Source organism: Peromyscus leucopus, chromosome 6, assembly GCF_004664715.2.
Source record: "Peromyscus leucopus breed LL Stock chromosome 6, UCI_PerLeu_2.1, whole genome shotgun sequence".
Taxonomy (NCBI): domain Eukaryota; kingdom Metazoa; phylum Chordata; class Mammalia; order Rodentia; family Cricetidae; genus Peromyscus; species Peromyscus leucopus.
The window spans coordinates 88,633,208-88,921,565 of NC_051068.1; the positions used below are offsets into that span (position 1 = coordinate 88,633,208).

The following is a 288,358-nucleotide window of genomic DNA, read 5'->3' on the forward strand; positions in this document are numbered from 1 at the left end:
TCTTGGAGAGTGGGCCTTAAGATAAATCAGACATTGGTTGGTTACTCCCATGAACATTGAGTCACCATTGTCCATACTTATTTTGCCCTGGAGAGACTGCAGATCAAAGGCTTTGCAGCTGAGTTGGTGTTTATGTTCCTCTTTGGGTAGCATACAAAGTACTTTCCCATACCAAAAACACTAGAATGTAGGGGTCCAGGTTCTATGTAGGCATCAGCTTGACCTCCCCACATTCAACGAGTTGTTTGGTTGTTTTCTTCAGCAATTGGGCCTGCCTGTTAGCATGTGGAGAGCAACCTATTCTCTTGGAAATAGTTTGATTGTTTGTAGCATTTTCTCAGGACTCCAGTGGCCAACAACTCAATTGAATATAAGCCAGTTCCAATGACCAAATAGGCCAACTAGAACTCTGTATTTTTCAATATTTGGAAACTTCATTGGGATCAATTCATATATTTTAGTAAGTTTCCACTGCACTGGGTTTCCATCCCATGGCTCAAATGCCTCTTCAACTGAGCTGTATCTTCTGCCATCCCCTCTGTCAATCCTGTCTCCCCTTCCTCCACCCAATCCTCCTGTTTCTGTTGACCCATTCTCCAATCCACTATAAGACTATTCTTTTTCTGCCTTCAGGGGAGATCTATGTACCCCCCTAGTCCTTTCCTCCATGCCTAACCTCTCTGGGTTTTCAGATTATAGCTTGGTTTCATTTATTTAGTTGCATTATGAAATTTAGATAAGTTATGTTGTGCTCAAATTCTGTCTCTCATTAGCCATGTCATCCTAAATTGAAAAAAAAAACATGATTTTTTAAAATCTATCTTCAAGTATACATGTTATAAGTTCCCTTGCCTAAAAAATTGCTATAAAATATGAATGTGATTATCATTCAATCACAAATCTTTTACTTAGTGACCACTTTGGGTAGTATGGTGTTAGTTGTAGGAACAGATGCAAAATACACATTTCTAGATGACTAGTGTGTGAAATGGAGGTTCAGATCCATAATTACAACTAACAGTGGTAAGTGCCGCAGCAGAAAGAGGAATCACATCTCAGAGACAAGGCTGTGTTAAAAGCCTGGAAGGAGGTGAGGAGTGAATTGAAATATGAAGTCAAATAAAGAAGATAGGAAAAGAAATTGAAAGAAGAAAGTGCTGTTCACAGAAATGCTGTGTAGAAGAGTACGTGACATTTTGTAAGAGTTACAAGTAAATCAATAGAACTGGAATATTTTCATCTACTAGTGAGCTGATTCTAGGGAGACCTGAATCCATACACATAACCTGTGTGTTATGCTAAGGGACTTATATTTTTGTCAAGTCAATGGGGAGCCACTAAAGGATTTCTGAAGGATCAGATTTGCATCTTGAAAGGATCTTTGCATTCTTATTAAACACTCAGCTGTGATTATATAAATGATTATATAAATGATCATCTCTTTGCTGAACCTGAATTCATGGATTTGCAAAGATTAAAGTTAATTAGAAGAAAAGACCCTTGGCATAGTCTCATTAGCTTCAAAACTTACCAGTCACATTTCTATCTTCTGACTAAATACTAAAGGACTGGACATTAAACTCTATGAACCATAAAAAGTCAATGGAATTTCATGATATTCCCATGTCAAGCTCTATGAGCTACAGCAAAATTCAGAACACTTCATCATCTTCTAGTACTTCTATGATGTCAAGCTGTGAATTTCTCCAAAACAATCTTTATCAAGAAACTATTGTATGGTGGAAAAGAACATGATTGTTGCATAGATCAGAGTGGGTAGATAAAAATAAGTTTGTACTGGGACTATCAATTTATTTTTGTATAATCTTAGGTTTCACTAATTTGTTAAGTCAGTGACATTGTCTTCAGAGCCCAATTAAAAAAAAATCATTGTCAAATTTTATTTTCTTTAATTAGTACACCATCCTGACCTAAAATGAAATAATATTAGGTTTACAATATCTGTTTTGCATAGAGTTGCACTAATTGTTACCTGGTATCTATGGTCATGAAGGTTTTGTCAAAGCTGATGGATGGTTTGTTCCCATAGTGTTGAAAGCACTCAGTTAAAAAATGACAATTCTGTAACTCCAAACATTTTTTAAAGCTCATTTAAACAAAACATAAATAATCAACCAGCTTTGTCTTTTCCTTGTTTGGTAGTAATTCTAATAATTTCCAATGAATACCCAAATGTATTTTGAAAGAGTAGTTTTATGTACTGCTTGTGGAAATGTAATTTAATCTAGCTACTGTGGAAATAGTATGGAAGTTCCTCAAAATACTAAAAATAGTCCCTCCCTATGGCCCAGTTAAACCACTGCTGAACATTTACCCAAAGGGCACCAAGTCATCATATCCTGGAAATATTTGCATAACAATATTTACTGCAACTATTCAGAACAGCTGAGTTAGGAACCAACCTAGGTATCTATAAACAGAGAAACAAATAAAGACTTGGTACATTTACACAATGGATTTTTTCATCCATGAACTGAATTAAATTATATCATTTTGCAGGAAAATGATTATAGCTTGATATTATCATAATAACTGAATGAAGTCAGTCTCAGAAAGACAAATTTTACAAGTTTTCTCTTTTCTGTTGATCTTCCATTTTGTATATATACATAAAATCATGTATTAAATATGACATGAAATCATACATGAAACCATCTAGGGTACAAAAGAGAGTAAGAGGTGGGGAGGGTGAAAAAGAGGAATTCAGAAATTTTGGGGCATGTGTTCGAAGCATAATTTGTATTAACAGCAGCATGGTAATGTGCTTATGACTTGCTACCATATACAGTGGATATATGCCAATTTCTTAAAAAAGGAATTTAAGGACCTTAACATGAATAACTTAAGCTCTCCATTAGTGAAATTGTATGTATGGTTTAGAAGATGGCATTATGAAGAATAAATGCCTTGAGTCTGGTGAAATGGCTCAAAGTGCAAAAGTCCCACTCATACAAACCTGATTACCTGAATCCAAGCAGAAGTTCCCATGTTAGAAGAGGAAACTGGCTTCAGAGAGTTGTGCTCTGACCTCCACAAATACACCCAAACTCACACAAACACAGCGTAAAACACACACACACACACACACACACACACACACACACACACACACACACACAAATAATAATGAAAATAAAGTAAAAAAAAAGGAAAGAAAATTAATGCATTTAGTAACAGACTGGATAAAATTTGGATACTTGATACCAGTATGATTATACGTCATTAAATTAACATGTAAGAATAATACATTAACAACTTACATTTTTGGATAATCTGTTGTTATCTTTAATGGTGTTGAGAACCAATCCTAGAGCCCTGAATATGCTGAGGAGTCTCTATCACTGGGCCATATGCCCAGCCCTTAGGATAATTTGACCTTGACTTTCTCACTAACAACTACCCTCTCTCTACCTCACGTTATCTTTTTCTTGTTTTTGAAAGGCACTATTTTAATTTTTCTAGAAAAGAAATGTTCATACAAATTAACTACTATATTATACATTAACAAGAATTGAACAACAAAATGACTATATATATATATATATATATTATATATATATATATATAAAAACTTTTTAATTTGATGTTGCTGACTTGCTATGTCACTTCTATCTTTCTGTGACTTCCAGGCCTCTTTGCAGTAGGGAAAAGGTAGGGAAAAATTATGTTTCAAGTTCATACACTAGAGATAAAATGCTGGCTTAAAATATTGAGTTTGAGGTGCCTAGAGGAAACTAATCAGTGGCATCTAGCAAACATTGCATATGTAAATACTGTGTACTAAGTAATTGGAAAATTATCTCATTCATTTATTTAATCACCAAATCATTATTGATTAAGTGGCAACTAAATGCAAGGCATTGCTCTGGGTGCTTGAACTCAAAAGATACTTCTCAGAACGTATTTTAATATAGGGACAAACCATATAATAAATAGACATAAGAGTAATAAATTAATAGATAACTATCAGGGTCTTAATTGAGAGCAGTTAGGAGTGGTGGAGGATTAGATAGAAATCGTTAAGTGAACAATAAAACCACTGTCTAAAAGAGAGATTAGAAGAGCAGAAAGTAAAACAAGGAAAAGTGTGGAAGGACTTTACATGTCAAGGACATTAGTAATTAAGTCAACAGCAATATTCACTTATCTGATGACTGTAAAAAAGAAATGTTGAGGGGTTTATCCTGCCTTTAGGTAATTCTAGCTTTTATTTAAACATAATGAAATCTCTTAATGTTAGGTGACAAATGAAACAAAAACAGTATGGGAATTTTTTAGCACACTAGGACATATCTAAAATACTAAGGAACCACAAAAATTGTGAAAGAGGTATACTATAGCTTCTCATCCAAACAATAATGAAATATTTAAAATAGTTATTTAAATGCATTATGTAAATAAGAATTTTCTTTGTAATATCAGGCCACACATTTTAATACCTTTAATTGTTCTTAGTATTACCTGTGAATACAATTTCATTTTTGAAACTAACTCTTTTAACTCTACTAAATAAATTTTTGGTAGTGCTGCATAGATTTCAAAATAAATTATGCCCATTGTAGGAATAACAGGCTAACATTCAGAGGTATTTACAAATATATTATATTTTCATGTCTCTACTGAAAATTCAAGATTTATAAATATTAATATTTATTTATTTATGTTAATATTTTTAATATGCTTTAAGTTGACAGTAGTCACTAATGCGAAACCACAAGATAAAATAAAATAGAAACTTCAATATTTCCTATAGATGAATGACCCTTTGGATTAATTAAGGTAAGACAAAATACAAAGTGCTTCATGGACTTTTTCCCTTACATGAGAAATATTCCGTGCATATACAGATACATTGAACAGCATGACTTCAGTGTCATTAAATTGAGTGTATGGAAATGTGATAGGGCTCAGCCACAAAATGAGTGACTAAGAAAAAGGTATAGAAGTCTACTTTGAGAATTAAGCAATTGTGCTGTTTTATTTTAGCAAGGATCCAGAGGGAGGTAGGGTTTGGTGAATTTCTGCTGCTTTGTTTAGAGCTTTTGTTGTGCCGTGGCAGGTTTAGCACAGCTTTGATTTATTACTGAACTTGATTGTTCTCTACAAATGACTGAGTTTCTCTTAAAAGAAGCGTGCTGTAGGGATGCTCTGATCATCTGTTTTCATTTGTAAGATAATTATCATGTAGTGCTTAGTTTAGAACCCTAGATATCATCATCCTTTCCTATCAGTTCTTTCTGACAAGCTTTCATACACGGAGTGTTACAAACCCCGTCTTACAAATGCTACCCTAGTACTGCAAAACGCACAGAATGCAAAGTTACAGGGGCAAACGTCCACACAGAACTTTTGCTCCGTTTACTGATACTGTGAACCTTGAGCTCAGAGTATTTTATTTTTATAAAAAAATGTTGCCACAAGAACTCCTGTTAATCGTGAAATGTATAATGTATAATGATATTTTTCATCATATAAATTACATGCTTTATGATGCTTTAGGATGAAAAAATAATCTAAATACATGTAGTACAATTACTGTTTATTATCTAGTCTGCAAACAATATAGCATGTATTTACAGACTAGATAAAATCAACAAAGATTCTGTTTTTCAACTATCACTACTTGGTAAACTAATTTTTGACCCTCCAGTCTCACAGAAAGATTTTATATGGCTGAGAATAAAAATTCTAACTCTTAGATGTGAATTACTAAAAAAAAAGAACATTTTATTATACCATGTTAATAATAGAATGGAAATAGGTTTTTAAAATATGTAAATAAAAACTAGCTATAAATATGCTTTAGAAAGTTATCCCAGAGGGTGTGGGTATAACTCTGTAGTTTCAAGATAAATATTTTTAATTTTTATACTAAAAAATAATGTGAAATTATAAATATGGTTGCGATGATTGGGTTGTAATTAAACCCTAAGTGATTCTACCCATTTTCTACTATTCTGTAGTCTCTTTAGATGCACAACCCTCTCCTTCACAATGAAATTTTCAGATGTAGTTTTCTTTATGTCATCTACATTTTAAAAGTTAAAAAAAAAAGAATCAAAGTAGTTATACACAAATGCAGACATGAACAGTATCTGGACAAAAAGAGATAGTATGATAAGAGACTCTCCGGACTATAGCTCTAAATATTTGAATCCTAACTGTGGGTTTTACACTGAAAAATGGAATAGTTTTAATGAAAATATAGAGGCGAATCTTGAACACGGTATGTGTCCAACACCTCAACCAAATTGTCTTGTTTAATGTGAATGTACACATAATAAATGCCATAGATCTGGTTTGCATATCTTAACTCTTAGGAAGTATTACTTTTTATAAAACAGTAAAAACTGAATTATGGAAGGTGTGATTGTATGAAGATGGTTTTTCTGGTGGCTACCAAATCCTCTCCACCTGGTCATCTCATTGAGAACATTTACATTGTTTTAGTTTCAGACAAATAAAACTGTCTGAAATAAAACATGAGTGTAGTCATGTTTCAGACTGAGTGAAGATGCCTTGCTTTTCCTTGCTGACTAGTCCCCCCAACCCCCCACCCAGGACTCAGCTCTGGAAAACAAAAATCTTTTCATTGATTCAAAACTTAGAAACAATTTATTCTGCTATCCCATTGGGTACCCTTCATACATTTTTTTCTTTGGATACAAACACAGGTCAAGTTGACAAAGAGACTACATTTCTGGGTACGGATGTGAATTTAGGGGAAGATCATTTGAGGGGACTAATGAAGTATATCTGTACTAAATACAAAGGCACTTCACTTTATTCCTGCAATGTATTTTCAGGCTTACAGAATTCCCCCCAAAATAAGTGCACACTGCCTCACCCAAAATATTTTACAATTAAGTATTTGTAAATGACATATATATATCTCTTAATAACCAAATGAATCTGTAATTCTTTATACATGTACCTTGAATAGGGAAAAAGAAAAAAAAAGGACATTGGCAGTCTAGTTGCAAACTTTATCGAAAGCACCAAATTTGAAATCAAGTCCTCTGTCAATGACAGAAGGTTCCAGTGCGGCGCCTGTTTCATAATACTGTGTACAGCTGACTCTATCTGCAGCTCAAGTTGCCAGCCACGGTTGAACTGGAGCGTGAGAGTCCTTTGGCTAACAAATTCCCGCAAAACACCCCCACCACCTACAAAACCCCAGGAGCTGTAGTGATGTCATATCCGTTGCTCAGGTCTCCGCACCTCTTAGCAGTAACTCCCTTTATCTTCTTGGGTCAAAACTTTTGAGGTGGATATCTAGCAGGAGAGAAGGGTAGACCAGGGCGCACCAGGTGGAGGCGCTTCAGCACCTCGGCCAGCGCCCGCCGCAGCAGGTCCCAGCTCCTGAGCTCCCGGACTCCCTACTCCTAGACGCCTGCGGAATGATCGCCCCCCAGGGCGGCTGCCGCTGCTGCTACTGCTGCCGCCGCCGCCTCTGCCTCCACTCTGCTCTGACTGGCAGGCAGAAAGTGCAACTGACGTGGGAAAGGTCTCCGCAGTGAGTGGAGTGGCTACATAAAACAGAGTAAAGAGAGGCAAAAATCCACATCACAATGCAGGCGAGGTCCAGCCTTCTCAACCTCCTTCTTCTGTCTTTACTTGCTGGATTAGATCCTTCCAAGGTAGGGGCAAATTTTTGACTCATTTGAAATAAATGTGCAGATTGTAATTACCTGATCGAGAAAGGGGGGTGGGTGGTGGTGTCCAAAACGGAATGGGGGACTGTTCTTTCAGCTACCCTGTGGTGCCTGGTGCATCCACACTGCTTGGAAGATAACAAGGTGAACTACCGGAGGGCTAGCTTTTTAAGGTAGAGTCCTCCTGGTGTGAGGGGGGAGGGACCAGAACGAAGATAATGTATATGGGTAGCAGGCAATGCGGTTCTCCAGGGAATTTGGCTTATTCGCTGTCCAGCTGCTTAACGTTCTCTTCTGAAGTAGGACGGGCCATCCAAGGGAGTTTGCAGCAGAAACAATGCAGTTTATAAGCCTGTGTTAGATGGTGCGCGGTCTCTTTGTTGAAAGCAGGGAAGCTTTTTCCAGCTGGTGCTGGTCAATAATACTCCCATCGCAGACGTGTTGCGGTTTGTGTCCAAAACATTGGGGAGGCTGCTTGTAACCCACGACAGCAGCAAAGCTGCACTATCTGCATGGTCAAAAGACGTTGCGAAAGGGACTTTGTGTTTCTTTCCTTTTACTGAAGAAAATTAGGGAACCCCAAGGAAGTTCTGATGATCTGTGTTGAGACACAGGAAGTCAGAAGCCTCTTAAACTAAGGAGGGCGGTAGAAAGAATGAGTTACGATATAGCTGTGGAACTCTGTAAATTATCCAGCAATGAAAGTGAACGCTCGGCTCATCTGGTACAAAGCAGGGAGCAATGGAAAAATATTTCCAGCGATGTGTGAGGAAAGCCTTGATAATAAAAGGGTAGTCATTCTGAGAGGCAAACATTCTAAGAAATGCATAGTTCTCCAGAGTAAGGCGTAAGGGAACTGAGAGAGCAAGGGATGGAATCATTTATTATTTTCCTTACTTAGCTGGTGGACAGCACCGTGACATGATTGGGAAAATGATGCCATATTATAAATGCCACTCAGTGCTGTGTTTTGAATCTTGTAAAGTTATTTTATGGGTTGACATTGTCTGTGTAACTGAAGAAAACAATCGAACGTAACTAAGATGTAACCTACTACAAACTATCACTGTAGTTGTGATATTTCAAAGCCTACCCTAGTATATGGTGTAAAATTATAATGATATAATAATACTGTAGCGTTTTCATATTTAGAGAGATCTGAGGAAAATAAAACAATTTCATTCTAAACCTATAGTTGTTCTGACACTGACATTCTGAAAGCTTCAAACAACATGTGAGGGCCATCTTAATAAGCTTGATGGCATATTGTGCTTACTATGGTATAGTTGTGAAGCATTTTACACCATATTAAATGTCACCACTTTGTTTATATGTTTTTTTTTTTTTATTTTTCCCTTTATGTTCCTGCACCTGTAGTAACATATTCCATTCTCACTTTCAAGTGATACTGGCTAAAACTTGTGACTACATTTTCTCATCTATATAATTTTGAATGTCTTGTAAAAGCATACTTTCAAAAACACAATTAATAAATTAGTACAGAATAAGTTCCTGGACTTAAAGTTGGTTATGGCTTTCTTTGAGAATTTGGAAGTGCAGATTCTATTGACTGCTGTATGATTGACTGAATGTGTCTGGGATCTTTAATGTTTAAATACCATCATTGTTGGCAGTTAGTTCTTAATATTTTGCTAAATAAAGAGATGAATTAGCAAAATAAGCATCCCTGCATTTATTAATTTGATCTTTGGGTTTTTAAATGATATTTCTGATTATTCTGTAGTTTAAAACTTTCCAATTAGGTCAGTCCAAACTCTGAATGGTTGGTATCACTGAGTTGAGAAATCCAGGGGAGCAAAGAGGTCCATTAACTTTTCAAATGATTCTCAGTTTCCAGATGTTTCAAGATAGCATTCAAAGACCTCATCATAACATTTTGCTTTATATTTACATGAAATAACAGAGAATATTAAAAACTTTATACTAAGTAATTTAATATATAGATGTTTTGGATTTGTAGACAAAATATCACTTTTATGGGAATGAATAGGGCCTAATTTTATGTTTACCAAACTATTTTTGCTTACCAAGCTTTATCAAAGAAAACATTTCAAATAGCAGCCCTGTGCTCTCAAAATAATTGTCAATCAGCCTATGAAGTAAACATTTTCTCCACTTTAATTTAGTTCTGTTCTAGTTAAAAGATTAGATTTTTAAAAATCAGAATTTTGAAATGTTGTACTTGATGACATTAAAATTAAAATTTTAATAATATAGTACATCAGAAGACAGTCTGGGGACACACAAACATTTCTTAAGAAATGTCACTGAAATAGAAACTCTAACCAGCTTCTGTTCACATGTGAACATGTTAAGATACTAGGCCAACATAAATTTCAAAAAGCAATATATTATCTTTCATGATCTAACATCTTATACTATGTGCTTACTGTAAATATAATCATGTATGGATACAGAAAAATGGCAAAGGGGAAGATATCTTGAAATTTGAAGATATTTTAAGGTATAAGATTCTACCCACATTGGACATCATCATTTTAAATCCCTGTTTGTTTTCTTATTTAATTTTTCTAAAAAGATGATAATTTACCATCACTACTACCAAATTCCATCTTATGAAAGACTATATAATGCTTGCATGTGTGAATTCCCCTCCCCTGCCATGATTGGGGTTTAGCTGTCCAAATGATAGTTTAAAAATACCTAGATATCCCCATATTATGGTAAATTACTTGGAAACAAATTTTATTACAATATTAAAATGTTGAAACATCCATGTTCCTACAACGAACTCCACTTTCAGCATATACTCAATTTTCTCCTTCTCATTTAATACATGACAAAATTAGAAAGATTCGTATTCCCTTGCCAAAGGAAGGCAATTCACCTCTAATTAATTATTTGTAATTTCATATAGAAATATTGATTTTTTTCTCAGTAAATTTATTTGAATTGTGTTTTCTTAATTAAAGTCTAATTAACAGGCTCCCAGATCTTTTTAGAAAAAGAAAAAAAAAACAAACTCATAAACCTATGACAATTCCTATTTTAAGAGATGCCAATCAATTACATTGTGATGAAATTTCTATATTATATGCAATATGCCACAAAATTAGTAAACTGTTAAAACTGAGACCTGTACAAATTGACTTAATTTTCAGTTTCATAGACAGAGCAGCGTATCTGAGTAGGAAATTCCTGACAGTAGCTGCTAGATGGCATCTCTGTGCTTTTAAACTGAAGGCATTGAGTTCAGTGATGACCTTGCTAGGAGAGTGGGTTTCTTCAGTCTTTTCCAAGAAAAAAATTTAAACAGATCATTATTTGAGCATTATAGCAAAACACAATCCCCATGAATCAGAATCATGGAGTGTTCTCCTCCTTGGCACTGAGCCATGAAGATGGGAGGTTGTAAATATGTCAGGGTAGGCTTCAAACAAAGCATTTATACTGAAGTCTCACTTAAGGATCAGTCCAACAGAGGTGATATAGACATATCTATACATTTCTGTGACTGCTAGACTTTTAAGGAAGCAATAGTTATAGCATAAATATTTTTCCACTTGTCTTGCTAAAGAGAAACTGCTTGAATTGAGGAAGGACACTATCTTCCCATCTTAAACAATAATGCTTTATATCTAGCAACATGAAGCTAGCTCACATCGCAGACACAAACTGTAACTATGATTCAGCAATATTCTCAAGCACCAAACTTTTTGTTCTAGCCAAGGCAACATAGCCAGAACTCTTGCCCTAAATAAGAAAATTGTGAAAAAGCAATATGAGTGTGATGGGAACTAAGGGAATTTCAATAGTCATATTGCTAAATGTCTCACAATGTCTAATCAAAAAGATCTCCCTGAATTAGAACATAACTTGGATTAATGGTAATTGGCAACACCATATAGTGACACACCAGAAAACCTGGCATAATAAATAATTAGGGTTCAAGGTAGCCCATCTGTATTTTGAAAAAACAAAAAACTTCCCACTTTCACTTTGTCTAAATTTTCTATAACCTAACTGAACTTTTACTTTGGAAAAGCAAATACTATTTCTTACTCTTCTTTCAGGAAAATGGAATAGGTCAAAATGACACTGATTTCCTTCATTTTTCTTTAAAAAAATTATTGTCTGTATCTTTGCAACTGATTCTTGTGTAATCATCACTATCAGAAGAAAACACTTGTGTCCATCATTTCTGTACCTGGCTTTTTTCTTGATCATATATGTCTCCTCTCATGATACTGTGGGAAAACATATCAGGGCCTCTAATATGAAACCATTAGCCTAGGCAATATTATGTGTATACATGTGTATGTTGAATGTACATGTGTACATGCATGTTCATATGAGTATAGGCAGATTCACACAGGATATATGTACAAGTGTATGTGTGTCTGTACCTGTGTGGAGGTCAGAGGTTAATGCAGAGCATCTTCCTTGACCATGTTTCACTTTATTTACTTAGGCAAGGTTTCTCAATGAATCCTGAGCTTGCTGATTTGACTGCTCTAGCTAGCCAACTTTCCCAAGAGATTCCCTGTGTCTACTTCCAGAATGTTCTGAGATTATTGACACTTAGGAGATCTGCCACATGAAAATCAGGACTCTGAGTCTAATTCCTACACAGCAGATACTTCATGAACATAGCTATGTTCCTAGCTTGAAATTCTCAAAACTTCTTTGTTGCATTGTAGAATTACTTTCTCATTCTACAATAATATTTGACACTTCATCAAAATTTGAATAATTTCCTTATTGGGTATCCTTAGTAAGATCACAAAAGAGGAAGGCTTGAGGATGAACGTCTAAAACAAGAGCATGATGTTTTTAATCTTATGTTTGGAATTCAGGGTCTCCTATTGGTCAATCTCTACACCACCGTCCTGTTCTACTACCCCTCATAAGTGAGACATAGTTTCAGACTTCTTTCTAGTCACCAATCAAACCTCACAAGATCATTTACATTTCTACTGATGCTGAAGACCAACGTTTCCTACCTCAAGCAAAAACATATTTATTGAAACATTCCCTTTGAAAAGCAAAATGAAAACTTATGTTCTCTCTAAAAGGATTTCTTCTCACTGAAGAGATGTGGGAAGTATGTGAGAGGGATCCATATCAAAACACATAGTCTGTGGCAGACTCTTCCCAAGCTATGACATGTCTAAGAATTATCTAAAGTCTGGAAATTATTAGAAAAAAACTAAATTTTTATAATAAGAAAATATGCTAAGAAACTGGATAAAATTGCACACTATAAAATAAGGCATGGCACCTGACTTACTTACGTGTTAATTAACCAAATTTTTACCTAAAAGCAATCAAAATGTAATTGGCAGTAGTGAAGCTACGAAAAGAGATACAAAATCAAACTGCTGTCTTGGTAGTTGAGGTAAGGTCATTGAGATGATCTATGAATTTGCATATATGCTCCTCAATTTCCTATTGGTCTTAAAGTGCTCTGTAATGGCAACGGATTTTTAAACACTACCCTTGTTTAAACTACACTGTTGAGATGTGGTCCCTGGACAAATCCTTTGCAAAATTTGGACTTCAGTCAACTCAGTGTATGACACTTGTCAGCTAAAACCTCAGAGATTGATTTCTTTAATGTAAAGTTAACACTATGGTGGCAATATTTATTAATTAATTTATTTGTTGCTTTTGGTACAGTACATTAAAATTAAAACATTTATAAAATAATTTTTAAAGTATTTTTTAGGAGCTGGAGAGGTGACTCAGTAAGAATATGTACTATGCAAATGTGAGGACCCGATTTTAATCTTCAGAACCCACATTCAAGTCCAACATAGCTGTACATGTCTGGAAACCCAGCTATGGATGGACACAGTCAGACCCCATGTTGGCATGCCAACTCAAGCAGCCTAGCCGAGAAAGGACAAGCGTTTGGGTTTATTGCAAGGACCTGTCTCGTAGCAATTAGTCAGAAAGAAGTAGTCTGGACTCTACATTGGCACATGTAGTCAAGTGCGCGTGCAGACGCACATGCAGACACACACACACACACACACACACACACACACACACACACGCTTACCACACACACACACACAACATGTAGCTTTAAAAATACATTTCTAATCTAGTATAAAATCATAGAAAGAGTATAAAATCATAAGAATTGTCTTTTAATTTCTCACCATTAAACTTGCAATTAACTGGGCTATCGTTCATACCTATATACTAATGTCATCGCAATGGGACTTACAGAATAACTAATAGCATCAATATATATGAAGATAAATTTAAACTGTAATATTACATGCAAATATTGTAACTCTGCCAAAGGGCCTTTAATCAAATCTATAACCCTTATGTCTCATACACTAAAGACTCAGAATCATACAGAGTACCTCTCATACCCCTCCACCCTTGCTGTTGTTACCCCTTCTCAACTTTCAGGAATGTTAGATCTGTAAAGAGTTCCTCATAGCAGACTACAGTGTTTGAGGAAATTCCAGTTGAAATTCATCACACATTATATTTATACCCAACAGGTTACTCCTCGTATGATTTTTAGAAGAAAAGAAAAATACAAATGATGTCTTAATTTGAAAAACAAATCAAAATATTTAGGCTAGTCATGGACAGCTCACAGAGAAACTGAATATACAAACACAAAATCTAACCTGTACGTTGACACTGCTTTGTGCCCAGTGTGCAAAGCATAAGCTTGTGTGACTGCATACAACATGGAACCAATTAAATAGTTAAAATTCTGGGACAGTCCAATGATCTATTAAAGAAAGGAGGTTAGGAAAGTTTTTCACATTTACTGAATTTCAAAATGTTCAAGGCAAGAAGGCATGGAGATCACATTAAAAGGATCACATTAAAAAGAGAGTTGATTTTTTTCTCTGTGTTTCTTCTTTTGTACCTGTATTTCTGAATTCTTTTATAGAGATTTCTAGAAAGTTCTTGGCATCACCTTGCCTCTCAGTTTCCATAATAACATGTCTATGGGTGTTGTTCATCAAATAATAAATTCACCAGAGGAATTTATGACTCCATTCCTTTCCTCTAGCCCAACTTACATAAATTATATGAAGAACAACAAATACGTGAAAGCAACTGAATAATATTGCTGATAGAATCTGCTCATGAACAACAAGTATTAAAAAGAAAATATTAGCTCAAATTGCTTGTGCAGTGTACTATAATGATGTTTACATGACCTCAGCTACTTACTATAGAATGCTGCAGACACAGGACTATCATAAATCAGCTCTCTATAAAGCATGATGCAATTTTAACTACATTAACAATAATTTCCAAAACTGTTGTTGAAATATTTCTAAGAAGTTTTGTTGCAAAGCATGGTGGAACACATATGTAATCCCCAGCACTCAGGAGGATGGCAAACAAGGATCTTGAGGTCTACACTAGCCTGGTACTATGTGGCCAGGTCCTGTCCCAAACAACCTCAGTTCACCTGGCACAACAATAAAATAAAATGTTTCTTAAGAGCATTTGTCTCTCTTTACTCAAAAAGTGTTGCAATGTGAGCAAGCTAGGCCTTCTGTTGCTATCCATCCAGCCGTTCAGGAGAATACAAATAAGTTCAGTGAGGAATCTGCAAAAGCGGTGGGACTCATGGGTTTGCTCTTCCCCAGAAAGCACTTTCCTCTTTGCCTGTATATCAAGATTTTATCTAAGTTTAATATGCAGCTCAAATATCACATTTTCCATAAAAAGTTTTGTGTGGTATTTCTTGCACTTCAAAAAGAAGTAATTCCAATAATGCAACATTAAAAACATGCTTTATCTCTCTTTGTGTCTATAGCCATGGACACTATTTCTATCACAAAATCAGGGTCAGTGAATGGGAGTAGGAATGGATTGCTTTCCCCTCCCAAATTTACACAACAATTTTTAATGAGCCTTTTAAAAATATTTATGCAGCACTTATTACTATTTTCTCTTATGATTGTATCTCCTCTGTTAAATCATAAGATGTTTGTCATATTATGAATCTTCTACTGTGTGTGTGAGTGCATTGTGTGATGTGGTGTATGTGTGTGTATGTGTTTGTGGGGTGTGTATGTGTGTGTGTGTGTGTGTGTGTGTGTGTGTGTGTGTGTGTAGTGTGTGTGTGTGCTTGTGTACAGACTAGAGATCTGGTTGGTGTTTTCTTCAATTACTATCCACCTTATTTTTTTGAGATAGATGTCTCCTAGTAGCTTAATCTCACTCATTTGACTGGACTAGACTGACTGACAAACACAATCCAGGGATCTTCCTGGTTCTGTCTCCCCTGTACTACCATGCTCTACATTTTAGTGTGAGTTCACGTGATGTTACTCAGGTCCTTTCTTAGAGTTCCATGGAAAATGCTTCATGGACTAAGCCAAAACCATCCTCTAAATCCTTCTCAAATAAATCCTAAAGACAGTCTCTGTGCTCTATGTCTTGGCCACTCTTTTGTCCTTTCCTATCTAATAAATATCTCACCTCTTTACCCATATATTCAGTATTTATTGAATGAATAAACAAACACACTAATTGAGGAAATCAGAACATGATCCAAGAATAGAATAATTAATATGAGGAGAATTCTGAGTGCTTATGAGAAAATTGTAAGAAAAGAAGACCCAAGTCTTGAAAACCTCAGTTTCTTTAAAAACACAGAATTGTTCTTGTAATGTATTTCCATGCCCCAGCCAGGTGTAGGAGGTAGAAGTGAGTTTATGTCAGATTATTCATTACAGCAGGCTGTTGTTATTTATTCAAACTCCTTTATGTAATAACATGTTTTTGTCATGTGTAACTTACCCTTGTGATTGTACACTTCGTTCATGTGACTCCTCTTAACCCTCAGAATATAAATTGATTCTATGAATAAGTTGGCTATAGAATGAGACTTTTCATCTCACCATTAATGGGCTCCACTTTTTCCAGATCCCACCACCTCTACAAGAGCAAACAAAGGAATAGCTAAATGCTTTAGAATTCTGTTTTAAACAGTATGTAGCCATGTTCTCTGTTTTAATCAATTTTACATTTAGGATATTAAGGATACAGAAAGACTGATTTTAGTTTTATTTTAAAGGCTTAGAAATTTTGTATCAGCTTATCTTGACTAATACTGAAAAACATCTTCATAAAGTTTTTATCAATCTTCACTCTGACCTCAACAATTTAGCACAGGCTCCCTGGGATGAAGCACACTGTATGATCTTGTGACTTTGTCTTCTGTGTTTTGTGGACCTTAGTGTCAACATTTATATATCTACTTATTCCTTGTTTGGTTTTCTTGTTTCAAAAATGTCCATTTTATTTACTTAGGGTTTATGAATTGAAATATCTTATATCTAAACAATGTGTGTGTGTGTGTGTGTTTCTCATGGCTGTTCTTAGCTTTTATAATGTCTTAGCTTTGTCTGACAAATCAGCACATTACTTATTGCTTCAAAAGTCTACTCTATTGAAATGATTCTCAAACTCTATGCTCCTACAATGTAGTACCTACATGATACCATGTCCTATAGACAAGGCTTCTTTGATCATATTTGGGGTTAGTACTACTCTAAAGCAAAATAAGTATTAAATAAGTAGGTATAATAATGTGTATATGAATTATAACTTGATAACATCAGATAATATAAGCTTTCTCATTGACTATGTAGGTTAAAAATGCCCTGAAAGATATGCCAGTAATAAAGTTGTTTAAACATCACAAATAAACAACAAGCTATCTAGACAAACACAAAGGAAGGCATGAATTGAACAGAAAATCCTTTTAATTTTTCTAACTAAGTTGATGATGATTAAGAATCATTATCCCAGGGTGATTTAAATAGCACTACTAGAGGGAGCAATTCCAGATGGCAGGATTTCTTCAAATAGAGTCAGTGTTCAAAGTGTTGATGCACTGGTAACAAAATGCCACCAGTGAAAAATTGCCTTACAGAAGATATGATCTCTTCTGGAAATGATCTACCTCTATTGGTGTATAGGGAATTTCATATCTGGAATTAGCAGCAGTTAGTATTTTCACACCTAATATGTTCATGACATACTGACTACATCTTAGTACATATCATGGCAGTTCAAAACAAACTGAAACACTACCTGGCTCAAAACTCACTAAAGAGTCTAATTAGATTGTACACAGTTTTATAGACACTTAGAAGTTGAATGATAGACAAGGGCAGAATAAAGTGACTCCAGTTTGGTTATCCATTGTACCACTCAGAGATAAGCATGAAAGAATGTATATAGTTCCGAAGCTCATCTCAAATATAGAGCTCTTAATATACTGTTACAGAACTGAACAGAATATATAGCTGAAGATAAAGAATTGAGTGAATGAAAGAAGTCTGTTATTTATTCATGGTGTTTTTTCTTGGTGAAAAAGCATCACACATTTCCTGTCAATAAAAGCAAGAAAAGACTACAGGTCTAAATGTTTGACCTAAAATGAAAACTAAAACTTTAAGAAATAATGCAATTATAAACTAATTTATGTACAACAGAGAAATAAGAACAATCAGAATTAAATACAAAAGAAACAGGAGGTAGTTGCTGTAATATTTGGTGACTGTAATCCCAGCACTTGGAACATTGTAGCAGGAGAATTGCTAGGAGATTAATGCCTGCCTGGGTTACAGGGTGACTTCCATCCTGGTCAACAGTGGAGATACAATGAAGGAAATCTAAAGTGGGGGGGGAGGGAAAAGATGATGTTAGGGTAGGTGTTTGTTTACATTTAGTGATGGCTTTGATGGCTGAAACCCTTACAAGTGCTTATAGACACAAACACCCCAATGTTACCTACTTTCTTGTACAAACATTGTATATTCACATATTATAGTCACTAATCTGAGACAAGGTTATGTCTCACTTCCTATAAATATTCACCTTGGTAGGAAAGTTTCTGTAGTTCAAATAACCTTTAATGTTTCCTATTAAGAAGAAATACAAAGTGGAATAAAATAAATTCATTCTTAAGGACTTTTTCTTTTCCTTATTTGCATCTTGATTGGCAAAGAAGAAGCAATAAAAACTGAATTACATCTTGTCCATTTGTACACAATCATATTGGTAAAGACACATTTTCTCCTCTCTCAAGAGGTTCAACCAAATTATTATTAATTTAGCATATAAAAGGAAGATAATGGAAGAGAGCAACCTTATCAAATCAGAGAATTGCATACATTAATAGGAAACAGGAAAGTTTATAGTGGAGCAGATCAATGTGAAATTAGTAATAAGGAAATCTGGGACCTGAAACCACCTCTGGAATAGTCTAAGGAAGCCTGTTTTGGGCAGCCTATGAAAGGCTTACTGGCTTGCTTTTCTGTAGTACTAAATGTGCATATTTAATAACAAAATACTGTATTTAACAAACTAATAAACATTATCTCTCAATATATAGTTCATCATAATTCCACTCTCCTTTGGCTTCAGCCTCTATTATTATTTAAATTAAAACTAAAAATAAAGACTTTCTTATATTTGCAAAAGTCATAATTAATATAGATTAATCATTACAAAATCTTCAAAAATTTTCTATATATGTATACTTATATACACAAAAATATTAATAAATGAGACCTCAAACTATGTTATATGTTTGACTTTTATTCTGTCTTTCCCTTTCATCACCTTTGAAAATTCAATTAAAAGATGAATGAATAAGTGTCATAATGTTTCTACTGCCTTCATCCACCAAAGTTGAAACAAATGACTCATCAATAAGGTAACATGGAGATCCCATCTATTTCAGTTTTGTATTCAAAAAAGTCTCCGATAAAGGTTCTTACCACATAATACTTGAGTTTGAAACCCAAGTGCTCACAGTGGAAGGAAAGATACAACTTTTAAAAGCTTTCCTCTGATTTCCACATGTATGTATACTTACACATGTAAAGGCTCATAAATAAAATACAATAATAATATAAAAACCAAGATCCTCTCATGTCAAATAGTCACTCTTTTTTCTGTCTATGTTTTACATATTAGGATGAGACAGTGTCCAAGACAGCAAATTTACTTATAGTCAAATATAATTAGAAAATTCATATCATTTTTGATGCTGATATTCACATGATTATAGGGCCATGCACTGGAACATGGTCAATCTATAAAGGAGCATATCTTGAAAGAAAACTAACTCTCTCTCCCCAAAAGCCATCAACTGTCAATCATTCCTCTGCTGGGGGGGGGTTCAGCAGATCCCCCTCCCATAATATAATGTTGACTGGCTTGATCATATGCTTGTCTTGTGCAGACAATCACAACTTCTGTGTATTCACAAGGACAGCAGTCTTATCCTCAGGGTAGTTTGACCTGGTACTTCATAATTTCTGGTTTGTACAATCTTTGATGTTATACTAAGTTTATAGCAATTTGTTAGATTCATATGGCAAAGTAACACAATAATGTATGCATATTGGTAATAATTAGTGACAACATCAGCAATTATTTCAGTAAGAGTTTTGTTACTGTATGAAATTATCATCAAGACAATAAACTAGTAAAGAGGTATAATTTGTATGGGGTCACAGTTTTGGCAGCTGCAATCTGTGGTTGATCCCACTGCTCTTGGGCCTCTGTTGAGGCATCATATCATGGCAAAGAGCATTTGGTAAGCCAAAGGTGCTCACCTCATGGAAGGGGCATGAAAAAGAAATAGAAGCTACACAATTTCTTTTGCAAATATCCAGTAGCCTAAAGTCTTTCACCAGGTTCTATTTCAGAAAGTCTCTACCACCCCCTCAGAGTATTACACTGTGAGAACAAGTCTTCAATACCTGTATGTTCATGGGATTTCCCTACAGAGGAAAAAAAATCAATCCATAAAAACAAAACATAACAGCAAAGTAACTCTATGGCCTGGATTTAATATCAAGATTTAAGAAACCATAGAAACTATAGCTTAAAACTTTTAAGCAAGATGAATAATATACAAATGAAGCAAATGCTTCTTAACAAACACATTAATAATAGTACACATAAAACTAATTGGATTTCATTATAAGTTATTTTCTCCCCAGTTGATTTTTATAACCTATTAAGTGCACAATTTTGCTGTTATGTCTGCCCATGGAGTTTTAGCTGGAATAATTGAGTCATTATGGGCCAAAAAGTTGCCCCAAAGGACAAAGATGCTTCACATCAAACCTGGCAACCTGAGTTTGTTCCTCAGGAGCTAGGACATGGCAGGAGATTGATGGGTGATGTCTATTATATATAAGTTTACTATGTTAAAGTTAAAACCTTCCTTTTTAATTAAACAGAAAAGGGGAAATACTGTGGGATAATGCTTTTGTACACTGGTTTAATAAAATGCTGATTAGCCAATAGCCAGGCAGGAAGTATAAGCAGGGTAAGCAGATGAAGAGAATTCTGGGAAGAGGAAGGACTGAAGGAGGAGTTGTCAGCCAGACACAGAGGAAGCAAGATGTGAAGGCAGAACAGAAAAAAAGGTACCAAGCCACATGGCTAAGCATAAATAAGAATTATGGATTAATTTAAGTATAAGAGCTAATCAGTAATAAGCCTGAGCTAGAGGAGGGTTTATATGAGCAAGAATTGTTGAAACCAAGGTTGGATCAAGCACAGGGACAAATAACCAAATGAATGGAAATACATGAACTATGAACCAAAGGCTGAGGGGCCCCCAGCTGTATCAGGCCCTCTGAATAGGTGAGACAGTTGATTGGATTGATCTGTTTGGGAGGCATCTAGGCAGTGGTACCAGATCCTGGGCTCATTGCATTAGTTAGCTGTATGAAACCTGGGGCTTATGCAGGGACGCTTGGCTCAATCTGGGAGGAGGGGACTGGACCTGCCTGGACTGAGTCTATCAGGTCAATCTCAATCCTCGGGGGAGGCTTTGCCCTGGAGGAGGTGGGAATGGGGGGTGGGCTGGGGGGAAGGAGAAGGGGCAGGAAGGGGGAGAACAAGGGAATCTGTGGCTGTTATGTAGAACTGAATGGTATTGTAAAATAAAATTAAATTAAATTAAAAAAAAGAATAAAAAGAAAAATTTAAAACAGTTTGTAAATAATATAAGTTTCTGTGTGTTTACTTGGGTCTGAGCAGCTGCAGGACTGGCAGATGAGAAAGATTTGTCCTGACCATGGGTCAGGTGGGACACAGGAAAACTTCCAGCTACAGGAGATCACTAATTCCTGCAAATTGACCTCTGTCTTACATAGACTCTTGCTATGGTATGTGCTTCATAAAAAATGTATGAGCGCGCGAGCGCTAGCGCGCGCGCGCACACACACACACACACACACACACATACACATACACATACACACTAAATGCAATTTTAAAAAAGAACTGAGTAGGTGGTATTTAATTCTTTTGTTGAAAAAGAATATTTCAAAACATTTGGTGACAAATGGTATACATCAGTTTTCGCATCTATTTTCAATGGATGTGTAAGTGAAGAGACAACTTATGACTCAGTACCAGATTGACTGTGACTCCTTAATCTTCCATTTATTAGTCAAAATCTGATGAAACAAAGGCAATGGCGAGTCTCAAAAGTCATTTGTTTAGGAAAAAAACTGTGTGTTATGATGAACATATTCAGGCAGCTTTGGGGAACTACTTAGTCACATTTGAAAAGTGTACAGACTTCTCTCTTTATTATCAACAAATGAAACATTTCTTTTGCCTAGTTTACTTCATCTTAAATCCCTTTGATTCATTTTAACTTTAAAAATATGCACAGTTGGTGCTAGAGATGGCTAAGAGGTTAAGAGTGCTTGCTCCCCCTTCAGAGGACTCACATGCTGCCTCACAAACATTTATAACTATGACTCCAATTCCAGGGGACCCAATGCACTCTCATGACTTCCATGGGTATTATATGTATATCATGTATGTACATACATGCAGGCAAAGCATGCATGCACATAAAAAATACATCTTTTTTAAAATGTAAAGTGAAGAAAACCATCACTCTATAAATTAGTGATACACAATAATTTCACTTATTGCAAGGGGTAGATGATTTTCACTTACCTTGGAATAATTTTTAAACAAATATGCATGAAGACCTGCATTTTAGGAGTTGGAAAATTGTTTTAAATGTATATAATTGCTAACTCTTACATCCCATCATATTTTCTATCATCAGTTTATTTGTATTTGAATTATATAATGCATTTTATGACAGAATTGTATAGGACACAAGGAGAGATTATGATCAGGGATGATTTCCTATGAGAAGGGATACCTAGAGAAAGAAAACCAAGACAATGAAGACAGGAAAATTACATTCACAGGAAACTGCATGGAGGAAGTTTCAGTGGACTAAAATAGCACATGAAGGAATGAGAATCTTCCCTATGGGACTAGAGTTTTGCTTTTTCTAACTGTGTCAAAAGCAAACATTGGTGCAGATGGAAAGGAAAGGAACTCATAGTGACATTAAAATGGCAAAGAAATGATTTTCTAAAGGATCCAAGACAAGATCTACATCATATAAAAAATTCTTTGCGAAGTTTAATTTGCAAACTTCAAACAAAATAGAAAATCAAATAAATAGGGCATAATTTAGTTATGTTATTTGGAATGCTCAGAAAATGAAACTAATGTATAAATGATGTGCATATGCATGAAGGAGACAGAGAGACAGAAAAAGTTAAGACAGAAGATATAATGAGAGACAGATATACTCCAGGGTATTTGCTCATGTAATTATGGTGGTTCAAAATGCCCAACATTCCTCACTTGGCAAAATGAAAATGCAGAAACGATGTTAGTGTAGTTCCAGTGCAAAATCTTAGATTCCAGATACAGGGAGAGACAGAGTTTCAGTTCTGTTTGAAGGCAGAAAGAGCTGAGTGAAGATCAGCTCAAAGTAGTCTGGAAGTTCCAATTATCACTTAGTACATTTGTTTTAATAGGCCTTCAACAAACCAAGTGTGATCAATCCACATTAAGGAGGATAATCTTTTATATCACTCCTATCACTCCAAATGATACTGTAATACAGAAGCATCTTCACAGACTCATTAAGAACAATATCTCACAAAATATCTGTGCAATCTGCTGCTAAGTCTAATACATTAAATAATTATCACACTAATAATGTGAAACTTTATCTATGCACCTATATAACCATGTGTGACTATAATATCTACTTGCTACACTCCTAGCTAGCAAGCTTTGCAACCACCTACCTCTTTCAGTCATCAAAACTTTGTGTATCTACTTCAGCATCTCTGTGAACCCATTGAGATTGTTTGTATCTGCCCATCCAAATCCTGAAAGTTAGGTCTTCATGACATTCTTAGCTAGAGAATAGGACTGTGTTCTGCATCTTCAAAACAAAATGTAACTCAGGTATTTCAAGTGCTGCTCAGATCAGAAGAAATGGCTCACTGATTAAGAGCACATGCTATTCTTGCAGAGGACCACAGTTTTCCACACAGTAAAACACACACACGTGTGTGTGTGTGTGTGTGTGTGTGTGTGTGTGTGTGTGTGTATGTGTGTGTGTGTGTGTGTGTATAGGTAGGTAAAATAGATAGATAGATAGATAGATAGATAGATAGATAGATAGATAGATAGAAGTGTATGTAAAAATCTTAAAAATATTACCAAATTATTACAGGCATCCTATATCTCTTTGTGACAAATAAAGAATCTTTTATTACTCTGCTCCTATCTAGCTAACAAGCTGATTCCATTAAACTGGCCTTCAGTTTGCTACCACTTAAAATTTTGATCTGGATTAGTGTTGGTTTTAGTCTCTATATCCAATGTTATATTATTGTCGATTTAACTTGAACTAAAAGAAAATTATTTATTTTGACTTTTCCTGTAGTTGGAGAGTTTCTCTCCAGCTCCCACCAATCCCCGGCAGTCCTGCAGCCCACTTATAAAACAAACACACAGACGCTTATATTATTTAAATTGTTTTGGCCTAATGGCTCAGTCTTCTAGCTAGCTGTTCTTATATCTTAAATTAACCCATTTCTATTAATCTCTAAGTTGCCACATGGCTCATGGCTTACCAGTATCTTTACATCTTCTCATGGCGGCAGCTGGCAGCATCTCTCTGTCTTAGCCTTCCACTTCCCAGAATTCTTCTCCCCCTTGTCCTGCCTACCCTATCCTTCCTGCCTGGTTACTGGCCAGTCAGAGTTTTATTTATCAATCAGTCATCCACAGCATTTTCCTCAATGCCCATATGCATTAACTTTAAAAGTTCTTCTATTATCTCAAAAATGACAAAATGTTCTATTGTAACATCAAGATTAAGTTTCAATAGTTCAAGCCACACAAAATAAGCTGCTGTGTTATAGGAGAAAATAACAATGACTTGAACAAGTTTGCTATAGTATTTTTATACCTGTCTCCAGTTCACAACTGGGACCCAAGAATCAACTGTTTAATGTTATTTTTAGATTGTCTGCCATGTATTGTAGTACTAAAATCTATGAACACAGTGGTAATCAACAAAACTCAAATGTTTGCCTTCACCAAAACTATGAAGTAGTTAAAAATGAATATGAGAAAGGAGCAAAATATATATGAGATATTGGTGCCTTGTATGGTAGGTAAACAAAAGTGTAAAAAGCAAAGATACATTGTATGATAGGAATAAATGAACAGAAGGGACTTCACAATGAATTTCATACTTCAGCAAAGAAAGAGAAAGATTCACAAAGGTAAGTATGAGAGCAACTTTTCAGGACAGAAAAATCTTTAAGTACAAATTCAATGAAGCACTAGTGCCTGTGGCATCTTTGGGGAAAGATAATAGAAAACATCAACTGACTAAGCAAAGGGGGTTCCCAAGAATAGAGAAGAAAGATTCAACAGGGCAACCAGGTGGATGCCTGCAGGTATCTTTAAGGATTCAAAACTAAATTGGAGGATATCCAGAGGGGTTTAAGCTTGACTGTTATATGGTATAATGAACATGTCAAAAGAAGCATCCTGCTTGCTGTGAATATGATTTAATTTGCATGGCAAAGAAGGAGGTAGGAATACAAGGACTACATAAATATGGAAGCTAGCAATGAAATCTGTCAATCAACTCCTACTTTTACTGCTTGAGTAATAAGAAAGAAATATTTTTCTTGAGATGAGAAATGATGGTTGAGGAACAAATTGGTTTGGTTGTGCACATGTAGGTCTGAAAAGATGCTGGCACTCAGATGAAATCCTTATCTTAGTAACAATACTTAGCACATTGCCCCTTAAAATGGGGGCAGTTGAAGAAAACAGACAAAAAAAAATAAGCCATCCTGCAGTGAAAAGAAATAGAGTATATCTAAAGAATATTATATCAGTAGAAAAGTTTGTTTTGTTTGATGTCTGAAATGTGATAAATAATATTAGGCTAAAATGATAATTGAAATGAGTGTTTGTTTTTCTATGGGGACACAGAGATTTCTTCCATGGGAACAGGCAGGACAATTATGAAGTATCAACAGGGTTGAAAGCTTAGAGAAGGACATGTGAATACATGGAAATGCCCCAGGAACTCTTCATTTTCTCAGAGAAATGAGCAGCACATTCAGTAGCCAGAAAGGAGGATGAATTATCATTATAAAGAAGAAAAAATAGCCTGAAAACTAAAATTACAATTGAGAACAGCTTTTCTACCTCAAGCTCAGTGACAGAGTGTGGCAAAGAGTCCTTTAGGGAGGATGTGCACTCAGGGAGGATTGGGTATCATTGAGTGTCCAAAGTGAAGCAACTGTCAGAGAAACTGGTACACATCAGGAAATGTCACTGTTAAAGGATTGTGAGCTTCTCACATGTTGTAGCCTGCATTTAATCAACATTGAAACATCCATGTGTGGAAAAGACAAGCCAGGATTTTCCACAGTATCTAGTTTTTTTTTTTTTTTTTTTTTTTTTTTTCTCACTGACCTTATGCAGAGAAGCAGGTAGCCAAGTTCTCTCTTGAAGTGGAAAATGAACAGAACCATAAACTAACTGGAGAAAATCCAGCACCCTTTTTAAAAAATGGAAGGTGAATCATTACTCTGCCCTTTACTCTGGGCCAAATTTATCCTAGATAGCCAGAGACGTCATACTGAAGGGATAGCCCTTCTGTGATGTCTTGGAAGTGGACACTAGTACTGGAAAAGGGCATAGTTGACAACGGATAGGCTATGCATTTTAAGCATAATGTCAAAATGCTGGGCAAAACCTTCCATGATGGACATTTTTAAGCCAATAGAAGAAAGCTGAGTTGTCAACTGTTGTGGGAGCCGTCAGCCACATATTGCAACAATCCCCCAGCCAAGATATCTTACAATATCAACACCAGACATGCACAAGAGCTCACTTTTGCTTCTTTCATAAATCTCAGGGCAAAAATTAATCTAATTTTACCTTATTATATTAATGGAAATAAATTTGAGGTTCATTATAGTTAATGATTTATTTCTGTTCTAGCATATGCCTAAGGAAACATGGCTCACATATGGCTTTTAATCTATTACATGATGTCTTTCTAATTAGATACCAAACACAAACGAAGAAAAATGTTAAGTTTTTATATATGGCTATAGCTCACTGTTAGATAGTGTTGCAATCGTGTAAGAGGAATGCACAAGATAATAAATTGGCCAAGAATCAGAAAACAGAAAAATTAAATTTAAATCTGTCTATAGTACAAATACATACTTAATGTTAAAGAACAAAAGAATATGGAATGTTGGGCCCTAAACAGGGCATCTATATCACATATCTTCTTCCCAAGAATTTGAGACCCTTGTGAAGAGGGGCTAAAAATACTGTTGTAAGAACAGAGGCAGAGGATGCTTACACCAAAACAGTGCTTTCCAGACACAGTTGAATAGTTGCACATGTGAAATCATAGCAGTTATTAAACCATGCACAAGACTCAGGCAAGCTCAAGCCAGACAAAATTCCAGCAAAGGAAGGGAAGGTAGGAAAGAAGTTTCATCTTTAGCTGAAGTTACTGGCAGAAGTAGATGCTTGGAGACAGTCAAGTTTTCCTTAAATCACATTCCTATGCAAGGCCCTAAACCCAAAAAGAGTATATGGGCCAAACAAATTGGAGTTAGTGGGTTTCAAAAAAAAAAAGAAAGAAAGAAAAGAAAAGAACACAAGGTTGCATGGGTAGGGAAGTTAAATCTGGGGTGAGTTGAAGTGGATGGGTAAATATGATCCAAATATTTTGAACTAACAAAATTTTTTAATAAGAAAAGAAGAAGAATCTGATTTCAATAACAAGAGAACAAAACATTTAGCAATGAAAATGATGTTAATTAACGTTAATAAAGAGTATGTATTGCAGCCGGGCAGTGGTGGCACACACCTTTAATCCCAGCACTCAGGAGGCAGAGCCAGGCAGATCTCTGTGAATTTGAGGCCAGCCTGGTCTACAGAGCGAGATCCAGGACAGGCACCAAAACAACATGGAGAAACCCTGTGTCAAAACACACACACACACACACACACACACACACACACACACACACACACACAAACAAACAAAAAATAAAGACTATTAATTGCAAAAAATATATAGACAGAGCTCGGTTATTTCATTATCATGTTAATTCTACAAATTTTATTTAGATTTTTATGTATAATAAAAATTTAAAATTAGTAGAATTATTATGGATCTTTGTAGTGGGTAGCCATTCCAGCTTGGATCTGGAAGTTCCAACCCCCATTGAAACTCTGGCAACTGTCACGCCTATGAGGCGGAGCCAGTGGAGGTGCCAGGAGACCTGAGAGCTGGATGGGCCAGTGCTCTCTCTGTGCACTCTCTCTGTGTGGGGATGCTGAATGGTGGAGGTTGACTGAGCAGAGCTCTAGAGAACACCGCTGGACTGCAATACACCTTCCCCAGACCCTGCAACCTACCTATTACTTAATTTGTGAGTTACGCCATTAAATAAATAACCTTTTAACTACATGGAGTGGCCAAAATAATTTCTCCAATAGATCTTTAGGATATATTATAAACTATGTGTTATTATAATGATGAAGTAAACATGAATGATTTAAAATTGTTTTCTCAAGTGATTTAACTTACTGTAGAAGTCTTGTTAACCTTAATAAAGTTCACATCCTTCATTTCTCTGTTTTATGATGAGAAAATATAATCTTTAACCTCTGTCACAGATGTTATATGGTCCACATGATAGGAAACTTCAATAAATAAATTTGCTTGTTTGAAACTGCAGTAAATAATATGTCTTACTTGAAGTGTGTTGCTTTTCTCTAAATCACACATTTTAACTGACAAAGGAATGCAACCTTCTTGGGGCCACATGGTGATTAACTAGCATTTTAAAAGGTTCAGTCTACCTAAGCAAGCAGTCACTTGCTTCCCAGTAAATTAATATTATGTATGTGGCTCATATAGTATATTCTACTATTTAATTGAAGCTCTAAGTCTATAACTGATAGTAATTTTTTCAAGTAATGTTTTTAAACTAACTTTTTGAGATCTTCATATATAGAAGTTACATCATTCTCCCCTTCTCTGCTCCCTTATAGTCCCATTGCTCAAATTCTTGACCTTTTATTCTTCTTTTGAAATCACACATTCCATAAAAACTTTTACTTAACATATTATATAGTAGTAGCTCATATCTAAAAATTAGATATTAAACACTATTGTTTCTTCCCATGACTGTATCTGGTAGATTTTCTTCACAATATGTAAATAAGTAAGCAGGATTTGAGAAAATGGAGAAAAAAAGAAAAATAACAGAGATTAGAATCTCCTAAATATTTCTATTTGAATTCAAAATCAACACCAGTGAGTTAACAAAAAATTGGTTTTTGGTTTTTTTTTTTTTTTTTTTTTTTTTTTTTTGTCACAGTAGAGCAAAGAGCACCAGGAACACACACCCATTTTATAAATACTAGTAGTGACCAAAGAGAAGCAAGTGATTTTGAGAAGTTTATAACAAGCAGGTGAAGATTATATTGCCAAATGCAGGCAAGACTCAGAGATGGAACTAACCATTGTCCACATCTCTGCCAAAGGAGCATTTCCTGACTGTGGTGAAAGACCAGTTAGTCCTATGACTGAGAGTGTGGTCGTCATCACTGAGGCAATTGAAGCTGATGTGCTGGGTCTGCTGGGCCACTGAACAAGAGTGGGCTCACCGTCATTCAGAGAAACAAGCCTGTGGCTGAGAGATGAGCTGTGTGTGGGCAAGGTAACACCCTGAAAGGAACAGAAGCTAGCAATTTTGAGGGCACTGAAAGCAATATAGAGAACCCAGAGAGATGTTGAGTGAGCTAGGCAAAGGCCTACTGCGAAAGTCTTTGCTCCTGACCTGTCTGAGTGGGCCCATCTTAATACTTCCTGCTCTAACACCTGCTGTACTAGGACTCTGACTCAGAGTAACCTGTATGTCTGTTATTCCATGCAAGCAATAAAACTAAACTCTGCAAAACATTTTGTGGGTTGAGTCACATCTCAGGCCTAAGAAACAATGAAATTAAGGCTATAGAAGCTCGTATCAGAAGCTGAACTGCCTACTAAATCAAGATCGTACTACACAGAATCCATAGTATACGAGGTACAGGATATTCACCATTGCAGCCCTCTGAAAGGAGACAGAGAATTAGTATAAGAAGAAACAGGAATTCACAATGAAGAAGACACATGATATTCAACATTGCAGCCCTCCAAAAAGAGACAGAGTTAGCATAAAAAGAAACGGAAATTCATAGTGAAGAAGAAGACAAAAGCCATCAACAATAAAATTCTGAGAGTTCCGTGTTAACCTTTGTAGAACTGGATATTAAAACATCTCATAAACATAATGGTCTACAGATAGTGCATTTATTTAACTTGAGGTGTTGTTATCCCCTTAATGTGATTTTATTGCTGTTAAGATCTCTTTCTATCTATGTGGATTGTTTAATATTTATTATATTACATTTTTATGACTCCTCTAATTACATTTACCTAAAAGCATCATTATTTCACCAAAATTTCCATGGGCATTTTCTCTGGAAATGGCCTTTTCCTTTTCTTGTAGCTCTTTGAAAATATTACCACACCGTGCTTAATTCTTTATTGCTTCTGACAAAAAAAAGTGAATATCCTTAACCTTTTCTTCTATATGTAATTTTCCTTTTTCCTAATATTGGACAAATTATATTAATCTATATTGTTTAATAATATTTACTTTGCCGTACATGACATACTTATTTCATCTAGAAAAAGTTTCTTAAATTTAAGTGTTTTTTATATAACTTCTACTTAGTTATTTTCATTAGATTCATTTTTCTCATATTTTACACTTATATCCCATTGAAGCCATCATTTATTCTTTAATTGTAATTGTTACATATCTTTATGCACGTGTATACATGTTTACAAATACAGCCTGCTGAGATCATCTATTGTGGGCTGATGTGGGCTATATGTGGGCTATATGTTTCTCATATGTATTTAGGGGTGACCTTTTAGAATTGGCTAGTCTATCAGGGGCCACATACCTGGAGAAGACTGATTCCTCCTCACTGGGTAAACATTAATTGCCTCCAGTTCTTCCTCAAGGAGTGAAGGCTTGTGAAAATTCCCACATCGACATTAACATATCAATCAATGGTGTCAGTTTTAGGTCTTGTATAGGCAACCACAGTGTTGATATTTTCTGGGCGCAGCTTTCCTGTCATAGGTGGAAGACTGTCTAGCAGCAGATGTCCCATACTGCTCCTCTGGCTCTTACAATCTTTTCGGCCTCTTCTGCAATGTCCTCTGCATCTTGGTTAGAGGATTGTGTTGTAGAGACATCAGTGGTTTGGGGTCTCCGAGTCAGTTGTTCTCTGCATTTTGACCAGTTATAACTTTTTGTGTGATTTCTATCTGACAAAGAAGAGGCTCATTTGGTTAGGGGTGAGAGATGCTCTCATGTCTGAATATGGATCCACATTTAGAATGGAGCTAAAATTACACTGGTTTAGTGCAGCAGCAGTAAAAGGTGTTCTACTAGGGCCTATGGTCCCACCAATGATGGAAATTGAGTTTGGTTTACAGTACCAGGCATAAATTCCTTCCTACTAAGCAGGACCAGTTCAGTTATTCTTATCCATCATTATGCAAGTCCCAGTATGTGTTGTGAGAAAGGACAGATACAATTTCCTTTTTTACCTTCTTTCTGCATCTAGCCCCTTCTCATAATGTTTAATGTACTCACCCTACCTTTTAAAATGGTGTTGTTAAAGTGGTTCCAGGCATGGATAAAGAGAGAAAACACAAAGATAGCTTTAAGCAAGATATGTTAGTAGGGATTGCTCCATAGTATAATGATAACTAAAAAGACAGCAAGATAACCAACAGTTTTTCCTTAAGTGTTGATAAATGAATTGTTAAAGGGGGCAATTCTAAATTCTGTCTTTATTCACAGATTATCTCCTATCTCTTGAACATCACTTCTGATTTACATAAAGTAGGGGAGAAGTAGGTAGCAAATGACCTCTGTGTTCTCCCAGTCAAAGGGTATTTCAGTTCAGCATCATCTTTGCTGAGGGCTCATTGAGCTCAGTTCTCTTCCATAGTATGATTTTGATTTGTTTAGATTTCCTGTGTTCTTCCTGAACTAATAGTTCCTTTGGTGTTAATTCTGACTCAATACATGTTCAGGGAAGACACACTTCCAGGTAGGTCTAAATTCTAGTTCATTTTGGTTAAAGAACATAGAGGTTAATTTTAAGTAGCTGGAACAGGGTGATCAATTAGTTACTATATCTGAGAATTTTTCCTGTTACATTTATATTTTCAGCCTGAGCAAATAGTTTGAGTCTCACAAGTGAACCATTTTGATGAGGATTTTTTTTTTTAAATTTAGGTGTTTTAATACAGAAGAATGTTTATTTTACTTCTAGTACATTTGCTAAAACACATAGTTGCAGACTACAGTTCAATTTCCCAGAGGGTCTAATATTAGTTTTGTTATTCGCTATAGTTACTGAAAGTATTATTAGTTGCGAATTACTCACGAAAAATTATTTTTTATTTTGTGTTTGTTTTTAGCATTTGCTTTATATATATATAATTTTACAATACCATTCGGTTCTACATATCAGCCACGGGTTCCCCTATTCTCCCCCCTCCCACCCCCTCCCCTTACCCCCAACCCCCAGCCTACCCCCCATTCCCACCTCCTCCAAGACAAGTCCTCCCCCGAGGACTGCGATCAACCTGGTAGAGTCAGTCCAGGCAGGTCCAGTCCCTTCCTTTCAGACAGAGCCAAGTGTCCCTGCATAAGCTCCAGGTTTCAAACAGTCAACTCATGCAATGAGCACAGGACTTGGTCCCACTGCCTAGTTGCCTCCCAAACTGATCAAGCCAATCAACATTTTAATGTAATTATATAACTGCTTCTTCTCCTTTCCTTCGTCCAGTCCTTTCCAAATTCCCTCTCTCCAACTTTTTCCAAGCCTCCTTCACAGAGAAAGTTTTAAACATGTATGTCAGAAAGATTTGCCATGAAGTAGGGGACTCTAAATTGTAATGTTCTACCTTCCACCTTATATATTCTTAAAAAATATTCTTTTTCATTAAAAATACTAAATATATACATATATTTCCCTCAAAATATATAATTTTTTCTTTAAGTTTTAAAAATTAAAACATAATAATGTCACCCTTATTTTTCTCTCTCCAAACCTCCCATGATACCCCATTCTTGGCTTCCTCTCAAATCCATGGCCTTTTTTTCTATTGAAGAAATAACTCATGTTATTGTTACATATATATACACATCAAAATAAATGTGTGACTACAACCTGCTGAATTTTTTTAGGATTTCTTGTTTGTTTTTTAGTCTCCTGACAAGTAAGTCTATCAGGGAAAGTGAAATGAAGAAATTTCACAAGAAGGAATTAAGTAAAAAGGGTTTCCTTTTATGGAGTCAAACACATGGGAAAGGCTACATTTCTCTAATTTACAGTCTATAGAATACGTAAAAACATAGCACACTTAAATATCTATCATATGAAGTTATTGTTTTTTAGTTAACTTTAAATACCCCAAGAATTACTAACTTCTCTGAGCCTTTGTTTAGTTATATATTTATCAGAGAAGTAAGAAACTTGTGGGAGGTATACAAGATAGAATTTCCTGGCAGTTGCTAGAACACTGCATGACAAAGATAACCAAAAGGGCTAATAGTAATGTTAGCTAGGGTAGCAATTCTACAATTGGCATTAGAGTTTGTACCTGGGTCTTACCACTGCTTCCTAGGTTGACACATACATAAGTTCTCTCCCCTAGGTAGTAGAGCATGGGTACAGCTAAATATCAGTAATGTCTGTCTTGTTCTGGGCTTGTGTCCAGTGACCAGATGGCCATTGCAGTCCACCTGCCTACACGGGGTACTTTGGCAGACAAAGCCAGAGCAGGGCTCCTTAAGTGGACTTTAAACACAAAGGAGAGCCATTTATAATTATCTAATTTGGTCTTAGGTAAACTTATTTTAAAATCCTAATGAAACTGTAACCAACACAAATAACTATGTTATTTAATAATACTAGATGAATACTGTATTTTAACACTTCAAGTTATATGTGTGTGTGTGTGTGTATATATACATATGTGTGTGTGTGTGTGTGTGTGTGTGTGTGTGTGTGTGTGTATAAATGTTTGTTTCCCCACCCACTTTTAGCATTTTCAAAGCTCTTGAAATTTTTCATTAGGGTTTAATAATGACCACTTAACTACAGCTGGACTTCTGATGACTTAGAGTTTTTAAATCTCTTTCTGTCTTTTCCCATGGCTTTTATGCTCTTTCCCTCACATTCTGCTCTTTTTACCTCCCTGTGCCTGTGTATTGCAGGTGCCTTCTCCTTGCCTTTCTCACGTTTTCCTCCATACATAGTATCCTTGTTCACAGAGCTACTGTGCTGCACCGAGTGAGTTTGCTGTCTCCCCTGGAAACTGAGGTCTGTATGGCAATCACAGCTCCTTCTGAAATCTTCCAGGCATCTTATTGTATTGGTGCAGGCATCAGTCATCAACATCACAATATGGCATCTTCTATTGTAATGGTCACTTGCATTTCTAAGTGGCATTTTCTTTGCTAAAATTAGCCTAATTTTATCCTTAGCAAACCATTGATATTTTGAGTGGAATAAAAGACTGACTTTGTTCACTAACCACGAAGCAAAACCTTTCATGTATCCTGCAAACTCCTCTGCCAACAACACAATGAGAAAAAAAAAAAAGAGCATATATATTTTAAGGTCTTGAAATCTTTATTTTTACATGTTTTCACACAATTTTTCATGTCTGCTGGATGATATATTTCTATAATGCTGAACAATTACATACAACTGTATTTTGAATCCCAAAATCATATAGGAATATTGCCTTGTCACTTCCAATGTTAACCTAAATATTATCTGATAATCCCCGCATCACAGTGTCCAAACAGCAACTGTCTGCACAGGAGAAACCTGGATAGGGAGTTAATTTCAGATAATGAAATACTTTGTTTCCCATTGAGCAGGGGGAATTACTTGACTGACTTCCATCTGTAAATCAAATTGCTCCACAGAGTAGGTGTTGATGGCAGCATATTGACTTCCTGTTGGTTGAGTCAAAGTCATAATCAACAAGAAAACAATTGTTTCCATTGAGAAAGTGCCTTCCTGACATGGTCCACAGGGAAATCAGTAACATTAATAGTTACAAAAGATACATCTGGAAAAGAAAAGGTGTTTCCCTGCTTATTTTCTATTTAATTTTCTCTTCTTATAGAAAATTTGATCCAAAGTTATAGAAGAAGATCTGTCTTAGGAGACTTCAAACTTACTTCTGAAATCAGAATAAATAGATTGATGATAGATGGTAGAAGATAGATAGATAGATAGATAGATAGATAGATAGATAGATAGATAGATAGATAGACAGACAGATGAGATCTAGGAACAGTATAGGCAGACATGAACAGATAGCAAAACAATGTAGCATTTGCAAATTGTCAAACGACTTGAGAGCATATGATGGATTAAACTGTACTGTGCTATATACACTAAATTATAAGAATTGGCCTAAAGTAGTGGTTCTCAATCTGTGGGTCATAACCCCCTTTCATAGAGGTTGCCTAAAACCATTGGAAAACACAGATATTTACATTATGATCCATAACAGTAGCAAAATTACAGTTATGAAGGAACAACAAAAATCATTTTATGGTTGGTAGTCACTACAAAATTAGTGACTGTATTAAATGGTCACAACATTACAAAGTTTGAGAACCACTGGATTGAAGTAATGCCTTACATCAAGGAACCTAACAAAAGCATAATACATTAATAGGACATCATATTGTCTTCTACACTGGAAAAGTTTTGATAACAGATCACAGTGGTATATAATTATTAAAGTGAGGCATTATTGCAATGTCTTCTACTAAGGAATGAAAGTATGATGGTGCAGTTGTGTTAGTAACCAAAGCGCTATCAAGCTGGGGGATGATGCTAAAGTATTTACAGTCTAGTTGTAACTTTTAAGAATAATTAGGTATTAGGAAGTTGACTTTAGACAATATACTCTGTACAAAATAATCAAAACTGTGGTAAATCTCCCCACCCACTTATTAATCCCTACACTTGGGAGCTACCTACATATGTGAAAATGCTAAAAGAAACATAAAACAGAATCCTAGCAGTGGGTTAAAATGTTTTGACAATAATGGATTATTTTAACAAATAGTTCTGGTTTTCTATCCTGTGTTAGTCATTAAATTAAGACGTCTTTGAGATCTCGCAATGAGAAGAACCAACTATTAGAGAATAAAAAATTTCATATATATTACTTAAATGGGTGAATGGAAAAGAATTAAGAAAATGGTCAAAAAAAATCCCTGTGATCTTGTATAGGTGGATAGAGACTGTGACTTCAAAATACCTCAGAAAATAGAAGGTAAATCAAGACTGTTTCCCATCTTCTCATCTTATAACCTTGAGTAATAAAATTTCTTCAGAATGTATGGAGAAATTAATATGTGATTCTTTATAAAATGATTTCATCTCCCTTCGTGGAATTCCTTTATAGTTCCTCTTGTAGTGATATCAAAAGATAGGCTATTCCCAAACATTGGCATGTTTGATGTCTCCATTCATTAGTTCTATGTTTCCATTTTTCTTAGATATTTTTTAAATTCTCAAAATCTGATGATCATTCATGGGTCTAGTCAGCTATCTATTACCTCTGGAATAATGCCTTTTAAACTTCTTGGCTCCTGTGATGACTAGTTTCCTTTGTAAATTTTACTAAGCTAAAGGCATGCCCAGATTGCTGATGAAGCATTTCTGGATGTGCCTGTGAGGGTGCGTCCAGAATATAATGACTTTTGTGTTGTAGACTGAGGGAAGACACTCAAGCGTGTGTTGGCCTCAAATTCATTGAATCTGAATAGAAGAAAACAACAAAGAAGACAAATCTCTCTCCCTTGCTATCACCCCCACACCCCTACCCTCTCTCTGAATTCCCCCCCCCATTATCTCAGTCCTCAGATGTCAGATACAAAGGTCCTAATATTTACACCAGTAGGAATCAACCTCTTGGTTCCTAACCCTAATAATCTCTCTCTCTCTCTCTCTCTCTCTCTCTCTCTCTCTCTCTCTCTCTCTCTCTCTCTCACACACACACACACACACACACACACACACACACGTAGTCTAGTGATTCTGTGATTTTATTTCTCTTGACTAATACAGACCCACAGAATTTTATTTTTAAAATAAAAACACTTTATTGGTATATGTCCCAGGTATTCTACTCCTGGGCATATACCGCAAGAAGAACTACATGTTCTACCATAGAGATATTTACACATCTATGTTTATTGCTTCTCTATATACTATAAATACTATAGCAAGAAAATGGAAATAACATATGAGTAGATAATAATAAATCTGACATATTTATAAAATAGAATATTAATCACCTCTAAAAATAAAATCACAAAATTTTCAGGAAAATGGGTAGATTAACAATGTATAATATTAATCAAGATCATCCAAACACACACACAAAACCCAAGAAAATACAATGCATGTTCTCACTCCTATTAAGATTACAAGGACACACACACACACAAACATACACACACCACCACCACCACCACCACCACCAACAACAACAACAACAACAATTAAATGAAAGGTAGCTATGGGTTAGAGTGAGAGAGAGAGAGAAAGGGGATTACAAGAGGGATTGGAAAGATGAAAGAGAAAGAGGGAAATGATGTACTTAAAATTTAAAACTATAAGAGAATAGTAAGATAGTTACAAAATAAAGCCTTTAGTAAATTTCATGTCTCCATCATGTCCTTTCTAACTTCATAGACATTCACAATGATATAGTTTGTAACTAAGGAAGTGTTTAAGTGTTTTCCTTGATCTAGATGTGTGTTATTTATGTGAGTTCATGTTTATTTTTGCTCAAATATTTAAACACCATAATTTTCAGTCATTTCTACATGTGTGTGACTCACTTTTAAAATGCTCAAGACCAGAAATTTTATCTTGCTTTTTTGTTTATTTATTTGTTGGTTTTCAACTTTCTGATATTTGGTATTTCTTCCTGAAGCATTTGGTATTGCTGAGGTGATTGTTGAATGACTTGAGATCTATAGATGTAGAAACTCACTTTTTAAAGTAAACATATATCTAAATCCAATGCAGAATGTACTTTACAGATAAAAAGAGTATAAGCTTTTGAACACAGAGATGGCTTCAGAAAATAGGTTTAGGTAATGCAAGGTATATATTCTAATAACAATTAAATAGAGCATTATTTTCATAGTCATAAATTACCACGACTAAGGATCAGCTCAGGAAAATCCCAGACAGGGTTTAGAATGCTGGAATTCTAGCCATGGCCTATCACATTGCCTAACACAGTAATCCTCTCGGGGCTATGTGGATTTTATCTGAGAATTAAAGAGCTGGACTCAGCCACCCTAAAACATTTCCACACTAGTGCCCTAATGTCTAATCTGAAGAATTACCAGAGGAAGCCTGTAGGTCTTTCGCCCAGACAAAATAATCCACTAGAGAATACTATTGATCATGGAGCAGGAGGAGTGCATCTTTGACTTCATGATCAATGAACTTAAGTTTTTGCCACTGAAATCTATGAAGACTAGGAAAGCTAGCAGGATTATCATAAAGACATTTGGTCTTCACAAAGGCATAAGATGCAACATTAAGTCACCCTTTAATACCCTTCTAGAAATAACACAAGGCTGTTTTCCTTGGGGATGGAAATAATTGCCCAAGAAACAGCAGATGCCACATTGCCATTACCTTATCAACAGAATAAGAAAACTGTAAAATTAAATGTCAGTGATTTGAAATAAATTTCACATTGAATTTTAAAAAGTACTTTGCTGTGGGATGTCCTGTATGTTGTGAATAAATGAAACACAGATTGGCCAGTAGGCAGGCAGGAAGTATAGGATAGGTGGGACAAACAGAGAAGAGAGGCTGGGAGGTGGAAGTCTGGAGGAGACTCTAGCCTGCTGTCCAGGAAGCATCATGTAAAGGCAGCAGGTAAAGCCACGGAACACATGGTGACATATAGACTAACAGAAATGGACTGAGTATAAGAGTAAGAGCTAGACAATGGTAGGCCTGAGCTAATGGCTGAGCAGTTTAAATAATATAAGCATCTGTATGTTTATTTTATAAGTGGGCCATAAGATTACCGGGACTTGGCGGGACCCGGAGAGAAAAACTCAAGCTACAGTATTTGTTATAGGCCTCTGAGATGACTCACTTGGTAAAAGTGATTGCTGTTGTTGGGTCTTACAATGTGAGTTTAATCCCTGGAACCACATGGTAGAAGGAAAGAGTCCTCCTCAATGTGCCCTCTCATGTATAGAGTTGTACAATGGCACATACACACACACACACACACACACACACACACACACACACACACACAATAAGTAATAAATAAACAAACAAATAAATAAATAAAATAAACATTTGTTGAAAGTAGTTATGATGGAGATGTATATCTGCAAAGAGAAAAATAAACTTAAATAAGCAAATAAAAAATACTAGGAGCTTGTGAGATAGCTGAGAAGTTAAGAAGTATTACTGCTATGGTAGAATATCTTAGTTAGGTCCCAGCACCAGCATCAAGACAGGCAACTAACAACCACCTATAGCTCTAGCAGCAGGGTATCTCCCACCCATTTCCTGCCACTTCAGACACTGCAGTCACATGCACAAACCCACACAAGAACACACATAGATGTAAATAATTAAAAATAAAATTTTGAAAAGTAACATGATATACACTCAAATGTGAATGTTTAAAAGATTACTCGTATTTATACTATATTTATATGTTTGCATTATATATATATATATATATAAATTCAGCAAAGTGTGTTTATGTGTATGCCAAATACATACATTTTAAAATCCTTAAACCAGAAGTAAATTAAATTATGAAACTGTTAGCACATCAAGTATTTAAAAACAAGATATTTATGATTTTATATTTGGAATCATCATCTCATGCCCAACAACTTGCCTGATAGTTACAGTGGACAAAAATTTAGTTAAATGCATTACAACCAAATAAATTTTTCAACCAGCTATAGTTCCTTAGACATTTTCATGTCTTGCTAAATTCTGATCTGCTCAGACTTCCAAGAGTTTTAGTACTAAAGAAAACCATATACATCCCATTTGAATCATTTATCATTTCATTTTAGGCTTCCTGAACATCACCTGGTGATTAAAAATGTAGTCTAGTTATGAAGGATAAGTGTACGGATAGTACTGCTCTCTCATTTAAAGATAAGATTTTTTTTTTTTCATTCAGACATTTGCACATGGAGGTCTAGCATTCTAAAATCACTACAAATATTCACTTTCACATTAGGGAGAAAGCAGACAAAATGAAACCCTTATAGCCATCTTAAATCTTAATGCAAGAGTTATCTTTAAGTCCTCCATTGGCTTAAACCAAATCCAAGTAATCCCTAGTTTCTCCATTTGCACTGTTAATATGACATAATCCTGCCTCTCCCCTGAAATCTTGTTTCACTGCTTTGGCTCAGAATCTCATGTGCACAGACCAGAACAATTGATGCCTCCTGTCTCCTCTGCTATATTTTCAGAGCACCATCAGCTTCTGATTTATAGTGGTTTGCCACAAGATTCTTTGGCTTTATGATCATGCGAAAACATTATGCATTCTGTGAAAGCCCTGCTTGGAATTAGAATTTAGTCCTGTCCTAGAAGTAACAAAATGATACTTTCTGGCAATGCTGGCCTATGAAGCAACAGTTCTCAGTTGGTTATGTGACCGCAGTTCACACAACCTGTGCAGCGGACGGTTTGGCTTAAGCCCTCATGTGGGACAGGTTAAGGGGCCCTAAATGTACTATTTATGATATTTACAAAATACACATGGTTATCACAATGTGAGTAATGCCCTTACTAAGTTAAGCAGCCTCTGTACCTTGTCACCACTGTTGTCAGCATAATCTTCCTAACCCTTACTGGAACTGCAATTATCTCAAAATCAAAGGCTCACAAGACTGAAACTCCTATATACAGTGCATAGAGCCATTTATGCACTGTTTCTTCTTTGCTGGCTATGCATCACTGTTGCTTCATGCCTTATACCCAGCAGTGTAGTCATTTAAAATTCAAAATGTGATGTTTTTATCCTGCCACTTTATATAACCTGCCTTGCTCTTCTTGATAAAGGGACTCTATCTCTGCACTATTTTTCTTCCCTAAAAACTCCCACTGTGTTTTATCTCTAACTGTTCCTTTTGCATTGATCTAATCCAGTAGTAAATGGAGCAGTGGGATCTTTTCTTTTGGAGAGAAAATTCACTGTAAAGTTATTTTTTAAATTATTTTCCTACTTACACTTATAAATCCTTCCCAATTAGAATGTGTCAATCTTTAAGATATGAAACAGACCTCTGACTTCATCATTTAGCTCTCCAGAATCTGGCAGAAGTCTTGAAAGGAAGCATAGACTTAGTAAAAATTCATTGAGTTAGAAAAGGAGGATGAGTAGAAAGAAAAAAGAGAGGGAGAAAGTGTAAATAGATTAGAGGGAATAATAAAAAAAGGTGATTCTATGAGAGGAGTGTTATGCAAACCTTTTCTCTTAATTTTCAGCCTCCTCTTCTCTAACCTTATCCTTAATATTTTTCATATGTATCTTCAAAATAAACACCAAGTCTTGAAATAGATAAAAAAGAATCTCCCCCACAAAATGGCAATATACTAATTTAAAGTATAACAGACAACAGAGAGGGAAGCAGCTTCCTGTTGGGAATAGTAAGTCCTTGTTCACATTTAAATCTCTGCTAGGATGTGGAATTTATTTTTCTGCACCTCTAGCCCTGAAACTGACTTTCAGTCTAACTATCATACTCTCTTTAGTGTCTCTTTTCCCAGTGAACACAAAGGCATTTCTTAGTAATGGTACCAAGGACAAAGAGAAAACCAACCAACCAAAATGCAACGGCATATGCAGAAAAGATCGGCACTTAAAAACATCTCACAGATTGCTATACACACATACAAAGAAGCAGAAAATACAATCTAACATGTTGGAGCCAAATGCCTATTATTTGAGCCTGAATAGGAGAGGTAGATGATTTAAATGAAAAATAAAGCCTATAAACTTCTTCTTATTCTTTTGATAAAACCTTACTCTGTAACTATTTCTATGAGTCATCATATGTAGCCCCTACAAAAAAAAAATGCAAGGATATGAAAGGTAAGGAAGGCTTAGGTTTATAATCAGTCTAAATGAAATCATAACATGGACAAAATCCTACACAAAGCCTGGTAATTCTTGTTCATTGATGCTATTGTCAATACAACAACTGAAAACATCAAAGATTCATGAACTATGATGTGGAGCCACCAAAAAAGGCAGAGAAAGCTCAGTGGAGATGCTTCAATCCATATTGTTCCAACTGTTAACTTCTGGTTTGCCCATCTCCTGATCTCATTTAACTTACTTGGACTCTGTTTAAATTCTACTAAATAAAATTGAGAAAATTGTTATCCTTTAAGAAAATTATCTTTGACAGTGCCAAGAAGCTGCTGGTTTTGGGGGTTTTGTTTTGTTTTATTTTGTTTTTTGGTTCACACAAAGGTAGAATTTATTCAATCATGTGACATGTCTCTTACTAGTATGTAATCACTGGAAAATTGCAATCACTTCTAAAGGAAATCACTTAGTCTGAAGTAATTTCTAGCATCCAAAGTTGAATTTGATGTTGACAGAATGGTTAAGCAGAAGGGAATGTAAGAATGTAATAGGTGGGCAGGCATGGCTTTTACTTTACTTTTATTTTTGGCTTTCCCTTTAAACAACCTTAAACTAGGAGGAGGTGGAAGAGACATATGTGGTGATATGGGAGTTTATGCCAGTTAGATTTTGTCAAGTTGGCATCAAACAGAGTCATCTTGAAGGAGGGAACTATTGGAAAAGATGCCTCTATCAGGTTAGACTGCAGGCAAGTCTGTGGAATATTTTCTTCACAGATTGATGCAGGAAAGGCCCAGTTCGCCTTGGGTGGTGCCATCCCTGGGCAGTTGGTTCTGCATTGCATAAGAAAGCAAGTTGAGCAAGGCATGAAGAGCAATAATGCAAGCAGGGTTTCACTTCACCTTCAGTCTCCGGATTCCTACCCTGACTTTGATGAAGAGTTACCTAGAAGTGTAAGATGAAAGAAACCCTTTTTTTCTCGAGTTGTTACTGATTTACCACATCAGTAGAGAAGTAAAGTAATACAAAGTACTAAAACAACTTCTGTTTTTTGTTTGTTTGTTTGTTTTCCTCAATAAAAAGAAAGGAAATCTTTTCTCTTGTAAAAGTTACTTTGCTCAGTGACATGCTATTTTGAAGACCCACTGCTAAAATTATACCTACACATTAGTTCTGATATAGATTGACTATAATTCTCTGGTTTAATTTACATTATTTCTGTGAAATTATGCTGAGTTCCAAGAAACTGTTGGGGAAATATCTTGAAACATAATTCTTTATGATGTGAAGTTTTTCTCAGTATGATTAAACTAATTGAAAGAAAAAATAGAAGACCATTGAAAGTTATGCCAAATATAGAGAGGAGCTATGAGCTCATAGTAATAGAAGCTTTAAAAAATGCATGAAATCATTATATTCTGTTACTTCCAATATCAAAGCTTATAATAATTAGAATGGATATCGTGGTGTTTGTTTCTTTGCCTTAATGAAACCAAGACATCATGGAACAACTGCTAAATGAACAAATTGAGGATAAGAATGCAGCTCAATAGGAGAGCAGATTCTTAACATGAGGAAAGTTATTTTTCATTTCATTTATCCAATGACAAAAAAGAAAAATAACAAACAAAATAATGAGCTACTTATTTAGTTTCCTGATACCTGAGGCACATAAAAAGAAAAATAAGGAGCACTCAATGAACTCTATTCAAAATTAGCAGCAACCATTCTTTAAAGCAAAGGATTTGTTGATTAAATGGGGAAAGAACAGTCTAACTCTTTTGCCTGCTCTTGAGACTCTTTTTCTCCTATTGGGTTGCCTTATCTTGTCAGTTGGTAGAACATGGGACTCTTAATCTCAGGGTGGTGGGTTCGAGCCCCCACATTGGACACCAAAATGTTGCTAGCACTGCAGCTGGGGTCTCGCTGGCCCTGATACCTGGGAACAGTGAGTGAGAAGACTCAGAAATTGTAAGCAAGGTCATTTATTAAACAAAAGGCTGGGGTTCCTAGCACAACAATTAGGGTGTTTGGCCATCCTATCACCAGAGTAGGTCAGTTCGGGCTGTCTCTAATTGTTGTTCTAGAAACTCCATCCAATGACTGAGGGAACTGGATGCAGAGATCCACAGCCAGGCCCTGGGTGGAGCTCCGGGAGTCCAATTAGCAAGAAAAAGGAGGGTTTATATGAGCGAGAATTGTTGAGACCAAAGTTGGATAAAGCACAGGGACAAATAGCCAAATGAATAGAAACACATGAACTATGAACCAGTGGTTGAGGGGCTCCCAACTGGATCAGGCCCTCTGAATAGGTGAGACAGTTGATTGGCTTGATCTGTTTGGGAGGCATCCAGGCAGTGGGACTGGGTCCTGTGCTCAGTACATGAGTTGGCTATTTGAAACCTGGGACTTATGCAGGGACGCTTGGCTTGCCTGGTAGGAGGGGACTGGACCTGCCTGGACTGAGTCTACCAGGTTGATCTCAATCCTCGGGGGAGTCTTTGCCCTGGAGGAGATGGGAATGAGGAGTGGGCTGGAGGGAAGGGGAGGGGGGTGGGAAGGGGGAGAACAAGGGAAACCGTGGCTGATATGTAGAATTAAATTATATTGTGAAATAAAATAATAATAATAATAATAAATACTCAGGAGAAAAATAAATAAATAAAGGAACTTAGAAGACAATCAGAAAAAAAAAGAATTTTTTTGTGCATTTTACATACCAACCACAGATCCTCCCCTCTTCTCTCCTCCCACTCCCCCAGCCTTTCTCCCCCAAACCTTCCTCTATTCCCACCTCCTCCAAGGCAAGACCTCACCTGGGGAGTCAACAGAGCCTGGTATATTCAGTTGAGGCAGGCCCAACCCCTCCCCTTGCACCAAGGCTGTGTAAGGTGTCCCACCATAAGCACTGGGCATCAAAAAGCCCTCAGATACACCAGGGATGAATCCTGATCCAACTACCAGGGGGCCCCTTAAGCAGGTCAAGCTACACAACTGTCTCACCTATGCAGAGGGCCTAGTCCAGTCCCATGGAGCCTCCAAAGCTATTGTTCCACAGTTTATGAGTTCCCACTAGTTTGGTTTGATTGTCTCTGTATGTTTACCCATCATGAATTGATGTTCCTTGCTCATAGAATCCCCCTTCTCTCTCTCTTTGACTGAACTCCTGGAGCTCTGCCTGGTGCTTAACTTTGACATCATGAAATTTGCAGGCAAATGGATGGAACTAGAAAATATCATCCTGAGTGAGATAATGCAGACTCAGAAGGATAAACATGGTATGTACTCAATCATAAGTGGATACTAGATGTAAGGCAAAGGATAACCAGACTACAACCCACAGCTCCAGAGAAGCTAGCTAACAAGGAGTACCCTAAGAAAGATGCATGGATAGCCCTGGGAAGGGGAAATAGATGAGATTTCCATGAGTAAACTGGGAGTGAGGAAGAGCAATGGAGGGTAGGGTTTAGGGAATGAAAACATAAGGGAATGGGATGGTCTAGCTGGAACAGGGATGGAGTGGGAGAGCAAAGAAAGAGATACTATGATAGAGGGAGACATCATGGGGATAGGGAAAAACAGGGTGCTAGGGAAATTCCCAGGAATCCACATGGATGAACACCACCTTAGACTACCAGTAATAGTGGAGAGGGTGCCTGAACTGGCCTACTCCAATAATCAGATTGGTGAATACCTTAACTGTCATCAAAGAGCCTTCATCCAGTAACTGATGGAAGCAGATGCAGTGATCCACAGCCAAACACCAGGCTGAGCTCCAGGAGTCATCTGGTTTTCCTTTCTTGGAAACTGGTTGTTTTCTGAAGAGGAAGTGGAGAGGAGAGGATCTCAGAGGAAGGGGAGGTGAGGTTTGAGCTAGGAGGAATAGACGGGGGAAACTGTGGTTGGCATGTATGATATGAGAGAAGAATCTATTTTTATTTTTATTTTTAAAGGAAAGAATGAGAGCAGCTGCCCAAAGCTAAAGAATGTTTCTCCAAAGCATGACCCACATAGTATCCTCCCAGATTCTTTGAGGAGAATATACTCAGACTTACTAAGTCCTCTGTCTTCAGGGACATCAGAATAAAGAAACACTAAACTGGCTGAGAAGAAGGAGCCTGATCCAATACCAGTGTCACAATTACAACCCAATTTTCAGTCTACTTCTGTTTCCTATTGACATGTTATCTTATTTCTATGGTATGTCCTTGAGATGGATATGTGTATTTCTCATTTCCATTTCTTCACTGACTAGCACAGAAGTAATAAAGCACTGTGTTGAATAACCAGTGGATCCAAAGGTGGAAACTGTGTATGTGATTGAGTGACAGACCTCTGTGAGGAGCTGTAGATGACTGAATTTTTACTTTTATATAACAAATAATAAACTCTATCTTCCTTACACCATTATCTTTTCTTCCACTTATATATTCTCTTTTTGATTCAACAGCTTAAATTGTGATCTATTAAAGGGGGTAGAAAAACATGACCAGCTTATGGAAGGCATCATTTGATCGGATTGTCAAGATCAAAAGTTAACATTGTTAGAATTTTAAACAGATAATCTCATATCATGTAAGTTGTTCCATAAGCTGATCCTTTACATTTTAGTTTGAAGAAACCTAACAATCACTGTCTTGGAAAACCACAAATAAAGAAATTTAATGGACAAAGTATTTACTCAAATATAAAAAAGTCATGGAAGATCATCAAGAAAGGGAATAATAACTCTAGGCTTGTGGCATAAGGGAGCAGCTGAACCCCAAGTCTGCAGAAAGGAATTATCCCTACCTAACTGGAAGGAGAAACTCTACTGAGATAAGGCTCACCATAGTCAACTGAGACTTTTGGTAAAGACAAGATGTGAAATACATAATGTATGCACTTTACTGTCCTCTTGTCCTTGCTGCCTTACCACTGCCTCCCAATGGGCAAATCCAGTCCAAAGCTGATGGCCGGCCAGCATCCTTCCTCTCACCCACATTGCAGGGAATGCAGGATCCACCTGTGAAGGATTTGATTATAGTGGAGTGGAATGTTACCAATAAAAATGTTATATCATTTGAGCTAATGATAATATAAATTAAATTGATCCAATGGACAATGTTGTAACTTCTCTCCAGAATGAGATGTCTGTGGTGCTCCGTTTGATACCCAATGACTCTAAACTCCATATAAAGACATAGGACATCTGGGCTTCCACGTGTCTGCCAGATGGCATGGGATGCTCAAAGATCTGGATAGCTAATTTTATATAGTAACTACTTCTAATAGGAGTTTTATATTAAAACCTCTGACATCCTTGAAAAGCAATTGTATTGTCAATTCTGCTTATAGGAAATGCATGACTTAATAGCTAATTTTCCAGAAATTTACTTTTTGAATATCTTCCTTCAAAATACTTGCTTTGTTCTACAGCTCATAATTGTACAAACTTCACCCTTTTGAAGCATAACTGTCTCCTAGAAGGAATTCTAATTAACCTAGGTATTTAAATAACATTGCATTCATTCAAGGAATTTGAAAAATTTTCCCCATGAACATTTTTCCCCAAAACACTCTTTCCTGAATCCCAAGAAAATTCACATTGCCGCTGTAGCCTTGCAACCATGCCTGTCTCCTGAAAGCTTACCTCCTCCCTACTCAATTTTCTCTGCTTTTAAACTTCATGAGTCATAGAGGTTTTTCAGTATTCTTCCCCCCTTTTGACCAGACACAGATTTGAGTTTCTTGTCCTAATTTGTTGTCTTAGAAACCTCTCATTGTACATTACCCACATGATAGTACACACCCTTGTGCAAATGAGAAAGGGTTCTGAAATTCTACCTCTGGACAAGTTTGCTTGTTTTCATCTGATTTGTTTTCTGTTTTCTGCCCTTGGTTGCTATTGACTTCTACAAAACTGAGATGCATTTTTGTTTCAATGTGCTGGTACATTGATGCTTCTGTACTATTACTTGGTTTCATTCAGAGTTAATTCAGCACCTAAGGGTAAAGAAATTCACCTCGAGTGGAGGGCAAAGTTTCCAGGTCCCTCCCTCCTGTCTATAGAGGAAATAGCATCTGTCAGTAAGAAGCAAATTTAAGCAATGATTTCACCTTTTTTCCCTGTAAAAATGAAAACAAAAACAAAAACAAAAAACAGAAGGTTGTAATATTGGTAAATGTATATTCAATAGTTAGCATATGTTATCAGTGAAATGTGAGGAGTTCTTGATGGATGTTTGAAAACATATTGTACTTATATTGAATGGATTTTCTATATTTTTTTCACTTTTAAATTCATGAAAATATATCCTATTCTCAATCTGTTTTCCACTTATAAGTCATCAAAAACTTATTATGCTAACCATCAAGAACAAGTTAGCAATGTAGCATACAAACATCCCACCATATTGTTTTGGTTCTTGTCTTCCCATCTCTCACAAACCATAGAAATTCTCAAGGTTTCTCAACATCCCATTCCTTACATCTTCATGCTTTGGTACATGCTTGTCTCTTGGAAATTCCTCCTGCAAAATTTCCTCATGTGCATTTATTATCACCATGAACATCATTAATCTGTTTCAAGAATCAGGTAGGCTCTTCCCAAACACTTGGTAACCACCAGCTGAACAGAAAATAAAAGAGAATCAATAGCAAAACTTTAGATTATGAAAGTTAAACCTCTAATATAGGCATACTTTATTTATCTGGTTTGTTATTGAAACCTTGTGCTCCAGTCACTGACTTGGTGACTGGCAAGGAAAGTTGATGGATAAAACTGTAGCTGTGATAGGTTTAAAAATAATAAATAAATAAATAAATAAATAAATAAATAAATAAATAAATAAGTAAAAATAAATTGCCTAGTAGTTAGGAGTGCTTCCTGCTATTTTGAAGGACCCATGTTTGGTTGCCAATACTCTTTTCAGGCAGTTTACAACAACTTGTAACTCCATGAGATTTGATGCCCTTTGCTGGCTCCCTCAGGTAACCATAGTCACATAGCATACCCACACATAGATAGATACACACTCACATATGTGAATGCCAACTTAAAATATCTTAAGAAAAAAAGAAATAAAATGAAATAAGACTATGCAGACAAGAAAATAAGTTCAGCATTTCAAACCTGTAATCTCTGGAATTATACACTCTTAGTGCATGCATTGGCTATCTAGTTTTCTTTCACTAGGTATATTTTATTTGACTTTTTTAAAAAAAAAATCATATTGTCTCCAAATATTGACCTTTTGGTGATGTTCATGCCCAGCAACTTGGATCACTTCCTAAGTTATAGATTTCAGTCACAGAAATAGCTTGGTTATCTTGCAACCTACCAAGAAAGCTTTTTTACTGGCAGATGTCTACCCTCACTATCTGCAGCCTGTCTCTATCTTACATAATACAAATACAAGCAGATCTTCAGTCATGTGAACAGTATTAATGCATTTTAACACACTCTCTTTTACTATATTAAGGAATGTTATCCTTAAGTAAACAATAACTGTGTTCTTTTATCCCTAACTTCAGATTACTTGCTAGACAAAATATATGTACAAATCATTTCCTTTTCAGAAAAAAAATGTCATTCATTCTTAAGAAAATTTCTTAGAGTTCATCTGTTTTTCACTAAAAAAGAAGTCCAGACATGATGTATAATAGCTTTTAGTAGTCAGATACACGATGAGAAAGATTGGGAGGTTCAATATCCATCTTATATGCTACTGCAATTTACAGAGCATGTCAATCATCTGTTATGTTGAATTTAAGTTCATCCATTTACAACTAGATGTAAAATTACATGCAATTATCAATTAGCTTTTCTTTTAGCTTATTCATGCAAAAATACAACACTAATTGCTTAATCATTACAAAACCCGCTTGTCCTATAAAATTACACTTCAGAGAAATTTTATTGCCCCCATCATCCTCTTTTTGTAGACTATTATATCTAAAAAGATATTTTTTGGAGCCTGTTTCTCAGGTAAGTTCAGACCAGCCTTACTCTGGACTCCTGTCATTTATTACTGTGACAATCTAAAGTTTAGTCACATGACTATTTTACTTCTTCCAGTATCCTTGAACCCCAAATACAACCTTTATACCCATTTGATCCATATATATATCCACATATATTTCTTGGATGTATGAATGTCTCTCTGTTACTTAAGTAATTCTTCAACTTATCAGGTATTTTTGTTCACTATTACATCAGATTGTGTTGATTTGTCCCAATCTTATAAATCATATAACTCTATTTTTAGCATCAGAAAGGTTTTAAGAAGAATACATATACCATATTGTGGTGGTTTGCATGAGAATGGCCCACATTGGCTCATAAATTTAGATGCTTATTCTCCAATTAGTGTAACTTTTGGAAAGGATTAGGGGTATGACCTTGTTGAAGTAGTTATGGCCTTGTTGGAGATGGTGTGTCATGGGGAGGTTAGTCTAGACCTAGTATCTATCTCTCTGCCTTCAACTTGAGTATCAGATATGAGCTGTCAGACCCTGCTCTGGAGCCATGCTTGCCTGCCTGCTGCCACATTCCATGCCATGTTGATCGTGAGCTAACATTCCAAACCTATAAGCAAGTTCCCAATTAAATGCTTCTTTTTCTAAAATGCTTTGGTCATGGTGTCTCCTCACAGCAATAGAATAATGACTGTGACACATATTAAAACATAAATTATTACAGTCTCTGTGGGAAAAGTTAAGGCCATGGTTATTGGTGTTATTTGAGTGATATTAATATGTTTCACATGAATTTCCTATTTTTAAAAAACATTGAGTGATCTAACACAAATATTTAAGTAATGTTTCTTTATTCTAATAAGGAATTATAAGTTTATGCTTTATTGATTATTTTTTGAGACAAGGTTTCTCTGTCTAACAGTCCTTGCTATCAATTTGTAAACCAGACTGGCCTCAGACTCCTGGAGCTCTGCCTACCTCTGCCTCCCAAATGCTGGGATTAAAGGCGTGTATCACCACTGTCCTGATAAATTTGCATTTTGTTATATATGTGATTTCATTATATATGTGTTTTGGGACTTTATCTGGTATATAGAAGCAGCTCATGTTCAATAAATTCCAATCATTAAAAAGCTCTACTCTAGAAGGACCCAAGAGAAGGAAATGTCAAATCGATGAAGTTTTAACTTAGTGCCTTCTGTTAGCCTTTCTATGTCAACATGCAGCACATTTAAATGTCTGATTTCTATATTGAAGCTCTGGACTCAGATATTTTGCAAACCACAATCCCGATATAAGTCAGTTAATGCCTCTGAGGGTAGTTTTCCTCATATTTATATACACTAAAGGCATGGATTTGCAAATGTCACTTGACTATGTATATACATTACTGTTGCTGTTGTTCACCATGAACAATAAATAAGCCTTAGATCATGTGCTTGCCCATTTCCATCTATATATTTCCAAATTTGATGGCTTTATAAAGCACAATGGGAGAGAAGAAAAGGGGATTTGCATTTTAAGAGGTTGTGCTTTCAGGGAATCTAGTTTATCTAATTTAAATTTAAATCTAAAAGTAATAGTATATTTAGGTGTTTTTAAAAATTCTCTTCTATGGTATTTTTGAAAAGCAAATTAGTATCAAGTATGAAACTCATGTGCACTGCAGCCTCCAATGCCACCCTTATAAAATGCAGAGGACCTCTGGGGACTATAACTATCTTATTTTTTTTAGAAATTGCATTCCAATAGCAAGAGAGTAGGAGAAATGGAGAGCTATAGCTCCAAATACAAGGTTTACTGAGGAGCACAGTGTACAATAAATGGTTTTCTTGAATGTATACACAATGAGTCTTAATGATCAATGTAGTTGACACATCCATCACATTACATTCACATTTGTTTTCTCACAGTAATATTTGAAATGTACATTCTTAGCAATTCCAAAGTATATCGGTTTTAAATGTTTTTCAATTGAAATAGAATTACATCACTTTCTCTCCCTCACATGTTCCCCTCCAACTACTCTTAACTTCCCTCTCTCAAAATCCTCAAGTTGCCCCTTCTCAATTGACAGCCTCTTTTTATTTGATTATTATTAACACACACACACACACACACACACACACAATATAATAAAATATAATATAAAAATGAATACACACACACACACACACACACACACACACACACAAACACGCAGAGCAATTTTCTCCCCACATTGCCTCAGAAGCTGCTGTCTTGGAGACCACACACATACAACCTGCTGAGACTGTCTTCGTTGGTGGTACATGTATAGCTTCAAGGTTGATTAATTGTTAAATAAAGATAATTTTAAAATAAGTTCATTTGAAAGATTATTCTAACACTGTTAAGTAGAGAAAGAATTAATACTTTCCCTCCACTGTACACTTTTCTGCACAAATATTGCAGTTGGAAAATTCTTCCAGTGTCTCCTACATATGTGTTCTTCATCACCAGCATGACTACACACAGTCATCCAAAGTATGATGGTAAAAACCTACTACACCCTGAAGAAAACTTAAGGGCAAACTAACCTTATGCTCTGTTTAGCCTCATCTATACAGAGCAGTATTATAGAATTCAAGAAATAACATGGACTTTATTAACTGTGTGAATAGAGTAAAGCATCAGATATGGTTAACTTCTTTCTGCAAGTGAAATTAAGACCAGTGACAACAGACATCCCTACTACTTCACAGTGCCCAAAACCAGCAAGGATTTAGATGAAAAAAAAAAAAAAAACAAAACAAAATAAAAAAACAAATGTTTCACTCCAAAAATGTTCCATACCTCTGTAAAATGTCAATTATTTTCTAATGCAAATTAAAATTCCCATGTTAAAAATATAACATGTATAATTAACATATAGTGAGAACCATCATTACTAAGTAAAGCAAATAGGTTTTGTTCTGTTTTTTTTTTGTTGTTTGTTTGTTTGTTTGTTTTCAATATGCCAGCAAGATTTTAGAACTGTTCCTGGAAAACAGGGTTATATATTATCATCTGAAAATTAGAGAATGAATAAGCCATCTAAAATTTTTTAATATATTTTTCTGAATGTGACTTCTGTGGTTCATTCATTTAGACACATAAATCATTACACACTTCGTAGTCACTGTCTCCCTTCCTGCTGTGGGCTGGCATTTTCCTTTAACCAGAGGAAATTTAGTGCTTGCATTATGTTATCACCTTCTCTTTCTCCTGGGGTATTTCCTGAATTAAATACACTTAGAGAGAAAGGAATGTCTAAAGTTTCTCTAATTTCCATTCTTACTTCCTTATCATTCCCTGATATATGATACTCGGAGCTGGTGATTTGTCAATTTTAATAGTCTCTAACCTTTTAAGAACCACAATGCAATCCCATCACTTCCTAATTATTCAGTTTCATCCCACAGAGACCAATTCATGTTACATTTCATTTTTTAATTTTCTTAACTTTCAAGGAAGAAAAGGAACTTACATGTGTCTCATTAGCTGATCTTTGATTTCTGGGGCCATTACTTGGTATCTTAACTGATTGCATATATTATGACTTTAAGCATATGAAGCAATACAATTATTAAAAACCAGATTTTAGAAAATTTTATCAACTTTAAAAAAAATCTTACAAATAAAAGCATCACATACCTAAACTATCCAGACCCCAAATTTATAGAATTTATAATTTTTTTCAAATATATTTTAATAAGATCCTGTTAGGATTTTTTTTATTTTTTAAACTGATTTTCTCTAGTTTTAATTTAATCTGCTTTTTCCTTTTGTTTTGAAGGTAAAAGTGCTTTTCATTTGTATTCAGTGTACCATGTAGCCTGCCTCCTACCCCTCTGTTGTTTCTTAATTTATCCACCTTTGGCTTTTTGCTGCCTCTTGTACCCTGATAAAGTACATTAAATGGACATTTGTGTTAAGTGTTCTTTAAATGTCTTCTCTTGATTTCAGCAGTCAAATCTATTAGGGAAAGGCTCTGCTCACTATATCAGAGATAATCTCCAAGTTTTACATTTGGTAACTCTTATTATCAGGTAACACAGGTGACTGTTGCCATCAGACAGCAGTTAGTACTAGGGCCATCCTTTAAATGCCTGTCTGGGTAAATATATCATCAGGAATTCAGAGACAGCCTACTGAGAATATGAATCAAATTAACAAGATCCCAAAAATGCTAGATTAAAACATTATATCAGATACATTCAGGCATCCAAAGCCACAGAACATTTACAAAGACATTGTGTGGGCAATAGACCATATAATTGAGTCTAGCTGTTTATCAACATAATTTTGCTATCATTAGAAAATAGGTCAAATTGTAAGCTGTAAGATTATCAGAAACAGAAGGGGAGTAGAACTTTCTTCTCAGATATGAGAAACACAGGGAAACTTGACTCTCCTGGGTTTATTCCTCTTTCAAGGGACCATTGGCTAATCTTAAGTGCTCTGTGAAGTTTGATACCTTTAAGGATTTATATATTCTGTTCAATTGGGAATAATATTGCTCCATATATCTGCAACAAAGTGAGACAGTCTCCTGATTTCTGTTCCAGTTTCTCTTCAGGTACTTTAGGCCCACCTATTCAGTGATTTGCTTTCTCCCTCATAGTCTCATGGCATCTGATTCCTACTTTTAGTTTGTCTGACTCAACAGGCTATTAGCTCTTGAAAAGGTGGTATCATTTTAGCCATCTTTGTTGCTAGCTCTAACCCTAGTAAGTATTATCAATCAACAATATTAATCATTATCAAAAACTTAAATCAAATATGGTAATGTTCTTTTTAACTAGTTAACTAGCTGATTAATTAATTGTGTTTATTGGTCTTATTCTGAGCTATAAGCCAACATTCATAAAAATATTTTGCATCTCCCCAAATAATTCAAATTTAATACCCTCAAATAAAAATTCATGGATTTCTAGTTTGTACCATTAACATATACCTTTCCTAATATTTTATGTTCTAGTAAATATTTGTATCCTTTCAGTTGTTTAAAACAGAAACATTAAAAGCAACTGATTTCAAGTCATTTACTTTCTACCATAAAATTTTATTTAGGTATTTTATTTTACTTGCTAAATATCCTAAGTCTTTTCATTTTTTCCTCATTTGCTTCTCCCCTCTTAGTATAAAATACTAGAAATATCAGTGAGTTTATAGACATGAGCTAAAGATGATATGTAGAAGACAAGGAAAAAATGAGTGGCATTATGGGGTTTTAATTAGTAAGGTAAAGCAAAATAGGGCAAGATGTTAAATAGTCGCAGGATCTCCACCCATTAAGACTAGATGCCAAAGATTTGAGAGTGGGCTGGGCATTGTGATACACGCCAGGACATACATGTCTTCAAGAGTCCAACCAAGGAGGAAGTATCAAGGCCAGCCCAGGAAATTTAGTAAGATCCTATCTCAAGACAAGAAATAAAATAAAAGGTTTGGATATCCCTCAGTGGCAACATGCTTGCATAAAATATGTGAGGCTCTGGGCTCAATTCCTAGAACAAGGATGAAAGAGGAGAGAGTAGAATGAAATAAACTTGGCCTCTAAGATTATATCCATCATAGACACCCACCATAGATACCATTCAGTTGAAAACTGGACCTGCTTTTATTCGTTTAACCTGTCTGGTGAACTCTGAACAAGGTTGTGAGACAAACTGTTGTGTTTCGTGAGAGACAAACAAAAACAAAAAACACTGTCTGTTACATTTGTTACATTCACAATTGGGTTTTTCTATAAGGATTCTCCTTCAATATTAGCATGTTCTCTCATCAACGAAGTGAAATGAGGATTTCTTTTTGTTAGTCAGACGTCTGAAGATGGGTAATCTCTGCTGAGGATCATGTTCTCCATTGGGAAGATAGAGAAATAAAGCACGAGATACTAAACTGCCTGTAAAGATTATATATATATGAGCACAGCATTGTGATAGCCAAAGAGATGAGGAAAATGTTCTCTCTCCTTTTGGCATTATTATTTGCTGTAGGTCATGTCTGGGGAAATCTCATCAAATGTGGTTGTGTATTACCTTTGCTAAATGATCAAAATATAGACGTTTGAAGAGTGATGAACGTCCATGAGAAGCACTTGAGTTCAGTCTTGACATTAGTTAACCTTCATGGAATGAATACACTACTGCCTAAATACACCAATATTTCAAAGGCAGTTATATATTGATTGAACCTACCAACACAAGGAATGTACTTTCCTGGAAAAAGTACTGAAAAAAAATCCACAGTGACTACACATTAATATATATATATATATATATATATATATATATATATATTCCATGAGATTAGTATTTCAAGCTCCAAAATAGAATGTAAAACAGCTCATGTTTGAAGGTCAAGAGAAAAAAGGAGTATAGTTCACATGAAAAGCCAATGGCTCCAAGCATCAGGATGAAGGTGAGGTAGAATGCAGACCGTGATGCAAAAAGGCTGGATATGTGCATTAGAATTGAAATTACATATTTAAAAGCTAATGGAAATTTTTAAATATATTTCATTTTAAGTAAGATCTCTATGACAACACCATGAAGTTATAAGACTAATAACAGAAAAGGAAGAAAATTCTGAAAATGGTATATTTTTTTAACAAGTGGACTTACATTGAATGGAGTGACAGCAGAAAGTAAAAAGAATCAAGAAACAAAATTATCAATTTGGTGACTGGTAATGTATGAACTGAAAAATGTAAGATTAAAAAAAAACATTGAAAAAAAGAATATAAGAAAAGAATAGAAGGGAAGTGTGCAGGTAATGAGAAATCATAGTTTTAATTTGGTACCTGCCTTTATGTTAGCCATCTGACATTGATGCTGGGACTGTACTCCAGGCCTCATTAAGAGCAGTACATTTTGTAAGTGTTGAGCCATCTCGCCAGCCCCTGGTACCTAAGTTTTGGAAAAACCTGAAGTATGTTCAAGAAGCAACTAAATATTTCACACTGAGTTTAAAATTTAAAATTTTGATCTGACAGATATCAACATATTGAAGACTGTTGAAAACATTTAATAGGTGAGTAAATCTACATACATATATGTAGAAATTAAAAATACAAATCCAACCATATGTACTACCAATGGATACACATTCAGCAAACAGAACTGAGCACTAGTGATCACAAAGACAATGGTCGTATGAAGTATGTGCAGCAGTCAAGTAGTATTTGAAAACCAAAACTAGCTACCAAATATTATGATCACAGTTGTTAGGAACTTTAAAGTGTTCCTATTGTACAGCCATGACAAGCTAAATAAAGCATAAATGTCTTATAATATATTGAAATCCTTCTTGTACAAAGAGTTATAGATATATAGGTATATTATCATTATTTGAGTTACAAATTATTAGATTAATAGTGTTTTCTAGAAGAGACATTGTATTTTGTGCATAGGTTAATCTTGTCCTATTATTTATTGTTCAGCAACAAGAGATCTCTCATTCCTATTTTCCTCTTTTGTGAACCCAATAGAAATTAAGTGTCACAGGAGAAAAGCAATCTGATATTTTTATTTTGTAACCTAAGGTTTCAGCATAAATGTTTACAGGTAAAAACTAACTAGACAGAGACTTTATAAAATCCTGACCTTTTGAAACAGTCTCTAAAAGACATAGGACAATCTCACCGATCTCCAGCATTAAAATATAGGTTTATATAAAAAAGCTAACAAAAAAAAAACAAACCACCATACATCGTCACAACACAGTGTATTCCACCCCAAAGCATGAAAACTAGAAAGGAAATCGCCATAAGGGATCAACTCTCACAGTAGACATACAGAACTTCCTGAGAGTCCTCTGAAATTCCACCCATTAACTCACAGCTGATAAAATGCTTTAAGCTTGTAACCACATACACCATCATTCCTCCCTGCTTAGGACAGATAGGGAGGGAAGATAAACTTGCTAGTTGAGAAAAGAACAAGAACCAGTCTTTAGATACACTCCTGATTGTCTTTTTGTTTAGGCAGTCCTCACATGTGTGACAAACATGGAGTTTAAAGTACAGTTGTTTTTAGTCAGAGCCATTATTGGTAGTTAGGGTGAGAACTTTTTGGAAATCTATAAAATTACCAGGACTTATTATAGACTTAAATTAAAGGATTGATGGCACGTGTTCATTACAAATAAGAAACAATGTATCCTATAACCAGAAATTAAATTAAATTAGCTGATTCAACAAAAATATGTATTATTGTGGAATTATTTATGCATACATTTATTTTATGTACTATGAAATTTTATACGTTTATTTATATTATTCCTAAAATATGTATTACATATAGGAGAAATTATGCCTTCCTATACCTAAATTTAAAGAAAATCTTACAATGAAAATTGACAAGTTAATACACCTAATTCCATAGTATATGCTAATAAAAGGTTCACATTTTTGGTGGTAATTCTATTTAAATGAATGAGCAATTTGGTCAATTCTTAATTATAGAAGAAATAGTCATGTCTTTAAAACAAAATTTAATTGGATAATCTAAAGGTCATTTAAAATTTATGTTAGAATATATGTTTTAATACTTGCAATCAAATATGAATGTATCCTAGGAATAAACTCTCAATTGGAAATAAAATATTAACACTGTAATTTATGCAGATCAAAGCAGAAAAAAGCCAGCAAACTTAACCATTCTGTTTCTTTCTAAGAACCTCTCCTTCCTGTCCTTCAACTTTCTCTCGAGGCTGTCTGTAGCGCAGCATCAGAGCAGGTTGCTCTGACATCTGTATCACACTTGTGACACTTTTATTTATCTTTAATATTTAAGTTAAATCTTCTTTAAATGATACTAAACCATAAACATTGTACATACTAACAAGGTACTATGCACGAAAGTCTGTAAAAAAAATCATATAATGTTCAAATCAAGTTACACATATCCATGTCTTCAATTATTATCATATCTCTATGATGAAAATAATCCCACCCTTTCTTCTATTTTTAAAACACATAGAACATTATTGTAATCTACTGCCACTCTACGGTAAAATACCAGTACATCAACATTTATAACCCCCCATCTGACTGTAGCTTAGTACCCATTGAACAATCTTTCCTCTTCTAGTATTCTCCAGCTTATCTTTGGTTCCCAGGAACTCTAATGGGGCTAAACGTGTGGTTCCTAGAACCTGCTGGACCCAGTGTTCCACTCAAATAGCTTGCAGAAATTGGAGAGGAATAAAATCCTAGGTCAATATCTATGCCAGGAGTATCTATTGGACTTAACTGATTATCTGCTTTGTAAACTGGACCAAATGGCCTGTCACCTCACCGCAAATTTCTGAAAAAAAAAGGGGGGGGTATGAATCATGTTGGATAAACCCAAAGGTCTGTTTTCTTCTAAACTTTGAATATCCCAAGGAGGTTTGTCTAATTCATAGTAAAGCAGTAGCACAGATGTCCAAAGCAAGCCAAAATATCATAAAAGTTGTCTAGAGCAGCAGCCTGCGCCTGCAGCCATTCCTCTAAAGACCAGATACTGAAGGCTTTAGGATTTATAGCTGTAGAGAAGCTGTCCCTACTCCTGACTCCTGCCATTGGAGCAGATGATCGGGATAAAAAGACAAGCAACAACTAAGGACAGCTTTGTTCTACCATAATTTCATCTCAAAAGTTGAAAGATAGCTGAGTCTGTGCCACAAGCCACAGTTTGACAATTCCTGTCCCAGGAAATGAATGTCCAATATTTATATGGCAAAAGAATCAGCTATGATACACCATTTTGTACTAGCACATTAAAAAGTTCAAATAAACATTTTTAACACTGTGCTATGCTATCTCACTATGTCCTATAGGCCATCACCACAATGTGCTATTAGTGGAAACATTATTTATATATGTCACACTTGCTTTAAAAACTACAGGCTGATGTGAATGCCAGTGGTCTGTGCTGCTGCCTCAAGCCATGTTGATGTTCCATGGGCCCGGGATACTACAGGAGACCGTATTGGTGCCTTGGCCTGTGCTGCCACTGAGGGCTATGATGGTGTCCAAGGAACATATTGTGGCAGAGGGCTGTGTTGATGTCCATGGTTTGTACTGCCAGGGGGGATCATGCTGAGGTCTGTGGTCTGTGCTAATGTCGAAAACCACACGTAAGTTCATGATCCATACTCCTGTTGGTCATCAAGTTCAAGGAAGCTACTTTTGCATTAGTATCAATGACTGCAGACTCACAGTTGAGAAAGGGGAACATAGAAGGCTTTTGTGACAACCCCTACCCCCAATTCTCCTAAATACCATTTCTTACTCTTCTCACAGAGATGCTCAAAAAGTTTTATGGTGCATCCCTCAATGTAAACACAGTTATTGTATTTACTGCCTATTCATGAAAATATTTGTGTTCCTTTTTAAATAAATCATCAAAATGTGATAGTCAGTATATGATCATCTATTCACAAAATGTCTTTTATTTGCTCTAAAATAAATCACTAACTCTAACACAGAACGTTTAAATGTCAGGCAACTTAAAATGGCTATGTGAATTAGTCAAGAAAGATGACATAAATAAGTTGGTCACATGAAGGAGGAAGAAGCGACTCTCCCTGCTGACTTCACAGAAGCAGTCTTTGTGAACCCTAGTTCTGAAGCTGCTGTTTCTGGGAAATCAGAGGAACCATCTGAATAGCAACTACTAATTAAAGGTGCTCGTAAGAAAGTCAAAAAGATAAAATAAAGAAGGGAGAAAACAAAAGAAAGGGGAAAAGACATCTAGGAATGAGAATTTTATTTAAGATTTTTTTTTTTAATTTTCTGGTCCTCTGAAAAACTTTAAATATTTATACATTTTAGCTTTGCTTGAGAAATCTTCTCCTCAGTCTACTATACTTTTTCTAAATTATAAACTGCCTCTTTCTTAAGGACAGAATAAGAAAATATCATCCCAACCAAACTTAGGTATCCTGTCAGCCAAGGTAATCCTTGACTGTATAGGAAAACTAAAACTGAATTTTGATCACTTTGCTGGCTCTGTCCCCGACTACGTCCTTATTTTAAAACTGGAAGATGCTGTAATTTATGATTTGGAAGGAAACCTTTTTATTGATGCAGAATATTTCAAGACCTATCGAGAACAGAGTATGTTTGCAGAGGAAACGACACCTTTGAAATCTTGAATATGGCTGACCTTTCAGTTTTTTGACTTCTTCAAGATAAATGGCTACAGAGTGACTAAGTGTTGAAGAGGAGGAAAAGAGAATAAAAGTCTTTAGAATTCTGAAGCACTTACAGACAGTAAATCATTCTCTTTCATGTCTGGAACCCTTGGCAATGTCAGATCAATATGATGATTAGTCTAAACTGATCGTGAATGATTCAATAAGTTAGGTTAGTTTCATGAGATCTAAACTACATACAGTCAGATCATCAAAATGAGAAATATACATTGTGTTTCTTTATGTATATTGTTAAAATGTAGATTAAAGTCTCCCTTGTCCTTATATAGCACTGTTGCATTAAAGACTTATACAAAATCCATAAATACACAGCATCCAAATTTACTGTTTCAGAATTTATTTATCTAAGTCAACTGACACACTGTAGTGACTGTCGTCCATGTAGCATGTAGTAGCACCATTTCATTTTAAGTAGATGGAGCAAGTAAGATTTCTCTTTGTAACTGGAATGCAGAGTTTACATAATTTGCTCAAGTGTGCACTAAGTTGAAGACTTAGAATTTAGTTCTTTGTCCAATCAATAAACACTTATTGGCTTCATTTCCTGACCTTTCCACTTTTCTAAGCAGTCAATAAAATGAGCAATGTTTTTATTCTTCTGGGAGATTCAAGTAGGCAGCTTTTGTTGTTATTTGTGGGCTTTTTTTTTTATTTAAGAATTTTTTTCATTCATTTTAAATACCAACCACAGATTCCCCCTCTCATCCCTCAATTTGCTCCCTCCCAGCCTTCCCCTCCCCCGACTCACCACCCACCCCCTCCTACAAAGGGTAAGGCCTCCCATGGGGAGTCAGTAAAGACTGGTACATTCAGTTGAGGCAGGACCAAGCCCCTCCCTCCTGCATCAAGGTTGATCGAGGCATCCCACCATAGGTAATGGGCTCCAAAATCCCAGCTCACGTATCAGGGATAGATCCTAATCCCACTGCCAGGGGCCTCACAAACAGACAAGCTACACTACTGTCTCCTGTATGCAGAGGGTCTAAGTGCAGTCCCATGCAAGCAGGCTTTTTTTTTTGGGGGGGGGGGCTCAAGACAGGGGTTTTCTATGTAAGTAGACAGTTTTTAAAACACAAATATATTTTTTAAAAAATGGATACGGAGAGGACAAGTCAACTTTTAAAGGTGAAGACTGTAGTTGGTGTGTGATTTAATCTCTTGAGGTCGTGACTGGCTTCTGTGAAAATGACATTTGAGTGGAAATGTGAAGGAATCAAGACAGTGTATATTCTAAGGGGAAGACAAGCAAAAGCTTTTAGATGAATTTTGTTTTTATGTTTTGAGAACATGAAGAGGTAGCAAGCTTGGAGGCAATTTGGGAGTGTTCAGGATTAGGAGGTTCTCTAGGACAAAGCTCCAAACGACCTTTAAAACTGTAAGATTTGAGGCTAAATCAGTATAAACTGCAAACATCCAGTTGTTTCCAACAGAGAAGTGACTGTTATAATCCAAATTACAGTTCTACAAATATTACTCTCATTTCTTTGTAAGCCATAAGAAGTAGATAAAATATGGGGAGGGGGTGCAAAAAAATATCCAATAGCAAGGGCTGAAGAAATGGTTCAGCATTTCCTGTTCTTGCAGAGGACCTGAGTTCAGTTCCCAGCATCTACATGGCAGCTCACAACCTTCTGCAACTCCAGTTCCAGAAAATTAGGCACCATCTTTTGTCCTTTGTAAGATACCAGGTAAATGTAGCTGAATTTTCCTCTGTCTCACCCGGTCTGCAGCCGCTCGGACCCAAGTAAACACACAGAGGCTTATATTAATTAAAACTGCTCAGCCATTAGCTCAGGCTTCCTACTGACTAGCTCTTACACTTAAACTAACTCATTTCTGTTTATCTATATGTCATAATGTGTTTCGTGGCTTTACCTGTGTGCCATTACATGCTGCTCCCTGGATGGTAGGCTGGCGCCTTCTGACTCAGCCTTCCTCTTCCCAGAATTCTCCTTGTCTGCTTATCCTGCCTATAATCCCTACCTGGCTACTGGCCAATCAACATTTTATTTATCCATCAATCAGAGCAACACAGATTCACAGCATACAGAACATCCCACAGCAGGTAAACATGTAGGGCACAGACATAGCATGTAGGCAAACACTTATGCACATGTAAATAAATAAATATTTTTAAAAGCAAAGAGATATACTAATGTAGGAATTTCTGGACCAGCATCAGTCACTGGGCAAAAGTTTCTAATTTGCAAGGAGAATAAATAATTCATGAAAATGAGAGGATTTGTGGAAATCTCAGCATGTGTATGATATACTTAAAATTATATAATTGAATAAACTCATGTTTCTACTTAGAAACAGTGAGTAAGAATTGTCAATATGTTTTTCACAGCCTCAGAATTGAGAACTGTGGCATTCAGGTGGCAAGGAGATGAGAAAAAAAAACTGGCAAAGAAGGTCAGGAAGGAATGGGGAGTGGAATAAGGAGGGAACAAATGAATGGAGTATGGAAACTACTCAACAGAAATAATTAAGAATGGCTGAAATAGAAATAGAAATATTTCTGAATGTTTAGAATGAAGCCATGAATTAGATAATATTGTATTAGTAGTGTTGTTATGGTTATTAAAAATAAGAGAAATAAAATACAAAACGTTTTATAAATATATGACACTAAGCAGTAGAATTAAAATATATGCTTTTCTTACCTCACTTTCTATATATTTAATATCATAATGGCAGTATTTTTATTTGTTTCACCATTGTCGGAGTACATATAAACATAGTCACATAACTGCTGAGGGAAAAGATACATTTTCCTTATCCTGATGCCAACCTAGGACTTGAAATGTATAATCAAAAGAGGAAAAAAATAAGTTTTGACACTGAGTTGTCTTAGGTCTCACCTTGATGAAGCAGACTGAAGACATGCACACAGGCACATATCAGTGTAATTTAGGAAAACAGACAATTCTAAAGTGAAATGTGAGCATTAAAAGTTAAGAAAAGTCATGGACTATTTGCAGAAACATTTATTTGACACAAACTAAGAATCCATAAAGTAAAATCTCCAAATCTGATATAACTCGAGTATTAATGGTGGGGATGAAAATTAAAAGCACAAACTTTCACAAATGCCCTAACATCTCATGAAATCTTTTAAAAATATTTATTTGTTTGTTTTATGTGTATGAGTGCTTTATCTGCCTGTATACATGTGTCCAGTGTGAATGTCTGGTGTCAATAGACTTCAGAAGAAGGTGTCACATTCCCTGGAACTGAAGTTAACAGATGGTTGTGAACCATCATGTGGGTGCTGGGAATCCAACATGGGACCTCTGAAAGAGTAACAACTGCCCTTAACCTCTGAGCCATCTTTCTAGTACCCTAACTCACATGTAAAGGAAAATAAAAAAGAAAGCAGACCTATTGTATTACATAGTCTTAATAATTTCTTCAGAAAGAAAAGGATAAAGAGATAACAGAAAGTAATTTTTAAAAAAAAATTCCACATATTATATCCAATTAAGCAACACCACATACTATGGAAGGTAAATAAAATAATAGTAAAAGAATTTTAAACTATGTATCCTCAGTCATATGACGATGAGAAACAGAAATGATAAAGTCTCTCTCTGTTGAATACTACATCATAGTCTTTTTTGCATTTTTTATGCTTCCTTTGAAAGTTTCAACACTTTAAAATTATGCATGCTCTATAGTTTAGTACTCTAGTTTGTACTTTCTAGACATCGGCTATCATTTGGTTTTCATATGAATTTTCAGACCTGTTGTGAAAACTTCATGATGATCAAGATACAGGGGTACAATACCTACCAAAAAATGAATTGGAATTATTTAAATCACCTATAATTTCTCCCTATAATATTCACATCAAATAATAAAAGAAACAATTTAAGCAGATAGAGTTTTTCAAGTCATTAATATGGAGATCTAAGCATTCTTAAGGTAATTCATAAGAATTATAAGTCTCCACCTTTGAGAATGTGCTTAAAAATAAGACAATATTCTAAGAAAGTCTACCAAAACATTAGTTAAGTATGTCGAGGACAAATGAGGCCATGTGAATGCATGGTTATGAGATAGATATTAAGCCTGATTTCTGCATGTAAAAGTAAGTTATCTTGTATTATTAATATAGAACAAGTACATTTTAACTAGTATATCTGAACCAGTGGATTTTACACCTTACTATAGCCAATATACCTGTATTTTTGTATAATCATCATAAGTATACTTTCAATTTTATTACTATTTATTAGTTGTACAAAATAACAGGTTTCATTATGACATTTCACACATGAATATAGTATACTTTGATCATCTTCAATCACCTAATATCCTATCCTGCTCCCTCTTCCACCATTTGTTACCACAAGTCTACTTTCATGCACTATCACTATTGTATCTAAACTCTATCTTACTGTAGTATGTCACAAAACATTATTCTCTATCAAAGATGTTTTATATGACCTTATGACATACAAGGATGTGTCCATCTCTACAATCTGTGGTCTTAATAACAATACTAAAAGTATGTATTAAAATATGAAATGCAGTGCTGAATAAATGTTCAAATGACTGAATATCTAAGAGTATACAATTGATTGAGTGAAAGAACACCATCTATTATCTTTGTAACTTTGTCATTCAAATTTTATCAACTCTTGAAAACACAGGTTGAATGACATTGTCAAATAATTATCTCTTTAAAAAAAGCTTTTATATTGCTTATTAACTTGTTTATTTGTTTACTTGAAGATATAAAACCAATAAAATTCTGATATTATCTTTTGTTTTGGTTTGGTTTTGGTTTTTTCAAGACAGAGTTTCTCTGTATAGCTTTGCGCCTTTTTCCTGGAACTCACTTGGTAGCCCAGGCTGGCCCTGAACGCATAGAGATCCACCTGCCTCTGCCTCCTGAGTGCTGGGATTAAAGGCACGCGCCACCACCGCCCGGCTTATTATCCTTTTTTTAACAAAATGTTGCAAACTGTGTTATAAAAACTGCATTCTTTTGTCACTGGAGTTTTCAAAAGAACTCAAGTACAATAGTTGACCTTCACATTTCAAAGTTTGCTAAGTATCATCTATGCAATGAATATAATTTTCATGCAATGATAATATGTTTCATAGTAAGTGTCATGGATAATTTAAGGTTATTATATATGACTTTTAAAAGCCATTATATATTTATGTTATATTTATAGTTATTACATATTACATATGAGAAATCTAGTTGCTTTCTTATTAATATGAATAGTGGAATAACAGCTTTTTAAAAATATTGTTTTGAAATTACCATGTATTATTAAGAGACACTGAAAGAAGCAATGATTTTTGTCTCAGTCTGAAACTAATAGTAATTGAGATAAACATATTATATTTCTGAAGTTTTATTAATTTAATCAGATAAGGTATTATTAAATATACTACTACTAATAATAATAATAGTAATTCTCTTTTTCATACTCCAATACAAACACATTTTGAAGGTTCTTAGATGCAAATGTAGATTTATAATAGACAATATACATAGGCATGCATACATAGATACATACATGCATACATTCTTGTTTTAGTTAAGAAAATATTACAGGTACAGTGGATAAATACCACACTTGCATGTTAGAATAATAAACAACAATAGATCTAGAATAATGTCTTATTAGCCCAGAACAGCTCAATATTTTAGAATCATCGCCCTATTCCCTAACTCAGGCATTATGCTATAATGGTCTCTGAGAAATAAGATGATACACAAGAACTTATTTCTCTGTTTCAATTGTTATTTACATATGTTCTTGTATTAGGAAGTGTTAAGTATAGAAAACAGCAAGCCTATCACAGACTTCTTTAAAAGAATTGTCTTGGAGCAAGCAATCAGGAAAGAAAGACTGAAGCCCAGAAAGGGAAGAAGTTGTTAGACACAGAAGAGTCACAACCAATTGATGTGGACTCACCCAAACAATTGGGTAAATTGTCTTACTAAAACCAATGGATTATAAAGTTTTATCAAATCTTCAAAATATTGTCCCAACACCTAGATCTACACCAAGTGAATCCGTGAGGCAGCAGCCATGTTTTTTTGACTGGTAGTGCATTTCCATGCTACAGTGTTCGGTTAGGGTGCATGACAGCAGAACACCAAGGGGACTTAAGAGTTGTGTGTGTGTGTGTGTTGCTAAGCTCTGGCATTTACAGATCATTTCACCCTAAGGTACTATACAAACAGTGAGAGTGGTGAATAAGTGTTCGTAGTAGCTACTGTTTTTAACCAAAGAGGAGATTGCAATCTAATTGCTGAAAGGCTGAAAGTTCATGCCTGAATTTCTCCTTTGTTCATAAAAGAACAAAGCAAGGATAGCAGTGTAGATTCTTCTATTGCAGTTCTATTATTCAAAGATCACTCTCCAGTAATTTATTCATTAACTGTGGGAGGAAAATAATTTGAAAGTCCTCATACTGTATAACATGCATCAAAGGACAGTTCAGCCTATAGCTACCAATTATGACAGGCAATTGTCTAGTCATAATTGAAACTATCCTAAGAAGTCCATAAAATAATAGAACTGCAAAGCACTGTTTCAAATAGCAGCGAGATGGATATATCAGTAAGACTAGAAAACAGGAAATGTATTTTAGTGATACACACACACAACACACACACACACACAAATAACAATTGTATATACAACATTGCCCTATAGTATGAAAATGTAAAAGAATAAGAGGAAATATTTAGTAATTGTACCCAAGAACTCTGGATGTGCTGGTGTAATTACAAAATTATAAATCTTAAGATGCTTTATTGTGTTTTACTTTGAACATAAATATACACTTAGTAAACATAATTGATGTAGCAGCTCAATATGGTATTAACTGTGAGACTTTATATATGCAGAAGATACCTGAATATCCTAAATGTGTTTCTAAAAGAATATTACATTTGTATATTTGTGTATATTTATATAGTCTTCTGAAGAATGATAACCACTTGCTTTAGATTCTCAAATGTGCACCACCTTAACATCATTTGAACAAAGTAAATTATTCAGTAATAGCTAAGCAAAACCAGACATTTATCTAAAAGTTGCTGTGGTCTCATTTCTTTGAACTTTCCTTCCTTGTTAAAAAAAAAAGCAGAATACGAATTTTTTTTAAAATAGAAATAAATAAAGCCAGGAGATGTTGGCACATGCCTTTAAACCCAGCCCTTAGGAGCCTGAGGCAGGTAGCTCTCCATGAGTTCAAGGCCAGGCTGGTCTACATAATGAATTCCAGTACAGACAGGAATCCAATACATAGAGAATCCCTATCTCATAAAACCAAGAATAAATAAACAAATAAATATTAGTAAATGAGATGATGAATATGAATCTGGTCTGTAAATTAGAAATGTCTTGCCAATGTTAAGTTTATCTACATCTTCTTCAGGGTGAAGCAGAGTATCATTGGTCTATACTCTGTGAAACATCTCCAGGAGTCTGGAAACCTTAGGTATCTGAACTGAGACAATTTCTTCGTAGCAACTCTCACATAATGTTCTAACACAGGAGACCCTTAATCTCTCAGCAGATTACAACTGTTTTAAATGTCACTTGCTTCTGAAAAGGGAAGAAATGAACCCACAATTTTTTTCACCATTTCTAAATTTCCATTCATTTTTATATTTCATCAATAGGTTCTTGTATAAATCAGTTTAGTAACAGAGATTACTTAAAATTGATCTTCTGTGCCTCTTTCACAAACATCAGCTAGGTGTTCATGAAATGCTAACTTCACATACCACAATAGTCTTTCAGTTCTAGCTCTTACATTCTTTTCCTGATAGCATATTACCAGGAGGCCCCAGTGAGATGCTAACATTTACTAATTTCATCTGGAAAAATAACATCTCTACTGCATCTATGATGAACCACATCCAGACTATTTGGTACCTCTCTTCTCTCCTCCACTCTCCTCTTTCCTCCCCATCTCTCCTGTGCATCCTTCATTCCTCTGTTTCATACTCAGTTCCTTGTCACATTTATTTGGCAGTATGAAAATTTTCTGAGTCATGTTTTTAAATATTGTAACAGTATCCAAACATCAATCCATCTGTTACTTTTTCTTTCATTCCAGGTTTCTCCCTATTCATCCATCTAGCTACCTGCCCATCATCTGTCTATCTTGTGCAGCAGCAAGTCACAAATGAGAGAAGAGAGAAAGGGAGAAGAGAAGAAAGGAGATGAGAGGAGAGGGGAGGGGAGGGGAGTGCACGGGGGAGAAGAGAGGAGAGGAGAGGAGAGATTTTCACTATAATACTAATCTATATGCCACTAACGTAAGAATAGTGTGGCTCCATATAGTTCTGAAAATAAGTAACACACTAGAAATGAAAGTCTTGTTTATTGTCTGCCATAAACTCATTTACTGCCCAAGTCTTGTGGTTTCTAGATAGATAGAAACCACTTTGTACAAGTTATTTCAAAACTTTGGAGAATATCATACACATGCATACAATCACTCTTTCTGACTGTTCCTTTGGACCTGTATAATTTCCTGACCCCATGAATAGATAACTTTGAGAGTTAATTAAGTGTTTTACTTAGTCCATTACTTGATTTATAGTGAGTTAGGAATTTATTTTTGTGACTGTGTATAAACTAAATGAAAATTATATTTTGGAAATATTGCAGGATGTATAAATAGGAGAAATAACATTCTATGTCAACATGATGTTTGACCATCCAAATATATAAAACAATTCAGCACCAATATAGAACAAACACTACCTTCAAGCTTAATGGTCAATAGCTAGGCAGGAGGTATAGGCGGGACTTCTGGACAGAGAAAGCTCTAGGAAGAAGAAAGGCAGAGGCTTCAGAGAGATGCTGAGGGAGCAAGACATACAGGAGGAGAGGTACAACCCATGAGCCACATGGTAAAATGTAGATGAATAGAAATGGGTTAAGTTATTAGAGCTAGTGGGACAAGCCTAAGCTATAGGCTAAGCTTTCATAATAATAATAAGTCTCTGTGTCATTTTTTAAGTTGGCGGCCCAAAGAAAAGTCCAGCCACAGTCTACTTGATACATCTTCTATTCAGTGCTCTCAGTGTTGCTTCCCTCTGATTTTTTTCCTTCTGAAATAGCAGGTACTGAGCCTACTTTGATGTCACAGAGCAGCCTTTCAACATGACAACAGATAGCCTGTGACTACTGAGTTTTTCCATCTCCCTCACCTGTCCCTAATAATTACACCAATGTCATCCTATTCATAAAGGACATTCAAGTCTGTCAAGAAGTCTTCCAAAATAGATGATGTAGATTTAGGAAGTACACAGTAAAGCTTCCGCTCTTATGCACAACATGTTTGATCACTAATGAGCAATGCACACATTTTTTTGGATGAACACTTGAATGAATAAGCAATTTTCAACCTCTGAATAAAATATGCATGTAGCTATTTTCCTCTGCATATGAAATCATTTCTTCACATGGTTTTAGTTTATAGGGAATGCAAAAAAATACAAAAACAAACAATAAGCAGCATGAAATTAGCTTCTTTGTCACAAAAGTTATCAAAGATTTAATATCTAATTTGAAAGAGTTCTCTTTACTAGGATATAGTTATAAATGTTTTTTTTTGAATTACCTTGTTTTCTAAAGAATCTTTTAAGCATTGCTGGGATTTTACAAAATGAGGCCAACTTTTGGCATTAGAAGAGGCAGTGGAATTAGGAGTGTGGAACAAAACAGAACCACCCCCTCTCTCTAGAACCAGTCTCTCCACAAAGGCTCCAGGTGGGCAGGAAATTCAACCCAGATAGAGAGATGAGCCATCTGGGATTTTTCCTGGCCCATGTGTGGATTCTCAGCATGGGAGCATGTTTTGGGTGAATACTTGATAGAGGTGCTCCAGTTCCTTTGAGTCTCAGGGGAAGTTGTTAACAGCGCCTTAACAGAAGTAACTGCACAGTCTGAAAGAGTGGGACTAGTAAAATAACCCCTTTAATTATGTGCTGGGGATTACTTTCCAGAGCTAAGAGAAGGAGAAACAGCAAGGACCCCAGTAATCTCTAGCCTCAGATGGCCAGAGCTCCTCTCTTGAACACAACAGCATGTGCTGGGTGCACAACATAAGGAACACTCGTACTGAGGATTAATTATGGAAACGAGCACAGGCAAGCCATCATCTAGTGTCCAAAAAAAGTCAGAGTGACAAGGAAGGCCATCAGAAGACAGAATGAAGGCAAGCAGAAACTGTTCAAGGGAAGGAATGTCAGTGGTCACCCTTGGACTCTTTTGCTTCAGGGAAATAAGAAGGCTGATGGGTTCGTAGTGATAACTTGCTTAGAAACACAGACTTCATGAATTGTTAAGAGGCTATGAGGTGACTTGGTAGCTAAAGGCACTTGCAGCCAAGCCTGACCATCAAGATTCAATCCCTAGAATCCACATGAAGGAAGGAGATGATGACACCTGTAAGCTGACCTCCAAACTCCATGTATGGGCTGTGCATACACATGTATATGAAGAAATACAATGAATATATACAAATAAAAAGAAAATTAAAGGACTCTTTTGTTTTCTATTGGCTATACTCAGATATAGATTGTGCCAGAAGTACCTCATTAGCAAGGTTTATGTAAATAAACTCAGACAAAAAATTTTCATTACTTATCCCATGTAAAACAAATAGTTCCTTTTTAAAAGTAGATTCAATAATCTCCCTTTTTATCTTATCATATCCATATTCTCTCTTTTTTCTTTTTCATAATAGATTCAATAATCTTTTTGTCATATTCATATCTTCCCCTTTTTCTTTTTATAGTAGATTCAATGATCTACCTATTTATCCTATTATTTCTTTATCTTTTTTCTCAGAGTAGATTCAATGATCTACCTCATATCTATATCATCTTTTTCCTTTTTAAACAATAACTCTGAATCTAATCTCCTTGTTCAGCTTTTTTCCTGACCATTAACAATTAACAACTTGTAACCAACCATCATAAACAATGACAATATCCATAACTCATTAAACAATCCAAACCTCCCAGCCCACCTCTTGGGAATGTGGATGTCATTTTCTTAAAATTTCTTCCTGTTTTCTGGGGGTGAAGACATCTGTAGGGAATCCTGAAAAGAAAATCTTTGGGTTAATTGTCAAGTCCTATATCATTTGTCTAGGCACTGATAATGAGAAAGTGCAGGGTTTGTCTCAAGTCCTTGCTCAAGTAGTCTGTGAATCTGGATCATCTCAGCTAGCCATCTTGAAATTGTCCTGAACAGTTTGTAGTCCAAAGTCAATCTTTCCTTGGTTTTAATCAGCTTAATGGCTTTACCATAGTCCATGTGGAATCATCTTTGTGGGGTCTCATCATGCTTTTGAAGATTTCAAAGTTGCTGTTAGGTGTAGTCATGGTTCACTGAAGACTGTTTTGTGCGTGTGTGCCTCCTCTGTGGTTTGAAGCAATCACAGTCTGATAAATGTCTGTCTCTCAGAACCATGAACATTCTTCCCTAGAAGAGAAAATCTTCACAGCAATTTCTCCCCACCATTTGTCTTGCCAAACTTTTCCAAACTGACCTTTGTCAATGCTTTCTTGTAACACAATGATCCTGGCAATTCTTCTCTGAATAAGCAGCAGTAAACCCTTTGTCCCAGGTAGCAGCAGCATTGCAGTCACTAACATGATGAGAAGAAGTCAGCAACTTGGAGCAGCAGCCACTGCCTCCATGGTCCCACCACCATGGTTTGTGGCTCAGTCCTGGCTGAAGCTTCTCTGTAGCAAGCCTCCTAGGCCAGCCTCAAACTCGGGATCCTCCTGCCTCTGCCTCCTTCAGCAAATCCTATGGGTGGGCACCAATGCAACTGGCCACATGTAGCTCGGGCCTGAACTGGTGCCCACAAGGCAACAGGCAAGCATCGTTTTTGTGAATTTCTACCATGAACGTTGGGTGCCAGATATAGCAGGAATATTAAAAGTCTTATTAATAAAAACAAACCTGATGCCAAGTATTGGGGTAAATGCTGGATGATCAGAGAAGCAGAACAAACCACAGCTACCTCACCTTGCCAGTTCCTCAGCTGATTCTGTTTCCTCAGACTGGAAGCCTCTCTGTGTCCTTATCCAAATCGATCTCAGCTAAACTGCTTCTTGAAAGCCTGAAAGCTTAACCAGCCTAGTTCCTGGTTTTCATGCCTTATATACCTTTCTGCTTTCTGCCCTCACTTCCTGGGATTAAAGGCGTGAGTCACCATACCTGGCTGTTTCCAGTGTGGCTTTAAACTCACAGAGATCTGAATGGATCTCTGCCTCCCAAGTGATAGGATTAAAGGCGTGTGCGCCACCATTTTCTGGCCTCTATATCTAGTGGCTGTTCTGTTCTCTGACTCCAGATAGGTTTATTAGGGTACACAATATTTTGGGGAACATAATACCACCACAAACTTAGTATTATACTTTATTTGGAAATTATAGCTATGATAAAGAAGACTGTGTAAGTACTTGAAACACAATACACTGAGGAGTATTGGTGTGATTTGTTAACATAATAGCAATGAAAGAAAATTTACATGTATTGCTCCATCTCATGATAGAAATCAAAGAAAATATTTATATTTATTTGTGCTATATTTAGTTACTAATTACTAAGTGCCAATAAAGGTCAAGAAGGTCAGGGACCAGCAAGAAATAGGGCTTGCAATCATGCCCTTCAAGAGTTTACATAGTAGTAGGGAGAAACAGACAATAAAGAAGTGAACAAGCAAAGTGTATGGTATGTACTGTATGTACTATTTGGGGGAAAGATAACATAACCAAGAAAGACCAGATATTGTCTATCTGTTGAGAAGTCAATATATACCCATAATAAGGAAATATTTGAGATGTGAAGAGGAAAAACTAAGTCTTGATTTTTCTGAGATACAGCCTTCCTAACAGAGACTAGAGAAGAAAATAAAAAAAAAAAAAAAAAAAAAAAAAAAAAAAAAAAAAAAAACCACCCCAAATGGGATTCTTTCTGTTTTAGGAACAGCAAAATCACCTTACTTATAATGGCTAGGTTAGGGATAGAGAGGTAAGTGACTCATCCTGTGATATCAGTGAGTAGATGAAAGTGTGTGGTCCCTGTAGGACCTGAACAGTGATTGGAGGTTACTCTGGGTGGGACAGTCCCACTCATAGCATTTAAATACTTAAATTTCACAACAGAAGTTTGGCCAGGGAGGAAGAGCAGAGACAAAGGTTTCTTGCATATGAAAATAGAGAAAATGTTTGAAAGGATTTAAGTCTATGAACATGGTTAGGTGAAAAGTGTTGTGAAATGTTTATAAAGTCCAGGAAAAAAATGATAATATTGGTAACTTTGAAATTATAAAAGAAGATATATATGTAATTCTTTAAAAATAGTTTATATGTATGAGTGTCTCAACTGCATTTATATATGTCTACCATAAACATACCTGGGACTCACAGAGGGTAGAGAGTATCAAACTGCCGGAAATGAAGTTACAGATAACGGTGGCATGACATACTCATGCTGGGAACTTAACCAAGTTCTATGCAAGAACCACAGGTGCTCATGACCATAGGGCCATCTCTCCAGCCTTGATATTGAAATTTCTCTGCTAAAGAGAACCTTGAAATGAAATGTGAAAAATAATTACATCTAGTATAACAAGAATAAAACAAATTTTGTTAATGAATTCATAAATATTATGATTTTCTAGTTAAGAATAAAAAGAAAATATGCAGAGTCCCAGCAGAAAGAAGTAACATAAGTTGACGTGAAATAATGTGAATTGAGTTAAAAATGCATTAGGAATCTACTCATGATTTCTATGAGTTAGAAATAAAAGGACAAAGAAAGGTCATGTTCTGAAGAGGTCACTGCATCATGACCTTGATATTTCAGTTCAGAAGATGTTTTCATTATATTGTCTACATACCATGCATTAAATAAGATGATAAGGGAACATCTAAGAAGAAAAGGAAAACTGTGTGAAAGCTATTAATTGTCAATGATACATTTTCTGTATGTGAAATTAAGCTTTTCAAATGCCCTTTTATACACAACAGCTTACCATTTAATAAATAGCGATACTGATTTTTATATTTAAAAAGTATGGGACAGATTTGTGAAAAAAAGTTGTAAAACATACATATGAAATTATAAATATTCCATCATTAGGGTTGCTCATTTCAAATCTTTTATTACTGACTGAATGGCATTGAATAAAAAGCACACCTCTTTGTGCTTTACATGCTCTATGTTCCTATGATTTTTAATGTAGAATAATAACAGCATTGAGAATTTTCCTGACAGTGATGTGTAATTCCATTTAAAGGATTTATACTTAGTGGACATTCCACAAATACTACTCAATATCAATGTCATTATCATGATACAGTATTCAAGCAACACAAATCTTCTTATAGACAATAAGCTAAATAGAAAATTCTAAAGCAATTCAATAAGATTATATGTAAATAAAATGTCTTCTCATCAATCTTTGTCATCTACTCATTCAGTTTTGTATTTGAATAGTTACTATATCCCCATCACTGTGAATATATCATGAGTTTCCTTCAGATCTCAGAAGTAAGATCTTTTTTCTCTTTAATTCTCACACCTTTCTAGAGCAGCACATGATTTTACAAATAATTAAAGGTTAAAAAATAAGTAAATACAGAATCTTCAGCATATAAGATGATGGAAAATTAGATGCTATCTCCTGACTCCTGGCATCCTGAGAAAAAGGGTTTGAGAAATTAGAGTGAACAGGAGCAGGATGGAGGGTCTTAAAAGGTGACATCAAAATGAAACTAAAATAACACAAAGAACAACAAATTCTCCAAAGGAAGGAAAGAAGAAAGAAATGAAAATTTGGTTGATAGTAACTGATTTTACAATATTATTTAATTTCTTATTTTATAGTATGCAAAGAACATATTTCATAACATTCTCTAGCTATAATCAACTCTTATTTCCCAGTGTGATTTAGAGAAAATAATAATAATAATAATAATAATAATAATAATAATAATAATAGAATCTTAGTTCCAATGTGCTTAACTGTGAAGAAAAAAAGAAAAATTCTAGGAAGAGTGCTCAAATATCTGAAGACATGTGGAATATTCTTATAAGTAGAAATAACAAAATAAACAAACTGAACAGAATAAACACAACAAAAAAAGTTCCTAAGCATATGCCCTAGAAATAAAGTGAACAGACTCAGAAATTTGTTAAGAGCATAAAAGATTTTATCTAAACAGCTAATTATCATTATACAATTCCTACTTATTTGAAAATTATAGCACAAGTTTATTATTGGAATTGGTATTTTATAAATACCAGTTCCATATGGAGAAAAAGGCAATGTTCCTGGAGATATTTGGTTCTGTCATATTATATATAATTAAGTAAAGGATTATATATGCACGTATATGATATATGATTCTTTTATTATGTTTTTCGTAAACTGAATCACTTTACAGAGTTTCTCTTATACTATACTCACTGGCTCCTGCTGTGGGATGCCATTCTGTATGCTGTAAATATGCATTGCTTTGATTGGTTGATCAAGTGCTGATTGGCCTGTAGCAGGAAATATAGGTGAGGAAGGAGAATTCTGGGAAGAGGAAAGCTGAATCAGGAGTCACCAGCCAGACACAGAGGAAGTAAGATGACAAGGTGGAACTGAGAAAAGGTACCAAGCCACGTGGCTAAAAATAGAAAAGAATTATGGGTTAATTTAAGTGTAAGAGATAGTCAGCAATAAGCCTGAGCTAATGACCGAGCAATTATAAATAATATTAAGACTCTGAATTATTATTTTATAAGTGGCTGAGGGTCTGCAGGGGCCTGGTGAGACACAGGGAAACTTCCGACTACAGGCTCCATTAAGAAATAGATTTAAAATATGAAATCACTGGTCCTGTACTTAACTAATAATCACATTTTCATAGGTCTGTGCGTAGATTGATTGTAAAGCAATCATCTGCATCTCATTTATATCTGGGCCATATAAAATAGAGATTTCATAAGGAAAGATTTTTGTGAAAGAAAAAAACCAACAGGAAACTTCAATTAAGAGCAAAGTAGAGGGTGAAAAGCAGTTGTCAATCACCTTCAGTACTCTAAATACCTCAGCACGCTAACTGCTCATCACTGAGGATTTTTATTTCCACTTTGTTTAAGGCAACAGAACTCTCAGTTCAGAGCACAAATCTTGTGTTTTATAATTGTTTCATTTGCTCAGCAAATATTATTAAAGGTTGTTATTCCTCATGCACCGTGCAAAGCAGTAGAGATATCACAGAAGGAATAGATTTAACAAACTTCTTCAAACTTACTGTTTGGCTCCCAGATGAAAACAGTACGAAATAGAGTTCCTACGGTTTGACTCTATTTTAATGTCAAAAGCTAACAAAGTTAATCTTCAGCTAAAAGTCAGAATTAATCCTGTGCTGTAGAGGGATGGGGCAATATAGTGAGCCAAGCTTAAGTGGGATTTCATGGGAACCAATAGTTGTTTTTGTTTTTTGTTTTTTATATGTGAACTTACAGTGGTTGATTGTGATACCATGCATAAGAACTGGGTAAGCTCAAGCCACACATTTCTCAGCATGAAGAAGGTAGGGAAGGATAAAGTCCCATCCCTAGCAGAGCACCTATTGGCATTTGGCTCTTGCTAGGGGAAGAAAATTCATTTTTCATCAATGTTGTGACATCTGATATATCATCCACACTCCTGGACAAGTCTCATGCCTAGGAGTCATTATGTAAAACAAACTGAGCTTGAAGGGGAATGAGAGAGAGACAGAGAGACACAGAGACAGACTTCTAAACATGAAAATGGGTTGGTAGGGATGTGTGGAAGAAGAAGATCTGGGAAGATTTGGGAGAGGGCCATGAATCTTATCAAAAGTCCATGTATGAAATTCTTAAGGAATTAATAAAAATATTATTTATAAATTAATATTTCAACATAATTTAAAACACTTCTATAAAGAAACATTAGATATAAACATAGAACACAAGTTTAGAAGGCACTCAAGTAGGACAGAACTACTTCTTGATGTTAGAGATATTATTGTGAACAAAATATGAGATTTAGAGAAGGAATTTAGAGATCTGAAGAAGGAATCAGTTTAGAAGGGGTCTATGTTCTAGATAATGGATACAAGCTTTTGTTTTAAAAATATTAATTTAAAGAAATGTGTAATTACTAAGAGATTTTAGTAAACTCTATCTGTTGACATATGACCTGAACTAGTAGATCCTTCTTCAGTGACAGGTTCCTGAGAGAGAGGACCAGGAAAAAGTGCCAGTATTCCAGAGATATCAACCTAATACAGCATAACAAGTTACAATAATACTAGGCCCCTCCCTCATATCAAGGCTGCAAGAGGCAACCTAGTCGGAGGAAAAGGGTCCTAATAGCAGACAAAAGAGTCAGAAATACCCCTACTCCCACTACTAGGGGTCCCACACGAACACCAATGTACACAGTCATACATATACAGAGAGGACATAGCTCAGACCCATACAGGCTCCGTGGACCGTCGTGGCAATCTCTGTGAGCCCCCATGATCCCTGTGGGCCGTGTTCTCCTCTATCCTCAACCCCTCTGGCCCTTGTAATCCTTCCTCCCCATCTTCTGCAAGATTCACTAAGTTCTGACTAATGTTTGGCTGTGAATTTCTACATATGCTCCCAATAGTTGCTGGATGAAGCCTCTCTGATGACCACTGGGCTAGGGTCCAGTCTATGAGTGTAGCAGAATACCAATAGGAATCATTTCATTGACTACTTTTTTTTCCTTAGTCCATATATTTTATTATTCTGTGACAGCTATAAGCTTATATTCTGCTCTCATATTTAGGTCATCTTTAGCCTGATTTCTCTCTACACTTGTCTGTGATCCCTTCTAGATTCTATCTTAATTTCTTCATCTAGTTCTGCCCCTTCTAGGTTCTCATCCACTTTGTTACTTCCCATATCATCTCCCCTCCCATCTCCTCTCTCCTCTTCTCGTTCTACTTCATCTTGTTCTTCCCCGTCTGGCTCTTTCTCATCTTCCATCTCGTTTTTTTGCCAGTCATGTTTGGATCTATCCTAGGTCGCTGGATTATCCAGTCTCTGGTTCCTGGACATCGAGGCAGTGTCAGTCCTGGGCTGTCTCTTGAAGCATGGGTCTCAAGTTGGACCAGTCATTGATGGCCACTCCCAGAAGTTCTGTGACACCATTACCCCAAGCTCATCTTGCAGGCAGGACCAATTGTATAGGTCGAAGGTTTTTCTGGCTGGATTGGTGTCCAAGTTGTATCTCTAGAAGCCTCTCAACCAAAACAAGCCCAGGCCAGACAGTTCTAGTGCGGAATTCTACCAGATATTCAAAGAATAGCTAATGCCCAATACTCTTCAAATTATTCCACAAAATAGAAACAGAAGCATTGCCAAATTCATTTCATGAGGCCATAGTCACACTGCTAACCAAACCACACAAAGATTCAACAAAGAAAGGGAATTGTAGACCAATTTCCTTCATGAAAATTAATGCAAAAATGCTCAACAAAATATTCTCTAACCGAATCCAAGAACACAACCCATCAAAAAGACCACCCACCATGACCAAATAGGCTTCATTCCAGGAATAGAGGGATGGTTCAACATATGAAAATCTGTCTATACAACCCACCATATAAAACAAACTGAAAGAAACAAAAACACATGATCATCTCTCATTAGATGCTGAAGTCTTTGACAAAATCCAACATTCTTTCATTATAAATGTGCTCAGCCGGGCAGTGGTGGCTCATGCCTTTAATCTCAGCACTCAGGAGGCAGAGGCAGGTGGATCTCTGTGAGTTCAAGGCCAGCCTGGGCTACCAAGTGAGTTCTAGGAAAGGCACAAAGCTACACAGAGAAACCCTGTCTCGAAAAAAAAAGTGCTCAAGAGATCAGGGATAAAAGGGACATACCTAAACGTAATAAAGACAATTTACAGAAAGCCTATAGCCAACAAATTGAATGGAGAGAAACTTAAAGAAATTCCATTAAAATCAGGAACAAGACAAGGCTGTCCACACTCTCCGTATCTATTCAATATAGTACTTGAAGTTCTAGCTAGAGCAATAAGGCAACTGAAGGGAATCAAGGGGATGCAAATTGGAAAGGAAGAAGTCAAAGTATTGCTATTGGCAAATGATATGGTATTGGTATCAAATATGGTATATGGTATCATATTGCTTATGATACACATAAGCAATCCCAGAAATTCTACCAGGGAACTTCTACAGCTGATAAACAACTTCAGCAAAGTAGCTGGATGTATGATTAACTCAAAACAATCAATAATATGCCTATATACAAATGACAAATGGGCTGAGAAAAAAATTAGGGAAACAATACTTTTAACAATGACCATAAATAATATAATATATCTTGGATTAACTCCAGCCAAGCAAGTGAAACACTTGCATGATAATGAAAAGTTTTAGTAGATTTATAAAATGCAAAATAAAGGTTCCAGTCTTGGAGACTGGTTAACTGGCTTTGGATCTAAATGTACTAATTGTAAGAATTTCAAAGAATTAATAACAACCTGATATGATTGTTCCCTTACCTGTATAAAGGAATAGCAGTAGCACCAAGATCGAAGTGTAGTTATGACAAAGATAAAAGATATATATGAAAAACTCTTAAGCATGCAAAATGCACAGCAATTGCTTACTATCTCGCTTAATGTTCCCTGCAATGGCTAGCAATCTGAGAATCAAACCTACAATTTTTGGCTCAAGATTGTGCTTAAAATTCATACTTCTGGAAGGACTGGTGTTTCATTTTTATTTATTTATTTATTTATTTATTTATTTATTTATTTATTTTTTTTTTTGAGACAGGGCTTCTCTGTGAAATAGTCCTGGCTGTCTGGAACTTGTTTTCATATTTATTTATTTATTTATTTATCTATTTATTTATTTATTTATTTATTTATTTATTTATTTATTTGGGTTTTTTGAGACAGGGCTTCTCTGTGAAATAGTCCTGGCTGTCCTGGAACTTACTCTGTAGCCCATTCTAGCCTTGTACTCACAGAGATCCACCTGCCTCTGCCTCCCTAGCCAGCTAGCCTGTACTCACAGAGATCCGCCTGCCTCTGCCTCCCGAGTGCTGGGATTAAAGGTGTGCACCACCACCTCCTGGCTGGTGTTGCATTTTTATAGTCCTTCACTAAGGATGCTGTGAGCTTCATAGTAGGAATCTGATTAGAAAAGCAAAGCAAAACATAGTCAAATGAAAGGAAAGGAAAACCTCTAAATACTTTTGAGTTTGACAGTGAGTGGTCTTACTAAGTGAAAATACATGAGGGTGGGCCAACTGACCTCCAACTTAGGGATGATTCCTGGAGATTTTAAGTTTTTGAAAGTACCAGCCAATCAAGAAAATATAAGATGTATACAAAGGAAAAATTTAACATCAGTTTTTGATTCTGAAATCTTTGCAGCTGTTCAAAACAAATAACAACAACAAAACATTTGAATAGAATAATTTGAGGCATGCAGGTTTTTCCATGAGATTCCCTTTATGACTGATGAAAAACAGAACTCCAGTGTAGAGGGCACTCTTATTTGCCCATGTGAGAACAAAAAAAAAATGAGCTTCTTGTCTCCAGCTGATAACTTATACCTTTTTTTTTTTTTTTTTGGTTTTTTGAGACAGGGTTTCTCTGTGTAGCTTTGTGCCTTTCCTGGGACTCACTTGGTAGCCCAGGCTGGCCTCGAACTCACAGAGATCCGCCTGGCTCTGCCTCTCGAGTGCTGGGATTTAAGACGTGCGCCACCACCACCCAGCAACTTATACCTTTTTGCAAGGAGAAATTACTGGTTTTTGGTTCTATTTATTTTACTACCCATTAAGCTTCTGCAAGATCCCTAAACCTGTTTCCTAGACACTCCAAGCATGTTGGAAGTTTCTATTAGAGGGTCTTCCATAGGCATTCCTATGAGGTGTACTGGGGCACAACTCAAAAATCAAGTGGATTCTAGAGAACAGGCACAAAGTTCCATCTTTTCCCATTTTTTTTTTTCACTAAAATCCAGGAATGTGCTCAATTTGGCTGTCAGTGTCCTTACCTCGTCTTCTCTGTGGAGCCTCGCTTTGGCTCTAGTGTATCTTCTGTCTGTGGTTGCTAGTGCAGAAGTGCATGAACTGTTATTTCCTTGGTGATGGAGACAAAAGGAAAGGAAGAGAAGCACTGGGTCATACTAAGAGTAGATAAACCTTCCCTGTAGCTCTGCCATAGGCTAGAAGAAAGTGTCTGATTCCTTGAAGTTGGAGCTATAAGTGGATATGAGCTGTCAAATATAGGTGCTATGTACTGAATGGAGATGCCCTTCAAGAACCGTAGATGCTATTAACCCACAAAGCCAACTTTCCAGCCTGTAACATTTTAAAAATGAAATAGAAATAGTATAGTTTATTTTCATCGAGATAGTTTGATAACAGAAATCCAAGAAAGTGGCCTAGAATCAAAAGACTTCCTAATGCAACCCCATATAAAAATATGTTTTGCATGGCAGCTTTTTGAGTTTGTATATATCACCATTAATTACAAATCATAATTACAAGGCCAATACCACTGTGTATGCAAACCCCTGAGATGCTGCAATAGGCATCTTCCCACTGGTATAAATGGTTCCTTTAGGTCCTATTATTTTGATAATCTCTTTCTGAGCTAACACAGAATTAATGGCCTCATATAAAAATGTTGTAGCCTGGCTCAGCCACTTACACCACTGGGACAATTATTCAAATGTTGCTAACTTTTTTCATTTTCTCAACTATAAAGTAAGAAGTGCAATGACAATCTCCTCCAAAAGAATCACCTAGAGCCCCATTAAGATGTATTGACTCTTCTTTAAGACTCAGGCCTAACCTACAAGTTCTTTCAGTCTTTGTAAGTACTAGTGTTCCTGCTCCCTACCTACTCCTCATGCTGTATACATGGACAGATGGGTAAACATTGCATAGTAAATATCTATCACCAGGAATTTGTGAGCTTCTGAGTGAAGAATTTATGCACAAAACAACATTATAGTAGATTATGTTACTATTGTTCTGTAGATGAGAAGGCCTAAGCACCAAAAAGTCAAATACTAGAAGGAGGCAAGGCCAGCATTAAAACCTCAGATGTGTATGTTTTTTACACCCCATCAGGCAGGCTTCCTCTTGATGTCAGTTCCCTTTAAAAAAGTCTCAGAACATTTCATACATTGCCTGTGATCAGTACTGTAATTCCCTTCTTTAGTGTGAGATGTCAGTAATTGCCTTACCCATGGACTACAATGCAGATTCATTGAAGACAAATTCACACACTACTGACCTTTGTGTGTGAATTCATACTCTAGTTAAATAAACATATGTAGAAGTGAGAATTGTATCTTTCTAAGGAGGTGGCAATAGTCTCTAGGTTTGGTTTAAGTGTAGTCTCATTTCTGACAAAGAACATAATTAAATGGTCCAAGCATGAAGATTATGTCCCTTCTGTAGAAAATGCAATGTTACTTCATTCACTTATTTTTCTCTACAAATGTCATTTTTCCTTCCTTCTATATTATATATTCTATCTTAATTTCTGCAAAATTATTATAAATCATGAAATAACTTTAATGAATTTATCATATGAAACGATATTTTTTATATTTTACAAATACATTTAGAATAAACTAAGCAAGAAAATATTATAAAAGCAATTAATTATGTAAAAAGTAACATGGAGAATTCTGCTTCCTTGTACTTTCTGATAATTTGGGGGTATTTCAAATGAATTTCATTTATTGTATATGACAGAATGTTTGAAATGAACCATTCTGACCTCTGCACATAGTGTTTTCAATTTGATTTTATAGAGCCTTAAATGGCTTCCTAAGTTATTTTTAATTCATGTGAATTACCTGGATTGGAGGTCCATTAACTTTCATTACACTGTCTGGGGAGCCTGCTAGGTGGCAGGTTTCCAAACTCCTGGAGCCTGAGGGGTTCAAACAGATGAGAGACTGTCAGTGACAGGAGAGAGGAGAGAAAAGAATTCCTCCACCACTCTCTCCTCTCCATTCAGATGAACACGGCTGCAAGTTCCTAACCCTTTAACAATGAAGAATCAGAATCAAGGAAAACTAGTAACACAAAATGAGGTGTTTTTCCAAATAACTCAGTTACAGTGTGTAGTTTGGTGGGGTTTGGCATTACTCTAATGCTTCCTGAATCCACCCGTCTGAATGTAGCAAAGTAATGAAAAGATGGTTACGCTGGGAATGCTTATGACATTTTACACTGCCACAATGATTGAATACCTGCTTAGTTAAGAAGTTTTACCTGCACGGTTGCTGCTACTTGGAATCCATCACTAATGAGTTCAGGCCCATATATCTTAGCAAGAGAGCATGCGACAGTTTGAGTACAATCTGAGACCTGGCATTTCAGGATTTCATTCTAATTTCCACAGAATGTCTCAGGATATGAACCCTCCTTGTATAGAGGGAGCACCTGGCAAATGAAGACACTGGAACAATGGATCGTGGGTAATAAAGTTACAAACTAAAACACCCCCAACAGCAAATATGCTAAGATCAGCCCCAACCAAAATCTGAATGTCAGGTCATCCACTTCCATCCTGACCTTGTAGCAGACACTACAAACTCTCTGGCCTCAATTCAAAAGAAGTTGAGTTTAAAAGTATCGACCCCATGTAGTTTTCTTCTAGACGAATTAAATTTCTAAATGTACATAGAGCTAATCATTTGGTATTGGATAACCAACTGTGGTGCTCCTCCTTGGGGAAGACTATGTCTCACATTCTCCCTGATAACCTGCACATACAAGTAACATTGCACAGACTGAGAAGGTTGTATTTATATGCTTATGAACAGACATGCATGTTTGTATGTATGGAATAATTAAAGAAAAGGGGCCATGAATTTCATAGAGAGCAGAGGGGTACATGGGAGGGATTAGAGGGACAAAAGGGAATGGGAGGTATGGTGCAATTTTATTATAATCTCGAAAAAATAGAAACAATTATTTCAAAAAAAATGTACATATGGGCTGGAAAATGAGATAATGAAGATAATGCCCATGGAGCAAACCAGGCACCTCATACATGCCTGTAATCCTATCACCAGGTGTAGCATACATATGAAGCTTGCTAGAACTTGCTGTTTTCCATCCTAGTGGAGAATATATGAGCCCCAAGTTCAGGGACAGATCCTGCCTAGAAGAATGTAAGATGAATTGCTAAATGGTCTTATAAATAAAAATCTTGGAGCCAGATATTGGGGTAAAAACTGAGAGATCAGGGAAGCAGAAAGAAGCCAGCATTTTCTTACCACTAGAAATCCTGAGCCAAAGAGAGACCTACTTCCTGCATACCCATGCCTATATGCCTTTTTGTGCCTGCCATCTCACTTCCTCTCACCGCTTAGCTACATCACTTCCTGTCTGTCTGTACAGACCTCCAGACCTCTATGGTTAATACTGAAATTAAAGGAATGTGTCACCATGCCTGGCTCTGTTCCCAGTGTGGCCTTGAATTCATAGAGATCCGAATGCTAGGATTAAAGACAAGTGCTATCATTGCCTGACTTCTGTGTTTAATATAGTGGCTGCCTTTTTCCTCTGATCTTCAGATAATCTTTATTGGGATGCACAAGCGAAATATCACCACAGAGGAATCTACGGAGTGTGATAGAGAATGACACTCAAAACCCTCTTCTTCCCTTGCTGTACATGGACAGAACATTGAGTGCTCACACATGTATATTCACATAAGCAGACAAAAACACATAAATAAAACTTAAAATGTATAGAGTGCCAGCCACATCATTGGTCTCCATTATGCAGTAGTTGTTACTGACTTTAATGTACATCATACTCTTAGAACCCTTCTATCTGAGACACTATAGCAAAAGAACTATAGCAAATTCTAGGTCTCGGTGGCTCTCACCAGATCCTCTGTGCTCTGAAGGCAGAAATGATTGTGAATTTTGGCAGAAGAAAACATATCCTATGAAAGCATTGCTGAATAGATTTCCCAGAAAAACTTTTTCCCAAAGGAAAAAGGAAGACAAGTGATAGAGTGAGTGAAGCTCTATTCCTCTCACTCTGAAGACCCGGAATGCGTTTCAATACATAGTAAATGCCTAAAATCCTGAAAAAGGAACTAGGCTAGCAAACCCAATGAACATTATCCCCCAACAAGTCACTATATTTCCAAAGGCATGCGCTGGTCAGTGGTTTGCAAACTTGCCTTTTTCTGTGACAACAGTCAAAGAGGCTAACAATGCAGATATTCTGACACTGAGTGAAGAGTTTATATAACCTCTAAAGACGGTCTTTAAATCATTGTCACTGATTCCTTAAGGTTTTTATTTATTTATTCAAAATTTTATTAAATATTTTCTGTGATGGAAGCATTGGGAAACATGACCTGTGTTAGTGGAGTTTCTACCTCATTAACATAATCTTTGTTGACAAGCCACTAATATTTACCTTAATTCTTACATTATTGTATTGTGTATAGGTCATGGACCATATGTAAAGAGCAAATGATATTTTGCAGAACTTGTCAATTATGTGTGTCTCAGAGATCAACTCAGATCTTCAGACTTGATGTCAAGCTATCTCACAGGCTATTACAACTAATTTTAAATAGTTTCTCTAAAAATAGTTACTGTTTTATATAAAACTCAAAAGATATATAATAGAGAGGAAATGACCTCTCTCATCATATTGTCTGTAATTGACCATTCTAAATCATCCATTTTTTTTCCAAAATACATTTACACTTTTTCAATATGTGTGTATATTTATATGTCCTGTTCTTTATATGTGTTCTTTTGAAAAATATAATTACAACTATTTTAGTATTTAGCATAATGATTAATAATAATGCTTAATGCTCAATCCAGTTATTTTCAATAATGTTTATAGGTCCTGAAATAAGTAGAATTTAAAATGAAGGTTATTCATCATGTACTAACTTATAGTGGGAAAAGAGAAATAAATTCGGCTTGATAAAGTGAGTATACTAAACGATTGCACACTGCATACTTCACATGAACTAAAAGAAAGTTTCCAGTGATTTTTTTTCTCAAAAATAATGATAAATATTTAAGAATATATATATATATATTTAATTTTTAACATTATTCAATGTATACATTTACAAAATTGCAAATCATATCCTATAATTACACATTAAATTTTGTGTATCAGTTGAAAAGGGGAAATTAAAAGTAAAATAAAGGGGATTAAGTGCAAACCAAAGGCTTTAGAAAAGCCACGTAGCCCTCAGAGACTCATGAAAGAGAAATTTTCACAGAACTGCCAGCTTTAACCTGATTATCCTCTTACCAAATACCCATTATTATTCACATCTTAAAAGATGGACTGACTTCATCAATCAGGACTTCATAGGGAAACTTTTGAGTGGCATGAGAAATCTTCCTCCATACTGGCAGATGTCTTTGGCTGGATTATTTTTAAAGAAGGATAAGGGAATATTATAGATTAATAGGAAGATGGCTCTTTTTTATTTCATTCAAGAATATGAAAGACAAGTGAAAATCATTTTAGGGGAAAATTCCATTTTATATCAATCCATTTCAGGCAGCTTTGACTTCTTTTCTCACAATCCCTTTCTAGGCCGTACAGCACAGGGCTGTAGAGCATTGCCATTTGCAGTCACTTCTACTTCTGTGAGACATGTAAGTGGCTATGTGGAGAAAATAATTTCCACTCTTTCTTACCAATAAGATTAATATTCAAAGGAAGTTATTGAAAGCTACATTTCTTTGTGGTGCTCTTCAAGCCTAGGCAATCCTGAGTCTTTCCTTTGGGTAGGCAAAAGTGGTTCAAATTTTCCCAGTTCCTTTAGTACTGATACTGTTTTTTAACGACACAATGGTACTATCAAAGGACTTCCTTCCAGAATCCATTAGGAATAATAAATGCTTATGAAAGCTTTTATTAGAAAGAGTCACACTGTTCTGTTTTTTAATGCTCTGTATTAATTAAGATACAATTGTCTACCATATGTGAAGCAAACAGCTATGTTCATAACCCACCACATAGCTGTGGCCTACACCATGATGGATAATTGGGAAATAATTCATGATTATATCAATTACATCTCAGTGTTGCGGAGGTGTGAGTCGGAAACTAATCACAGAAAATAGCAGGATCTGGATTTGAGTCTAGTGGATGCTTTGAAGAATTTCATGAGCATTGTATACTCATGAAGACAGCAGAAATATTCATCATAACTCAGCCTCCCACTTTAATAAGTAATGAAACTCAAAAACTGATTAGAAACTTAGCCTCTTCAACATACCAGTTATCTATGTAGATATTTAATATACTTCATTCAACTCCACTAACCAACTTGAAATCTTTAGTATTAATTCAAAACTACAATATTTTTTTTTTTCAAATTCACAAGGCTGATTAATTTTATGTCTGCAGAAGATTTCTATCTTAACGCAGGGATCCTCTTACTACAGCAATCTCCCCGTGAGTGTGAATCTATCAAGACCTTAAATGGATACAGTGATAGCTTAAGAAAATAACTTAGGTTAATGAACTATATTGTTAAAGCTAATAACTTTAAGATATAATCAACATGGCTATGTCATTGAGGTAGACTACCCTATCAGATACACATTAAATACTAGATACAGATCATTACTGTATCAGTCCCATCTCTGTTGCTATAGAAAGAGAATGGATAGGCCAGTAGTGCAGAGTGGTTGTGTGTGGTTTAATTACATTAAAGTGTCAAAAGTCTTTCATCAGTAAGCTGCTCTTTTTTCAGCTCACTACAGTGTATTCATGAAATTCTTCAAAGCATCCACTAGATTCAAATCTAGATCCTGCTATTTTCTGTGATTAGTCTCTGACTCACACCTCTGCAACACTGAGATGTAATTGATATAATGGTGAATTATTTCCCAAGTATCTACCATGGTGTAGGTCACAGCTAGGTACTGAAGTGACCAAAAAATTATTATTATTTTTAGTATAATATTTATTATTACTATTGTGTTGCTACATGTTTCTATGTAATACGACAGTATGGGGAAAGGTACCTAATGTGGTGAAATCATGATGAGAATTTCTAAAGGAAGTTATACATAGCTTTCAAGACACCTATTTAATATAGATTAATTTACTTATAATTTTTAGATGATAAATATGTATGTTTGTACGTGTTTGTGTGTATGATAGCAACAAGTATCCCACAGCACGACTGCATTCGCAAATCTATTTTTGAAGTATTTATTTTGTTTTATTAGATGATTACCTAATTTCTCTCTTTCCTCCATCTAAATATAGCTCTCCTTGTTCTCATTCAGATTTGTACTCTTTTCATTAATTGTCATTAAATACATACACACACACATATATACATATATATATATATACACACCCATATATATGTATGTATTTCTAAATACATAAATACAACCTACTCAGTTTGTAAAATTCTACTTGCATGTATATGTTTTTAGGCCTGACTACTTTTGTCTTCTAGGAATGTCAGAAGCTACACCAATAAAGTCTCCCCAACATGACCGCCTCAACATGAAAATACATAAACAAATATGATACCTATAGGTATACTAGTGCAAATGGGGGAAAGCTCATGAGGTCTCAACCATACACACACACACACACACACACACACACACACACACACACACACAGGAAACTAAGGATTTCTAAGAGTGGGAGAAGTAGTCTTCCCCAGGGAAGAGCAAAATCGTTAGGTTACCCAATATCGATCTAATTTTATCTACAATCACTTACACCCTACATCACATAACCACAGGCTTTTTCCCCAAACAACTTATACTTTATGATAATCCATAACCCAGCCTTATTCTCTATGTCCTCTGTTATTCTTCCAAAGCAAGTACTCATCACTGCAACCCAGATAGATTGTCCATGTTCTCTTTTATGGCTCTCAAACTTTCCCAGTCAGTCCTTAGATTTTTATCCATTCTCCTATGGCCTATAACGTAACACACACACACACACACACACACACACACACACACACACACACATCCATATTATAGTTTTTCTTTTATTGTCATATTTGAATTGACTTCCAAGTTCTTGAATATTTTATATTCCCTTATCACAATATTTGATCTATATTAGAATAGATAAATACTTATTGAATTTGGAGTAAGTCATTTTTGTTTTGAACTTTGATGTGATTGGAAATGCTACATTTGTAGAAATATAGTACTGAAATAAGCACAGAAATTTAGAAATAACCCACCATGGAAATTCAATTTATAGATCTAAGAATTAAGAATTAAACTTTATATATATATATATAAATTTAATTTAATTTTACATATCAGCCATGGATTCCCTTGTTCTCCTCCCTCCCGCCCCCCCCATGCCTTTCCCCCAGCCCATCCCCCCATTCCCATCTCCTCCAGGGCAAAGACTCTCCTGAGGATTGAGTTCAACCTGGTAGATTCAGTCCAGGCAGGTCCAGTCCCCTCCTTCCAGGCCCCAGGTGGAGCTCCAGGAGTCTAATTGGCAAGAAAGAGGAGGGTTTGTATGAACGAGAATTGTTGAGACCAAGGTTGGATAAAGCACAGGGACAAATAGCCAAATGAATGGAAACACATGAACTATGAACCAATTGCTGAGGAGCCCCCAACTGGATCAGGCCCTCTGGATAAATGAGACAGTTGATTAGCTTGATCTGTTTGGGAGGCACTGGGACCAGGTCCTGTACTCAGTGCATAAGTTGGCTGTTTGAAACCTGGGGCTTATATAAGAAGTAAACTTTTGAGTTTTGCTTGAAGAGTAAATATGACTACATCTCTGGATTTACTCTGAAAGATGTATTACCTAAACTTGAAAAAAAGGCAAATAAAAATTGATAATAAAACCAACTCCACCCCCACAAAAATATTTATAGTTGATCACCAAATAGAGATCTGATACAATGCAGTTAATTTTCCTAAATGAAAACGTCAGTAATGTTATTTTGAGTATTATAACATAATATAGATATATATTAGCCTCTATGATACTCTTGTCTTGGTATTTCTCTGTTAATATTATTTTAATATGAAACCAATTGATCTACTTGTTCTCATACAACCAAAAATAGGGGGGAAAAGACTGTAGGAATTGCTGCTTCCTCTCTAGGTTACATATGCTATTATGCAAAAACCTTCAATAAACCATTTTAGTAATTGATTCAAAATTAATTTTAAAAAAAGTTCTATTAAATTTAAGTATATCAAGGTTTAATAGTTTTCTAAGGTCAAGATAATCATTAAAGATGTATCAAATATTCTGGGTATAAGGTTTATGACTTCTCTTGTGTAGGTATAGAAATCACTTTTGATTAAACAACTGTTTACTCTACTTTGATTCTATGTAGGCCTTATAGGTAGTGTGAACATTGCAAAAATCATGTGGAAAGTTGTGATTCTCAGCAATCATGCTCAGCCACTACTTTTCAATATTTCTATTATTACAGTTTTATCTTTAGATGGATTAAAGGAAAGGATAAATTTGATAACTTTAAAATATGTATAAATATTTTGAACTAAGGTATTTCATAATAAAACCATCAGGATAGCCCAACCCCTGGCCACATATGAAGGAGAGCAGGGAGGGGCTTTGTAGGGTTTGGACAGAAGAAAGGGAAGGAAGGAATGTTATAATCAAAGCACAATCTCAAAACTAAGCTAACTAAATAATGAAATCATGTAGGAGACACAATCTCAAAGCAAACCCGTTGATCCTCTGCCCTTCCCTCTTCCTCCTCCTCTCCTGCTTTGTCCTCTGAGCTGTTGGTGCAAGAGTTGTTCTGAAGATATATCCATTGGGACTGGCTCTCCAACTCTGAAATTTGATTGTTTGGGATGTTCTGTAACAATCTACATCTGGAGTTCACTGTGAGACAGTCTATCCTAGTCTTGTCAGCAGCTACATCTCTTAGGTCTCTCCAACATGACTACCTAAATATGAGCTGGACAAAGATGATACTAGACATGATAGAGTGGACAGGGCAAAGACCACAAAGCCACAATATTACACAGAGAACCACAGACGACTAAAGAATTCCAAGAGTAGGAGAAAAAAAACCTTTCCCAGAGAAATGGCATATCAAATGGGCAGATCCAAAAACTTGCATACAAGTAACCATACACAGACTGAGCAGGTTATGTTTAGAAATATGTGTGTGTGTGTGTGTGTGTGTGTGTGTGTGTGTGTGTGTGTATACATATATATTCATGCAAAAAAATTAAAAAGAGGGCATGGATTTGGAAGAGAACAATGAGAGGTATTGTGGGTTTAGAAGTAGGAAAGGGAAGGTGAAAATGTAATTATAATCTCAAAAGATAAAAATAATAATAAAAGAAATCACATGACTGTGTCAGCTTCAATGAGGTAAGCCTGTTTGCAAACCCCATTAAGAAATCACAGGAACTAAACATACTCAAGCTGATGATATTCAGATCATTAAAAATTTTGGAGATTTTTTTTGACAATTGACTCAATTTTTCTCTTTAATTTTATGCATATGTAAGAAATACACATATTTCATTTTTGAGATTTACATAGACCTTTTTTCCTCAGCTTACTAATTCCATGAAACTTTAAACAGATTTTTATTCATTTTAATTACTCCACTAGTAAAGTGAGCCTAAGAATGCACTTGAGACATCAATGTTTCCAGGATGCTCAGAACTCAGAAAAGCAAAAGTGTTTTCAAATCCCCATTATACAAAAATGCAAGGTAAAAAGTAACTGGACTGAGATTATAAATATACAGATTTTAAAACATGTGGCACTGGAGAATCTTAAAATATTTATATATTCTACCAAATCAGTGGTAGCCAATTGAGGTTATCTAGTGAGACTTTACTCAGGGTCAGAGAATCTGAGCTTGCTTTACCCATCAGGCCTGCATAATGGTATGATTTGACCATGGGTGTGGTTACCAGGTCTTTTGAAGGGTCTACACTTGGCTATACTGTGTGCTTTGATCTTGCAAGGGGGGGCTCTTTTGCCTCTCCCCCTGGCATTTTTATAAAAAGCCCTTTTGAATAAATGCCTAAGTCAGCTGGGTGTTGACCCAGGGCCCTCCAAAGCTGTCCTGTCTCTCTCTTTCTTATCATCTCTTTCTATCTTTCTACATAATATTTTCACATTCCTCTCTCCTCCACCTAAGAACTATTTGAAAGGTGGGAGCAGGTTACAGCTGGACTCCCACAGACTCCTACACAGGTCTCCACATATGATATTCAGGAGCAAACACTTCAAAGCAAAAGAATATTCACAATGGAAGTAGATTCTTGTGTAAATTTTAAAATTACCATTCACTGGGGCAATCAGGTTCAAACCAGTCATCTTAAAGATACATGCCTAAGGAATAAAGGGCATTATGTGCTATATAAGGTTACCTGGTATCCAGAATATGTTTGTGCTGAATCCACTGGGCTTCCTGTCTAAGCCACAGGACTTTTTAGTCAGGTGGCCTAGATATTAACAACATTCTGGCTCTACAAACTTTATTATTTAGCTACTTTCTGACTGTGACCACTGTTTAAGGGAGCTTCTCTTTTATTATTCTCTAAATATAGTAACTGTAGTTCTTATTTAACTTAACTTGATATAGAGCACTGGTGTTAGATCCATGGTTGTGTTTAACATAAAACTGGAAAGACTAGCCCAGCAAATAACACATTGTCAGGGTGCAATGTACAACAGGCATTTAAAGAACTCCTGCCCCATGGAAGGTTTTTGTGTTTGTTTTTTGTTTTGTTTTGTTTCTATAAGAAATGTAAGAAGTCCCTGGAAGGAATTCATAAGAATATAGTTGGCTATAAGACTCATACAAAGAAAGAATAAATAAATGAGTTTGTCAGGACAATGGAGGGAAACTCTGGTGGAGAGACAAACCCAACCTGTCTGATTAAACCTCACCTAGCTCTCCTTGGGCAGAATCAGGACAATGTTCCCCCATATATTTTACTTATTAAGCACAACAAAGACCAGTTTCCCTGGACCAACTTACTTTAGAGATGAAGAACTGAGGCAAAGTATTGTTACAACTTTCATAAGGTGCACAACTGACAGGAAATGGATTCTGTTTTCCCCTCCAGGAAGTCTTACTTTGGAGACCATGTCCTCTTCTGTATTAGAATTTTAGTGAATTCTCCTTAACTCAGAATTTCCCTTTGATTGCCAGTTCGCTTAGCTTTGTGGAGATGAAATCCAATAACTGTTTTGTTTGCTTGTTTTTTGTTCTTTTGTATTTATCATAATTAACAAATTGTACTATCTGGAACAGTTCCTCATGAAGAATTAATTTAACTGTGACTGACAGATGTTTAAAGATTGTTTGCTGCATCACTGATCTCAAATGGAAATGGGTGTAAGTATCCTCTGGCCTCTAAACATCTCTGAGGGTTACAACAGCAGTCCTACTCAATGAAGGCTAGAGTAAGGTTCCCTTCAAAGACACCAATTTTTTTAAAAAATATACCCTTCTCTCATACAATACATCCCAACAGTTTCCCTTCCCTCCACTCCTCATCCCCCTTCCCACAGATCTACTACCATCTGTTTCCCTTCAGAAAAGAAAAGGCCTCAAAGAAACACCAATAAAACAAGATAAAATAAGACAAGGCAAAAGCTCTCATATCAATTCTCAACAAGGCAACTCAACAGTAGCAAAAGAGTCCCAAGAGTAGGCAAAAGAGTCAGAGACAACTCACTCCCACTGTTAGGAGTCCCAAGGCAGCAGCTATAACACATATGAAGAAGACACAGTGCAGACTCATGCAGGCCCCGTGCTTGCTTTTTCATTAATGGGCTGGAGAGATGTCTCAGCCACTAACGGCTAGGCTCACAACCAAAACTGTAAAAGTTGCTAAGCTTAACTCCACTTTCTTCCTGTGATTCCTCTCTCCAGAGCTCAGGAAAGATTCATATATGGAGGAGAAGCAAATACTTGCAGCATCCTCTGTTCCTCCAAATAATTTGTTGGTATGTGGACCACTGATCTTGTTTGTCCAAGTCAAACATTTCAGTTTTACATTTTCACACATCTAAAAGTCTTTCTATAAATAGATGATAGCCAGCTGTTTTAAGAGAGGCTAATGGCATCAAAGTTATGTGAATATATATATACAGCCGGGCGGTGGTGGCGCGCGCCTTTAATCCCAGCACTTGGGAGGCAGAGCCAGGCGGATCTCTGTGAGTTCGAGGCCAGCCTGGGCTACCAAGTGAGTTCCAGGAAAACTCTATCAAGATGCTAGCTACCTGCCATTATGGAGCCTATACATCCCCATGGACCCCACTAATAAACATTGACAGAAAAATTAAATTGACTCTTTTGCTGCATCTGTTTTGAGTGGAAGAGTGAGTTGTGACTATGATTTACTTCATGTTAAGTTTCAAATTAGATATGCTCAACCATTGCATAAACCCTAAGGAGTGTATCTGCAGCCAAATGATTATTACAAAAAAACTTAAAATTTATTGAGTGATTTAATAACTGAAATTTCTTTCTAATCTAGTATTTCCTTGTTGTAACATCTAGCTACAGTTCTATCATACTTGGCTTGGCCTCCAGACAGTAGGACTTTTCAATTAAAACTAAAGTAAATTTAGATAAGTTGACATATGCCAGTAGTCCGAAAACATGTATGTGCTTCAGTTAACATACTCAGTCCATTATCAGTAAATTTGCTTTCTTGTTTTGAAATCTTATATGGGTGTATTTTTTCTTGCTTGCTTATATTATTTAATGTTAAGCTTTTGGCTTCATAATTTTGAGCAAACATTTAAAACAGTTAAACTCTTTGAATATGAATAGATTAAGATTGCCTATATGAGGTCTGGAGAGATGGCTCCATGGTTAAGGGGACTTATTACCCTTCTGACCTCCACAGACATATCAGGCACACACATCGTGCACATACATACATACATACATACATACATACATACATACAAGCAATCCCTCAGGAGCTTAAAATAAAAATAAACAGAGAGAGTACAAAGGAGACGATCTGAAAAGAAGAAAGGAGCCAGGAAAATGGGGTATAGGAGACAAAAAAAAGAGTAAAGGGGAGTGATTATGGTCAAAGTAGTTGATATGCATGCATAAAAATGTCACAATGAAATTCATTATTTTGTACAATTAACATTTACCGATAAAAGTTAAAATGTGAATACTAGTCTATTGACCATAGTTAGCCAAGTATTTGTATATCCACAAAATAAAAAGATGTCTACATCTGACTCTCCAAACCTGAGGTCCTTACTTCAACATGTGAAGTGAACATATGATAAATTTAAGGGACTTAAGATGTAGATCTTATCACATATTATCCAGTTGGACCCAATGCAATTGCAAAGGTCTTATAAGTAAAAATACAAAGCAAGAGTTACAGATGCATCGTGAGAGCACTGCTGCAGCATCTTTGAAAGTGGAAGTCACAGCAAGGAATGCAGGCAGGCTCCAGAAGCCGAAAACTGCAGGGAATAGGCTCTTTCCTAGAACATTCATGAGAAACACAACCACTAGCTGGGTATGGTGCTGAAAGCTTCTAATCAGGAAACCTGAGGCAAGAGGACTTTGAATTTAAAGTCAGTTTAAGTAACATAATGAGATTCTGTCTAAAATAAAATTAGAAACATATCCTGTTATCAACACTTTGACTATAATCCCTTGAGACTCATTTCAGACTTCTCACTTGAAGAATTCCAAGTCGCTGATTTTATGGTCATTTTTTATAATAGAAATGGAAACCACTGAACCACAAACTAGAGTTATTGATGTATTTGTCTATAATGTATATGCCTTTAAAGATGGGTTTCACATTTGTGTTTTTCTTTTTCATTTTTTTTACTTTTTTCATACAATATAATTTTATCATTTTCTTTTCTTTCACTCAACTCCTTCCAGATCCTCCCCATTTCCCTATCTACCTAACTTCATCCTACCCATCCAACTTCATATCTCTCTCTCTCTCTCTCTCTCTCTCTCTCTCTCTCTCTCTCTCTCTCTCTCTCTCTCTCTCCTCTCCTCCTTCTCCTTCTCCTTCCTTCTCCTTCTCCTCTTTCCTTCTCCTTCTCCTTCTCCTTCTCCTTCTCCTTCTCCTCCTCCTTCTTCTCAGAAAAGAAGAAAATCATTAAGACAAAATATACCCAAATATAACAAAACAGGAAGCACATACAAAGTGGGGTGGGGGTGGGGGCAGGAAGGAAGGAAGGAAAAGAAAAGAAGAATCTGTTTTGTTTTGGTCAACTACTCTTGGGCATGGCACTTGCTCTTAAGTGTGGTTGAGAGGACCCAGGGACACGTTATTGAAGAAAACAATTATTCCCCCTCTAAGCAGACTTCTATTGCAAATAGCTTTTTGGTTATGGGTGGGACTTTGTTTCCACTTCCTCTTTTCGATGCTGGGATTTCGTATGCTCTGAACCTGTTGAGGAATTGTACGTGACATCACGGTCTCTATGGTTTGATATGTGTACCAGTTCTGCTGTGTCTAGAAGACACTGTTTCTACGGAGTCGTCTATCACTTGTCATCTGTTTTCTATTTTCTACAGTGGTTGCCACTGAAGCAATGGCGATCCTAGTCAGAGAATGCAACTCTGCTGCTACCAGCAGCCTGAGGGGATTCGGTTCCCTCAGGAACTGACCCTTTCGGAGCTACTAAGAGAGGTTTTATCTAAATCAATGGTTTAGGTGGAATTCTGCTCACTCAGAGAGGCTAACCTTCTGCCTTTGACAGCATCTTCAAAAAAAAAAACAAAAAAAAAAAAAAAAAAAAAACAGCGTTCTCCTCTCAGCCCCCGCTTAAAAAACCCTTGCTACATGTGGTTTCTCCTTACCACTTCCTTTGTGCTACTTGCTGACTCAGCCTCCTGCTCACAGGTTAATTTTATTTTAATCAAACGCATTTTTGAATTGTTAACAAAAGCAGTAGAAAAATGCAACACACTTTAAAATAATATTCCCCAACAATCATTCTTGCTCCTCCAGTCTTTCTGCTTCCTCTTCTGCACAGATGCCTGAGCCTTGAGGGGAAGGGTTTGGCAAACACATCCCATTTAGAATTTAATGCACCAAAGTCTCTCAGTCCCTGCACATTGTCTATTTGTGGATCTCTTTGTTCCTTATCATTTACTGCAAGAAGAAAATCTCTACAAGGATTGAGCAATGCTTTGGTCTATGGGGACAACCATAGGATTAAATGTAATTTTATTGCTATGTTCCTTTAACAGAATAATAGTAGCAGGCTTTCCTCTATGCCCATGACCTAGAACCTCAGGTTCTTAGCCAATTTAGCACTGCCGTGAATGGGTTCCACCTCATCGAGTGAGCCTTAAATAAAAAGAAAAAAATGTGGGGGTTGGTTACTGAAGCTACACTCCCTTTCAGTCTTATCTCTCTATTTCTTGCAGATCCCCAAAGTAACCATGTCAGCAGTAGTTGCTCAATAAATGGTTGTTGAATTTCTTTGGAAAAAAAATAATTAGTATTTAAACAGTGAACCAAAAGTAGAACACTAATTATTTTAAAAAGTTTGTGCAGAAGGTATCCCTAAAGTGAAGATTGATGAAATGTAATATTTACTATCTGCATTCTTTCCAGAATAAATGAATTTATGAACACAAACAAAAGTCATTGTGGGTAATTATAAATTATATGGTCATTGTTGCTTAAAACGATGGACTTATACTATCTCAACATCAGGAGAAATTCATGATTTGGTTTCTACAAGTTTTGCCCATGAACTATATTCTAATATTGCATACTTTTAGTAATGGGAGCAGTAATATAGTAATTTATTGTTTCTTTAAAATTTCATACATGGTGATATTTGTAAACTGTGGTATTACTTATTTTATTTTTTGATGTAACATCAAAGAAAAAGAGAAAATGATAGTTTGTTGAAATATATTTCTATGCTAAAAGAGCTTGCCTTTTCATATACCACATTTGTGACTATGTTCTTGAACTATGCTGTTATTCCTACTCTTTGGTGCAACATGGGCACTAGAGCAGATGAACTTGCAATTAAAGATTTATTTCAAAAATCATTGAGTCCTTACCATTTGATTGAACTCTGATATTCTCATTACACCCACTATTGGCATATAACAGGAAATTATACTCTATAACTGAAATCATAATTGTCAGAAACAGCTCAAAAAAAAAAACAATTTTTTTTGAGACAGGGACTGATTATGTACCTCTGACTGACTTGAACTCACTGTGAGAATCAGGCTGGCCTCAAACTCACAGAGATCCACCTACCTATGCCTCCTGAGTGCTGGGATTAAAGTTGTGCACCACTACACCCAGCTCCAAATATTCTTTTCTATTTAACAAAAAATGTGAATCTTTTAAATGATGTTCCTGTTTATGGTTTCTGTACACATAACCTTGAGCATGAAGTTATTCTTAGCTCAGTGGGGATTTGTCTCATAACAAGACAGTATGAAAGGACTAACTTGATGATTTACAGACTAGTGTAATGTTTTCTACAGACTAGTGTAATGTTTTCATAATTGTAACAATCTAATTTATGCATTGTTGTACTTTAAGCCTTTTTCTTCTGCATAGATAAGCTCAATACATTGTTTAGTAAATGGCTCATAATAAGAGCATAAGAATAGGCCAATTACTCAGAACTTTCAAATAATTATAGAAGTTACTCAACATTATTTGTTTACGAAAAGGCATTTATTTAGTCATGACAGTCAATTAATACACAAACCAACCTTTATATACTTCCCATATTCCCAAAAAGCACACAAATCAAAAACGAAACAATGGTACTTTGAAGCTGAAAGAATGTAGGCTGAAGTTTCTCTCCCACCTGCTTGTTCCCAAATACCAGGCAACTGCTTCTTAAATATTTGACTCTGGGGCTTAATATTGCTTATAATGCTCAGCTAGTAGCTCAGGTTTATTACTAACTAGCTCTTACAGTTAAATTAACCCATAATTCTTATCCATTTAGTCATGTGGCTTGTTACCTTTTCTCAAAATGGCATTCTCATCTTGCTTTCTCTGCATCTGGCTGGTGACTCCTGACTCTGCCCTTCCTCTTCCCAGAATTCTCCTAGTCTGGTCACCCCACCCATACTTCCTACCCAGCTACTGGCCAATTGGCATTTTATTAAACTAATTTGAATGACAAATATTTGCAGTGTGCAAGAGTATTATCCCACAGCAAAATAATATTCAATCATACCTCAACTTATATTTCATTCAATCATTTTTTATTATTAAGAAATTTTTTATTCATTTTACATACCAATCACTGATTCCCCTCTTCCCTCCTCCAACTCTTTCAGCCTCTCGCCCCCAAACTCACCCCCTATTCCCTCCTACAAGAAGGTAAAGCTTGAGTCATCAGAGTCTGGTACATTCAGTTGAGGCAGGTCCAAGCCTTTGCCTCAAAGCTGGGATAGGTATCCCACCATGGGTAGTGGGCTCCAAAAAGCCAGCTCATGCACCAGGGATGGATCCAGATCCTACTGTCAGCCCCCGCTCTTAGCAGATCAAACTACAATCATTTTTCTAAGATAGGGAGTTTATTTGTGTATTTACAAAATATTGTCAATGGCAACAAAACTGAATGTTCATCCAGCCAGAATGCTAAATGTGCAACCTGTTTTTCTTGGTAATGTTACCTTTCTGAGGCCATCTTCAAAACTATAAAACTGAAAGGCACTGTACTTGATTCATAGAGAAGATATAAGGATGAAATGAAGTGGTATCTAAAGTAAAGAGTTTGAGCTTGAGAACAAGATAGATCTAAGTTAAAAGTGAATTTCTTTACTGTTAGAAGCTTTGTAACTTCACCTGGAAAAGGTAGAAGACAAAAATATACCTTTAAAATTCTTATCTGTTTTCATGTGTTTTAATTAATTATTGAGACTTTAGCACATACACAAATTGTAATTTGATCACATTCGTCATCCACTTTTCCTCCTAACTTCTATACCATCTGTCCTATAACTCACTCCCAAATTTTGGACTCCTTAAAGGTAAGATATATAAATTAAGTAGCAGAGTATATACAAAGAGCACAGAAATGTATTAGGGATGAGAATTACAAATGTTAAAAACCTTAAAGAAATGTTTTATATGTGTTTTATTACCCTTTTTAAATTGAAAAGATTCCTGATGTGTGAACTCCAGTCTTTAGTTGTTTAACTGACTCAGTCAATTCAGTCTGGATGACTCAGTTTCTCACAGATATAATGATGATAATACAAGCTCCCATGTGTCTCTGAGTTGCTGAAAGAATTAAATGAGACAATACAAATGAAAGCTCTTTGAAAACTACAAAGTGGGTTATTAATAGCTGTGCTAACACTCATAATGATTTTAAAACCAAAGATAAATCTGGCATTAGTTCAATAGTGGCTCTTCTTACTGAGGGCATTATAATGATCTATTTTGGGGAATAGAAAGTTCCCAATGATTTGGCAAGTACCTAGAAATAGACTTCTGAAAGGATGCCAAGACTGGAATGTCCTCAGTGCTGTGTGGGTTCCCGCTCTGAAATGTGCAGCCATTCTACCTTGCAAGGAGAATTATTACTTTATTTTAGCATTCATCCATTTCTCCATGTTTTGAACATTTGCCAACTTATTTCTTGGAGGGAATTTTAACTACCTTGGATCAAATAGGAGAGTTATTTATTGTGCTTTAGCTCTATTAAATAATTATCATTGTCTTTAAGCTATTAAGAACCAGTTTTAAAAATAATTATGAATTTTAAGATAATGTTCTTCATTTCAGTTACTTCTCTTTACTTTGAAATAGCAGAACTGTTCAGTGGTTTTTATTGTTTTAAATTTTTTCTTTTAACAAATCAAATGCTAAAGACTTTGCAAAGCAGAAATGACTTACAATAATCTAAAATCTAAGCCTTTTATATTATTTTATATACAGTAACACAAGTGTCATGGAGTGTCTTTCTCTATGCTGTGAATATGTGTGGCTCCCATTGGATAATAAATAAATCTGTTTTGGCCTATGGTAAGAAATCTTAAAACCAGGTGGGAAATACAAACAGAGATACAGAGAGAAGAAGGGCAGAGTCAAGGGAGATGCCAGCCCATAGCCAAAGAAGCAACAAGATGCCAGCAGATGGATAACACCATGGCCACACGGCAGCATATAGACTAATAGGAATGGGTTAATTTAAGATGAAGTAGCTAGCTAGCAAGAGCTGAAGCCATAGGCCATCCAGTTTGTAATTAATATAAGCCTCTGAGTAATTATTTTGTAAGTGGCTCTGGGACTGAGGGTGGGAGAGATTTGTCTGGGTGGTCGGGATGGGACTGGAGAAACTTCTGACTACACACAAGCTTAAATGAAGGACACACAAAACAAATGATTTTACTATGACAGCATGATGCTGCTACTGTACATAAAATATTGATATTTTCTGAGATACAGTAACACATCAAATTGACCTTCTTGTATGCAACTTTGTATAATAACAGATGCTATGATGTCATCCTCACTATGTATTATCAACACTTAATACACATGGGGGGTGTATAGAGTGAGCTCAGTTCACATAATGTGTGTATCTTTTGGGAGATCTTTGAGTTGTTAATTATCTAACTTTATCTGAAATACAATAAACTGAATATGGTGTGAAATCAAGATGAAATAGAAATAAACTCAAAATACCAAGTGATTAACAAATGCAAACATCAGCTCAACTGTTAAAAATTTGCTGCTATTTTAAAAAGAACCTCTTAAACACCCAAAAAACATTGCAGAAGATGAGGTATAAGATTGTAAGAACCCAAGGATTAGGAAGTTTTCAGTGAGTTTGTGTTTTCTGGTAATGTCAGAAGCTACACAAAGTCTCATCAACATGACTGCCTAAACATAAGTTGAACAGGGACAGTAACAATAGAAATGCTAAAGTGGATGAGGAAAGCCATGAGGCCTCATCCTTACACAAGAACAACAGGAAAGAAGACATTCTGAGAGTTCCAACGTTAGTGATCTCCTGGGAAGAGCACACTAATTGTCTCTTAAATACCAAATGGCCCGCTCTGAAAACATACATACAAGTAACATTATACACACTGAGTAGGTTATATTTAGAAATAACTATGAGGCCGGGAGGTGGTGGTGCATGCCTTTAGTCCCAGCACTCGGGAGGCAGAGGCAGGCGGATCTTTGAGAGTTCAAGGCCAGCCTGGTCTACAGAGCAAGAAACCCTGTCTCAAAAAACACACACACAAAAAAAAATAAAATAAAATAACTATGTATACACATATACATATATGTGTGTAACAACAATTAATGAAACAATAGTCCATGAATTTTAAAGACACCAAGGAGGTACAAATGAAAGGATGTGGAGGGAGGAAAGGAAAGCAGAAATAATGTAATTATATTATACTCTCAAAAATAAAGAAAAATAATTGAAAATTTCTCGTCCTGTTTCAGTCACATATATTTTAATAGCTGAGATCCACATAGAAGTATATATGTAACTAAAAAGATGACTAGGGTTGAGTTAATCCAAATTAAGGATGTATGAAGTTTTACAAAACTGTCATTTCATAACTTAAAAACACTTTTTAAAAAGCAGTTTGAATAGAGGTACCTCTTATAAAGGATCTGTGCTGCTCCCAGAAAGCACGTGTTATAAAATGAAAGAATCTCAGTGCTAGACACAGGATGCCTCTGTACAAGTTGCTTGTCAATGAGGCCCCAGATGAGCCCAAAACAACGCAAGTCATTGTTGTTGTTGTTCTCCTTGGCCCCAAGATAGTAAGATCCTCCTGCTACAGAAACCAAACACTTTAATTACAGCACTTAGAAAAAAAGCAGCCTGAGACTGACCAATAAACTCTCCCTATTAGCTAGTTATCATATGGCCAGAAAGTAATATGCAGGCGGTTGGGGAGCGTGACATTAACAGTCTTACTCCCAATGCTGGATCCTGCATACTACAATAATCACCTACCAGGCGTAATGTGCCCTCTGGTCAATAGTGAAAAGACAGTGTGAGTATCCAACCACTCTCACACTTGGGCTTGAGGCCTGCTTCACAGGAAAGAATTCATGTTTTAGAACTAGGAGTTTTGTTAGAAACTAAAGTTGGGAAAGTTATTGACTCTAGGGGAGAACCTGTGTACATAGCTTTGCTTGGGCCTTGTTGTCAGAACACCTTCTCTGTATTTGTGTTCATATCCATGGCCATGGGCTGCTCTCAGCCTTGGTCAGAAAAGCTCTGGATTTCACAGGGTAGTGGTTTCTACAGACTTCTCACTGTTTCACAAACTGAGAGTAAGGGACAGTGAGTGTCCAGGTGCTGTAGATGAAGTGTTTGTATGAGAACACCTCCCCGGCCCAAGACTCAGAATATATCAGAGAAGAAAATCTGGAAAGAACATAAGAGCTGGAGGAGGGGAGGAATGCTTTGAAAGCAAGACTCTGGATTTTACATGACTATTACACACAGGAACGCTTGGCAACTGATGTTATCAGCACAAAACTTCCACCAGATCAAGAATTTGAAATTCCAGCATAGAAGAGGGAAAGGATTGGATGCTATGGCACCAGCTGAAGAGCTAGGGAAATTTATGTCTACGGAGACAGGTCAAGTCTCTTTAGTTTGAGGAGAGGCTCAGAAATTGTAGGTTGCTCATTCTGGGGTGTATGATCCCATATTTATAAGGAAAGCACTTACTGGACTTAGTAGAAAATGAAAACATGAAGTTGTGAGGGGGATGTAAGATATGTTAGGAGAGTGTAGGGTAGGGACAGCCAGAAAGACTGGGGTATGAACATGACCAAATTACCCCATAAGTCCTTCCATGTGATCCACACTTCATAGTTTCCCTCTGAATAATTCTGACATCATAGTGTTATGAGAAGGGAGATCCATGCAGTATAAATTTCTGAATCACTCAGCTATCATTGCCCAGCAATGAGATAATATGATTCTGTATATGTGCTATAAAACCTGGGTAATTGGGCTTGCAAATGTCTCAGTAGTCAAAAGGCTGCCTTTAGATGACCGGAGCTGGGTTCTCAGCACCCATGTCAGACAGCTACAACTACCTGTAACTCAGGCTCCAGGAATCTGATCCTTTCTTCTGGCCTCTGTAGGTGCCATTATACACACACACACACACACACACACACACACACACACACACACACACACTCGCGTGCAGGGGGAGGGGGAGAGAGAGGATAAAATCTTAATAAACACATAAATGCCACCTGACTAATCAAAGGCGAAGAATAAACCTCATTAAGTTCTGAATTCATGACTGAATCACACAATCTGGGTTAACAATATTTGATGACAATCATTGCCATCTGTGACATTGCTGTGCTACCAGGCTGTATAAAATAAGGTCAGTTACATACTGGGTCTATTTTAAGAGGTTGATGTCTATTTTATTTCACTTTTACTTTTCAAACATAGCAAATAATGCAATGAATAGAATTATGGAATTTTCCATCATTTTTCTCTTCTTATTGATCCTTCCCCTTCCTGAAGCTCCCCTTCTTCTCCTTTTTAGCTCCTTTCTCCTTTCATGCTACGTTTTACTATTACTCGTTTTCTGTTCTTCTCTTAATATCTCTTCCTTCACTCTCACCATATTTACTCTAGGTCCAACACACACACACACACACACACACACACACACACACACACACACACACACTCCATTTTTTAGCCTGTGTGAAATGTGACCATTCAGTACAGATGTTCAAGTATCTCTCTGGTAGGATATAGCTATTTCTGTATGTATTCCAGAATAGCTATAGTTGGGTCCTATGATAGTTCTATTTGACATTTTATTTTTTAGAAATATCCATGAATTTTGTGACAGCTGTTGCAGTTTACAATCCAAACAGCTGCATTCTTCTTCCTCCTATCACTGGATGCACATTTTGCTTGTTCTTCTGTTGGTAGTCACTCTTGTTGGAGTGGGATGCAACCTAAAGCTATTTAACTTAATGTACATTCTGTGGTGGCTATAGAATTAAATATTTTAAAAAATATTTCTAGAAACTTTCTCTTTCTTCTTTTGAGAAGTGAACACTCAGTTTTGTAGTCCACTTATTGATTAGATGATTTGTTTGTTTGGTGATTGGGATTTACAGTTCTTTATATGCTCTACAGATCAATCAGTTGATTATAGTTGGAAAAGTTTCTTTCTCATTTTGCATGATGTTTCATCATTCTGGTGATTTTTCCTTGGCTTTGTAGAACTTTTCTAATTTAATTTCATCCTTGTTGTCAATTTTAGAGCTGTTTCCTGTGCTGTTGGAGTCCTTTTCAGAAAGTCCAAGCCTATGCCTAAGTCTTGAAATGTTTGCCTTGTTTTTCTCTATCAGTTTCAGTTTTTCATGTCTTACATTAAGATTTATGATCTACTTTGAATTGATTTTCACCCAGGATGGAAGATACAGATTTAATTTCATTCTCATGTATGTGGATATGCTTTTTTTCCCCCCAGAACCATTTGTTGAAGAGGATGTCTTTCCTCTAATTATACTTTGTCAAAATTAGAGGGCTGTAACTACAGGAGTTTATTTCTGAGTCCCATGCTCCAAGCCTTCCATTTACTTGTCTGTCGATGTGCCAGTACCATGCTGTCTTTTTTCTTGTGATGCTGTCATGTTATTTGAGACCATGTACTGTGATAACTCCAACATTGTTCTTCCTTGTTAGTATTATTTTGCTATTCACTGTTCTGTTGTTGTTGTTTTGTATTGTTTTATGATTCCATGTGAATGTTTGGCTTTGTTTCTATATTTGGGAACAACATCATTGGAATTTTTGTGGGGATTGTGCTGAGACTGCAGACTTCATTCAGTAATATAGGCATTCTCACAATATAGTTTTTCCAACCAATGACTACGAATGTCTTTCTATCTTTTATTGCCTCCTTCAAATTTTTCTTCAGTTTCTTAAAGTTTTCATTGTTATTGTCTTTTCCCTCCTTGGTTAAGCATATTCCTAGGACCTACTCTTGTGCTATTGTTGTTACTGATATATTTGCTGAAGCTAGAGTAAATTGTTTTTTTCCCTGGTTTTCTGAGTTTCTTAGTTTTTACATAGAAATGCTAATAATGTTTATATATTGATTTGTGTTCTCTTATTTTGTCGAAAGATCTAAGAGTTTTCTTCTGAAGCTTTTAGAGTCTTAAGTATAAGACCATGGATTACAACTGTAGCAATAATTTGACTTCCTTTTTTATATAAATTTTATTTCTCTATCTTGTCTTATTCTTCTATCTAATACTTTAAGCATGATAATAGATGAGAGTCAAGACTGTGGGTATCCTGACTTCATACAGATTTTAAAGGAAGTGCTCCACTTCTCTCACTTGGGATAATTTTTCTATAGGTTAGTCATATATAGTACTTATGTTTAGATATATTCTTCTACCATATTTTCTACAAAAAAATAAGAAGAAAGTTGAATGTTATTAAAGGCTTTTTCCCTTCTGCTATAACAGTCATATAATTTGTCCCTAAACCTACTTTTAAACTATAATACAATTATTTGTTTGCTTAACCTAAACCAACTTTGCATTCCTGGGATGAAATCAACTTGTATATCATATACAATCTTATTGCAAAGTATTTGTTGAAAAGGTTTGTGCCTATATGTATTATGGAAATTTGTCTTTCTTCATCTTGTTGTTCAAGTGCATGAGTAATACTTACCTGGTAGAATGGTGGTCATCTTCTCTTTGTATATTTGAGGACATGTTGAGATGTGTTGATATTAGCTCTTCCCTAAAATAATTGTCTTAGCTGCATCTCAGAAGTTATGGTAATTTGTTCTATCACTTGAACTTGATTCTAGGTTGTAAAATTTTTAGTTTCCTCCCATATTTCTTTGATCTTCCATAGTTCACTCAAAATTTATTGTTCCATCTCTAATAATTTATGTTGTTTCCTTTGCTGTTGAGTTCTAGTTTTATTACAACATATTTTGACAGCTCCAGAGAAGCTAGGATACAAGGAGGACCCTAACAGAGATGCATGGCTCACCCTGGTAAGGGGAAATAGATGAGATCTCCATGAGTAAACTGGGCAGTAGACGGGAGAAGATGAGGCATAAGAACATGAGGGAACAGGATGGTTGAGCTAGGGGAGAAATGGAGTGGGAAAGCAATGAAAGAAATATCTTGATAGAGGAAGCCATTATGGGGTAAGGGAGAAACCTGGTGCTAAGGAAATTCCCTGGAACCCACAAGGATTACCTCAGCTTAGACTACTAGCAGTAGTGGAGAGAATGCCTGAACTGACCTACCCTGTAATCAGATTGATGAATACCTGTCATCATAGAGCCTTCATCCAGTAACTGATGGAAGCAGATGCAGAGATCCATAGCTACACCAGGCCCAGCTCTAGGAGTCCAGTCAAAGAGAAGGATTATATGAGCAAGGGGGCAGGGGTCAAGATCATGATGGGGAAATCTACAGAGACAAATAAACCAAGCTCATAGGAACTCAGGAACTTTAGACCAACAGCTGTGGAATGAACCAGCATGGGACTGGACTAGGTCCTCTGCATGTGGGAGACAGTTGTATAGCTTGGTCTGTTTGAGGAGCTCCTTGCAGTAAGATCAGGATTTATCCCTGGTGCATAAGCTGGCTTTCTGTAAGCCCATTACCTATGGTGGGGTTCCTTGCTCACCCTTGATGCAGTGGGGAGGGCTTGGTCCTGCCTCAATTGAATGTACTGGCATTGCTGACTCCCCATGAGAGACCTTACCCTTTTGGGGGAGGCTGGAAGGAGCAGGAGGTATAAGAAGGGGATCTGTGGTTGGTATTTAAAATGAATAGAAACATTTTTTAAATAAAAAATGAAACTATTCTGATGTATTTGTAGTCATTAAGGCTTTATTTGTGTCATATCATATGTTCAGATTTAGAAGGTGTTTCAGGGGATCCTTTATTTTGAATGGAGTGTTTCATAGATATCTGTTGTCATACATTGACTTAGTTTGTGTTTATCTTGACATGTTCTTGTTTTCCCTTAATTTAAAAAGACAGCATTGTGTATGTATGTATGCACATACACATATACATATTTTAGGTTGTTTATGAGAAAAGTGATAAAAGCTAATGCATTTGTTTTTGTGTAGGGGTCAGTATTTTTCCAGTGCAGTTTTTAACAGTGCTACTTTGTTTTGTATTTTTTGCATCCTGACTATGTTCTATGAGGAAAGGTTCTTATTTATTATTTCTTATTTATTAGGTCATATCTATTTGGAGTTAGAGCTGCCTCTTATATTTGGGTATACATTTACTTCTCTAGTATGGAACATTTTTTGCTCTAATTTCCCTGGGCACATGCTATGTGACTGTAGACTTTGTCTTCTTCTTCTTCTTCTTCTTCTTCTTCTTCTTCTTCTTCTTCTTCTTCTTCTTCTTCTTCTTCTTCTCACTCTCTTTTAGTTTGATTAACTGAATACTTTATTGGGGTTTTTTTGTAGTCTCAGTTTTATTGTTTTTTCCTTCCATGTTTTCTTTTTTATTTATTTTATTTAAATACCAGTTTTATTTATTTATTTACATACTGACCACAGTTTCACCTCCCTCTTCTCCTCCTGTTATAACCACTTCCCCCTCCCTGATTCACATCTGTACTCCCCTTTCCCCTTCCACTTCTTATTCATCTCCATCCAGAAAGGGTCAGGCCTCCCATGGGCTTGAACAAAGCATGGCATATCAAGTTTGAGGCAGGACCAAGCTCCTCCCATTGAGTCAAGGATGGAGGAGGCAATACAGCATGGGAAACAGGTTCCCAAAAGCCAGCTAAGCCTTGATCTCACTGCTAGGAGACTTATAAAGAGACCAAGCTACATAACTGTCACACATATGCAGAGGGCCTAGGTAGGTTCCACAGTCTCAAGGAGGTTCCCTAACTGTTGCTCCAGAGACCATGAGCTCCCAAAAACTCACATCAGCTGTACCTGTGGGTCACCACCCTACCCCACCCCACCCTGTCATGACCTACCTTGGCTTCTACAACTCAAGCATCTCAGCCCAGTGCTTGATTGTGGATCTCTGCAACTGCTTCCCTCAGGTACTGGAAGAAGGCTCTATGATGACAATTAAGGTAGTCACCAATAAGGGCTGTTACAGTAGATGGCCAGTTCAAACACCCTCTCCACTATTGCTAGGAGTCTCAGCTGGGGTTATCCTTGTAGATTCCTGAGGGTTTCCCTGGATCCAGGTTTCTCCCTAACCCTGAAACGCACCCTCTATCAAGATATCTCTTTCGTTTCTCCACAAAACTGTAGACCATTTCTTTTAGTGGGCTAACTTCCTTTTCAGATTTTAATCAGTTCCCTTATTTCTTTCATTTGATTATTTGAGCTCTGCATACAGTCACTGGTCCTATTTTGAAGTAGAACTTTGAAATCTTCCTCTAGCATGTCAGCTATCACATTACCTCTGGTTTCTAGTATTAAAGAACCATAAACTTGTGGATATGATATGATGACTTATCTCCCATGTTCCTAGTTTCTTGGTAGTGTCTTGTGTGCCTATTGAGATGAATTTATCTTCCAGGTTTTCTTTTCCCTTTTCTCACTCTTTTTGTGGTTTGTTTTCCTTCACACAAGTCTTCTTGATAACTTGTCTTCCTAATGAGGTTTCCTCATTTGCTTTATATTCCCCATTATAATTTAACAAGAAAGCCAAATGAAGGACTAGATGTTATGAATTAACAACAGTGCTGAGGTTAACATGCAGGGGAAGACTTGTATTTTTCATTTGTATCCCCCAATAAGGTCAAAGCCAGTGGCAGTAGGATACATATGGGGAAAGGGTAGCATTTAGGTACTTTTAGAACTAAGGCTATAACATGCAGTGAAATTATAAGGAAATGGAGAAAGGGAAAAGAGAGGGTAAGGTGTGAATGAGCAGGAAAATATATGAGTAAGAAGTATGAGAAATAGTAGAAGAAGATTGTACAAGTCAGCACTGAGATTTAAAGGGCAGTGATCAAAATTTTTAATTTAAAAAACACTATAGAATATCCTAAGACATCCTATGTATACCGTATGCTGTGGGAACAAAGACAAGGAATCCAATTCAGTCTAAGCTATCACTAAGGCTTCTTGGAGGTTTCAGAACTGCAGACTTCCAGACAAACTAAGAACTGTTGGCTGTGTTACATAACTATTTCCATTGAATGGAAGCATGGTCTACCCTGGAGGTAAGAGGGAAGCTTGTAGACTCAGGAAGTTACTATGATTTGAAGGGCTTAAGAAACTTTCCAAATTTATAAGACTTAGGAAGCTTACAAAAATGCAAAGACTGACAAGGACTCTTACAAGGTTGTATAAAAAACAATAAATTTTTAGAGGACAGGAAACACTGATGGATCAACCTACAAGTTGGGCATGGTACCCCAGGGATGCAACTCTGATGAGGCATCACCTATGCTGGGGTGGGCTTCTTGACCGAACACCTGCTTTGGGATAATTTATTATCTGGAAATTTTCACCAATGTTCTCAGAAGTAACATTAATAAGCCCACTGATTCACCAGGCTAGACTAAGGTGAAATCATTTATCTGATCTGGTCTCTCATTGGTCCGCAATCTGTGGTGAATATATGTTTGCCTATGTTTTCCTAAGAAAAGTCATACAACAGATGTTGGTTCACTGTGATATGTAATTGACAATTCAAGGTTTATTTAATTAATTATGCATGTCCCAGTTCTTCCTGAAAAGTAAAAGTGTAAGTAATGTACAACCTACTTGGGAAATATTGACAAAAATAATTAGAATGTTATGAGAGTTTAACAGCAAATATTTAGTTTTGCATGTTTAATTTTGTTTTGTAGCTCAAGCAGAGCAGTAATCACTCAATATATTGAGGGTATTCATAGAGTTCCTCATAAAGCTTTGTGAGCCCTGTCTAGACTTAATAATGTTTGATCTTTCCTAGTCCCTGCCATTTTATATGTCTTTATGCAACTCATTTCTTCCCCTGAATCACCTTTATTCTGGTTATAATTTTTAGATGATTTTCAACCCTAATGATGATGAGAGTTATTAGTTTCTATTGCTACTTATCTGCCTTGGGAATATCAGTAATTGCTGACAAATGAATAGTGAGTATTGATCTTTTGTTTTGTAAGAGTTTTAGGACTGAGGATTGAAACATAGCCTCTGGATGCCAATAGCTACTAATGACCATGTTAACACCAACTTAATCCTAATACCTCAGATGTCAATGTCAATTAAGCAATATTAGCTACAAAGTGGCAGTAAGGTCTTGCGTGGTCTATAACACAAACATGTACAGAAACAAAAAATGATTTAACATTCTTATTTATAAACTAAGAATTCATGGAGTTCAGATCTTTTATTTTGGTACAGGTTTTAAATTTATATCCTTGATTCGTGAAAGCAATGCCCCATTTCCAAGAAGTGAAATATTTCCTATAAAATCCTGAGCCTTTTGTCTACTGAGAGACTTTATGTCTCAAATTATTTAATGCAGAATTAGTAACCTCCAAGTGTGCTGATGCAGCTTACTCTTAACCTTTCAATTAAAATGTCTGATGTGGAAAATCAATAACTGTAGTTATACAATCTGTAGCCTTTCATGAGAGAGAAGATGGTGCAATTATGACTAAGCCAGATATATAATTATTTCTTTATATCCTGACTAAAGTTAGAAAGCTAAACTTGGAGTGCTGCTGTAGAAGTTGCTTTGCCCCTTAAATACTCTCAAGACTATTCACATGAGAAGGCTTTCCTGCTAATTAAACTTTTTTCTTGAAATTTCACACCACTTATAGTTACTAGTAAAGACAACTTTAAAGAAAATAGTTGAAAATGAAATTTGACATTGTAGCTCATTTATATCTTTTGGTTGAGTTTCCTCTCTGTGTTTTTTGTGTTTATGTACATGACTTTGTTATTTTAAAACTATTTTTCTCACATAGTGGACAACTTGCACACTTTTTATAGCTTAACATATTAACTTCCAAATATGCATTTGGACAGATCATGAAGGTCTCATAATAATATCTAATTGAGAACAAAAATCTACTATAGACATGTCAGAGAGAGGCTGTACGTACAAGGCACCATCTGAATAGTCTTCTGACAACACTGAGTTAAAAGATACCACATGCTACATACCTCATGTCTGTAGTGTGATCCCTTGTATATACCACTGTGGCTTTCTCAACCTCTCCAGCTAGCACATGAAACCCTGCTACATTTCTGCTGTATGTAAGCATGCAATAGATACTCTAAATTTCTGATTAAGAGACATTGAGCATTCTGCTTTCCATCATTAAACATTACTCTTATCACGTTTAAAGTAGAAAAAACAATAGTAGAATTTACTACAAAAGACTGTTGAAAAGATTCAGTGAGTAGAACAAGGGAATCCATCTTCTGTCAACCCTCTGACAAGTTGTGTTTTGGCCCATGTTTCCCATTGATTAAGATTCGTAAACTCCTTTCAGGTTGACATGTATGAAGCCAAATAGCCTTGCAGATTCCCATAGACATGCCAAAAGATAACTTCTAAAGGTCAGATGTTGCAGCCAAGAAAAATGTTATCCATGTATAACTATATAGATCAGTTCTAAAGCAATAACTAGAATAAATGTGAAGGACAAAAGATTGTCAGCCATATCCAAGGATGTTCAGAAAACAGGATCACCTGGCTGAGGGTCTACCATGCCTTGTTGCAAAAACAGCTCACTACCTGTGACATTTTTAATATTAATAACTTATGTACTTAATGTGAATAGTACAATTTGGACATTAAATTTACACAGGTTTTTTTTTTTTTTACCATCCAGTTTAGTGATATCAGAGATTGAAGATATAAGTTAGTTCAAACAAGTAATTTGAAATGTTAGAAGTTAATATGCATGTGACCACTCAAAAAAATGCCCCTGACTCATATGAAAACATTCCCTCTTCAAGACAAACTCATGTTTTCTTGTGCTAATTTCTTAGGTTCAAATAACATTTGTTGACCTAAAAAACATAAATCTGGTTAAAACAGGGTAATACTTGAAATTATAAATGTAGAACCTGCTAACTTTACTCCTCTTCTTCCAAGTCTGTTAATGTTAGAGGGGCACACAACATCAGAATTCTTAAAGTAAATACCCTTTTTCATGACAATGAATGGATCTAGAGTCCTTGGTGTTCCACTCAATTCTTTTATCACTGACCAAGATTTTTCCCAAGAAATCTCAACTTAGTCTAGACTTGAATGTTGTTCTTCTGGATGGATTTTCTTTCAAAAATACTGGTATCATTCTTTGTCTAAATAAAAATTTCATTCTAACTTTCTGCCACTTATACCTCTTATCTTTTATTGTTATCTTTCCAAATATATTTCTTTTCAATCGCTGGAGATCATGACTTTGCCCTTGAGATATTTGCTTCAGTTTTATTCAAAGGATACCCATAATGTCCCCTAGTAAATCACTGGTGTGATTTATAATCTCTATTCACAAGAAAGCTCTGCATGAAAAAATAATGAGGTTCATAAAATATTACCATTATGAACAGCTATGGCATTGTGCTGTTTTTACTTTCAAACACTTCAGCACTGTAATGCCAATAGCTCTGCAAAATAAACATTCATTTTTGATGGTGAAAAATGTTCACTAGAATTGTAAACTCCCGAAGGGTCTTTCTGAATCTTAGTTTTTACTAATTGTCCCATTTTAGAAGGTTTAAACATAGCCTTTATGTAATTTAGAAATGTGGTGATTTTTATCGGGGATTTAGGCATAACTTCACTCACTCATCAAAGAGAATTTTAAAGTACTAATTTTGCAATTGTGCTATATTAAGGTCTGTACAAAGAGAATTATTTAAATATGATACTAATCCCTATGGACTTCACCATCAAAGAAAACACTAGCAAGTAAAATTGCATAAAAAGACTTGTAAAATACTAACCAGAGCAAAAAGTAGCAAAATTGACGCAGCAAACCAAGTCTAGTTTTTATGTTTTGCTGTTCATGTTATTTGAGGACAGAAGGTTGCATTTATACTATTTATAATCCCTTTGGAATATCATTTTCATTTTTTTATATTGGCTTGGTTCCTTTCTTTCTTTCTTTCTTTCTTTCTTTCTTTCTTTCTTTCTTTCTTTCTTTCTTTCCTTCCTTCCTTCCTTTCTTTCTTCCTTCTTTCTTTCTTTCTTTCTTTCTTTCTTTCTTTCCCCCCTCTCTCTCTTTCTCCCTTTCTTTCTGTCTTTCATTTTTATCATTTCAATCATTTTGGACTAGCCCAGAACTTTCTAACTTTCTAAGTAGCTAAGAATTTTCTTGATCTTCACACTGCTTCATTTATCTACTATATATTCCAGAAGCATCTAGTGAAAATAAAGTGGATTGTTTGCATTTAGAAGGGCAGTGAGAGAACTTCACTCTGTATATCAGTACCAGATGTGGTTTGTCAGTGGTTACAGGAGACAGAAAACATTATTGGATGATTCTACAGTTCACCTGAATATCAAGCATGCAACTAAAGATATATCTTGATACAAGTCAGTAGCCATTTTTGTGTTACAATACAATTCTGCATTACAATGCCCCAATACTTTGAAAAAACTCACTCACCAATTTACATACAACATAACCAACCAACATTAAACCTTCAAAACTCAACATAACTCAACCTAGCTATAAAGTAATTGAAATCTATATGAAAAGTATTTGAAACAGGGATATGTTTCAAGACTGGAAAGATATAATTAAGTATTCAGGATTTTGTACCTAGAAGAGAATGACTATAAGTACAAATATTACCATTGAAGATCACTAATGTGTGTTTGGGGAACTATCCATCACTGATTGTTGACAGCAAATCAAACTTGATTAGTCAGCAGCCAAATTCAAATATCATTAACTAGTCTTTGTAAATTTCTGAACCAAAAAAAAAAAATAATCTTCCCTAAATACATCTGTAGATTGTGCTTCTATAGAACTGGGTGTATATTAAGAACATAACAAATGTTTCATTTATACAAAAGTTGTTATTTCTAATATCATATTATGACCAAGTTTGGCCTACTTGGCTGCCTATGACACAATGGGATGTATTGCAGGGTCCAGGAGAAATTTTAAATTATTAATATCTTGGATTTCTTTAGATCTGAGCTACTTGTGGTCTCTCTGCTGGTTAGCCATTCACAGCCTTCAGGATGCCTGGGTGGCTGCCCACAGCTACAGCAGGGAAGCCCCAAGAAGAATGAGAAGGTATGAGATGGATTATAGGGCTGATGAGGGCAGTGGACCCAAAGCAGGGTCTCAGATTCCAGAAGAAAGCAGAAAGAGAACACAATGTTGTCAAGTGGATCTGTATGAGTTTTCTATGGTTGTTATAACAAATTGCCACCACCTTAGCCCCCAAACGTTTCTGACGATGCGATGCTGGCAGTCTCGGTATCTGCTGTGTTTCAGAAGCCTCTAGGGGCATTTCCCCCTGCTAGTTCTTCCTGCCTCTGGTAGCTTGGGGCAGTAATTCTAGTTCCTCATGTTTCCTGTGGCATTGCCTTCTTTACTGTGTGACAGTCACCTTCTGAATCTCTTAGAAAAAGAGCTATCTTTAAATTTAGGTCCCATCTGGATTCTATGGGGTCAACTCAGTGCAAGCTCTTTAACTTATATTTGCAAAGGTCCTTTTTTTCCCAATGAGATAACATTCTAAGGTTTAGGAGACGGGCATATTTTTTGGAAGCCATCATGAAGTCCAAACAATCACTCCTATTCTAGGCTATGGCCTTTTTATGTTTCAATGAAACAATTAAAAAAAATCTCCAAAAATATTCAGAACTCATTCAGATGAGCCATAGTTCCTCAGTGAGAGCCCCATGATCTAGATGTTTCCTATCTATAGTCTCTCCTTCCAATCAAAATTGCAAAATGATTTAAGATCTCTTAACACAAACCATCTATAACTACCCCTGTTGTTTATTTTAAATATACTGTTTCTCAAAATTCTGTATCTTCAGCATTTTAAGTTGTAGATATTTTTCTGTTATTGATATACAGGAAAAATCAAGAACAGTGAGAATATTGAGATAGAATGTAGTTCTATCATTTCCAAAATCAGATCATCTATACTTCCTATAATTTATTTTCACTGTAAAACTAAGATAGAAATTTTTGCAACTGAAGATCTGAGTTTGAACGCCAGAATACGCAAAGAGGAGGGAGAAAAAACTAGCAGCAGCTAAGGAGGCAAATCTCTTTATGAGCAGAACACAATTGGATTAACGTATTACATTCTGAATAGTTTCTCTTTGTTGAGGAAAACAATTCTAAGTGGATTATTGTTTTAAGTGTTAAATTTTGTAATCCCATGAAACAATTTTCAACTAGTATACTTAGGGTGGTACATAAAGGAAAACTTGGAGGAGTGTAGGAAATTTCTAAATACCCAACTACCTTCTTCCTTTGCTAAAGGAGTCATCTGAACTCACAATACTTAACCCAAAATCTTACCAGGATGATCAGACACTTTGCCACTTGGCCATAGAAGTTAGTACCAAAAAATGGCTTCCATACTGTAGTAATATCAGTGGTATGTGATCTAGTAAAGAAACTTCCAGTGTAGTATTTAAGAACTTGAAGCAGGAGGATTGCTGTGATTTTGAGGCTGACCTGAGCTACATAGTTGAGTTCCAGAATTCTAGGCCAGCTTTATTACAGAATGAGACCCTGCCGGGGGAGGGAGAGATAGACAGAGAAAGAGACACAGAGAGACAGACACAAAAATAGGAACAAATAGAGAGACAGAGATGGAGAAGGAGTAAGAGGAAAAAAGAACAGACCAGAAGAAGGAAGGAGGAAGACAGGACTGTATGAAGCAGGGAGGAGAACCGAAGAGGTAGAGAGTGTAATGAAAACAGAGAAGGGAAGGGAGGGAAAGAAAAAGAAGGAGCAAAAAGTAAGAGAGGAGAGAAAGGATAGAAAGGGAAAGAGAAACCTTAAGAGGAACGATTGGAAAGGTGTAATTTGTCTCTGATGCACACATGTGCCCACCTGGTAGCATAGATCACTTCGACAATTCTGTTTGTTAATTCATAGAAATAGATATGAAAGCCAAAATGACCCAAGTTACTTTTCCCTGTAGTCTGTGCAGGCAACATCAAGAAGGACTAGAGGTTAACAGAATGAGGTATAGTTTCAAACCCAGTATCCCATAGTCAGTCTTTAATATGATCTAATATAATTTAACATCATTAAATTCGGCATTGCTATTGAGATGATTTCTCACTTTGGCATGTGTAAAGAGTCCTAACAATGAGTGTTGATTGGTGTGTGTGCATGTTAAAAATATTCTATGCAGAGGTAAAAAACTGAAAATTGCTTTGTAATTTCTTCTTCTCTCGCATTAAGTAGCTGTGTAGCTATCTCAGCTTATTATTTTTAAAATGTCCTTTTCCAATTATTTATTTATTTATTTATTCATTTATTTATTTATGTTGTGTATGTATATGTGTAGGAGTCCATGTGGAGATTATAGAGCAACTTTAAGAGTGGGCTTGTGCCCTTCATCGTGCAGGATCTCAGGTTTTAACTCAGGTTACCACACTCAGTTGGAAGCACACTCATCACTGAGCAATCTTGCAAGGCCCAACTTTTGATTCATATGGATTCCTCTGCAAAATTAAGACCAAAAGAGATTCCAAAATCTTCAGTTTCTCTTACAGCACACACCTAAAATAAGATCATATGTCAAATAGCTAAAATTAACTTTCAGCTCAGTTCCTAAAGTTTATTTTGGCAAAGAAAACTGAACGTAATTTTTTTCTTTCAAAATCATGGGTTTAAAATATGAAGAGGAGGAAATGTGAATATAAAAATAATTACAATCTTACTTCAATTGCAAACAACATGTGTATAAGCATAAGTGTTTATGTATGTTTACATATTTGTATTGTAATTGTCAGATATAAATGATTACATATGGTCATATGTTGAATATAGAAAAATAATTTAAGTAGGAAATTGCTGGGTTAACATTATACTATGTCAACAACATGCAGTAACACTTACACAGAACTAGTTAAGAGCCTATTATGAATCTCAATCATGAGCTATCTATCTGTATTTATACCCAGCCCAGGGATTTTTGTGGCCATGGTCAACAAAACCACCTGAGATTAAATCAAGCAGAGGTAAAAATAATACAATCAAAGATATAGAAACATGAATTTATGGATTTTCTGCCAATATAATATGGCATATTGTTTTATAGTAAAGATATTTTGCATGTGTATATTTATGTGTTCATGTGAATATGAGTATGTGTGAATGTGGGTACATGTGGAGGCCAGAGGCCAACACTGGGTAATCTTACTTCAAGTTATTTTTTAAGACAGGTTCTCTCATTGAACCTAAACGTCATCAATTCACTGTGATTGGCTGAACAACATGCCCCAGGGATCTTGTCTCAGTCTCTCCAGTTCTAGAATTACAGAGGTATGCCTCCATGCCTCAGGGATCTTGTCCCAATCTCCCCAGTTCTAGAATTACAGAGGTATATCTCCAACTGCATCAATTTAAGTGAGTTCTGGAGAACTGAACTCAAACCCTCAATGCATGCAAGTGCTTAGTCAACTGTGCCACATCCCCATTCCTACCTGCTCCTTTCAAAATCTTTTTTAAAAATGTTTTAATTGAAATAGGATGGCATTATTCCTTCCTTTCTTCTTCATCCACCCATTTCAGGTACCCTTCCTATAATTCCTCAAATGTTTCCTCTCTACTTTCAAGTTCATAGCCTTTTTTTCTTTTATTATTGTTGTAACACAGAGATATATTCGATATGCACAAATCTATAAATAAAACATAAGTCTATTTTTCTTGGCCAGCCCTGAAACTTTTTAAAAAATGAGATGTACACCTTAAAATTATGAAAAGTATACCATATGACAGACCTTCTTAAACTTCTTCCAATTATTACCCCATACGCCAAAAGAAAAACATATTTTAAAGTTATTATTTGGGTTGTCTCAGCAGATAAAGGTACTTGCTACCAAGCTTGGCACCTTAACTTGATCCCCATCTTTGAGATCCACATGGAAGAACTAGTAAGCCAACTTCTTCAAGTTGTCTTTGGTCTCTACACATGCCATGTATTACTTGTGTGCCCACACACATGTGCATGCATATGAATACATACAAACAAAATAAACAAATAAATCTAATAAAAATTTAAAACTATTTGCTCTACATATAATTTTCCATTTATTAAAGAAAAACTTAAATTTGCACTAATGTGAGGGGCATGCTTATTTATTTTCATGAAAATAATTAAATCTTGGTTCAATATTTGATACTGTGGGATATAAAGCCTCCTCAACATTTTCAGAGTTGATTGATATTTTGATTTTGTAATTTTTGATGCTGAAATGTTTCTTCACATAAATAGCATAAAACAGCAGAAGTATGCTTAAAGCTATTTCAGAAGTTCTTGGAAATTCATTCCTAATCCCAAGCCAAAAATCCTTTTAAGACTGTTTTAATGAACCTTAAAGAGCAGTTTTAATGAACAAACATTCCAAGACAATACAGATACATTGCTGTATGTTAAATAACTATGGTAGGAAAATTTTGAAGTTCTACTTTTCATGAATAAATCATTATATTTCTATAAAAACAAGAAGCTTTGAATGTCCACCAAGTCACTGCAATTTATAACATACAGTAATCCAAGTCAGGATGCTTCGTGAAGCCTATAGCAGCAGGGTAAGACATAACAGCATGCCCAGTTCAAAGTGTGTATGCCATGTGCTCAGAATCAAGGCGGCAAAATCAGGATGCAAAAACAGGGTGAACACTTCCGGAAAAAGTTCCGGTTTGTTTCTTCCTTTTCTCATGTGGTCTTCATTTACCATGGTCTCCTATTCCTTGTTCTCTCTCTCTGTTCTTGATCCAGGTGGGATCTCCCGCTCTCTTTCCCTCGACCCTCACCATTCATTGCTCCCACTCATGTCCAGGCTGTTCATGTAGATCTCATTCATTTCTCCGTCATTGGGTGATCCCCGTGTCTTTCTTGGGGTCCTGTTTTCCGGGTAGCCTCACTGGTGATGTGAGTAGCAGTCCAGTCATCCTTGTTCCACATCTAGTATCCTCCTATGAGTGAGTACATACCATATTTGTCTTTCTGAGTCTGGGTTAACTCACTCAGGATGATTGGAGGCCCACAGAAATCCACAAAGACCCCCACAAAAGACTGCTGGCAATGGCCGAGAGACAGCCGGGACTGACCTACTCTAGTGATGGGATGGCCAAACACCCTAATAGTTGTGCCAGAAACCCCATCCAAGTACTGAGGAATCTGGATGCAGACATCCACAGCTAGGCCCCGGATGGAGCGCTGGGAGTCTAATTAGCGAGAAAGAGGAGGGTTTATATGAGCGAGAATTGTTGAAACCAAGGTTGGATAAAGCACAGGGACAAATAGCCAAACGAATGGAAACACATGAACTATGAACCAAAGGCTGAGGGGCCCCCAACTGGATCAGTCCCTCTGAATAGGTGAGACAGTTGATTGGCTTGATCTGTTTGGGAGGCATCTAGGCAGTGGGACCAGGTCCTGGGCTCGCTGCATGAGATAGCTGTTTGAAACCTGGGACTTATGCAGTGATGCTTGGCTCAATTTGGGAGGAGGGGACTGGACCTGCCTGGACTGAGTCTATCAGGTCGATCTCAGTACTCGTACTCGGGGGTGGCCTTGATCTGGAGGTGGTGGGAATGGGGGATGGGCTGGGGGGGAAGGGGAGGGGGGCAGGAAGGGGGAGAACAAGGGAATCTGTGGCTGTTATGTAGAACTGAATAGTATTGTAAAATAAAATAAAAAAAAAAAAAAAAAAAAAAAAAAAAAAAAACAAGTTCCAGTTTGTGATGAGCCAATTTTTGAAACCGATTTTTTTAGTTATTTTCTGGTCATTGTCCATTTATAGACATTTTACTGTGGCCACAATTTGATCACCCCCTCATTTAGTTATCCAACCCCGTGTAGGGTCAAGAGTCAAAGTTTAGGAAGCTATAGTTATACCTCCATAAAGCAATAAGGAACCTAGTCACTTGCCTAATAGTCAAGTATTGTGTAGCATATATATCTGTGCATGTTGTATTTTGTTATGACTGGGAAAGTGGTAAACTTTTTATTCCAACATTGACACAGGCAAATAATGCCTTTCACTATGATATTATGGCAGCTGTGCTAATATTAGGCCAAAGGAATTTCTAGTTGTACTCTAGTATTAGGAGGTTAGTATTATATATGTGGTTAGTTATTGTCCAAACATTAACATTATTAAACAGAACCCATGTGTCATATTTAAATCCAGTCACCAATAAGAATGGAGACATTTAGAAGCCAAGTGGCTGTACCTATCAGTCACATATACCAATGGTTGTAATTTTCCACCTCGTCTGTCAAAAGCTTACCTTTTGTGAAGAGGACTGTGCCATGTTTCCCTACAATCTACCACTGCTTGCTGCAGGGGACTCATTTCACTCCAGCATCCTGGGCACTGAGAGGCTTGAAAGTCTTCTACAGTCTCACTGTTTGGTTTTGAAACATTGCAGGTCTCCTTTTTAAAGGAGAAAACATTATTAGGCTAGAATTAAATGATGTTGGTTCTAGCCCCAGCTTTTGGTTTGTTATCTTACCTGAAGATGTGCTTAATTTCATGTGTGCTGTGCGATAATCCTTTTCTACACTATGAATATGTATTACTCTGATAGGTTAATAAAAAACTGACAGGCTGGTAGCTGGAAAGGAAATTAGGTAGGAGAGCCAAACTGAGAATGCTGGGAAGGAGAAGGGCAGAGTCAGGAGTCGCCAGCCAGATGCGAAGGAAGGAAGCAAAATGAGAATGTTGTACTGTGAAAAAGTGCCACGCTACATGGCTAAGCATAGATAAGAATAATGGGTTAATTTAAATGTAAGAGCTAATTAGTAATAAGGCTGAACTAACGACTGAGCATTTATAAATAATATTAAAAATCCAAGTCAACTATTTGGGAAATAGTTGCTGGATATTGGGGACCAGGTTGGGGAGGACCCTGATATTACACATGTGCCTCAGTTTACTTACACATCTACAAAAGGCATTAAAGATGAATTGCCCCTAGAATCTCTGTCTTAACTTAAAGCTCCCTATGCAGATACAGTTTGAAATACTAAGATGTGTTATTTGTCCTCAAATATTTGAAACATTTCACTATTTCTAATCCTTGGATTAAACAGAGTTTCCTTTTATTTGTAAATATATGACTATGGCAACTCAGTAGTTCAGCAAATATATAGAAGTCATGTACATCATGACTACAGGGAATTAAAAGAAAGCAGGGCTCTAAAGTCATTTCTACAAGAGTCTGAATGCTGGCTTATAATGTGATCTATGTGTTTACCTCCAATTCCTAGGGCAAAGGGTAGCTATTTCTTACCTGGTTCCTCAAGAAAGGAAAGACTGAATGCAGTATCCTTCCTGAGCTTCTCAGTAAATAGAAGAGATATGGTAGGGTTTCTCCTCTCTTTCACTGGCTACTGGTGATCAGACCAGACAGTAAAAGGAAAGAAACTCACAAAGAGTTAGCTTGAAGATTAGAACCATCCTCGTCACACCAGGGGCCTCTCTTTCAAAATCGGGTACAAATTATTTTCAGGCCTGAATTACTCATCAAACCTAAAGGTAACTTTGGACCAACTGTTAAGTTTTGCATAGATCCTTACTATTTACAGTAAGTGCCTTGAAAGTATCTATTGCGCTATACTAGCATTAATTGACAGTCACCATTCTGAAAGCCAGTGTGATCATAGGTTTTATAGTGCTGTCTCATTGAAATGTAGACACCTCAGCTTTAGATTCTGTTTACATCCTGAAAACCAGCTGGCAGCTTGATGATAGTGCCTCACTGAGAAATTCACTTTATAGATTTCCTTAAATCTGCAGGGGAACCCTTACAGAGCAAACAGAAGGGTCCTTTCATGTAGTAAATAGATGTAAAACAACTCTGAGCAATATAGCACAGGCATGTGTGAGTTAACAGTTTCTCTCACCCAGTCTGGATGCAGAGTATTAAATTACAGTTGGCCCAAATCCATAATTGAGAGAATCTTAAGTTACATTCTTTCTCAATGGCATCTTTTAATGAGATTTTGATGTTCCAGGAAATTTAGTTGAGTCAATTGTAATCCAATGAGAGCTTCCTTGTCTTTGTATTACTCACTGTGTCAACAGCAGGGGAGATGTCCTCTTCCATTGTTGCATTCACTCTGCAATATGGAAGGATGCATAGAGATGGAAAGAGGCTAGAAGGGAGGCATGGACTGGGCACTTACTTGTGGCAAACAAGACGCTACCCATGAGTGTGCGACAATCAAATCTCTTGTCGTCACATATTCTAGAAAGCTTTTATCTTACTCAAGAACAAGGTGATTTGACAAACACTTCCTTAGGCTTTCCTGTGCTTTACATTCTCTTCTGTCCAGACTCTAAGTTTCATTTGTGTGCACTAAGTGCTGAAAGAAAAGAGTCTATCTGAGGCATTAGCTAAGCACTGGTGTGGCCACTGGGAAGATAGACAGGTAGCAGGAGAAGTTGTTATAGTGACTTCATGTTGCCTGGGTGGCTGATTTCCAAAACTGTGATGATTATTTATAATGGCAAGCAGAAAGTAGCCTGCCTTGATTTTATTGTCATTAGTTTTCACTTTCCAAGAAATAATTCCCCTCAGAAAATGAGATGTGCTATTCTCATTGATTACCTTGCTGTCCATCAGGTGTTGCATTTCAGACCCCAGTTTGGCATGCTGCAGATTTTGTGTATTTATCAACTATTAATTCGAATGTTACAATATTTTAACTTTCTTCTACTCATAAAAAATGAACAGTGCATTCTGAGTTACTTAAAAATTAACAACCTCATTCTTACCCATTCTTTCCAAGACATTGTAGACCATGTACAAACTAGGACAGACAGCAGCTGCATGTTCAGAAATAACAACTGTGCTTCCCCCTGTTATTTTAAATGGGTAAATGTTACACATTACTTCGTACTAGCCTCTAAAAAAAGTCAAGATTTTTGTTTCCTTCCTGTCTGACTTGATTAGTTTGGAAATTCTGTTCCAGACTGCTCTAATCATAACTTCTCCCATCTTCAATCACTAGAGAAAAAGTCCTTCTAGCTTCTTCCATTGCATTTTGATCATCTTAAAAAGTTTCTTCAAGGAAGTGTGTGATGGTAGATTTATTATATAAATAACTATGACTGGAAAAACAAATAATACAACTGCCCACATTTTCAAATAAATAATAATAATTTGTCACCTGAGGATCTATAATGACCACTGTAAACTAGAAACAACTAAAGTAAAGAATAATTTGGAAAAAGTAAGTTTTGGGGACTGGTGAAATGCCTCAGAAGGTAAAGGCACTCACTACCAAGACTTACAACCTGAGTTTGATCATAACAGGGCCATGTTATGGGATAATCATAGCTAGCTTCCATACATGGCCTGTGGCTTCCACACTTGTGCACCTGTATCAAGAGCATTCCATAGGTAAGTAATCTTTTAAATGTTTAAAAAATAGTTAAGCTTTGTTGAAATAAGGATATATCCTGTTCCCGTACCCACAGTATTCTGAAAACCAAATGGAGTCCTAATGTAGAAAAGGGAGTGAAGTGCCTACCATTGTACTAGCATAAGAAACACCATTCTTAATTGTAATCAGATCTTTATTTCTTAGATGGTAACTGTGCTCCCGCTGCATTTCAATACTAGGAAAAACAATTTATGCAGTCGTAAGTATTATCATTGTGAAATGATATGTTTAAAGTAATTTTGTTGGAAGCTATTTTGGGGAATCAAATTTCCTTCAGAAACACATGTATTGAAATATATCTACATGCTTGCAGAGTGATTTTAAAATGTGTGCTTCCTTAGGCATAAAAAAGTCAGAGATTTTAAAATAAGGAGTTAAAAACAAGCAGTCATTAGGCATCATGAATCGCAAACAAAATTAAGCAGTAACAAACTTCATTGCATAAAATCTGAAGTCAACATCATCTGCTTATCAACTGAGAAGTTAACCTGGTACACGGGCTGACACCCTTGTCTCTTGGCCTCATATTTCTTCGCTTCCTGACTGCAGTGACACCCCCCCCATTCTATTTTAGTCACATTCAACCTTTTCTGTCAGACTGATTAATTAACTTTGGTATGTTCTATGCTTACCACAATGACACCTATTTTTGAAGCCATGAAACTCCTCACTGTATTTCCATAAGTTCTCATACTTAATAGCTCTGTCTTTGTGCTTGCAATGCTCTGGCTTTACTTGCTCCTTGTCCATCCAGTTAGCCATTCTCTATAAGCATCTCTTCTTTTCCTCTCCAGCTTGAACTCTATTGTCGGTCATTTCACATGAATATCTACTTTCACATTATATTTTTCTTCACTTTGTTCTTCTAAAATATTGGTCTTATAACTCCTAGAATTCTCTAGCACTTCCTTGCTTGAATTCTGTTGGAATTTACAAAAGCATACTAAGTCCATTGTCTTCTGAAGTCAAACTTCTAGGGAATCATCACTGCTGCTAGGAGAGTCCCTTTACCTCCTAGATGTGCTGAGTCCATAGTGACATCATGGTGACATCTCCATCTCATACACCTACCATAGTAGCCTACAGTATGGGCCACTGAACCAGAAATAGGTTGTATTCTGAGAACTGCCTCTCACTGGAAACTTGAACGAGTTCCTTTCCCTGAAGATTCAGTTCCCTGCATTTAAAAGCAGGGCTTTTTACTATGCTCACTCCACAGAACTGTTCAAGTTTAAATGAGTTATTACATGGAAATCACTAAGCTGGGTCCTGGCAAGTAATAGCCCTTAAACAAACAGTAGTCTTTTTTTTTTTTTCATAGATTACTAGAATTAGAACCAACCAACTGGTGTTTCCTTTACATGCTGCTTATTCCTGGAACTTCCCTTTCTCTTGTTGTATGTAAGACGGCTGGTGATTTCTTGCAAACATTCTTCTTTTAATAGTTGTTTTGGCCCTGCCTATTCTAAATTTCCATATTCTTCTTAGTTTCATTTATATTCAACACCAACCCCTCCTCTCTCATAGTCCCTTTACTTTTAGGTGACAAATTCTCAATTTATTCATTTCCTCTCTTTGAGCCTACTATTTCAAGCTCCCACACCATCTGTCCCCTACTTTGCTGCCAAACTTGTAGAAATAGATCATCTTACTTGCCTCCACTTTCTCAGAATTTCTTATTTCTCAAATTTAAGCCATGTAGTCAAAGCTCAGTCTGGGCTTATTATATAAAACAGGAGTGTTGGTTGTTGTATTGAAAATAGTCTCCAATATTACCTTGAAGCTTTTGTCTCAAAACTGCTGCTGACGACCCAGTTACCAGGCACACCCTCCTTGCAGTCTCTGCCCTTCCGACCATAGGACCCAATACATTCACCTCTCTTGTTTATCAACATTTTATTTTTTCATTTACAATACTGGATCCTCTTCCTCTTTCAGTCTTCCAATAGAAATGAAATGTTTCTCGTCAAAGATGGCTTCTAGTTTTAGTGCTATCTCGCCTTGAGTAAAGGACTATTGTATTCATTAGGAAGATTTTGATTCTTCTTTCATGAATCTCAAGCACTAATTATTATCTCACTCCAGAATTTCTAAGCTTAAAATCAAGTAAGGTATTGCACCTTCCTTCTTTATCTTTAATATTTCCAAATAAATCAGAAAACAGAAAATTCAGTGTGCACAGTACTTTCCAATTGACTTTCCTTCTTTATTAGGTTATCAATATCCTTGCATTTGAGATGTGCAACTCAACTTTAACCTATGTCTGCCCATGTGCCCCCACAACTGCATGCTTCTCATGTCTCCTAATCAATATATTCTTTATGGACCTAAATCCTCTGTCACTCTTGCTTGCATCATTGTAATTCAGGCTGGAAATACTGCAGTAGCCTCTTAGATTGGCATTCTTCCTTCTAAATCCGCTCAATTGTTGGCCTTCAATGCTGCTGATCATGCTGTTGGCCATCTTTAAGATGTTGGTGGGCTCACAGCATCCACACTTTTATTCCTGTACACTCATTCTCTCTTTGTCTTACTTCTTCATTCTGAGATCTCAGCACATCTTTTGTATCAGCTTCCCAAGCTCCAGGCAGGCTGTTTATTCTTTATGAAATATTTACTACATTTTTCTCTGGGCTTTTTGTTTTTTTGTTTTTTTTGGTATATTTTCTACTTCATCTTATAATAAAAATTGGTGCATTATTCAAGACCCAAATTTCCAAAGAGCTTTCCAAGTCTTTACAGTTGCTATAACAAATATTTGCTTAGAATGTCCTGAATAATGCAAGCCTCTGATGACAATCTGTATTAAATGAAGATATTTCATCTTGTTTTTCCTTGTATTCTTTCATACTATTTAATAAGATTTAGTAAAAATAATAAATTGAGCTCTGGAAATGAATTTATGCCTATGAATGTAATCAAAGATAAACAAAAATAAAGGTCATAGAAACGCCAATAAATGTGATAACCAACATTTGCATTTCAGTTAATTTTTAAAAAATGGTTAACTAATTGTTTAAACTTACACATCAGCTTATGTAATAAACTTCTGACATTTACTATTTCGTTTACATTTTAAAATGGCTTTCAAATAGATTTTATTAACTTTCATCTCCGAAAAAAAAAATTGCCACTAACACCGATGTCCAATGATAACTTTATCATCTCATTAGCCAGCATATTTGAAAGTGGCAGTATTACAAACTGAGTACAGTCTCTTCCCTCTTTTTCCCTCCCTTTTACCTGCTCTTATTACCCCTCTCATTTGACGGGGTGATTCCACTTAGCATGATGTAAGCTGTGATAGGAAACTCTTACACACCAAAGGACTAAGCTTCCTTTGCCCAATAATTAACTGAGAAACAGTACCTTCCATCTAACAACTGCAGAGGCCCTGGGTACTGCCAAAGCAGGCCTTTCCCCAATTGTGCACTATGTGATCAAAACCTCATTCTTGAGCAAAACTTTTTAGAACTCTTGAGACAGAGGCTCTCACTTGAACTGAACCCAGATTCCTTGATGCAGAAACTCTGATATAAAAAATATTTGCTGTTTAAAACTAATAAATTTCTTGATACAGGCATTATATCCTACATTTTGAGCACTGAAGACATTGTTCTCTTATCAATTGAAGTTTTGTGGCAGCCATTCATAGATTAAGTTCATTACTGTCTTTTTCCCAATAGTATGTGCTCTCTTTCTCTCTCTCTCTCTGTCTCTGTCTCTCTGTCTCTCTGCCTCTCTCTCTCTCTCTCTCTCTCTCTCTATATATATATATATATATATATATATATATATATGATTATCATAATATAATAGTGATTAGTGATATCTGGTGTTTTATAATTTGCGGGGTTGCCATGAACCATGATTTTCTAGACAGAAACCTTAATAAATGTTGGATATGTTCTGACTGCCATGTTGAAGATGGCAGATAAGACTGTCTTGCCTAGAGTATCTGTTCACTTACTAGGTACTCATTTATTCCTTCCTTTCCCTTGGGCATTCCTATTTCCAAGGTACATCAATATTGAAACTGGGCTAGTCATCTCCCAGTGCTCTCTAAGTCTTATGTCTCCCCCTTTTTTTTTTTCTTTTAGGGTATTAATTGTTTGTTTTACTTTTCAGAATACTTTTTATTATTTTTTTTCATTTTACATACCAACCCCTGTCCCCCCTCCCTCCACTTCTCGCATCCCCTCACCTCCCCCATCTCACTCCCATCCCCTCCTCATAAGGGGTAAGGCCTTTCTTGGGTAGTCAACACAGGGTAGACACAGAGATAGCTTACCTTAGCTATTTGGAGTTCAAAACTCTAGACTGACAGCTGGGGAGCCTGCATGGGACTGCAGGAGGCCCTCTGAATGTGGGTGACAGTTGTGTGGTTTGATGTGTTTTTGGGTCCCCTGGAAATCAGAACAGGACTTATCCCAAGTCCACAAATTGGCTCTTTAGAGCCCATTCCCTATGGTGAGATGCCTTAATCAGATGTGATGTAGGGGGCAGGGGAATGGTCCTGCCCCAACTTGGTATGTCTCCCATTTTATTTAAATGCAAAAAAAAAAATTATTGAGACTGGTGAAAAATAAAGGTGAAATGATCTGTAAGCTAAAGGCTTCTTATAGCAAACTGCCAAGTTCTGAGTGCTTACTACCATCTAATTTGAATGCAAATTTAAAAAAACCTATTGGAGGAAATCAAATGTTTGACTCCAGTGAATGTGTGAGTGATTTTAAAAAGTAAGGAAGAAAGGAGAGAGAGAGAGAGAGAGAGAGAGAGAGAGAGAGAGAGAGAGAGAGAGAAGGGCACAGCATGTTTTTGAAGAAAGTTTTAATGGTCTGGAAATAAAACCAAGTCAACCACAACATTCCCTTAAGCCACAGCACAATCTAGGAAATAAACCACTGTGTCACTTCAATTCTGTGAAGACTGAAACAGGTGAAAGGTTTCAGGCAGCGTTTGAGGCTAATGGATGTTGACTTCCAAAACTTATAGTGGGAAAAGCTGTCTTTAAAATGTAAAAAATCCAGAGTGAGGTAACAAGTGCTGATATCAAAGCTGCAATGAGAATATCTAGCAAAAATAATTGTGGTAAATCGCTACACTAAGGAGCAGATTTTCAGTCAGGCTAGACAGCCTTATATTAGAAGATGCCATGTAAGACTGTCATGTCTAGAAAGACATCAGTGACTAATTTTAAACTTCAAAGGAAAGGCAAAACTTACAATGGTGATTAAATGAAGTTGCTAATTTTAGGTTAGAGCAACAGTCACCTATCATTCTAGGAATCAGAGAATTATTAAGAATTATGCCAAATCTCTTAAGTGTACAATAAAAACAACATCAAATCTTTGATGAGAATATACAATATTGTTTTCTGAACATTTTAAGCCTGCTTTGAGACTTAAAACTCAGAAACAAATAAAGCCAAAATGTATATTTCAAAATAATGTTACTTATTGACAACTCAGGTAGTCATCAGCATGTCTGATGAAGATAAATGATACCCTTGTGTTAGTTATTTTTCTTCTTATCATGATAAATTATCCAACAAAAGCAGAGAAACGTGTATTTCAGCTAACAGTTAAGTGCTCAGTCTGTCATGGAGATTACCATCATAGATGCTGCTATTATTTTCATACCTATGAAAACAACACCCATGGGTAGAATAGAAATGTTAATGTCATTTAGACCTTTAAATCTTACTGTGTAATAAACATATTCATAAGGCTATCAACATTGTAGATAGTAACACCTTTCACAGATCAGTATAAAGTTAACTAAAAATATTTAGAGAGAATCCCCTAGCCTAGATGCTAAGAATATTCAGGATTCAATAGAGGGAGTCAAAATACCAGCACTAATATGAATTTGGAAGAAACTGATTCTCACGTTTGCATGTGACTTTGAGACATTTAGAATTCAGGGAAGGTTGCGACTGCAAATATGGAAGAAAGTGAAGTAGAAGTAAACATGTAGCCTAAAGATGTGATCCTCTCTCAAGGCAATTTCATGATAAAGTTTTACGGAATAAAGAATATGACAAATGATTTTGTTTGTCACCTTGTTGGCATCTACACTCACTATGGAAACTAATGTTAAAGTACATTTGTAAGGGATTCTTTAGATTAGGCTAATTGAGGTGATTGCTTCCTATGTGGACAGCACTGCCCCATATGTCAGGGCACAGGAACAGACAAAAAGGAGAAAAGGAGCCAAGCAGCAGCACCCTCTGACTCTGAGCACAATGCGCCCAACTCCTTCATGTTCCTGCCACCATGCTCTCTCAGCCATGATAAATTGGAGCCTCAAATTGTGAGCTCAAATTCACCCTGCCTCCTCTTTAGTTTGTTGCTGGTCAGTGATTTTGTCATAATAATGAAAAAAATTGAACACAAGGAGTTACATCTTGTGGATGAACATAAGTAAATACATAGCAGTTCCTTGGGCTAGAATCTATTCCCAGGGAAAGTGCTGTGAACAATTGAAATAAGAGCACGGGATTCAGAATGTTAGGCAAAGTAAGTTGCTGAGGCAACAACATCATCTGGGAGAGCCGACTCTAACTTTGAAAGTAGTTCTAGAGTGTGTAAAATATGGTCACACAGAATTTTATGCTACAGAGATATCTTTTATATAAAAAAGAAGTAATCAATGGTTCAAATTTTGTTACTTTTGCTTTTTCTTTTGAGAAATCACATAGACACTGTCACTTTTCTGTGATTACCACCCTAATCAGCCAGCAGATACTAGGATCAAGGTAAGATCCTCTCACAGCAAAGAGATTACAGCCCACTGAAGGATCAATTGATCATTTGTAGCTTTAGCAATAGTATATTTTTAGTGAATTATATAGTAGGTTTCAATGCATGGTGTAATTGTATACTTAATACAGTACAGTGTATTGGAAACTGTTTAATAAGTATGGGGGATACCAAAAATATGAGGAGATTCACTTCATTGTAACAGTTGCTTTGTTTGTCATGGTCTGGAATGGGGGTCATATAGTATCTATATTGTTTATCAGCAATCAATTCCTTTTCTCTTCTAATACTTTTATGGCACCTGTGTAAATACTTGCTACCATCCAATTTTGTCCTTTCTGAAAAACTAATACTGGCTGATAGAAAGTCCCCCAAATTACTCAGGATATTCACCTAAACATGGGAAAATGTAGTCAGCACACACACACTATTCCCTCACAGTAACAAAAAAAAAAAAACTTTCAATGACTTCACAAACAAAATTGTTACTGTTGTGTGTGTTATGAATCAGCCTCAAATCAAATCCAGCATCTGCCAGTCAGAATATAACCTTGGGTGAGTTCTTAACCTTGTAAATCTCAGTTTCCTAATCCACTGGAATGACCTTATATTACCCACCTCAGGAGGCTTTTTAAAGATTAACTGCATTAATATTTCAAAGCTACTGGCAGAATGTTCTACCAATAGTTAGCAAAACACAGCTGTTGTAATTAAGGCTCCTAGAAGACAACCTGAAACTATAACACAGTAGTGCTAACACTGACACTGGTTTATTTATATACAAAGAGCAATAATTAATCAAAGCAACAATTTTGTAATGAGTCTTTTTTTTTCCGAAAACATGCCATTTCTTTGTCTCTTTGTGTTGATATAGTGTGCCTTTATATATCCACCCCATCCACCCTCTAACCATCCCCTATGACCTCTCTAGTACATATCATATCCTCTTTTTTTTATTTTTTACTTTTAAATTTTAGTTCACTAAGTCCAACACTCAAGGCTATAAAATCATTCACTGGGGGCATGAGGAACCTAGCAGGTTCCACTCCACCAAAGAAACGTAACTCTCCTTCCCACAACATTTTCATTTCGGGATGGGGCATCAAGCCCCTCCTCCTCCATGCTGACATTTTTGTAACTAGCTTGATCTTGTACAGGTCTTGTGTAGGTAGACATAGCTGCTGTGGGTTTATGTGAGCAGCAGCCATGTTATGTGCAGAGGACTGCCCTTCAGAGTTCTCGTTCCCATCCGCAGGCTCTTAAATTCTTTCCTACTACTCAGATCGGTGTTAAGGATCACCGAAATTGCATAACTATGGAAGAAACAGTTCAAGTTATGAAAAAGCAGTACAATTTGTAGTAGTTACGTTTGCTGGACTTGGAAGCATAGTTTAAATGAATGTTAAAGAAGAAAATTGAGCTGATACAGGACAAATATAACCATAGACATTGCTTATGCTATACATTTCTATATGAAATTGTAAAATTTTAAATTGTCATGTGGTCTGAAAAACCATAATATAATAGAATTATAGCATAAAATAAATAAATTCAAAAAATAATTCTGATGGTTTAAATTATCTGGATTAAACAAAAAGATTAAACCAATAAGGCAGGAAGCATATTCTAATTTTGTGGGTCTTAATATATATTTTAAACATCTCAAAAGACATAATTTTTTCAATCTAAAAAGGTAATTAGGAATAATTGTTCTCTCCTATTTAGTGTATGATTATGGTTCTTTGTAGTTTATCACTGTTGACAAGCTTTCAACATGCAATACACGTCTATTTTATGCAAAGTAAATAGAGGTCTGATGACCATGCTCATCTCATTTTGGCTGCTTAACAACTTCCTTGGAACAGATAACTTGGCTTACACAGATCGTTAAAGATACTTTGAGTTCAGAAGAGACTAAATTCTGATAAATTGAGATTTAGCAGCAGAATGAATCAATGAGTAAAAATAAATATAAGCCCCATTGCTATGGGATGGTCTTTTATATGCTATGAATATGTGTTGCTACTATTTGTTAATATAGAAGCTGTTATAGTCTATGACAAGGCAGAATAGAGTCAGGAGGGAAATCCAAGCAAAGATAGAAGGAGAAGAAAGGCGAAATCAGAGGAGAGGATGAGGGCTGCCAAGGAGCAAGATGTAATGGAACACAGGTAACGCCACGAAGCCACAGGGCAAAACATAGATTAATAGAAATGGGTTAATTTAAGATGAAAGAGCTATCAAGCAAGAAGCCTAAGCCATAGGCCAAACAGTGTGTAGCTAATATAGGCCAAACAGTGTGTAGCTAATATAAGCCTCTGTGTGTTTATTTGGTACCAAACAGCTGTGGGACACAGGAAAACTTCTGGCTACACCCTATCATGAAATTATATTAATTAGAAAAACTCAAATCTGGGCTTAGGCAAATAGTTCAATTCATAAAAGGATTGTCCCACAAGCACGCAAATCTGAGATAAATCCCTAAGACACAAATAGAAAAGTCAAGCATGGTGGTATAGGTTATAATACCAGTGTTGGTAGTGTGTAGACACATAGTAATGTGGGGCTTGCTGGCCAGCCAGTATGACCTAATCAACAAATTCCAACACCTAGTGAGGGACACTGTTGAAAACATAGCATATATGGCTCAATGTACATGGACATACATGTGTACATATGTGTACCTGAATATACGAAGGCAAACAAATGAAAGATTCATGTCCTGTTATCTATGACAAAATTACTGAGTGGAATGAGATTAAGCTATTAATAGGACTACCTTTCATTTATCAAATCATTAAAGGACAAATAAATAGTCCCCTGTAAATAGATTATTGTGTGATGTTTACCATGTGTTGTTTCTTAGCTGAGGCAATGACAATATTCAAAGTAATTCAAGAGTGTTGGAAAGGAAAATTAGGATGTCAATCAAAATAATGACTAAATATTGGATTTAATCTAACTTTTTCACTATTTTAAAAGTTATGTGTAGGCTTTGTTTGTTTGTTTGTTTGTTTGTTTCTCCCAAATAGTCTTGGACAGTAAATAAAGTGACAGGAGAAGATAAAAAATCAACTCAAGAATAAAGCATGACTATAATTGTCCTGGAACAAGAAAATTTTGAAAGAGCTGACCGTTAGGGCCAGGTGGCTGTGATGCACGCCTTTAATTCCTGCACTCAGGAGGCAGAGGCAAGTGGAACTCTGTGAGTTCGAGGTCATCCTGGTCTACAGAGCAAGATTCAGGACAGGCACCAAAAACTACACAAAGTAACCCTGTCTCAAAAAAAAACAAAACACACGATACAGGCCTGGTGGCGGTCCACAGAGGTAGACAGGCCTTGCGGCAGAGACAAACAGACACAGTTAGGTCCGCTGCGGCTGCTGAGGTAGACGTGCCCGGCGGCAGTGGCCAACAGGGACATACAGGCCCGGTGGCAGCCTGCAGAGGTAGACGGGCCCAGCGGCAGTGACAAGCAGAGGTAGGTAGGCCTGCAGTGGCAGCCAGCAGAGACATACAGGCCCAGCAGCAGCTGGCAGAGACATACAGGCCCGGCGGTGGCCCGCAGAGGCAGACAGACCCAGCGGCAGCAGACAGGGACGTACAGGCCCGGCGGCGGACCGCAGAGGTAGACAGGCCCAGGGACTGAGACAAGCAGACACAGCTTAGAACAGGGACGCCTCTAGCCCCAACACCTGGGGAAGAAGCTATCTCCGTGGGATGGAACCAGAACGAATCTGAACACTCCCTCTGAGGACAACCCAGGGCCCAGCTACTGATCCTGCAAAACCCAATAACTTGGAGGTGTTGGTGAGACTACCCCACTCAGCTGAAATCCATCCTGGGAGAGGATTCAGATGCCTACAGTTGGAAGTCTGAAGAAACAAGCTCAGCTGAGGAGTCGACAAATGAACAAAACGTGACCTGGGAACACAGAAGAAGGCGCTACCCAGCCACCAAACCAGATCACCAGAATCATAAGTATAGAATTCACTGACTGAAATCAGCTGTCCATGAAGAAACAGCCCAATAGCACCAATTTAACCAAGAACCCCTACTAAACCAAGACTAAAAATTAGAGCAAGAGAGGCACTCTCAGACACAGACACCACCTGCACCGCACAGAGGAAGAGATGAGTAGACGCCAGTGCAAAAATACAGGCAACAACATAAAGACCTATATGGCAACATCAGAACCTAGTGATTCTATACCTGCAAGACCTAAACATACCATGACAGAAGAAACAGAAGAAATCAACCCTAAAAATGACTTTAAGAAGACGATAGAGGCCCTTAAAGAAGAAATAAAACATTCCCTCAAAGAGGAAATAAAAACTTTCCTTAAAGAGAAATGAAAAAACTAAAAAAAAAAAACTTTCCTTAAAGAGGAAATGAAAAACTCCTTAAAGAGGAAATAAAAACTTCCCTTAAAGAGGAAATGAAAAACTCCATTAAAGAGGAAATAAAAAACTCCCTTAAAGAAATGGAAGAAAAAACGAACAAAAAATGGGAAGAAATCAAAGAAAGCCAAGAAAAAGCAATTAAACAGATGAAAGAAACATTCCAAGATCTGAAAAAATGAATTTGAGACAATAAAGAAAACACATGCTGAGGGGATGCTGGAAATAGAAATCCTGACTAAACGAACAGGAACTACAAAAACAAGCATAACCAACTGATTGCAAGAGATGGAACAGAGAATCTCTGACACTGAAGACACAATAGAGAAAATAGATTCGTCAGTCAAAGAAAACACTAAAGACAAAAAAGTCGTAACACAAAACGTCCAGGAAATTTGGGACACCATGAAAAGACCAAACCTAGAATAATAGGGATATAAGAAGGAGAAGAATACCAACTCAAAGGCACAGAAAATATATTCAACAAAATCATAGAAGAAAACTTTCCTAACCTAAAGAAAGAAATACCTATGAAGATACAAGAAGCTTACAGAACACCAAATAGGCTGGATCCAAAAAAAGTCCCCTCGCCACTTAATAATCAAAACACTAAACACACAGAACAAAGAAAAAATATTAAGAGCCGCAAAGGAAAAAGACCAAGTAACATATAAAGGCAAACACATCAGAATAACACCAGACTACTCAATAGAGACTATGAAAGCTAGAAGATCATGGACAAATCTCATGCAGACACTAAGAGACCACGGATGCCAACCCAGACTATTATACCCAGCAAAACTCTCAATCACCATAGGCGGAGTAAACAAAATATTCCAGGATAAAACCAGATTTAATCAATACCTGTCCACAAACCCAGCCCTACAGAAAGCACTAGAAGGGAAAATCCAACTCAAAGAAGCTAAACACATCCATGCAAAATCAAGCAATAGATAATCCCACACCAACATACACCACAGAAGGACAACACAACACAACCACAAAAAATAACAGGAATTAACAATCACTGGTCATTAATATCCATCAATATCAACGGTCTCAACTCACCTATAAAAAGACACAGGCTAACAGAATGGATAAGAAAACAGGACCCATTCATCTGCTGGATATAAGAAACACACCTTAACTTCAAAGACAGACACTACCTCCGAGTAAAGGGCTGGGAAAAGGCTTTCCAAGCAAATGGACCTAAGAAACAAGCTGGTGTAGCTATCCTAATATCTAATAAAATAGACTTCAAACTAAAATCAATCAAAAGAGACCAGGATGGACATGACATATTTATCACGGGAAAAATCCACCAAGATGAAGTCTCGATTCTAAACATTTATGCTCCAAATACAAAAGCACCCACATTCATAAAAGACACACTACTAAAGTTTAAAACGCACATCAAACCCCACACATCAGTAGTGGGAGATTTTAACACACCACTCTCACCAAAAGACAGATCTACCAGACTGAAACTTAACAAAGAAATAAAGGACCTAACAGATGCTATGACTCAAATGGACCTAATAGATATCTACAGAACATTCTATCCTAACACAAAAGAATATACCTTCTTCTCAGCACCCCATGGAACTTCTCAAAAATTGACCACATGCTTGGACACAAAACAAATCTCAACAGATACAAAAAAAATGGAATAACCTCCTGTATCTTATCAGACCATCATGCCTTAAAGTTAGACCTCAACAACAACAAAAATTATAGAAAACCCACAAACTCATGGAAACTGAATAATGCCCACCTGAAACATCAATGGATCAAGGAAGAAATAAAGAAAGAAATTAAAGAGTTCCTAGAATTCAATGAAAATGAAAGTACAACATACCCAAACTTATGGGACACTATGAAAGCAGTGCTAAGAGGAAAATTCATAGCTCTAAATGCACACATAAAGAAGATGGAGCAATCCCATACCAATGAATTAACAGCACAACTGAAAGCTCTAGAACAAAATGAAACAAACTCACCCAGGAGAAATAGATGCCAGGAAATAATCAAATTGAGGGTTGAAATCAACGAAATAGAAAACAAGAGAACAATACAAAAAATCAATGAAACAAAGAGTTGGTTCTTTGAAAAAATCAACAAGATAGACAAACCCCTAGCCAAATTAACCAAAAGACAAAGAGAGAGCACCCAAATTCACAAAATCAGAAATGAAAAGGGAGACATAACAACAGACAACGAGGAAATCCAGAGAATCATCAGATCATACTTCAAAAACCTGTACTCCACAAAAATGGAAAACCACGAAGAAATGGACAATTTTCTGGATAAATACCACATACCAAAATTAAATCAAGACTAGATAAACCATTTAAATAGACCAATAACCCCTAAAGAAATAGAAACAGTCATCAAAAGTCTCCCAACCAAAAAAAAGCCCAGGACCAGATGGTTTCAGTGCAGAATTCTACCAGACTTTCAAAGAAGAACTAATACCAATACTCTTCAAAGTGTTCCACACAATAGAAACAGAAGGAACACTACCAAACTCTTTTTATGAGGCTACAATTACCCTGATACCCAAACTACACAAAGATGCAACAAAGAAAGAGAACTACAGACCAATCTCCCTCATGAACATTGATGCAAAAATACTCAACAAAATATTGGCAAACCGAATCCAAGAATACATCAAAACAATCATCCATCACGACCAAGTAGGATTCATCCCAGGGATGCAAGGATGGTTCAACATACGAAAATCAGTCAATGTAATACACCATATAAACAAACTGAAAGAAAAAAAACCACATGATCATCTCCTTAGATGCTGAAAAAGCCTTTGACAAAATCCAACACCCCTTCATGATAAAGGTCTTAGAAAGATCAGGAATACAAGGAACATTTCTAAACATAATAAAAGCAATTTATAGCAAGCCAACAGCAAACATCAAATTAAATGGAGAGAAACTCAAAGCGATACCACTAAATTCAGGAACAAGACAAGGCTGTCCACTCTCCCCATATTTATTCAATATAGTACTAGAAGTTCTAGCTAGAGCAATAAGACAACAAAAGGAGATCAAAGGGATACAAATTGGCAAGGAAGAAGTCAAACTTTCACTATTTGCAGATTATATGATAGTATACATAAGTGACCACAAAAACTCTACCAGGGAACTCCTACAGCTGATAAACTCCTTCAGTAAAGTGACAGGATACAAGATCAACTCAAAAAAATCAGTAGCCCTCCTATACACAAGTGATAAAAGGGCTGAGAAGGAAGTCAGAGAAACATCACCCTTTACAATAGCCACAAATAATATAAAATACCTTGGGATAACACTAACAAAACAAGTGAAGGACCTTTTTGATAAGAACTTTAAATCTCTAAAGAAAGAAATTGAAGAAGATACCAGAAAATGGAAGGATCTCCCATGCTCATGGATAGGTAGGATTAACATAGTAAAAATGCCAATCATACCAAAAGCAATCTACATATTCAATGCAATCCCCATCAAAATCCCAACACAATTCTTCACAGACTTGGAAAGAAAATACTCAACTTCATATGGAAAAACAAAAGACCCAGGATAGCTAAAAGAATCCTATACGATAAAGCAACCTTTGGAGGCATCACCATCCCTGACCTCAAACTCTACTATAGAACGATAGTAATAAAAACAGCTTGGTACTGGTATAAAAACCGATATACGGACCAATGGAATCTAATTGAAGACCCTGACATGAATCCATGCACATATGAACACCTGGTTTTTGACAAAGGAGCCAAAACTATACAATGGAACAAAGAAAGTATCTTCAACAAATGGTGCTGGCATAACTGGATGTCAATATGTAAAAGATTACAAATAGATCCATATCTGTCACCATGCACAAAATTCAAGTCCAAGTGGATCAAAGACCTGAACATAAATCCAGTTACACTAAACAATAGAAAAGAAAGCAGGAAGCACTCTTGAACGCATTGGCACCGGAGACCATTTCCTAAATAAAACACCAACAGCACAGACCCTGAGCACAACAATTAACAAATGGGACCTCTCAAAACTGAGAAGCTTTTGCAGGGCAAAAGACACAGTCAATAAGACAAAAAGACAGACAACAGAATGGGAAAAGATCTTCACCAACCCCACATCTGACAGAGGATTGATCTCCACATAATATAAAGAACTCAAGAAACTAGACATCAAAATAATGAACAGTCCAATTAAAAAATGGTCTAAAGAGCTAAACAGAGAATTCACAAAACAAGAACTACAAATGGCTGAAAGACATTTAAAGAAATGCTCAGCATCCTTAATCATCAGAGAAATGCAAATCAAAACGACTCTGAGATACCACCTTACACCTGTTAGAATGGCTACAATCAACAACACCAATGACAACCAATGTTGGAGAGGATGTGGAGCAAAGGGAACACTCCTCCACTGTTGGTGGGAATGTAAACTTGTACAACCACTGTGGAAATCAGTATGGCGGTTTCTCAGAAAATTAGGAATCGAACTACCTCAAGACCCAGCCATCCACTCTTGGGCATACACCCAAGGAATGCTGATTCATACCAAAAAGATACATGCTCAGCTATGTTCATAGCAGCACTATTTGTAATAGCCAGAACCTGGCAACAACCTAGATGCCCATCAACGGAAGAATGGCTGAAAAAAATGTGGTACATATACACAATGGAGTACTACTCAGCAGAGAAAAACAATGAAAGCATGAAATTTGCAGGCAAATGGATGGAACTAGAAAAAAATCATCCTGAGTGAGGTAACCCAAACCCAGAAAGACAGTCATGGTATGTACTCACTCATAGGTGGATTCTAGATATAAAATAAAGAACAATCAGACCACAACCCATAGAACCATAGATATAGCATGGAGGTCCCTAGGACAACTGTGGCTTATAATAAATTTCAGTTTTACTCAATTATTGAAAAAAAATAGCCAAATGACTGGAAACACATGAACTATGAACCAAAGGCTGAGGAGCCCCCAGCTGGATCAGGCCCTCTCAATAGGTGAGACAGTTGATTGGCTTGATCAGTTTGGGAGGCAACTAAGCAGTGGAACCAAGTCCTGTGCTCATTGCATGAGTTGGCTGTTTGAAATCTGGAGTTTATGCAGGGACACTTGGCTCAGTCTGGGAGGAAGGGACTGGACCTGGCTGGACTGAGTCTACCAGGTTGATCACAGTCCTCCAGGGAGGATTTGCCCTGGAGGAGGTGGGAATGGGGCGTGAGCTGGGGGTAAGGGGAGGGAGTGGGAGGGGGAAGAATAGGGGAACCCGTGGCTGATATGTAGAACTGAATGGTATTGTAAAATAAAATAAAACACACACACACACACACACACACACACACACACACACACACACACACACACACATACACAAAAAAAGAAAGAAAGGAGAAAAGATAAAGAAAGAGCTGACCATTAGGTAAATACACGACTTTAGATTTTAGTCACTTTTCTGTGCATGATATCCACAAGATTCTGGAGACTTGAGTCTTTGAGTGGAAGCATACATTGGACCTGTTTTTCTATTGTGTTCTTTTGTGTCCATCTTCCTGTTAGAAGTTCTGTGGGGAGCACATATTGTTTTTACCTTCTCAAGTTATTCCAGGCTTCCTGGTTCTAAGAGTGGCCAAGTTCAGTCTCTTTCAGTGATTTCTCAAAAAAAAAAAAAAAAAAAAATACTAGCAGCTTGGGCTAGAGAGATGTCTCAGTGGTTAAGTCTTTTGTTTCATTATTATGATTTCCAATTTTGAGTTTTTATGGGTTTTCTGAGGGTGAACATGTCTCTGTATATGTATGTGTTTCTCACATTCTTTGTTTGTCTCTGTTTTAGTTTATTTGGGATTGTTTTTTGTTTGTTTGTTTTGTTTTTTGTTTATTTGTTTGTTTTGACTGTTGTTTTCAAAAACAAGAGAGAACAAAGGTATGGTAGAATGGGTAGGGAGAAAGGAAGTCCCTAGAAGGAGATGAACAAGTGAAATCATGACCAAAATACATTGTTTGAAAAGAACAATTCTATTTTCAATTGTAAAACAAAGAGTTCTTACTACTCTTGAAGAGGACCTGAGTTCAAATTCCAGCACCCAGGTTAGGGAACCTATGCTCATCCACTACTCAAGCTTCTGGGGATCCAAAGCTCTCTGCTGGTCCCCACATGTGTTTTCACATACATGCTCATACACACAGTAGTAAAAGAATAGTAGGGGATCATTGAAGATCTTCCCCAGCGGGTCATAGAAAATATGAAGCTTGGATGGGTGTGCAATTGAAAGTCTAATAATATTAAAATGCTTTATTATATTCATTAATTCATTATTTAAAAATTGAAAATTCATGCCTAATTTTACTGTCCAGGCAAATTTGAGATTCAGAGAGAAATAAGTATTCTTTTAATCCATATCAAATTGGTTCAACATTTATGTCTTTAAAGATGGATACTTTTTTTAGTCTGAACAGAGTAAAAGATAACTACATTTTATAATTTTTATGGACACTAATTTTTCTAACAAACCTGAAATTTTAAATACTGGCAATAAATATTAAATGTAGGTAGTTCTGCATTTCCTCTTTGGAAACAGCCACCATCATTTGGAGTAAAGAATTATTTTAGGCTGGGAAATAGCACAGTCAGTAAAATGCTTAATGTACAAGCATGAGGGACTACATTCAAGATACAGAATCCACGTATAAAGGTGGATATGATGAGAAGCTCTTGTAATGCTGGTACTGTGGAGGTGGAGACTAGCAAATCCCTAGAGTTGATTGAACAGGGAGCCAAGCTTACTTGATCTCCAAGTCAGTGAGAGACTCTATCTAAAAACCAAAATGTGTAGACCTAAGGAGCAGTACCCAAAATTGATCTCTGCCCTTTAAAGGCATATGTATAAATATTTGCACACAGTCATACACGTGTATACCATGCATATAAATATGCAAGCACACATACACCCACACAAATAAATACCATGCTTGGTCTGATAAAAATCAAACTGGCACTAATATAAATGATATCATGTATATAAATATATATTTATAATAAATATGTATTTTAAATATACACTTATTGTAAGAAACAATGGTTAGTAGTTCATGAATATTTGTGTTCTTCTCTTCTGGTAATTATATTTGATTTATTTTTAGCTTTCTATTTATTAAGCAATAACTACCATGTTATTTATATAGTATTTTTTCTCTTTATAGGGAATAATGAATAAAGTGCACTATTATTTCTTGTAAAACTATTGACAACTTTGAAAATTCCTCTTTGAGTCTCTGCAAAGGATTTAAATTGCTTTTCTTAACCCAACGAAGTAGATACTGTAAATTTTGCATGCTAAATTAATTATTCATTCAGCGGATTAACTAATAGAAATTTAAAGTCTCTAGAGAAATCCTCCTAACCCCTGAATGAGAGCTGGAAGGAATGCTCTTTCACACTGAGAACTGTGCTGGGTGCTAACATTTGTTCAGCCAGAGGAATTATGAGGATAAATTAGTTAAATTACTCTGAAAAAAATAATGTATAACTAATAGTTTATTGGAACAAAGGTCATTTTTATTATATCAGATTCTCAGCTCATCCAAATATTTAGTTTGCCTAAAATTATTTGGCTTTATATAAAGGTGGAAAGATAAAAGCTATCAAGTAGAAAGTGGAATTTTTTGTTGTTAAGATTAATTTGTTTTTTTGGTAATGATTTGTCCTGTTATCTTAAGTTTGTTTAATCACTAGATTTTCCTGAATAAAGAAAGTACCTCCATTTTTTTAAATTGTGCTTTACAGAGACTTATGAAGTGAATCGTGTCTTAAAATTTAAAAATTTCTGTACTTTGTTACAACTGAAACAAACCTGGTGGAATATTAAGTTGTTTGAGTTCAATTCCTGTAGAGTAGACTCATAGGATAAATGTGTGAAATGGTAAAATTTTTAAAAAGTGAGCACAAAATGTTGTACTTTTACTGGAGTAAAAAATCAATATCTGAACTATTCACAAACTTCTCCATTCATTATGGTATTATCTTTTGGCTCTGATATAGTCTTTAGAAGATACATAAATCAATTGAATGTTAACATTTAAAAAGGTGGAAGCTACAGAAATGGTTACAAAATGCCTCTTAACAGTAATAAAATTTGACCATGATACTTCCTGTCAAAAGCTTCCCTCTGTGTGTATATGAGTGGGATGAGTATTTGTGAGAGCTTAACTCTATATGGCTGTGGGAGTCTTAAGCTTTATTGGAAACAGTGACTACCCTTGCCTTACTTAATATTACATCACAAATATTTTTCATTAAATTTTTTGAAACCTAATTTTATTATCTACACATTTAATCTTTAGGACTACCATAATAACTGACCTGGACAATTTTCTTTAATAGTTATATCACTGATTTAGTTGCTGTGTGTTATGGGTTAATTGCTCTACACTCAGCTTTCCAAACTGTATTAGTATGATTTCTGAAAAATGGAGTAAAAGTTTAAATCATGTAAAACGATAAGCTATTTGATATTATGTATCTAATTATTTTAAATATTAGATACAAATAGACAAAATCATTTCCTTTTGTCTAACCTGTATTTTGCTCAGATTACTTAATGTTGACAGTTTTGTGCATTTCATATGTTCCCTAAATTTCCTGTGCTAGACCAGTAGATCCAAATATACAAAATTATGTTATATAACCTTTTCTTTTTGTAATTACCTTTATTTTAAATTAGAATTATAAAATACTAATCATAGAATAATTTCATTGGAACTTAATTTTGATGTTCAATAATAAAAATATTTTCTATTTTAGTTATGTTTAAAAGACATAGATAGATGATAAGAGCTGAATACTCCCACTAAATGAAGATGTATAATAGGAATTTGTTCTTCTGATTAATATTCATGTTTTCCAAACACTGTATCAGCTTTGTACATATATTCTTATACTAATATTATTTTTATTGTATTATTTCTGTTATAATAGGTTTGACTGTGTTGGATTGAGAGGATTTTAATAGATACTGATGAATTTATAAAGTTCCTTGACTCATAGTCTTCTGCCTTCTGCCCTTGTCTATCTAATAGTTTGAGGGCCAGTTGCTCCAATCAAACTAGACACACTGTGGCTCTCAGGATAAAAAATATTAAACTATTTCAAATTTGCTTGTCCAATGGGTTTACACTAGTGGGTGTAGACATTGTATTTCCATATTTCTTTTTTATTATTCCACTAGATTGTTCAAAATCTTACTATAAACATCTAAGTGTTTTTTTTTTAATATGAGGATCTTAAAATATTTTCTCTATGGATACAACTCTTCCCCACCCCCAATCTAACATATATGATTTTCCTCTATTTAATGTACTTTGTTGCCATAATAAAGTTTTAATGGAGTTAAATCACTATTTTTTATTCATAGTTTTTATTTTAATTATTACATCACCTACTCTGTCACAAAAATATTCGATCCAATGTATTTTAGTTTATTTTATATAACTCCAAATTTTCTGTATGCCATTTACAAAAGACATCTAAATTAATCTATTGCACTACATTAACTTTGCTAAGAATAAATCCTAAAATATGCATTCATTGTTCCTCTGAAAGAAATTTTACAATTAAAAGAAAATTTCTCCATTGAGAGATCCATCAACGAGGAAAAAAACACATAATATAATATTTACTTTATGATACTTAGAGGCTGTTGTGACATTTAATTAATTTTTGCTAAATAAATTGAAACTGACTAAAAAGAGAAAGTATAGTTTCATTATTAACTGGTAAATTTGCCCTGATTTATATCGCACTATAACAAGTAGACCACAGCCAAATTTTGTGGTTTCACAAAATGATTTATTTTATCTCCCAGGTCTAAGAGTTGATGGGCTTCACATGAGGTGTATGTGGAAAGCTTCATTGTGTAGAGCCACCGGGTGCCTGGGGTCAGCCTAAATGGCTGCCTCACTAAGTACCTGAATCCCAGCTGGAGTATTTGCAACCATCAGCAACTGGTTTCCTAGGGCCAACTGTATGCACCCTTGTGCTCACTTCTGTCTCCAATTTTATTTGAATTTATTTTCAGTTCTGGGTTTCAACCAGATGTGAAGTGCCAAGTCTTTATTTGATATAGGAACAAAATCTTCATCATCTACCTGTCTGCCTGCTTCTTCTCTTTCCAAGAATTTTATGGATCATCACATATTTAAGATAAAGGTTGTGCTTTGGTCATAAAGAACAAGCAACTGAAAACTCATGTCATTAAGTTTTTCTACTTCACTTTCATATTTCTGTCACATTTTTTTATCTTTTCTCTCTCGCACTTCTCCTTAAATTCAATCCCAAACATCAGTTGGAAAAGAATTCTTTCTTATTTTGAATACACTCAGGAAGGAAAAGTTGTAATACGAACCTTAAAAGATCTTATAATAAAAAACCCAGAGCCAGATATTGGGGTGAAAACTGAAAGATCTGAGAAGCAGAGCAGCCAGCCACTAGCTTACTTCTTCGAAATCCTCAGCCTCAAGAGATTAAGTTCCTGTTTCCTCACGCCTTATATACCTTTCTGTGTCCTGCAATATTACTTCCTGGGATTAAAGACATGCGTCACCACTGCCTGGTTCCTTTTCTCTCAGGTAGCCCAGGGTGGCCTTGGACTCACAGAGATCCAGACGAATCTCTGCCTCCTGAGTGATAGAATTAAAGGTGTGTGCCACTACTGCCTGACCTCTGTGCCTGATTTAGTGGCTGGCTCTGTACTGTGATCCCCAGGTAAGCTTTATTAAGGTCCACAATATATCACCAAAAAAATTAACATGTCCTACACAGTACAATCGATCATTCCTTTGCTCAAATCTCAAGTTAAGCTTCAGCTTAAATGTTGACAAATTAACTGAAGTACAATTATTACTTTTTGCAAGAATGTAGTCTTTAAACAACTTCTTTTATCTTTGGTATCTGTATATGAATCAAGGAGAAATTGTGTGATCATTCTAATTACCCAAGAACCAAACAGCAGAAACTACATTATTAAGGAACAGGCAGTGAAGCATGGAAGTTGTGACTACAAAAAAGAGAATTGTGAAAGGGATGAGGCAAACAATTAAAACATGGGGAATTTTGGGCTCCAGGAAAAACATGGATGGACACAGGAAAGATATTTAAGAAGCCAAGAAAAATAGTCTTCTGGACAATCATTGATGTTGTAAAAAATATTATTCAATAAATGTAGGATTCCTATTTATTTATAATAATTTGGGTGATAATTAGATATCCCAACAAAGATTGAAAGAGACAATAAAGATGAGGAGGAAGGAAGAAAAATAATTTTTACTGCCCTTTGAAAGGTTAAATGCCCTTTTCCATGATCCCTTGCCCTTTGTTGTAAGCTATTTTTATATAATATATATATAATATTTCATGTAGTATATATTATATACGTATTCATATATATTACATATACATGAGAGAGAAATGTATTTATGATATATGGATAAATATATATATTGTCATCATTATATTTATGAATATTTTTGTTCTTTCTACATGCAACCTGTAACTATAAAAATATAATACTTGAGAAATAAAAATGTAATTACATAATTACATATTTTCTTGTATGCATTTGCTGCTCTGGCCAATATAAAATGATATCAGACAGTTAAAATAAAGTTTCATTTAACACAGATGGAAAATCCCAGTAACCTTAACACGTCTTTGAAAGTCAACAGCCAGAAATTTGTAACTGAGCATTGCTAAGGGTATTAGAAGCATTTATCTGACACATGTTAAGGAAGATGAAATTCTGAGTACACAATAGAATATACTCTTCTGACCACATATAAATCAAGTAGTTCATAATACAGTGACAAATACCTTGACATATTTTTGCCACTACATTATTTTAGTTTTCATTAAAAATCAAAACAAAAAATCCACTCTGACATTTACAATAAGTAAAGATAGTAAATGTTCATTTTTCTTCATTCCAGCTAGGCTTTTTGTGATCGAGGTGATCACAAAACACTAATTGGAGCTTTATTTTTTAATTGCAAGATAGATTTCATGCATTCTCTGTTCTACTGCCATGATAACCTCCTCTAAGGCTCACTTGGGAGTAGAGCAGGCTGCAGCAAACAACTCCGGACTCTTTTGACCCTCCTTGCTTATGTCTTTGCTAACTTCATTCAAGATCCCAGGTAAAGTGGCCATTACTAAATTATAAATCTAAGAAACCTATCCAGAAAAATTCTAGACATATTCTTTGAAAGAGATGTGTATCAGCCGGGCGGTGGTGGCGCACGCCTTTAATCCCAGCACTCGGGAGGCAGAGGCAGGCGGATCTCTGTGAGTTCGAGGCCAACCTGGACTACCAAGTGAGTTCCAGGAAAGGCGCAAAGCTACACAGAGAAACCCTGTCTCAAAAAACAAAAAACAAAAAAAAAAAAGAAAGAAAGAAAGAGATGTATATCAAAAATAATCAAAATATCAAAATGGAGAAACTCCACTTTCCCCTCTGCAGCTAAAGTTTGAGATTCTGAGTCATCAGTGATGGTCAGTGTGTCATGTAAAGGACAAGGCATAACCAGTGAGGCTACCTGGAAAACAGGACCCCAGGAAAGACACGGAAATCACCCAATGACGGAGAAACAGATGAGATCTACATGAACAACCTGGACATGAGTGGGAGCAATGAAGGGCATGCGAGGGTCGAAAGAAAGAGAGCGGGAGATCCCAGCTGGATCAAGAAAAGAGGGGGAGAACAAGTAATAGGAGACCATGGTAAATGGAGACCACATGAGAAAAGGAAGAAACAAAGTGCTAAAGAGGCCCACAGAAATCCACAGATACTCCCACAAAAGGCTGCTGGCAATGGTCGAGAGACAGCTGGGACTGACCTACTCTGGTGATGGGATGGCCAAACACTCTAATAGTTGTGCCATAAACCCCATCCAAGGACTGAGGAATCTGGATGCAGACATCCACAGCTAGGCCCAGGGTGGAGCTCCGGGAGTCTAATTAGTGAGAAAGAGGAGGGTTTATATGAGTGAGAATTGTTGAAGCCAAGGTTGGATAAAGCACAGGGACAAATAACCAAACGAATGGAAACACATGGACTATGAACCAAAGGCTGAGGGGCCCCCAACTGGATCAGGCCCTCTGAATAGGTGAGACAGTTGATTGGCTTGATATGTTTGGGAGGCATCTAGGTAGTGGTACCAGGTCCTGGGCTCATTGCATGAGTTAGCTGTTTGAAACCTGAGACTTATGCAGGGATGCTTGGCTCAATTTGGGAGGAGGGGACTGGGCCTGCCTGAACTGAGTCTATCAGGTTGATCTCAGTCCTTGGGGGAGACCTTGATCTGGAGGAGGTGGGAATGGGGGATGGGCTGTGGGGAAGGGGAGGGGGGCAGGAAGGGAGAGAACAAGGGAATCTGTGGCTGTTATGTAGAACTGAATAGTATTGTAAAAATTTTTTTAAAAAGGGGAAAAAAAAGAGACAGGGGAAATTCTACAGACGATAGTGATTTCCTTCACTTATCTGCTTGGTCTTGAGTAACTAGTTTAAATATCTGTATACTGTCTCTCTGTCTCCTAGACAAACAAAACAAAAACTATCTGTTTGGTGGATTTCAAGTTCTTCAGCAACTCACAAATGATTAGTAGATAATTTGGACCCCATGATAGTTTCTATACGAACATGCTCCAGATATTTAACAGTTTTGTTAAAGCCTTTGTGTTTGTCTAAACCCTGTGCCCATTTTACTCCTTTACATTATGAGCTATTTCTTCTTTCTTAAAGTCCCAGGGCAGGTATTATGCTATTTAAACATTCACATAAAGATATATGGTCTTCAGTTTAATCTGTAAAGTGCTGTTGCTCATTCTAGTTTCTATAGAAGCAGTGAAAAGACTCATTTCCAGGGAATTGGACTAGAAAAAAATCATCAGAGATTCTTCACAGCTTTGCCATCATTGGCAGAGATCCCCGCTTTTGCTGAGATTGGTCAGACATTAATAGTACTGTCTCCTGGCAACTGTATTTGGTCAGTGTCATTCAGCATTGTCTAGGGGTTTAGATTGCTGTCTTCTGTGTAAAACACGAAGCACATGTCAAACGCATAGTCACCCCCTCACTGTGTCGCCACATGCCCTGCCAACCTTTTTCAACTGGTGTCAAGGCAGATAGAGTAGCCCTCTAGGTTCCATGAGTTCTCACAGGGCCAAGAAATGCTATTATTTGGACAGACACAGCTCCAGGATCAGGACACAGCACTGATTGTGTTTGCACAGACTCAACTTTTTTCTTGGTATTTTCAGTCATTGTTGTCTAAAATATATTAATGTTTTAATTATGTATGTATATATAAAACAAAAACATATTAGAACTAGAACATATACAAACATATGTACACATATACACATATGTGTAACATATATATATTAGTATATGTAACAACATATGCCTATATATAACAAAAGTAAGTGTTAAAACAATATAATTCTATTTTTGTTGATATTACCAAATATAGCTTAGATACAATATTTCTTAAAATTAGATTATTAGGCAATAAATATTTATATTTAATACAGTGGCCTCCGTAACAGCATTGATCTTAACATTTCATTTTATACTAACATTCCTATACACATGTGCATAAACACTTAATGCTATCACACACACACACACACACACACACACACACACACACACACACACACATATACATGATTCACACATTATATGTATATTCATATGTCATGTAGCACTTAACTATCTTTCATGCTTAGTATTTGACACAAATGAAATTATATTTTCTAGTATTAATTTTCCTGAGGTTTGTAAGGAAACTTTCAATCACTGAGAACACAGTTAAATGGTTTTTCATATCATCAACAGAATGTAAATATAACCTTCAGACCAAATCCATAAAAACAGGGGGTTTCTGACAGTGGAAGGTCTGAACGCTTATTGAATTTGCTGCTCTTTATAATATGCCATATTTTAGGAGATGGCAGACAGAAGATTTTGTCAGATTTTTTTTAAATCTATTATACCATATATTTACTTACAATAAAGACACATTTAGTGGAAACTTGATTTTTAGGGCTTTTAAAGGCACATTAGAGATGCATGAATTGCCTTCTGATTCTGGGAATATTTAGGAAACTTACTAAATGCTTTTACCAAATTATCTTTTCTCAGCATTCCATAAATTAAAGTTTTCTGAATACATCATAAAATGGCTGTTCAGAATTTTTTCCTGTTGAAAGGGAATTCTATCAGTCCACAGTTAAATGCAGACTTGTATATAAATACACTTTTGTCATGTAAGTTAGCAATGTTATAGCCATGATGTAAGATAAATGAAAAGGATTTGGAACCAAGACTCAGTATGCTGTATCAAAAGGCAAAATATCTCATTAAATACAAGTTGAATATATAAAATAGCTTTATATCAAAAGTCAAAATATTTCATAAAGAGAGATAAAATAGCAAAGGCTCGGCATCACTTAATTCAGCATCCATCAAAGCAGCTAAAATCTTGAATTGAAAGATTGTTATTTTAGAGAATAGTTCCACATTTGTGTGAAGTGTGGATGTCATCAGAGATAGGAAGAACCATGGATTAAATAGAAAACTCATCATTCAAACTATGTTGTGTAGTCAGAGGCATGTATAAAAACTCTTCAAGACTGCTATTGAAAGGAAGACTAAAACGATTCATTCATAAGCCTCGAGTCACATTTTTCTGACTTTTAGACAAAACAAGTTTCTCATTAGTCCTTGACAGAAAAATCATACCATAACCCAGTGGGACTTGATGCTACTCTCTGGAGAAGTTTCATAGTTCTGTGTGATTTCATTAGAATCTCAAGGCTAAAGTGATGATATATCTTATACAATACTTTCCCATGTTCAGTTTGCTTTTATTGATGAGATTCTTCATTATGCCAACAACCTTTGATGATCAATATTTCAACATAGATGATTCAGATATACATATTTTGCATTTTATTTGGTTCCTCTGAGAGACAACAGTTACTAATTAAAGTTGTGAGAAGGTATACCTAAAAGTTATTTCCATAACTGTAGTATGTTAGTTGAACTACAGCTGATCATCCTAAAGTACATGAATTTACACCAAAGCTAACTCTGAATCATCTTTTCAGGACAGTGATTGTTTTGTGTTCTGAGGTTACATTATAATATTTTTTACCGAAACATTGACCCAGAGGATTCATTGCTGCTTTAAGACAAGCTTATGAGTAATGGCCATCAGCAACTGCACAGGTTGATAGAGGTCTTGCCTTCCTTATATCAATCCTCAAACTGCCAAAAGTCACTGATCTGGAAGAAGTGTCAATACCTTAGTGCTGCACATGATACTATTGCTCATTATTGTAGTAGATGTAGGATACACATTTATGAGCTGTTGTGATATAGTTTCCCAATGATGAGATGGTTTAGTATTATGACTGAAAATATATAAATTTCCATGTATTTTGTGCCCTTCATGAAAAATTACCATCTTCTTCCTGTGGCATTGAAGAAACTCCATAGACAATACCCTGCTAAAGTTAGTGCAGGTATATCATCCACAGCATCAGTGCATAACACCTAATTCTGCAAAATACAGCCTATGCCTATTAACATAACGACTTGGTGCATCATCTTTTTTTCAGAAACATTACCAAGATTTCTCTCATGGTGCCTCTTCTAAAGCATGAAATCCAAGTGTGATTTGGTGTTCCACTGCTGTCTCTCTAAGGCTTGCACTTGGGAAGACACCTAGTTCAATCCTACTATACCTTGAAAACATGCCCATGAAGTCCTTTCAGCTCTACAACTATATCCAAATCAAGACTACCTCCTATGAGTACCTCATGCCATCATTATCAAACAGTAAACTCTTATTCAGCACAATCTAAGGGATTATGAAAAAGTCACTAAATTTTTATTACAATAATATTAAACATAAACATACATTAATGAAAAAAATGTATAAATAAAAACTGAAAAATATTTCACTAAAATTCAATGCTAAATGTCATGTAGTCAACTAATTTATGTTCAAATGCTAAACAAAGATGACATGTTAGTAACATTATACATATAAAATTTATCACTACCTGTTATTAAAAATAGTATATTTTGTATAAAACATAGGTTTTGACTATTTATCATTCCTTCTGAATATTGCAAATGTTTAGACATCATTTTCTCACAGTCATTAAAATATGCCAAGGTCATCCTTATGCTGCTACTGTGTCCTTATAATATTGTTTTGACATACAATTCCTTAAAAATAGATTCTGATACATAATTCAAATAAAACCAGATAATCTTTTATCTGAACAAAATATATCTTCTGTACTTTCATCTTCTGGTCTCAGACTTGGAAATTAAAGGTCAGTAGATTAAACTGGGTAAGGGTGGCACATGTCTTTAATCCCAGTACTCAAAAGGCAGAGGCAGGTGGATCTCTGTGAATTCGAGGCCAGCCTGGTCTTCAAAGATAGTTCCAGGACAGCCAGGGCTACATCGGAGAAGCGCTTCCTCAAAAAAAAAAAAGAGAGAAAGAGAGAGAGAGAGAGAGGTCAATGGATTATAACCAGATTCAGGAGGTCCTTTGGGAGTGAGGAGGAAGTAGATGGGATGGAATCTGGTTTACTACACAAAATCCTGATAGTGTCAATCTTTGACATCTGTTTAAAATGAATGACAGGCTAGAAATTACAATGTTTCGGCTCAACTCCGGGATGTTTCAAATGATCAAGAAATAACAAACAGCAATGTCTTGTTACATTGCTTTCAATGTTATAATCACCTACATACTTAGAAATTAATTGATGGACATCACTATTTTCTTTACAAAAAATTCTTATATAAACTTCCTTGTCATTCAAAATAATTCTATGAATGTTTCACTCACAAACAAGTATATTTCAAATATTGTGTAAGTAGGTTGTGTTCTCCTTTTTTTTTTAAGTTGATAAACTGAAAATTTTACACAAGTAGCACATCTAAGAAGCAGGCAGATTTCCATAACAATCTAGAAAATTGTACCCCTGACATCCATCTCACCAAAAGCCAATGCCACTACAATGCAATATGAAGATAGGTACATGATTCAATATTCTTTACAGGTGATACTGAAATCCAGGATAAATGGTTCTCTAAAATTTTAGCCATACAAAATTAAAGTGAGGTGACAAGGAAATCTGAACACAGGAAGTAAAAAAAGGGTGACATACCAAATGAGTCATAGTCTAACTTAAGGTTTTATTGTGAACATTACTTTTAACTTTGTCAAATTTAAACTCACTTTTGTCTAAAAATTAATATGTACAAGATTGAGGACAGGGCTAGGTCTGTTTAGCAGACACTGGAAGTGTCTATGTGCAATGCTTACGACATTAACCTTTCTTCAGACTGAGAGATAGCGAGAACTTGGAAAGTATTTTGGAGGTTAGACCACTGTGGCGTTGTAAGACAACACTGTTTTCAGGAGAGCACTCTTTGCCTGATGCTTTGAAATTTGCATTATGGAAGAGGCAGCTTGAAAAGCCAACCATCGTTTGGAACTGCGGCCCTCTGCCATTTGCCACCTCTCTTCCCTTTCCTAGGCATTCCAAGGCTGCCCCGGGCAGGTGGTTCCCGTTGTAAGGAGACAGTTGCAGAAAAATATTCATGAAATGAATATTTATGAATGGTCCCAATCTTCATTTTAAGTATAAGAGGAAAATAAATTTGAAAGAGAGAACCTTAGGAATTAGTGATCTAAGGCATCATCTCTTGAATATTTACAGCCAAGCTGTGTTACTTCTCAAGTCCCTTTAATCTGAAGTATGGTAAATAAATTAAGAGAGCAAAACTGAATCTGCCAAAGAATTCTGATAAATTCTCCCTTAGCAGAACAAAGCACTCAGTTATGGAAACAGCTCTCCTTCCATCCTTTACCATATCTCCTTCTAACAAAGTTAAATCATGTTATTATTTAACTGAAACCTAGTTTTTGGTACTGGTTTACAAGAAGGCATTGAAATCTTTCCTTGCAATTGTTTCAGAATTGGCACTGCCACTCTGAATAGATGCCTGAGACAAAAGTGTGAAAAATCATAACATTTTCAATTTTGTTTTTATATGTATATTTGTGAGACTTTTTCTCTGGCTTTAACATGGGGACAGTGCTCTGTTGACAAGCAAAACTACAAAAAATAATACTGTCAACATAATGATTGTGGAGTGTTACTTCTTGCATACATTTTATATTCATTCACATAAGCCATTGTGTGTCACTTTTTTTTTAATTTAAAAAAACCTTTATTGTAAGAGTAGCTTTCAGTGATCAGGAAACGTGAGTGTTTTCATAAACTCCTTCTAGCTTGCATGCATTTGGATACTACTATTCTTGATGACATCATGTATTGATGTGGTACATTTCTTGCAACTAATGAGCAAATACTCATGTAGTATTAACTAAAACCTACAGTTGATATTGTAGTTCACTATCAGTGTGGTATGTTTCATCCAGTCTGAATAAAATATAATATATATTGGCACCATTACAATATCATAGAGAATAGTTTGAGAGTCTTAATAGAGATGCATTTAATCTGTTTTTCAGAATGTTTATAATCATCTCAGCCTCCTGCCTTCCAGGCTAGGAGAGATTGTTTAAAAATTCTGGTGTATACAGAGGCAACCCATTTTTCTTCATTCACTGTGAATTTAATTACTTTCATAAACTAATTTCTTTAAATGGATTTTACTGAGAACTACAGGGTCAGAAATAATTCTGCTTAATGAAATTGTTAGTCATGAAGGCATTCATAGTCATTCTAACTCAGAAGGTCTATTTTGTAAATACGAGGAATTGGAATTTACAGTTCTACAATGACTGTCAGTATAATTTTAGCTCTTTATTTAAATCACTATGGAAAGTTTCACACAGGAAAATTGGCAGCTACTCAGGCAGTTAAAGAAGGTGACAGAGGATCTGCATTCCTATTTATTGAAGTCAGACAGTTCCCCCTTCCATTCAATACCTTACATGTTACCACAACATGGAAGAATACTTGTATCACATAGTATGGTCTCCTGGATGAGGTAGTTCATGTCACTGAAATTTTCATTTGAGCATGTTAAAAAAAGTATTTGCCTCACTTAAATTCCACAATGGTCAAACTGTTTAGCATATGTCAAAATCATCAACATTGCTTCTAAGATTAAAGGTAAAGAAACTGGTCATAGTAACTGTTCCTGAAGTTTGACAAAAGTGTTGAAAAGATGTATGTGAATTTCTTCCACCCAAAACATAGAGACAATTACCTGTTCAACCAATGTAATTTAGTGTAACAGCAGCACAGAAAATACTCAATTTAACAAATTTCTATTCAGATTTCTCCTTATTTACCTCTGGTTTAGTTTTACATGGATTGTTTACTTGCATCATAGTGAGTAAAATTCAAAATATAACATATGAATAGCATAGTCAATGCTCAGAAAAGAAGGAATTTTCAAAAACTACCATTAATTCAAAAAAAAAAAAAGTCTTCAGTTGCGTACCTATTAAGGAGCCCACCAGGCTAAAATGAATAATTTTAAATCTGGGTAACAGATAGATGTTCTTAGTTAAATTCAGTGGATCTCTTTATTACAAAAGGCACACTTTGGTTTCAGAACAAAGAAATTGAGTAGGACCTGACCAACAAGCTCATCCATGCTGGCCAACATTTATTCTACAGGAAAGTGCTTTGTAGGCTACTGAAGGTGAATGAGAAGACATCTACAGTGTAAAACAGTTGTGAGCCACGTAAACTACAATACTGGCTAGCCCGGCAAAATCTGCCAATGAGTACAATAGTGATACTCATGTTATAGGGGTAACCAACTACCTTCTGTTGAATTTAAGATCATCTTAATAAGAGGAAACATATGCCTAATACTGCCACTCTTGTTAAGAACCTAAAACTAGAGAGTTAAGTTCTTGTTAAGAACCTAAACCTACCTTTGGTTTTCCCAATGGACATGCTGTCAAATGCCTACTAAATTCATATCTCTAGTCCCATGGATTAGTGCAGCTCTCAGAAAAAAAAATATCTTTGCAGTGGACAGCAGTTAATAATGGAAACTCACAGCTGGCCAAAGTACAGAGAATAAGTGTGTGTGGGGAGCTCAGACAAAAAAAATTGGACATTTATATTATTCAATCCCTTCTGCTCAAAACTCAGGGACCCTCATAGAAGAGGAGGCTGAAATATTTAGGACTCAAAGTTCAGAGAAGATGTAAACAAAACAGTGTCTTCTCAACATGATAGGACTTGTAATGACATAAAAATTTATAATAGCCATGGTTGTCTGAACAAGAGCAGCTCAGTCAACACTCTAGCATGTAGTGGAAAGGACTGATGAGCCCAGTCCCCTCGCTGTGGAGCTATTGGCAGCTGATGGCTCTGTGTAAGAGAGTTAGTTTTCTTTTAAGGATATAGGGCCCCTAGTAGGTCCTTTATGCTCCAGGATATGGTCTTCACCAATGAATATACACACAGCACACATTGGATTTGGTAGGTTATTTAGAAAACTCCTGTGCTCTCCAGACACAACAGTACTGATACATATATGCACTCATAGAGACTGCCAGCATCCACAACACCTCTAGGGCTTCAAGCCCGCACTGATAAAGGCAAGCAGACATAAAGTCCTACACCTAACCAAGAAGCTGTTTGCAGTTGAAACCTGCTGACAAAGAAAAAAAAAGTCATCTTCAGTGGAATGTCACTGGACATATCAACTACACTCCATGGCAAGCCCATGCCAACCAGCAGTTGGCAAACCCAAAATAAACTCCATAGTTTTTTTGAGGGGGGTGGCTTTTTGCTTCATTTTGTTTTGTTTGCTTTGATTTTCATTTTTTTTTGAGAGAGAGAGAGAACATAAATGTGAGTGGATAGGGAGATGGGAGGATTTGAGAGGAGTTGGGGAGAAGACAATATGATAAAATACATTGTGTGAAAAAATGTTTGAAAAAGAAGACACAAAGTTGAGAGCAGATGAGGTAGGGGTGGATCTGAGATGAGATAGGAGGACGAATGATAGATGAATATTACCAAAGACATTGTGTGTATATATGAAATTCACAAAGAATTAAGAAAATTATACTTAAAAAATAAAAGAATTTTAGAAACTTTCAAAATAGATAACTATTTAAAAGAGAGTTGTGAAGAAAATTAGGTTAGGATGGAAGGAAAAACTAGAGAGAATGAATCGGTAATTAGAATGTACTTTATACATGCATGAAGCTGTCAAAGAAAAAACTCCAAAAGCAACTTTTAAAAAGTAGATTAGAGATGTTCCAAATCTTTTCAGGCACTTTATAGAATAAGAGGATTATAAAACTGTGGTAAATATGTCTTTCTTCTCTCAGTAGAGCTTGCATATCATATTACGAAGAAATGAACAACCAAATATTGGAAGGATGTTTCATTTTAATATATTTTCTGATAGGCCATGAAGTTGGACACAATCTATTTAGATAAATAATATCCAAATTCTTTGTGATCACAGCTGTTAATATTTATAAATATTTCATTGATCTTGAAACTTTTAAATGTCTAGCCAACTGCATCATTGAACCCATACAATAGCTCTGTAAGTACCATTATTTTCTTCATTCTGTATTCTAGAAAACAGGAAAGGAAAACATATTAATACCTAAAGCAGCAAATGTGAGAAAATGATTTAAACATAGGATATCTGGTGATAAAGCCCTGCATCCAACTATTATGTCATTGTAAAGAAGAAAATACACTAGTAATTGAAATAATTAAATGTGAAACTCCACCCTACCACATATTATTCACAACTATGACGAAGTTGCAAACCCTTAAGAAATGGAACTTGTCTTTACATAGAGGCGAAATCCACTAGATAGGGTTGCTCTGGAAATCACATGAAAAGATTCTGAAGCCTACCAGGAGGAATTTGAATTTTTAAAGTAGTATCTTATTTTTTAAAAGGGGGATCTCTTTTGGGATATTCTGCTGTGTCTATATCTTAGAACATATCTAGCTGGAAAAATAGGATGTACTGAATATGTGACCATGCACATGTTTCTCTCCATGCATGTATACAACTCCCTCTAAGAATTTTATTTTTAGTATGCTAGAATGCAGAAATCTTGTGCAATTTCCACTTTGGTATTAACCATTATTGTATCTTCCTGTGTCTCTCTCTCTCTCTCTCTCTCTCTCTCTCTCTCTCTCTCTCTCTCTCTCTGTGTGTGTGTGTGTGTGTGTGTGTGTATATATCTATACATGTAACAATAATTGTTGACAAAAGAGGTTAAGAATTTGAAAGAAAGCAAGGAAGGATATATAGGAAGTTTGGAAGAGAGAAAGGCAAGCAAGAAGTAATGTAATTATATTATAATATGAAAGAAATAATTTAAGAAACAAATATCATCTGTGGAAGAGAACACTCGAAAAATGACATACATGATTATATTTAAATGCTTATGATTTTCTTTAATTTTAACATAAATGTTAGTGGTTTATTAGCTTATCATTTTACAAAGACAATTTCTCCCATAAAAAATTGTATGAAAAAATAGAAATATTATGGTATCACTTTTGGTAATTCCCTTAAAGTTGTTTTCTCCTCCCTACAGCCCATCAATTAATTGACATTTTCAGAAAGAAGATGTATTGAAAGCAAGCCTCCAATAAACAGATAGTTTTCTCTTGCTCAAGCTTTGATCTCAGAGACTGTGAGGCCATTTAGAACTGTGTCACATTCATTCACATGAAAGTAGCTACACTTGGTGGTGACACATTGAACAGACCTAGTACAATTTTATCAGTTCTATTAATTGTGATAATCTGAATTGTATCATTAAAATTCTCATTGATGCTCTGCTCTTAAGCTCACAGTTTTTAAGCAACCTGTCTTCCAACAGATTTATGGTAATTAAAGTTGCCCTTTTGAGAAGATTATGAAAATCAATACTTTTTTCTCTCATGTTTTCCTAGGGCTTGTTTGTATTTTTGCTTCATATTTATTAGCCCAGTGAAAAATAATAGTTACTACTTTAGTAAAAATGATAGAGAAAGGATTTGAAAATTGTAAAATTATCTAAATGTTCATTCATTTTAAACACTAAGTTGCAGTCATCTGATAAAAAAAAATTATGCTCATTCGGTTTTGCCTACTTTGTTGATGCCAAGTTGAAGTTTCATCACACAATAATTATTCATCATTTAGCTTAGGGAATCACACCTCCAAAGAAATGAAATTAAATGAGAACAATTGAGAGCTTGAGGAGAAATAAATAAGTACGTATTACAAACACTATTTTTAAAAAGTGAAAAGTAAACTTTTATTTTCATTTTTACCAACAAATTCCCTCTAAGAGAAAGTGTAACACCTAACTTCAGGCAGACATACTTACTTAAGCTGACTTATGTCAACAGGATAGTGAAGTATGTGGGACAGCCTCTAACATCAGAAATATCCAAAGACTGACAAAATTGACAAAAGACTGTCTCACACATACTTTAAATTTATCTGAGTTTGACCATGGTCTCTTGCAGAAATGGAATTTAACAATGCCATCACCTTTTGATGTATCCATGAGCCACTAAATCCCTATAACTATAACCAATGACTCTTCTGGGTGATGGATCCTCTTCTAGCCTCCTCTGTCTGCATTTGTATGTGTTGCTACTTCTACTGATCTCAAAAATCACACTGTCTCTCATGTTCTACCTGTGACAATCTCCATTTTCCTTCTTTAACTCTTTCTTAGGGGTGTGTCTCCATTCTCATGAGTGATAGCGTTTACATCTCAATCTGCAGCTCCACAAGCCTTTCAAATCTCTAGCTCACATTTTTAGATGAAGTAGTTCCACTTGACTATTGATTTCTTCAGATCCTTTACAATAATTTTCCAGCTTTTGAAAATACTTTTGCTGAATTACTGTCATGAACATATTACTGATTACAAATTCACTTTCCACTCAACTATTGGATTCTTGACTGAAATAAACAAAGAAATGAATCTGATCATGTCACTATCATTATAAAAACCATTGAGACACACATATTGTCTGTCACATTAATTCAAATATAGTCAAGATTCCCTGAATGACATTCCAAATCTTTAACTTCCTTTCAATGAATCTGCAAATCTCACTTATGCGTGCTCTGAGGACATTGAGTGCCTCACTTTCGCTCTTTATGCATTTTCTGAGCTGTTGTTTTCACCCCTGGAACTAGCCCATTGTTTATCAGATATTAGAAATGACAGTTGAACTTTCATTTCTATTATATATTTCATAACTACTCTGCATAAAGCAAGTTCTTCCTTTTGAGAACCCCCAACAAGGATTCATTCTTCTAACCATGGGGCTTCCCTTACTATTTGGTACCTGCAGAATTCCAATGTTCTGTGTGCTGTTCAAGCTCTTCTACAAAACAGTCTAAAATATTCTATTTTTTTATGGTGCTAGGAATCACACCATAATCTACTGAGCTCTAACCACAGCTGTAAAATGACTGTAATGTAGATTATTTTTTTACATATGCTTAGTACTCAGCAATACATGTGCATCTATGCTTTTTATGCATTGTTTCCAATGTTTCTCTAGACTTTGGGGGGATGCTTATGCCATGTTGCAGTTACAGATATCACAAGACAACTATCTGTTCTTTCCACCACACAGGTTCTGGGGATCTGAACTCTTTTCATGCTTGGCAGCAAGCACCTTTTTCTTCAGAGCCATCTTCCTGCCCCTTTTTGAGTATTTTTCAGGGAAAGTAACTTTCTGCAATCCAAAATGGCTAAGAATTTACTATGTAGTTGAAGATCCCGGAAGTTCACTGCAATTGTCCTGCCTTTCAATCTTGAGTGTGGAGATTAAAGGTGTTAGCTACATGCCAAGCTTATTCCAGTGTTCTTTAAAAATAATTTAACCACTTAGATGCAACTTCATGCATAATAAATACATGTTTAACATGTTTTGTTTTGCTCTGTTGTTCTTGAGGGACATGTCCATGGAGATATTGAGCTATTTTAGGATCTGTGTCTATTTTAGTGTTTATGTCAACTGAGAGCCTGTCAACTCTTTTCTTTTTCATTTTTCATTAAGAAATTTTCTATTCACTTTACATACCATCCACAGATTCCCCCTCTTCCCTCTTTCCACCCCCAGCCGTTCCCCCAACCCACTCCCCATCCCCACATTTTCCAAATCAAGGTCTCTTGTGGGGAGTCCGCAGAGCCTGGCACACTCAGCTGAGGCAGGTCCAAGGCCCTCTTCCTTGCACCAAGGCTGTGCAAGATGTCACACCCTAGACACTAGGCTCAAAATAGCCCGTTCATGCATCAGGACGATCCCCCTGCCTGAGGTCCCCCCCAAACAGTTTGAGCTAAACAACTGTCTCCCATAACCAGAGGGCCTAGTCTAGTCTTATGGGGGCTCAATAGCTAGTAGTCCACATTTCATGGGTTTCCATTAGTGTGGATGGTCATCTCTGCATATTTTTCCATCATGATCTCAAAGTCCCCTGCCCACACAGAATCCCTCCTCTCTCTCTCATTGGTTGGATTCCTGAAGTTCAGCCTGGTGCCTGGCTGTGAATCTCTGCATCTGCTTCCATCAGTCACTGGATGAAGGCTCTATGATGGAGCCTATCAACTCTTAGTGTGCATGGCAAATCTTTCGTCAGAAGTGCCAAGCAAAATCACACCTTTTAAACTCAGTTTACTATGAGAACACAAGAAAAACAACCTTATTACCTTATACTTTACTTATATATCCATACACAGTGAAAGTGAGTGATAACCAGATGCTTTGTTATGAAGCAAAATATTTAATCTTTATTCCTTTGTGGTTGTTTTCTATGACTCAACAACAATATAATGCATGCATTTTATTCTTCCATCTGAGACTTATAGTTAAGTGACAATAAATTAGGGAACATGATGCTAAAGTATATTCATTCATTCATGCACTCATATAAAAACACACTGATTGCCATCAAGTGTTTGGACTGTATTTTTTTTTTTTTATTACAAGGACACAAAACACCTGCCCTCAAAGATTTAGAGGGGTTAACAAGTACAGAAGTAATTACAAAGTAATGTGACTTACAATAACCAGGAAAACGTAAGAAATACAAGATCAAGATCAATATTTCTTCATAGGGTCATAAGAAAAATATATATTGGGTATGCTATTAAAAGAACATGGGGAAATTTTTGTTTTATATATTTTTGGACTCGGCTCATGTAGATCAAAAACACTTCGATAAATATGATCATTTTTACCTGAATCTCCAGAGCAGCCCAAATGAAAGAAAGAAAGAAAGAAAGAAAGAAAGAAAGAAAGAAAGAAAGAAAGAAAGAAAGAGAGAGAGAAAGAAAGAGAGAGAGAAAGAAATTCTCCCTTCAGTTGGCAGAAGCCTAAAAGTTGTGGAAATCTTCAGGGACTATATAAATGTGAAGTTGATCTTCCTTGGGAAAACAGTCTACTAGTATTCTGTGAGAAGCAAGTAATTTCTCAGGGCATAGACACATCAGATGTATAGGATCTGGACATGATTTAGGTTGAGATGGAAAGAAATGAATAAGAAGCCAAGAGCCAGGCAAAGAATACAAATGCTCTCTGAATCACTGGGAAGCTCACATCCTGGTATTATGAGCCAAATATATTTTGTGTAGCTAATTTGAAACTGGGTAATTTCACACATGACACTCTCAATAATGCCAACAGGGGAACATGACACAAGCAGTCACTGCCAAGCACTCTAGCTGCAACCTAGTTCAGGGATCATCATGAGGGACAAACATGATTGAGATGCTGATGAATTATAGAATATCATAAAGATAATAATAAACAACATCCCTGAAGCTGCTGATATCTCTAAGGCCTTTTAAATTTCCAGGTGCAAAGAAACAATATCTACATGGTGAGGCAATTGTTTTACAATTACCAAGAAATATTCTAGTACTTATCCTTGAACTACATTCTACTTATAGGAAATAATTACCCCCAAAATAAGATGAGGTGTTAAAATCAGTAACAGGTAGTAATTTTTTAATATTAATCCATCTTAGACCCTGCCAATTATCCCTTAATAACTCATAGGATAACTACAAGGTGGGTACTTCATTCCTATAGGAAACATAAAGTAGTTGAAATATTTGTAGATCAGAGGACTTGCTTGGAATCTTACAGCTGTTAGGTAATGAAGCCAGAATGTTCATCCATGTTTGAATGAAAGTACAAAATCTTCATCCCTGAGTCACAGTATCATTTTGGGGCATACAACCATGACTCTCATTCTTCAGTCAACAGAGCACTTCAGAGCTTGAAAGCATCTGGATTAGGAATAAATTTCTAGTGTGGATTTACTTTAATGGCATGCAGTGTCTCTTGAGGAACTTAACAATTCTTCAGGAACATTCTCCAGAGGACAATAACCATGGCAGTGAGATCATGGCACACTTGGAATGTTCTAGTAGCAGTCAAATTTGGGTTAGTCCTGAAATTTTAATATTGGAAAGCCTTCAGTTCTAGGATAATATGACTAGTTACAGAAAAAATTCTGAATTAGATAAATCAGAGTGTGAACATTTTTGTATTTTTGTGTGACTGTGGTACATGTTTTTAAACATATTTAGTGCCTAGTGGCTCATCATTAAAATGGTTTTTGTGATATGTATTGACTATAAAAGTCTGTTTGATATACTGTAATGCAAGTACTTATAAGTGCATGCAAAATGGAGTTCTAAGTGTACCATCTTAATTGTGTCTCCACCTGACATTAATGCAGACTGGCAGCTCAGCACTGTCTATGTCGGCAATGAGCTAAGGATTGATATTATCTCTTGTTTTATTATTTATCTGTTATTTGTATCTTATATAGAACTATATTATATAAATGTAATGTATTATCTATATTATTTCATCGTGATTTTTCTCTGACACAATGTTTAGTCAAAACTCAAATACATATATTTCCAAACACATGCAAAAACTTGAAGTTACTTAAGCCAAACTTCCTTACTAAGCTATGGTAATAATAAAATGAAAAATAATGTGATATATTTGAATAAATTAGTCATCATTTTTGTTGCATTTCAGTTATCATATAGCTTGCAGAAATTATTCCTAATGCATATATTAAAACAATATGAAAATATGGATGTTTATTTGCATAATTAGCTAAATTTATTGAGTACTATTTAATATTCTTTAATTTCTCATCTTCATTTACAGCTACTTTTAATTAACATTAGTCAGATCTTACATTGCAAATTACATCCTCAATATGCTCTACAAATTAACAAACTATTTCTCATTTTGTGAAAGCAAGCATTTAAATTAAGATACTAGTAACCATAAACTAAAATATGTGCATAATGTATTTTTATGCTTTTTATTATCTATTTATTCAACACGATTATAATATTTCAACAATAATATTGAGAGTAAATCACTTTGGTCAAATACAGCATGGATACATTTAAAGAAATTTGATTTTGTTTCTATTTCAAATTTTATTTGAATTTGCTTCAATTCAAAACATCATAAAGTTGTGTTTATTCTAAAATGATTCTATTGGGTGAGGTGGAGTCATGATCTTGGTGCTGAAGAGATGGCACAGCAGCTAAGAGCACCTAGGCTTTGGCAGAAGACCTGGTTTCGGGTCCCACAGTAACCTTACGGAAGCTCACAACTGTTTGTAACTCCTATTCCAGGGGATCCAACGCCATTGCCCTCCCCTTTCCTCCATAGGCACAAGGCAAGCACACGGCACACATATATACATGCAGTCAAAGATCTCATACATAAAAAAGTTTTTTTTTTAAAGTGTAATGGTTTAATTGTAGCACATCAGTAACATTTCTGAAGTATAAATAATTGCAATGTATTCTTTTATATTAACCAAAACTCATGTTTCCATAAATACTATTTTTGAAGAAACAACTTTCTAGAAATCAGAGACATTTAATTCCATCTGTATTTTAATATACAAAATTAATGGTCATTAGAATTGTGCATACTGAGAGAGTCCCTCAGCTAAAGAAATGGATGTTTTCACTTTTCTGTGCTTTGGGATGACAAGCAGCTTCGTTGAATTGACTGTCTTACCAAATCTATTAGACTGAGTTCCCTTTTGAGAAAATAAGCATTTGGCCAAATAGAAATGTTATGTTCTTCTTAAAGGTATTAGTGGAAACCTCTTTCTTTTCCTTTTAAATTAAATCGAGTATAGGTTGCATAATTCCTGCTCACTATCCTTGAACTTGCCCACTCTCAGACAAAAAGTCAGAAATCTATAGTTCAGATAAAGCAAACTCATGAGATTATACTAAATGGGATGGGTTAGAGGTCAGAGAACAGTTGGGAACAAAAATGAAGGACATCAGGAGATATTTTTTATTGCTCAGCTTCTGAAATTTATGAGCTTTAAGGATCCAGGAATGTGAGATAACAATGCCATCTTGCCAGTCACTAAATTTTCGACTTTAATGAGGCATATTAACATCTATATCAAGGATGGCCACAAATATTTAAATAAAGTTAGCAGTTTGAGAGAGCTTCATCATCACTAAACTTCTACAACAGCAATTACACATTCCATAAGAGAACCTTGTGCTTTCCTAAATCAGACATCAAAATCAAGTAAAGTCATAGGAATATGGAGTGTGGAAGACCATGCAAGGTTATCATCTAATCAATAAAACATGATGCCACAATTAAATCAGCCAGAAATTACAAGTAAAGAATTTCGGCACACGATGATAAAAATGAAGAGAAGTCGAGGCTTGCTCATGGAAGCTCATATTGAGACAACTGAGCTTTAAAGACAAGAGCAAAGGAAGAGTTGGGGACTGTATTACATAGCAAACCAGCAATGTGCAGGAGTACACTGAGCCTGAAATAAGGTCAGATGCATCAATGTTGTGTAAGAACCAGGCTGGCTACAATAAGCCCTCATGGCATACTCTGCTTCTGATTACTTAGATATAAAACATTAATGATTTGAAAAGTATCTATTTGAACAACATAAATTTACGTACATGAGCATCACTTTCCAGTAAGTCAATTGTGTGTGAATTAATTGAGTATGCTTAGCATTGTCAGCAGAGCAGGCAAAAAAGAGGGCTGCATCTGAAACTGAGTCCAAACCCTGAAAGCACAACCCACAACAACGCTGGTGATCTCTGAACTGTGCTTTTCAGAGTCTCAGTCACTTCTATAACAATTGCTCAGACACCAGTTCTGTAAGACACTGAACTTTGTGAGCACTAATAGCTGTTTAGGAAATCCTGGTGTCGTGAATATTTAATGTGATATAAAAATATCAAGTATCTTCAGTCATTCTGCATCGTGACAAGAATATTTTAATCAACTAAAGCATGGAATACATATTATCGTAAGTGAAAGCAGCTGGATTTTTCATTAACAGCCAGCCTTTGTTCAAAAATAACAGAAATGTTTCCTCTGTGTCAATTAGAATTGTAATTACCTAGGATGAGGGTGTTGTGTTTAAATTGTGGTGATTGCTATTAACCCTACAAAAGTGAATATGTATTGCCATGCTCATTAGTGAAGTTACATACTTACCTGAACCAGGCTATTTAGACAAATCTCAGGTGTTTGGAAGAAATCATTCCTTTCTGAGCATTGCAACAGTGACCAATGGTAATCGGTGTGATGAGAATACCCAGCATGTGTAAAATTTTAAAGCATCTCATCTGAAAAATGGTCAAATCTATGCATTTTCTTCACAGAATCAGATACTTTTTAAAGATATTGATACCTAATGGAAGACTGTAGAACAGAGAGAAATATAACTCTTGGGTTGTCCACCAAAAAGCAGTTTAGGACAATGAATTAAGGATGAAATCATCAGGGGCATGCTTAAGAGTGGAAATGTCCAATAGCCAAGCATTCAATTGTATAGCATTGAGTTTTGTTAACATGGAAAGTATTCAGGTTGAAAATTAATGTATCAGAGATGTCAGAAAGAGCATTTGGTATAAAATGAGATCTTTACTGAACAGTCTTTAAGCCACGGTCTGATAGAAATTTCTCCTCATCATTTGGGAACAGCAGCTGGGTCCTATAATGTTTCTCCATGCCCCTTTGAGATATAGTAGTGTCCTGAAATTGTGCTGCAGGTAAAAACCTGGAGCTTGTGAAAGACACAATTACATGTTGCACTCCAAACCTATTAACTAGATAACATTTCTGGTGAAATGTGGTCAGGAAATCTTTATTATCAAAGGCAAAAGTGATTGAGGTATAGTCAAACCACTGTTCAAAGCATGGGGTTCCTAAGGTCCATCCCTTTACTGGCTGGTTAGATATTAGAAATTGTGCTTTGAACTATGCAAAGATTGAGCAATGGCCTTTATAAAACAATTTTATTATAGTTTTTAAGTGAAAGAACAGCTAGATAATAAGAACAATAACAACACTTGCCTATGAGATAGGTACAGTGCCCAGCACATTGATACCTTACCCCATTTAATTTGTACAACCAGCCTATGAGGTTAACCTCTACATACTGCTTTTGTTACTTTATCTGAGGAGGAAGAACCAAGGTACTTTGTTCTCTAAAATCACACACTATTAGAAACTTTGCCTTTTGAAACCAGATCAGTAAAAATGGAATAGCCCACTTTTGCCTGGAGGATTTTAGTCACTTTGACACCAAGAAGCAGCCTCAATTTTCAACCCAGGCGCAAAGCTTCAGATAAGGGGTTTTCAACCACAATATTCAACATTTATCTTAACTTTGTAGTTGCCAAGGAAACAGAATCCAGTGTCCACTTTGCAACTCAGACCTGATGTTAAATGCTTCGCATAGAGCGTTGCTCATTTTGAGCACTATCAAGCTTCTGTTTTATCATTGTCTAAATGCATCTCCCCCACCAGCATGTTTTCAGTCTTTTTTCTTCTTTTGTTTGGGAGCAGACTTTCTGGTACCTCTGCTGTGCAATATCAGCTGATGCAATAAGTTCATAACACTTCACTTAGATCACATCTTATACCTCATCTGTATTTCTCTTAATTCCGAGCCAAGCATTAACACAGCTCCCTAACTGCTTGCTCAGCCGTCATCCTTGCACTTCAGTTAGCCTTCAGTATTTACTTTGTTCCTTCTAACTGACTTTTGTCTAGCAAATTTACCTGATACCATTCCTTGAATTAGTTAGTTTTGTATTTGGAGTGATATTTACAAGGCAATAACTTACAACTCATAGTTCAAGAGAATCCAGTCCAAGAACAATGTGTGCACAACCTGGAGCTCTAGTAATGATGTAAGACAGCAATGACAGGAAGCTCTTGATAGAACAAATTTATTCACATCATGATTCAGGAAGTATTAAAGAGACAGGATGGACCAGGTTCTCACAGGGTCCTCTTCCAGGATATGCTATGCAAGCCTATAGACCTGAGTTTGTATCACCAGAATCAATGTAAAGGGTGGCAGAGGCAATAGTGCATCTCTGCAATTTACAGCATTCCTACAGCAAGACAGAAAGACGAGAAGGAGAATCCTGGAAGATCATAGGCTAGCTAACTCTAGATGTAGGCAGTCGCAAACAAGGCACATTGTCTCAACAAGGTGTCAGGTAAAGATAGACACCTGAAGTTGTTCTCTGACTCCCTTCACTAGTGCTGTAGTAAATGCCTTCACCTGTGCTCACAAATACACACAAAGATAAAGCAAAAAACAAATATATTGATATTATGATGTTCAGCATAATAAGTTGATGACCCAAAATGTGGCTTAGCATGTTTAATGCGTTGGTGCCCTTAAAAGAAATTGAAACATAGTTTTATAAATGCTTTTGCAGCAATAGGAAATGATGACAATTAAGCTATAAAATTTGAAGATTAAAAAGTAGTAAGAATAAGATATAAACAGTGAAAACAACTTTTATAAAGAGAGGCAACCTTTGACAAAACTTGCCTCTATTATTCATTGTTCAATTACTTCTCTATGTCACCATCATGCTGTTAGATGAGTATTCACAAAAGGGACTTTTTCTTAAGTCAGGATACTTTGAAATCCAAGGAGAAACTCAAAGGCAAGCTCACACAGCTGTATCTGTATGGTGTTTTGGTAGCTGCCTGGTCTTTACTAGTTTTGATGAACTTTTGCAAAACTGTACACCTTTCATGATACTTCCAATGATAGCATGTTTGACTAATTCCAAATTTGGGGTTTTTAGAAGTTCATATTTTACCATGTTTACCTAACGAGGGATTTCAAATCACAAAGCAACCTTGACTACACATATTGTTGAAGGGACAATAATGATAAACACTGTAGCTGGAGCCAATACACAAAACCACCTCAGCTGAGCTCCTGCTATTTATGCGAATTTGATAAATGCAGCCACAAATGTAATTCCTTTTCTCATTTTGATGTTTGGGTTTGTTTACTACCATCCGACTTTTTGTTCCTACTAAACACACATGTCAAATATCCATGAGGGAGATAAGCTTTATGGAACAACTTGTAACAACTTTGCAAAAAATTGCACACTTGAAGATCCAATTTTGTTCTTTCACGCTTGCCCTGAAACAGTCCTCTTTCTGATCACCAGGCAATTTCCCAAGCTCTTTGAGATTTTTATTCCCAAACAATTTTTTTCAGAGGTGCTTTTGGCAATAATTTAACACTCAAGTCTGCCGTAGTGAGTTGGGTGCATTAGAAAAATTTGAAATTAGAATCCAATGAAAATGAGGCAGAGATGAAACCATTACCTGAGAGCCAGTGTCTCCCTGGTGAGAGCTTTGCTCTGTTAGATTATTCAAAAGTAAACTAAGAAAAATTATTGCTTTTAATATATTCTGTGCTCAGCCAAGAGCACGGTGATAACTAAAGTTCAGTGCTTTACCCCAATGATTTTAATTATTTTCAAAAGGAAAAATTTAAATCTAGCATGGTTTATAACACTGTTATTAAGTTTGCTCATGTCAATAAGATACATTTCTATGAACATATCCTCTAGAATTCAACTACATGTCCTGATTCTGGCTTTGCATTTCCTTGCCGTGTGAACGGAGTTAAGGTGAATGCCTCTTGGTGGTTTGTTTCTTATTGATAGCAATCACCATCAATAGGGGTTGCATTTGCAAAGTTTACAGAACAGTGCCCAGCAGCATTACAGTGGAAGCCCCTAAAGGAAAGCTTTTGTAACGGGTGTGCTTCCTGTAGTTTCTGGAATAATATCATTAGACACAAACCATACTAAAAACATGAATACTTTGCATTTCTCAATTTAAAATTTCAAACATTTTAAAAAGATAAATCTTTGTATTGGCCATTTTCTATAAGTAATGACCCTTGATTCCTTGTCTCACATAAAATAAAATTAAAAAAAAAAAGATACCTATGTCCTTTCTTCCTCCACAATGGCCTAAAGATGAAACTTAAGAGTTTTGCCTGGAATGCCCCTGAAAAAACTTGATTTATAGCTTATTACATTCTACGTCCATTGGCAAGAACATTATATGCAGCAGTTTATTTTACCCTCACAAATATATAAAGGGTTGGAGGCTCTTTGGCATCTCAAGCTACATATGAGGAAACTGTGAAGAGGGTTAACAGTGAGAGCACAAAGTGAAGAAGGTTTTGAATGTGCCACTCTGTTATGAAAGGGGCTTAATTCAGTTGAATGTCCTCATCTCCCAGATGAAGAACCTAAGACCTAGAACATGACGACAATCAAGGGTCTCTCTGTTATGCCAGTCTGCTTTCACTTTCTTTCTAGCTTAATCCTGGAGTTATATTTTCCCCCATTTCTTCAATTCTGTGTACAAAGTCATATTTTTTAAGAAAAAGACCAAAATGCATTCCTCCCTCACACACCCATTTTCTCCTCCTTTGAAGTAGCAACAGCAGCTGCCAGAGGAGGATCCCCTGGGCTTATAGAGCATCAGTCAGCTCCACAGATGAAGGCAAAGACTCGAAGACAGAAATTCCTTCTCTAAAGAACCACACTAATGTTTCCCATCTAAATTCCTTCTTTTCTTACTGAGTGGTTTTTAGAAGAATCCTGAAACTTCACAAAGGGTAATGGGCGACCTTCCAGAGGCAAAGCATTTCCTCTGACTGGTTGTCAAGGCATCACTTTCCAGGAAGTGAAGAGTGGCCTGCAGTTGATTGTTAAGGATGGCTTTTAGTGAGGAAATGTGGCCTCTGGTTTTTAAGGACAAATGTGAATGAGACCTTGATAATTAAACACATTTTCATTTCCAATTTATTATTCTGTTTTTAAATATCTTAGCATGCATATTTAAGATATACATGATGTTGTGAAAGACATATAGATGATAACTGTTTTTGTTTGTTTTTAAATAATTGACCAATTCTATAACATACAGTTCCTTCCATATTCACTATTGTAGAGGAAATTTGACAGGCCAGGCAAAAGTTAAGAGTAGATTGCTCTTACACTTAGTTATGACTCTGGGAAACTTGAGGCTTATCAACAGAAAATAGAACAAGAGTTGACACTAGTACTTTTTGGGTTGAAATATTCTAAATCTGTAAATTGGAAGAAGAAAAAAAATAGCACTTGTAACTAGTGTTTGATTCTTTAACCATTATAAACCCACAATATATACATCATCCGCTCAAAATCGCATGTAAAGTGCAACACTTAAATATTTTATATTGGTGTGGTTTTGTAATGATAGACTTTACTGTCAATTAACTCTAGAAATGTTCTCATTTTAAAACAAAATGATAATGTATTAATTTATTTTCACAGCCAATAATATTTTATTCAGAATGAACTATATGCCTGACACTTTGCTGTACATTGAGAATTTCACAAGAGTTGAAACAAATGTGATGGCATCTCTGTCCTCATGGAGCTTGATTTACAGGGGAGAAAACAGGCAATAAAACATCAGAAGACATACATAGCACTTAACTGGCCCCTACAGAGAGAGGGAAAATTGCAAAGATTGAAGCAAGCAAGCAGGTGGAATAAGATATTATGGCCATAAAGATCTGACCTTTGAACAAAAACCAAAAAAGCAAGTGGGACAATGATATGAAGAATGCATCCCAGCAGAGAAAAAGAAGGGAAAAGAACTTGAGGTAGAAGATGACCTTATATCTCTGTGGTGGAGCCAGGGAGCAATTGAAGGAAAGCTTGCAGGAAGTAAAATGTCAGCTAATAGATGTAAGAGGTCTTTTTTTTTTTTTTTTTTTTTTTTTTTTTTTCCGTTTTTGGTTTTTCGAGACAGGGTTTATCTACATAGCTTTGGAGCCGTTCCTGGAACTCACTCTGTAGCCTAGACTGGCCTCAAACTCACAGAGATCCACCTGCCTCTCCCTCCCAAGTGCAAGTGCTGGGATTAAAGGCGAGCGCCACCACTTATCGGCAAAAGAGATCATTTTATATATAACTTTCTAGTTCAAGTATTTACTATGAGTCCAATGGAAATCTACTGAGTCTTTAAAAAAAATAATACAATCCAAATTATGACTTAATAGGATTATTTTGATTAAGAAGTTGTAAGTGAACGAAGTGGTTTCCAGTCAAGGTTGATCTTGTAATAACCTCAATGAGAGACCATGTGATTGTGTAAAAGTTTCAACTCTAGGTATGTTTGAAAGGTAGAAATTAGGTTGCCAATAAAACTGTTAAGAAATATACGGGAAATAGTTACAGTTGAAAATGGAAAAAAAAAATCATGTCTTCTTAGGCAACTTTATGGATCTATCTATCATATTATGGTCACTCTCATCTCCTCATCCTCTCTTTTCAACATTCCACTTCACTAACCACCTTCCCCTCACCCCACCAAATCTTCTTCCCATTTTCACATGTTGTTCCTTGAAGACTCACTGGGTTTTGCCAGGGCTGTGTGCAGAAGTGGGGAACTATCTATTGAAACGTGAGTAATTCATCACTGGTCACACAACTGTAGAGGATGAGTCCACAGATATGCCAGCTATCTGAAAAGCAAAAGGCCACAGATGTGTATGCATAAGTATGACATTGTTGTTTATTTGTGCAAATTTTGTTTTGTTCTTTTAGTTTTCTTTGTTCAGGGATGGGGAGCCATATGAAAGCTCATTCATAACATGCTCAATTAGAGATGCCTATTAAACATTGAAAGTGGAGATGTCAAGTAGATAATTGGAAATGCAAGTCTGAATTGATAGGAGAGGTCTTTGAGGAAGAAATGAATTTGGGAGTCATTAGCATATAGATGAGGAAGAATCAGCAAAGGCAATATAAAGAGAGGTCAGGAAGTTGGAGGAAAACTAGGTGAGTTGTATTCTGAAAGCCAAGTGAAGAAATCATTCCAAGTAGAAGAATGTAATACTGATGAAGGTCAAGGAAGTTGAAGTCTGAGAATTGACTGCTATACTTAGGAATGTGGAATCAGAGGCTTGAAATAAGTAGTATTGGTGCTACATTGCCTTGGTGCAACAGAAAAAATTGTCAACAATATGTCTGATTAGGAAGACAGAAATTGAAGCTGATGAATGGAATTAATTATCTCAAGAAGATACACTAATAAAGATAAGAGAGAAAGGAATTACTGAAGAAAAACCAGGATCAAGAGTTTGTTAAAGTGTTCATGAAGTAGCTCAGTGATAGAGCATTTGTCTTGCTTGGTAGGCCCTAAATTTGATTCCCCTGCACTAAAGAAGTTTGTATAGAAATTAAAAGATGTTAAATCATCCTTGTCTGCCTCTAGAAAATAGTCATTAAAGAAGAAAAGTTACTGATATTGGAAAAGGAGGAAAGAATTAAAATGGTTTTCTTTGAACAAAATGAGAAGAATGAGATTTGCAATAGTTACCCAAACAGTGAACCAAGCCCAGACCATCAATATTGTCCAGGAACTTGTGAGAAATAAAAATTATTTTGCTCTTGCTACAGCTAAGTCACACTCTGTTGTCAGTACCTAGGAATCTGGACCTTAGCATGTGGTTGAGAAATTATGACAATAAACTGAAAGGTACTGAATGACTTTGTAAATAAGGGGAAGGTCAGTTTAATGTAGGAGCACAGAAAATTATCTTTGACACAGGAGAATATGCAGATTGAGTATGTGGAGAAAAATGATGCTGGTGGGAGTTATGGTCATGCAACTATACAAAGTTCTTTTGTAGCCAGGCAGTGGTGGTTAACACCTTTAATCCTAGCACTTAAGAGGCAGAGGTAGGCGGATGTCTGAGTTGAAGATCAACCTGGTCTACAGAATGAGTTCCAGGATGGTTGAAGCTGTTACAGAGAAACTCTGTCTCGAAAAAAAACAAAACAAAACAAAAAAACAAAACCAAAAAAATTCTTTTGTAAGTGTTTGAAGTTCTCAGCATTCGAAGAATCACATCATTCAGACCTCTTTAACTTAGTGTAGAGATATTAGGACTGTATCTACAGTGGAACTTGATGGCATGCAAGAAAGTTGTATTGTTTTCTTCACCTGTAACAGTGACTGAAATGCATGACTGTGTGTCCTAAAAACTCAATTCAGATAGTCTGCAAAGTTGTACAATTTTGATTCTTTAAACAGCATTGTCCATCAGCTGCTCTTTTCAGCCAGTCTCAATGCTATCATTTCGTATCCAGCATGAGCTACCATGTATTGAATGCATGACATGTTACAAACACTGCCAAAGGCATTCTTTATTCCAGTCCTTTAAATAGCCATTGCACACAGCCATTCTCCATTTGCAGATGAGAATATGTAGTTTCAGAGAGAATAACTGTTAATGTCACCTCACTAGTAAGGGTGCAATTCAGAGAAAGATCACCTGTGCCTCTCAGTGCTGCAGTAAAAGGAGGGCTGCTTCTAGGCCTGATGCCTACAGCCCTTTGTCTTCTATTTGATGCTATGTCTTTTCATATTCCATTTTAATTGGCTTATTCCTAGCCATTTCTCAAGTCCATTTTAGCGTAGCTGTTATTTTTTATCCAATCAACATGTACTTATAGTATGTGCTTAGGCTATATTACCCAGAAACACACACACACACACACACACACACACACACACACACACACGTAAACACACACTCACAGGCACACAAATACACACAGTAGCACACAGTGGCCCCCAAATTAGGAAGCATATTTTGAAAATTAAGGCAACGCTAAACTTTTACACTACAAATCAAAGGGAAAACTTACAGTGACAAAGCATGCCAGTGTTGCATGATATTGGCTATATATCTTTTCACTTAATATACATTTGCTTATTAATTTAGTGTATAGTTCTTTCATTAAACACTCTCTGAAATAACCAGACAGGCTACCATTTAAAAAAAAATAAATAAACATATTAGTCAATAGGTTTCAGCATTCCATGTGCCATAATTTATGATTCTAGATTTTATAGTTATTGATTTGCTATGAGAGTGTAAAAAGAAAGTAAATTTGTAGTCTGATTGCATTTTCTGTGATATTGTTGGGTTAGAAATTATACTTATCATTTTTCTGAAATAGAGGGTATTATGTTTGTTAACTTTTAATAATGTGCATAGGTAATAAATCAAATGATTATCTCTAATTAAAGACAAAATAAAACCAAAGTGGTTTTAAGACTGTCATTCATCAACTATTATTTTTTTTGAACTGTGCAGTCTTCACACAATATATAGGCTGCATGACCTTAATAATTAACTGTTTACCTAAACTTAAGAGGTGGACACATCACCATCCTGTAACTCTTTATAGCACAGTTGACTCACATTGGGTGTGGGACAAGGCATTCAATCTTATACCTAAAGCCATAATCCTGTCTCTCTCTACTTCTCATCCTGATGAATTGTGCCCATCCTCACATTAAAATCTAGGATTGCTGGTGGATACTATGCTCTCACTTCTCACATCTATTATACACTAAGGGCTGCCACAATTCCATAAAAATCCTTACCAATGCCACTGAGAGTTTCTTCTTCTGGGATCTCACCATCTCTTTCCTAAACTATGGGACTATAACTCTAAGTGAATTTCTTGTCTTCCATTCTTATTGTTCTCTCTGTACTCCTGCATGTCTACCCTGAATCCTAAAAGTGCCAGTTGTATTTCATCACATGAAACTAATGGCATCACAGCTTTGCCTTAAGCCATAGCATTGCATACCAGACAAAATTTAGGACATATTTGGGTGGCCCTGGAGCCTTGAATCTGGCCATCATTCCTGTTTCTAGACGGAATTTTGGCTATTTATTCTGTTACCACTGACACTGTGCTGTGGAAATTCTAAAACCAGGGGATTTCTTCTCTTGAACACAAGTTGCTAACTTCTACACAGAAAAATCTGAGCCTCCATCTGGATACATTATGAGAGTACTGCAAACTATCTAGGTCTTTGTAAATTGAAGTTATTTTTATTTCTTACAATTAATAATCATTATGATTCGAGCTTTTATACTTCAATGTGGCACTTAAACCTCTTGTAACAACAACACATTTCAGCTTTTATGCTGTTCATAAACATGACTAAATCATACTCTTGGACCATTGTTCTTTTTCAGTATTCATGTTCACTTATTTGCATCTCTGGGAAATTGAATGAAGCATTCCAGTTGTGTTTCTTTTCATATTTTCCCCCTTTCTTTGTAATTTTCAAATAAGAGCACCATTCTTCTCTGGCAGTCAATCCTATATTCTTCGAAAGATGCTATTATTTTCTTGACTGATAGTTCATTAATGAGTACAATTACCATCTGCCACATTGCTTCTTAAATTATCCATAATTGCATGTATATTAATTATCAATTGTGGATATTAAACTTTGCTAAAGACACCCTCTCCTTTATTAAAACTGGTTGAATTCCAAGTGTATTTTCATAGCATTTAGATTTCTTGAGCTCCTTTGTATTCTTGCATTATAAGACTGTAACACTAATGTAAAATGCCACACTGTGTCCCTTGACTGCTGTTTCTCTCTACTTTGTACATAGACTGATGTGCTTAATCCTCATTGATCTCTCAGATGGCCTAGTTTTTTGAAGGACAAAAAGAAATAGTATCTGGTTTTCTGGGTATGATTTTTAAAACACAAAGACAAAAGGAAGTCATTTGGACGTATTTTAAAGAGAAATGAATATGGCCTAGATTCCAAGCTAATGGATTCAAGGAACATTTGAAGGCTTTTAGCATCTACCACACTTTAAAGTTCCTTGAGGATAAAGCATACACACACTATAAAGTAAGTATCTCTTTCAACTTTATTAAATATTTTAGTTGTCCTGTTAACACTGTTAAAATATGTGTGTGTATGTGTGTGAGTAAAAATCTTATATACAATCAATAGAATTACCTAAGGAATAACAATGGTGTTTTTCTTTCCTATGACTCAATTCTTTCCAATTAATCTTAATTCACCCATATTTCCCTGATACATTTTTCTCCATTTTTACTTTAAAATGCATAAATGGATAAAAAAAAAATACTGTGGCCTTAATTTGTTCCATCCAGAATCTGAGATTTAGATGTAGCCTGTTTGTCATATCTGCAGAAATAATATAATGAAATCCCACATATTTGAATTTCAGAGCTGGAAAGTGCCTCAGCCTGAAACTTACCCCTATGTGTTTTATAGGAAAACACTAAAACCAAGGAAGATTATGTCACCAGCCAGACTGACTGTTGGCAAGTAGGGAACAGCAACCAGATCCTCACAGTTCTCGCAACCACGTTTAATAGATCACACATTCTCGCAAGTCACAGTCTTCAGTACTGTTCCTTGATACAACACAAAGTGGAAATAGAGTTAACCAAGTCTGATGTAGGGCTGAGAATCTCCAAAGGAGAAGGGAAACCCTGGGCTCTCGAAGGGAAAGCCAGAAACAAGGAATTCTCCAACACAAGTTTCTGTTAGGGTGTAAGGGTGTGAGGTGCCTAGACGCGACATTCACACAGGCAGTAGCTGTTGGTCTTTGGCTGTGTTTTAAAGTGATGACACTGATTTTAAGTTGCTGTGTGAACAAGCAATCTCCTGCTCGCACTGCATGATCATCTTGGAAATAACTCACAGACTGTTTTTATGCCCTCCTGAAGGCACTCTGGTCTTGCCCAGAGAAATCTGTATAAATTGAGTTTGGCGTTTGGAATGTGCACTTTGGCAGAACCCCATTTAGAGGCTTTTGACTTTGCTATGAATGATAAAGAGAAACTGATTGTACACAAAACCCAGAGGAAACGACTCTGTTCACGGTGGTCACAGTACGGTGGGGCTGGAAAAGCTCCCCATCTCCTGTCCTCCAACCTCTGCTTTGAGCACTACGAACCAAGCCCTAGCAAGAATATTTTGTTTGTCCAGCCAAGTGTCCTAGAAGGGAGGAAAAAGAAGGCAAAGCACTTGCCATGAGGGTGGGGGGAAGGAGCTTTCCAGATCTGCCTGGTGATTAGAGCTGGGCTGTTGATCTCTTTTCATGCTGTAGATGTGGCTGGCTGCAGTCACGCCTCCCGCTGCCAGCCCGGCTCGGGATCCTAATCAGTCACTATGAAAACTCATTAGCTCCACAGCAATGAGTGCTCCACTGCTGAAGCTTGGCGCTGTGCTCAGTACGATGGCAATGATCTCAAACTGGATGTCCCAAACTCTCCCATCCCTGGTAGGACTGAACACCACGAGGCTGTCGGCTCCAGATACTTTAGTAAGTCACTCTGTTGGGTTTGGCCATCTTGGGATGTTGGGTGTATTAAAATAGTGGGCGTTGTAAATTTCAAAGGCTGGGAGTCTGCTGCTCTCTTTATTGGTGGACTTCCAAGGTAGAATAGCTGTGCAATAACTTTACTCATGGATATTTATGAAGACTTTAAAGTTACACCCAGAAACGAGGGAAAGGGGACTGCTGGGGAATCAGCTCTAAAGAGGACGGCTGGTCTCATTAAATTCTTAAGAATTATATGTTTTAACTAAATTGACTTGAGATCTGGAAGAATTCCTTAATGTGCTTTGTTTCTAACTATTATATTTCGTGTAATATCTGAAACCTTTGTAACTTTTCCTACAGAATGAACTATAGAGGATATTCTTCCTAATCTGTTTTTCCCACAGCAGGCTCTTCTTTTGGAATGCAATGCCTATGGCAGTTTGTAATTAATTCTGTCAGAGAAGCCAACACCTTTTAAGCATAAATGAATTATAAAACGACCTCAGCAATTTAAAACCTGCCAAAAAAGATATTTAAAACAACTAAGGATTGTGAACCGTAGAAAACATACCTGATAAAAACTTCTTCTTGTATTGTTTAATATTTTATACAGAATTTTCCTGGCATAAATCCATCTTATGTAGTCTTTATCCATATAAAATTAATAAGTCTTAACCTTACTATATTTTAGTAAAGGCTTCTCAAGTATTTTGAAATTAGGTGTGTTTATCCACAGTCTTAAGTACTTTAAGAAAAATAAAAATTAATAGTGTTTCAAATGATAATGTAAAATTTCAAATAAAAGACATTCTTTAAGATGTCCTGCTATCAAATAAAACATTTAGAAAAAAAATATAATACTTGAAGTTTCTATCTTGTACATCGTTCTAGTGGAATATGCAAAGAAAAGAAGCCCTCCATTTTAATTGTTGTTTGTAGTTTCTAATAATAACTTATAAATCAATGTACAATTAGCTGTGTAGTCTGACTAAATTAATTACATAATTTGCCAGTTTTTCCCAGTATGGAGACACCAGTGAAACACATGGTGATCGGATACAATCTGCCTTCCCCATCTTACTTTTCTGGAGTCCCACATGGTACCCCGGGCCCTCTGTGTGGAAAATCTCTCCATAACCTGCATAGTAAGGCCTTGCAGCAGAGTTGTCAAGATCTGCAGTCATACAGACAGCATGATCTGTAATGAGTGCACATTTATACAACACAATTTTTTTAGTTATTTAATACTTACTGAGCCAACTGTTTACAAGGTCCGAGGTTTTTTTTTTTTTTTTAAAGACACAGTTGTTTAATTAACACTCTTAGAAAGATAATGTTAACAAATAATGAATCATTTTTTTTTTTTTTTTTGGTTTTTCGAGACAGGGTTTCTCTGTGTAGCTTTGCGCCTTTCCTGGAGCTCACTTGGTAGCCCAGGCTGGCCTCGAACTCACAGAGATCCGCCTGGCTCTGCCTCCCAAGTGCTGGGATTAAAGGCGTGCGCCACCACCGCCCGGCTACAAATAATGAATCATATATCAAGTTTGGCATATTAACTACAGGTATATACTTTTTTGTATATATAGGCACCAACATAATATTTTCTACTGTTATTAAATGAAGAGAACTAAATTTCCAAGAGTCATACTTTTCTCTCTAAGGATTTTAAATATGTTTTTAAGTTCGAAGTGAATGATGACTAGTTGATAATTTATCAATCAAAACATGAACCATTGCTATAGACATGGATATATCCAAATACATCAATTCTCACTTTAGCTGTTCCTTGGAAAACAAAAACAAACTTAGAAAAACTTAGAGAATCCTGAATGTCTCATATGGCTCATAATTACACACCAATAAGTGGTATGCTGGTATTTTCTGAAGTGAAAAAATATTAGATTACAAAATTTATTTTATCTTATTTGATTCTTGAAAGAGAACTAGGGTCTTATTTAATTATTCAAGATGATTGTTCCTAGCTTAGATTCTCCATGGTGAAGAACAAACAAATCAGTACATCTTCAGAGAAATATAAAATGTTGATGCTGGAAGGTAATATCAGACCTTTGAAACTGCCTGGACTGGCTGCGTTCACACTGTCATTAGCAATATCATGTATTTATTCTCTTGTTTATTGATGTTGCAAATTAAATCTTAGATAATATGTGAAGAATTTTTTTTTTCAATTAAAGCTGAAAAGGAAATACAATGTGTGAAAGAGGTTCCAGGTCAAATAACTGGCAGGAAGAAACATTTGCTGGGCTTCTACCATCTGCTTGCTTCCTACACAATCAAACCCTTGCCCCAGCGAAGATACTTCACACAAACCTAGAGCTCTGGGGTTTAATTTGTGTTCTGAGTGAGATAATCAATAATCTTTACTCTACAAGCAGGACAGCTGACTCCAAATATACATGTGGCCAATGGGATTTCTAGAGTAACCATCTAGAATCAAAACACGAGACCACAGTTCTGCCTAGTGCACCATGTCTCCAGGCTTTCACTTTCTAGTCCTTAGCCTTCATGGCTTCAAGTGTCTATTGGCTTCACTCTGCCTTGCTCAAACTATTTCTCGTTTTCCTGGACACTTATCTGTCCATCTCCTACACAGTTATATCCTCACCTTTTAAAATATGTTTCCTCATCTCCTTGACCTCACAGAGTAAGAAAAAAAGCAATGTAACTCAGCTTGATACCTATCATTCTCTAAGTTCTTGCAGTAAGGAATGAAAGAAACACCTAAGTGGCATTATGGACATCATGGAAGTAGTAAAGACAGCTTCCTGACTAAGGGAATTCCCCCCTTAATTTCTTTCATATAATTCCATAAGGGAACACTGCGTCTGTTTTCACAGAGCTTTCTGTCCAGACAATTAATTAGATGAAGGAGACACACTTCTTTGGAACAGTACGTACAGCTAAATGCAGTGGGTCAGCTGTCTTCATCAATTTTTCCCCTCCTATGTTCTACATCTATGTTAATCAATATAAATGAGATTAACCTGCAAATACACATACACACGCACACACATGCACACACATCTCAGATATGATTCATGTTTGTATGTCATTGTACATCATTATAACAGGAAGAAAGAACAAAATGCAGAGTTATGCAAATATTATCATAGTTTCTCTTTAAAAAAGTTCAAAATGCTAAGAGACAACTAAATCAGTGTAAGCAGGTGCCTATAAAATAGGAAGTATGCATTTGTTTCAAGAACTGAGGGGGGTTTCAAATTCACAGGATGCTGTCTACCAAGAGCTAATTAAATACAACTCTTTAAGTCATGAAGGCCCTCTTACTTATCTTCAAATGTTGATATCACTCTTAGTTTTCTTGCTTGAGTTTTGTTCTTTTTCTTCTACACACTGGAGTGGGCCCATGGCCTTTGGAGAAGCTGGGGGAGTCTGCTTCAGGTCTCTGCAGGCTCAGGCCCCCTCTGGCACTTTTCTCTGATGAAGAGTCATTTCCCCTGGAGGCTGAGCTTCTGAAAATTCTCTCATGCTGTGGAAACATTACCAAGAATAACCCGGGAAAGAGCAATTAAAAAAAAAAAAAAAAAAGCAGAGACTGTTCAGCAGATATTGTTCCCCAATAGCCAGCCCTACTGCTGTGGCAGGAAGAGGCCTTGAAGGGACCTGTGGGCATAAACCATTTGTTTTGCTACGTTTTCACACATCTATCTGGCTTCTCCTCATATGCAACTACTCTGATGCACAGTCAGTTAAGTTCTGTAATACTATGAAACACAGCCTTGGTAGTTCTCCAAGGATCTTACCCTACAATAACAAATGTGGCTTTACAGTTGGAGTGATGATGTCTAATTTTGCCAGCTATTATTGATTCAGGTGTTTGGGGTTTGCTTATTTTGCGGTGGTAAGGAAGGAGCCCAGAGTCGTGTATATGCCTCCTTTCCATTATACTGCCTTTTTTTTTTAAAAAAAAAAAATAATAATCAGACTGTTTTTCTCTCCCAAATCCTTAGGCCATGTCAATTATGTGATAGGACAAATAAGAAAGTTAGTGAGAGTTGATTGAAAGCTCAGAGTAGCAAATCTTCAGAATAACAGAAAATGTGATAATTGCCTTTTTATAGAAGCATCATCCAAAGGACGGGAGTGGATTTATTCTTGTTTGAGAGTCTGAAGCAAGTAGGGACTCATAGAAAAATTTCCAGAGGGAATTTCAAGTGACAACCCTCAGTTTTTCACAGTGGGAGGGCTGCCCATGAAACATTATGTCCTTATCAGGCAGAAGTCAAACAATAGCACGAAAACATGTGCATGACATTTCACTGGATAGAAAGATGTGATGAAGTAAAACTTTTATGGCCAACTCCCAACTCATTGGGATTTTCAAGCAATATGGACAGAGATGGACACCTTAAAGTTGATGATGTTTTTGCTGTTTCTATTGTTGTTGTTTTTTCCTCTTTAAAGTCTGAAGGATTCCTTGAATGAAGAATATTTACTTATTTCAGTCCCAAAGATTCTTGTAAGTAATAGCAAGAAAGCTGCTACGGAGTGACATCTTTATTAACACATCCTCCACAGCATAGCTTCTAGCATGATCTCTCAACCTCTCTCTAATTCCTATCTTCACATTTTTCCTTTCTTTTCAACCAAAGCTATTAATATTCTCAACTCCACTCTCTGGAACAAGACCCATCTATCCTTAGATAAAACCACTCTTAAATCTAGGTTTTAATGAAGGGGTTTTTCTACATTACATCTCCTATGTCAGACCCCATTTTTTTGTACTTTAATCCCTCATTTCTTTCTTCATTATTCTTTATTTTGGGGAAATACCTACAAACTGAACATGAAAAGCAAAATCTAATAATGCTCAACCTGCCGACTTGCTTCTATTCAAAGGTATGGGATCCTTTCCTTGGCCTTCTATACTGTCTGGACCCTGGGAAATGACTGCAGTCTGTTCAGTGGGAGCAATGCATTTGTTACACTTTACCTTGCTGTTTCTCTGGGGTCTTGGTGGTCACAAGTTTCCAAACAAGATAATGCCCCCTGCCTGCTGAGAATCACCTGTTGGGGGGCTTGTTTCCTCTACAGTCCTGCTTAGGACTATCAGTAAATGGATATAGATGACCTATCTGTAGAGAATGAACATAGAGAACACTGGGTTGAAAGTTATAGAAAACATACATGTTCATACTAAATAGTGGCTTGTAAAAAATGCTTTAAGTTCTTTACATTGTGGCTTCCTTGTAAGTAACATAAAAAAACATCATCTGTTTCTAAGGGCAATTGGTTTCAAAGAAATGAATCCAATTACAAGAGAAAGGATGCTATAAGGAAAACCCACTGAAATGTAATGTATTTTGATCTGCTTTTTCTGCTTCTGAGGATACATCTTTCCTGTCACAAATCTCTGTGGTTCAGAAAAATTCTCAGGTGGTATCTTTATGTTTGTAAAGCATAGATCTGCAATTAAATTATAATCAAAGAACTCAGACCAGATACAATTGTTAAATGATTGTTTTAATTCTCTTATTTAGTGCATCCTTAAATATTTCATGAGTGTTGTAATAATAAAAACTGCTAAATGGTTCATTTAGTTCTTCTAATTAACACAAAGAGTTCAAAAAGAACTGCATCAGTAATGGCTGCTATGTATGGATGCTTTGGACCATTTGTTATCAACTGTATTCACTTTCCGGGTTCAACTACTTTGCTTCAGCATAGTACAAATAGATGCCGTATTGGGGTGATGGCATCATGTATTAGGGGAGACTGAAATGATTGATAGTTCAATATGGTGTTGAAGCTTCATGTCTTGTGATCAGACTGCACAAATTCAAACCTCAATTCTACTGATTATTATCTGTGTGAATGTGGAAAAGTTCCTTTGTGTTGCAAGATTGGTCAGAATGGTATCACCTAGACCTAAAAAATATCAAGCTATTAAGGGACAATAAGTTATGCAATCCTCCCCACAACTCCTAGAGATCCACATATGCTTGATATTCCTGGCATGTGAGTTTTACTGACATTTGAATAATTGTTATTGTAGGTCAGAATTGGAGCAGGTCTTTTGTCCTGGGTATCCAAAAATATCTAAATATGTCCTTCCACCTGAGATCACAGTTGGTTTTATTTTGGTTGTCTTTTCAATGCTAGTTGGGAACCCTAAAAGAGAATGCTAGAAATACTTACAAAGCTTCTCTATTTGTCATTGTCCCCAATACAGGGTTTTGTATCAAAATCTACAGAACTGCTAGGCACTTTGGTTTTCTTAACACAAGGGTGAGATTTTATACTTTAGATCATTCAAAGTAACTGCAGTCCAGAAGGACACAACTCTTCAATAATTCTTAGGAGACAATTGAAGGTCTAAACATGGCTGGAGTCATTACCATTATTAAGAAGGAGGTTCCAGGGAACATAAATGGACATCAAACCCTGCTCACCTTTCTCACTTGTGTCAACAACAGAGAGTGACCACCACATTGCCCTGTGTGACAAGCTTCACAGTAGCTCCAAAGCACTAAGCAAGCACACGTCAGTATAAACGCTGACAGCCTTAATAATCAGTGTTTGCACTGCTGTTAAAATATTTTAATATGATAATTGGGTGGCCTTGCTCCTTTGTCCAAAAGCTAAATGTATTCTAGAGCCAAGCTTTAATTTTATGGCATATTTGAGATATGTGTTCAATGTTACAAGAAGCCCAAAGGGCCTATGTCCAGAGAAATTAACCCCAAGCCATTGCTCAGCTTAAGCCTTCAATTAAATCATAAAAACTACTCTGCTAAGTCATTCCTATTTTCATCCTGTGGATAATCTCTGAATTTTTCCCTTGTAACTAAAACAGATAACCTACTTCTAGTTAATATCTTATTTAATTTTAGTAACATGATTCTAAGAACATCTTTTTCTCTTTAACTGAATATGCAGGAATAAGAGCTAGAAAAGATTAGTGGTATATATAAAGATGGGTTATATTAAGAAGTCAATACACTCAAGAATAAAAAATAGCATAGGAATTATCTTTTAAAAAATCAGTTAGCTATGAAGAGACTAAAAGATAGGTCTTTTTATTAAAAAGCAAAGGCAAGGCTTGTGATATCTTTATGAGATTCTTGAGTTTAGAGTTTATGACTCTTCCAGTATATGCACCCTGTGTGTTGGTTTTTTGTATGAGATGACAGAGGCCTATGGCAAGAGTTGTAGAACATTAGAACTGAAATCTACACCCCATGCTGTGAAAAGAATAACAGTAATAGAACTTCCCGCTCCTTTGTTGATTCTTTTTATGGTTGTATCAGTAAGTCAGCGGAGGGGAGCTGCCCAGTGGAATTCACCAAAGCATCATTCTTCTGTTAAGGAAATCACCAAAGAAAAGCTTAATTAGATAAGAAAAATTAATGCTCTGAGCAAGTAAGACAATGAGTGGCTAGAAGGTACACCAAGCCATTCTTAAAACTTCTCTTATACAACAGAAAAAAATTAAGGTAGAAAAATGAAGCATCCAAGTTTGTTAACAGAGACACCTTCAGTTTATAGAGCTTTAAGTCTAGTCATGGAAAGACTCTTCCACCAGCACAGAATGAAGAGTATATCATCTGTGTATATTATTTGAAAATCTTCTGAGATTTGTCTTGAAAAAGAAGACAATAGTGAGGCAAACTAAAGATGACATTTTTTTGCACTTGATAGAATACTTATAAAAAGCAAGTTAGAAAAATTTCCTATTTCTATATAGAATAAGCTAGTTGTTATATGAATAGCAATACTGTAGGATGCAGTTCAATGTCTGATGAATACATCAGACACACAGAAACCAAATTTCTTGGAGTGAAGGCCACAGTTGAACAGTGCAGGAGGTAAAACTGTCAATGTAAATAGGAAGAAGAATTTGACAGAACTGGGATGCTACCTTTAAGCTAGGAGTACAATGATTAAGAGTGTTAGGTGCAGATTTTTTCAGAAGACCATTTTTGGCTTCATTTCAGAATATCAGACATGCATAATGATAAGGAAAAGTATATACTATTAATTACATTCCTCTTGTGAAGGAAAAACTAGCATGTCTAATGTAGAAAGACCAGTAAGTTGTGAAGAAGAGTCTAAACATGGAGTTCAAATCTGAAAGTGCACAAAGCATGAGAAGTGATGTGAGATCCACAGACAGTGAACAGTAAAGAATCTGAGACCACAAAACTCCTTTGTAACATTTGTAAAGCAGGTAAAACAGAATGAAGCTGCAACCAATGTAAATTTGATTTTTTTTTCTCTTCTAACTTCAAAGAATCAAAGGCTAGAGAAGTAGCTGAGTAGATCAACTGAATGCTGTACAGTAATGATAACCTGAATTTGATCTTCAGTACTAACACAGAAAGCAACTAGTGGAGAGGCTGAGATTAACAGATCACTGAGGATTGCTGGCCAGCTAGCTTTGAGGCATTCCAGACCAGTAAGAAAACCTGTCTCAAACACAAGGTGTAAAGATCCTGAGGACACAAGAGGTTGTCAGAACTGCACACGCATATACATATACACTCACAAAACAACAACAAAATAAAATCCCACAGACAAACCTACTTTGAAAAAAATAACGAAAGCTTTCCTTATGGTACGACAAATCTATCTTCTCATTACCCTATAGTGAAAGTCCATTTTGTGTTTGCTATTGCTTCTCCCCAGACTCAGATTAGCCCCAAAGAAGGGTGGCAAGTGTACAGCTCAGCGCAGGACCCTGATGGGCGATGCATTTGTACAGTGGTGGCTCCAGAACAAAACCTGTGTTCCCGGGATGCTAAAAGCAGGCAGCTCCGCCAGCTGTTGGAAAAGGTATGTGGCCTGTGTTCCCTGTGCATATTTTTATTGAAATCTATCATTCCTTAGAAAGGAATGTTTATGAATATCATGTAGTTGTCCTGGTCTTAGCTCTCTTTTAACATGAGCCTTTCCTGTGTTTTCAAAAGGGTATCTCAAGTTTCTGGCTATATTATTTGATTTCTATTGCTTTTTTTTTTTAACCTTTTGTAATTATTCTTTCTTAAGACAGATTCCCTACCATACATCTTAATATTCAGCCAATTTTTCTCTTACAGGGTTCAGGAAGCAAGGAGTGTTCTTCGGATGCTAACAATTCAGTCTCAGCTCTAAGGATCACACAAAGCTCTTTGAGCTCATACATTAGACTCTTACTAACCATCTTGCTAGGAAGTTAAAATAATGACATGAAATATGCAAGCTATCGGGACAGATAATGAATAATTCTGAGTGTTTATCATCATTTTCTAAATCATTCCTTTGAACATTAAGCTCTTCAGTTCCATTCAATGGCATTCTCCCCATAATTTACTTAAGCTGGATCCATAACAATCAAATGCAGAATGCCCTTGATTTGTTCCCTTTTACAGATGAGAGTCAGCTCATGAAAGGTTGTTTATGTGTATTTAGGAGGAGGAAAGCCAATGAGTGCTTCTTTCAATGGTCGCCATTCAGACTCGCACTGTGTGGGGTTCTGAATACAGCAGGACAGCTGGGGTGGTCAGAGCAATGCAAGGATGACAACATGTTTGAATTTTAAGTATCATGCAAAGAAAGAGATGAATTAGAAAGTGTGTTCTGTAGAGGACACCAAGCTCTCCACTTCACTCTGTGTCGTATCATTTTTGTGATTACGTACTCCAGACACTAAATGGGAAGTTTTCCACATGAAATTGAGATATCCAGGAGAATGAAAGAACCTAGCGTGCTAAAGTAAACAAATGTTCCTTATCTTAAGCCAAGCTACTACTTCCTTCTCACTGTCATAAGGTTCCCTCTATGCACATCATTTAGGAATCCTTCACTAAACAAGTCTGTTTCTCTTCTCCCTCTCCCTGGCACCATCATCTTCCTCTCTCTCTCTCTCCTCAAACCTCCTTATACGGTAAGAGTCCATTCTCCCTCAGGTGCCATTTTCATTAAAATCTCAGACTGTTAGAAATTATTATAGGCATATTTTGATTACTTTTGTGATACTGGTTTCTAGTCTTATCTTTTTAAGAAAAATTAAAATATACTTTTTAGTTACCAGGGAAATTAATTTTGGTAGAAAAGGGTTTAGCCTTTTAAATACACTTTTCTCTTCTATAAAATTGTATTTCTACTCAGATTACCGACAGTCTGAATCATCCTTTTACTTCTACATAAAATGCTAAGGAAGATTTTCTTAAATGTTATAGCTTCATATAATGTATTAGTATTGTGTGGTAGCATGTGGTGATATGTTGTGTTCCCCAATATTGTGCACCCTAATAAAGTTTATCTGAGGATCAGAGGAAAAAGCCAGCCACTATATTAAACATAGAAGTCAGGCGATGGTAGCACATGCCTTTAATCCTAGCGTTCAGGAGACAGAGATCCAGATCTCTGTGAGTTCAAGGTCACACTGGGAACAGAGCCAAGCATGGTGACACATGCCTTTAATCCCAGCACTAACCATAGAGGTCTGGAGGTCTGTACAGACAGACAGGAAATGATGAAGCTGGGCAGAGAGAGGAAATGAGATGGCAGAACATGAAGGCATATAGGTGTGGGTATACAGGAAGTAGATCTCTTTGGAGACTTGAGGTGTCGGTGGGGTGAGGTTGTCTGTGGCTTTTCCTATCCCTCTGATCTCTCAAGTTTTTTTCCCCAATGTCTGGCTCTGAGCTTTTTATTAGTAAGACTGTTTAGCAACTCATGATACATTTGATGAATGAACATTTGTGGCAAGAATTCACTAAAAAGCTGCTTGTGGCCTTACAGGTCCCCGGCTCAGGCCCGAGCTGCATTCGGCCTGAATCTCTTTGGCTTTTTCTCTCCTGGTGGGTGGTGGGCTCTCTCTAGATTCCTATCTCAGACTTCTACCACACTAGGTAGCTGCTTTGATATTCCCTAGGATGTTGGGGCATTCATTTTAGGCCTAAAGGCCTAGATACCTCACAGACTTTTCCCAAGGGTATCAGCAAAGCATGGCATATCAAGTTGCTGTAGGACTAAGCTCTGTCCCTTGTATTTAGACTGGGCAAAGCAACCCAGTATGAGGAATAGGTACCCAAGAGCCAGACAAAGCATTAGGAACAGCCCTTACTCCCACTGCTAGGAGTCCTACAAGTAGACCAAGCTACACAACTGTCGCAGATACATTGAGGACCTAAGTCAGTCCCATGCAAGCTCCCTAACTATCGGTTGTCTCTCTTAGCTCCTATGAGCTCAGGTTAGTTGTTTCTGTGGGTCCCCTTGTGATGACCTTGATCCGAAGGCTCATCGGATCCTTCCTCTCTCTCTTAAGCAGGACTCTCCTAGCTCAGTCAATGCTTAGTTGTGGGTCTCTGCAACTGTTTCCATCAGGGGGTTCTCTGATGACAATTGTTATTGTCACCAATCTATGAGTGTAGTAGGACATCCACATTTTTTTTTTCTCCAATTGGTTCTATCCTATGTCTCTGGGCCATTCTAGCCTCTGAGTCTTAGCCCTCCAGGCTGTGTCAGGAGTGGGCTCACTCCCATGGTATGTTTCTGAGGCTGAACTAGTCATTGGCTGACCACTCCCATAAGGACAGGCAGGACAGCCTGTATGTAAAAAGTTGTGTATCCCGGCCAGTCTCCCAATTCCTTCTCTGGAAATCTTGCCAGGCCAGAGTAGATGGCCAGTTCAGTCTACACATCTATCATTGCTAGGAGTCTTAGCTGAGGTCATCCTTGTTGATTCCTGGGAGTTTCCCTTGCACTGGGTTCCTACCTAACCCCAAAACCTGATCCCCCAAGTTCCCATCCCCACCCACCCCCAGTCCACTAGGAACTCTCTTCTATTTCCCTTTCCCAGGGAATTCCATGGCTCCCTCCTTGGGCCCTATTTGTTATCTAACCTCTCTGGATCTGTGGATTGTAGCCTGGTTATCCTTTACTATACACCTAATATCCACTTATGAGTGAGTACATACCATGTTTGTCTTTTTGGGTCTGGATTACTTCACTCAGGACAATTTTTTTCAATCCATTTGCCTTTAAATTTCCTGATGTCATTGTTTTTAACAGCTGAGTGATATTCCATTGTGTAAACACACCACATTTTCTTTAATCCATTTTTTTTGGTTGAGTGGCATCTGGGCTCTTTTCAGGTTCTGGCTATTACAAATAAAGATGCTATGAACATAGTTGAGCAAGTATCCTTGTGGTATGTTTGAGCATCATTTGGGTATATGCCCAAGAGTGGTATAGCTGGGTCTTGAGGTAGAGCAATTCCCAATTTTCTGAGAAACTGCCATATTGATTTCCAAAGTGGCTTTTCAAGTTTACACTCTCACCAGCAGTAGGGAGGTGTTCCTCTAGCTCTACATCCTCCTCAGCGTAAGCTGTCATTTATGTTTTTGATCTTAGCTATTCTGACATGAGTAAGATAGAATCTCAGAGTCATTTTGATTTGCATTTCCCTGATGGCTAAGCATATTGAACATTCTTTTATCTTGTGATTTGAGATTCTTCTGTTGATAATTCTCTGTTTATATATGTGTCCCATTTTTAATTTGATTATTTGGTTTTTTGATATCTCATTACTTAAGTTCTTCATATCCATTCAATCCTTACTAAAGGCATGGTTCTGTAGCAGGAGTCTTAAAAGTTTTTATTAATAAAATCAAACCTGAGGCAAGTTATTGGGGTGAACTCTGGAAGATCAGAGAGACAGAACAAGCCACAGCTAAGCTCACCTTAAATTCTCAGCTGGTCTTGTTTCCTCAGACTGGAAGCTTCTGTGTCCTCATCCCAATGGCTCTCAGCTGAACTGCTGCTCAAAAACCTGAAGCTTAACCAGCCAAATGCTTCTAGTTTCTGGTCCTCACACTTTATATAGCTTTCTGCTTTCTACCACCACTCCCTGGGATTAAAGGTGTGAGTCACCATGCTTGGTTGTATCCTTGAACACATGGATTTCTGCCTCTGGAATGCTAGCATTAAAGGCCTGTGCTACCACAGCCCATCCTAAGTATCTAGTGGCTTTTCTGTTCTCTGACCCCAGATAAGTTTATTAGGGTACAATATATTTTGGGGAACACAATACCACCACATGTTTCATTTTCTAAGTTTAAGCAAATATAATCTTTTCCTTTCTGAGTCTTTCAATGTTACTTAGCCAGTAAGCTGTAGTGTTATATCAGATTGCTTTTACATTGTTTTTATGTCATTTACCATATCACTAGTGGTCTCGACACTATTAATAGATGCTCTTTCTGTCCTATGTATTAACAAATGTATATGTTAATTAATAGCTTGGGTCTTAATGCACCAGAAATAAAATTGTTGGCCTAAAAGTTTGCTTATTAGCTACATAGGTTTTGTGTATTACTACAGGTATTCTTCATTGCCTAGGTCAATATTTCCTAAAATATGATTTTTGGACTAGGAAGTAGGTAACATTTTTACCAATAAAATCAATTCAAGGACACTATACACAGTACTTCACCTTGAAGATTTCAAAAGCAGTGTAAAAACCATACTTCCTGTAAAGTCCCACAGTCCATGAACTGCTGTTCTTATTGTTAGGTCAAAGCTAGACAAACATATTGAACTATGGTTTATTATTATTATTATTATTATTATTATTATTATAAAGTGGTATGAGTAACAGTCATAACTGAGAGTAAAAATACATTCGTGTTTATTCAGAAAGACCTCATACATTTTATTCATAAAAAAAAAATAGGACAGAGTTCAAAAAAGGAGTATCTGAGATGGGAGACAATGATTTGGCCAAACATTGTTGAAGTCTGTTAGGCAGATTCTCATAGTTGTGACAAATATCTAGCAAAAACAAGCTTACAGGAAGAATTATTTTGGTTCGTGATTTTAGAGGTTTTATTTTGTGGTCACTTGGTCCTGTTGCTCCTTAGCTGTAGTAAGTCTGAACATCATAAACAGAACCATAGAACCATGTGATAGAGTGATCAGCAGACTGGAAGCAGGGAGAGAGGTCAATGGAACAACTTAGACATGATACACTCCTTGATGACATACATCTAAAAACGTCTTCCCACTGTGCCCCACCTCTTAGGTTTCCAGACTGTCTCAAAATAACACTATCAAATGAAAACAAAACCTCATAGGTGCCGCCTAGTGTTCAAACCATAACAGAATCCCAAACAAATATGAAAAGCTGAACTACAGAACAGCTTCAGAGGGAAGCAGAGTTCATGAAGAAACACAGATGACAGGTCTCCCTATGAGTCACACAATGGAGAGTCAGTGTTCTGTATCATCAGGAAGCTTGCTCACGTGAGTCTGCACCAACAGGAGTAAGCTCTTCCTAAGAAGAGCTAACGCAACTCAGAGTCAAATCCTGCCCATTCCAACACTTTGAATGCTGCCCTATACCCTAGACATAGTCCTGCAATTATTCAAGGTGTATAATATAGATCACAACCAAGTCTCATAAAAAATTCTCTCAAAGTATTTTCCCATACCACAAATTAAGGTGAAAATTTAAATGAGAAGTTAGAGTAGCACATAAAATAAGGGACACTATTCTCACTCTATTCAGAATGTTTCCTCTTGCCCGCAATCTTCAAATTGTGTAGAATATGGCTAGGTATAGAAAATTCTTAGGAGGATATCACCCATGCTAATGACAAGTATCTTTATAGTCTGTTACATATTTAAATAGGTAGCCAGTTTCTTTAATGCAAACGCTTTTCTTTATTCATGCTTAACTCTAAATGAGGTTAGAAAATTACTTTGAAAGCAATGCTTTTATCTATGATGAAGTGTCCATGAGTTCAATGTCATCTCTAATTTTGTATTGCGCTAAAATTTTTATATGAAGTATTGCAAATATAATAATAATTTCAAATTAAGAAATATTTGTAGTTATATACTGCAGTCTCTGACAGTTATAGGGAGAGAAAAACTCTCCCTAAAATAGCAAGATCCTAATTACCATTATACTATTTGAAACCCAAGATGGTTTTACTCAGGAAATACGTATTGAGCGCTTATTCTGTGTTTGGTTCTGTGAAACATCTTGAAAGTAAAAGATGTAAGACACAGCCTCTGAGGAGGATCACAGACCAAGGGCCCTCTGCTGACATTGTTCAAGCACACATTGCAAAATTACTTTTAATATAAGCCAGACTGTCACATGCTGGAAACAGGATGGACATGGGGAGAATTAGAGATCAAGACAAAAGAGAAAAGGAATAAAAGAAAATTGACTTGTCTGACCAGAGGTAAAGAACGGAGGCAAGCCAAGGCACCAGAACTCACTGGCTGTTCTAAAAAAGACAGTTGTGAGCAATGTATCAACTAGGGTCTCTTTATAGCTGACTGGTATGTGCATTAAGCTTTGTAACTTTACCTGATGAAAGAAGTCTACCTCTGAACATACCACCATTTGTAGTTCACTATTTTTTCAATGAAACTAGCCTTTACTAATTATTAAGCAATACACATTTACTTAAAAACAAATAAAAACATTCACATCTCTAAAACAAAGAAATAATTGCAATCATATCATCTTTTTGTGCTTATTCATTGGTGCATTAACTTATGCAACCAAAAATATCATTTAATCAAAATGGATTTATACATTATACCATATACATACATTTGTGTTCATAGAGCTTTCCTCTTTCAGAAATTTAATATTAACATCTAATTATTTTCCTAATTCTTCTATGTGCAATTCTTCAGGATTTTCTTAGTAGATTATATTATCTTTTGCATGTGTGGCTGTATCTGAATTATGATAAAGGATTGAATTCTGAACCCATATTACATTTATCTCTTTTAGAAACCCTGCCTAGATGAACAGTGATTCTCAAGCTTTAAAAGTCAGCTGTAGGACTCACTTGGGAATCTTGATAAATATGCAGACTAATTGAGTGTCTTTGGAATAGTTCTGGAATGCTGATTTCTGACAAGCTTCCAGGCGAAGACAAAGCTGTTGCTCTGAAGAGAGTACTGAGATACCAGAGGTGTAGAGATCCATCTTAGTCTAGAATAATTTATCCTCATATTATTCTTCATTCAAGTGCTTCCCTCTATTAGAGGCTTCCCTTTGCTTTCAGGTTTTTGCTATCACAAAAATTAGAGCAGCCTTTCTTTCTTTACTGCACTCTTTCTAGGTCACCTATTTTCTACTTCTAAATAGCCTGGGGCTCAGTGAACCTGGGCCAGTGCCATCAGCTTAACATGTGTTTCTGCCTATCTATACGGCACGTTCTGTTTTTGCCATTTCCCAAGTCCCTCAAACATAAGCTATGCAACTTAGAAGGTGTTCTAACACTGCCAGCATTTATCCTGGCCAACTCAGTGTCACCCTTCAGAGTACTTAAAACAACCATCATGATGTAACTGCAGTGAAATCAGTATAAGGAGATATCAGGGTTCAATGTGCTCTTCTGGAGGGAATCCAGGTTCCTGCGTTCTAGAATTAAAAAAATAAATAAATAAATAAAACTGAGAAGGGTCACAGAGACACAGCAGTGGCAGAGCACAGTTTGCTACGAAAAGATCTGTTTTCAAGGGAGGAAGTGGATTGGAGCAAAGAGAGGGAGTTAAGTAGCTCTGTGTCTCAATGAACAAAGGATACAGGCTTTTATGTTACACACTCTGGGCTTTTTGGAGTCGTTTGCATTTGGGGCTCATTTGCACGTGTATAGGATTCCTTACACATTTCTGATGCTCTTAGCTCTGCAAAATAGTTCATGCATTGTGTGTCCTTGGCATTTTAAAGCTCTAACCTGAGATGTATGCTAGTATTATAATAAACAATAGACCAGCTTCAGACAGTCTGAGGATGCACTGTACCTGCTGCGATAGTGGAATTGAGTGGTGGAGAATGAGGGCTCCTAGCCTTTCTCTCTGCCAAGAAATATATACTTTTGTTCATCCTTTATGAAGTCTCCATCTCACTCTCTTCCTTATTCTTCTGCCTTAAAATTGTTAAACTCTAACTCTGTTGGAGGTGTCACTACCATACTGTAGCCAGAAGTTTTCTCCAGTCTTGCCTGTCCCCAAGGTCTAACAGCTGCTTATAAAATAATAATTCAGAGGCTTAATACTAATTACCAATTGCCTGGCCTATGGAATGCTTCTTGCTAGATAGCTCTTATAACTTGACTCATTTCTATTAATCTATAAGTTGCCATGTAACCCTGGCTTACTGGTACTTTTACACCTTGCTTTTCCTGGCAGCAGCTGGCGTCTCTCCTGCTTCTCCTTTCTCTTTTCACTATCTCTCTTAGATCTTCCTGCCTATCTCCATCCTGCCCTGCCATAGGCCAATGCAAGTTATTTATCAACCAATCAGAGCAACACGTATTCACAACGTACAGAAAAACATCCCACAGCACCATACACTGTTGCAAAATCCCTCTGACATTTCAGATGTAAGAAATAGCATTTACAAACACATTTTATCTCAACATGCATCACCTTGGGGCATTATAACCTTATGAGGCCTTGGAATGAAACTAATTTTAATTTTTTTCTAGTCTACTATCTTCTTGTTTTTTGGGCCATTTCTAATGATGTATGTCCAGTTTTTATAACATGCATAGGTACAATTTCCATTGGCTGGATTTTTTGAATGCTTATTGAAAATAATCTTGAAAATGTGACAAGCAGACATGCATTCATAGATTTAGTACTTCTGTTCTTCATGCTAATAATATTGTGATACTTTAGTAGAGATTGCATGTATCCACAAACAGAGAATAATATACAACCAATGGCTTCATTTGACAGGTACAGAATATGTCCCAGTCTATAGAAGTCTTAAACTTGAGAACTCAGAGAGATTTCCAGTATGTCTTAAAAATGGAAACCCAAATGAAAGGGCTGAAGGCCAAGTTTCGGCAGATTGAAGATGATCGGAAGACACTAATGACCAAGCATTTTCAGGTAGGTGTGAATCCTGCAGTCTTGTCAATTCCACGTAGTAGGCAGCTAGCATGTCACTCAGCTAGAAATCACTATGCCTTAGCCCATGCATGTATACAAAGTTAAGGACTCACTGGGGAGTCAATAGTCTTGTCAGTAAAAAATGACCATTAGTGGCTAGGAACACACAGAAAACTACTATTAAAAGAAAAAGAAAGTGCCTCCCAACCCTGAGGTATGTGGAGTTTCTGAGTGTGTATTAACAGGTAATTTACCATCTTGGACAAAGTGATATCCCCAGGAATGTTAATAATTAAGTCATCAAAGCTTTTTCAAATTATAAATTATTAAAGGAAACAATTATGCCATTGATAAAAGGATGTTTAAAGGGATGGTTTTCTAAGTTTATACAAACAAGTTCCTTTTTAAAGATTGCAAGTGGTTTAATGCCAACTGTCTAGAAACTAGAAATGGAAAAAGTATGTTAAACATGCTATGCAGACTTTATTAATGATATAGCACAAAGTCACTTGTTTAAAAAACTTCTGATAATGATACTTGAGCCACTATTAAAATAATTTATCTGCCTTAAAAAAGCATAGTGCAGAGTTTTCAAAAAGATCAAGGTTGTTCATATGTAGCATCTTTTCCCCCACTCTGTCAATTAGACATTGAGGTTCAGTCCTAGTGTAAAAGGAATGACTTGTATTCAAGTTTGTGGTCAAGGATTTTTAGCATACTGAAGACATATAGAGTTAGTTACAAACAGGATCCTTGCCAGGTACATTTTAAAGTGGTAAAAATCATCATGTTTTGGAATTTTCCCTGTAGCCTCGAGAAATTAAGGACAAAGGTTTAGATGACAGACATCAATACATAATCAGTTTGAAACAAAGAAAAAGAAGATATGAAAGTTGAGGATATTGAAAAGAGAGAAGGTTGAAGTGGTTAAATTACATAATTTGAGCTGAAGAGAGACTTAAACAAAACCAGAAGTGGGGGAAAAAGAATTAGAGCAAGTCCTAGAAGACACAATGCACTTGAAGATTATAGGAAATAAAACTTTGAACTGGATTAACAGGGAAAAAATGTGGGAAAATGGTAAACAGAAAGAAAGATAAGTTTTGAGATCAGGAATCCATGTCAACAAGATTTCACTGGGCACATACACTCTGTGAGGAAGGGTCAGGCCTTTCTTGGAGGAATGAAGCACAAGCTCCTCCCATGAAAGACAGGTAATAGGGAACTAGACTGGGCTCCAGTGATGAATGAGCATCATTTGAGAGCACAGGGAGAAGAGCTGCTCATTTGTTCACTGAAGATCTACTGAAGATTTAGAGATTTGACAGTGTTCAAGAAAACCGTGCTGGGTATGACCTCCTTTCCCCAGACACTGAATTCCAGAGAGGATCTGGAAACTCAAGGTTCCAGTGTCCATTTTCAATGCTCAGAATTAGAGAGCAGATGGACAAGTAACAATGTGAACTAGAGCTGTGTTGTTAACAAAGTAGGAGGTTATAAATATTGAGGTGGAAGAGAGAAAAGATTCCAGAAAGGGCAGCAGCAACAGAGCAGGAGCTCATGTTGTATGTCAGGATACAAAGTACTGAAGACTGGGTAGAACCAAGGAACCATGAAATCTTCCCTGGGTCAACAGGACTAGGAATGTAGATGCAGGAAACAAAGAAAGAAAGCTGAGTGAATCAAAAAATATTTGTAAAGGTTTTTTGCTTAGCAAAAGTGATGATGTTATTGAATTTTCAGGAAGTATCATGTGATTATGGTTTTGATTTTCACAGTTCACATAATCCAAAGATATGTTGGAAATGCCTAAATCTAAATATCAGTAATCACAACAATAACCATTTTTCTGAACATACATATTCACAACAAAGTTCAGAGCACTTTAGTATACTTACTGATTCAATCATCACACCAATCCTGTGAGGCAAGCATTATTTTGCTGTTTTTAACCCTAGCAGATGAATTAAAACACAAACTATGAGTAAATTTTCTAGCATCTGACTGAAGATTCAAGTTGACAAGGCCTATCTCCAGACCTGTAGATCTGAACTGATAAACTAGTTCTCTGAATTAAAATTAGACCAATAGGGACTGCAGACTTGGCTCAGTTGGTGAATTACTTGCAATATGAGAATAAGGACTTGATTTCAGATCCCTAGCATCCGTGAAAAGGTGGCAGGTACTGTGGGATTGTCTGTATGTCAAATGCTCTGATTGGTCAATAAATAAGACACTGATTGGCCAGTGGCTAGGCAGGAAGTATAGGTGGGACTAACAGAGAGGAGAAAAGAAAGAACAGGAAGGTGGAGGGAGTCACTGCCAGCTGCCACCTCCATGACAAAAAGCATGTGAAGACGCCGGTAAGCCATGAGCCACGTGGCAAGGTATAGATTTATGGAAATTAATTAATTTAAGATATAAGAACAGTTAGCAATAAGCCTGCCATGGCCATACAGTTTGTAAGCAATATAAGTCTCTGTGTTTACTTGGTCAGGTCTGAGCAGCTGTGGGACTGGCAGGTGACAAACATTTGCCCTGACTGTGGGCAAGGCAGGAAAACTCTAGCTACATGCAGGGTTAGGGGGATGCACACCTGTATCCTCAGCATTGGAAATTAAAAATAGACATATCTTAAAGCTTGTTAGCTAGCTAATTTAACCTATTAGGTGAGCTCCTGGATCCATTGAGAGAACCTATCTTAGTAAAAAACATAAGCAGAACGTGACTGAGGAAGACACTTGAAACCAACCTCTGGCCTCCACAGTGATGTGTACATACACACATGCATACACACACACACACACACACACACACACACACACACACACTGTACATACATATACAACCACAAACATGCATACTCACACATGCCTACATACATACATATATACACATATACACATACAATATGCACACCAATACTCATGCCCACATCCCCACATTGATGAGCACATCCCACTGCACTCAAATCAAAGTAATAATTAGAGGTTCAACACATGATTGTGAAACTCATTTCTTCACTGAGTTGCATCATGTATCACATTTCCCTCTAGCTACAGAGATAACATAGGCTAGAAGTAGAACATTCTAAAACCAAGCTTAAGCTAAAAATTACTAGATAAAAATCTCTCTTCTGCTGCAAAATTTTCATCTCATGACAAACACTGTCAACTTTTTCTTCTATGATCTTTCAAGAGGAAAGCTAAGCTAGCCATCATAATAAGATCAATTGTTGTTGGTAAGATATTATGATTATTGCCAGAGCTACACAGTAGAAAGTAAAATTCCAGAAGGTATTAGCAAAGCCAGATCTATGGTAGTATAATTTTATTTTATAATATATATATATATATATATATATATATATATATATCCCTCTATTAAATGTCTAAAGTTTTAAAATTGATTGCCCAAAGTCTAACAATTTTTTTTTTTTCGAACATTTTTGCGTATTTGCTTTCTGACTCATTGTAGAGTGCTTGAACTACAGATACTGCTCTGCTCCTATGCTGGATTAAAGCGTGCCCACAGCTGCAACAATTTTTGAAAAAATAAAAAAAAAAATGTAATTCTTCACTGAAAAAATACTTCCAAAACTTTGATGTCAGATTGCTCCTTTGAATACATCCACTGGTAGAAGGAAAAAGCTTTCACTGTGGCTGTTGTTATAATTTGCAGCAAATGGTATGAGCAGAGCTCTTATCGTTAAAATTCTAATGAAACAATTGTGTCTCCCTTTAGGGGTACCAAAAGATCCTTAAACTAATAGGCTTATTTCAAAATGAGACCTAAAATGTGCAACACTCTGCAGTTCTGCCTTTTGACTGCAATAGTTATGAATCTTTCTCATTACTAAGATTCTTTATCCCTCCAATTCAACGTGTACATGGAGACACATTCAAAGATTTCCAGATTTATAGGATACATAAAAATCTCCCCACAAGAAACACAAACCCATGAATCAGGGCAACAACAGGAGCTTCTGCTACTCGAATGTATTTATAGTAATAAAGTTTTTGAAGTTTAATTTAAAAACGCAATTCTCTGTTCCTTAAATAATTGTACAGTATGGCTTCTGACAGCACCTAGGGGTTATTCTTAAATGATCCTAAGCTTGGAACTCCTTCAACAGATTATATCATCTGCAATAAATTCAGAGTTGAGTCAAGCTCCTGCAATACTTTTGTTGTCCACAGCTACCACGTTAAAGGGGAAGAAGTATGGGTGGCAAGTGCAGAAGTTGCAGGTAAAGGTGTAGTTGTGGCCCAATCCTATGATGACTAGGAATGGAGGACACTGACTGACAACATACACTGCTTGATATCTTGACAAAAATTAGTGTTTAAGTGTTGAACAGCTCTGTGTAGCTGGCCCAACTGTTAAATATTATCTGTGTACCTTCTTCCCTGAAGGAGTTAATTCACTACATGGGTGGGTAAGCAATTCTGCCTTCTGTAATGACACCTAAAGTATCTATGCTATAAGACAAATGGAGACAGAAGGTGGCTAATAATTCAAAATGGAAACAGCAGTATATATCTCCTCAACCTTTGGGAAGTTTAGTATGATTTATCATGTCGTTGAACTTACTGTCTGATGAAGTTGTCCTAAGATGGATATTCTAAAGGGTAAGGAACACCTGAGCACAAGTAAAGACAAAGAAGTACATGACCGTAGCTAGAAACAGGCTTAAGTTCAAGGAAAAGGCTGATCTAGAATCGAAAATTTTTCATTATGCAATTCTATGGCATGGATATTCAATGGTTGGATAATTCATTTTCACTAGCTTCCCATAGAATATTTGATCTCTTTCCATTATCACCATTCATTACATCATTGGAAAAGGGGATCATGTCTCTGTTTCCAAACTAGATGAGGTATTACTTACTTCATAAAAACTAGCAGAAAGTAAGATAATACAAAAGGCCATAATTGCTATGACAGGAAGGCTTTTCTAATTATGATAAGGATCGATTTATTTTATATTGAAGCATGTATCTTCTTAAAGAGAGATCACTGTGTTAATAAGCTGAGATAGGCAAATTTATTACTAACAACCACTTGCATTATCAAAGCCTACCTAACTTCAACCAAAAGAAAAATAACTCAATGAAGAACTCTGAAGCTGTTTCAATGAGCTCCTTCTCATGTCATATGCAATGAACATCGATGCTTTTTTTCTGTTTTAAATGACTCATGGAAACATTCTGCTGCTTTCCACAGGAATTGAAAGAGAAAATGGATGAGCTACTGCCCCTGATCCCAGTTTTGGAGCAGTACAAAACAGACGCAAAGCTCATCACACAGTTCAAGGAGGAAATTCGGAACCTGTCCTCAGTCCTCACTGGGATTCAGGAGGAAATCGGTGCCTATGACTATGAAGAGCTGCACCAACGGGTCCTCAGTTTGGAAACCAGGCTGCGGGACTGCATGAAAAAGCTAAGTGAGTAGAGATCATTCAGTTGCTAAAGTCATGAGATTCAGTTTCCAGGAAGACTGAGTCCTCACACTGAAGGAATTTAGAGTGCAGGACTTAGTGATACTGAGTCAGGACAGAGTTACTGGACCAAGTGTCCCTTAATCAATTAAGCATGGCTGAGAACCCTAGTTTAAGATTTTGCAATGTCAAGGCTCTATGACTTCAGATAACTAGTCTGCTGAATATAAGCAGCTGTGTTAACTACAGTACTGGATAGAAAGCTCCTTTTTCTAAACATGAGATGGCCATATTTGCTTGGCTGGGGAAGGAAAAGCTTTCTTCCATTTTTTTGTTGTTCTGTTTTGTTTTTCTGGGTTTTGGGTGTTTGTTTGTTTGTTTGTTTTAGTTGTTAACAGTATGTGAAATGATCAGGACATAAATTCAAAGACTACAAAACTACAAAATAAAAATCTGTTCTGGAATAGTCAAAAGACAAGAGGGGTAGCGCGCTTTAAATAGATTATTTGTAGCAAGGCACTCTTCAGTGCATCCATGTAAATGTTTAAATAAAATCTGAATTGTTACAAAAACCATTTTGGACACCATTTAAAATGTAATTCAAATGATTAAAAAAGAGCAAAAATGTTCCATTATGTGAAAGTTACCACAATCACCAAAATAAAGAAACAATTGAGGAATTCCCATATCAGGGCTCCACTATAGTCATACCAATTTCCAAAGAAAATCACACAAGATTAATTCACAAGAAATAAAGTGAATCCAAAGGCTACACAAAAAATGCATAGAAATCTTCATCTCTTTTAGTTGAAAATTATGGTTGCTAAATATTGTGAACACACTTTTCTCATCTCTCAACTCCTCCCTGCTCATTCAACCATATGCCATTTCTTTCTCTCTCTTTAAAAAACAAATAAAACACAGAGATCCAAGAAACATACACAAACCCACAAAACTAGAAACCAAAATATATAAGCAAAAGACCAATAAGACCAGAAAATAAAATGACCAAATAATGCTACATGTTATAAAAAAAAGTCTGCAAAAAAATATCACTGGGTTGGTTTTGTGTTTATCATCTACTCCTGGGCATGGAATCTATCCAAAGTGTGGTTTATATACCCAGTAAGACTGCAATGGAGAAGGTTTTTTTCTTTTGCAAGTAGATAACAAATTTAGACAGCTTCTTGGTTAGGGGTGAGAGCCCATGTCCACTTCCCCCTCTCAGTGCTGGGACCCCATCTGGCTTGAACCCATGCATATTCTGTGCACACTGCCACAGTCTCTATGAAATTATACGTTTATCAGTCCTGTTGTGCCTTGAACACACTATTTCCTGGGAGTCATCCATTAACTCTGGTTCTTACAATCTTTCTGCCTCCTCTTCCACACAGCTCCTTGAGCCCTGAAGGGAAGATTTTGATGCAGATCCCATTTAGGACTGAAAAATCCAGTCTCTCTCACTCTTTGCATATTGTCCAGTTGTGGGTCTCTGTGCTAGTTTCCATCTAATGCAAGAGGAATCTTCTCTGGTGATGGCTGAGCAAGGCACTGATCTACAGCAGAATGCTATTAGGAGTCATTTTATTGCTTCAATCCTTTAATATTGACTCCTATGTAACTAATTCCCATTCTTCACTATCTGTAACCAATCAACAATCAACTATGCCAACTTCGTGACTCATATCCCTAGCCATCTTGTCCACATAATTGGAAAGGGGGTTTTCTGGTATACATCTGAATTATTTTGTTCTGCTCAAGCTTTCTTAGACATCCTTGCATCTTAGCATCTAGTCCATAGTTCATGATCCCTTTTAGTTCAGCCTTCCTTACTTCTCTAGTGCTGGATTCCCCAATTTCATCCATTCCCCCAAGAATAGTCTGGGTGACACATTGAGTTAATAAAGCTTTGCATCTTGAAGTATGTCAATTGTGTTTTTGAGCAATTAACACAGAAATCATGATTCACTCAATTTTAGGAATTGGTTCACTGTGCACTCTCTGATATTACTGAAATAGCTAGGTAGATAAAAATAGCCTACTACAACTGAGTAATTGTGGATTCTATTTTTAAAAACCAATCCATGTATAGCTCACTACACTCATCTTCTTCCAATACTGGCAATTATAGTTAAGTGAAATAATGTTAGTCTATGTGGTCAAAAGTTCCTCCTTTTTGCATTACTTTTGAAATATGTACACTTTTTCCATTGTGTCCTTAGACATAAAGACTTGATATAATATAGTAATTATATCTGATATATATAATATGGTTACATATATAATCATATATCATATATATGCTATTTACTATCATGAATCATTTTATCATTTCCTTCATATACCACAAGGTCTGAAAGAATGCAACAAATAAGTTTCACTAACTAATGTTTCTTTTCTTTTACATGTGTTCATTTATTTAGTTTTCAGTCCTGGGACTCAAACCCAGAACTATTTATATGTTGAATTTAACTACTCTGATACAAGTACTCTAACAGTCAATAGATTAAAAGTATCAAACAATAACATCTGTACTCATTTCTCTTAATAAGATATTTGCTCATTGCTTTAACTGAGATGTAGCTGAAAACTCAGCAGTACCTTAGTAACTGTGAGAAACTGGTTCAGAGCCTCACAAATACCCAAATTTACAGTTGTTAAATCCCTTTGTATACAACAGTATGGTACTTAACAATACCAATGAATGCCATCTCATATGTTTTATGTAATTCCTGGATTCCTTATAAAACCTAATCCAGTCCAAATGTAGAGTAAATATGGTTTAGATAAAAATGACAAGAAAATTAGTCTGTACATGCTTACTACCGATGAAATAGTTTTCCAAATATTTTTTATTCCTGGTTGGTTGAAGTTGAAAATATGAAACCCATGAAAATAAAGAGTAGGCTGTAGTTGTACTATTTCATGAACTCTTTTCAGTTATCTGAAATCATTGTCTCCTAGTCACTTAGCATAATGACCAGTGGGTTTTGTCTAAAAAAAAAAAAAGTGATTTTTGTTCTTCCCACTACTTAGATCAATTAGCCACTTAGTGAGCATCACTGAACAGAGAAGTTTTAAATAGAGAATCTAAATTGTAGATGGAAGGTGAATATATATGACAGATGATAGATGATAGATAATAAATAAATAAAAGATAGATAGATGATAGATAGATAGATAGATAGATAGATAGATAGATAGATAGATACACAGAGATAGAGAAATAGACATATAGATACATGGTAGTTGCATACATGGGTAGATGATAGATGGATAAAAATGGATATCATTGTGTGTGTGTGTGTGTGTGTGTGTGTGTGTGTGTGTGTGTGTGTGTTGTGTGTGTGTGTTTCTCTCGGTGTGTACAGAGAAACAGAAACTAAAGCATGAAATTTCAAGGTGTCACTGGGTCAGGGTTTGATTGAAATATATTTGACTTAGTATCTACATATCTTGGTATTGGTACAAGTTGGATGAATTCATCTCTGAGAATCCTTTCAACTCCATAATCATTGTTATCTTCCAAGCACCAGAATATTAAAGCATCAGACCATAGAATCTTTGGAGGGAGGAAAGACAGTACTTAATTATCAACAGGACCATTATCACAAAGAATAGAGGAGAACTTATTATGGGGTCAACATTTCAAAGAATCAAAAATCAACTAGCTACAATGCTCAGAAACAGACACACACACACACACACAGAGAGAGAGAGAGAGAGACAGAGACAGAGACAGAGACAGAGAGACAGAGACAGACAGCGAGAGGGGACTGCAATCTAGTCTAATGAGTAAGAAGGCTCATTCATGACTAGAGTCCTCACTCTTGACAGAAGTCTCTCAGCACACAGCTGATTAGCAGAGGGTAGAAATGAACTGGGAAGTGAGAATAAAATCCCAACAATTTTGAGTGTATTTCCCTCAATTTTTCCCCCCAGTGGAGTTAGTTTTAAGTAAAATGTTAGAGGGCACAGCACATAAATCTAAAGATTGAAAATTAAACCAGCTTCCCTGCCCTTAAGGACCCTCCCGAACAATAAACAAGGCCCCCAGGGAATCACAAGGCCTGCAGGGTACCAAGGCAATATTCTGTTTATTTCAATAGAAAAATTAAAGGTTTGCAGTGAGCAGAAACCAGACAAAACTCCCACAGCAATGCACCCTTGTGGCCTGAGTGAAGTACAATGATGCTTTTTCAAAAGTATTCCACGTTCTCCTCTGAGAGACTGAATAGAATAAAGTCCCCTGCGCTTAATTAAATCGTATCAGATTTCACGACATGCAGAATATAATTATATGCTTGTGAAAACTTGCCTGAGAAAGCGTGGTTAAAACTCTTACACACCCCCTGAGATCACCAGCAGATATTTGATGGAGATTATAACGAGGCTTGCCCCCATCCCTACCCTACCCTACCCCACCCTATTCCCTCTTGCTGCTTCTATTTTTAGGGCAATGATTTGGTGCCCTCTAGTGAAACAGGGGAATACATCTTAAACAGCCATTTGAGGTCAAGGTGATGAGACCTGTCTTACTATATTTTATGGAAAATTTGTTTCTTACAATGGAAACTAAATTTTCTATGTGCCTTTAGATATGTTTGTATACTCAGAAAATATTTTTGACCCCATGATATGTGCTGGCACTTTGTTGGGTATTTGAAGAGCCAAGAAGTGTAAAAGACCATCTCCCTGAGGGAAACAAGCTCATCTTTCAGCAAGACTAGCAAGCACATAAATAGGTAATTGCCACAAGATTGGATGCCTATTGCTTGAAAGGCAGTATGCCAGCTGCTTTACATATTTGTTTTAATCCCTCAAAGAACTCTGTGCTACACATGACTTAAGGAAACTCAAAAAAAATCAATAAACTTCCATAGATTATAAAGGTTATAACAACTTTAAGCCTAAGTCCTTCTTAATTTAAAATCAAATTTCTTTCCCACATATATCTTTTTTTGCCCTAAAACAACTTTACTATTTATTTTTAACATAAATTACAGGAGAAAGAACATCATGTTCAAGGAAGCAATGGCATTTTCCACATATCACGTAATGAAATAGTCGTTGAAAGGATAAGTTTGTTAACTGTGTACATACATTTAAATATATGCCCAACGCAGGTACTTATTTATATTTACCCCTTTTGTAAAACTACTTTTCACATTAGAGACATTGTTTAGGTAGCTAAGGAAATATAATTTAATAATTGTAACTACCATCCACCCATCCTATTGTTGTGGCCCAGAAGGAAGTGTGAAAGACAATGATTTCTTCATTAGCCCCTGGAGCTCATGTCTCCCACACAGTCACCACATCTTCTTACTCCTCCTTTACACTTTTCTCAAAACTGTTACTCTCTGCATCCTCATTTTTCACCACCCAAGTCTGGAACATCTTTCACCATGTTTCAGTTGGAATCTGCAATGAGTACCCCTCTTACCACTTGGATTAACTGAAGACAGACCTTCTCCATTGCTCTCTGTATTTATTCTAATTTTTTCCAAGCACAAATTGGGGCATGTTACAGTTATATGTGAGGCATTTACCTTGAAAACTGAATCCAGACACTTCTGCATGTTGTATGTCAGTGACATGGATACTACACAATTCCCCTCCTCTTCTAAGACCTCAGCATGCACCCTTCTTCTGTCCCAAGCTTTGACCATTCTCATCTTTCATTTCCCCCTCTATTGTACATTTTAACCCTCCCAGGCATTGAATTTCTTTATTTTCCCCTGAAACACTCTTCCTACTTAACTGATGAAACCCTAACACTCTTAATTCTGCACACAAGACACCAGCTCTTTTGAGCAGCTTTACTTGATTGCACCTGCAAGAGTATGCATTCCCATGGCATGGTTCCCTCAACCCTTTCTTCTCTCCCCCAGGGTACTTAGCTTATCCATACATTTAAAAGAGAAAATTCATTGATTTGTGGTGTGTGTGTGTGTGTGTGTGTGTGTGTGTGTGTGTGTACCTTTATCTGGCAGGGGTCTGGGAGGATGCTGTTCATGCATAGAAAGGACTACCCTTGGTTTGCTTTGTATTTGGAGACATTCATGACATATCTCAAACACAGTAAGAAAACCAGTTTCTACAAATGCTTGAAGAGAGAATTTTATTTTTAAAATAATTTGCTTTCCACTAATGTAACAAATGTGTGTGTATAATGTGTATACATGAGTGCATGCGTCATGTGTGTGTGTGCGTGTGCATACATGTGTGCAGTGTGTGTGTGTGTGTGTGTGTGTGTGTGTGTGTGTGTGTGTGTGGTATGTATGTGTCTTTCCCAAGTCAGAAAGCTTTTAAGGAGAGGCAGATACAAAAGCATAACATTAGTTCTCATCTGTTTTTGTATTGTGTTGTTATTGACTTCTGTTCTTTCCACAATGGCAAGTTCAGTATTTCATTGGAAAATATGTAATAGACACCAAAATCTATAATATATAAAATATAAACTCTGGCTCCCTGGTGTGGAAAATTGAGATTTTAATCAGAAATCGGTGGGCTATTTTTGAGAATATGTCTCTAGATTAAATTGAAATAATCCCTAGTAAATCATTTGAAATCATTTGCTAGACTATGCCACACACACACACACACCTAAAGTTTTAAGGTATATCATAAAATGATACAGTCTCCTCACTCCATACATTTGAGGCAATTTCTTCTAGAACTTTTGGGCTGAAATTACTTTAGACATGATTTTCTCTAATCAATCATCTTTACTATTCATTGACTATCATTAATCTTCAATATGTTTATATGCTCTTAAAGTATAACTATATCTAAATCTCTTAAGGAAACAACTATATTCCCAGAAGAAAACATAAATTTCTAAATTATCAGGAATTTCATTACAGTATTGTCCATTTAGTTTTAAGTTTAAATGGCTTTTCCCTTTAATATATATTCCTAATTCAAGTTTATATTAGAACACATAAATGGAAGAGTTGAGGTAATTTCTTATATGACTAAGAAAGTAAAATTGTGTTTCCTGAGAAAATATGAGTTATTAGACACACATGTAATTGCTGTTATACCCAACAAAAGCTCAGAGTTGATATCTCAATCTTGTCCCCTAGCAGCATAATTGACAAGACTAGACATAAAGATAAAATTTAAATAATATAAATAGACTTTATGGGGCTCCCAAAGTATGATAGATATAAATTTTGTAGGAGTTTTAATAGACTGTAAAATCAAATCATACATATTTCTTATTACAGGAGTTCTCCATTGGCCTTAATAAGAAAGACATAATTTTCTGTCCATAGATATATTCCCTGCCCTATCTAAATTATATGAATGGGTTTGGCCTAAGGACTCAAAGCTAGAAGCTAATAGACTAAGCTATAATAAAGCAGATTCATATGCTAAAGAAATAAGAAAAGAGGGCAGATGTGTATTATGTATCAATGATCCAAACAAATTCTTCATGCTGCATCCTAAATGGTACCTTTTCCTCAACTAATGATTGTTAATGATGGGTGGTAACTGACGATAGAAAAGGAATGCATAAAAGTCATCAGAGAAATATAATGGCCACTTTCCTCAATAACCTAATCAGTATATTTTCTGACTATGCAGAATGTTATCAGTGCTGATGCTTTCATGGGTCTCGCTGAAGACAGAGGAGATCAGCAGGGGAAATCAGTGAGGCAAGACTTCACCCCTCTTTTGTTGCCATGCACCTTTGTGGGGACATTTGTCTCACTGTCATTTGGGGAAATTATCTTTCCTGACTAGCTTCCTTTTTCCTCTGGAAATTGAGAGTAAAATAAGAAAGATGGTGATTCATTTGCACAAAAGCTAGTTTGCAGAAGTCACGAAACAAAAATGAGAGTTATTGTTTGGTTGGTTTTTTAATGTTTCTGTTCCTTTAGTATGTGAAGGTGCCTATGTTTTCTTGATACCAAAGCCGACAAAACTTTAATTGGGAAAGCAGCCAGTTTCATAAATATGTGCTGATTAAATTCTACTGATTTCATTTGACAAGATAAATTTTCACTTAGGAAATCAATGACCAATTTAAAGGAAATTTCTCCTGGAAAGAAATCAACACAAAGAGTTTTTCATTGTTGTTAGCTTCCTGGGGATATCTATCTGATGCTAACAGCATGATGGGGACAATCGCATGGCCACAGTGGTAACTTATTTACTTATTTTTTTGTTTGTTGGATGGTTCATGACCACGGATACCACATTCTCCTCATCTATATATAAAAGCTTCTTGATCCACAATAAAGTCAATGCCCTCTTGACCCCTAAAATAACAAAATGTCAAACATTAGAACTTCAATTTTAGAAATTAAGAAAGTCCATTCCAGAAAGTAAGTGCATTATCTGCCATTATATAATGATTTAAGCAGGTGACCTGTATAAGAGACCAGACTTGATACTGTGTACCTTGGTGTCCTAAGTACATAGGGAGAGGCTTTATATCTTTATTTGGTTTCAATTAATCCACATATACATTAAAGGTAAGTGAAGACATGATTACTCATAAATACTAAGAAAATTCGATTATCTACTTGTGGACTTCATTTACTTCATTATAATCTTTTACAATATCCACTACTCCCTATCTGCCACATGGCCCCTAGATAAACATCTGACTTTACTAAATAGCGACAGAAACATAATTCTTGTGACTTCATGTTTCCCTGCCACTCTGTCCTTCCTTCTTTTTCCTAAAAAGGAACATATGTGGCTGCCATTTGGTTTATAGTGTTTTTCAAATTAACACCCATCCAAGTTATGATCCATCATTTTCTACATAAGTTTTATGATCATTAATGATTTCTTTCCACTAATTACTTTTGATATTTCTTTGAAAGTGTCTTGTTAGCCATCAGGATGGTATTCTCCATAGGATAGTACTAGTATTCTGAAGAACTTTTTGCTTGGTCTAGTGGTGCCTTCTTTTTTTTTTTTTTTTTTTTTTTTTTTTGGGTTTTTCGAGACAGGGTTTCTCTGTGTAGCTTTGCGCCTTTCCTGGAGCTCACTTGGTAGCCCAGGCTGGCCTCGAACTCACAGAGATCCGCCTGGCTCTGCCTCCCGAGTGCTGGGATTAAAGGCGTGCGCCACCACCGCCCGGCTAGTGGTGCCTTCTTAAAGAAAAAGATTCATCCTCTTGGGATAATTTAGACAAATAGTGAACCCAAGTTTGAATTCTTCTCCTCTTTCCATTGGTCTTCCATCTGTCCCTAACAAGGGGGCTTTGCCCTATACTGAATGAACAGTATAGAAAGTATGGCATAGGAATGGGATGAGAAATCTCTTGTTTAAATCATTTTAGCAACATTTATAGGGAAAGTTTTTACTTTACTGACTCAAAAAAAGCACTCAAAACTGCAAGTAGGTGTTACCAAACCATATCCAAATGCATTTTAAGCATTTATAGTTTTTATTTCTTTTCTAGGTTGCTTTCAACTTCATGGCTGCTTTCAGCAAATGAATAGCACAGAACACACACACACACACACACACACACACACACACACACACACACACACACACAATTCCGGGCCGGGGCATGGAGGAGTACTTAATATAAGACTTCAGCTATACATTTAGCTTAGCTTGAAAACTGATGAATGTGAAGTCCTAGACATAGTAAGTTTGTTTATATTAATTTATTAAAGACAATTTGAACAGGCTGGATACATACTAGGAAAACAGATTGACTAAACAGTTTTAAAACTCTCAAGGCATATTATTAACTCAGTTACAAGATTGGGCCAAAGTTCAGTTTCTGAAGGCAAGACGTCTGTAAGAAAAAACTACTCCCATAACGGGGAGTTCATAACACTATACATTTTTCCATCTTATTGATAGGCTCTTCCAGAACTCCTCTGATGGGCACCCTACATGCTTACTTATAGAGTTCTACAGAGCATGCTTTCATTGTGTATATCCCACATGAAGCAAATACATTCTTGGACATTCACTATTATCACCATACTCACAATTGTCAAAGCTATTTCTCACAGGGGCATCTGCTTCCTTCATGTATATACTTTCTCCACAGATACTATGTATAATCATGCACAGCTTAAAATTACCTCCACTGGAATCCTGATGTTTTTTCCCTCTTCTTCTTCTCCTTCTCTGTCACTTTATCTGAGTAGATGGTACTAAAGTCTGCTCAACTGAGCAAGTCACATATTTTCATGTTACACTAAAACATTCTTAATTTAGTTTGGTTTTTCATCTTCAAATCTAAACTAAAGTTTGTTCCTATCAACTTTACCCTTAAATCAGACATCCAAAAAAGGCCAATTTCCTTTGTCTCAATCGTTGCTTTATATCCCTCACCGAAACAATGTGGTAACTCATAGGGAATATTTTTCCTTACTCTTCATGCTCTCTGCAATTTATTATCCATCAAGTAGATAGAGTTTTCTTTTTAAATTGTAGTTCACAGCTATATTGATTTTCTAATGTTCTCTTTTAAACTTCTGTGATTTTAGATCATATCTACAAAAGAAAAATAAAACAAAATGTTCACATTGGTTTTAAAACTTTAATGATATGGACTCTTTTTCTATCAGTATTAGATCTGTAGCAGGAACACATACAATAGTTCATACATCTAAAGTATCTATCTGTGTACTGAATAGTATTTTAAATACCCAGCATGTGCTTCTTATTTACTCTTTTCAACTGCATTGTGAAAGATATTTGATTACTACTGTTACTTACAGTTGCTCAGGGTTCTAAAAGAGTAAGGATACAATCCAGACCCAAATCCTATTGGTATCCTTAACCTATAGCCCCCTACACACCATTTTAAAACACTACCTTTCCCCAGCTGGCCTTCTACATGTTTACACCACTTAATGGCTAATATGCTAATTAAACTAAAACCTTAAGTAATTTCCCCTTCAATTTATGAGCCAGTAGGTTACGTCTTGTTAATTATATCTCAGATTTTAAACTAGAAGTCTCCCTACCTACCTAGGTGGAGTCTAAATTTTTAAATGCATGCACTTATTTAAGATTAACAGAGTTAGAGACACATGAACATTCAGCTATACTTTACTTCAAGTGTGCCTCATAGATTAATACTAAGAAACTAGGTTACTCACAAAACATACCTCCAGATGAAAAATTCTGATGGATTGGGGTCAAGAAAGGGAAAACAGTGTCAAACATCACACATTGTGAGTCACTAGAAAGATAGGAAAAAGTGAGTAGATGTTGAACATGCAGGTCCATGATGGAGAAACAATAACCCAGGGAGGAACCAGAAAGCAAAGAACAAGTTTCATGAGTGTCTGTGGGATCTTCCATGGTCAAAGAATAGATTTAAAATATCTTTGTTTGAAGGCATAGCTCCACACTATCATCTGCACATACTGAAAATAATATGTATATAATCAAAATGTCTAAGAAACTTTACAGTTACAAAATTTTCAAAATTAATTTAATTTCCTTATGTTACGTCAAATGAATATTCCTCAAACAATTTATTAAAATGATGAACAGATTCTACATTTGCTCTTAGCAAAAGGCCAAGAAGTGATCAAACAGACAATATAATTTCTCTTAAAAGATATGTTCAGGAGTAGAGAGTGAGAACTTGTGAGAAATACATTTCTAAAGAACCATGTGCAGGCTACATTGTAATAATTCATTAGAAATATAACTCTAATCAACTTATCTTCTTTATGATTTTTAAATGTTAGCTAAAATATAATTCTATCATTTCTCCTTTTCTCCTTCCTCCCTCTAAACCTTCTAATGTCCCATCCCTCCCAACCCTTTCATGTTACCCCTGCTTACTTCCTTTCAAATTCATGACTTATTTTATATATATATATATATATATATATATATATATATATATGTGTGTGTGTGTGTGTGTGTGTGTGTGTGTGTGTGTGTGTTCATAAATATACAAATGCAACCAGCTGAGTCCATTTAGTGTTGCTTGTATGCATGCGATTTCAGCACAGACCATTTGACATTGCATATCCAATCAGGGCACCCATTCTGGGGAAGACTAATTGTCCCTTTCTCAGTAGCCATTAGTTGTCTGTAGTTATTTGTGGAGTCCCATGAGATTTCTCCTCCCACATCTGTTTGTGTTTTCATTGTTCAAGTCTTGCTTAGGCAGCCATGTTGATAATGTTAACATGGATGTAATTTCTTTATTCTTTCTAGAAAACACAATCTCACAGCAGACATCCTGATCCTCTGGCTCTTACATCTTTCCATGCTGTCTCATGATGCTCCTTGAGCCCTAGGTGCAGAAATTTTATAATACAAGTATTGGGGTTGTGGACCCCACAATCAGTTGTTCTTTGGATTTTAATCAGTTGTAGTTTTCTGTAATGGTCTCTTTATGCTGCCAAAAGATGCTGCGTTGATGAACAGTGAAAGGGGCACTTACCTGTGGGTGTCAGAAGAAGTATTTTTGAAAGCAACTAGCAATTAAGGTGGTCTAGTAAAGCAGCAGTAATAAATTCTACTATAAAATTTATAACTTCACACACACACACACCCAGTCTTGACTAGATTTCTAGTATCAGGTATGATTCTTTTCCTGTTGAGTAGGCTCTGAATTGAATTAGAGAGCTGTTGGTGACCAACAAGATATGCATATTTAGGAATATCTTACCATACTAGTCATTGTTGTGATTTGTGGGTATCAGCTTGATAGGACAACTGATTGCTTCTATCAGCAGTTTGCGTAGCACTTCTGATACTGTTAAAAAGTAGTCCTCTGGGAAGACGTTTTGGGGTCTTATTCAGCCCAAATATTCCTAATCATGTGGTCAAATTACATGGTACCTGCAGCAATAGGAACTTACCTTAAATCTATAAAAGGCAACAAAGAAAAATAACAATATGCTGCATTCTTTGGGGAGACTCTTGGACACTCCTGACCAGCATCTCAAATTGTGGGTTCCACACCTGGTGCTAAGTGTTTGTTAGATGTGGCATAGCTTTATTTACACTACTTGTGTGTATATGCACATACACTTAGGTATATTATATGTAAATTTAGTTAATATAAAATAATATGAATCCTTAAGGCTTCTTTTAGTTATGAACATTTATTAAACTGTTATTAGTTATCACAAACATAAACCAATAGGAATAACAATATATATTGCAGACAACACGGTCACTGGAGAAAAAATAAGACATAATGTTCATGGAGTACTGATACAGTTTAATGCCAGGCTTTGAAAGAATAAAATAGGAAAATATTTAACATTTGAATAAACTGAAGTGTTTGTGAAAATAAACATAATTGAATATATATATGCAAATATAGTAAATCAATATAATTCCAAATTAATAGTTAACATATTTCAGAAAGATAATATATAAATATATAATTCATATCTATATGGTTATAAGAGATTAACAAAGTTAAAGTCTAAGAGAGTAGTACTATATTTTCTAAAACAATGCTTAAATAAAAGATATATTAAACAAGTATTATGGCATATATATAATGCTAATAATAAATTTAATAGTCTATCTGAAAATGTTTATGACTTGCAATGAAATATTAATTTGTTGACAATATGCCTTAGAGTGTTTCTTTTCCTTTTTTATTTTTATTTATTTGTTTGTTTATTTTCTTTTATTTATTTGAATTTTTTTAAGTTTACATACCAACCACAGTTTTCCCTCCCTCCCCTGATCCTGCTCGCCCCCCAAACCCCCCATCCTTTCCTCATAGGGAATAAAGCCCCCTTGGGAGTCAACACAGGCTGGCATACTAAGTTGGGGCAGGACCAAGTCCCTCCCCCTTGCATCAAGGCTGAGCAAGGCGTCCCACCACAGAGAATGGGCTCTAAGAAGCCAGTTCATATGCTCAGGATAAGTCCAGGTTCCATTGCCAGGGGCCCCACAAACAGATCAAGCCACACAACTGTCACCCACATTTGGAGGGCCTAATTCAGTCCCACACAGGCTCCCCAGCTGTCAGTCTGTGAGCTCCCACTAGCTCCGGTCAACTCTCTGTAGTTCCCCCATTGTGATCTTGACCCCACTTGCTCCTATAATCTCTCCTTCTTCTCTTCATCTGAACTCCAGGAGCATGGCTAAGTGCTTGGCTGTGGGTCTCTGCATCTGCTTCCATCAGTCACTGGAAATAGGTTCTATGGTGACAATTAGGGTAGTCACCCACCTGACTACAGAAGGACAGTTCAGACACCCTCTCCTCCTTAAGGTTTTGAAACAACCTCAGTGTGATTTAGCTTCTCCCTCTCTTTGGAATATCAGACATTTTCTTCTGTGTCCCTCCCTCTCCTTCTGTATCTTCTCCCTTCCCATTTTTCATATTTTAAAAATGATTACATTTGTTGTTATAGAAAATATATGAATAAATATTATAATCATAGTATTCCCATATTTTGAAGTTTAAAGAGGTAAAGACACAGAACTTGCTAAGTAAACTGTAAAATGGAACTGGGAGTTTAAAACATTCAATTTTGGTCTAAGCCTCACACTCAGAATAATAAAATGCAGGCTATTCACAAGTTTCATTTCTTCTATCTGTGACACTCTCCCATTTCTGTCCAATTCTTAGCTATGTATGGCATGTAAAACCTGGAAATCATCTTTCAACAGGCAATATATAAATGCAATTTTTTTAGCTTTTCAAATTTAGTGGCTATGAGGCTTTTACACCCCCTTTAACATTTTAAAACATAATTTAAATATTACACACATATGGCAAAAATAATATGCTTAAAATTTTTAAAGGGCTTGGAATGGAAAACAACAGTCACTTTTAGTTCCTTTCCCCAGAGTTTAACCCATTTAACAGCTTAGTTTTTGGACATAGTATTGGTTAAACCGGTGCTGTGAATAATACATTTATTTTCTACTTTTAAAAATCAACCATTTATATTGTTGAATGACTTCCTACTCTGTTAGCTGAAAATTTAGATAACATCTTCTGCTTGCGTTACTTTTGTTCATGTTTCTACCTTGTATGCTTTTATGACAACTCATGAATATTGACCAAAATCAAACTACTTGTGGCTTCAAAACACAGATTTTTCAATTTCATTGAGGAAATATTTTATAATTATAGCTTTTTAAAACAGAGACAGTCACTCTTCTATACTCCTTCTATTCTCACAATTGTATTTCTTAACAATATGAACTTTATCTTTTTCTGCTATCTCTAGATAAATTTTGTCTTTTCTATAATCAGAGAGTAGAGTACCAGTCAAATTTTTGGTAATTTGATTATGAGCTGATTAGTTTTAAGTTAAATGTAAATGTTAACAATATTATGATAATGTTATACTGTTTCCTGGAAGCTAAGTGATGGACGTAGACATAATTTCTTCCTCTATGAATCTAGTATCATAATATCTGTGCCATTCAATGAAATATCCTTTAATATGTATCAGTAAACCAGATGAGATAGTGTTTACCATTAATCCCAGTATTGGGGAGAAAGAGGATATGGGAATCTCTGCATGCTCAAGGCTAGCCTGATCTACATAGTGAATTCCAGGCCAGCCTGAGCTACACAGTATGACACAGTCTCAAAAAGTTAAAAATTAAGTCATTGTCTTCACTTATTCAGATTTTCTTCAAAGGTCTCAGTCTTATGCTGGAGAGAAGCCCCAGCATTTTAAAATACTTATTACTGTTACAGAGAACAGAGATTCAGTTCTCAACACTCAATGCTGGCTCATAACCAACTGTAACTCCAGTTCTTGGGGATCCAATGTCCTGATCTGGCTTCTGTGGATACTTCACATGTGGTGCACACACATACATGCAGACAAACACCCCCAGACATAAAACAAATAAATCTTATTTTTAATACAAGTCTATGTAAAGATCAAATCTGCCTATCCCTATTTTTTTAAAAAAAAATTAGTTTAACTGGTATTAAAATCTTCATATTGAGCATAGTGGTAACATGATGTTTCCTTATACATATATATAGATACATATAAGGATATATATGTATATATGCATATATGTGATATTTAAATCAGGTTAAACATACCTATATCGGTAAACATCTGTATCATTTTCATGATGGCTACATTAATTTATATTTCCACAAAGATATTGCAAGTCCTTCTCTTACAGCTGTCTATTCTGGAAGATTTCTCAATGTCTCCTGCACAGTTCTCATCATACAAGAAGTCATTGTTTTCCTTGTCCCACTTCTTCCTCTGTTGAGTTAATAACTTGTTCACTGTAATGTATCTTCAAGTAATTTCTTCAGAAAATGGTACAGAACATAGAGTTCTGGAATGTTGCACATCTGAAAAGATCCTCCATTGTCTTACGTGGATTTTTGTTCTTCAATTCAAAGACCTGGGTCCATATTGCATTTCAGTATCTAGTAGGGTGCTAAAAAGCTCAATTCCAATCTAATTCTCACTTGTTTACATGTAAGCAGCTTAAATGCCTTGAAAGGTTTAAACTTTACTTTGTTCTTAACAATCTTATATTTCATAGTAATTTTGTTACAGGTACTGTACAAAAATTGAATAAGTTCCTGTATTCTTTTTGTATTTCTTCTTATTCTAGAAATCTTATTTAAATACTGGAACCAATATATTATGTCTCATTCCTCCTCGCCCTTTTTCAGTGTTATCATTTTTCAGTTTGGGGAAAATATTCTTAATCTTCTACCTGTTTTTGTATAATGTAATCATAGTTTTCATTTCCTAATGGATTTGTTATGCTTTTCTCTCACTGTCCAAATGCTTAGTACAAACATGTCTAGAGGGGAAAGGGTCTCATCTACTCTCTGCATTCTCTTTTATCAGAACACCGTCTTTAACAGCTTATTGTTTTTCATTGCAATTTTAAAACTACCTGTATTATCTACTAACTTTAAAATTTGGAGTAACAATTCCCTTGGCCACTTTGAGTATTTACACAGAGCTTGGCACTTTTTCCATGCTTAATAGATACAGGAGACTGTATCATTAAGCAGGCCGAGACTGTGCCGAACCTCCAAAATTTACATCCACTTTGAATATCTTAGGGAAGCTAACACAAGGTTTTGCAGTTGTGTTGACCTGTTTTGGAGCCCTACATCTAGGGGAGAAAATGCAATTAATTGCCCTTAACCTTCTTCCAGTAGTGCCCATGCTTTCAGTTCACTGGAACACTCCAAATCTTCTCTCTCCATATTTTTTGAGTCCATATTTCACTTTTTCAAGGTAATGATAATGCACCTCCTTCTTCAGCCATGACCTACTCTGCCCAAGCTGACACATCTCATTCCAAATCTTCCATAACCACTCTCCATCTTCTATTCCTTTAAGGAACTTATTGAAAGATATCTACAAGTACTTCTTTGTACTATTTCCCTTGTCTTTGGGATTTAAAAAATATTTTTATTGTTATACTCCACTGTAATTTTATTGAAATCAGAAAATAGAGGGAATAAAAGCAGATATTAGTCCATTGTTTCAGGCCAGAATTACTTTTTTTCATCTTTCAGGGGAAAAAACACATACATTGTTCTATGATTTAATTGGAGAGGGGGATATATTTTTATTTCAATCTATGTACACTGGTATTTTTCATGGTCTTTTCATCTGTTGACTTATAAATGTTTATGTGTGGCATCATTAAACATCACTTTCACATACCATATAGTCATATCATCTACTCAACTAGGTTCATTTAAAATACTTCAACATTTCTCTAATTCAAATGGAGACTAATTTGCTCATAGGTTTTCATGTGTTGATAACAATTTGAACTGCCATATTTCAAGTAGTCTTAACCCAAGCTACATATAGATGTAACTAGATTGAGAGAGATATGTAGATAGATAGGTAGATAGATGATAGATAGATAGATAGATAGATAGATAGATAGATAGATAGATAGATAGATAGATAGATAGATAGATAGATAGATAGATAGATAGATAGATAGATAGATAGATATACAGGTATATGGCATGCATATACCTATATATTGATTCTCATGAATCACTTGCCCAGTCTTGATAAACTGGGGCTCGAGAATCTGTAAAATGATAAACTAAAACAAAGGTGAGATCACATGTAATTCCTTTCAAAGAAAGTGGAACATGACTCCAGTTCAGGTGTCCTAAAAAGTTAGGGATTACAGAATGTGTAGTTAGGGTTGCAATAACAAAGCAAAACATGTCCCCATGATTCATCTTCCTAATTAGGTAGCTTGGTGTCCTACCAATTACAAATTGTTCTTCTGAGGGACATATAGAGAGAAATATGAATCAAAATAAGATCCAAGCCAGATTGCTTTTGTCTATGATTTGCCTTAAGCATTTCTTCTTTTTTGCCCAAGACATAGGCACCAGCAGCAATGAACTAGACATTTACCAATTTTTACACTAGCCAGAGGAAAATAGAAAAATATGAATTAAGACCTCAAAAATAAAAGGAAAAAATAAATAGGAAAGTTGTTTCTTTGTTCAGACCAAAGATAAATATTTATAGGCAGATTGTTTATTGAAATGTGTAAGATAAATTACTTCTAAATTCTGTTATTTAAAAATCCACAAAAAATATTTGCCTTTTGGTTTTGGTCCTGGCATTTATGAAAAACCAGCTATTCTAAAGACCTATCCACAGTCAGAATGACTACATATATCAATATAAATATTAGTATATGTATTTGGTATGTATATATACATATATTTTTCATGAAATTCATGTTGTTCCTTATACATTGGGTTACTGAAATTTTCATTACATGTTCTCTTGGAGTCTGAAAACATGAGATTTTTAAGGTTTTGTTCTTTGCATGCTCATGGTTGCTCTATCAAGCCCTTTTATCTATATATTGGGTCCTTCAAAACTCTATGCCTTTCAAGGAGTCTGTGATGGGATTTTCACTGTTGTGTTGTATAAGGATGTATTTCAACGGAAAAATTAACTTAAAAATCAACTTTAGAGTTCCGTCTAGCTTATGTACTGTCAATAACCATAAAACATAAGGAAGGGGGAGAGATGCAGGCAGTTGGAAATCAAGCTAGCATGACTTCTAACAGTAGGAGCAGGTGCATCTCTGACATTTTTGCCTGCTCTTGGGACTCTTTTCCTCCTGTTAGGTTGCCTTGTCCAGCCTCCATATGAGGACTTTCAACTTGTCTTATTGCAGCTTGTTTTGTCCTATTTGACTTGGAGGGCTGACGTTTTCTGAAGGGAAATAGAGAGGGAATGGATCTTAAGAAGGGAGCTGGAGGGAACTGGGAAGACTGAGGGCAGGGAAACTGTGGTTGGGATGTACTGTATGAGAGAAAAAATTACTTCCAATTAAAAAAAGAATGTCTTTCAATGAAAACAAAGTCTTGAAATTAAAAAAAAAAAGAAAAGAAAAGAAAGTAACCATGCTTCCAACATTTTTATTTAGAATAAGCAGGGACTGATTGATATAATGATAATGACTTTTCCCCTTTATTTTTTTCAGTTCCTATAAACCATTCTTCTATAGTATTATATTTACACTTAGAGCATTGAAATAACAAGCCATGGCTCCTTTGAGAGGTTAAATACATTATAGTCAACATGATGCTCATTCACTCAGAACATGTGACATTCATTTCATGGATTTACTTTGTCTTATATACCTCTCTTTGTTTTCTTCTGAGTTTGTGTATTGGATTCATTGACTTTGTTCAACCAACATGTTTATGTTCCTATAATTTCAGCATGTGGCAAATTGATGAAAATCACAGGCCCCATCACAGTCAAGACATCTGGAACTCGATTTGGTGCTTGGATGACGGATCCCTTAGCATCTGAAAAACATAACAGAGTATGTTGCTTCTATAAATGCTTTTGCATATAATTCGGTTTCTCTTATACTATTTTCTCCCAGGCTATTCTTTTTCATCATGATATGGGCTCTGATGTAAGGAGTATTATTTCTGATATTTTCCAATTACAACTGCTGATATATATAATGTGTGGAGCAAACCTATTTTAGTAATATGTTTCTCTTACAATTCTTCAGTGTAGTCTAGTCTAATTGTCAGTGAATTTAGTCTTGGTTTGTGCTTGAAATGTATGAATCATACGCATATAAAATTCCCTGATTATTCTATAAGAAATATGATCTTTATATTAAAAAAAACCTAAGCACTGAGTAGTGAACCAATTTTTTATGTAAATCAGTATATTGCTAGAGATAATTATAAAAGAAATACAACTGAAACTAGTGAGCATGTTTTTACATGTTGACAATATCTGTATTATACAATTAAATATAGTAGTAACTTTACTATAGTCCTGCTTATTAATGAACTCATTATGAATTAAGATTCTTAATAGTCCTATCCAAATTATATTTGTTATTAAATTAATGCAATAGTTTCACTACAACCTACAAGATAATACATTGAATAACAGTTCCTAGAAGGTTCTGTGGTAACTACAAAGTAACCATAGGTTTATCATGTAAAATAAAATAGATATATATTTTTAGAGCAAAGTGCAGGATTAAGATAAAGTCTTTCCGTTGTCTTTGATTATATAGCTAAATCAGGAGATGTGCTTTGGAATAACATGCGATGGTTTTAGTCAGCAATAGGCATTAACTAGCCAGAAATAAAAAAGAAAAAGCAAATTAATTTGAAGGTAGTAAATTCAGCTGTTTCTTTTCCATACAACTATTCTTTTCTGAAAGATAATATGTGTGTGTGTGTGTTTGCATGTTCACATATATAGAGAGGTCTGAGCACTGCAGTGATTCTTCATTCCCACCACTCAGGTCTGGGGCATGGAACTCTGCTTGTTAGTCTTGACAGCGCCTTTACCTACAGAGCCATTTTGCTGACCCTCCATACCGTGTCTTTACAAGGGCTGGCAGTGGTATCGCATTTCAATGGGTTAGAACTAAGAACATTTGGCATCAAAAATTTGAAACGTTGACTGTTACTGTCTTTATTTTGGAATTGTTGTAAAAGTCCAGAATGTAATCACTCCATTTGTTTCTCTTGTTTTTTTCCCCTTATTTTCAGGTCTGGTATATGGACAGTTACACTAACAACAAAATAGTCCGTGAATACAAGTCCATTGCAGACTTTGTCAGTGGAGCTGAATCAAGAACATACAATCTCCCTTTCAAGTGGGCAGGAACTAACCATGTTGTCTACAATGGCTCACTCTATTTTAACAAGTATCAGAGTAATATCATCATCAAGTACAGCTTTGATTTAGGGAGAGTGCTAGCCCAAAGAAGCCTGGAGTATGCTGGCTTTCACAATGTATATCCCTACACATGGGGTGGATTCTCTGACATCGACCTAATGGCTGATGAAATTGGGCTCTGGGCTGTGTATGCAACTAACCAAAATGCAGGCAATATTGTCATCAGCCAGCTTAATCAAGATACCTTGGAGGTGATGAAGAGCTGGAGCACCGGCTATCCCAAGAGAAGTGCAGGGGAATCCTTCATGATCTGTGGGACTCTGTATGTCACAAACTCCCACTTAACTGGAGCCAAAGTGTATTATTCCTATTCCACAAAAACTTCCACATATGAGTACACGGACATCCCCTTCCATAACCAATACTTTCATATATCCATGCTTGACTACAATGCAAGAGATAGAGCTCTTTATGCCTGGAACAATGGCCACCAGGTCCTGTTCAATGTCACCCTGTTCCACATCATTAAGACTGAAGATGACACATAGGCAAAGGTCATTTGTTTTTATCTATCTTCACTCTCATTTATGATAAACTCTATAGGAATCTGTGTTTATTTTTTTCTCCTTGATTGACTTGTCATCGTTTCTCCAAAGTGAAGTATTTTATTGTATATTTGGAGTTTTAAAAAGTATTTGTCTAAATTAATGTGTTGGAAACACATGTTAACTGCTAAATTTACAGGGCCCATCCTGCCTTGTCATGCAAAGCACTAAAAAGAGTTTAAGTGGCTAGAGTCTTAGTTTTGCAAAAGATTAATGATCTGCCTTGTATTAGAACCAGACTAATGGTGGCTTAAATGCATGAATGTCTTCTTTTTTGAACTGTCATTTTTTACTGTCTCTTGCTCTACATTAAGAAATATTTTCATAGGAATTAAGGTAAAAGAAAAGCACTTTCTCCCATTTATTTCTACAAAAAGATGTAAAGATTTTATTTATATGGAAAATACTATCAATCATGTTGCTGTTACCACATTCTCTGATGCGGTGCTGTGAAGTCATTTCGAAATCTCTTGCTGACATTTTCTTGGCAATATGTATTTTTATCATTGTAACCACCATCATACAATTGTATTTCTTCACTTCTGTGACAGTCGTATTTTTTATAAAGTGCACTAAAATTTAATCTCAGTAATTGTTCAAGACAATTTGCAACTGTGGTCAAGAAAGATCTTCTTGGCTTACCCCTTCACATAAGCACTATAAACTTAAAAAAAAAAATCAAACCAGGGATCCTATACAGTATCTTTGTTTTATCCTAAATTCATTCTACCATTGGCTCTGAATTTGAACACCAATTCAATGTAGTAATACTCTGTTTCCTGGAACAATCCCACATAATTGTTCATAAAATATGTAGCTGTGTTACAAAGTCTATATTTGATTCTATTCATTTATCATATTAGTGTTATTATGTCACATACATATTAGTATTTTAACCTATTTTACATGTAACTTTCAATAATGCCATTTCTTATATAATATGAAGCACATGAAGAGTATTAAGGAAAGAAAAAATGTGTATTTTTTTTCTATATTAAAATTATGAACCATAAAGAGTTAATGGCAGGCTTGTACAAAAGAAAATGATGAAAAGAATTGGGAGTTGTCTTAGTTTCAAATGTATTAATAACCAATTCAGAAATTGAAATAAGAAGGCAATCTCCAGATACCTTGCATAACAGTGGGTTCAAAATTAAGGAATATAAAAAACAAAACTTTGATATTTATGTTACTAACTCTACAGAACCTAAAATCAAATATTGAACATGCCAATGAGTTTAGAAGTACTTTCCATATGCTAAAAAGATTTCTCCAGGGCAGCTTTATTAAAATTAATGAGGTTGTATTTTAGATTTTTAAATATATATACTAAAATAAATAATATATAACTGAAAGTATAAATTTTTGTGTCATACATATATAATACCATTTTTAAAATAAGCATATGATAATGCAGACAAAGCACTCTATAAAAAGATATTAATATTTAGAGTAATTCATTTTAAATTCTGCAAGTGAAGAGTTATTCTCAAATATCCCATCAAAATTGGAGAATCTAATTACTTACTCTTGAAACTCAAGGTTGAATAAGTAGTTACTTTTTGTTAACAAAACATAAGTATGATCTCATGGGCACCCTGTGTTTTTTTTAATACTAGTGACTTCTCTTCCCAAACATTTTTTTTAAGTTCCCATCTACAAATAAGAGTTGGAAAATTTAGGAGATTCATTTGTCATACTACACATATCACAAAAATAAGCAGTTCATACTTTATATAGCAATTTGTATAAGATTAAAAAAATCATGTCAGTTTTAGAAATGAATCAATTTTTAGGTAGACAGACTAATAGGAAACATTCTTTTCATGTTATGTGGTATCACAAACATTTAAAATATGGATGATCATGGCTTATTTGTGAGGCGCGCATCTTGTACAGAGCCTTGTTGTTTTCTGTGTACGATGTCATCATCTATCCAATATATAGTGTATGTGCTGCTAGAGTAAGCTAAGATTTTATTGTTACTAGAAGTGGGGTAACATGAGCTTAAAATATGACTTGCATTAAATATTTACAGTTTATGAGCATTTCCTTAATAAATTATGTTCAGTTTTGTGCCTGAAATAAATAAGAACTTAATCACTGTTTCCTTTTTAATCTCCAGCAAATAAAGTAATTTTATGAGGAAAATAATCGATATTTTAAAATCATCCATAGAATGAATCCAAGCAGTGCAGAAATATAAAGTCAGAAAATCTTCATCTAAAGTGAACAATGAAACTGGTATTTTCTAAATTAACCAATCATTAAAGTACTCAGTGTTATTCAAATAATATGTCTGTGTTTGGGTTGTGTTGATGTGTTATTTGTGTTTGTGAACCTTGAATCACAAGGCTTATTACTTGCATCTAAATTTATCTCTACAGGTTCAGATAATGATAATCCTCCATTGCATTAACAATGTTAGAAATAAAAGAGAAATAGCAGATACAGTCTATGCAGAAAAAAATGGGTGATTAGTCATGCTTTATTACCAATCCTGTAGCCCTGGTTACCATCTCCATTGTGGTTTCATTTCTTTATAATTGTAAGCACTCTTGGTGATGAAAACTTAAGAAAATATTAACTTCCTATTGGTGTTTACTTGTAATTAAAGAAAAAACATACAACTATATCCTCAGATTTGAAAATCACTGCCAAATTTCTGAGAACTTTTCCAATCAGAGTGATGACTCCTGAAATATAATCATATAAAATTATGAATGTCTTCCTATCAAAATAAAAAGTTTTCACCTAGTAAGATGAGTTTTACATGTACGAGTTCTGAAGTTTGAATATCCTAAAAGAAAAGATTTTGATTTTAAAGCAGCTCTCAGATCAACAACTGCTTGCTTTGGGAATGTTATATAAGAATACATTTTGGAGAAAAACAGAAAGTATACCTTCAAGTTAGAGCAATTATAAAAAATACAACCATTGCAGAGTTTCAAAAGACCAAGTCTCACAGAAATAGAATAGTTTAAAGAGCACAGTCAAAAATTGCATCTTGCTAACTTAAAGAAGTATAATACCATATTCCTTATCACACCTACAAATAAGTTTCTGTGGCATTATCAAGCAACATTTGATGTTAAAGTCATCTTCTCCATCATCTCAGACATGGACCATAAGAAAGGCTATATAGTAAAGCAGTCTACCTAGTACTACAAGTGGGGCACTTGAATTAAGCAAAGATTCTATGAACCTCAATTACTGACCTCTTACAGATAGAAATGTAACTTCTAAAACACCCAGATTTGCCCAACATCATGCAGTTCAGTAAACTATATCTTTACTGAAATCAAGGTCCTGGAATGTTTCCATTTTCTAAAATTAACATAATGTATCATAAATCTTAATAGCTTGTTATTAAGGTGGTCTACAAAGAATATCTGGGATTGAATAAAATCTGACCTTTTCAATGGTTATAGTAGAAAAGTAGAATGGAAATATAAATATCTAGAGGAGAGCCAGCTCAACAGCTCAGCAGTTAAGAGCACTTACTTCTCTTGCACAATACCTAGTTCTGCACATGAGCACTGAAGGTTGGTCACTCACAATCTCCTATAACTCAGTCTCTAGGGAATCTATCACCTTTAGCCTCCGTGGACATCTGACCTCACATGCACATACTCACACACAGACATACACATAAATTTTTAAAATCAGTTTCTAGAAGAAAAAAATGATTTCATTACAGCCTTTACATTATTTTTCAAGGGAATTATAAATTTGGTTCAGGAAAATCTCTTAAATAACAAATAGAATATTATCAGTTATGCAACTTAGCCAACTGAAAATTTCTCCTTCAAACTTAACACACCCACATGATTTACCTATCACACATTTGAAATAAAGCTCAGGGAAATGCTAGCCATTTTAGTTTAAGTGCTATAGAAGTCCTCTATAGTGCAATAATACATAGCCATTCAGGATTTTTGTTTGGTTGGTTTGGTTTGGTTTGGTTTGGTTTGGTTTGGTTTGGTTTGGTTTGGTTTGGTTTTTGAGACAGGGTTTCTCTGTGTAGCTTTGCACCTTTCCTGGAACTCACTCTGTAGTCCAGGCTGGCCTTGAACTCACAGAGATCCGTCTGCCTCTGCCTCCCAAGTGCTGGGATTAAAGGCGTGTGACACCACCGCCTGGCTGCCATTCAGGTTTTTATTGCACAATCCCTGATTTTTTACAAGAACCCTGAATTCATACATGTATTATACATATATGTGAGTAGTTGACATGCACTAAAATGACCAAATGAATTACTTATTTACAAGCTAATAATAGATGCTCTAGAACCAAGACATATAGCTCTCAACACATACATAGGTCCTCATGTGTTTAAATTCTGGTAGTCGTAATAAAATAGCCCATAATAAAAATAATATGAAAATTATGTTCTCATTATGTCAACAATTCTGAAAAATTTTTAAATCGTCATGATAGAGAGGTCTTGGAGTCTTCCAGAGATAGACTTCAATAATGTTTAGAGAGATACACTTTGAAAACCTTTCATTGTAAAGTCATTCAAAGAATGGACTGTCACCCTGAGATATAAGGAAGGCACGTGACTTCTTCCTTCTTGTCTCTATAGCTCTGTCAAACAATATTTGTAATACTTCTAGTTTGGAGTTTTCATCTTGGAGTTAAAGATCTCACATCAGAGATCACAGAATCCTCTGAAAATATATACCAAGCTTAATGTTCATCTGTGGTTGTATGGTCATTCTGGTAGGTTTAAATTTTCATCAGATTCTCAAGGAAAGACATGTTAAGAAAGGCTACTACTCTGCTAGTACAATCTCCTTCAATCCCAAATTCATCAAATACCTGTATATTAAGCACTGACTAAGTGCTTATTACTAAGCTATCTATGATCATTCTTTCAGCCTTTAGGAATCTGAATCAGCTCTCTATTAAAAACAAATCAACATTGTAATGTTGCCATTGAGTTATTTTCTTCATAAAGACTCAGTATAAAACTAGACAGGAATTTTGTTGTATGTGAGCTAAATACAACTATGCTTCTGTGATCCAGTCTTTGGGTCAGATTCTTGCCAAATTTGGTGACTCAAGAATTTGTATTATAAAGCCTATCCTATATCTCTGTGACAATATTTTCTTACAATTCCCAAACAGCCTTTTGGCAAGAGAGTTAAACCCTGATTGAAATTGAACAGATGCAGTGAGCTCAGTCAGATTTAAATACAAAATATTTTTCTCAATTAGCTGCTGAAGCAATAAAAACAGCAAAAGGAAAGGTTTGAATATTCACCGTGGATTAGAAACTATTTTCATTGACAGAAATTTTTCAGAAAACTTCAAAAAGAAATAACATGTTTGATGAACACTATATTGCATAAAAATTAAAAAATGAAATAATGACATTTAAAAGTAACAGTACAATAAAAACAAAGCAGAGCACTGAAGCTTATTAGATTTGCTTTGTGTTTTCTCTCCCAAAGGACTTGAAAAGATATACCCATTAGCTTTTATTCTAGTATAATCAAAAATAAGTATTTCCTTCCTTTCTTTACTTTGCCTTTTTGAATTTTAGAGATAGGGTTCCACCATATAACTCAAGGTGCCTATAACTTGTGATCTCACAACTACCTCAGCTCTGAGTACTACAGAAAAATAATATTCTTAGATTCTCTTTCTCTGTATCTATTAACTCTCTTAGAAATTATTCTTAGTAGATAAATTTTATATCAAAATTGAATTTTTATAGAAAGATAAAATGTAATTATGTCAATCATTGCTGGTTCTAGATATTATTTTGAATAATTACTTTCCTTTTGTTTTTGGTTTATCCATTACTTTCAAATCTCATTGAGTCAACCCCATGGCTGACTACACAACCCTCAAATCTATATATCCACACTGGGTTATGTACTTTGAGGAATGTGTCTTTTGTTTGTTAACCTTTATTCTTCCCCTCTATTTTCAGTTTTACTCATCTGTTTGGATAATAACCAGTTGTATCTACTGAAGTGGATACTTGTTCTATCTATGACCTTGAAGTACCACCCTGGCTAGCTCAGTCGGTAGAACATGGGAATCTTAATTCCAGGGTCATGTGTTTGTGCCCCATGTTTGGTGCCAGATATTGCTGAATAATCCACAGATATTGAAAAAGGAATTATTTATTTAGAAATTATTTTGGGGAGAACACCCACTTGACTCCATGCCCTCTTTTTTTTCTTTATCTCTCTTTAGAAAACAAACAAATAAACAAAAAAGGCAATAGTATAATAAAAAAGAAAAAACACAAAACACACATACACACACACAACACACACACATACACACACACACACACACACACACACACACACACACCAGATCCATAAAAACACAAAATCAGAAGTAATAATACTAGCCATTTTTAAAGTAAAATTGCAGCTTGCTCTATACTCAGCTTTTGCTTCCCTGTTTCCCGTTTTTCCCTCTGTGAGGAAGATCTTCTTAGAAACACACTTTGTTTTCAGAAGAACAGACAGAACCTTATAAAGGGTGTCTGTGCTACCGAACCAAGAGAAGAAGCCATGTTGGCCAGTTGCATTTTATGGCCTCCTTTCAAAGGCTGCTGCTTAAGAAACCCAGTGGTCCACCCCCCATTCCCACCGCGAGGGCAGGAAGTGGGAGAACAAGGGAATCTGTGGCTGTTATGTAGTATTGTAAAATAAAAGAAAAAAATAAATAAAAAAAAGAAAGAAACCCAGTGGTCACTAGGCAGTCAATCACTCCAAAGTGGAGCACCTTCCAATGCCTTATAAGAGAAATCATAAAGGACATCCCTTTCTACATTAAAAAAAAAAAAAAAAAAAAAAAAAACTATTGAAAAAGTTAGACTACTTGTTCAAAAACTAAATCTAATGCCATGTCTTTGACGACATTTCTATTTTCTGTAAACAACAGTATCTGATGCCATCAATAGTCTTCAAATGCTGTCCTTTCAAGCTGGAGTTTGCAAGCGATCCCATTCCTGTGGCCCTGTCATGAAAGGAGAGGTAAACTTAATTTGACAGAGATAACAAATCACAAACACTCTTCCCAACTCCAGTGAAAGCAACCTTATTCTTACACACTTTTTAAAAGTTTCTATTTTAAGCCCTTATTCCCAAGAAGTACTTTGTTGTTTAAAACAAAGTATGGAAACCACTTAACTATATGGTCCCCAAGGTTTCTTGCAGCTCTGACTTTCAAGTGCTAAGTATTTCTAAAAGATCAATAAAGGCTGTTCATGAACTGGGATTCCGATGCTTGTGTAGCTCAGCCTGTAGGGAAAACACCAGAGGGCAGAAAGAAATGAAAGGGAAAGTATGCTTACACTGTTTCCAAAAGTTTCCAATCCGTTTCTAAGGAGAAACTTCTATTATGTTAAAACAAAGACAAACATTTTAAATTATTCTACTATTTACCTAAAATGTACCTGTGGATCTTCTCCCCCTTACACAGAAACTTAAGTTTCCCTTTGGGGCTCTGTGGTTAAGAATACTTGATGCTGCGTGGAACTGAACTGGGCCCTCTTCATGGGCGAGACAGTTGTGTAGCTTGGTCTGTTTGAGGGACCCCTGACAGTGGGAATAGGATCTATCCCAGGTGCACAAACTGGCTTTTTGGAGCTCATTGCCTATGGGGGGACACCTTGCACAGCCTTGATGCAGAGGGAGGGGCTTGGACCTGCCTCAGCTGAATGTGCTTTGCTGACTCCCCATGGGAGGCCACACTTTTTCAGAGAAGGAGATGGGGCAGAGGCAGCTGGAGAAGGGGTGAAGGAGGTATCTGTGGTTGGTATGTGGAAAGAATAAAAACTTTCTTAATAATAAATAAATAAATAAATAAATAAAATAATATTTTAAAAAAGAATACTTGATGCTCTTTTAGACCACCAAGGTTTGATTCCCAGCACTCATGGCTCCAATTCTAGTTTCAGGGGATCAAACTGCTCTGGTCTCTGTTGGCACCAGGCACATACATGGTACACATACTCACTTACACAGATGCAAAACATCATGAACGTACAATAAAACAAAATAAAGACTTCCACTTTACATAGCATTTATGAAGCTGACTTCTCTTATCATTTCAACTATTATTGGATGTCTAAGAAATCCATTTACATCTCCAGCTTTAGAACTACTGTCTATCTATGTGATGCCTCATACAAATGCTCATGTAAATTAAAGACAGCTTATCTAGAGAGGAATTGATGTCTCTTCTACTAGATTCCCTAGGGGATAAAGTTCTAATCCTCTTCAGAGTTGATGTAGCTCTTCAGCATCCTCAGCACACATAAAGTCAGGTTTCATTACCCCGCAAAGATCCTTTTCACCTGTGGCGCACCGTTCACATCTTTGTCTATTTGATCACACTGTGCTGATGTCCTAAAGGGAAGTTTTGGTTTTGCTACTTATAGAGAGCTTTAGGAACTGTCCCCTTAGCTATGTAGTTTGCTCCTTCTTTGTGTCTGTGGGGTCACATTACCTTGTAACTTCCTTCCTTCACAGTATTATTATAATAACTATTTATTATCTCTCTTCCACCCTGCACCATGAGTTTCCTATTGTTGAAAGTAACATCCACATTAGCATATTATTATTCCCTAGTCAACTAAAGATTCTGTATGTTGCTCCCTTGAGCAGGCAAACCATATTTCACCCAAAATACCAGCATTCAAAAGTGAGGTACAACAGCAGTCAGACAGACTTACAGGAAACAATGGGTTTGTCTCTGCTGGAGTCCAGAGTGATTTGGGTGAACTGATGTCAACAAAGGACCAGTTCACAGGAGCATAAAACAGACACAAAATCCTTGTCCCTTCCCTGCACAGTTCAAATTATTAACACTCCAAATTACTGTGAACTGTTTTGTTAGACCAAAATCTATCAGAGGTGACTAATGGTGCTATAAAATCTTATGACATAAACTGCATGTTTAAACTGATACTTCACCCTATAGGTTCACAGATGGTATGTTGATCTGAAGGAATAATACAATGCCCTTATGTATTAAGAAACAAAAAGCAAATCTCCTTTACAGAATCCCCAAATAGAGTTTTTGTTACCATATCAATAACTTTGATGCTGATATTTCTGGTTGGAGCTTCTAACTTTCCCACAGTTCTCTTGGACCTGACTTTGAATAGACCCAGTACAAACATTCTGAAGTCTTAATAATGCAGTGTCACCAAAACAAGGGGGAATTCCCGAAAATAGTCGAGATCAGAATGATTAAATAGGAAATGAAGAAACCTAACATGACAAAGTTAAGCTTTCAAATAAGGATTTAAAAATAAGATGTCCCAGTTATTATACACCGTCAGTGGCTAGCTGAAAGAACCCATTCCTTTGGTCAGAATATATTTATGGGTGTGGTCAGAAAATGCCAATAATTACCCAACAACCTAACTCTTAGTTTATTATGAAAACACAATGAGTAATTAAACTTTTCTGAGTTTTGCAGTTGCTGATGAGTGACTATGTGTGTTGTGAATTTTGGTAGAGCAAGATGTAGTCATGCCCACTGGTGAGAAACATGTTTCTCATTCTTCAGTATCTAACATATAGCCTTTTTTTTCTTGACTGGGCACTTTGACAAAAGGCCATTCAACTAAATTTGACAATTGGACATAGTTCCACACCCCTAAATCTGATTATTTTGGATAGTTTTCATACTGCTAAATGGTACTGTTGAATGCACCATCCTATCATAGATCACAGCTGCCTTACAATTTTTAATTGTCCTTAATGTAGTGTTTTTCCATAATAAATATCTATAGGATTAACTCAGTATATAAATGAAGGCATGAGGTAATCCACTGTTGACAAAATATACTTATCTTAAAGTCAGAACTTAATGCCCAATGTTTATTGCCCCCTTCAAATTCTATATGGCTTAGATAGTCTCGATTTATGCCCACAATAGGTTTGAAAATTTGTTCAAACGAGGTGATCCCATAGCAAAGTAAAATAAATGGCAAATGTTATTCCATATGTCAAATGGCTGAGCTCTTTTACCTGGGAAAGAATAAAACAATGGGGCTTTTTGCTCATCATAATGCTTGCCACAAGCACTGCCACTCCCTGGCTAGTATTGATACCAATGGCAGCAGCATTAAGCTAATGACAGGAGGAAAGCATGTCGCATCTAGTTTCTCTTCTTCTGTTGTCATCATAATTATTTCTTTACGCAGATAGCAGAGATCAGTGTTTTCAAAACCCTGGCTGAACTTTTCTTCCTTTCCCATAATTGTGCCTGTGGAACCATAACAGGAGGATAAACCACTGAGAGACTGATTTGCCTCCCTTCTAATCAGGACTAGCATGAGTATTTCCTGTCATTTCTTTTCTCCCCCTTGTCAGAATTTTAGTGCTCTACTTTTATCGCCAGGCTGTTTAGCCCTTCTGTTCTTATGGCTAGCAGGCAATTGGAAATTCCTTATTTTTCCCTGAGAGAGATAAAGATTCACAATATAGAGTCAGCGTTTCCCTAAAAATCATCCACATCTGTTGCAGTAATAAGTAACTCTCCTTTAGAGCGTTCCCCAGGCAATCCGCAGAGCAATGCCTACACCCAATGCTTCAGCCAGGAAAATAAAACAAATGCCTTGCAGGAGTGATGGAATGATGGAAAGTACCAGAGCACAGTTGGGTGGAAAGTGCATAAAGTCTGCAGTGCCGTAAACAACATTGGCTTTGAGTCTGATTAAGTGAGATGGATTGGGCCATTTGCCCACAGTCCTACTGCATTTCAGTACCGTTTTCTCTAAATGCCACAAAAGTGCCATAGCTTTCAAAGAATATAGGAAAAGTGAGGTCCTGCAGGTTATCTTCTATCCTAAATACTATGTTCCCTTTATTGACTTCTTAAATTCTTATGACATATCAAGTCTTCAATACGTGTTGACATTGAGAAAGCCTCGCTTTTTTTTTTTTTTTTTTTTTTTTTGGTTTTTGTTTTTTTCTATTACTTGACTCAGAACCACAGAAGTTGTAAAATCTCATTTTACCCACAACCTACAGACAGCCAAGTGGCCAGGCCATGAAATGTAATCTTCTGGAGAGCTTTGGTGAGTTGAAGTCCATAGCAGGGAGAGAGATGCTTTTCCCTTTCTGGTCCTTAACAGAACGCTGTGTTGAGATGGTTTCACTCTTACAGAATACAATCTACAAACTGACTGGCACCAAGTCCCTCACTTGTCAAAATCTATGAGTCCCTCTGACTATGATGTAAATTTTTGTAAGCATGAAAACAAACAAAAAAAAAAACAGCAGCAACAATAACAACAACAAAACAGAATTCACAGGTCTTTACAGGTATATTAGCCAAAGCTACTCCTTAATGGCAAGAATCAACATGAGATCCTGGATGCTAAAAATAGTTTTCTCTACTCTTCTCTGTGTCTCATGTTAAAAGGAAGCAAGAAGACTCTGTATGTTCCTGGCAGGGATGTTTGGCTCTGCTTGCCCAGCTTGCACAGGCTGAGGTCATCTGGTTTAACTTAATTCACTCCAACACCCTATGGAGTTAAACTTCCACTTCCAGACTTCTGACCCTACAAGAAAGTGCTCTGGAGAAAAAAAAAAAACTGATCATCAATATGTCCTATCCTCCTAAACACAGTTCTCAGGGTTTTTCACTACTTACCCTAACTGAAACCTCTGTGTAGTACTAGATCTAAAACATAATTTATTAGAGAACAGTTTGGCAGACATTTGCTCACTGTTTTATGAAAAGAAAACAGGACAGAGAACGCTAAAGCAACAAGGCCCTCTAAATCAACATGACAAAGCTCATATGAACTCACAGAGAGTGAAGTAGCATGTACAGGTCTATACCAGGTCATCTGTGTATATAATATGACTTTCAGTCTAGTGTTTTTGTGGGATTCCTGAGTGTGCAAATGAATGGGTCTCTAATTCTTGTGATTCTCTTGAGCCTTTTTCCCTCTGTTTGTCTTGTACAAATCTAGTGAGATAGTTTTGTTTTGTCTTATATTTTTTATTATATGTTATTATTATCCCTTAGAAGACTGTTTGTTCCCCAATGAGAGTCAGAAAAGGAGTAGATCCAGATGGGAGAAGAGGTAGTGAGGAACCAAGAGGAGTAGAGGGAGGGAAAACTTTTAGCAAGATACAATGAAACGTTTAACAGGACACCTCAAAGAGAAACTCTATGCCCCCTTCTCTCCCCATGTAAGTAGCCAGCTTCTCCCCGTTATCAATGTCCTGATTAGGCTGGTCTATGTTTTGCAATTGGTAAACCAACATTGACACATCATCATCATCCAAAGTTATGTTAACAGTCATTTCACTTCTGGTGTTGAACACTCTACAAAGTTGGGCAAGCATGCAATGGCATGCATCCATCACTATACTACCTTAGAGAGAAATGTCACCGCCATGTAAATGTACTTGCTCCTTTCCTTTTCCCAGACCTGGCTTACACAGTGGCTATAGTTCTGTTTTCTACATCAAATAGTTGGGATAGAGTAGTATCTAACCTTTCACCTTGGATCCCTTCACTTAGTAATATGCATTTAAAGCCCCTGCACTTCTTATGGTTTATTTAATAGTTCATTTCATTTCAGTGCTGAAGGATAGTCCCTTACCCAAATGTACCTGTGTCTTTATCTGTTTATCTATCCTCTCACTCACTAAAGTATGTTGCACTCAATATCCAGTTTTCCAATTATAGACAAAGTTCTGTAAACTTGTGTTCAGATATTTTTGCATGTGGGCATATGTTTTCAGTTCCTTCAAATTAACAGCAAGGAGCAAAACTGCTTAACTGTTTGATGAGAATGTTGAGATTTGTGAGAACCTGACACGGTGCATTCTGAATTCCCACCAGAACTGGGTTAGAGTTCTGATGTTCCGAATACTCACCAGCATGGCTTGTAGTCAGTGTTCTGAATTTGGGCCAGTGAATTAATTTGATAATGACTCATTGTTGTTTCTGGTTTTCTGTTTGGTTCTGAAATTACTATATAGCCCTTGCTGTCATCAAAGTCACCGTACAGGTGAGGTAGGCCTCAAATTTGGAGCATCCCTCATACCTCTGCTTCCTTGTCTTCATTGTTGCTTCAATTTGATTTCTCTAGTGAAGATATGGATCATGTTTATACGCTTGCTTACCATACATACCTTCTTTGGTGATGTGCCTCTTCAAAATCTCTGGATCATTTTTAATTTGTTTACTAATGTTCCTAATGTTAGTTTTTGACATTTCTTTGTATATTTGGATTGGGTCCTTTGTCTGATATGCCCTACACAAATATTTGTTTTCAGGCTTAGAGTGATTTTTTTTCATTATATTGGTTCTTTTTCATTATCTTGACAATGTCATACACAATGCAGAAAAAATTTTATTTGTTGAACTCTACCTCACTAATGATTTCCTTGTTGAATTGTGCCTTTGCTGTTAAACCAAATATCATTGCCAATCCCAAAGACATATTGAATTCCTCCTAGATTTTCTTCTGGGAGTTTTGTAGTTCTGCATTTCACTTTTGGATCCATAATCCACTGAGAGTTTAGGTTGGTGAAGCAGGAAGCCTGCGGTTACATTAATTTTCCCATGTGATGGCCAGCTGTCTCAGTCCAACTAACTTGTTGAAAGCCCCTGCTATTTCATAGCACTGCCTTGCTCCTTTGTCAAAAAGTAGCTAACAATATTTACATATTTTGCTGGTTTTGTTCATTCTGTTCTCAAGAGCCCCTCACCATGAATCCTGATTTCTTTGCTCCACTCTGAGGATTACAGCACCATTGTTTTTACAATTTTTAAGGAGATTGTAGAGAGCAATTGGAGCTTAGAATCTTTGCTGAGTCCCAGGAAAACCTGACTCTCCCTGAATGATGAAAATTCCCTTTCAGAAAATAATTGTTTTCTCTCCAAATTGACCTATAACACATGAGTCTAGAGATGTGTTTCAGTCCCTCGGCTAATTCACCATTTCCCAAAGTCTGTTGACTGAAAAACAACACCAATTCATTCATTCCCACTGTCAGGCATCCCTATTCATTCCACTTCTATAAAGAATCATTTGTACCATCCTTCAGGAACTCTACACTGACAGCTGTGGAGCCTCCATGGGCCCTCTGCATGTGGCAGGCAGTTTTATAGCTTGGTCTGTTTAAGGGGCCCCTGGCAATGGGACCAGGATCTACCTCTGGTGCATGATCTGGCCTTTTGTGAGCCCATTCCCCATGGTGGGAGGCCTTGCTCAGCCTTGACAGGGGTAGGGTGGGGCTTTTTTCTGCCTCATATGAATGCACCAGGCTTTGTTGACCCCCCGAGGGAGGCCTTATCCTTTTGGAGGAGAAGATGACAACAGGTGTGTGTGTGTGTGTGTGTGTGTGTGTGTGTGTGTGTGTGTGTGTGTGTGTAGGGGTGTGGTTGGTATGTAAAATAAATAATTTTTTAATGAATCATTTGTAGACCCATAGCTATGCCAGTTTCATAAACAGAAATTTACAATCTGTCTCATCATCTCTGTCCTCAAAATTATTGTAGATTATAATCTACTATTGGGGCTCATTGATTTCTGTACCTCATGCTTCTCAGCAACTGTCTTGGCTTCTTTGTGTAAGACTCCTAGAGGATCATTCTTTGGATTGAATTATTTTGTATTATTTATGATATTTTTAATTATGTATCTTTGTGTTCATGTATGTGTGTATGTCTGGAAGATAGGGAGAGTGAGAAGAAAAGGAGGGAGAGAGAGAAAGAGAGAGAGAGAGAGAGAGAGAGAGAGAGAGAGAGAGAGAGAGAGAGATGTATAGAAGTACAGAGCTCTCAGGGGACTGAGGAAGGTATCAGACTCCTGGGGTTACCTGACATAGGTGCTAATAATTGAATTAGTTGAATGTGGATGCTTTGCAAGAGCAATATATGCTCTTCACTGTGAGCCATCTCTCCAGACCATGGTAGGAGCTATAACTTTTTCTTCTCAGAGACATGTTAACCTCCTTGCTGGCTGCTGAAAACTTCCCAGAGAACACCCATCTTCTCTAATCATGGCACTGGGAAATGTTGTTGTTATTTATGTTTATTTCTTTTGTTTATATTTTAACAAAAAGCAAACCAGGCATTTCACCAGGAAAGTGATCATAAAATTAAATCAGTGATCATAGAATTAAATCAGTTATGTGGTAATGATATAAGAAAACTCAATATTTCTGATACAGATTATAAGCTAAATAGCACTGTTTTTGTCTGTAAGTATTTGTATTTTTATATGACTTAAAGCAACTAAATCTTTTTGCACAGGTTAAATTATTTATTGTTACCAAATAATTAGATTATGACCCAATTAATTGTAAAGATCTTTGACCTGTTGTCCTATGTATCGCACAACATGAGGAAGGATTTCTTAGGTAATTAGTCACTTTTCCAATTAACATAAATGTGTTTCAATCATCATATTGCATACAGGATAAGGAGAAATGACTTCAATAATTGTACTTTGCATTTCTATAGCAACTTTCATTTGAGAACTTCAAAGCACTAATTTAATTAAACCTCATTGAATGTTCCCCATGAAGTAGGTGTTATTATTTCCACTTGACAAAGACATAAATGAAGTCACAGAAAGATTAACTCACTTGCCTTTGGCCACAGAGTGAGTAGGGGAGGTCAGAATAAACCCTACAATCTCAGAGAGACAAACTCTATATTTTGGAACAACAGCCTCTTCTGACTGTTCCCTTTCTTGATGACACATGAATTTGATAGTGACCTGGATTTGGAACGATGGGTATTTTAATTCTTTATAAACTGAGAGAGTTTGGAATGCAGATTATTCAAAGGCACTTTCTGGATTTCACTCTTTTGTATCATTTTTCTGGTATGGCATTCATTTGGGACAAATTCTTGGTGATATTTTCTACCATTTTTATTTAAACACTTTTTATCAACATGTTCTCTCATTTTTGTAGACTTGCATAGCCTAATCCCAGAAAGAAAGGCTGTTTGCTTTTAATTAAGGGATGAATTGTACATCAAAGTTTCATGGGAAATTTTCAGAATCTCTACCTAATCTTTTCTTAATGAAATGGATCTGATGGCTGCTCTGTTTGCATTAGTCACAGTACATGTTGTACATGAATCTGAGAAGTGTACTGAGCAAACAAAGTTAAAATATACCAACAAGTGTTCTTTATCCATGGTCTGACTATTTGGAGCTTTTTCAAGGGCAGAACATCCATTGCTATATTAATTTACTATGTAAAATCATGTACACTTAAAGCAATTTCTTGCCTTTGCATTTCAGTCTTGCAACAAAGGAGTCTTTGCAGTCTTTTTATAAAATACTACTCAGAAATATCCATCAAATCTCGACCATTAATATAATATTCTGTTGAAACTGAGACCAACAGGTGTAGCTGGAGTTTTCTCCAGTCCTGACTGGGCCCACAACCACTCAGACCCAAATAAACACACAGATGCTTATATTAATTAAAACTGTTTGGACTAATGGCTCAGGCTTCTTGTTAACTAGATCTTACACTTACACTAACCCATAGTTCTTATTTATGTTTAGCCATGTGGCTTGGTACCTTTTCCCAGTTCTGCCTTTACATCTTGTTTCCTCTGTGTCTGGCTGGCGACTCCTGATTCAGCCTTCCTGTTCCCAGAATTCTCCTCTCTCTTTGTCCCACCTATACTTCCTGCCTGGCTACTGGCCAATCAGCACTTTATTTATTAACCAGTCAGAGCAACACATTCACAGCATATAGAGCAATATCCACAGCAAACAGGAGCAACAAGCACAATTAGGATGTACTACTTCTTACCCTTAGGCAGTTTATCAGTAAACTTGGGTTGATATATGATGACAACATCAAATATGCAGCTTCGAGAACAGATGTTAATTTTCTCATTCTAGACACAGGACCTCTAAAATCAACATGCTGGAGTATTTGTGGCTTGAGATGACTCTCTCTCTCTCTCTCTCTCTCTCTCTCTCTCTCTCTCTCTCTCTTTCTCTCTCTCTCCAGTGTCTCTTTTCCTATTTGAAGAAATGTGCCTGGGTTCTCTTCTTCATTCAATAAGGACATCAATTCCATTGGAGTAGGGTTCTGTGCTTGTGATCTTTCCTCTGAAATCTGTATCTCAGAGCACTACCACATTTGGAGTTAGAGCTTCAACATACAAATTTGGAGGAATAAGTTTTGAGTTTATAACAAGCAGTTTCTGTATTAATCAAGCAAGATAAAAGGTCCATTGCAATTTCCAAGACCCTACTGATGCAGAATCTGCTGAGGAAGCACATAAATTACTATTCCAAAGCAGACATTCTTTTAACTTAAAAAATAAACAACAAAAAACTATTTATTTAAAAAGGGGTTAATTTCTGTGATTTCTTGCCAAGTTACTATTCAAGTTACTATTTTCAATCTACTATACCACATCCCATTTGCCTACATGATTTGCACTCTTGGTCAAAGAAACTTCTCATTTGAAACCTATTCATCTTTGAATATATTCCAAACATGGGCACATTTCAACTTTTAAAGGAATTAATGCAATCTTACAATGACTCCATTGATATTATTAACCTAAGGTAATCTAAAATTTAGTGTAGCTAGAAGTTTTCCTGTGTCCCACCCAGTCCTGCAGCCACTTAGACCCAAATAACCACACAGAAGCTTATATCAATATACGAACTGCATGGTCTATGGCTCAAGCTTCTCACTAGCTAGCTTTTACATCTTAAATTAACCCATTTCTATTAACCTATAAGTTGCCACGTGGCCATGGCTTGCTGGTATTTTCACATCTTGCTTCTCCTGCCAGCATCTCACAGCATCTCTAGACTCAACTTTTCTTCTTCCTGTCTCTCTCAGATTTTCTACCTGCCTCTAAGCTGTCTTGCCATAGGCCAAATGGCTTTATTTATCAACCAATCAGAGCAACAGATATTCACAGCATACAGAAAGACATCCCACAGCAATTTAGTTCTAGCTCTGACATTCAATGATACTATAGAACATTTAGAAATACATTAAGCCATTATCCTTCCAGAATCAACTTCTATCACACCTTGATTCAAGAATACTCAAAATTAGAAGATTTTGAAACTCAGTGCTTTGTTGAAGAATAGTGGTAAATTATTTCAAGTATCTTTAACTCCTTAGTAAATGGTTATGTATATCAAATACTGTGAGCTACTTAGAACACTTACAAAGTGGAAAATGTAGACAGAAAAAGACTTACTAATCAAAGGAAGAGGAACCTTATTTTGGATGGATTAATGTGGAAAACAAGATTACATTAGAAAATTTATTTCCAGGCTCTTATTTTCATAGTTAAAGCACACTAAAATTAATAGTTATCTTATTTTGAATACTTATTATAAAGGGTTATTTTCAACATTCATTAGGTGTTTCATTCTAGAAGTAGTTACCCATTTGTACTACATTTTCTGTTCCCTTTTATCTATCCTCATTTTACTTCATATACACTCTCATTATAGCAGGTTTCATAGTATATTATATGTTAATTTACAAGCTGTTTTCCTTAGATATTGCAAGTTTCTTTAAAATTATTAGCAAAAACTGAATTGGGAACCCAGGGCTTTACTCTCAGCACTGGAGAACTTGAGATGTGAAGAATACAAGTGTAGACAACCCCACAACACCTACCCATCACTGCTTCAGTGGCAGGCCAGCAGGAAAGACTCTTGGGGCCAAGCTTACCTACCAATACCCACCTCAGACTCTGCTATATGCAAGACCCACTCCCTACCCCAAACCCACCCATCTCCCTATGACCTCAGTGGCTTCCTAACATACAAAATCTGCCAGCTCTGTTTGGACCAAGAGGTGAGTGACTCTTCTCACACCCAGAGAGTCCTGTCTCTGTAACCTGGGCCCTAAGGCACAACCTGTGCATCCCTACCCGACTAATGGCTGCCACAGTTTCAGGCCAGTAAGGGAGTCTCCTATGGTCAGGCTTCCCTACCAACACCTTCCATTGGACCCTGCAATCTACAAGACACACTCTCTACCCCAAACTCATCCATCTCCCTGAAATCTCAGCCCCTCCCTGAGACACAGAATACCCCAGCTACAATTAGACCAACAGCTCCAGTTGTACCAAGACTAGCCCCCAAAACACAGACACAGCAAGCACAGATTGGACCAAGAGCAGCTCCCTCACACATAGACACATCTTGTACCGATTGGAGGAAGAGATGTGTAATGTCAGTGAAAAATACATACAACAATATAAAAAGCAGTATGGCACCACCAGAACCTAATGGTTCTATAACAACCAGACCTGAATATCACAACGTAGAAGAAGCAGAAGAAAGTGACCTTAAAAATAATTTTATGAAGATGATAGAGGTCTTTAAAGAGAAAATGAAAAATTCACCTAGAAAAACTGAGGAAAAGACAAACAAAACATTGGAAGAAATCAATAAATCCATTAAAGAAAGACAAGAAAAACAGATAAAGTAGTTAAACAGGTGAAGGAAACAGTTCAAGACCTGAAAACTGAAATAGAAACAATGAAGAAGACACAAACTGGGGGAATGATGGAAATGGAAAATCAGAGTAAATGTAAAGGAATTACAGATGCAAATGTAACCAACAGAATACAAGATATGGAAGAGAGAATCTCTCGTATGGAGGATACAATAGAGGAAATAGATTCATCAGTCAAAGAAAACACTAAAGCCAAAAATATCATAACACAAATCATCCAGGAAATATGAGACACTATGAAAAAGCCAAACCTAAGAATAACAGGAAGGAGAAGAAATACAGAAAATGTATTCAACAAAATAATAGGAGAAAATTTTACCAACTTAAAGAAGGAAATACCTATGAAGATACAAGAAGCTTGTAGAACACCAAATAGACTAGATGTCCAAAAAAGTTCGCTTGCCACATAATATTCAAGCCACAAAACATACAGAATAAAGAAAGAATATTAAGAGCAGCAAAGGAAAAAGGCGAAGTGACTTATAGAGGCAGACCAATGAGAATAGCACTTGACTTCTCAATGGAGAATCTGAAAGCCAGAAGGTCCTGGACAGACATTATGCAGATACTAAGAAACCACAGATACCAGTCTAGACTGGTATACCCAGCAAAACTTTCAGTCACCATAGACAGAGCGCACAAGATATTCCAAGACAAAAACCAGATTTAAACAATGCCTATCCATACAGAAAGCACTAGAAGAAAAACTCTAACCTAAGGAAGTTAGAGGCATCCATGAAAACACAGGAAATAGATAACTACAAAGCAGTAAATCCCAAAGAAGGGAAATATACACACACTACCACCAAAAGATAACAGGAATTAACAATCACTGGTCATTAATATCCCTTAATATCTATGGACTCAATTTGCCTATAAAAAGACACAGGCTAACAGAATGAATAAGAAAACAGGATTCATCCTTCTGTTGCATACAAGAAACACTCCTCAACTTCAAAGACAGACACTATCTCAGTCAAAGTTTGGGAAAAGACTTTCAAATCAAATCAACTTAATAAGCAAGCTGGTGTAGCTATCCTAATATCTAACTAAAGTGGGCTTCACAAACTAAAGTCAATCAAAATAAATAATAAAATGAAAATCATCCTCTGTGATCAAGTAAGCTTCATCCCAGAGATGTAAGGATAGTTCAACATATGAAAATCTGTCAATGTAATACACCATATAAACAAACTGAAAGAAATAAAACCACATGATCATCTCATTAGATGCAGAAAAAGCTTTTAACAAAATCCAACACCCCTTCATGATAAAGGTGTTGGAGAGATCAGGAATACAAGAAACATACTAAACATAATAAAAGCAATTACAGCAAGCTGACAGCAAACATCAAAGTAAATGAAGAGAAACTTAAAGCAATTCCACTAAAATCAGAAAAAAAGACAAGTCTGTCTACTTTCCCCATATCTATTCAATATAATACTCGAAGTGCTAGCTAGAGTGATAAGACAACAAAAGTAGATTAAGGGGATACAAATTGAAAAGGAAGAACTCAAACTTTCACTATTTGCAGAAGATATGATAGTCTACATAAGTGACCCCAAAAATTTTACCAGGGAACTTCTACAGCTGAAAAACACCTTCATTAACATGGCAGGATACAAGATTAACTAAAAAAAAATCAATAGCCCTCCTATATCCAAATGATAAAAGGGCTGAGAAAGAAATCAAAGAAACATCATCCTTTATAATAGCCACTAATAGCATAAAATACCTTAGGGTAGCTCTAACTAAGCAAGTTAAAGACCTGTATGACAAGAAATATAAATCTCTGAAGAAAGAAATTGAAGTAAATATCAAAAAATGGAAAGATCTTCCATGCTCATGGATAGGTAGGATTAACCTAGTAAAAATGGCAGTCTTACCAAAAGCAATCTACAGATTCACTGCAATCCCCATCAAAATCCAAACACAATTTTTCACAGAACTGGAAAGAACAATACTTAACTTTATATGGAAAAACAAAAAACCCAGGATAGCTTAAAATTAAAATCCTGTACAATAAAGCAACTTCTAGAGGCATTACCATCCCTGACCTCAAGCTCTACTATAGAGCTATAGTAATAAAAACAGCTTGGTACTGGCATTAAAAAAAAAGACATATGCACCAATGGAAGTGAATTGAAGACCCTGACATTAATCCACTTACACATGATGTTTCACAAAGAAGTCAAAACTGTACAATGGAAAAAAGAAAGAACCTTCAGCAAATGGTGCTGGCACAACTGGATGTCAACATGTAGAAGATTGCAAATAGATCTGTATCTATCACTATGCACAAAATCAAGTCCAAGTGAATCAAAGACTTCAACATAAATCCAATTACACTGAACCTGGATAGAAGAGAAAATAGGAAGTAGCCTTGAACACACTAGCACGGGAGACCACTTCCTAAATATAAGACCAGTAGCACAGACACTAAGAGCAACAATTAATAAATGGGACCTTCTGAAACTGAGAAGCATCTGTAAAGCAAAGGACAAGGTAAATAAGACAAAATGACAGCCTACAGAATTGGAAAAGATTTTCACCAACTCCACATTTGATAGAGGACTGATCTCCAAAAACTATAAAGAGTTCAAGAAGCTAGACATCAAAATACCAGACAATCCAATTTAAAAATAGGCTACAGAGCTAAACAGAGTATTCTCAACAGAAGAATCTCAAATGGCTAAAAGATATTTAAGGATTAACTCAACACTCATAGTCATCTGGAAAATGCAAATCAAAATGACTCTGAGATACCATTTACACCTATCAGAATGGCTAAGATCAAAAACACTCATGAAAGCTTATGTTGGAGAGGATGTGGAGCAAGGAGAACACTCCTCCATTGTTGGTGGGAGTGCAAACTTGTATAGCCACTTTGGAAATCAGTATGGTGGTTTCTCAAAAAATTTGGAATCAATCTACCTCAAGACCCAGCTATACCATTCTTGGGCATATACCTAAGAAATACTCAATCATACCACAAGGACACTTGTTCAACTATGTTCATAGCAACATTATTTGTAATAGCCAGAACCTAGAAACAATCTAGATGTCTCTCAATCAAAGAATGGATAAAGAAAATGTGGTACATATACACAAGGGAGTATTACTCAGCAGTAAAAAACAATGACATCATGAAATTTGCAGGCAAGTGGATGGAACTAGAAAATATCATCCTGAGTGAGGTAACCCAGTCTCAGAAAGACAAATATGGTTGTACTCATTCATAAGTAGAAACTAGATTTAAAGCAAAAGATAATCAGACTACAACCCACAGCTCCAGAGAAGCTAGCTCAAAAGGAAGACCCTAGGAGGGACACATGGATCACCCTGGGAAGGGGAAATAGATGAGATCTCTGTGAGTAAACTGGAAGTGGGGGAGCAATAGAGGGTAGGAGATTGGCGATTAGTACACAAGGATGGTCAAGCTGGAAGAGGGATGGAGTGAGAGAGCAGTGAAAGAGATACCATGATAGAACGATACATCATAGGTATAGGGAGAAATCTGGTGCTAAAGAAGTTCCCAGGAATCCACAAGGATGACCTCAGCTTAGACTATAAGATCAGGAGAAGGTGCCTGATCTGGCTTACCTCAGTAATCAGATGGGTGAATACCTAATTGTCACCATAGAGGCTTCCTCCAGTAACTGATGGAAGCAGATATAGAGATCCATAGCCAAGCACCATGCTGAGCTCCAGAAGTTCAGTCAAAAAGAGAGAAGAGGGATTCTATGAGCAAGAGCATCAAGATCATGATGGGGAAAACTACAGAGGCAATCAAACCAAGCTAGTGGGAACTATGGACTTTAGACCAACATCTGTGGAGCCTCCATGGGACTGAACTAGACCCTCTGCCTAAGTGAGAAAGTTGTGTTGATTGATCTATTTAAAGGCTCCCAGCAGTAGGATCAGGATCTATCCCTAGTACATGAGGTGACTTTGGAGTCCCCTACCTATGGTGGGACACCTTGCACTGTCTTGATGCAGGGGGAGGGACTTAGACCTGCCTCAACTGAATGTACCAGGCTCTGCTCGGTCCCCAAGGGAGGCCTTACCTTATGGGATGAGGGGATAGAAGGTGGGTTGGGAAGGTGGGGCAGGGGGCACAGGAGGAAAGAAGAGAAGGGGATCTATGGTTGGTGTGTAAAATGAATAAAAAATTAATTTTATATAGATATAAGTATAGATAGATGGATGGATGGATGGATAGATGATAGATAGATAGATATAGATAGATAGATAGATAGATAGATAGATAGATAGATAGATAGATGATAGATAGATAGATAGATAGATAGATAGATAGATAGATAGATAGATAGATAGCCAGGAAAAAAAATACAAGTGTGAGTGGAGCTTGGTTCTATGGAAAAATTCAGTCTTTAAAAATATAATAAATTCATTTAAAAGTGCTTTGTTTCCGGTTTATAAATTGCACAACACACAGGATAACTAAGAATGATTATTTGAATATGGATAGAATAAAAGTCTATGATTTGGATTCCTGGAGCATCTTTGTGAAAATGAGAAAGTTAAAAAGTATTCAAATAGTCACAGCTTTTTAATATTGTCCTTTAGACTTTCTTATAGTTCAAGATAGTCATAAATATTAGTAGCTTTTCTTGTTGCTGTAACAAAACATCTGACAGAAATACCTTAACAGAGATTGTGTTTGACTCACAGTTTCAGGGGATTTCAGTTTTTATAGCAGGTGTTCTGGTTAGCTTTAACTGTCAACTTGATGCAACCTAGAATCATCTAGGAAGTGAATCTCAATTGTGAAATGGCCTAGATCAGATTGGCTTGTGAGCATGTCTGTGGGGTACTGTATTGATTATTAATTGATATCTGAAATGCTACTGTGGGTGGCACCATTCCCTAGGCAAGTAGTTCTAAAAATATTTAATATATATATAGATATATTAAATATTTTTAGATATGCAATGCTGTGTAAAGTAGCAAGATGGCCTGATTTCAAGTTCTTGGGTTAAGTTCCTGGCTTGAATACCCTCAACAATGGACTGTGTAACCTAACTCAAATAAACCATTTTCTCCCCTGAACAGCTTTTGGTCAGAGTATCCTAGTGAGATGTGGGTTTGCTTTATCCATCAGGGCTGCATAAGAGGATGCCTTGACCACAGGAATGGTTACCAGGTGTTCGGAAGGGTCTGCACTTGACTGTGCAGTATGCTTCAATCTAGCAAGGGGAGATCTTTTGCCCTGCCCCTTGACATTGTTATAAAAAGCTCTTTTAAAGAGACAGAAGGAGCCATTGGGTATTGACCCAGATCCTCCCAAAGCTATCCTGTGTTTCTGTCTGTCTCATCTCTGCTATCTTTCTATCTACAAATTCCTTATTCTTCTCTGTCCTCATAGGAACCCTGTAAAAGGTGAGAGCTGGCCTCCCACAAGGGTATTGAATTGCAACAACAGAAATGAAACTAGACCAGCAAGGAACACATGACTGTAAGGTCAGTCCATACTGATAGGAGCTTGAGCTGACTGATGACATGATGATGGGCAACCAGGAAGCAGAAAGCTCACCTAGAAGTATAAGCAAGCATAATTCAAGACATGACTCTAATGGCCTGTGTCTGCCTACTAGTTTCCATATCCAAAATGTTCTGTTATCTTTCAAGAAAGCACTAGTAGCTGTGGACAAAGTGTTCAAACACATGAGTCTGTAGGGGAAATTCCACATTCAAACCATAGCATTCACTCTCTGAATTTATTACTACTGGTAAACTACAGTGTTTTTATTTCTAAATTACTTTCTGAGGATAAATCCTGACATATTCTTAATAGTTAATATTCTCAAAATGTGTGAAATGGTTTATCAGTGATCTCTGACAGTGTAATTTCTGAATTTGTTAAGCAGCAAATCTTTTCCATCTTTCTTGCAAAAAAAAAAAAGAGAGAGAACAAAGGAAAACCCAGTCAGAGAGAGCCCATCCAAATAGCACAGGATCTCTGCCTCACACATACATACTCACATACACAAACTGATACTCACAAATGCACACACTCACATACACTTTCACACTCTTACACCCACAATTTCCAAAAGTATAAAATATCTATGAGGACACTAGCATGTAGCACTAATTCTCTTTGTATACTATGCTAACTTATGTTCCCAACCAAGTAGCCCAAAGTGGAACAGGGCATACATACTCTTCTAAAGAAATCATGTCCGCACACTTATCAGCATCGGAGCAGAGAGCGATCTCTGAGTCGACAGCCTGCTAAAGTGAGCTCAGGGGCAAAGCACACAGAGCTGGATAGTTTAGTGTAGTCTTCACTCATTTTCTGCAACCAGAATGTAGGTTTCACATAGATCTAAATGAAAGCTAAATGTGTGTGGCTCACAGTATGGCTTCTAGTCTAGTAGATTTATCATCCCACACAAACTCATCACAAAAGAAAACACTTGTGCTCTTACTAAATTAGAAACGCTATGGTCAAGTCTAGCATCTGGGTTGAAAGTCCTCCTGTTTCAGTTCAGGCTAAAATCAGAGAACTCCTACTCTGTCCTGAGATTCTGGTGATGGAAAAGTCTGGATTTCATGCTTTGAATCCCATCTTTGCTTCACACCCTTTGATGGTGGTCTTGATACAACCAGTGACTCTTTTACTGATGCCATTAACAGTGCTTTTTGAATGACATTAAACCTCAAACTCTTTTCTGTCCAAGTCCACTTTCTTGCATGATGCCTGTCTTGAATATCCTCAGGCACACTATGCATATTAAGAAATCTTATGTCAAGTCAAGGGTTCTCATGTCTCTCTCTCTTTTACTAATCAGCCCTATAAATCATTCTCAGGTGCTCATTTTTTTTCCTGTGTCCTATTACGCTCTGTGGCTTCCCCATTCCTTTCTGCTACTTCCATTTTATCTCTCTCTCTCTCTGGCCTTTCCCTATTAATTGCCATCATTCCTTACACCTGCTCTAGCCCAGTGTATTATATTGAATGAATTTTAATGCCAAGTTGTTTAGACAGAACTTGAAACTTCACAGGAGATTTATAGTTCAGGGAGCATCATCTAGAGAAGGTCCTAATTTATTTTCACAGTTATGTAAAATTTAGATCTCTCATGTCTGTAAAACCACCCCAAGCAACACCAATTGTATTTCACAGGCTAGTCTGCACAAATGATTTAAGCCAGACTCTAGACCCTTTCCCACTAGGAAAAATTTGAATATTTTGTTTAAATGAAAGGGAATTCAATTAGACTATCACAAATATAAACAAAATCAGAATGCCCTTCCACATCTAGAACTCCTGTCCATAGGCAGGCAAACTATATAGAGTTACTCTGCCTCTCTGAATAAGATGGATTCTTTGTTGCCGTATAATTTAAGTAAAGAGTATATTCCATTTGGAAAATTACTGATCTCCAGAAGCTGTGAAGACAGCCATTTAGTATGCCACTAAAGACCACTAAGCACTGTGGTCCACAGAATACTGGGACAGTGGAAGAGCTGCTATGTAGTTACCATTATATCCCAGGTGAATCGTACACACTATGGCACTGTATAAACTGTCCATTTCAATCATATCACAGTGACTTCAATCCTATATACAGTTAGATAAGTCAGATAAAGACCAAGTTTAAAGACACAAGGTATGCTAGGTCCAGAAGATGTAGCAAAGCCTATTTCAATAATCAGCTGTTAACAGAAAACTGGCCTCCTCCTCCATAATTTAAAAAAAAAAAAAGATCTGAGAATAAAATTGGCTCAGTTGTGCTTAACGGAGGTGATTTTGACATTTGTGACATTTAGCAATTTCTGGAGACATTTTTGTCATCGTAACTGGAGGGAGGATGCTTGAAAGTTAAATGAGTAGGAACGTTGCTAATACTGCATATGCGCAGGACAGAACTCCATAACTTACCTGTAGGCAGCCCAACATAGTAAAAACCATGGAAGCCACGGATGGTAAGGCACAGATGAAACTGCTGTTAACTGAAAAGCTGATTGTCTAACAGATATTTACTGTGCATCAGACAGACTTGCCACTCAGATTCTCTCTTCACTTTAGCCTAAATGACAGAGCTGGGACACTAAAGTTCAACAAGCTTCAGAGACCACCAAAGAACCACACATCCATGTTTGTGCCTCATGTCTTCAGCATAAATGTTTACCTTATTATTCAATTGATTCTTTCAAAAGAAAATTTAAAAATGTCTTAAAGTTTGCTATTTTTATTCTACTGTTCAAAAAGATCCCAAAGTCAATCATCACCACAGTCATCCAAGAGCTAACAATCTGTTTTTCTATCTTCCAAGGCACTTATGGAGGCAGTACAAACACAAACCATGTAATTCGTAAATATCCTGGAATAGACTGTGTAACTATCATATTTTTTTCTAAATCAGAGAAGAAAAGGGTTGAACAGAATGTTAGAATTGAATCATAATGATAGTAACTTTCATTAAAGGAGAACTTGTAGAAAATACACCAGTCACTTTTACTAAAGCTTTTTAATTCTCACAAACCAATCTTTGAGATACTCTCCTACATTATATGTAAGGAAAATTATATGAGCAAACTTCTGGAAGTAAAACAGCTAATCAGTGACAGAGAGAAGGTATCAAGTGCCATTGTTTGGGTTTGGAATGACCCCCATGAGGTTGCTTCACCACACACTTCTAACCAGATTGCTCTGCCTTTTCTCTGGACCAAAAGCACCAGGGCAACTGAACACAAACTGTGAAATCATAACTCATAAAACCAACATTTCCTTTTCTTAACTTGATCATTTCGGATACTTTGTTGTAGTAATGGAAAGCTGATTAGCATTCAAGAGAATCTAGTTCCAGAAAATCTATGATTTATCTATCATACCATTCATCTTTAAAGTCTACGAACAGATAAATCTGTTTTATCTCTTGAAGACATGGCTATGGAAGACATACATCACAGAATTAATATATCATACATCATAGAATTAATATATCATACATCATAGAGTTAATGTATTGGTTCAATTCAGTAAACTATTAAAATGAAATAGTATCCACTTGATACATAGTGTTCCATCTAAAAACAAGTTTGTCATATATTTGGGCAAAGTCACAATGTCTGCTATGAAATTGTAGCACTTGGAAACACTGGAGCCCTCTGGTTTTGATCAAACTGTTTAAGTGGCCAGATACATGACCTTGTTGTTGCCAAACATGTCCTCACTGCAGGTGACATTTCAGCAGCTTTCTGAAAGAGAAATTGTTGCTTTCATTCGGCTCCTATAAATTGTGCAAAATGGCCCATTACCTCTGGTCCCTGTAACAAGGATACTTCAAAGGCAAACTGAGGGAAGGAGAAAGCATTCATGTGAATGGCAAATCGTCATTGAGCAGACAATCTGACCCACTAGCCACACAAAATTAGAGATGGACAGTGTTTCATCCCTCCTGAATAGTCACCAATGGATGCTTTATCTGCAATCCTGTTTTCTCTTCTTTGTCCAATGCAAATAAATGTGTTGCCGATCTTAACCATAAAGCATTTTCTTTTGCTGAGAAATACATTCACACTTCATTTCCTCCCCCACCCCAACCCTAGTTCATAGAGCCTCCACCTTGCCTCAAGGAAGAGTCACACACAAAAGAAAAGAGAGAATAGCTGTCTGGTAAGGAAACACTGGACTTCACTAAATCGGACTTGGTGCCTGTTAAGATGATTTAACAGAGGTTGCTTCATTCTGGCTACAAAATACATTTGAAATCAAGTCTATCTTTTATAAAAGGAAAATCTGCTGAGAGTACAGAAAAGAGCTCAGATTTATTCATGCATGAGAAACCCATTTTAACAGTGTTTATGATATGGCTCATTGACCAATCCTTCAAAACACAGCTATGAACAACAACAAGAACAAAGCTCACCACACATCACATAATTGGTCCATAAAACAGATGTTCACTGCTTCACACACTGCACATTTTTTAAGTACTCTGTTATTTCATTTAACTCCAGAATACACAATGGATGTAGTTTTATAACAACGGAATAAAATTTTGTGTAAAATGTTAGCAAAAAAACCTTGGGACAATGTATCACAGAGGCCACAAGGAAATCTGGAAGACTCTGTATGAATGCAACAGAAGCAAACAAGTTTGCCGAAGTCTTCACAGAATGTGTTCAAATGTACCTAACCCTCAAGTCATAATCAGAGGGAGGAGTTCATTCATGTTCAGTATAATGACTTGGAACTTTGGAATATTTGATATAAACCAGTCTTTGTATTTTACTCCATATGACTGGCATATGGAATGCAAGAATTATTTGCCAACTTGAAAACTATAGGGAACAGATGTAAGGAATATGCGGAACACCCTAACAATATACAATGCCTACAATAGTATCTACAATAGTAGATGCAGGACTTAGACTCTTGTCTCCTGGATCTCAGCTGGTCCCTGTCCTATTAGACCAGCCATCCCTCAGTGCCACTTGACAAAGCATTACTTATCCACTAAGAAATCAGCACGTTACTTGCAATGATTTTACAAAGTGAAATCAGTCCTGCTTGAAACGATTTTCTTTTATTCTTCTTCGCCTTTTGAAATGATCATGTTCTCATGAGAACAATTAATAATGATGATTAAACATAAAGTAACTTTGTGTATTTTTACATGCTTTTTTTGGTATACTATGCTTTACTGCCTCAATTGCAAATATATAAGACATGACTCAAACTTCTTTAACCTGGAAAGAGAATTTATTGGCTTACTAATGGAAACAAAGGTTCATTGCCATAGTCCCCAGGACTTCTTTCTAGCATTTAGCTCTGTTCTCTGTTTTAAAAAGTTTATTCTCAGATTTGAAATGCTAGCCTTGGAAGATTCAGATTCATACCCTATTTCTAATCTTACTATTAGAATAATTTTTTCATTCTTCCTCATAGTTCAACAAACTCTAACTGGACCTGGTTAGGTCACATAATTAACCCTAAGCTAATCCTCATACCCAGAAGACAAGATGGTCTTTTTCTTCCCCCATAAGTCCAGATACACACATACAGCATAGAGTAAAGATGAGAAAACACAAAATTGGGGTTCTGTTGCTAGATAGTAGATAATTTTGACTTAAAGAAAAACTATTGATAGTCATTAAATACTATATTGGCACTGTGATACAATCTTCTCAACTTTCTAAAGAAAGATAGAACTTCTTCAAATCCCAATGGTTTGAAACTACCACATTTAGACTATTCCAAGACTAATCAGAATTCTAGTAGACTTTCTCAATAGCCACAGAAGACTCTTTGGATGTCAAAGTAGTTGCTACTGCAACAAATTAAATTTGTTGCTTCTCTCCCCCCCCCAAGCTATTTAGAGGCCTCAGAATTAAACTTTCTTTTAATAGTAGTATTGTGTATCAGTGAAATTCATTCTGGAATTTTGAAATACATAGATGAGCCAAGTACTAAAAAAAATCTATTGCCTGGAAGGCATATTTTTTTTTTACTTACGTCAAAATGAAGAGAATAAAGGACAGTAAAATACCCAGATGACCATCAGCAGTGCTTCTGACACCAGTCTACACCAGCTCATGTTTACATTAAGCAGAGGGACTCTAATTAAAGACCTAATACCATTTACATCTACAGATTCTTTCTACTTGGTAAGCAAAAAAAAAAATATTTTAGAGATAACACACATTTAAAGAATATAGCAAGACTATCCTTTAAAATAGTTATATATGCAAATAAATTTGATCTAAAATTATTGATATAGTAATCCTAGAAAAAGAAGCTGGAGTCACTAATCACATTAATCCTCCCATTTATAACTTCTTCATTTTGCAGAAACTTCTTTATGTTCTTCCATATCCTCAGACAGCTCATTTTAAAGATCAAGAGAGCCACAAGTAATGAAGGCTAGACGTAAAACAGTGTTTTCTGCACATGGAAGGACATGTGTACTTATGACCTCACAGCAGCTGTGGCTATCCCTGCATGATCAACATAGCCAACATTCTGGCATAGAGTACATAGAGTAGGAAAGGAGTTTATGAGTTCCCACCCCTAACTAAGTAGCGCTGGACAACTGATGGCTTTGGGAGAGGGAGAGTCACTTTTCTGTAAGAGTGGGGCTCCTGGAAGTTTAGTCATGATCTACTAAATAGCCTCATATCCAGAAGTATATGAACAGCACAAATTATAGTTGATGAATTATAAAATTAATTAATTAATAATTTTTAAACGATGACACCAAGTTGGGTGGTTTGGAAGTGGGATATATATCAGAAAAAGTAAAGAGAAGTTGGGAGTAAATAGTCAAAACATGTTTTGTGAAATTTACAAAGAATAATTTTTAAAAGACAGTTTTAGGTCACCAATAAACATTTCAAACTTGAAATTAATGAGTCTAGAACTAGCTTAAAGTAATTTTTCCCAGTCAGGCAGTCATAGCCTTCAAAACTGAAAGGGGATTCGATTTTTTAATAACCCCAACACCTAAGGAGTTTCTGGTCCAGAGGAAAATAATAAAAAATGAATTATATTATTTCTTTATTTATGTGTGTGCATGCTTGGGTACATGTGAGTACAGGTGCATATAAAGGTGTTCAAGTGTCCAGCTGTTGTTCCTCAGAAGCCACCCACACTGCCTTCTGAGACAGAGTCTCTCATTGGCCTGGAACTTGCCAGGCTAAGCTGGTTAGCCAGTGAGTCCCGGGAATCTATTTATTGCATCTTTCTCTTTGGTGCTGTGATTCCAGGCTCATGCCACCACATCATTACTGTGGATTATCAGGGATCAAACTTAGTTCTTCATGCTTGTGCAGCAAGTACTTACTGACTGAGCTGTCTACCAGCCCTCCAAAAGCTTTATGAAAATATAGCAAATAACACTAAACACCTAGGGCCTAAGACTTATGCAGAAGTATGAAATGTGTGTGAGACTATACTGATATGACGTGAAGAATTTTAATTTAATTTATAGAATGGAGATCTCTTGAGGAGTTTGTACAAAGCGTAATGTACATTATTTACTAAATCTTATAGGACTTACAAGTGTAACTGGGGTATCATAATCCCTTTGTAATTTTTTTATCATTGTCATTCTCCTCTTTATGGGAGCCACTTTATTGTAGCCTTTAGACAATGTTCTACTTAATGCTATACAGATGTATATTTATTTATCTTCACATTCAAAGTCCACAACCTTGAGTTTGCCCTTAGTATTTTCAAAGTGTTTTCTTTGCAAAATCACATTGTAGGAAAGTCACCCCTACTTTTAAAAGTCTCTGATTCTGAAAGAGTCTGCTTCCAAAGTCAACCACCTGCTTTCATCTCCAAAGCTCACTCCAAGTTAAAAATCGCTCAACTCCAGTCTACCAGCTAACATGAAAAGTTTCAGCTTGAAAGGACCTCCAGCTTGTGCCTGCCATCAAGAACCACAAAGCCAGAGTGAGCAGAGGTAACTGTGAGCTCAAATGAAAAGGATGAGTCTAAGCATGCTTACAGTATGAACTTTGCAGGAATGAAAGGGCACTGCAGAGGTGTCCCTGCTCAGGGAATTGGATAAATGAGCAGGCAGCTCTATGTCTACCACAAAAAGAGATTAATCAGGCTTTGGAACAATTTTATTCTAGTTTGTATTCTTTAGGGAGAACTTCCTTAGTTGACAACTAAATGGGGATCCCTGAGGCCTGCCAAATATCCCATTTAAATTAGCATAAATTTGCATATATTGACATACAAAAATGATATGCTGCTAGGAGATATTCTTCCACAATCTCAGGTAGGTGTTTTTTGTTGTTTGTTTTGTTTTGATCCATTTTCTGCTGCTATCTGCAAATACAGATGAAACTACCAGAAGCCATGGCCTGAGAGATGAATGTCGTCTGTCACTGGGGTCCATGTTCAGCTACAAAAAAATCTCCTTTAATGAATGTCGTAGACTTCTTACTCCAGAAAACCTCTGAAATTTCATGTTTTTAAAATTCCAATTCCAATTTACTACATCTGTCTGGATACATGCCAGTGAGCTAAGCTTGGACTGACAACACCCTAGATCTTTCTGTTATTTCTTTACTTGAGTAAAGTTTGCTGACACACACCACAGGCATTCATGTCCATCCTGCCTATGACTGCTCTCTCACCCAAGAGCATCACAAGAGACCTCTCACTTGTATCCCCAAATAATTACCATTTGGGCTTTAACAACAACTACAACAAAAATCTGTTTCCTGTTCTCAATTAAAGATAACAGAAACTTTAATTCTATAGTCAATATGTTATATTAATAATGTTTGACTTGTGAGCAAACTGAGAGGCCAGCAGAAAATAAAGAGAGGCAAGGCATGTTGGTTGGAAGCAACCTGCACAGATACTTGGTCTGTTCTTAAATAAAACTTATCAAACCAATAAAAGACATTTATGGAAAATTGCTCTGGTGTTCAAAGGCATTGTGAAATGCTATTGTCACACTCAAAACAGCTTTCCAGACATGTATGGGAACAATCCAAATTGAAAGCCCAACTGTTATTCTATTCTAAATATTTTTCTGGCTCAATCTATTTGAAATAGGCCACAATTTGCTCTGTGGGTTTTTCACGTGGACTTCAGCAAATGAAAAGTGACTTTTCGCCTCCAATTCTCCCCATTCCTCTTTGAATGACTTCTTAATTAATAGCTGAAGGTAGTAGTTGTGTAAATTCTACAATGGGTTCTATATTAATTATATCAAAAGGAGTAATGTTAAATCTTGCAATGAATAAGGAGGGAATAAAACTGCCTTATCCAGATGATCTAGAGAAAATAATTATAGAATAAGTCTTGTCTGACTTGACTTTAAGTGTGTCTCTTCTACTTAATGCAAAATAAGAGCAAATATTAAGACTATAATCTTAAGCGAGACATAACCGAACCAGGCATGTATCTACCATGAGTTCTGTAGAAAATGTTTCATTTGGTCAGTTTAAACGTCCAAATGCCTGAAACAGAAACATTTCCTACTCTGCACTTCTTTATGGAAACTGTTCCTCTTGATGTCCCTTCAGTTCCAGTCCCTGCTGTCCACCAAGTGGAATCCTCTGTTCTTTTGCATTCATTAAATTACACAATTTTTCTTCTCCCCCCACCCCCAAAGAACCCTGTGCTTAGAATCAATGTGGAGTCACGAGATCTGAATTGGATTTCCAACATTCTGACTTTGAGAAAGTTTCTGGAATTTAACAAACAAGCCTGGAGCTTTAATCCATTGTGTGATGTTAAAAAAGAAAGGCTCATCCCAGGCCCTTTATAAAGTAGAACATTTGTGTTTTAGCATCCTGGGAGCTATGAAGTCCAAAGTCCAAGGACTTGGGTAAAGTCCATGGAACTATATTTGGTAAAAATTCTTCTGTTTTTCTTATCTCTTTCATTTTTAGAAAATTCTGATCTGTTTTTATAAATAGGTTTTTTTTTTCATATAAAATATTCTGATTAAGCTTTCTCCCAACTCCTCCCAGGTCCCTCCCCATTTCCCCACTCACTCAAATCCATGTCCTTTTTTCTCTCTCTTATTAGAATACAAACATGAATCAAAATAATAGTTGTAATAATAATATTATAAAATAAAAATAAGAACAAACAAACCAAGTAAAGTTCTCCATGATGCATCATTCTATAGTAGAGGTAGGCAAGAGGTAGACATGGAGGGGGTGAGGAGGGGAGAAGAGAAGAGAGGAAAAAATCCTTCTAGTCTTTGGGAGCCCACCTTCATAGTAACTAAATCATTCTCACCATAAGTGCATCAACCCATTCACTTCTTAAACTTTCTGTCTTTCGTTATTATAATGTAGATTAAGCTTCCAAAACACAGAGCTGTAGTTTTGCTCCCTAGTAGAGGATTTACCTGCCATCCCCAAGGTCTTTGTTTCAGTCTCTCTACTCTCTCACACATACAACTTCCAACAGAGGAATGATAGAGACATATTCTACCCTAACCCACTAAATTTATGTAAAAAGCAACTTAAGATAGATAGATTCTTTCCATTTGGTACCTCCAAGATTTGACTGACTGGTTCAAGGACAAACTCAAAACCCAGAAGTTCTAACTATGAATAACATTCAAATCATGATTCACACTATGACCAACTTCCTTTCAACTGTGAGATTTACCAACTATGTGTTGCCAAAGTACTATGAGAGAAAAAAAAAAATGTAGGTATTCTATTCCATGGCACATAAATAGGAAAGAGGAAATGAGGGTGGGGAAATGATTCCAAAGTAAGTTTGAAGCTCCATGAGATCAACAGCATTAAGGCTACAGGTTCCAGAATAATCTTGCTTGAGAGTCCATATCGCACTTTGTAGGAACACTAGGATGGGAGTAATGGAAGGAGGCCATACTCGATGTTTTGTCTGGAAATCACCCCTGAAAAAACTTACTCCTATAATCATGGCATTAGTTGCATCACGAGGGTGAGATTTTCGTGGTGTAATCACCCCCTTACAACTTTCTCCTCTCAAAATCATTGCACTTGGGATTAAATCTGCAATAAATTTTGAGGGACACACTGAAACATGTACCTGTCTGATTTGAATGATAATAGTTGCAACTCCCTGCTGTCCAAGTCTATTGATGTAATATGTAATTCTAGTATGTAGCATACTCTTACAAAAGTCATTAGTTCAGCCTGGCGGTGGTGGTGCATGCCTTTAATCCCAGCACTTGGGAGGCAGAGGCAGGCGGATCTCTGTGAGTTTGAGGCCAGCCTGGGCTACCAAGTGAGTCCCAGGAAAGGCGCAAAGCTACACAGAGAAACCCTGTCTCAAAAAATTAAAAAAAAAAGTCATTAGTTCCCTCACCTTTCACAGAAGATAAATATGACTGTCTTTTCCTTCTCTTATATCCACTGGTTTTCCAAAACTGGGATATCATATTAATATCATTACTCATTCAGTAGAGTTTAGCTACTGGGTCTCTCAAGTGTTTAGTTGGTACCTGTCCATTCAATCCTGCCTTTACCAAAATTCTTTTCTAGCAAAAGTACAAGAAAATCAGGTGTCCCTTCTGAAAATGGAAATAAGATTTGTTTTCAAAGACACTGTGCTTGAAGTCTGACTAATGAGATCTGGAGATTTAAAATGTTGTGAGGCTAGCAGTCCATGAAAGCCTAGTGGATCTCTGTTACTTCATCATTCTTGACAGTAACCTAAGTGGTGGTTAATTATTTTCTACTTTCCTGAATACATCAAGTGTAAATCCACAGAATATATTAGCCAAAGTCAATAATCAAAGAGGAATGAAACACTTAAAAGCATTACATTGAGACAGGAAGGCCACTCTAGCTGTAGGCATTTAATCACGTCTGTTATTTTAAAGGTCAACATTACAGTTCAATTAGCAGTTTTATTTGTTAGATGCATTTTTCCTTATAAAATTATTCACCTCAGCTTTTAAAGCATGATCAATCTTCAGTTGTGTGTGTGTGTGTGTGTGTGTGTGTGTGTGTGTGTGTGCTGTTGGAAAGACTTCCTATCAGATCTCTTGGTCCTATTTCAAGGTTCTCACTGAAATTGTCACTTTATATCATCTAATCCTATTATCTCTTAGTCGTGCCCAACAACACATGGGTTGGGTAAAATCTTTACGTAATCAGATAAATGAGATGAGCAAGGATTACAGTTCGAGAGGTGTGTGGCCTATGGCAACTAGCTTGTTCCAATAAATAAATAAATAGCTAACTCTCAAAAACGTAATCTAAACTAAGAATAAGAAAATATTGAAGACATTAGATCTAGTCTTTTATGCAATTTAATCTATTATTATGGCAGGAAGAGCTTGTCACAGCCTGCCTTGCAATAGCAGGAAAGGTAAAACTTGAACATTATGTAAGAAACATCTTTAAAAATAGTAACAGGACAATATGGCTTAAGGAAGGCCAGGCAAACACAGTGGAGAAAGTAGGCTAACGGTGGGTGATAGCATTTATCCTCATGTTCACCTTTCACACAGCATAAGGAGAGGAATGTGAGCCTAAGTAAGAAAGTGTGTTTCCTTAAACTCCAGACACACCAGAGCCAAGCTCTGAAATTTTGGTTTATATGATCAAAACATAAATTCAAAAATAAAGCTAATGCTAGAGGCACAAAAGAGTTTTCCTCTTCAATGGACATAACTGGTAGAATTATTCAAGAAGTATCTTGTTTTAACCAATGTTTTCTTGACAATATAGATAGCAAAAGTGCATATGTATGGGAAGTGAACATGTGGGGCTAACAACTAAGACTAGAGAATGTGTATGGAACCAAATAAAAGATGGAAATATTCAAAGAGGAAAAGAAATCATCAAAACTCTACAAGTATTTCATTTTGTGAATTTTCTACATGAACGACCCCATACTCAGGTGTGTTTTTATGCTGTCCACGTCTGGGTATGCCCTTAAATCACTTTTTCTCAAAAATATTTTCTGAGCAAATTTTAAACCGATCATTTGTAAGTAACCAGGTTCTCACTGGTCCAGTCATCTGATAGATTGGCAGTTATTTCCTCTGCTAATTGGCAAAATTAGCAAGTCCACACTGAAAGAATTGGTGGTAATGAAACCAAACTACCTGCCTAATGACACAATTTATATCTCATTAGGAGACTCTACCATGCCATATCTATCGCTGTTGCGTGGAAACAGAGACTAGAATACCTTCAGGGGCCTAAGTCTGCTCCTGCCCAAATGAAGATATCAGAAGTGTTTTGACCTTCTAGGTTGCAATGTAGAAAACAAATCACAAGGTTATTGGTTAATTATTCATAACATAATATTAGCACAAACATGTCAGGTACTTCCCCTTGGAAGAATATAAACCTACTCACGGTTAACTATTCACACCACTTTTTAAATTGTGTTTTCGCCTGCCCCTGACTTCCCTTCTGGACCAGAGGTGAGTATCCGGGCACAACCCGACCCTATCCCTGGGCACCAGCCACTCCGGGAAGACCTGCCCAACTTGGCCCCAGGTTCTGGCCACCGGGCAGGTCCCCTTCTAGCCCCACCGGGAGGGATCCCCTTTTCCAAGCCCCCCATCAGCCCCTGCAATCTCCATGCCCTGCCCCCACGCCCATCTGCCCGAGACCCCAGCCACTTCCTGAGACTTAGAGACCGGCCTCCAGCTCCCATCCTGCCCCCGACTTCCCCTGACCAGAGGTGAGTATCCGGGCACACCCGACCCCATCCCTGGCACCAGCCTCCTGGAAGACCTGTCCAACTTGGCCCCAGGTTCTGGCCACCGGCAGGTCCCTTCTAGCCCCACGGGAGGATCCCCTTTCCAAGCCCCCCTGGCAGACCTGCAATCTCCACGCCCTGCCCCCACGCCCATCTGCCCGATACCCCAGCCGCCTCCTGAGACTTAGAGACCGGCCGCCAGCTCCCATCCTGCTCCCAACCTCCCTTCTGGACCAGAGACTTTCAGTCCAGATAAGAGCTTCTATCCTGCCCGGAGTTCCCATTTGGACAAGAGAACTCCCTTTTGGACAAGAGAGAGAGACTTCCTGAATCTGTCAGCTCTTTCTGAAACAAGTACACTGATAAGACCAAGAAGGAACCAAAAGGAGATGGGCAGACGTCAAGGCAGAAGTACATACAACAAAATGAAGAGCAATACAGCATCACCAGAACCTAGCCGGCCTCCAACATCTAGACCTGAACATCAAAAATTGGAAGAAGCAGAAGAAAGTAGCCTTATGAGTAACATCATGAAGAAGTTAGAGGCTTGTGTAGAGGAAAAGACAAGAAAATTGGAAGAACGCTGTAAACAACTAGAGGAAAGGGCAAACAAATTAGAAGAAAACAATAAAGTTCTGCAAGAAAACAATAAAGTCCTGGAAGAAAACAATAAAGTACTGAAAGAAAACAATAAAGTACTGAAAGAAAATCATGAAAAAGCAATGAAACAAATAAAGGAAACAGTCCAAGACCAGAAAAGGGAAATTGAAAAAATAAAGAAGACACAAACAGAGGGAATGCTGGAAATAGAAAACCTGAGTAAAAGATCGGGAACTTCAGATGCAAGTATAACCAACAGAATGCAAGAGATGGAAGAGAGGATCTCTGGCATTGAAGATACAGTAGAAGAAATAGTTTCATCAGTGGAAGGAAACACTAAAGCCAACAAAGTCATGAACCAAAATGTCCAAGAAATAGGGGACACCATGAAAAGAACAAACCTACGAATTATAGGGATAGAAGAAGGTGAAGAATGCCAACTCAAAGGCACAGAAAATATATTCAACAAAATTATAGAAGAAAACTTTCCCAACTTAAAGGAGGAAATGCCTATGAAGATACAAGAAGCCTATAGAAAACCAAACAGACTAGACCCCCAAAAAAGTCCCCTCAACACATAATAATTAAACAACTAAATGTACAGAATAAAGAAAGAATATTAAGAGCAGCAAAGGAAAAAGGCCAAGTGACCTATAAAGGCAAACCCATCAGAATAACACCCGATTTCTCAATGGAGACTTTGAAAGCCAGAAGGACCTGGACAGATGTAATGCAGACACTAAGAGACCATGGATGTCAGCCCAGACTAATATACCCAGCAAAACTTTCAATCATCATAGACGGAAGGAACAAGACATTCCAAGACAAAGCCAGATTTAAACAATACCTATCCACAAACCCAGCCCTACAGAAAGCACTAGAAGGAAAATTCCAACCGAAGGAAGTCAGATACACACTGGAAAACACAGGCAATAGATAAAGCCACAACAGTAAACCCCAAAGAAGAGAAGTACACACACACTACCACCAAAAATAACAGGGATGAAAAATCACTGGTCGTTAATATCCCTTAATATCAACGGACTTAATTCACCTATAAAAAGACATAGGCTTACAGAATGGATACGAAAGCAGGACCCATCTTTCTGCTGTATACAAGAAACACATCTCAAATTCAAAGACAGACACTACCTAAGAATAAAAGCCTGGGAAAAGACTTTCCAATCAAATGGTCTTAAGAAAAAAGCGGGTGTAGCCATCCTGATATCCAACAAAATAGACTTCAAACTAAAATCAATCAAAAGAGATCAAGAAGGGCATTACATCCTCATCACAGTAATGATCCACCAAGATGAAGTTTCAATTCTGAACATTTATGCCCCAAACACAAGGGCACCCACATATGTAAAAGAAACATTACTAAAGCTTAAACCACATATAAAACCCCACACATTAATAGTGGGAGATCTCAACACCCCACTTTCACCACTGGACAGATCTCCCAAATCGAAACTTAGCAGAGAAATAAAGGACTTAACTGATGTCATGACCCAATTGGACCTAATAGATATCTACAGAACATTCCATCCTAACAAGAAAGAATATACCTTCTTCTCAGCACCCCATGGAACTTTTTCTAAAATCAACCACATACTTGGCCAAAGCAAATCTCAAGAAATACAAAACAATTGGAATAACCTCCTGTGTTCTATCAGACCATGATGGTTTAAAGTTAGATTTCAACAACAAAAACTATAGAAAACCTACAATCTCATGGAAACTGAATAATGCTCACCTGAATCACCAATGGGTTAAGGAAGAAATAAAGAAAGAAATTAAAGACTTCCTAGAGATCAATGAAAATGAAGACACCACATACCAAAACTTAAGGGATACTATGAAAGCAGTGCTAAGAGGGAAATTCATAGCACTAAATGCCCACATAAAGAAGTTGGAGAAATCCCACACTAGTGACTTAACAGCACACCTGAAAGCTCTAGAACAAGAAGTAGCAAAGTCTCCCAGGAAGAATAGATGCCAGGAAATTATCAAAGTGAGAGGTGAAATTAATAAATTAGAAACTAAGAGAATAATACAAAAAATTAATGAAACAAAGAGTTGGTTCTTTGAGAAAATCAACAAGATAGACAAGTCCTTATCCATACTAACCAAAAGACAGAGAGAGAGAATCCAAATCAACAAAATCAGAAATGAAAAGGGGGACATAACAACAGACATTGAGGAAACCAGAGAATTATAAGGTCATATTTCAAAAAACTCTACTCCACAAAACTGGAAAACCTAAAAGAAATGGACATTTTTCTGGATAGGTACCACATACCTAAGTTAAATCAAGACCAGATAAACTATTTAAATTGTCCAATAACCCCTAAGGAAATAGAAACAGTCATTAAAATTCTCCCAACCAAAAAAAGCCCAGGACCAGATGGTTTCACCGCAGAATTCTACCAGATCTTCAAAGAAGAGTTAATACCAATACTCTCTAAATTGTTCCACATAATAGAAACAGAAGGATCATTACCAAACTCCTTCTATGAGGCTACAATTGCCCTGATTCCTAAACCAAACAAGGATGCAACAAAGAAAGAGAACTACAGACCGATCTCCCTCATGAACATTGATGCAAAAATACTCAATAAAATACTGGCAAACAGACTCCAAGAACACATCAGAACAATTATCCACTATGATCAAGTAGGCTTCATCCCAGGGATGCGAGGGTGGTTCAACATACGAAAATCCATCAATGTAATACACCATATAAACAAACTCAAAGAAAAAAAAACACATGATCATCTCACTAGATGCAGAAAAGGCATTTGACAAAATCCAACACCCCTTCATGATAAAAGTCTTGGAGCGATCAGGAATACAGGGAAAATACCTAAAAATAATAAAGGCAATTTACAGCAAGCCAACAGCCAACATCAAATTAAATGGAGAGAAACTCAAAGCAATTCCATTAAAATCAGGAACGAGGCAAGGCTGTCCACTCTCCCCATACTTATTCAATATAGTACTTGAAGTTCTAGCCAGAGCAATAAGACAACATAAGGAGATTAAGGGGATACAAATTGGAAAGGAAGAAGTCAAGCTTTCCCTATTTGCAGATGACATGATAGTATACTTGAGTGACCCCAAAGATTCCACCCAGGAACTGATAAAGCTTATAAACACCTTCAGCAACATAGCAGGATACAAAATCAACTCAAAAAAATCAGTAGCCCTCCTATATACAATGGACAAAGAAGCTGAGAAGGCAATTAGAGATACATCACCCTTTACAATAGCCAAAAAATGACATAAAATACCTTGGGTAACACTAACCAAGCAAGTGAAGGACCTACATGACAAGAACTTTAAGTCCCTGAAAAAAGAAATTGAAGAAGATGTCAGAAAATGGAAAGATCTCCCATGCTCATGGATAGGCAGGGTTAACATAGTAAAAATGGCAATCTTACCAAAAGCAATCTACAGATTCAATGCAATCCCCATCAAAATACCAACACAATTCTTCACAGACCTGGAAAGAATAATACTCAACTTCATATGGAAAAACAAAAAACCCAGGATAGCCAAAAGAATCCTGTACAATAAAACAACCTCTGGAGGCATCACAATCCCTGACTTCAAGCTCTACTAAAGAGCTACAGTAATAAAAAACAGCTTGGTATTGGCATAAAAACCGACATGTGGACCAATGGAATCGAATTGAAGACCCTGACATTAACCCACACACCCATAAACATATAATTTTTGACAAAGAAGCCAAAAGTGTACAATGGAAAAAAGAAAGCATCTTCAACAAATGGTGCTGGCATAACTGGATATCAACGTGTAGAAGGCTGCAAATAGATCCATATCTGTCACCGTGCACAAAACTTAAGTCCAAGTGGATCAAGGACCTCAACATAAATCCAGCTACTCTGAACCTGCTAGAAGAGAAAGTAGGAAGTAGTCTTGAACGCATTGGCATAGGAGATCACTTCCTAAGTATAACACCAGTAGCGCAGACACTGAGACAAACAATCAATCAATGGGACCTCTTGAAACTGAGAAGCTTTTGTAGAGCAAAGGATACAGTCAACAAGGCAAAGCGACAGCCTACAGAATGGGAAAAATCTTCACCAACCCCACATGTGACAGAGGACTGATATCCAGAATATATAAGGAACTCAAGAAATTAGACATCAAAACGACCAACAGTCCAATTGAGAAATGGGCTTTAGAACTAAACAGAGAATTCTCAACAGAGGAAACTCAAATGGCTGAAAGACATTTAAGGAATTGCTCAACATCCCTAATCATCAGGGAAATGCAAATCAAAACAACTCTGAGATACCACCTTATGCCTGTCAGAATGGCTAAGATCAAAAACACTGAAGACACTTTATGCTGGAGAGGATGTGGAACTAGGGGAACTCTCCTCCACTGCTGGTGGGAATGCAAGCTTGTACAACCACTTTGGAAATCAATATGGCGCTTTCTTAGAAAATTGGGAATCAATCTCCCCCATGACCCAGCTATACCACTCCTGGGCATATACCCAAGAAATGCTCAATCATACCACAAGAGCACTTGCTCAGCTATGTTCATATCAGCATTGTTTGTAATAGCCAAAACCTGGAAACAACCTAGATGCCCTTCAACTGAAGAATGGATAAATAAATTGTGACACATATATACAATGGAATACTACTCAGCAGAGAAAAACAATGACATCATACGGTTTGCAGGCAAATGGATGGATCTAGAATAAATCATCCTGAATGAGGTAACCCAGACTCAGAAAGACAAATATGGTATGTACTCACTAATAGGAAGATGCTAGATATGGAACAAGGATGACTGGACTGCTACTCACATCACCAGTGAGGCTACCTGGAAAACGGGACCTCAAGAAAGACACGGAGAAATGGATGAGATCTGCATGAACAGCCTGGACATGAGTGGGAGCAATGAATGGCGAGTGTCGAGGGAAAGAGAGCAGGAGATCCTAGCTGGATCAAGAGAAGAGAGGGAGAACAAGGAATAGGAGACCATGGTAAATGAAGACCACATGAGAAAAGGAAGAAACAAAGAGCTAAAGAGGCCCACAGAAATCCACAAAGATACCCCCACAAAAGACTGCTGGCAATGGTCGAGAGACAGCCAGGACTGACCTACTCTGGTGATGGGATGGCCAAACACCCTAATAGTTGGGCCAGAAACCCCATCCAAGGACTGAGGAATCTGGATGCAGACATCCACAGCTAGGCCCCTGGTGGAGTGCTGGGAAACTAATTAGCGAGAAAGAGGAGGGTTTATAGGAGCGAGAATTGTTGAAACCAAGGTTGGATAAAGCACAGGGACAAATAACCAAATGAATGGAAACACATGAACTATGAACCAAAGGCTGAGGGGCCCCCAACTGGATCAGGCCCTCTGAATAGGTGAGACAGTTGATTGGCTTGATCTGTTTGGGAGGCATCTAGGCAGTGGGACCAGGTCCTGGGCTCATTGCATGAGTTAGCTGTTTGAAACCTGGGACTTATGCAGGGACGCTTGGCTCAATCTGGGAGGAGGGGACTGGACTTGCCTGGACTGAGTCTATCAGGTTGATCCCAGTCCTCAGGGGAGACCTTGATCTGGAGGAGGTGGGAACGGGAGGTGGGCTGGGGGGAAGGGGAGGGGGGCAGGAAGGGAGCGAACAAGGGAATCTGTGGCTATTATGTAGAACTGAATAGTATTGTAAAATAAATAAAATAAAATAAAAGATATACAAAGCAAAAAAAGGTAAAAGGGAAGTAATATAATTATATTTTAATTTCAAAAATAAAAAAAATTATTTAAAAATAATAAAATAAATAAATTGTGTTTTCAGTGTTTGTTTAGCATTCCTCACTTCACTCCCTGACCACCAACAGGCTTTTTTTAAAGTAGAGACTTTATTTAACTTGTCTTTGAACGTACTCCAAAAATGTAGACATTCATTAAAAGGTAATTGAAAGAGTGACTGGAAGAATAATTGAGACATGCTAGCACCTGAAAAGTAAAAAGGAGAAATAAAAATCACACAGGAACCAGGATAGATAGGGCAGGGTTAAGTAGCTATACCAATTAAAGAGACATTTCCAAATTGTGTTTCCTGGGAGACTCTGGGGGAGATGGATGGATGGTCTTTATGCCTGGCGGTCCCAAGGTTGAGTGCCACCTAGTGGCCTTAGAAAGAATAATGTTGAAAAATGCTCTAAATTGTTAAGACATAGTAGCTCATTTTCCACTTACATGCATGTTCTTAGATCAAAGGATGCTTTCCTCTGGACATAGATCTAGGATGAGTCTTCAAGACCTATAAAATGCTGAACATTGCCTATATGTCTATTCATCTAAGTAGTAAAAATTGCTTTCATATTGTTTTATGATAGCTAGGTAGGATTCTAAAGTCCTAAATGATCTACTGAGAAACTCGAAATAGTCCCTCACTACTTACTAGTCATTGTATGCTGACTCACTTCCAGACAGTATTCTATGGTCACATAGCACGAAAGAGTCAAACAGAACAATTAACAAGCTATAAAATCTACCCACAAACAGATATAAAATACTTGTGGGAGGAGATGCAGTCAGGGAGTCAGTCTTCATCATCTTTTATCATCTTACTTTCAGGTAGAAATAAGTTTTATTTTACTCATCTATAAGAACAAATTCTGCTGTTTTTATTTGAACTACATGGATGATTCTGCTAGTGTTTAAGAGCCATAGTGGTATGAACTATTAAACAAAAACACGTAACATGCCATGCAAGTGTTTAACCTAGGGAATCTGATTCAGTCTAGAAGTGGTTGAGGAATGGGGAACGGCTCCCTTAAGACATGATACAAAAAGTGCAGACTGGAGAAGGATTCCATAATATCAAGGTGATGTGTTGAGAGATATAGAGTAGTCCAGGCAGAGGAATTGAACACGGACAGATTTATACAGGATGTAAAATGAGTGTTAGTTAAACTCACATAAACCTGGTTTTCCTTGAAGATATAAAATGTAAAGATAAAATCAAAATGTGAGATGAAGTAAAGCAGATCATATAAACCCTGGAGACATAAGTGAGCTTTAGTCTTACACTCTAGAATAATTAGAATCCACAAACTTTTTTATTTGTTTGTTTTTGTCTGTCTGTCTATCTATCTATCTATCTATCTATCTATCATTCTCTCATACATTTCATCCTGTCTAGTTTCCCCTCCTTCCATTCCTTCCAAGCCCCCATCACCTCCCCTCTCTCCTAGGTCTACTCCTCCTCTGTTTCCTTTCAAAAAGAGAAGGCCTCCCAGAGACATCAACTGAACCTGGGATAACAGGTTACAATGAGACTAGGCACAAACCCTCATTTCATGGCTGTATGAGGCAACCCTTAAAGGCATGGCATGGTTATATTTATAAGATGATAAAGATCAATGCAGCTGTTCAAAAATGCACTGAAAGTGTTGGAGAGTAGGCTTATCGTGGTCATTCCAATTTGCTGTATTCTATTTCTCTTGACTACTGTGAAAGAGAGGGGATGGCAGAAGAAAACCCAATCCTGAAACATGGGCAACCAGAAGAAATGGGTAGTTGAGCAGCATGAGGAGAGTAAATCAGGGAAGATAAAAAGTCTGAAGAAGCATCGCTGGTACCAGAGTGAGCAGAAGGTAGATGAAAGGGTGATTCACCCTAACTGAAGGAACACGGGGAAAGAAAGTCTCAAGAAAACACACAAGGTTTAAAGGAACAGTACAGCACCCCATACAGAGTCTTCCTAGATTTTCCCCTTTTAGTGTTTTAGTATGTGTTATCCATATGAAGTATGAGAAAACTTTAAACCAGGTGTATGTAAACTTAGGATGCTAGAAGTGACCTCATAAACCACTTTCCTTAGGGCACTTGACAGTATGGAAGAGGGAAGAGTATGGTTACCAAGAATATATTCTAAGATTTTAAGGCCTTTTTCCACTCTGCATGAGCACTTCAAGGATCTAAATTTGTTACACACACACACACACACACACACACACACACACACACACACACACACACCTTTTAATCAACTAAACTAGTTTAAATACTAAAATTTGAAGACACTAAGGAGTAATCTTGCCACTCAGTATGGGCAATGTCAATGTTCTTTACCCATAAGTGATGATTATAAGCATTCCTACTTCATGGATTTGCAGTTAGAAATAAAGGAAATAATCTACATGAATTCTAGCATCGAAACTGTCAATAAATTAACTAGTATTAAGATAATATATTGATAATATATTTATTGAGAAGACATTCGATCAAATATATTCAGAATTGTTATTCATCTATTTTTGCTCCAAAATATTCAGATTATTCTCTTTTTGTTTTCATAATAAACTAACTTACCTTACCTAATAACATTCTATACATTCACAGCAATTTATATATTTCAAATGCATTGGTCGACTTGAGCATCATAATATCAGTAAGAGATGATTGTGGCAAGTATTATCACTCAATTTGTGGCTGAGAAAACAGAGCTTCTATAAATTTCTCCAATTATTATTCATGGCTTCAGCAAAGAGGATGCAGAACTCCAAACCAGGTCTTCGGATCCTTAGACCAACATCAAAAATAGAATCCTACACGGAATCTCAGAGGAATACTTGCCTTGTGTGTGGAGAAAATAATTCGCTCATGCAAATGAGCTTCATCTTCTCTGTATTTTAATACTGTGCCTCAGCATTTCAAAAGCAGAGTCTGCAGTGGAATTTGTGAACTATATTATGCTAATTTTAAAAAAGCACCTGGGATTCTGTTTTGAGTTTATAGTCTCATGGAAATCTAAATCTTGTCTGGGAGATGATGACTAGTGCTTATCTGAGAATGAAATGTCATCAAGTCTGAATTGTAGGTCATAAGAATTGCATTCACTTAGTGCATATTTATTGAGCATCTATTCTGCAATGAGCATATTTATTGATAATTAGGCTTAACATTGAAGATCTAAAGACAAATTAGGTACAGAGAATTACCTCAAAATTTTACTATTCAAAAAAGTTAAGAGGCATATAGGCAAATTATTACAATGGGGTTTCTACCATTATGCCATTCTGTAAAATCTTTCGGATACCTGTCTCTCTTCTGGGCCAGAGACCTTCAGTAGTTAAGATGAGTAGGAGGTGGACAGATTTCAAGAAGGTGGCTCCAGGCAAAGGAAATGGAATTTGAAAGGTTATGAGATGTTAAGTCCTGCGTTCTATAGAAATAAGTACTCATAGCTAAGGAGAAAAGATAAGTGTGTGTAGAAAGCAGGAAAGAAGATAATTTAGTACTTTGTGTATATTCAGTCAACACGAGAAAAGCAGATTTTGGCAAAGACAAACAGAAATTTCATGTGTGGAACTTTAAAATGACAATGACATTGGATACACAGGTTTTCAGGCCCCAAATTAAGTATTTTAAAATCTTTCTTGTGTAAATTGTAGCCAATGTGGTTCCCTAAGAAGGAGATGAGATAGATAGATATATATATCTTTGATTTTTCAAGACAGGATTTCCCCATGTAGTTTTGGTGCCTGTCCTGGATCTTGCTCTGTACACCTGTACACCAGGCTGGCCTTGAACTCACAGAGATCGCCTGGCTCTGCCTCTTGAGTGCTGGGATTAAAGGTGCATGCCACTACTGCCCAGTGAAGGAGAAAATTTTTACTACAGTTTCTTTCAAAATAATGTCTTCTTTTCATTGCTAATAATGTTTCTAGTACTCGAAATATCTTACATTGTAACAGGAAATAGCAATCGTAGAGTGCTAGAACAAAAAAAAAAACTCAGATTCCTTCCATTTGCTGGAATTAGAGGGAAAATAACATGTTTCATCTTTCCTGTGATGGCTGAAGGGATAGTCTGGCATTTAAGAGACAGTTACCATCTATGAATGCAAGCACAATACTGAAAAGGAGGCTCTGTATACATTTTTCATCCTAAATTTGAAGGAAGGAAAAGAAAGGACAAGGAGGTTCTCAAAACAGACTTTCTAATCCTTCAGGGCTTCTACAATTCTGTTATGTGTCACCTCCCTTTGTAGTAATCCTCATCAGAAATGTGTCTTACAGCAAATTGACATCATTCTTGTAGTTTCACTTAGAGGCATTCAGTTTGAATAGCTTTTTCATAATTGTTCACAGAGACAATTTCCCTGATCATTTTATGATGGTTTTAAAATTATGCCAGAAGGACAGAAATAAAACAGAGTCTATGATGCTCATTCTCATATCTTAAAACAAAGCCATGAAACTGCCACTGTAAGAATAACCTAATATGGAGTAAAAATACTAGATTTTATAACTGGTCTAAACTTGTCAAGCTGGAAACTGCACCTGTTATTCTAAGCCAGTGTAGGAAATGCAATTCAATAAAACCTTCCATATCCATATGATCATAATCCCAAAGCACATTTAACCTGGCATCCATAACATTAAATCAAAATAATAATCTTAAATGAATCAACAGAAATGCTGGAGCATGTGTTTTGTGTTTGAACTTTTCTAAGCATATGAACTATGGGCTATAGTCTCTCAAGACCAAGAGGCTACCCTGAACTGCTTCCTAAAAACATTTGAAGATGAATGAGGTGACATGGTATTTTGTTGATTTCCTAAGGTCTCTTATTTTAGGGAATGATATACCAGAGTTCAGTGCATAACATTAGAAATAATGTCCTTCTTATTGTACATTGCTCATTACACTAGTGTACTAGTCACTTCCATGAAACAGACAAAAGGAGGAAGTGATGGTGGATTATAAGAACAAGATGCCTAAAAACCAAATGTATTCTTCCATCTTCTTGACTCCCTGTTGAAACTTGATCTCCAATATAATATAGTTGAGAGGCAATGGGGCCTTTATGAGGTTATTAGGTCATCAGGGAAGAATTGACATTGCTCTTGGGGATGGAATTAATTCTTACAGAATTGAGTTGTTCCTCTCACAGGAGTTAGTTCCATTGAGAATACATTGTTATCACACAACGCCAACCCTCTTGCTTTGTCTCCATTATGTGTGTTCATAAGATGCAGCTACTTAATCTTCAATTTCCAGCCTCCACAACTGTGAGCTAAAGAAACTCTTTCCTTTATAAATGCCACAGTCTTAGATGTTATGTTACAGCAATGGAAAACACACTAAGATATAGTCTTTGTATTATATCCATACATGTCAAGAAAAACTTGCTAACAATCTGTCTGGAGTTATTATATTGCATTAGAAATTGGAATACATAAGGTTACAGAATACTTCAAACTCAGTAGAAATTATTCATAGAAAAATTGACAAATGAATTTAGGATCTTGGGGCAAATATTTGGTATGGAAAAAGCTATAAATATTGCTAATATTTATTAATCATTGGTGTCAACATAATAATTAAATACCTAGGTATCAATCTTTTAAAGACTCAAGAGCAGTAATAGCAGTACAGTAATCATAATAACTCAAATCCTAAAAGTTATCATGGATTTGGCATTATTCAAAAACACTTGCATCATTTGGTCCATAAACACAAGAGAAAGTAGGTCAATTATCATCTTTATTTTTATTGGTTACAAAACAGTGTACAAAACAGTTAAGTCACCTCTCCTACACTATAAAATTAATTGCTGAGTTATTCACTAGAATAAAGAAATCTTAGCATAATTACAAAATAAAGGAATCCTTTATTCAAATGTTCAGCAGGATACAAGCCTTTAAAAACTACCAATATAAAACATTCATAAATGATAAATAAACTATAAAATAACACACATGTATGCCTGTATTTATGCATTCATAATAAACCAAGAGAAATCCCAGGGGCAAACTAAAGACAGAAATGGAAACATGAACACTGAGTCCTCAATAGCTATTGCTAATCTGAGATAATTTATTGATTTCAGTGAAACAGTCTTTAGTTTTATGCCAAATACAAAAGAAGCAGAAAGATCTTGGTCCCCACATAGGGTGGGTTGCAGGAAATATCCCTTACAAAAAGTCCCCTACATAAAATGGATGTCTCAAGATCTTTAACAGGTGAGAAAAGCCAACATTGTTACCAAAATGGAAAGCAAGAAAAAGTTAAAATTTTTATGAAAATTGAGTGCAAAATACAGCTCCCCCGAGAACATTCTTTAAGTCACAACTACAATAAGAACTTTAATTCATATTCTCTAGAAGCACCAAAAAAATATACTGAAGTGGAGCCTCCTGAAGAATTAATATTCCTCAAAATAACACAGGGGTGTGGTGTGGTGTGGTGTGTCTGTGTGTGAAGATAACAGAGGTTCTTAAGGAGGCAATGAATAAATCCCTTAAAGACATCCAAAATAACACAAACAAATGATAGGAGAACATGAATAAACCCCTTAAGGAAATCAGCCAATCAATAAAGAAAGAAAGAAAGAAAGAAAGAAAGAAAGAAAGAAAGAAAGAAAGAAAGAAAGAAAGAAAGAAAGAAAGAATTACAGACTGGAGAGAGAGAGAGGAGTGGCTAAGAGCACTGGCTGGCTCCTCTTCTGTAGAACAAAGGTTCAATTCCCAACACCTACGTGATAGCTCACAACTGGAATTGGAGTTCCAGTTCCAGAGCATCTGGCACCTTCAACAGACCCACATCCAAGCAAAACACCAATGCCTATAAAATAATAAATAATTACAAATTAAATAAATAAATAAATAAATAAAAGAAAACAGTTGAAGGAAGCAAACAAAACAGCTAAAAACCTGAAAATGGAAATATAATCAATAAAGAATACCAAAACTGAGGGAATTGTGAGACTGAAAATTTAGAAATGTAAACAGGAACTACAGAGGCAAGTTTCACCAACAAAATACAAGAGATTAAAGAGAGATTCTTAGGAATTGAAGATACAATAGAAGTTATAGATACATTGGTCAAAGAAAATTTTAAATTTAAGAAACTCCTGACACAAAAGATCCAGGAAATCTAGACCACTGTGAAAGACCAAATCTAAGAATAATAGGAATAGAGGAAAAATAAGAAACCCAGCTCAAAAGCCCAGAAAATAATTTTCAATGAAATCATTAAAGAAAATTTTTCTAACCTAAAGGAAAAGATGCCTATAAAGGTACAAGATGAATATAGAATACCAAATAGATTGTACCAGGAAGCAAAGTCCACTCAACACATAGTAGTCAAAACACTAAACATATACAACAAAGAACAAGCATTAAAAGCTACACAAGAAAAAGACGAACTAACATATAAAGGCAAACCTATTAGAATTACTCATGACTTCTCAGTGGAGACTCTAAACACCACCAGAAGGGCCTGGACAGATGCCCTGAAGACTCTTAAGAGATCCCAGATACTAGCACAGAATATTATACCTGACAAAACTTTCAATCACCATCAATGGAGAAAATAACACATTCCATAATAAAGTAAAACTTAAACAGAACCTATCTACAAATCTAGCCATAAAGAAATACTAGTAGGAAAACTCCAACCTAAAGAGGTTAACTATGCCCATGGAAACACAGGAAATAAATAATTTCACACAAGCAGACCACAAGAAGGGAAGCACACAGACATACAGACAGACTCTCTCTCTCTTTCTCTCTCTTTCTCTCTCTTTCTCTCTCTCTCTCTCTCTCTCTCTCTCTCTCTCTCTCTCACACACACACACACACACACACACACACACAAGCTTCAATTAACAATCATTGGTCACCAATGTCTCTCAATATCAATGGTCTCCATTAAATGACATACACTAGAGAATGGATGTGAAAGCAGTATCCATCCTTCTGCTGCATTCAAGAAAAACACTTCAACATCAAGAATAGACATTAATTACCTCAGGGTAAAGGATTGGAATAAGATATTTCAAGCAAATGGACCTAAGAAGTAAGCTAGTGTAGCTATTTTAATATCTAACAAAACAGACTTCAAAGCCAATCAAATGATATGGAAAAGTACACTACATATTCATCAAAGGAAAAATCCACCAAGATGACATCTCAGTTCTTAACATCTATGCCCCAAACACAAATGCATTCCGGTTTGTAAAAGAAACATTACTTCCAAAAAAAAAAAAATAATAAGCCGGGCGGGGTAGCACACACCTTTAATCCCAGCACTCGGGAGGCAGAGGCAGGCGGATCTCTGTGAGTTTGAGGCCAGCCTGGGCTACCAAGTGAGTTCCAGGAAAGGCACAAAGCTACACAGAGAAACCCTGTCTCGAAAAACCAAAAAAAAAAAAGAAAAAAGAAAGAAAGAAAGAAAGATTACTAGAGCTTAAATCATATACTGACCCTCACACATTGATAGTAGAAGACTTCAGTAGCACATTCTCACCAATGGACAGGTCATCCAGACAAAAATTAACAGAAAAATACTGGAGCTATCAGATGTTATAAACCAAATGGACCTAACATATTTACAGAACATTTCATGCAATACAAAAGAATATAACTTCTCCTCTGCATCTCATGGAACAGTATCCAAAAGTGACCACATACTGGGATATACAAAAATTAAAATAACTCCCTCCATCAGACCACCACAGATTACACTGAATACCAACAACAGAAAACCTGCAAACTTATGGAAACTGAACAGCTCTACTGAAGGAAATGGGTCAAGACAGAGATTAAGAAATGAAAAGCTTCCTAGAATTCAGTGAAAATTAATACACAGCATACCCAAGCTTGTGGGACACAATGAAATCTGTGCTAAGAGGGAAGTTTAGAGCATTAAGTGCATAAATTAAAACAACTGGAGAAATCTTACAGTATCACCTTAACAGCACACCTGAAAGCTCTAGAACAAAAAGAAGTAAGCACACCCAAGAGGAGTAGATGTCAGGAGATATTCAAATTGAGGGCTGAAATCAAGAAAATCGAAACAAAGAGAACAATACAAAAAAAATAACAAAACATAGAGCTGATTCTTTGAGAAAAATCAACAGGATAGACAAACCCTTATCCAAACTAACTAAAAGGCAGAGAGAGAATATCCAAATTAACAAAATCAGAGGGGCATAACAGCAGACATCTAGGAAATCCAGAAAATCCTAAGGACTTATTTTACAAACCTGTACTTCACCAAATTAGAAAATCTAAGAGAGATGAGTAATTTTCTCAATAGGTACTACTTAACAAAATTAATCAAGTTTAGATAAAAAAATTAAATAGACCTATATCCCCAAATGAAATAGAAACAATCATTAAAGTCTCTCAACCAAATAAACAAACAAACAAGGCCAGCTGGTTTGAGAACAGAATTCCACCAGACTTTCAAAGAAGAGTTAATGCCAACAGTCTTCAAATCATCCTACAAAATATAAACAGAAGAAACATTGCCTAGGTCATTTTATGAAGCCAAAGTTACCTTGATACCCAAATCACATAAAGACTCAACAAAAATGAAAATTACAGACCAATTTCCTTTATGAACATAGATGCAAAAATACTTAGTAAAATACGTGTAAATTGAAACCAAGAACAAATCAAAAAGATCATCCACCATGATCAATTATGCCTCATTCCAGAGATGCAGGTACAGTTCAAGCTATGAAAATCAGTAAATGTCATCTATCATATTAAAAAAAAACATACATGATCATCCCTTTAGAAGCTAAAATGGCCTTTAAAAAATTCAACCACCTTTCATGATAAAAGTCTTGGAAACATTAGGGATCCAAGGGACATGCCTAAGCATAGCAAAGGCAACATCAAATTAAATGAAGAGAAACTAAAAGCAATTCCACTAAAATTAGGAATAGGACAAGGTTGTTCTCCCTCTCTGCCTCTCTCTGTCTCTCTTTGTCTCTCTCTGTCTCTCTCTCCCACCCCCTCTCTTTCTCCCCATATCTATTCAATATAGTACCTGAAAATTTATATAAATCAAGAAGACAACTGCAGGAGATCAATGGGATACTACTTGGAAAGGAAGAAGTCAAAGTGTTGCTATTTGCAGATGATATGATAGTATACACAAGTGAGCCAAAAAAGTACACTAAGGAACTCTTACAGCTGATAAACACATTCAACAAAGTATCTGGATACAAGATTATTTCAAAAAATAAGTAGCCCTCCTACATGTAAATGGCAAATGGAATAAGAAAGAAGTCAGGGAAACAATACTCTTCACAATAGCCTCAAATAATATATATATTATTATATTTATATATATAACTTGTTATAACTCCAACCCACCAGTGAAAGACTTGTATGGCAAAAAAAGTCAAGTCTTTGAAGAAATTGAAGACGGTATTAGAAGATGGAAAGTTCTCCCATGTTCATGCATCAATAGAATTAAAATAATAAAAATGGCCATCCTACCAAAAGAAATCTGCAGATTCAATACGATCCCCATCAACAAACAATTCTTTACAGGCCTTGAAAAAACAATATTCAACTTCATATGGAAAAACACAAAATCTGGGCTAACTAAAACATTCCTGAACAGTAAAAGAACTGCTGGAGGTATCACTATCTCTGATTTAAAGTTGTACCTACAGAACTATAGTAATAAAGACTGCATAGCATTGGTACAAAGACAGATGCTTTGTTCAGTGAAATCAAACTGAATATCCAGACATAACCCATACAACCATAGATAGCTGATTTTTTATAAAGAAGCAAGAATTATACACTGGAATAGAGACATCTTCAACAAATTGTGCTGGTCAAACTGGAGGTCTGCATGTAGAAGAATGTAAATAAATCTATATTTTCCACCCTGCACAAATCTCAAATCCAAGTGGATCAAAGACCTCAACATAAAACCAGAGATACTGAACCTGATATAAGAGAAAGTGGGAAATTACCTTGAACACATTGGCACTGAAGACAAATTTCTTAACAGAATACCAATAGTACAAGCACGAATATCAATTAATAAATGAGACCCCATGAAAGCAAAAAGCTTCTGTAATGAAAAGGACACCATCAATCAGACAAAGAGGCAGTCTATATAGAGAATGAGAAAAGATTTTTACCAACTCTACATCTGATGGAGGATTAATACACAAAATATATAAAGAACTTAAGAAACTAGGTATGAACAAACCAAATTCCAGTTGAAAGTGGGGAACATATCTAAAGAGAGAATTCTTAATAGAGAAATCTCAAATGGCTAAGAAACATGTAAAAAAATGTTCAACAAAAACATCCTTAGCAGTCAGGAAAATACAAATCAAAACTACTCTGAGATCTCATCTTACACCTGTCAGAATGACAAAGATCAAAAACACAAAAGACAGTTTATGCTGGAGATGATGTGGAACAAAGATAACACTCCTCCATTGCTGGTGAGAGTGCAAACTTGTACAGCTACTATAGAAATCAGTATGTCAGTTTCTGAGAAAACTGGAAATTGATCTATCTCATGACCTTGCTATACCATTCTTGGGCATATAACCAAAGGATGTTCTATCCTACTACAAGGACACTTGTTCAACCATGTTCATTGCTGCAATATTCATAATATCCAGAAACTGGAAACAACCTAGATGTCCCTCAACAGAAGAATTGTTAAAGAAAAGGTGGCATATTTACCCAATGGAGAATTACTCAGTTGTTAAAATAAAATGACATCTGTTTTCTAGGTAGCCTCCCTGGAGTTGTGAGTAGCAGTCTAGTCATCCTTTGTTTTACAACTAGTATCCTCCTATGAGTGAACACATACCATGTTTGTCTTTCTGAGTCTGGGTTACCTCACTCAGGATGATTTTTTTCTAGATCCATCCATTTTTCCTGCAAACCTCATGATGCCATTGTTTTTCTCTGCTGTGTATATGTACCACATTTTATTTATCCATTCTTCAGTTGAAGGGCATCTAGGTTGTTTCCAGGTTCTGGCTATTACAAACAACGCTGCTATGAACATAGTTGAGCATGTGCCCCTGTGGTATGATTGAGCATTCCTTGGGTATATGCCCAGGAGTGGTATAGCTGGGTTATGGGGGAGATTGATTCCCAATTTTCTAAGAAAGTGCCATATTGATTTCCAAAGTGGCTGTACAAGTTTGCATTCCCACCAACAGTGGAGGAGAGTTCCCCTTGCTCCACAACCTCTCCAGCATAAGCTATCTTTAGTGTTTTTGATCTTAGCCATTCTGACAGGTATAAGGTGGTGTCTCAGAGTCATTTTGATTTGCATTTCCCTGATAATTAGGGATGTTAAGCAATTCCTTAAATGTCTTTCAGCCATTTGAGCTTCCTCTGTTGAGAATTCTCTGTTTAGCTCTATAGCTCATTTCTTATTTGGACTGTTGGTGATATATAAAATTAAATCAAATTATAAAATTAAAAAATGAAATAAAAAATAAAATGGCATCATGATATTTTCAGGCAAATAGGTGAAACTAGAAATAATCATCCTGAGTGAGGTAACCCTGACCCAGAAAGAGAAATATGGTAGGTACTCCCTTATAAGTGGACATTATCTGTTAAGTAAATGATAATCAAGTTATAATCTACAGAACCAGAGAGGTTAGGTAAAGAAGAAAGCTCTAGACTGGATGGATGGATCTCCCTGGGAAGGTGGGAAGGTAAAATAAAATAGATTCTGTGGGTGAACATAAGGTTTGTGGGGGGCATAAGGTTTGTGGGGACAGAAGCAGGAGGGATCAGGTAATGGAGGAGGGATAGAGAGAGTACAAGGGAGATGGCTGATATTTGGGAGAAATTGGGGGACTACACTTCCACTAAGTGCAGTGGAAACTTTCTGTACTCTATGAGGGTAATCCTAGAGAGGACTCTTAGTAATGGAGGATTCAGAGTCTGAAGTGACCATCTTTTGTAGTCAGGCAAGTCTTCCAGTTGTAGGCTGGAGTTGTAGTCTGTCAAATTGTGAGCAAGGAGATCCTAGGCTCTGAGTTCGCAAACAACTCAGGCTGATGATATGACAGAGGATTGCTCTCTGAAGACTGACAATAAGGCCCCATTTCAAAGGAGAACATAAACACAGCATACTGAAAGCAGAGATTTCAAGCTGGAGTTGGCATGAATCCTTCACCCCTATGTTCTAGTGTCTTTGGTGTGGGTAGGTACTCTGTAGTCTCCCAAAAGAGAAACCTGAACACCAACCCAGCCACAAAGCCTTTGACCTACAATCTATCCTGCCTGCAAGATGTGTTGGGACAATGGTGGTGCAGAATTCATAGATGTGGCCAACCAATGTCTGGTTTAACTTGAGGCCCACTACATGAGAGGGAGCCCATGCCTCATACTGCCTGTATGGTCAGCAACTGGAGACTGGCTACCCAGAGACCTAGGGTAGAACCCACAATGGCTGGTCAAAAAAAATCAATGAATTATTCTTAATAATATTCTATAATCCTCATATATCAGTGCCTCATCCAGTTTTCATCAGAGAGGCTTCTTCTGGCAGCAGATGGGAGCTGGTGCACAGACCTACAACCATATATGTAAACACAGAGTCTAAACTGGAGGTCTCAATTGGGTCCCTCCAGGCAGAGCTCCAAGAACCCTGCCATAGAGGGAGAGGAAAGACTGTAGGAGTCAGAGGGATGGAGGAAACCAGGAGAACATGGCCCACTGAATCAACTAAGCGGGGCTCATACGGGCTCAGAGAAACTGAAGTAGCAATCATGGGTCCTGCAAGGATCTGCACCAACAGCTTGGTGCTTTTGTGGGACTCCTAACAGTGGGAGGGGGTGTACCTCTAACTCTTTGCCTGCTCTTGGGACTCTTTTCCTCCTATTAGGTTGCCTTGTATACCCTGAGGGCTTTTTCCTTATCTTGTTGTATCTTGTTTTGTGTTTTGCTGCTGTCTCTTGAAGACCAGCTCTTTTTTGAAGAGAAATGGAGGAAGTGGATCTAGGGAAGAGGAGAGATGGGGGGAGGCTGGGAGGAGTAGAGGGAGGGGAAACTGTAGTCAGGATGAACTGTATAAGAGAAGAATCTATTTCCAATAATAAAAAGGAAAAGAAAGGTGAATTCAATCAAGAGGATAGGGAAAACAAAAGTCAGAAAACTGACAGAACTTTTCAAAATTATTGATAATAATCAATAATTATGTACTATCATTATCACGTTATGAATTAAAACAAAATTATATGTAAACACTATGTTTTTAAATTTAGAAGTCCTCACTTTTTTAAAATGTTACAAGGGAGATATTTATTGTGGTTTCTGAGAAAAAGAAAATAATCTCAAAAGCATGACTGAAGTAATTAATATGAACTCTTTAAATCATTTAATAGCACATAGTAAAATTATTAATAAAACTACATAGAAATAAATCTACAACTACAGAAAACATGATCAACAAAGAAGAAGTAGTCATATTTCAGGCATAAATGTAGTTGAGTACTAAAGGGATATAAGAAAGAAAATGTAAAGTGATTATGGGTAAGAATTTTCTAGGATAGGGAAGTTGTCAATTTATCAACTAAGCACAAACTTTTTAAATAAAATACAGCTGGGGAACCTGCATGGGACCGAACTAGGGCCTCTGAATGTGAGTGAGAGTTGTGTAGCTTGGTCTGTTTGTAGGGCCCCTGGCAGTGGGACCAAGACTTATCCCAGGTACATGATCTGGAATTTTGGAGCCCATTCCCTGTGTGGGGATACCTTGCTCAACCTTGATGCAGCGGGGAGATGCTAGGCCCTTCCTCAACTTGGTATACCAGACTTTCTTGACTACCCAAGGGAGGCCTTAGCCCCTCTGAGGAATGGATAGGGAGTAGGATGAGGGGAGGTTGGTGGGGGGGAAGGGCAGAAAGGGGAAACTGGGGTTGGTACATAAAATGAAGAAAAAAATTTAAATAAAAAATGGTACAGAAAAATTTTATCTAGCTTCATCATAGGTAGTCTTCAACCAAAGGAGGGAGAAAGTAAATAAAATTGATGGTTTATCAACAATTGATGGAATTCAATTGACACTGGTACAAAATCATTAAAGAAGTAAGAAAAATAACTCCCACATATTTTATTGTATGTTGCTGGGGATCAGACATAAGACCTTACACAACCTGGATAGGAGCTTCTACAACCAAGCTTCAAGGTATCATCACATAGCCTAGGCTAGCCTCCAATTCAAGAGCCTCCTGCCTCTGCCTCCAGAATGTTAAAATTACAGGAGTGTGAAGCTTTGAGGCCACCTTTCATTTCTATTCTGATGCCCAACATCTTCTTTTCATTTACGTTTTTTGTGAGAGTTTCTTGCATGGGTATTATATTTGCATCATTTCGACTCCTCCTCCTCCCCTCTCCAATTCCTGTGCCCCATTTCCTCTCAGATGTATGACCTCTTACTTAATTATAATTATCACATATGTGTGACGTGTGTGTATATGCGCTGTTCACATGTGTGTTTAGAGCTGAATAACCAGAGATCTCTCAGCAGTCATTGATGGCCTGTAGCTCTCCATCTATTGATAAGATCTTTTTAAATCCTTTCAACAGCATTAGCTTGTCAACTGGTGCTGTCATTATGCAGGCCTTGTCTCGGCAGCCATATTGCTGAGATTTCCTGAGAACAGCTTCCCTGTCAAGGCTAGAAGACACTACCACACAGCATGCATCTTTGTCATCTAGCTCCTACATTCATTCCACCCTGTCTTCTGTGCCTTTTCTTGAGCTTTTGGTGTAGATCTTACAGTATGCATGTATTATTGAGGATTGGACATCCCATGGCCACCATCATGTTTAAAGATTGCTGTGGATATCCTCTATATAAATAAAACACTGATGGCCAGTGACCAGACAGGAAGTATAGGTGGGACAAGGAGAGAGGAGAATTGGGAAACAGGAAGAAGGAGGGAGAAAGACTGCAGCCACCGCCAGGACAAGTGACATGTAAAAACGCCGGTAAGCCACAAGTGACGTGACAAGGTATAGATTTATAGAAATGGGTTAATTTAAGATGTAAGAACAGTTAGCAAGAAGCCTGCCATGGCCATACAGTTTATAAGTATTATAAGCGTCTGAGTGCTTATTTTATACGTGGATTGTGGGACTGCAGAGCTTGGTGGAACCTGGAGAGAAGCCCTCCAGCAACAAAAAATAAAGTAAAATAAGTATATTCTGAAACAATTTAACAAGAAAAATCCAAGCAATGTCATTGGAAGTGCTGCATAGGTGATATTTAGGAAGAATTTATCATCAATAAATAACTGGAAAACTAAGGACATCAATTGATTGGAAAACAAAGGACATTGAATTGGATATATATATATATGACTATAAATTCACATTGTTACTATAAACTAATGACAGGGGTTTTTGTAACATTCACCTTATTAAAGCCCTTGGGTGTTTTTTAATGATAATATTGATTTCTAAAGCAATGGGCCATTGTCAACCATATCTGAACCTATTACCACAGTACATTTTCAGGACTCCACAAAGTTGCAAACCTTTCCTGGCGTCTTTTGCTACTAAATCTTTCAAGTAGCTGAATCCTTCTTGTTCGTTGTTCATCCTGGCTTGCATCTTGCATCAATCCAATGTCACGCTGGAGTCTGTGATTTTGTATCTGAACTAGTGATGTGACTCTGTTTCTCAGATGAAATCCCACTCCACACGCACCAGTAAAGTACATGTCTGCAAACTTATTCCAGAGATAATAACATAATTTGTCCCTAGAACTTAGTCCTGGGAAAGTGATAGTCCAAGGTCCAGGCCTGCTCATTTCACTTTGAAATAGTACCAAAATCAAGATTTCAGTAATTATAATTACTGAATGTAAATTCACTGATGTAAATTGGCAAATAAATATTCAGTCATCTAAATTAATTAAGTTTAGAGACTATATAATTATGTATACACACACACATAATATGATCTTATCATGATGTTTTACCCTCTCTGAAATGTTGGTAAATATTGAGGAAAAATATATCTTTAGTGTGTACACTTTCACTTTTCTAAGAGACTAGGAGGAGAGAATGCAAAAGAATACAA

General features: G+C 36.3%; 1 protein-coding gene across 2 annotated transcripts; it reads left to right on the plus strand.

Moving 5' to 3' along the window:
- The first annotated feature begins 7,193 nt into the window (after nucleotides 1-7,193).
- Nucleotides 7,194-228,481, plus strand: Olfm3 (olfactomedin 3). Of its 2 annotated transcripts, none has more exons than XM_028856300.2 (6): nucleotides 7,194-7,661; nucleotides 189,805-189,951; nucleotides 198,877-199,032; nucleotides 204,259-204,478; nucleotides 224,145-224,251; nucleotides 225,456-228,481. In XM_028856300.2, exons 1-6 carry the CDS (start codon nucleotides 7,593-7,595, stop codon nucleotides 226,131-226,133), a joined length of 1,377 nt encoding a protein of 458 aa, XP_028712133.1. In that variant the 5' UTR covers nucleotides 7,194-7,592; the 3' UTR covers nucleotides 226,134-228,481. The 2 variants fall into 2 exon arrangements, with proteins under 2 accessions (XP_028712133.1, XP_028712132.1); XM_028856299.2 differs by lacking the exon at nucleotides 7,194-7,661 and adding an exon at nucleotides 178,059-181,134.
- Nucleotides 228,482-288,358: the final 59,877 nt, after the last annotated feature.

Coding starts and splice junctions, on each gene's coding strand:
- Olfm3 (XM_028856299.2), top strand. CDS start 181,006: ATGAGTGCTCCACTGCTGAAGCTTGGCGCTGTGCTCAGTACGATGGCA. Junction 181,135..189,804: donor TGTCGGCTCCAGATACTTTA/GTAAGTCACTCT, acceptor GCTTCTCCCCAG/ACTCAGATTAGCCCCAAAGA. Junction 189,952..198,876: donor TCCGCCAGCTGTTGGAAAAG/GTATGTGGCCTG, acceptor TTCATTTGACAG/GTACAGAATATGTCCCAGTC.